Source organism: Bufo bufo, chromosome 9 (assembly GCF_905171765.1).
Source record: "Bufo bufo chromosome 9, aBufBuf1.1, whole genome shotgun sequence".
Taxonomy (NCBI): domain Eukaryota; kingdom Metazoa; phylum Chordata; class Amphibia; order Anura; family Bufonidae; genus Bufo; species Bufo bufo.
The window spans coordinates 212,223,464-212,511,821 of NC_053397.1; the positions used below are offsets into that span (position 1 = coordinate 212,223,464).

General features: G+C 44.6%; 3 protein-coding genes and 2 long non-coding RNA genes across 8 annotated transcripts; 2 read left to right on the top strand and 3 right to left on the bottom strand.

Annotated features, from left to right (window-relative positions):
• Positions 1 to 291: 291 nt before the first annotated feature.
• ACADM (acyl-CoA dehydrogenase medium chain) lies at positions 292 to 25,192 on the bottom strand. The gene is made up of 12 exons (XM_040407671.1): positions 25,059 to 25,192; positions 18,046 to 18,142; positions 16,560 to 16,657; positions 16,406 to 16,475; positions 15,289 to 15,389; positions 11,769 to 11,849; positions 11,486 to 11,616; positions 9,842 to 9,950; positions 9,612 to 9,752; positions 9,439 to 9,534; positions 5,453 to 5,701; positions 292 to 640 (listed from the first exon to the last, which is right to left on the bottom strand). The coding sequence occupies exons 1-12, from the start codon at positions 25,080 to 25,082 to the stop codon at positions 569 to 571; spliced, it is 1,269 nt and encodes a 422-aa protein (XP_040263605.1). The 5' UTR covers positions 25,083 to 25,192; the 3' UTR covers positions 292 to 568.
• A 28,049-nt stretch (positions 25,193 to 53,241) lies between these two features.
• On the top strand, positions 53,242 to 202,925 carry SLC44A5 (solute carrier family 44 member 5). 3 transcript variants are annotated; one of them, XM_040408663.1, is made up of 22 exons: positions 53,242 to 53,374; positions 131,368 to 131,416; positions 145,810 to 145,883; positions 151,086 to 151,170; positions 151,887 to 151,971; positions 152,248 to 152,373; positions 157,955 to 158,015; positions 159,108 to 159,231; positions 167,126 to 167,209; positions 171,201 to 171,313; positions 173,280 to 173,411; positions 174,593 to 174,692; positions 175,126 to 175,218; positions 175,341 to 175,428; positions 176,694 to 176,956; positions 178,430 to 178,524; positions 180,520 to 180,623; positions 181,771 to 181,844; positions 183,222 to 183,292; positions 183,430 to 183,518; positions 184,594 to 184,678; positions 188,117 to 189,917. In XM_040408663.1, exons 1-22 carry the CDS (start codon positions 53,338 to 53,340, stop codon positions 188,227 to 188,229), a joined length of 2,145 nt encoding a protein of 714 aa, XP_040264597.1. In that variant the 5' UTR covers positions 53,242 to 53,337; the 3' UTR covers positions 188,230 to 189,917. The 3 variants fall into 3 exon arrangements, with proteins under 3 accessions (XP_040264597.1, XP_040264596.1, XP_040264595.1); XM_040408662.1 differs by lacking the exons at positions 53,242 to 53,374; positions 188,117 to 189,917 and adding exons at positions 119,943 to 120,141; positions 202,386 to 202,925; XM_040408661.1 differs by lacking the exon at positions 53,242 to 53,374 and adding an exon at positions 119,943 to 120,141.
• Positions 113,528 to 135,834, bottom strand: LOC120979719. The gene is made up of 3 exons (XR_005774369.1): positions 135,820 to 135,834; positions 125,854 to 125,857; positions 113,528 to 113,614 (listed from the first exon to the last, which is right to left on the bottom strand). It is a non-coding gene; the product is annotated as an uncharacterized LOC120979719 (long non-coding RNA).
• On the top strand, positions 192,399 to 202,379 carry LOC120979718. Its single transcript, XR_005774368.1, has 3 exons — positions 192,399 to 192,409; positions 198,650 to 198,653; positions 202,095 to 202,379. It is a non-coding gene; the product is annotated as an uncharacterized LOC120979718 (long non-coding RNA).
• Positions 202,926 to 207,918: 4,993 nt separating the features above from the next.
• LHX8 (LIM homeobox 8) lies at positions 207,919 to 225,999 on the bottom strand. Of its 2 annotated transcripts, XM_040407534.1 has the most exons (9): positions 225,871 to 225,999; positions 222,621 to 222,692; positions 218,945 to 219,112; positions 212,377 to 212,498; positions 211,245 to 211,465; positions 211,042 to 211,145; positions 210,720 to 210,815; positions 209,603 to 209,786; positions 207,919 to 208,136 (listed from the first exon to the last, which is right to left on the bottom strand). In XM_040407534.1, the coding sequence occupies exons 1-9, from the start codon at positions 225,943 to 225,945 to the stop codon at positions 208,060 to 208,062; spliced, it is 1,119 nt and encodes a 372-aa protein (XP_040263468.1). In that variant the 5' UTR covers positions 225,946 to 225,999; the 3' UTR covers positions 207,919 to 208,059. The 2 variants fall into 2 exon arrangements, with proteins under 2 accessions (XP_040263468.1, XP_040263469.1); XM_040407535.1 differs by lacking the exon at positions 222,621 to 222,692 and having other exon boundaries at positions 225,871 to 225,985.
• Between the last annotated feature and the right edge of the window lie 62,359 nt (positions 226,000 to 288,358).

The following is a 288,358-nucleotide window of genomic DNA, read 5'->3' on the forward strand; positions in this document are numbered from 1 at the left end:
CTGTCCACATTTTTTGCGGACCCATTTTAATGATAGGGTCCGCATCCTATCCACAAAAAAACCAAAACGGAACGGACACGGAAACAAACAACGTTCGTGTGGATATAGCCTAATCCAAATCTTGCTTTCACCCTTTGCATTTCATCGCTGGGGAAGCCGGGAGACTCCTGCACTTCTCTATACTCTGCTTACTTACAAGGGGCCCGCAGGGAATTGATAGGAGCAGCACCTACTGTATGTATCTGTAATAAGAATTTGTTGTTTTACACAATTCAAAAAGCATAAAAATCACAGTTTTAAGTGGTTTACTGTAACAATTTTCTGGCTGGATTAATATTGCCTTTTCACCTGTAGCTCTGATGCCGCTACAGTCGTAGAAAAGGACAGCTCAACACACAACATAAAAAAAAAGGATAGATACAATCAAGATGTCTATTTGCATATAGTAAAATGTTATATAAAATTAACTTTAGTGCTAAACGCTCCTGCAGAAACCAAGCTTGTCATTAAGGCCGGGGGTGAAGGAGGTAAAACAGTCCAGAGCAGCAAACAGGGGGCCGCCAATTCTTCATTGCTTGTACCTATTAAAATGTTCCCGAGCAATGATGAGCCTTTGGATCTGGGCTGTGCCCTCATAGATCTGGAAGAGAGAAAATATATAAATATTAGATTGGTGGGGATCTTAAAGGGCTTGTCTCATCACATACAATGGGGGCATATTGCTAGGATATGCCCCCATTATCTTATAGGTGCGGGTCCCACCGCTGGGACCTGCACCTATATCAAGAACGGAGCCACCACCAAGCCGGTTCCTCATAGAAGTGAATGGGAGCGTACCGCGCATGCGCAGCCCCCGCTCCCATTCATTTCTATGGGGCCGACGGACATAGCCGATGCCAGCGGTCGGCTATTTTCGCCGGCCCCATAGAAAATGAATGGAGGGCGGCTGCGCATTCATTATCTATGAAGCCCGCGAAAATAGCCGAGCGCTGGCATTGGCTATTGTTAAAATTAGTATCGGTAATTGGTATCGGTGAGTACTTAAATAAAAGTATCGGTACTCGTACTCAGTCTTAAAAAAAATTGTATCGGGACATCCCTACTGAATACCAATATAGTATATCTCCCATGTATTCTATCATTTAGCTATAATATCCTGCCTACATTTAGTTTGCGGCCTGTGCCGTCCATAGTGCGCCCTGCGCTGATGAATGACTGGAAAAGTCTAAGGCATATTGGTACACCATAGTCTTTTTCCAGGGTGCGGGTGCCCACAGAGAGGACTCTGAGTGCCGCCTCTGGCACCCGTGCCATAGGTTTGCCACCACTGCCCTATACTGTGGAAAGGGGGTAACTTAAAGGGGTTATCCAATCTCAAGAAAACCCCCCACATGTGCCGGGTCCCTCACAGTGAATATACTTACCCCGCTCCCGGCGCCGCTCCTGGTTCCCGCACCGCCGCTGCTGCTTCTCCCTGTACATGGATGAAAACATCTGGTGTCGGGGGGAGCAGCCAATGGCAGGCGGGGATGAGGACAAGCCTATCTAGCATCGCGGGTGACGCTAGGGAGGCCCGTCCCCGTCTGCCATTGGCTTCTCCACCCCGACACTGGATATTTTCATCTGTGTGCAGGGAGCAGCGGTTGTGTGGGACCAGGAGCGCACGGGGAGCTGGATAAGTATATTACCAGTGAGGGGGGGTTCTTGAAATTGGATAACCCCTTTAAAGGGAACCTGTCACCAGGATTTTGTGTATAGAGCTGAGGACATGGGTTGCTAGATCGCCGCTAGCACATCCGCAATACCCAGTCCCCATAGCTCTGTGTGCTTTTGTGTAAAAAAATAAAAAATAAAAAATAAAATTTGATACATATGCAAATTAACCTGAGATGAGTCCTGTCCCTGAGATGAGTCCTGTCCCTGAGATGAGTCCTGTCCCTGAGATGAGTCCTGTCCCTGAGATGAGTCCTGTCCCTGAGATGAGTCCTGTCCCTGAGATGAGTCCTGTCCCTGAGATGAGTCCTGTCCCTGAGATGAGTCCTGTCCCTGAGATGAGTCCTGTCCCTGAGATGAGTCCTGTCCCTGAGATGAGTCCTGTCCCTGAGATGAGTCCTGTCCCTGAGATGAGTCCTGTCCCTGAGATGAGTCCTGTCCCTGAGATGAGTCCTGTCCCTGAGATGAGTCCTGTCCCTGAGATGAGTCCTGTCCCTGAGATGAGTCCTGTCCCCTGAGATGAGTCCTGTCCCTGAGATGAGTCCTGTCCCTGAGATGAGTCCTGTCCCTGAGATGAGTCCTGTCCCTGAGATGAGTCCTGTCCCTGAGATGAGTCCTGTCCCTGAGATGAGTCCTGTCCCTGAGATGAGTCCTGTCCCTGAGATGAGTCCTGTCCCTGAGATGAGTCCTGTCCCTGAGATGAGTCCTGTCCCTGAGATGAGTCCTGTCCCTGAGATGAGTCCTGTCCCTGAGATGAGTCCTGTCCCTGAGATGAGTCCTGTCCCTGAGATGAGTCCTGTCCCTGAGATGAGTCCTGTCCCTGAGATGAGTCCTGTCCCTGAGATGAGTCCTGTCCCTGAGATGAGTCCTGTCCCTGAGATGAGTCCTGTCCCTGAGATGAGTCCTGTCCCTGAGATGAGTCCTGTCCCTGAGATGAGTCCTGTCCCTGAGATGAGTCCTGTCCCTGAGATGAGTCCTGTCCCTGAGATGAGTCCTGTCCCTGAGATGAGTCCTGTCCCTGAGATGAGTCCTGTCCCTGAGATGAGTCCTGTCCCTGAGATGAGTCCTGTCCCTGAGATGAGTCCTGTCCCTGAGATGAGTCCTGTCCCTGAGATGAGTCCTGTCCCTGAGATGAGTCCTGTCCCTGAGATGAGTCCTGTCCCTGAGATGAGTCCTGTCCCTGAGATGAGTCCTGTCCCTGAGATGAGTCCTGTCCCTGAGATGAGTCCTGTCCCTGAGATGAGTCCTGTCCCTGAGATGAGTCCTGTCCCTGAGATGAGTCCTGTCCCTGAGATGAGTCCTGTCCCTGAGATGAGTCCTGTCCCTGAGATGAGTCCTGTCCCTGAGATGAGTCCTGTCCCTGAGATGAGTCCTGTCCCTGAGATGAGTCCTGTCCCTGAGATGAGTCCTGTCCCTGAGATGAGTCCTGTCCCTGAGATGAGTCCTGTCCCTGAGATGAGTCCTGTCCCTGAGATGAGTCCTGTCCCTGAGATGAGTCCTGTCCCTGAGATGAGTCCTGTCCCTGAGATGAGTCCTGTCCCTGAGATGAGTCCTGTCCCTGAGATGAGTCCTGTCCCTGAGATGAGTCCTGTCCCTGAGATGAGTCCTGTCCCTGAGATGAGTCCTGTCCCTGAGATGAGTCCTGTCCCTGAGATGAGTCCTGTCCCTGAGATGAGTCCTGTCCCTGAGATGAGTCCTGTCCCTGAGATGGGTCCTGTCCCTGAGATGAGTCCTGTCCCTGAGATGAGTCCTGTCCCTGAGATGGTCTGTCCCTGAGATGAGTCCTGTCCCTGAGATGGGTCCTGTCCCTGAGATGAGTCCTGTCCCTGAGATTGAGTCCTGTCCCTGAGATGAGTCCTGTCCTGAGATGAGTCCTGTCCCTGAGATGAGTCCTGTCCCTGAGATGATCCTGTCCCTGAGATGAGTCCTGTCCCTGAGATGAGTCCTGTCCCTGAGATGAGTCCTGTCCTGAGATGAGTCCTGTCCCTGAGATGAGTCCTGTCCCTGAGATGAGTCCGGGACAGGACTCATCTCGGTGACAGGACTCGTCTCAGGTTAATTTGCATATGTATCAAATCGATTTTTTTTTTTTACACAATAAAAGCACACAGAGCTATGGGGACTGGGTATTGCGGATGTGCTAGCGGCCATCTAGCAACCCATGTCCTCAGCTCTATACACAAAATCCCGGTGACAGGTTCCCTTTAATAACCACAATACCCCTTTAAACACTGCAGCCAATGCCTGACGTATGCTACAGTATAGCTAAACAGTGCAAGCTCTGGAGGCATACGTTGCAGAATACAACTGACGTACAGCCGTGGGTGATGTAAGGGTACATTCACATGGACTGATTTTGAACCGGGATATTTTTCTAAATCTTTCACAACTGAATGGGGAAAGCAGCAAGACTAGCTGGACGTATGAAGATAGATTTAGAGCTCAGACACAGCGCTCCTTCCAGGCCAGGTTTGTATTGTTATATGATGCCACATTTATTATAGTCTCACATCCAGGTACAAAGAACATATCCATTCTGAAGGCACAAACAAATTGGAGAGGTCTCCAGCCGATTCTCATTCATGTGCAGCCAAACCGCACCAACTCATGATGAGGCTCCTTTAGAGGAGGCATATTTAGGAGTATTAATTGGGTACTACGTATGATCTGGGGGCCATTCTGTGGTATGATGTGTGCTGTATATGGCAGTATTATATGAATGCTGCATATTATTTGGGAAGTATATGGTGATAGTACTGGGTATCTTCATGAATCAAACCTCTTGTGATGACTTTGTATAAGGGGATGCCCTCACCACAACACCCCAGTACATACGCCCCGTTATGATCTATGGACAAAATGGGGGATGGAGTGTCGGGAACCCTCTCTATGTTCATGCATTTGATGGAACGGCCAGGGAAGTGTGTGGCCCGTCAAGGCTTCTCCAGGGGGTAAGAACCACAGGGTCCAGTTACCCCGAGCAGATGTGTCACGAATTTTGCAGTGGATTTATCCGGTGTATTTTAAACCCCGAAATCTGCAGCATAAATGGACATGCTGTGGATTTAAAGGGGTTATCCAGGAATGAATAATGATAACTAGTGTTGAGCGAATCGAGCTTCTGATCCAAGATCCGAAGTCGATTCGCTCAAAACTTCCTTTGAATGCTGTACAGAGATTCGAAATGTTTGTGTTCCGGCGAGGAAAAACCGTCATCACCGAAATCTCGAGGGACTTAAAACTTTTAAAACTCGGATCCAAAGTCAGCTTTGGTATCGAGGTACCAGCTGGTACCGAAGCCGATTTCAGATTCCTGTTTTGAAATGTTTTTCAAGTTTAAAAATCCATGGCCGAAGTTATTCACAGAAGTCTCTCGGGACTTCAATGGAACTGAGCCGTGTCTAGGCCACGTGACGTCACTAGCTTAGGAAGAGGCTGCTGTGCTCACGGAGCTGATCGGCGGGGTCCCACGTGTAGGACACCTGCCACTCAATATTAATACCCCTTTAAACTCTGTGACACCGTTTCTGGCTGAGACAACACCTTTGACATTTTCTTTTGATTGCTCTTCACACACTTTTCCCAGGACCATCCAATTATCCAGAATAGCCGGTCCCATTACCTAAGAGAGGCCTAATAAAACCAGTGTGACACTGGAATACATCTATAGTCACTCACACTGTGCACACGCTGCAGATTTCAGTCGCACTACACGTCCATGCTGACCGCTTCCTCTTACCTGGTAGATTTTAGCATCTCTCATGAGCTTTTCCACAGGATAATCACTGTTAAATCCGTTTCCTCCAAATATCTGAACAGCGTCTGAAGCCACCTGATTGGCAATGTCTCCGGCAAATGCCTTGGCGATGGAGGCGTAGTACGTGTTCCTTCTGCCCAAGTCCACCTCCCAAGCTGCCCTCTGATATGCCATGCGGGCAAGTTCCACCTTCATGGCCATCTCAGCCAGTAAGAAGGACACGGCTTGATGCTGCATAAACATAAATGTAGAGTTCCATAAATGATGATTAAAGGGGTTATCCAGGTAAAGATAAGGATTGGTCGTCATCATCATCATCATCACATCAGTGGCGGTCCTATTCCCGGCAGTCAGCTGTTTCAGGGAGCCGCTGTGGGATCCCGACAGCTTTCCAAGCACCGCACACCATATATCAGCTGTGCTTGGTATTGCCGCTCAGCCCCATTGACCTGAACAAAGCCGAGCTGTCACTAGAGTCTAGTGTCTGGTAAAAAGACAGGATCCCTAATGAAAACTGAATGGACTCCATCATAGTCGGTGGAGTCTGCTCAGCGTCTTCCCTGTCAGTTTGGCCGGGTTCACATCACGTTTTTGTCATGCATTTAAGGCTACTTTCACATCTGCGTTTTCAATTCCGCTATCGAGATCCATCATAGGATCTCAATAGAGGAAGAAAAGGCTTCCGTTTTCTCCCCATTCATCGTCAATGGGGACAAAACTAAACTGAACGAAACTGAGTGCACCAGAATGCTTTCCGTTCCGTTGCGCTCCCTTCGCGGACAGAATAACGCTGCAAGCAGCGTTTTTCTGTCCGCGATGTGGTGCGGAGCAAGACGGATCCGTCCTGACACACGATGTAACATTGAATGTGTACATTAACCCCTTCGCTACCAGCGGCGTACATGTACGGCGCTGGAGCGATGTGTAAACATGGCGCCCGCTCGCACGTGCCATGGCTGGCAGGTCTCTGCTGTTTCATACAGCAGAGACCTGTGGCTAATTACCGTGACCGGCAATAATGCCGATCGCGGTAACTAAAGGCTTTACATGCCGCGATCAAGCGAGATCACGGCATCTAAATGTGCAAAAAACGTGCTGCCAATGTGGGCATCGGTAGTTGCGCTGAATACTTTCAGCGTCGCTTACGAGGCTGATAGTATTCATGCTGCAATTCTTATTTTGGCCACCAGATGGCAGGCCAGGATAAGAAATGAGCAATTTCTAGTTAAAAGGGAACCTGTCAGCAGCAAAAGCCATCCCAAACCGCCAGCAGTACCGTCAAGTAGCGCGGTTACCTTGACTTCAAGCCTGACTGGAAAATAACCGGACGGAGGATAAAAGATTGTTTTTCATACCGTATTTTCCGGCGTATAAGATGACTTTCTAACACTAGAAATTATTTTCAAAAGTCGGGGGTCGTCTTATACACCGGGTATACTCAGATCCGATGGTATGTTCTAACCCCCAGGCGTTCCCATGGTGACGGGGAGGCTTGCCTGGGGGTTAGAATATACAGGGCCCAGCCGCTCACAGGAGTATACATTTATTAACTGTAATCCGTAACTAATTTTAAATGAGCGCTCATCTCTTTACTATTGTACCTTACTCTCAGCTCCGGTAACAGGCAGTGTGGGCGGCGCTCACTCACTGACGTCACGTGCCTGCTCCTCCCACTAGGCGACGCAGGCGCGTGATGTCAGTGAGTGAGCGCCGCCCACACTGCCTGTTACCGGAGCTGAGAGTAAGGTACCTTAGTAAAGAGATGAGCGCTCATTTAAAGTTAAAGTTACAGATTACAGTTAATAAATGTATACTCCTCTGAGCGTCGGGGGAGGGGGATCTGTGGATGACACCGTTATAGAGAGGGGGATCTGTGGATGACACTGTCATGGGGAGGGGGATCTGTGGATGGCACTGTTATAGAGAGGGGGATCTGTGGATGACACTGTCATAGGGAGGGGGATCTGTGGATGACACTGTTATAGGGAGGGGGATCTGTGGATGACACCGTTATAGGGAGGGGGATCTGTGGATGACACATATAGCATAAGATGCTATATAGTGTCATCCATAGATCCCCCCATAGCAGTGTCATCCACTGATCCCAGTCAGTTCCCTAGACGGGAGAAGATCGTCTTGAAGACAGGGAGGGCTGGGAATTCAGGGGTAGTCTTATACGGCAAGTACAGCCCAAACCCTATATTTTAAATGAAAAAGTTGGGGGTCGGCTTATACACCCAGTCGTCTTATACGCCGGAAAATACGGTACTTCTGCCTCATCAGAATGCAGTAAGAAAATCATTTGAAACTCACTGCCGGCTACTTGAAGGTACTGCTGGCGGTTTGGGATGGGTTTTGCCGCTGACAGATTCCCTTGAAAATGTCATTTTACAAATCCTTGATCTAAAATTTATAGGCTTATATATGAGCTTCAAAAATCTAATTTTTTTTTTTTTTTAAATGTCAAAAAATAAAGTTTAAATCACCCCCCTTTCTGTATAATTAAAAAATAAATATCTAAACAATAAATCTAAACATCATGGGTATCATCGCGACCGAAAACACCCATACTATTAAAATATTTACTAAATATCTAATACGGCGAATGGCGTAACAGAAAAAAGGGTCAAAATGGCCAATTTGCCATTTTTTCATTGCTTCTCTTACCCCAAAAAATGTAATAAAATGTGATCAAGAAGTCACGCACACTCCAAAATGGTATCAATAAAAACTACAGATTGTTCCGCAAAAAATGAGCCCCTAAACAGCTCAGTAGACAGAAGTATACAAAAGTTATGGGGGTCAGAATATGGTGATGTTAAAAAATAAATAAAAATGTTTTATCAAACTTTAAATTTATGTTTACACTATTTAGACATAAAAAACCTACACATATGGGGTATCGTTGTAATCGTACTGATCCAGAGAATGAGGTTTTGCCGTAAACGAAACGCTGTGGGAACAAAACCCGTAAAACGGTGGAGGAATTGCATTTTTTTTTCCAATTCCACCCCATTTGGAATTTTACCGCTTCCCATTACATTTTATGCCATAATTAATGGCGGCATTAGAAAGTACAACCTGTCCCGCAAGAAATAAGCCCTCATACAGCTTTGTGACTGGAAATATAAAAAAGTTATGGCTCAAGCAAAATAGGGAAGAAAAATGAAAACTAAAAAAACCTCCGGTAGCCTAAGAGTTAAACATATGACACAAACCCACCGTTACGTGCCAGATTAAGCATTTCCATTATTTGTTGTTCGGCTTATCCAACAGAGCACCTGCTCTTCGGCTATGTTCACATCACCACTATTTATTTAATAGTGGTGATGTGAACATAGCCTAAGAGCAGGGGATGTATGCAGGGACCGTTACCAGTCTAAATAACATCAGGCTAAAAAGTCTAGTCCAATATACTGGATCTTCTCTGTACTTTACCACTTGGCTATAATAGCCTGCCTGCATTGCCTACACACTGCACTACATACATCTGTGTGATATACGTGCTGCAGCGCGTGGCGACCACACACTGCACTACATACATTACACACATCAATACATTGCTTGCTGCTGCTGCCACCTTGATGGTGTAATCTTCAGCTCCACTGCCGCCATGTTTGCTGGGGTCCTCCGGCACAGCGCCCCACTTTCCTTATTATAGCAACGTCCGAGCTCCCGCCAGCTTCCTCTGCTGCAGGGCACGGTATCGCTCCGGCAGCCCGCCAAACCGATAACAAAGCTCCGTGCAGTACAAAGCTTTGTTATTGGTCGTTTCAGGCATCGCTGCCTGTGCCATTCACAGCACGCCCTTTTTCCAGGGAGTCTGACGCTTGTACAGGCGTTATTGTGACCTCTGCCCGGAAATACAGCTGCGTGGAAAAGCTCGGCCTAGACATTAAACTCTGGTGCTGGGCCACCCCTAGACAGGGGCCTCTGTGGCCAAAGGCTGAATATGGACATTTATTTACCTCCGCAAGGACCTTTCCAAATGTCTTCCTCTCCAGAGAGTACTTTGTAGCTTCGTCCAGCGCTCTCTGACCTAAACCGACGGCACCGGCTGCCACCTACAACAAATTACAGATCAGCCAAGGTGCACGGGTCACAGAGCGCCGAGATACTTCCCACCGATGGATCATCTTACCGGTGGTCGGGTCTTATCGAACGCCCCCATAGCAATCTTGAAACCGGCACCTTCAGTAAGTAGGACATTTTCTGCGGGAACCCGGACATCTTCAAACACTATCCCCCTGGTGTCCGAGCAGCGCTGCCCCATGTTCAGCTCCTGGAAATAATGATAATGTATTCGAGAGAGTCGGCGATTAATCCACATTTCATAGGAGAGCAAAATGTTGATAAGAATAAAGTCCTCACCTTTCTCCCAATCTGTACTCCAGGGCTATCTGCATCTACAATAAACCCCGTGAAAGCTTTTCCCGTTGGTGCCTTGGGGTCAGGATTAGTGCGAGCCAAAAGAAAGTACCTATAGAATATACAGAGAAACCGGTTAGGCTAGCTTCACATCTGCCTTTTTAAATCAGGCAGGGCGGGGTTCACCGCCTCCGGAATAGCCGATTCCCCAATAACTACAATGGGTTCTGTTCCCTTTCTGGCTTTTGGCCTGACAAAAAGTTGTGCATGTTCAACTTTTTGTCTAACCGAAAGCCGACATTTATGCTGTAAAAAAGTGACCGGATCCCACTGTAATCAATGGGGATCTGGCAGCACGCGGGACAAAGTAAACACTCCGCTGCCGGATTTTAAAACACAATTGGGGGTTGTTCGCGTTCAGAGCTGAAACCAGACATATCCACTTTTTCACCCAGGCAGCCCCTCTGAGATGCTCTCCCTTGCCCTGTATAGCGCAGGGCAAAGGCTGTTTGTTTACCTTTTTACATTGCTAGGCAGAGTCGTCCACCTAGCAGTGCTGCCGGTCACGTCACCCGCACTAGTGGGCCGACTTTAGCACTGCCCTAGCCGTTTTACAGGCGAGGGCAGCACTAAAGCCTGCCCATTAGTGCCAGTGACGTCACCGGAAACACCGCTAGGCAGAAGCCTCGACCCGGTACGTCACTGGATCTGCAGAAAAAGCCCATGCCCTTCGCTATACAGCGCAGGGCAAGGGAGAGCATCGGAGCAGAAAATGCTCATGTCAGAGGGGCTGAGTGGGGGAAGAAGAGAATATGTCCAGGTTCAGCTCTGAACCCGGACAACTCCTTTACTTGAGTTCCAGTTATTGCTTCCTATACACACACGTCCTGGAAATCAGCAGCCAACATTCATCTACTGTATATGGCAAGCTTAAAGGAATATTCCCATCCTGACATTTATGATACAGGGATAGGATAAGCCACAAATATGTCCAATAGGTTTGCGACACCCAAAGAGGAGACCCACTCCTATCTCAAGAATGGCGCCCTACTGTCAATGGATAGCATGTCAAACATGTGCAACGTCTTCTCTATTCATTGCTATCGAACTAGCCACAGCGCTCAGCTATTTTCTGAAGTCCCATGGCAGTGAATGGAGAAAGCTGCACATGCGCAGTTGGCTTGGAGTTCATGGTGGGGGCCCTGTTCTTGAGACAGGAGCGGGTTGCACCTCTGGAACCCACTCCTATCAGACATTTATGGCATATCCTATCAATATGCAATAACTGTGCACAGGAGAAAAGCTCTGAAAATGATCACCGAAGGTCAAGCTTCTACAACCCCCTGTTATCGGCGGATATTATAACACTAGACGGAGCCCCATTGAAATAAACCAGCATAGAGGGCGCCCATTGCAGCAACTCTCTGCTCAAGCTCATATGGGTCACAGAGGACTCCATATCCCAAGGAACCTCTATCCTTAAATCTGCTTCAGCCACATGCCATGCATAGCACCTCCTGACTCTGGTTTGCATAGTTTCAAGGCCACTGCCATCATCTAGGGGTAGCCACTGATAATTTGCCAATAGTTTTAGGCAGAGCAGAGAATGTATGATCACTAAATGCCAGAGACGTGGTGGCACATTACCAGTTAGCTTTGCCCCCGTTGGTGATCCACATTTTCTGCCCATTAATAATGTACTCATTGCCCTTCTTCTCTGCTCTCGTCTTCAGGCCGGCCACATCTGAGCCGGCTCCGGGCTCGGTGACACAGTAAGCCTAGGGAGCATGGAAAGAAAGACATGAAAGATTAGCCAAAAGCCTGCAGTGAAATATACCAGCTGCCGGATTATCCAAGATCCCACATACAGACATGGAAGGTTTGGGAAAAGCAGACACTCAGCACATCCAGTTTATAAGATATCCCTTACACACATCAGGGGCTCCTCCGTCATTCTTCCCAGGTACTTCTTCTGCTGGGCCTCATTGCCTGCAATGATCACCGGCATTTGCTATGAAAAAAATAAAAAGACACCGTTAGCCTACATGCACAGCGGGTCCGCAATACACGGGCACCGGCCGTGTGCATTCTGCATCATGGACCCTTTCACTTGAATGGGTCCGCAATCACTGAGATGCGGAATGGAGGCACGGATCGGATTCCCACGGAAGCACTAAGGAGTGCTTCTGGGGCGTTTCTGGCCGTGCCTCCGCAAGGCAAAAAAGTAGCGCATGCACTACTTTTTTTGGTGCGAACCGTTGGATGCGGATCGCGGACCCCATTCAAGTGAAGGGGTCCGCGATCCGCATGCGGCTGCCCCACAGTCTGTGCCCGTGCATTGCGGTCTGCAGCACGGGCACGGAGCCCTAATGTTCGTGTGCATGTAGCCTTAAAGGATTTGTCTGACATTCACGGGAAAAAAAAAATGAGTGGCCGGCTGTAAACAGTTAAAGTTTTATTTTTTTATTTGCTAGTTTATTAGAGATAGGCATATATACCTGTGTCATGCTCCGGACTCGCAGCGCAGCTCCCAGCCTGACCTCCCAGCCATGCCGGGGTCACCTGGCATTATATTGATTTATGATGCTATGTAGCCCTTACAGTTCTGGAATGTATTAGATGACAGCGACACAATGCTGTCAGTGTTATCAAATACATTCCAGAACTGTAAGGGTTACATAGCATCATAAATCAATATAATGCTAGGTGACACCGGCATGGCTGGAAGTTCAGGCCGGAAGCTGCGCTGCGGACTCGCAGCATGACACACGCTCGTCTTCAAGGGGCCTCACTGGGTCAAGATCTGTAATTACCTTATAATAACAGCTTTCAGTAATGTCCCCTGTCCCTTTCCACTGCTCCTTTAAAAGACTGTTGCTAGGGCTTGTCTGTCTTCCCTTTAGTATAAACAGAAGACAGAGGGGCGGCCCCTCCACACTGCATGCTTGCATTAGGCTTAGAGTGAGGAGGCGTGTCTCTCAGTAATCCAATCCGATTGGCTGGCAGGAAGCTGCTGCCTAAAGCAAGTGTGTATGGGAAGTGAGGGAAGGCAGTTTTGGCCTCAGAGAACTGGCAGAGGAGCCATCTTGAGAAGATTCTCGTATTGTAGGGTTCAAAACAGACGTAACCAAGGGAAAAGCTCAAGGAAACAGTGGTATGTGAAGAAACTAAAGATTGCTTTATACATAATGCTGCAGCAGCATTAACATATGCTAAAATTGATTTTTTTGATGAAAACATGACAGTTACACTTTAAATAAAAAAATTACTTTTATAATTCCTGCCGACCCAGCGCTGCGGCTCCCATCCCCGCTCAACTTTAAGTGATAACGTTCCTGCGGGGATAGGGGCAGCAGCGCTGGAACGGTAGAAGTTTTTGAAGTGTGGGTGTGCATTATTTTGTTCTTTTTCAAACCCTTCCCAGTCAGCCACTACTTTTCATGCAGGTTGGATGACCCCAAGATAAAACCACTTACACCTGAGCTAAACCCAGGAGGAGTAGGGATGAGCGAATTTCATATTTTGAAATTCGTTTTCGGTTCGTGTTGTGGTATTTACTGAATTGTGTTATGGATTCTGTTACCACGAACCATAACGCAATTCCGTGACGGGATGAATTCCGTCTAAAGGCATTCCATTATTCATTCCGTCACAATAGAAGTCTATGGCCAGCATAACGGATCCCTAAAGAGCAAGCAGGTTAATATCTCCAAATGGCCTTAGGCTTATCACACATAGATAGTCCCTTCCCAATGTATTACTTAAAGTGCATCTCTACCAAGTCACTGCAAGGGTGTCTGCGGGATCCACATGCAAATTAATGGGTCACACTGGACTTAACATTGTAAGTATCCGGTTCTGCCCAGCAGGGTTAGGAAATGATTCTAGTTCATTCTGCCAGGGTCATAGTATCTCAGAAGTGTTTAGTGTGGTTATCGCATCATCTAGCGGTGTTAAGTTGTATTACTCTTCCTGTTTTCCTGTTACAAAGACTACTGCATTGTGGGAGTGCACTGCATTGTGGGAGTGCAGAGCATCATGGGAAAGAGAAGTCTCCAGGACAGAGTATAGAGCTGTCCTATGCACGTCTCCTTCTCAAACTCCACCATCCTTGTAAAAGGATATCTGATGAGAGATCTACCATTGTTTCAGGGACATTATGTTATGCAGAGCTGTTCAGTTAGTTGTAATTGTTACTCAGGGAGTTGTTACTACTATGTTACCTAGACATGTAATCTTATGTACAGGCAGCCATTTTATCATTTGCTTCAGTGTTAATGCAAATGTTATAGTACATGCTATCTATACTTTATACATATACTTGCTATTTGTATTCTTGTAGTTTTACCAAACAATCCTGTTTTGCCAACCAACAATCCTATTTTACTAATAAACAAGTTAGACTACAAAGAACAGTCCTCTAATTTGGAAGACAGGAATGGTTTATGCTGAATGTCAGGCTGCACACTGTGTGAACGTGTATGAAGGCAGAACAAGTGGACCGCACACTTATGCATAGAACTAATCCATATAAAAAAAACGAATTACTATATATATATACACACACATTACTTATCCTGCACTGATCCTTAGGTACGTTCTGAATTATTCTCAAGAGCTGCACTCACTATTCTGCTGGTGCAGTCACTGTGTACATACATTACTTATCCTGAACTGATCCTTAGTTACGTTCTGAATTATTCTCCAGAGCTGCACTCAATATTCTGCTGGTGCAGTCACTGTGTACATACATTACATTACTTATCCTGAACTGATCCTTAGTTACATCCTGTATTATACTCCAGAGCTGCACTCACTATTCTGCTGGAGCAGTCACTGTGTACATACATTACATTACTTATCCTGTACTGATCCTGAGATACATCCTGTATTATACTCCAGAGCTGCACTCACTATTCTGCTGGAGCAGTCACTGTGTACATACATTACATTACTTATCCTGTACTGATCCTGAGATACATCCTGTATTATACTCCAGAGCTGCACTCACTATTCTGCTGGTGCAGTCACTGTGTACATACATTACATTACTTATCCTCTTCTGCTCCTATTAGACACCCCGATGCTGCAAGCGATTGTCGGAATAGAAGCACTCCCGGCTGTCGGCAGATAGCTAGCAGAGGACAACGCTGCTATTACATGCAGCGATCTCCTCCGCAGTATGGAGACAAGCAATCAATATGCCATCGCTCATCCTCATGCAGGACTGTGGTGTGCCGGCAGCTGATGGTGATTACACAGAACGATCTGCCGCCGGCAAATTCAGATCTTTCAGCATGCCTTCAGCTTTCGAAAGATGATCGCTAATGAGCGTTCATAGGAACACTCGTTAGCAATTATTGGGCAGAAAATCTGCCCTTCTAATATACCCTTAAGTTATATCCTGTATTATACTCCAGAGCCGCACTCAGTATTCTGCATATACTTACCCCCAGGGAATTGGCCTCTATAGCTGTCTGAATACCAGTGCAGCCATAAGCAATCTCCTCCGTAATCAGACACGTGTCAAAGATACCAAGGTTCAGGCCTCCTGCAGATAAACAGCGCACTGCTAAGCACAAAGGAGTCACATACCATATAGGCAGCTACACAATGAAGACTTCTTATGTCATGCATCCAAATTCACTTAAAGAGGGTCTCTGGGTTTTACTTATTGATGACCTAACATATCTTTAGGAGGGTCCTCCTCCGCCGATCAGCTGTTCTCCAGTAGCTCAGAACTAGACAGTGCCGTATGCTATGTAGTAGTTCACCGCCAACGCTGCTCCCATTCACTGAGACTAATGAGAAATCATCAGTAAGTAAAACCCGCACAATCCTATTAAAGGCTATGGACACCTTCGGGGAGACTTTTTTTATTTATGATTGCATTATACTTTTTTCAATTAGTCTTTACTAAAAGTTTTCCGCCTTTTTTAGAGGGTTAAAAAATCAGTCTGTCTGGAGAGTAACACTTCTCAGTCCCATCACCTGAAGGCTCATGCGAAGCCTTAGCGCTGATCTCCTGACTTCATAAAGACTCATACAAGCCAGTTTGACAAGAGTTTAGCTAGGTGTTTATGAGGACAGAGATAAGCTTCACATAAGCGGTCAGCTGATGGGACTGAGAAGTGATATTCTGATTTTAACCACTGTATTTCAAAAACGAAATAAAAAAAAGGACCAATTAAGCCCAAAATGATTAAATTGCAATCATAAAAAATTGCCCAGAAGGTGCCCGTAGCCTTTAGGAGCATCCCCACAGGATGGATACTCTGTGGATTTGCATGTAGCAGAGCTGCAGCATTTTAAACCATCAGAGAAGTAAAGGAGATTAAGAAATCTCGCACACAAGCTGAGAAAAATTGACCCACGGTGTGGATTTTAAATCCCCAATGTGTCAATGTATGCTGCACAATGTATATGGTAAAATCAGCAGCAAAATCCACGTTAGGACAGTGCTGCAGAAAAGTGGGCGATCTAGCGGCGAGCTTTCCCCTCGCGGCCGGCTCTGACCAGGAGAAGCCCTCCACCTAGATACATCCAGGCCTTCAGGCGCATGCTTACCGCAGTGCTCGGGGATGTGTCCGTTCATCAGCCCCAGCTCCCAGGCTCTTTTAATGAGGGGAACAGGATACTAAGAACAGGAGGAGAGGTTCGTTACGGACTATTCAATTACAGTGCGCTTTATACAGCAGGCGCGGACCGCCACCCCGCTCACCTCCCCGGACTTGTCATACTGGCTGGCGACAGGGATAATTTCTTCTCTTGCAAATTTCCGAGCGGTGGCCTGAAACTCCTTCTGCTGTTCGCTGAGCTCTGTACAGATGGAGAAGAGAAAGAAAGATGGAAATAAGACCCAAATATGGCGCATCACTAGTCACGTCTACGTATTATAGTAACAGATGACTTATGTGTATTTATTATATATAAAGCACCGTATCAGTCCAATCATCCTGTACATAGCGCTGACATAGTCTGCAGTGCTGTACAAAGCACTCGCTGTCCCTGGAGCTCAAAATCTCAATGCCAAGTTAACCTATCAGTATGTTTTTTGGGATGTGGGAGGAAAACCCATGGAGAAAATACAGACTCCATTCATGCCCAGGACACTAATCACAGAGCCGCCGATCCCTCAGATATCAGTTCATCGCTGGTTTGAAACCCCTGGTCTTTTTGGGGTTCCTCAGAGTAAGGGCTCGTTCACACGACCGTTGGTGTCCCGTGCCCGTGCTGTGAACCGCAAATTGTGGTCCGCAATGCACGAGCACCTTCCGTGGGGCAGGCGCATGGGGATCGCAGACCCATTCACTTGAATGGGTCCGCGATCCCTTCGTTCTGCAAAAAGATAGAGCAAGTTCTATCTTTTTGCGGTGCACAGGTCTGGAAACGGAACCCAAGAAAGCACTGCGTACTGCTTCTGTAGTGTTCCGTATCTCCGGACTCGTTGAAATGAATGGCTTCGCCTCCGTGATGCGGAATGACAATGGAACGGTGCCCGTGTATTGCGGATCTGCAAATGCGGTCCGCAATATGGGAACGGGACACCAACGGTCGTGTGAACGAGCCCTAAGGCCTCATGAGCCTAACCTGCAAGTCATGAGGAGACAACGCGCCACCCACAGACTTCTACGGGGCAAATGCCTGAGGCTGCACTACTGAGATCCAGATGATGAGACGCCCCCTTCTGATTTCAGTCGGGTGCAGCACTGTCATGGAGACCTTCAGTAGGTTGAGAATGGGTTACCGTGTGGATGGTGATCTGAAAGTACGCAAGGCCTCCACGACAGTACAGCACCTGATGGAAATCTGAAGGGAGCGTCTTATCATCTGGATCTCAGTAGTGCAGCCTCAGGCCTTTGCCCCGTAGAAGTCTGTGGGTGGCGTATTATGTCTCCCTCTGATTTGCAGATTATTAAGGCTGTACTCGGAGGAACCCCAAAATGTCCTGGGGTTTCCAACCAGCTTTTATGTGATGAAGCTGATGCTACTCCCTATACCCACAGGGCAGGCAGGATGAGGACAGTACTCGAGACAGAAGCTCTTCCAAAAATAATAGCCCCCCCCCCCCATTGCTGTAATTTATATATATATTAATCAGGATCCGGTTTCCTTGTAGAACCTGTTCCGTGAACACAAATAAAGCCCGTCTGCGCCTTATAGCGAGATCGCCAAAGCATGATTGCAGGAGGATATCAGACACTTACCAAAGCTGAAGCCTGGGTGGGAAGAGGAGCCGGCGCTGGCCGCCTGGGGCGCCGTGGACTGGGCTCTCCAGCCGCTCTTGGCAATGTGCTGCAGCACCTGAAAGGAATGAAACCTCAACATGAGCCATGTAAGACCAAATCACACCTGGAGGACGTGGTGAATGTCACCATCTGAGAGGAAGATGTTGGACCCCGCATCATCCTGCTCGGGGCCCCCACTCAGAGTCAGAACGGTGAGCTGCTCTTCATGAGTGGCTGCCATGTAAACCGACAATGCCCCTGTGGTGGCGCCAGCCGCTTCCTCAAGCAAAATCAGCTGTATGTCAGGGGCACCAGGAGCAGGACCCGGGGTAATCAGCTGTATGTCAGGGGCACCAGGAGCGGGACCCAGGGTAATCAGCTGTATGTCAGGGGGACCAGGAGCGGGACCCGGGGTAATCAGCTGTATGTCAGGGGCACCAGGAGCAGGACCCGGGGTAATCAGCTGTATGTCAGGGGGACCAGGAGCAGGACCCGGGGTAATCAGCTGTATGTCAGGGGCACCAGGAGCGGGACCCGGGGTAATCAGCTGTATGTCAGGGGCACCAGGAGCGGGACCCGGGGTAATCAGCTGTATGTCAGGGGCACCAGGAGCGGGACCCGGGGTAATCAGCTGTATGTCAGGGGCACCAGGACCCGGGGTAATCAGCTGTATGTCAGGGGCACCAGGAGCGGGACCCGGGGTAATCAGCTGTATGTCAGGGGGACCAGGAGCAGGACCCGGGGTAATCAGCTGTATGTCAGGGGCACCAGGAGCAGGACCCGGGGTAATCAGCTGTATGTCAGGGGACCAGGAGCAGGACCCCGGGGTAATCAGCTGTATGTCAGGGGCACCAGGAGCGGGACCCGGGGTAATCAGCTGTATGTCAGGGGCACCAGGAGCAGGACCCGGGGTAATCAGCTATATGTCAGGGGCACCAGGAGCGGGACCCGGGGTAATCAGCTGTATGTCAGGGGCACCAGGAGCAGGACCCGGGGTAATCAGCTGTATGTCAGGGGCACCAGGAGCAGGACCCGGGGTAATCAGCTGTATGTCAGGGGCACCAGGAGCAGGACCCGGGGTAATCAGCAGGTCGCCCCAGGGCTGAATTATAAAAGTGTTTGCTTTTGATGAGAAATACAGGAATCAGCATTTGTAACAAGAAGTTCTACAACTTTCTAACACTCAGTAGCTCTGCTTGTTGTCAGAATGGGAGCATCAGTTTAGATCCAGTAGCAGACAAACTGAAAGAATACTTTTCACAGCTGTGGGTCTGCTGCAACTGTCTCCAGGCTACACAAAGAGTCCAATACACAAGCAGCATTAAAGGGGTATTCAGGTTAAATCAAGTTAACTATTAGATTGGTGGGGGTCTGACTGCTGGGACCCCCACCGATAACAAGTGTCCTGTACCCCGCAGAGACCCCGGAAACGAATGAAGCAGCAGGATGAGCATGCATTCATCTCTATGAGACTGGTGGAGATGGCGGAGTAAAAGCGCTGGGCTATTCCTGCCATAGAGATGAATGGAGCGGCGGTGCACATGCCTCACCTGCCGCTCAACGCATTTCAGCGCTACACATGATGGGGGGGCTCCTGTGGTCGTAGAAGTAGAGGGTCCACAGCCTGTATGCCAACATGGCACCGGAACACAGAAGCTGTAGACGCCGTTATCAAGGACTTGCTGCGAGAAAGCCAGAGATGTGGGGGTGTATATACCGCCCTATAGTGCACCGTTTCTGACGATACTGGAACAAATTACCGCAGACCTACAACCACCCCAGGAGCCGCTATGCTGGGATTTTGAGGTCATCATTACATACAGTGCCTTGTAAAGTGACTGGTAATTAGGCAGGGGAGCCAGGACATGCCGGTCACACCCCTGCACCCACCACCCATCAGTTCTGCCGCCTATAATGTGTGGATGTGACCTGAAAGTCCCGGGGAGCTATTACGTGGGCACGTCTCCTAACTTGTCAGCATGTGCGCTCATGAATATGGATTCCGCCTACAAGATCTCTGCAGACAAGTGACAGGTGCGCCTTACATCGCTCTGCGGCCTAAAGGGAACCGGCCGTCCCCAGAAGAATCTCATGCATCAGGCAGCCCGGGACCAGTCACTTCTCATGACACGTCGTATTAAATTCTGGTATTCTTCAAAAAATAATTCTAGAGCAGCTTTTCTTATAATTCTATGGTGGTCATTCCTCTATTATTCCTCCTGGAAATTTATACAAAAATGGACAACTGGGTTATGCCATTTTCCGCACCGCAGGTCAAAATCTGCGCAGAAAAAATCTGCATCGTGTGCACTGAGAATTTCAAATTCTCATAGAATACAATGTACATGACCTATGGCGCGGAAAATCTGCACGCAAATCCTGATCGTGTGCATTTAGCCTTAAAGGGACTTTCCAGGTTTTCTATACCGATGACCTGTTCTCAGGATAGGTCAACAATATCTGATTGGAGGGGTTCCAGCTCTTAACAGCCCAGCCGAAGAGGTCGTGGCGCTCCTGTGAGCACTGCTGCTTCCTAACAGCTTGCCAAACATAGCGCCATCCATTGTATAGTGGCTGCACTTGGAATTGCAGCCCAGGTCCATTCACCGAGCTGCAGCTAGGCCATGTGACCAATGAACGGCCTAGGAAGAGCCAGAGGGTCTCCTCAAACAGCTGATCGGCGGGGGTACGTACCCCACCGATCAGCTATTGATCACTTATCCTGAGGACAGGCCATCAATATAGAATACCTGGAAACCCCTGACGAACGGCGGATCGGCAGCACGTTTACACTGGGCAACAATCAAGCGAATGAGTACACATTCCCAATCATCAGCCGGTGTAAAGGGACCCTGTAACACCCAGCTGTTTATAAACTGCCAGGAGGAATAACAGAGGAATGGCCAAACCAGGATAAGAAAAGATGCTCCACAAGTGGGGACCTACTAAAAGGAATGACACAAAGGAATGCCCATAGACTATAACGGGAAGTAAACTATGAGCTCATTTGCAGGTAAATCTGTGTTATGTAGGACATTAACCTTTAGCGCAAGTGTTCCCTGGGTAGAGGAGCAGATTGTAAAATTAAAATTACCTTGGATTATAACAGTTTTCTATCGAATGCAAAGGTGATGGAATGCCCATAGGCTATAATGGGAAGTAAAACGTGACTTGGTGCCTGAACCATTTAACATATCAAATAAATCTGTATCAGGTTTACTCTTCAAGTTCAGTGGGATTATTTAAAATTGAGATTAAGTGGGATTATCATGTTAATGTCCTACATAACACAGATTTACCTGCAAATGAGCTCAGAGTTTACTTCCCATTATAGTCTATAGGCATTCCACACAGTCATTCCTCATGTCATTCCATAGAAACCAATGATAATCCCACTTAATCTTAATTTAAAATAATCCCACCGAGTTTGGAGAGTAAACCTGCTAAATAATTATTAGATCTGTCAAATGGTTTTGTCTCTAATTCAAATATTACATTTCCATCATTCTCTATGGCAGTGATGGCGGACCTTTTAGAGGCCGAGTGACGAAACTGCAGCCCAAAACCCACTTATTTATTGCAAAGTGCCAACACGGACATTTACCTGAATACTACAGTCCAATCTAGTCTATCTTCCATGTACTTTATCATTAGCTATAATAGCCGCCTACATTCAGTTCGCGGCCTGTGCTGTCCATAGTGCGCCCTGCGCTGATGAATGGCAGGAAAAGTCTAAGGCATATTGTACACCATAGACTTTTTCCAGGGCGCAGGTGCCTACAGAGAGGGCTCTGAGCAGCGGTAATGCGATCTCTCAGCGCAGGGAGCGGACTTTGTTGCTGCCTTATCTAACCTTTGCTCTAGAAACAAAACCTGACCTGGATTATTCCATGAGCAATAAAAGACTGGATTCACTCCTGGGACTCCCTGTCTTAAAGCGGCTGCACATAAGGTACTTTCACACGTTATTCTTTTCCGGCGCTGAGTTCCGTCCTAGGGGCTGAACACCGGAAAAGAACTGTTCAGTTTTATCCTAATGCATTCTGAATGGAGAGCGATCCGTTCAGGATGCATCAGGATGTCTTCAGTTCAGTCTTTTTGACTGATCAGGACGGAGATCATACCGCAGCATGCTACGTTTTTATCTCCGGCCAAAAAAACGGAAGACTTGCCTGAATGCAGGATCTGTCCTTGCGCAGACCGAAAAAAAGGTGAAAAAAACAAATGCCGGATCTGTTTTGCAGGAGGACATCGGAGAGATGGATCCGGCATTTCAATGCATCTTTCTGACTGTCTTAAGGGCTCTTTCACACCTGTGTTCTTTTCTTCCGGCATAGAGTTCCGTCGTCGGGGCTCTATGCCGGAAGAATCCTGATCAGTTTTATCCTAATGCATTCTGAATGGAGTGAAATCCGTTCAGGATGCATCAGGATGTCTTCAGTTCCGGACCGGAACGTTTTTTGGCCGGAGAAAATACCGCAGCATGCTGCGCTTTTTGCTCCGGCCAAAAATCCTGAACACTTGCCGCAAGGCCGGATCCGGAATTAATACCCATTGAAAGGCATTAATCCGGATCCGGCCTTAAGCTAAACGTCGTTTCGGCGCATTGCCAGATCCGACGTTTAGCTTTTTCTGAATGGTTACCATGGCTGCCGGGATGCTAAAGTCCTGGCAGCCATGGTAAAGTGCAGTGGGGAGCGGGGGAGCAGTATACTTACCGTCCGTGCGGCTCCCGGGGCGCTTCAGAGTGACGTCAGGGCGCCCCAGGCGCATGGATGACGTGATCACATGGATCACGTCATCCATGCGCATGGGGCGCTCTGACGTCATTCTGGAGCGCCCCGGGAGCCGCATGGACTGTAAGTATACCGCTCCCCCGCTCCCCACTACTACTATGGCAACCAGGACTTTAATAGCGTCCTGGTGCCATAGTAACACTGAAAGCATTTGGAAGACGGATCCGTCTTCAAATGCTTTCAGTTCACTTGCGTTTTTCCGGATCCGGCGGGCACCTCCGGCAAGTGGAGTACACGCCGGATCCGGACAACGCAAGTGTGAAAGAGCCCTTAGGGATTAAAGTAAACGGTAAGTAAAAAAATAAATAATTGCACTAAAATTAAGGAGAATGCTGTGATTTCATCGGGAGCCCCCCAACGACATTATCAGCAGGGAGCAGCGGTAATGCGATCTCTCAGCGCAGGGAGCAGCGGTAATGCGATCTCTCAGCGCAGGGAGCAGCGGTAATGCGATCTCTCAGCGCAGGGAGCAGCGGTAATGCGATCTCTCAGCGCAGGGAGCAGCGGTAATGCGATCTCTCAGCGCAGGGAGCAGCGGTAATGCGATCTCTCAGCGCAGGGAGCAGCGGTAATGCGATCTCTCAGCGCAGGGAGCGGACTTTGTTGCTGCCTTATCTAACAATATAACAAAGACAGGTGCACTCTGCAGTCTCACTAAACCCTCAAACTGATTTTAAAATTGAGAGATTAGTCAACATGTCCTACGGTGTAGAACATGTCTAAGCCCGGGCACCGCACTGCTGCCTTATCTAACCTTTGCTCTAGAAACAAAACCTGACCTGGATTATTCCATGAGCAATAAAAGACTGGATTCACTCCTGGGACTGTCTGCGGCTGCACATAAGGTACTTTCACACGTTATTCTTTCCCGGCACTGAGTTCCGTCCTAGGGGCTCTATACCGGAAAATAACTGATCAGTTTTATCCCCATGCATTCTGAATGGAGAGAAATCCGTTCAGGATGCATCAGGATGTCTTCAGTTCAGTCTTTTTGCCTTTCCAGGACAGAGATAATAGCGCTGCATGCTACGGTTTTATCTCCGGCCCAAAAAAACGGAAGACTTGCCTGAATGCCGGATCTGTCCTTGCGCAGACCGAAAAAAAAAGGTGAAAAAAAACAAATGCCGGATCTGTTTTGCAGGAGGACATCGGAGAGATGGATCCGGCATTTCAATGCATCTTTCTGACTGTCTTACTAATGCCATCAGTTGGCGTACATTTTGCCGGTGCCCGGACCCCTCTGCCGCAAGTGTGAAAGTAGCCTAAGGAGTCCCAGTTCAAGGACTGATTGTCCCCATGGAAACCTGCACCGCAGAGCCATGTGCAAAACATGTCAAAAACATCGCAAAACCACAAACTATACACATATTGCCCATTCCCCATCTATATAGACATTATAGAGGAGGGGGTCCCGGCTCAGAAGCCCCTCACATAGCAGCTCCACCATGCTTTACCCCAGCACAGAATGCCTCTCCTCTGGTCAGCGACTAAACACTTCCCCTCCCCCCCAGGTCATGAGCTTATAGGACCTTCAAGAAGGGCAGGTTGTACACATGAGTGTTTCCCTGGTCACCGACAGCAAGCAGAGATCTAGAAACCCTAACAACATACCTCTTGCTGCTGAAGGTTTGCTACAATTGTGTCAGGGCTAAACAACCAGCTACATACAGCAGCGGTAAAAGGGGTTGTCAGGCTTAGGAGCTGACAACCCCTATGGTCCTGCCGCAGTATGCCAGCGGGCACGTGGGGTTATTGGGGGGGGGGGGGGGGGGGGGGGGGGGACTCCTTTAAGGTCCAGATGGGCACTACCAGGATGTCAACTAGAAGTCTTTCCAGAAATCGGCGCAGCCATTGGCCGCCACCCCCGTCCTGACCATCTGCTACAATGTATCGGTGCAGCTCATGGGTCTATTGCTTCTATGGATGTAAACACGAGAGTTCCCATTCGCTGACAGCAAGCAGAGCTCGTCACAATCATTTACATCAGATACATTTAGCAGCAGTTTGCAGATCCACAAGATCCCGGTGTCATTAACCCGACAGACACTGTGTCAGACTGGCAGGCGCTGGGACTTGGAGTTCTACAACGACTACCATTTAAAGGGTGAGATCAGAGGTCACAAATCTCTGCGTCGCCACAAGGCACTGAAGTCGCACAGGCCTCGTGGGGTGACGTGGTCCCCGGTCCCCGCTTACCCTGGTCACCCTGAGAGAAGACATGACCGAAGCCTCCGTTATCTATCGACCACTGAAAGGACGTTCCAGCGCACGAGCACCGCGTGACCGCGCCGAGCACCGCGTGACCGCTCTGGCCCAATCCGGCTTGAGGGGCGGTGGCCTCGCGTGGACGGCCAGCCGGCTGTAGTGCGCGTGCGCCGAAAGAAAGTGCAGCTCGGCAGAGTGGTGCCCCCTAGTGTTCTCCGTGGGGTAACTGCGGCAGAGGCGTTACACTGTGACAGAAGGGGAAGAGTAACTTAAAGGGTATCTCCATTGTTACTGCATTATCCTGGCGAAAGGGGCCCAATGACATTTGGGAGTGCCCTTGCCATGAAGGTGGGTACCTGTCTGTACAGTACAATGTAAAGGTAGGTAGTACATGTCACATCCACGAGATCACAGTGCCACCTGGTGGCATTCCCAGGTAAATGACCACTGGTGGTCCACAAGAAAATACCAGCCAAGGGTGCGCAGGTGAAAGGGGCTGAGTATTTTTTTGAGTATTGAAAAATTAGATTTGGCTGCTTTGTCAAATTTTACCCAAATAATCGCTTTGTGGCGAATTACTTTGTCACAAAAGTGCATTTTTTTGTTAGTAGAGAGAAAGCGGCGATCGCGCCGCCCCTGTCTTTGTGCCCCTCAGATGCCGCGTTAACAGCTGATTGCGGCATCCGACAGTAATAACAGTGTAACATTTAAAAAAATGAATAAAATCATACTTAAAATAGTGGTAGGTTGTGGTGGCTCACTAGCAAGTAGTTAAGGTATGGTGCTGCAAGCTCATATAGAGGGAATCACCCCACCCTCTCTAAAGGCAAATGTAGTAATAGAGTAATGAGCGAGCACTCATACACTTGGCAACCAAATTGACATGTGCAGAAAATATTTATTATATCCCCATAAAATACAAGTAATAAAATTTATAAGAACAATGTAGCAATAATATACATCATTACAGTCACATATTGTGGTAGATATGATCAACACTATATTCATATGACTCAATAGTGTCGATAAATTCAATAATATATATCACACCAAGAAACTTCAAGTATATGCTGTTATTTGGGAAGAGGGGGTATTATCTTCTAGCGCTCTATCCCAATTTGGGAAACTGAATGTCACTGAAAATGTTGTAGGTGTATTCACTGGGAGCGCAACATGTTCATAAAGTGTCCACAGGAATCCTGATAATGTGAAAAGTCTCTTATAGCTGATCCTTTTAAGCTCGATATGAGCTTTGGATTGGAGAAAACTTTAAATCGATGTTTGGCTTACCGTCTAACGTCTGCTGTCTCCCTATTGCTTCAATGGAGCTTTAAATATTTGCCGGCTTATTCAGTCGCTCCATACAGCAAGCTGGTTTAAATTTCGCAGGAGTTCCAAAGATCGCAGAAGTTGCCACTCTGTTCCGCAATTTCCTTTGGTGCAGCTTTCGACGATAAGAATAGTTAATCCTTTACTGTAGAGATTTTCTTCTGTATGGCCATACAGTATTATCGGAGGCTTTTCAATGCAGGTACATCACTTGTTTCACCATACGCGTTACGGTAGATTCACTCTCCCTTCCTCAGTGGTCAAGTGTCTGCCTGCTCTGCCTCCATTTTTATCCATTCCTTTGATTGCTTCCCAAATCTCGGACACCTGTTGTTCATGCTACTCCCAGTTTGCAAGGGAATCCTCCCACATAATCAAGGGATGATTCTATACAGCCTTGATTTAAAAAAAAAAAAAAAAATTTTTTTTTTTTTTTTTTTTTTCCTCTTGCAGTTTCCATGCGTTTTTTATGCGTTTTTTGGGGACACATGCGTTTTTTGGCCCAGATGTCCCAATTGGTGTGATATATCATTATGTGAAATATAAACTTGATATCTGATTGCCAACACTTATAAAATGACTTTTTATAATAAAATATTATTAAACAAATTTTCACGAGATCACAGTGCCACCTGGTGGCATTCCCAGGTAAATGACCACTGGTGGTCCACAAGAAAATACCAGCCAAGGGTGCGCAGGTGAAAGGGGCTGAGTATTTTTTTGAGTATTGAAAAATTAGATTTGGCTGCTTTGTCAAATTTTACCCAAATAATCGCTTTGTGGCGAATTACTTTGTCACAAAAGTGCATTTTTTTGTTAGTAGAGAGAAAGCGGCGATCGCGCCGCCCCTGTCTTTGTGCCCCTCAGATGCCGCGTTAACAGCTGATTGCGGCATCCGACAGTAATAACAGTGTAACATTTAAAAAAATGAATAAAATCATACTTGTCCTCATCCATTTGATGGCGAAGAGCCGGCCGCCGCCATCTCGATTGAAGATCTAGCTCAAAATCTCGCGCGGCCAGTGATGATGTCATTAAGTCGGCCAGCGCAGTGATGTCATATGTTACCGTGCACGGTATTTCATGCGAGATCTTCAATCAAGGTGGTTTGCGGTGCGAAGGCACTTAGAGAAACCCCACGGAAGCACCGGACCTTCTGGATTGCGGCCCCATTCAAGTGAATGGGTCCGCATCCGTGATGCGGTGCAAAAACGGCCGGGGCCCGTATATATTGCGGACCCGCTGTTTGCGGGCCACAAAACGGGCACGGCCGGCACACGTTTATGTGCATGAGCCCTAAGGCTACATGCACACGACCATATGTATTTTGTGGTCCGCAAAGCACGGATCTGCAAAAAAAAAAACGGATGACATCCGTGTGTCGTCTGTGTTGCATCCATTTTTTTTTTTGCGAATCCTTTGGGATCTTGTCCCAAAACGGACCAGAATAGGACATGTTCTATTTCTTTGTGGAACGGACATACAGAAACGTAATGCACACGGAGTAACTTCCGTTTTTTTTTTCTTTTTTTGCTGACCCATTGAAATGAATGGTTCCGCATATGGTCTGCAAAAAAAACACAAAAAAACGGAACGGACACGGAAAGGAAATACGTTTGTGTGCATGAGCCCTAATACTGTTGAGGAAGTCCTGACAATAGAACCTTTTACTCCTGATCGGACCCCTTCTGAGTTTTGGCCCCGTAGCAGCCGCTTCCCTTGCTTCCGCTATAGCTACGCCCCTGCCTCCGCCTGTGTCACTGCCGCCCCTGAACCGTGTGGCCCTATGCAGGAGCCCAGTTTGCCCTGGTTTATCATACTGGTTTGTTTTGTAAATGTAACTGATAAGCGATGGTTTATGGCGACAATCAGCGAGAAAACGTGTCTGTCCTGCCGGAAACTTTCTCCGTCCTTCAGAAATCTATCGCCATTACTGCAGCGTGTAACGGGTGTCGCTAGAGAAGCGCTCCACAGGTTTTGTGCTAAATTTCCAGTGTGGACAGGAAGGACAGTGTAATGAGGTAGAGTTTATTGATGGTTGTATATTCGGTGGGACCAATTTGGCGCTGTGATCTGAACGCTAGGAAACAGGTGGGGTCAGTCTAAGACCTCCTCATGCACATGACCGCATGCGTTTTGCGGATCTGCAAAATACAGACACCGTTCGTGTTGCATCCGTATTTTTGTGGACCCTTTGACTTCAGTGGATCTGTGGTCCACATTTTGCCCTCAAGTTTAGGACACGTCTTATCATTCCGCATCCGTATGTCCGTTCCGACAAAAGATAGAACATGTCCGCGAAATGCGGACCACGGAGCCATTCAAGTTAGTGGGTCCGCAAAAAAATGCAGATAGCACACAGACCTCTTCCGTATTTTGCGGATTTGCGGACCGCAAAACAGATAAGGCTGTGTGCATGAGGCCTACTTAAGTATAGGGAGAGGAATTAGATGGGCAAACGATCATCTACATGTACGGTTACATAGGGACAGATGGACATATACCTGTCCTCCTGTCCCTGCGGCCTGTCAGCACTTCCCCCACTGCCTCCTCTCCTTCTCCTGGCTGTGGAGGGATGGGCTGCTTCACTCTGGAATATCTCAGGATCGAGACCGCACCGCCTGAGGCAAGGCGATCGCCTCAGGCGGCACAGCCCAGAAGTGGGGGGGCGGCGGAGCTGAGGGAAATGAGCGCTTCCATGCAGCATGCTCTGAAATAGTTGCGACACGCTGCACGAATGTTTTTGCCCGTGCAATTATTTCAAGACTTGCAACACGGCGTCGTGTAGCCCTAGCCTGTCCTAATCCGGGCAGTTTAACCCCCCCATCCCCCTTCCCCTAGATGCTGCAGTCAATGGCGATAAAGGCATCTACCCTGGAAGGGGTCTCCTTCATATGGGTATTTAAGAGGAAGTATAAAAAAAAAATAATCCTTTGGGCCTTAACCTTAATAGGCTTGGTGCTAAAGGGGTTAAAAGAAAAAAAAAATCCCTTTTACTTTAAGAATCCGAGAAGAAAAAAAAAAGTCTATTTTACCTACCATTTATTTCATTTTGCAGTTGCTATGGCAACTGGAAGAATATTCCATAAATATAGAAAAGTCACATTTCTCTATGGTCTTAGTGATCAGAAATGTCTTCTTATCAGATGGAAAGCCAGAGTCATGGAGCGTTCTTTTAGGCGCGCTGATCAGTGGAGCTCCGATCGCCCGCTGTGACCCCGCCAAGTTACAGACGCTAGGAAAATGGTGTCATTACCGCTTCTGTCGGCTCTGCTCTTTTCAGAAGCGCGTGACCGGCCCAATTATGCGGCTTTCTAGAAGAGTTGCTTCCTCTTCAAAGTTCACCTGCACATCGTCTCCTCTGCGGCGGCGGTGCGGTGCAATTGCAACTGCTCAGCCTATTCAAGTTAATGGGAGTTGTGATTACACCGCGCCGGCTGCTGCAACGATGACGAGGCTGCAACTCTCGCATGAGCCCCGTGACCTCTTCAGACAGCTGATGGGCGCAGGTGCCGGGAGTCAGATGGCAGCTCCTGAAGGATAGATCATCAGTAATTAGTCACTGCACATTAGACGGGTCAGGGGCCAGAATGAAGGCTTGGGAACAGGGAACCTACTGATATAGGTCAGTTTTAGACGAGCGTGAAACACAGTCCGCGTGGGAGCGTGAATTCCCGTAGTGGCTCCTTTAACTGGACAGGATTTATAATGCTGTGTGTCTCTGCTGGACGTCACCTGTAATGATTTGTACTGACATAATCCTAAAGGGGTCCGGTCATGGAAGCAGAGTCCGCTACGTCAATTCGCGCTCTAAGTTGGAGCATGTTTCACGCACTGGACATAGGAATAACTGATACTAAAGCATAGCCCGCTTTCACATGCGGCAGATTTTGCTGCAGAAATTTCTGCGACGGAAAAATCAGTCGCATTCATCTGAATGGGGGTTGTATTGGCAGGAAGCGCGTGGATTTCCGCAGGTCTCACTCAGATGAATGGAATGGATTTTCAGTTGCAGAAATTTCCGCACCCAGATCGTTCAGTGCAATCAAATCTAACCGGCCTGAGTAGAACGGTTTAAAACGAAACCTACTGATCAGGTGGGTGACTTTAAGGGGTGGTGTATTAATAGAACCTGATAGAGGGCGCTGTTACACTGTGAGAGTGCACCCGCACGTACCGCAAATTCTGCCAATCCACAGCAAATCGTGCAGTTTTGCCACTGAGGATTTTCCTGTGGATCATACAAACAAGGGGGCGTTTTATCATTCCCCGTAAAAAATAAAAAAATTAAAAAAAAAAGCTTCAAAAGTTTACTTTACAACTTTCTAAACACCATTGTGCCTAAATCTGGAAGCAAGTGGCATTTCTTCGTCGCCCTCACCTCTTTCCAAAATGGGAGTGTGGTGAGGGAGGGGGCCTTTTATCTTCTTTTGCACTAGTTTTCTTGCATAAAAGAAAAATTGCAGTAGATTTTAGTCTAGGCACACATACCACGGCGCGCCCTCTGCACTCTAATTGACGGTGCCAGGTGTGATAACACTGCCTGGTCCTGTTAATCAAAGTGCACCGGGCACGGCAGTTGCAGAGAGAGCAGAGCCTCTAGGTGTAATGGTAACGCCCCTGTTGCTCCTAAAGGCTCATTTGCATATATAAATACATCATTTTTCTCAGCTATGCGGGCACATATGAACATGGGACCAACACAGATGTCTTCAGCTGCCAAGTGCACATGCAACAGGTCAGTCGGTGTCCTAGGTACAAATCTGCTGACAAATTCCCTTTAAGTGACATAATCACCCCTGTATGGTAATGTCACAAATTTGTCACGATGGGAGCACATCCCTAATCCTCGCCCTGACTGCTAACTGCATGAGCGTACCTAGAAGGTCGGGCGGCTCATGCTCAGGAAACCTAGAGCCCTACTAACCCTGATGATCCTTGGTAGTAAGGTCAGGGCCAGAGACGACCTGTTCTTTAAAGACACAGAAGAGCAGGAGTCTCTGCAGGCCTAACAGCAAGGAGAGGAGCAGGCAGTAAGCAGAGGACAAACTCGACAGGTAAGTGTCCTGTGGCAGAATGACAACAGACCACAGGACCACAACGTCACTTACCTGCCCACAACAACTAAAAGGAACGAGTCGTCCACACCACAACCACTGGATCCTGTGAAAAGCACTGAAGCCCAAACAACAAATCTGGACTCAGTACCAACACCAGACACAGGAGCAGTATAGTAACTGCCTGGACCACCATGCGGCAAGATGCATGGCGGACCCAGACAGCGCTGCTTAACTGAGTTGTAGTTACCCCTCCGAGGAACCCCAGGGACCCCCTTCCGGAGGTACAAACAAACAGGGGAAATGTCAAGCAACCATGCTGGACTACAAACACCAAATAGACCAGACATGGAACACCAAATAACATACAACAAACACACCATACTCAAAACAACAAGTGAGGATAGGTTAAGAGGAATAGAAACAAAGGGAAGACAAGGGGATGACATCGATGTCAAACGAGGATGGCCCTTCAGATAGCATCAAAGAAAGAAGCAAGCTCCTTCTCATACAAAGGGCTCATGCACACGACCGTGTGCTGGCCGTTCCGTGCATTGGGGACCGCAATTTGCGGTCCCCAATGCATGGCAACATCCGTCCGGCGGCCGCAGACAGATCCAGACCCATTCAACTTGAATGAGTCCGTGATCTGTCTGCACCGCAAAAAAGTAGTGCATGCACTACTTTTTTGCGGTGCGGAGGCACGTACAGTAAACTCACGGAAACACTCCATAGTGCTTCCATGGGCTTCCGATCCGTGCCTCCGTTCCGCATCTCCCGGATTGGGTCTGTGATGCGGGATGCACACGGCCAGTGCCCGTGTATTGCGGACCCGCCGTATGCGAGCCACAATACGGCCACAGGCAGGCAGACGTAACAATGATATCAGTCTCACAGCAACAGTATATGAAGACACCTGAGACCACACCCAGCTCCACCTTGCTCACACCCTAACCCCGGGCACACCAGAAAGGAAGGGCGACAGCCTTAAAGGGAAAGCACACGCGGCGAAGGTGTCACGGCAAACTACCTCCAAGCCGTGACATAATTCTTCCACTCTGAGCCCTTGCAGTGACATAATGCTAAGACCCAGACTTTCTGGTAGCTGCAGTGCAGTGTAGCAGCCATCTTTTATCCTCTCGGCGATGCACTCAGCTGCCTATATGAAAGAACACCGGTGACAAGGTCGTAATCTGGAACGTAAAAAAACTATGTTTTCCTAAATGACTCTTTGTTCCATCAACAGTGAGCGGTCGCAGCCGTTCGTGTAAGAAATTCTCATTTAGCTCGTCCGTCAGTCTTAAAGGAGTCTGAGGCTTTGCACTGAGAACCGGCGCTGCTGACACTCGCTGATGTTTTGCTACAAGGAACCTCTTATTATTTTCAATGGCAGCCACTTGTTTTATTGATTTGGATCAGATCACATCTCCAACCAGAAGTCAGCATTACTGATCTTTCTAAATACCGTATAATACTCATCCAGTATCAGTAGTATATGTTGTACTGCATTTTATTTATCATTACATCCCCCCTAAAAAAGAAGTGACTTCTGTTACGTAATAATTTTCTTTTCTCTGTTTAGTTGCTTGCAGTTTATACACATAGTATCCTTTTTGTACATACAGAGCTGCAGTGTAAAGCATGGTGGAGGAAAAGGGTGGTGCGTTAACCTGGCATGAGACAGGAGATTGATATAAGACTACCATGTGGTCTAGAGTTACTGATCATAACTGTTACCATGACTAATCTAAGAGCAGGCAATGAGAGTCCTCCGCCAGTCCTCTAGTAGTCCTCACTTGATTTTGCTCTCTTCCTGCAGCGATAGTGCTGTACATCATTCATGCGACCACTGCAGCCAATTACTGGCATCAGTGCTGATATCAGCATGTATGACACGACTCCTGAGGCCAGGCCGGGATAGAAAATGGAAAGTTGTAGGGACTAGAGTAGCGCCGAAATGGCAGCCAAAGGGAATCATTGGAGGAGAGTAATGCTGCTTTTTTTTAATTTTTAATATTGGAGGTTTTCCTGGAAAACCCTTTTAAATTATAAAAATTTTCCTTAGCTGTAACCACCACAAGGGGGAGCTCAATGCATAGGGAACTAGAAGACGTTTGCATTGAGCTCCCCCTAGTGGCTGATGAAAGAATTTTACACTTACACTCAGCAGTTTCTCCTGAACAACCCAAATGTACCCCTTGATTCAAGAAATTCTTAAAAAGGTCTTTGGGTGTATAAGAAAAATGTGCTTTTTCTTATCCAAATCTTTGTAACTGATGACCTGTCCTCAGCATCTGATCGGTGGGGGTCCCCTGCCCCTGTTTGAGAAGGTGCTGCAGCTTTCTTGCTGGGCCAGTGACATCACTTCCATCGGTGACATGGCCTTTTGTGCAGCTCACAGTCAAGTGAATTATTATTATTATTTATTATTAAAGCACCATTCATTCCATAGCGCTGTACATATGATAAGCGGTGCACATACACAATACAGACAGTTGCACTAAGCATGAACAAGACGAGTTACAGACTGGTACAGAAGGAGAGAGGGCCCTGCCCGTGAGGCTCACAATCTACATGGTATGGGAGAAGGACACAGTAGGTGCGGGTGAAGTAGGTCATGGCGGTATAGAGGCAGCAGGGTCACTGGTTGTAGGCTTGTCTGAAGAGGTGGGTTTCAGGTTTCTTTTGAAGGATTCCACTGTAGGTGAGAGTCTGATATGTTGGGGTAGAGAGTTCCAGAGTGTGGGGGATGCACGGGAGAAATCTTGAAGGCGATTGTGGGAAGAGGTGATAAGAGGAGAGGAGAGAAGGAGGTCTTGTGAGGATCGGAGATTGTGTGTGGGGGTGTATCGGGAAAGTAGGTCAGAGATGTAGGGAGGGGACAGGCTATGGACAGCCTTGTATGTATTTGTTAGTACTTTGAAGTGAATTCGCTGGGCAATGGGGAGCCAGTGAAGGGATTGGCAGAGGGGAGAGGCAGAGGAGTAACAGGGTGGGAGGTGGATTGTCGGGCAGCAGAGTTGAGGATAGATTGGAGGGGTGCGAGAGTGCTCGATGGAAGGCCACAGGGAGGATGTTGCAGTAGTCTAGGCGGGAGATGATGAGGGCATGTACAAGCATTTTCGCAGACTCAAAGTTGAAGAAAGCACAGATGCGGGAGATGTTCTTGAGTTGGAGGCGGCAGGTGGTGGAAAGGGCTTGGATGTGCGGTCAGAAGGAGAGGGCAGAATCCAAGGTCACTCCAAGGCAGCGGACTTGGTTGACCTGGGAGAGTGTGCAGCCATTGATCGTGATAGATAGGTCTGTTGGGGGGGGTTCAGCAAGATGGGGGAAAGATGATGAATTCTTCTTTATCCATGTTAAGTTTTAGAAAGCGAGAGGAGAAGAAGGAGGATATGGAAGATAGGCATTGTGGGATTCTGGATAGTAGGGTGGTGATGTCTGGACCAGAGAGGTAGATTTGTGTCTCGTCAGCATAAAAGTGATACTGAAAGCCATGGGACTCTATGAGATTTCCCAGGCTGAATGTGTAGATCGAGAAGAGCAGGGGTCCTAGGACAGAGCCTTGAGGGACACCAACAGAGAGGGAATGAGACGAGGAGGTGGTGCGGGAGTGGGAGACGCTAAAAGTCCGCTCCGTGAGGTGTGATGTGATCCAGGAGAGGGCCAGGTCAGTGATGCCAAGAGATGAGAGAGTTTGCAACAGAAGGGAGTGGTCGCCAGTGTCCAAGGCAGAGGACAGGTCAAGGAGAAGGAGGACGGAGTCATGTTTTTTGGTTTTGGCTGTTAGTAGGTCATTGGTGACTTTGGTGAGGGCAGTCTCTGTTGAGTGGTGGGGTTGGAAGCCAGATTGTAGGCAGTCAAAGAGGGAGCAGGAGGAGAGGTGAGAGGACAGTTCAGAATGGACATGTTGCTCCCGATAACTGGACAAAGAAGATGGGTCAAGTGAAGGCTTTTTGAGGATGGGTGTAATGGTAGCATGTTTAAAACCAGAGGGGAAGTCACCAGAGGTTAGTGATAGGTTAAAGAGATGGGTTAGGGCTGGGATAAACACTGTGGTGAGGTAAGATAAGATGCCTTTATTGTCACTGTACAATACAATGTAATACAATGTACAATACAATGAAATGTTGTTTGGAGCAATCCTAGATGCCATGGACAGAGGAACAAGAACTGACATTTAAACTAAAGCATTACACTAGAAAAAAACAAAAAACATTGCACTAGAAAGCATTACTATTCACAGTTCACAGCATATATATAGCAAGAGCAAAGTATGAGTATATATACACCCTGATCAGACACCACTGCAGACAAGAGATCATCATGGGGTCATGGATGCAGCCGTCACTTTCAGTCTGTGGTAGTTTCTATCCTAGGAAGGGGCAATAGTCTCTGAGCATTTAGGAGACTCATTGCTTTGGGGTAAAAGCTGTTCTTCACCTAGTGGTGCGGGCGTGTAGGGCTCTAAGACGCCTACCAGAGGGTAGGGAAATGAAAAGGCCGTGGCCGGGGGGAGTTGGATCCCCGCAGATAATCTGCAGCGAGCAGTGAAGATGTCCTCCAGTGATGGTAGCTGAGGACCAGGGATTCTGCCAGCCATTCTGATGATGCGCTTGAGGGTCTTCTTGTCCTCAGAAGAGCAGCCGGAGGACCACCCTGTAATGCAGTATGTGATAACAGATTCTATGGCGCTCCTGTAAAAATGGACTAGCAGCTGTTTTGGGAGTTGTGCTTTCTTCAGACTCCTCAGAAAATAAAGCCTCTGAAGGCCTTTTTTGGTAATTTCTGTTGTGTTTTTTATCCATGACAGGTCCTGACTAATATGAACTCCCAAGAATCTGAAACTTTGAACTATCTCCACGTTTCCACCATTAATGCTAAAGGGATGGTGTCCATTTCGTTTCTTCTTCCTAAAATCCAGAATCAGCTCCTTTGTTTTCTTGGTATTGAGTAGAAGATTGTTGTTCTTACGCCATCTCTCTAGGTTCTCAACCTCTTTCCTATAGGCTGTTTCATCATTGTTGGAGATCAGGCCTATCGCGGTCGTGTCATCTGCACATTGTATAATGGTATTGGTATTGTGAATAGGTTTACAGTCATTTGTGAAGAGGGAGTAAAGGAGAGGGGGCTCCACACACAGCCTTGCGGTGCCCCAGGGTTTAGTGTTAGGGATGAAGAGAAGGGCTTGCCCATGCGTATGACTTGTGGTCTTTTTGTAAGAAAATCCAGTGTCCAGTTGCACAGGTGTGAGCTGAGACCCAAGTTGTTTAGTTTCGTTGCCAACTTGTTGGGAGGGATGGTGTTAAAGGCCAAGCTGTAATCAATGAACAGCATCCGCACATAGCTGTCTCTCTGCTCCAGTGTGACAGCGCAGTGTGAAGGGTCAGTGACACAGCATCCTCAGCCGACCTATGTGCTCTGTCAGCAAACTGGTATGGGTTCATGGAGGTGCAGATTTTGCTCTTCATGTGCCTGAGGACAAGTTGTTCAAAGCACTTTATAGCAATAGGAGCGAGAGCCACCGGGCGATAATCACGTAAGGTCTTCACCCCGGCCTGTTTTGGAATTGGGACAATTGTGGAGGACTTCAGGCAAGTGGGGACAATGGCCTGCTCTAGTGAGCTGTTAAACATACTGGTAAACACTGTGTTCAGTTGTTTAGAGCAGTTTTTTAGGACTTTTCCAGGAACTTCATCAGGGCCAGCTGCTTTGCGGGGATTAACGTGGTTTAAGGCCCATTCTACCTCATGTGCTCTCAGCATCAGGGAACATGATGGAGCCTCTTGCTGGGCTAATTTGATGATAGGCAGCTCATTGTCTTTGTCAAATCGTGCAAAAAAATGATTTAGGTCATCAAGAGAGAAAGAATTTCCGGTGTTGATAGAACAGGTGTTGCTCTTATAATTCGTAATGGACTTGATACCCTGCCACATGCGTCGGGAATCAGAGCTTGTAAAATGATGTTGTATTTTTGTTTTGTAGCAGAGCTTCGCCTCCTTCATGCCCCTCTTCAGATTGGACCTGGCTGTTTTGTACTCCTCTGGGTCTCCCTTTCGGAAAGCAATGTCACGTGCCTTCAAAAGGTTTTGGACATTTCTGTTTATCCATGGTTTCCTATTTGGGAAGGTCCGAATGATTTTGGTATCAGTGACATTGTCCATGCAAAATTTAATATAGGATAGGACAGAGGAGGCATATATGTTTAAGTCTGTGTGATTGTCCTTTGTAGCTGCCTGTTTAAACAAATCCCAATCTGTGTCCTCAAAACAATCCTGTAGTCTCATTGTGGCTTCTTCAAGCCAAACTCTGATTGTATGCAAAGTAGGCTTAATCCTGGTGATAAGTGGTTTGTATGCTGGAGCCAAAAACAGGGATAGGGTGGGATGGGATTAGGGTTAAGGTGGGTTAGGGATAAGGTGGGATAAAGATAAGGTTAGGGATAAGGTGGGATGGGATTGGGTCAAGTGCACAGGTGGTGAGATAAGATCTGGAGAGTAGAGTGGAGAGTTTTTCTTCTGTAATGGTGGAGAAGCGGGTTTTGGGAGAAGAGGACCGAGCAGTTGTGTGGAGGGTCTGTGGGGACTGTGTACTGAAGCTTTCTCTGATGTTGACTATCTTTTGTTTGAAGTATGTGGCAAAGTCCTCAGCTGAGATGAGAGGTGAGGGTGGGGGCTCTGGGGGACGGAGAAGGGAGTTAAAAGTGTTAAAAAGTTGTTTAGGGCTGTGGGACAGGGAAGATACGAGAGATGAGAAGTCGCCTGTTTTGCATCAGCAAGTGAGGATTTAAATATGAGGAGGGATTGCTTGTATGAGGTGAAGTGATCCTTAGAATGGGATTTCTTCCATCGCCGTTCTGCAGTCCTGGAAGCTTGTCTGAGTTTTTTGGTCAGGTTGGTGTGCCAGGGTTGTCTGTTGATTTTTGGGGTTTTGTTGTGTGTGAGGGGGGCAACAATGTCCAGAGCTGTACTTATTGTGGTGTTATACAGGGTGGTGGCAGCTTCTGGGTCTAGGAGGGAGCAGATGGTAGAGAGTGGGAGAAGAGAGTCGGAAAGCAAGCGAAAGTCGAAATGTTTAAGGTTCCTGCGGGGGTGTACTGGTGTGTGGACTGGGGGAGAGGTAGAAGAGACCAATGAAGAGAAGGTGAGTAGTTTGTGGTCGGATAGGGGAGAGGCGAATTAGATAGGCAGCAGAGGCGGGTAAAGATCAGATCCAGAGTGTGAACATCTCTGGGTGGGAGCGGAAGTAGAGATGGGAAGTTCGGATCTTTTTCATGAATCGATTCATTTGAATCAGTTCATTCAAAAGAACCGATTCATGAATCGGATCTTCGGTTCACTTCCTGAGCCGGCAGAAGCAAGTGAACTGAAGATCAATGCGCATGCTCAGCTCATCGAATCTTCGGTTCACTTGCTGAGTCGGCTCTCAAGTGAACCGAAGGTCAGGAGGGACTCGCTCCTGGCAAACACAGCTCTGCTGCAGTGAATGCAGTGGAGCAGACTGATGTAATTACACTGTATAGTTATTGCAGGGATTTAGATAATTGTCTAAGAGTTTATTAGTTAAAAGAATCCTGTCACTGAGTCCCTGCCAGGCTTCCTACTCTGCTACATTGCTTCAAGCACCCTATACACACACAGCTCTGCTACATGCAATACTATACCCCCCCCCCATAGCACCCTATACACACACAGCTCTGCTTCATGCAATACTATACCCCCCCTATAGCACCCTATACACACACAGCTCTGCTACATGCAATACTATACCCCCCTATAGCACCCTATACACACACAGCTCTGCTACATGCAATACTATACCCCCCCTATAGCACCCTATACACACACAGCTCTGCTACATGCAATACTATACCCCCCCATAGAACCCTATACACACACAGCTCTGCTACATGCAATACTATACAACCACCCCCCACCCATGGACTTGTCAGGAGACAGGGAGACGCAGAGCAGGAAGGATGGTGACACAATTCTTTTAACTCAAAGAATCAAATGAGTCTCTGACTCATTTGATTCTTTTAACTAATAAACTCTCAGACGATTCTCTGAGTCCCTGCGACTCCCCCTGTACTGTGAGTCAGTGCTGGACTGCTGGCTGCCTCTGATTGGTTGGAGGGCGGGGAGGGGCGGGGCTAGCTTCCACTGTCGGCTCCTATTACACTGCCTGCTGCTGCCTCTATGCTAATCTGACTGAGCCGTTTCACTCGGATCAGCTCAGTCAGAGGAACCGACTCTTCCGGTTCAAAAGAACGATTTGTTCATGATCCGGACATCACTAAGCGGAAGACCATTGTGAGAAGCCAAAGGAGGAAGAGAGTGATAGGAGTTTAGAGGCGACTGAGTGGCAGGTGTCAATAGGGATGTTGAAGTCACCCATGATGATAGTGGGGATGTCGGCAGAAAGAAAGTATAGGAGCCAGGTGTTAAAGTGGTCAAGAAAGATGGTGGCTGCGCCTGGGGGGCAGTAAATGACAGCTACTTGGAGGTTGGAGGGAGAGTAGATGCGAACAGAGTGTACTTCAAATGAAGTGAGTGTAATGGAGGGTAGCAGCGGAGTTTGGCTGTAGGAGCAGGTGTCTGATAGGAGAAGACCAACTCCTCCACCATGTTTGCAGCCAGGGCGGGGGTGTGAGTGAAATGAAATCCGCTATATGAGAGTGCAGGTGGTGTCAGCCATGTTTCTGTGAGACCCAAAAAGGAAAGTTTTCAAGAGATGAAGAGGTCATGAATGTAGGACAGTTTGTTACAGACAGAGCGTGCGTTCCATAATGCTCCTGCAAGAGGAACCAAGAGAACAGGGGTCAGAGGGTTGGTTATTAGGTTTAAGGGGTTTCAGAAATTTGTAGAAGGAGATTTGTAGTAGGAGGTAGAGGTGATAGTGGGGACTTGCTGAGGGGGGCTTGGATTTGGAGAGATATCACCAGCAATGAAGAGAAGCAGAGAAATTGTTAGTAGGTGAGAATAAGAGAGGACAGGAGGTATCTGTGTGCGTTTGGGAAGAAAGTGTTTTATGTTGCCAAACAGGTTTGTGCAAGCGGTCAGGTGAGAAGGTAAGATGGAGGGAAAGATGAATAGTTCCTTGCTGGGTGAATGGATGTGGGGTATTTCAGGAGGTTTTGGAAAAGTGGGAAGAGTAAGATGAAAGATTGAAACATTGTTTGCTTTAACTATTTCTGTATTTACCTGTGGTCCTCTTCTGGTTTCATTCTGGTATAATTCAGTATGTGCACTTAAAGAGTTGCACTTGAACGATGTTGCTTTGAAAAGACCAAGGACTTAGATTTTTAGCACTCCGTGAATGGGACTGAGCTGCTGTACCACTTATGGCCACTGTACAACGTATGACGCTGTTCTTGGTATACGATGAGGCCGTAGTGCTTGTCCAACTGACTAGTGGGTGGGGGGGGGGATGCTGGGAGTCAGACCCCCCACAATGAGATATTGATGACCTATGCTGATGAGGTCATCAATATTTAAGTCCCAGAAAACCCCTTTAATGCTTGGAATATACTATTTCAGAGACTTGGAGTCCAATCTGAATGAAGAATATTCAGTATATTTTCCTGTGAACTTCTGACATGGCGTAAAAACCATCCAGAGGCCATAAAACCGCATTTATCTCCTCGCTCGTAGCTGAGACCCGGCCACGATTTTTATTTGTGCTATCATTGTGGCAGTTTTCTTGAATTTAATACCCAATTTCAGTGGAATATTTTACTGGTGGATATTATAGCACAGTTTAAACTTTACTGCTATTGCAATATGGCCGGGCACCATGCGGGGAGGAGAGATAGTTCTGGAGATATATGGCAAAAAAAAAACTGAACTTTATGTGAAGTGATTCATGAGATACCCTAATAAACAAAAATTAGTGCACCCACTCAATGCTTCCAGCATAATAGTAGCAAGGAATGACCATGAGAGCCCTCTCAGTGCATCTGGCTGAGGGGGCTTAGGTTGGTTAATATAAATATTGTATGCAGCCTGTATTATACTCCAGAGCTGCACTCACTATTCTGCTGGTGCAGTCACTGTGTACATACATTACTTATCCTGTACTGATCCTGAGTTACATCCTGTATTATACTCCAGAGCTGCACTCACTATTCTGCTGGTGGAGTCACAGTGTACATACATTACATTACTTATCCTGTACTGATCCTGAGTTACATCCTGTATTATACTCCAGAGCTGCACTCACTATTCTGCTGGTGCAGTCACTGTGTACATACATTACTTATCCTGTACTGATCCTGAGTTACATCCTGTATTATACTCCAGAGCTGCACTCACTATTCTGCTGGTACAGTCACTGTGTACATACATTACTAATCCTGTACTGATCCTCAGTTACATCCTGTATTATACTCCAGAGCTGCACTCACTATTCTGCTGGTGCAGTCACTGTGTACATACATTACTTATCCTGTACTGATCCTGAGTTACATCCTGTATTATACTCCAGAGCTGCACTCACTATTCTGCTGGTGGCGTCACTGGGTACTTACATTACATTACTTGTCCTGTACTGATCCTGAGTTACATCCTGTATTATACTCCAGAGCTGCACTCACTATTCTGCTGGTGCAGTCACTGTGTACATACATTACTTATCCAGTACTGATCCTGAGTTACATCCTGTATTATACTCCAGAGCTGCACTCACTATTCTGCTGGTGGACATCCAGTCAATAACAGGAAAATGTTTGCGATGTCAGAACAATCCCGACGTCTGGCCCCGTACGCTCTGGTTCATCGTGGTCTCACAATAGGGGGTTTTGTTTCTCGGTCTTCAGTGACAGAATTCCTGCAGAACAATTCACTTGTGAAGAATGTGTTTACTTGTAGAAATGTCCCCATGGCTGCAGATATGAAGGTCAAACTTCCGCAAGTTAATATGTTAAATGCATCCAAGAACTAGGGAAAAACAGACAGAGCAGCAGAGTGAAGGGATCTCTAAAGAGATGAAAGGCATATAAAAGGGTTAACCTCTGGAAGAAGGAGCCCAAACTTAAAGGGGTTTTCCAGGACTATATTATTGGTGGCTTATCCTGAGGAACCGATAGGAGTCTGACTCCCAAATCCTCACCAATTAGCTGATTAAAGAGGCTGCGGCGCTCCTGTGAGCATCACCTTGATTGTTTACCTGGCACAGCACCACACGTTTAGCAGTGGCTGTGACTGGTACTGCAGCTCCGTCCCATTGACTTTAAAGTGTATTTGAGTAGGTTGATGTTAACCCAATAAGGAGTAACTATTAGATTGATGGGGTCCTACCACTAGGAACCCCCAACGATCACGAGAATGGGTTCATCACTCCTCACAGGGCCCCCCCAAAATGAACGGAGCTGCAGGTCGATCATGTGCACTGCTGCTCTATTCATCTCTATGAGACTGCCGGAGATAGAAGAGTACAGCCATAGAGATGAATGGAGCCGCAGAGCACATTTTGAGGGTCCCTTCAGGGTTCTGGGCCCCCACTTTTGTAATCAGTGGGGGTCCCAGCAATAGGACCCCCACCAATCTAATAGGTATCTCCCATCCTAGTTATCCCAAATTAACAGAATACTCCTTTATATTGGACGGAGCTGCACTACAAGGTACAACCACGTCAAATATATGGAGCTATGCCTGGTAAACAATGAAGGGGATGTGGCGCTCACTATAGCGGCACGATCCCATCAATCAGCTGGTGGTGCTGGCAGCCAGACCCCTACTGAACTCATATTCATGGCTTATCCTAAGTCAATACTCTAACGTCTGGCGCTTCTCCTTGTGTCCATTTTCTTCATTACATCTCCTGGCTGTACTCCTGGTGTCTGTGCTCTAGGTCCCGCTTCTGGCTTTGGTGTCCCTGGTTCCAGCTTCTGGACGTGTCCTTGGTGTCCATGCTTTTGGTTACAGCTTCTGACTGTGCTTTTGGTGTCCATGCTGTTGGTTTTGACTTTTGACTGTGCTCTTGGTTCCAGCTTCTGGCCTTGCTCCTGTTGTCCATGCTCTTGCTCCCAACTTCTGACTGTGCTCTTGTTGTCCATGCTCTTGCTCCCAACTTCTGACTGTGCTCTTGTTGTCCATGCTCTTGGTTCCAGCTTCTGGCTGTGTTCTTGGTGTCTGTGCTGTTGGTTCCAGCTTCTGACTGTGCTTCAGATGTCCATGCTCTTTGTTCCAGCTTGTGGCCCTGCTCCTAGTTTCCATGTACTTGGTTCCAGCTTGTGGCCCTGCTCCTGGTGTCCATGCTCTTGGTTTCATCTTTTGGCTGTGCTCCTGTTTTCCATGCTCTTGGTTCCAGCTTCTGGCCATGCTCCTCATGTTTGTGCTGTTGGTTCCATCTTCTTGCCCTGCTCTTGATGTCCATGCCATTGGTTCAATTTTCTGGCTGTGCTCCTGGTGTCCATGCTCATGGGTCTAGCTTCTGGCTGTGCTGATGGTCTCCATCACTTGGTTTAAGCTTCTGATCATGTTTATGGCACCCATGCTGTTGGTTCTATATTCTGGCCCACTCCTGGTGACCATGCTCTTGGTTACAGCTTCTGGTGCTTGTGCTGTTGGTTCCGGCTCCTGTCTGTGCCCTTTGTTTCATCTTTTGGCTGTGCTCCTGGTTTCCATGCTCTTGGTTCCAGCTTCTGGCCATGCTCCTCATGTTTGTGCTGTTGGTTCCATCTTCTTGCCCTGCTCTTGATGTCCATGCCATTGGTTCCATTTTCTGGCTGTGCTCCTGGTGTCCATGCTCATGGGTCTAGCTTCTGGCTGTGCTGATGGTCTCCATCACTTGGTTTAAGCTTCTGATCATGTTTCTGGCACCCATGCTGTTGGTTCCATATTCTGGCCCCACTTCTGGTGACCATGCTCTTGGTTCCAACTTCTGGCCCATGCTCTTGGTTCCAGCTTCTCACTGTGCTCCTGGTGTCCATGCTCTTGGCTCCCAACTCTGGCTGTGCTCCTGGTTTCTGTGCTCTTGGTTCCATCTTCTGGCTATGCTCTTGGTGTCTGTACTGTTGGTTTCAAATTCTGGCTGTGTCCCTGGTTTCCATGATCCGGATTCCAGCTTCTGGCTGTCCCCCTGGTGTCCGTGTTGTTGAGTCCAGATCCTGATCTGTTCCTGGTGTCCATGTTCCTGTTCCATGCTATTGTCACGGACGTACCGAGACATACGGACGTCCCGGCGACAGTGAGTGGCAGGAGATCTGTGAGACTGGCAACATGTGGTTTGATCTGACAGGTTTTCCTTGTGGATCAATAGGTGTCTGTATTGTTTCTGGTAATGGCCACATCCCTTGCCTCCAGGTGTCGGCTGAGTTCCTGGTGTTTCCATAGCCTCTTTGAAGTTAAGTCTTTCCTTTCCCTTTTGTATTTTGTTTGGGTTTTGTGTGTTGCATTTCCCTATTATTTGTATTAGGCCTGAAGTAGACTCCTGTTCGTCCTTCCTCTTGGAGGAGCAGGTAGTCTCGTCCCTGCCATTAGTACCAGGGTCCTATAGGGCTACATAGGACTCTAGGTATTCCTGCGTATGAACTCACCTACCTTTGGGGTCTGTTCATACTAGTAGTCAGTCAGGATTTTGGTTAGGGTTTTCACTAGGAGGTGTCCATCTTCCTTCCCTATTTCTCAGGCCTGATTCCCTGTTTCCCCCTTCCCTCCTATGCTCGGTGTGGTGTTTCCCTCCCACACCGAAGCGTGACAGCTATCTAGTCTATATCTAGTCTAGTTCCGGTCCTTTTCATCATTGCTGTGTCAGGCTGCAAACTGGTGACTCTTCTGGGGACCACGACCTGGGAATCCTCCTTCAGAAAATCCATACCTCTCTGTGGGGTTAACGGGTGAAACGCAAGGATTCTCTCAGTCTGTGTACCCCAGTCTAGTCTGTGCAAAAACGCAAGGCACAAGGACCCACGTTCAAGTCTAGAAACGTTACTGTATATTAAACCTGATTACTTGTAACTTGGGAAAGTTTTCATAATGTGTTTCATGATAATATTTTTTTTTGGGGGGGGTGGTACTTGTGCAGCTGTTACACCGCGTGGTAATTGTTTTTCCAAGGGGACTGTCTGTGTGACTCTTTATTGTGAATTTCTTCAGTTTAATGTCTTGTAATCATCGGACGGCTCAGTTGTAGGTTTTAAAACTCAGTCATTTCTCGCTAAGTGCCTGTGTATGCGAAACGCGGCAGTACAATGGCCGCCAGGATCGTAACAATTAGAAGGTAATGTACCTCTGTATAATTGTTTCAGTTTCAGCGTGATGATGACTAAATGTTTCCAGCGTAGATAATACTGTAGATTTCCAGGTCCCAGAGATATCACAGTATCCACGGTACAATCTGAGACATTATGTCCCCGGACCCGGAGCGAAGAGACAGATACACAGCAAACAGATGGTAATTTTGCACATTTTAATTGAAATCATATTTCATGTCATATAAAAGAGCATGAAACTAACAGCTCCCCCTAGCACAAAACCCTAGCAGCTAAAGTGTATAATGTCATATGAGTGATGCTCCCCGCCCGGACTCTATAACATTAAGACACGTCGCGGAACTGTAAGGTGTTTGCTCCATGACTGATAGCTTCCCCCTCCAGGTCAGTATCTGCCATAATAAAGTATATTATTTGAAGGCTCCCCGGCCAAATAATTAGCATGGTGACTATCACGAGCAGCTTAATGAATATAAGGCAACCAGAGTACAGCCGCAACTGCATTTCCTTAAAGTGAATCTACACCATTTGCAATTATGTTCTTCTTACCTTCAAAATTCTGCATTCATTCCTTTCCGGAGCTTATTTTTTACTGATACTGAGCTCCAAATCCCCTGCATTTTAGAGGATAGCATGCTTTATACCTGTAAACACCAATAGGGGGAGCCATATGGAGTTCTGAAGTGGGCTCCCTCTAGTGGTGGCAACATGTTCTCTTAAATGGTATTGTATTTCTCAGACTATAAGGCGCACTCTCCCCTCCTCCCTCCGAATGCTAATGACCACTTCCATTATGGAGGTGCTCATCATAATGCAGGATGCATGGGAAGCGTTGCGCTGGCTCTACTCACCCTGATGGGGGTCTGATCTGAGGCTGATGGAGGTTGGGGTGGTCCGATCTGAGGCTGATGGGGGTCTGATCTGAGGCTGATGGGGGTCTGATCTGAGGCTGATGGGGGTCTGATCTGAGGCTGATGGGGGTCTGATCTGAGGCTGATGGGGGTCTGATCTGAGGCTGATGGGGGTCTGATCCGAGGCTGATGGGGGTCTGATCTGAAGCTGATGGGGGTCTGATCTGAAGCTGATGGGGGTCTGATCTGAAGCTGATGGGGGTCTGATCTGAGGCTGATGGGGGTCTGATCTGAGGCTGATGGGGGTCTGATCCGAGGCTGATGGGGGTCTGATCCGAGGCTGATGGGGGTCTGATCCGAGGCTGATGGGGGTCTGATCCGAGGCTGATGGGGGTCTGATCCGAGGCTGATGGGGGTCTGATCCGAGGCTGATGGGGGACTGATTTGAGGTTGATGGAGCTTGGGGATCTGATTTGGGGGTCTAATGAGGATTGGGGGTCTGATCTGAGGTGTGATAAAAAATATTTGTTTTCTTATTTTCTGTCACGCTTCGGTGTGGGAGGGAAACACCACACTGAGCATAGGAGGGAAGGGAAAAACAGGGATTCAGACCTGAGAACTAGGGAAGGAAGATGGGCACCTCCTAGTGAAAACCCTAACCAAAATCCTGACTGACTACCAGTATGAACAGACCCCAAAGGTAGGTGAGTTCATACGCAGGAATACCTAGAGTCCTATCTAGCCCTATAGGACCCTGGTACTAATGGCCCAAACAAAATACAAAAATGAAAGGAAAGACTTAACTTCAAAGAGGCTATGTAAGCAATGGAAGCACCAGGAACTCAGCCGAGATCCAACCACAAACAATCCACAGGCACAGAAGCTATAAACCGCACAGCACAGTGGGAGAATCAACGATAAATAAGGAAGGTTAAATGACCACATAAGCAACACCTGGAGGCAAGGGATGTGGCCATTACCAGAAACAACACAATTGATCACATAAGGAAAACCTGTCAGATCAAACCACGTGTTGCCAGTCTCACAGATCTCCTGCCACTCACTGTCGCCGGGACGTCTGTATGTCTCGGTACGTTCATGACATTTTCCTTCTCCAAATCCTAGGTGTGTCTTAGAGTCGAAAAAATTTATTTCAAAGGATCTATAGCCTACACAGAGGAGGCCCTATAGCAAAATATTAAAGTGGCCCCTCATTATTGTGCTTCGTTCCTGACTATACTTGGTAGCACCCCTAGTAGTTTAGAGAGGATTAGGGCTCAATAACTAATATCACTGGTGGTCTAGGATGGTGAGGTGGGCAATAGTAATATCTATGACACTCCAGTGTGGTTATAGGTGCGTGTCAAATATCCATGGTGGTCAATTGTGTGTTAAAGGTCAACAATTAACCCTTTCCCATTGCAAAAATTTGTATCCCGCCTTTGAAGAGTTTTAAGTGCTTCCATCGACATACTCGTATAATGGTTTGGATTTTTGTGTGATGGGTCCTACTTTTTAAAGGTAATGTTATTTTTAGTGGTGCCAACTTTTGGGTACATATGACTTTTTTTTTTTTTTTTTTAATTTAAAGGGGGTTTCTGGGAGTACAGTACTAAAGACCTATCCTCAGGATAAGTTAGTATCTGATCAGTTGGGGTCTGGCTCCCAGCAATCCTGGCAATCAGCTGTTTGAAGAGGCTGCAGTGTTTTTATGAGCTCCTCTGCATACCAAACACAGCACCGTACCTTATATAAAGGCTGTGCTTGGTATTGCGGCCCCGACCATTCACTTGAATGGACCTGAGCTGCACATGGGCCAGTGAACGTGACGTCACTGGCCTAGGAGGAGGCTGTAGTCTGCCCACCAGGAGTCAGATCCTCACTGATAATATGTTGATGACTGATATTTTATTCCCAGAAAACCCCTTTAATTTCTTTCTTTTGAGGCGAGGTGACAAAAAATCACAGAATCTGGCACTGATTATTTTTTTTTTATGCATGCAGAATAAAAAAAACGTGATATTGTAGTATTTTAGAAATTTTCAGATTTGGCAATACCAATTATACTTCTTTTTTTTATTGTACTTTGTTTTCTATAAGATAAATGCTTTTCTGTCTCATTATGATACCCAGTTGGGGTAAGTATTTATATCTGGAGTTCTCCTTTAGGTTATCGTCGTGACTGTTTCTGTGGAAGACAACACATATTGCGATTCTGCAACCAGTGGAGGTTGATGTAACAGGAATCATCTAGGGTATTACAGGAAGTCGTGCACAGGTCTGGGGCTTCATCTTGCAACGAGATGCTCCCTGCAGTTAGTGCAGTCTTATACACCAGACCCATTGTGATAGAGGAGACTAAAATCTGTAGCCATCTTATATCAGGACAGCTTGACAATATTAAAGGGAACCCGTCATCAACTTTATGCTGACCTCACTGAGGGCGGCATAAAATAGTGACAGAAATGCTGATGTCAGCGGTGTGTCCCTCATCAGCTAATAGTAAGTGGTTGCCGAGAACCAACTTCACAACCATTGCAGCCCAGGCCTGGAAAAGAGTCAGATCTTCCTGAGAAGAGTCCTGGTTATTATAATCTCCTGCTCTCCCGTCCATCTGCTGATGATTAGCAGTTCTCTCCTAGAGAGAAAGGGAGAAAACTCGGTATTAGACGGTCAGTCATCAGCAGGAGAGCAGGAATCCATCAATAACTAGGACTCTTCTCAGGTAGATCTGACTCTTTACAAGGCCCTCGCTGCAATGATTGTGATGCTGGTTCTCGGCAGCCACTGACTTTTAGCTCATGAGTGACACCACTGAAATCAGCATGTCTGTCACTACTTTATGCTGCCCTCAGTACTGTCAGCATAAAGTTGATGACAGGTTCCCCTTAAAATGGTGACGTTTGGGGATAGATCTGACTAATGCATCGGTTTTAAAGAAGAAGCTGCCAACTTTTCAGAACAGTTTTAATTCAAAAATTCATTAATATCCATATTGAAACTCTATACAAGTCTATGACAGACTGAAATTGCAACATTGTTTCTGTTTATGCTGTGTTTCTCCACTCCACCCCTCCCACTGGAAGGTTCTAGTTCAGTTATAAACTGTATATAAGGAGAGAAGTCAGAGCCCCTAGTTGTCTGCAGGAGTGACCAGAAGAAGACGCTGAGCCACAGACGCTGGGTCACCAGCCCTGTACACAATCACACTACTGGCCTGTGCACACACCATGCTGTGCACACAATTACACTGCTTTACACACACACCATGTTGTACACACAATCACAATGTTGTACACACAGACACACACAACATGCTGTACACACTGTACACAATCACACTGCTGTACAAAACCATGCTGTACACACTCACACACACACACAATGCTGTATGCACAATCACACTGCTGTATACACACACACCATACCATACAATGACACCACTGTACACACATACACACCATGCTGTACAAACAATCAGACGCAATTGCACTGCTTTACAAACATCATGTTGTACACACAATCACACTGCTGTACACACACACCATGCTGTACACAATCAGACACCATGCTGTACACACAGTAAAACTGCTGTACATGCAATCACACTGCTTTACAAACACCATGTTCTACACACAATCATAATATTGTACACACTCACACCGTGCTGTACACACAATCACAATGCTGTACACACACACACACTATGCTGTCCTCTGTACACACAATCACACTGCTGTACAGAATGACACCATGCACACACTGTACATAATCACCCTTCTGTACACACACACAATCAATCGCACTGCTCTGTACACACAAACTATGCTGTACACACACAATCACACTGCTGTACACACAATAACACTGCTGTACACACACAATAACACTGCTGTACACACACAATCACACTGCTGTACACACACACACTGCTGTACACACACACAATCACACTGCTGTACACACACACAATCACACTGCTGTACACACACACAATCACACTGCTGTACACACACACAATCACACTGCTGTACACACACACAATCACACTGCTGTACACACACACTCACACTGCTGTACACACACACACAATCACACTGCTGTACACACAATCACACTGCTGTACACACACAATCACACTGCTGTACACACAATCACACTGCTGTACACACACACACACAATCACACTGCTGTACACACACAATCACACTGCTGTACACACACACACAATCACACTGCTGTACACACACACACAATCACACTGCTGTACACACACACAATCACACTGCTGTACACACACACACAATCACACTGCTGTACACACACACACTGCTGTGTACACACACACACAATCACACTGCTGTGTACACACACACAATCACACTGCTGTACACACACACAATCACACTGCTGTACACACACACAATCACACTGCTGTACACACACACACAATCACACTGCTGTACACACACACATAATCACACTGCTGTACACACACACATAATCACACTGCTGTACACACACAATCACACTGCTGTACACACACAATCACACTGCTGTACACACACACACACACAATCACACTGCTGTACACACACACACTGCTGTGTACACACACACACACAATCACACTGCTGTGTACACACACACAATCACACTGCTGTACACACACAATCACACTGCTGTACACACACACATAGTCACACTGCTGTACACACACAATCACACTGCTGTACACACACAATCACACTGCTGTACACACACACACAATCACACTGCTGTACACACAATCACACTGCTGTACACACACACAATCACACTGCTGTACACACACACACACAATCACACTGCTGTACACACACAATCACACTGCTGTACACACACACACTGCTGTACACACACAATCACACTGCTGTACACACACACACAATCACACTGCTGTACACACACACTGCTGTACACACACACAATCACACTGCTGTACACACACACACACAATCACACTGCTGTACACACACACACAATCACACTGCTGTACACACAGTCACACTGCTGTACACACACACAATCACACTGCTGTACACACACACACAATCACACTGCTGTACACACACACACAATCACACTGCTGTACACACACAATCACACTGCTGTACACACACACACTGCTGTACACACACACACACTGCTGTACACACACAATCACACTGCTGTACACACACACACACACACAATCACACTGCTGTACACACACACACACACTGCTGTACACACACACAATCACACTGCTGTACACACACACACACACTGCTGTGTACACACACACAATCACACTGCTGTGTACACACACACAATCACACTGCTGTACACACACACACAATCACACTGCTGTGTACACACACACACAATCACACTGCTGTACACACACACAATCACACTGCTGTACACACACACATAATCACACTGCTGTACACACACAATCACACTGCTGTACACACAATCACACTGCTGTACACACAATCACACTGCTGTACACACACACTGCTGTACACACACACAATCACACTGCTGTACACACACACACAATCACACTGCTGTACACACACACACACAATCACACTGCTGTACACACACACACAATCACACTGCTGTAGACACACAATCACACTGCTGTACACACACACACTGCTGTACACACACAATCACACTGCTGTACACACACACACACAATCACACTGCTGTACACACACAATAACACTGCTGTACACACACAATCACACTGCTGTACACACACACACACTGCTGTACACACACAATCACACTGCTGTACACACACACACAATCACACTGCTGTACACACACACAATCACACTGCTGTACACACACACACAATCACACTGCTGTACACACACACTGCTGTGTACACACACACACAATCACACTGCTGTGTACACACACACAATCACACTGCTGTACACACACACACAATCACACTGCTGTACACACACACTGCTGTGTACACACACACAATCACACTGCTGTGTACACACACACAATCACACTGCTGTGTACACACACACAATCACACTGCTGTACACACACACACACACTGCTGTGTACACACACACAATCACACTGCTGTGTACACACACACAATCACACTGCTGTACACACACACACACACTGCTGTGTACACACACACACAATCACACTGCTGTGTACACACACAATCACACTGCTGTACACACACACACAATCACACTGCTGTACACACACACATAATCACACTGCTGTACACACACAATCACACTGCTGTACACACAATCACACTGCTGTACACACACACACAATCACACTGCTGTGTACACACACACACAATCACACTGCTGTACACACACACACAATCACACTGCTGTACACACACACATAATCACACTGCTGTACACACACAATCACACTGCTGTACACACAATCACACTGCTGTACACACACACACAATCACACTGCTGTACACACACACACACAATCACACTGCTGTACACACACACACACACAATCACACTGCTGTACACACACACACACACACAATCACACTGCTGTACACACACACACACACTGTACACAATGGCACTGCTGTTGTGTCATCCCTGATCTCTCCTCCCCTCAATCACTCTCTTCCCTCCCATTCCCAGCCCCAGCAGCTTCATCCTTGCTCAGTACACAGTAAGTGTCACACAGCCGGGGACCCTCACATGCCATTACAGCGGCAACAAAGAGCCCCCTGACTCAGCCGGGAGAGCGTGTCCTCCAGCCCGGGGAAGATGGGCAGGAGGGGGGGTGCACACACCTCTCCATTTGGTAAGTCCTTCTTCCACTGCAGCTTGTGGTATGATCCATTCTGTGGATGGTGGGCTCAGGGGTCTGTCACTGTAAACAGTTGTATCTGCATTGAGGAAGATGCTGCTATTCATTGGGGCGGTGCAATGTGTGCCTTGGACTAGGACGGATTTGGGGTCCTGATGAAGGTAGGGGGTCTTTACATCCATTGCATAAATTGGTGGTGGTGGGGGGGGGGGGGTTGTACACTGTAGCTGGGCCTATGCCTACATCCACTGTTTGCAGATGCCAGCCCTGTAGCAGAATTGTCCTGGGTGCATCACTTGCTGGGTCCCCCCATACCTATCAGTGCATAGCTCACTGGATGAGGACAATGCATTGTGATGGCAGAGCCAGACTGAAATGTGAAAGTTCCCAGTGCCACAACAAAGAGCCTGTCTGCTGTCACTGTGCAGCCTCCTGGTCGCAGGACCTGGCACCGGCCTGCGCGTTTTCTTCATTCCATGAAGGATACTATTATTATTCCAAGAAGGATCCCATTGTCAGGTGCGGCGAGGCGATGTGAGGTCACATGAGGGAGAACAATGTATTCACAGCTTGGTCAAAACATTATCAGCTGACACAGAGTATTTCAGAGATGTATCCACTGACACGTAGAAGTGGCGCTGCCAACTGGGCGGAAGAGCTAGCAACCGCGCGAAGGGTCGTTTCCATCTCTCATGTACGGAAAAGTGCCAGGAACGCGATCATTGATTCCTGCATTGGCGTGCTCCAGTTAGAGATGCAAAGTATTGGTGGGGGGGGACTACAAAACTCAGCATGCCTTTGATGCCCTGTAGGTATAGATTGCGGACTGGTGTGTGAAAAGAGGAATCTAGAGCTAATAGAGCGGATCAAGATTTAGTGCAGGCTTTATAGAACATACTCTATACCGCCATTCGTTGTCCAAATAACACTGCCACATAATGCCTAAATAATACCTCCATACACTATGCAAATAGGGCCTACATAGCGCCGTCGTACATCTTCTACTCAATACAGCCATTAGATGTCTGAATAAAACTGCCAGTCATTGTCCTAATAATACTGCCATATAGTGCCTCAATAACACATCCATAAAGTATGCAAATAGGGCGGATATAATACTACCACATATCTTCTACTCAATACCGCCATTCGAAGTCTGAATAAAGTTGCTATTCAGAATTCACATAAGACTGACATACAGTGGTGAAGGGTTTGATGCCATATTCCCTGGTGGTTCAGGGCAGTTATGGGTGACATGCCCCCCTGGAGATCCAGTCCTCGGGACCCCCCTTTGGAATTAGCCGGCCTCAGCAGTTGGCTGTTTGACGTACCTGTCAGGATCCATCAGAGGAAAGTGGCTACAATGAGGAATGTGTAATGCCTCATTTCTCCTCCGGAGGCGCTGCAGGGATACTGAGCACTAGCTGACTGAGAGATGTGTCCATAGATCTAGTGTCTCTAGATAATATTAATAATAACGGGTTTTCCCATAATAAGTAATTATCACCATTCCACATAATAGGTGATAGATGTTGGATTGGGGGGGGGGGTGACCGAAACGAGGCATCCGCCTCTGAATGAGCAGCATGTTGGTCAACCGCTCCATTCAGTTCTATGGGGCTGACATAAATAGCACCATAGAAATCAATAGGGTGGTGGACTGACATGTGTGCCACTGGTCCATTCAGTGAGGGGACCCCTCGTCCTGGGGATAACTGGGAGGTCCCAGCAGTCACCTACTCCTGTCAATGGTCAGTGTGTGTGCATGTATATATTTATATAAAGTATAGCACCGGTCTTACGGTGCATGTATGAGACACATTCAGATCATCACTGCCCATGCCTTGCACCGCCAAGCAGGAGACCAGATGAGCCGTTTGAGAAGGCACAGCTGTTTGAGACGGCACCGGCGCTCTTCTGAGCGTCGCAGCTATGCAATGTATGGCGCTGTTCCTGCTATCGCTCTCAGCCCCATTAAAGTGAATATGGCTGAGCTGCAATACCAAGCAGAGCCACTATGCAATGTAAGGCGCCCCACAGAGAGGGCCGCGGCGCTCACAGGAGCGCCAGTTTCTTCTCAAACAGCTGATCGGCGGAGGTCCCGGGTGTTGGAGCCCCACCGATCAGATACTGATTAACTATCCTGGGGATGGGTCATCCGTATCAAAATCCCGGAAAACCCCTTTAAGTCTTCCAGAGCGGACTCTGGCTCATAGCGCAGGGTCCTAAGTGATCCCTCTATGGAAAACAAAAGCAGATTTGTTGTAATGAGTGCACTGCGGCCATGAAATGGTTAACCTCGGACTTCCTCATTTAGTAATTTAGTAATTTGAATAATTTAGTAATTTCCTGTGACCTGGGCACAAGCTGAAATAATTGCATAGGTATGAGCCAACATCAATTTGGTATTGTGTCGCCAACAATGACTTCCCTAACAAAAAAATATTTATCTTACGGGGGGGGGGGTCATCTGAAAGTGACATAATTGTAATCAAGGTTTTATTTTAGGTTTTGTAAGTCATGATCCATATAAAAAAAAAATATGAAAATGGAGAATGCACAATAGGCTGCGATGTCCTGTGTTCTGTAGCTCTCTTTTGCATTTTGCTGTGTAGACTGGGACAGAGTCAGCAGAGTGATCTCATTATCATTAGAGGGCAGGGTCCTCCAAGTTGTCTGATTATCATTATGGGGAGGGAGGAGATTATGTTGTACTGCAGAAGGTCTAGATAACACAGGATATTAACACACATTTTGTAGCAGCTCATCTTCTTGCTGCAGTTTTAGTTTCTGGATAATTTTCTGTCCATTAATTCACATTTATTGCAGCTTCCGTAAAGTGCATGTCCTGCTGACTGCCTGCCAGCTGGGAGTGTGTCCCTGGAAGTGTATAGTTTATGCAGGAATATATACCGAGCTTGTAACACCCAGCTGGACCTTATTGCAGACTGCTGGCAATTGATTAATAACATTCTAGTAGGAGTAATAGAACACAATAAAGAGTCAAAACAATTGATACTCCAGAATTGTTATTGTATGGGGAATTCAAGTAATTACTAAAACAGACATTGTAGGAGAAAGCACAGGTCCACTTTTAACACACTGAATTACTTATCCTGTACTGATCCAGAGTTCCATCCTGTATTATACTCCAGAGCTGCACTCACTATACTGCTGGTGCAGTCACTGTGTACATACATTACATTACTTATCCTGTACTGATCCTGAGTTACATCCTGTATTATACTCCAGAGCTGCGCTCACTATTCTGCTGGTGCAGTCACTGTGTACATACATTACATTACTTATCCTGTACTGATCCTGAGTTACATCCTGTATTATACTCCAGAGCTGCGCTCACTATTCTGCTGGTGCAGTCACTGTGTACATACATTACATTACTTATCCTGTACTGATCCTGAGTTACATCCTGTATTATACTCCAGAGCTGCACTCACTATTCTGCTGGTGCAGTCACTGTGTACATACATTACATTACTCATCGTGTACTGATCCAGAGTTCCATCCTGTATTATACTCCAGAGCTGCGCTCACTATTCTGCTGGTGCAGTCACTGTATACATGCATTACTTATCCTGTACTGATCCTGAGTTACATCCTGTATTATACTCCAGTGCTGCACTCACTATTCTGCTGATGCAGTCACTGTGTACATGCATTACTTATCCTGTACTGATCCTGAGTTACATCCTGTATTTTACTCCAGAGCTGCACTCACTATTCTGCTGGTGCAGTCACTGTGTACATACATTACATTACTTATCCTGTACTGATCCTGAGTTACATCCTGTATTATACTCCAGAGCTGCACTCACTATTCTGCTGGTGCAGTCACTGTGTACATACATTACATTACTTATCCTGTACTGATCCTGAGTAACATCCTGTATCGGGCCTCTTGCACACGACCGTGTGTCCCCCGTGGCCGTATTGCGGCCCGCATACGGCTGGTCCGCAACACAGGGGACAGCGGCCGTGTGAATTCCGCATCATGGATGCGGACACCGTCCGCAAATCCGGAAATGCGGTGCAGAACAGAACGGAACCACGAAACTGAAGCACTACGGAGTGCTTTCATGGGGTTCCGTTCCGTGCTTCCGTTCCACAAAAAGATAGAACTTGTCCTATCTTTTTGCGGAACAGACGGATTGTGGACCCCCATTCAAGTGAATAGGGTCGCGATCCGCATGCGGCATGCCCACGGTCGGTGCCCGAGCACGAGCAGCACACGTTCGTGTGCAAGAGGCCTTATACTCCAGAGCTGTACTCACTATTCTTCTGGTGGAGTCACCTTGTACATACATTGCGTTACTTATTTTATTACAGAGCTGCACTCAATACTTTGCACTCTTGGGAAACAATCAGCAAGCTTGTTTTCACACCACCCCTTAAGCTGTGAGTTTTGGCTACATGACTGACTGTACAGTACCAGGTGTAAAGGGGAACCTTCTCAGAAATGAAATTACCAGGGCAAGCTCCTCACAGACACAGGGATGCATGTAATGCTTGGAGATTTGAGCTCTGAAGCCAGCAGAACCGCAAATGCAGCTCTGAAGGATAATACAAGCTGTAACTCAGAAAAGTGATGTATTTACAACCGTGTGTACCTTCCTGCACCATCCTTGGAGAACTGCTCGGTTGCCCATGATTCATCTGAAGCCTACGCGCGGCCACTTTGCTATCACAGAACTTCTCCTTAGTGATTTCACGTTAGTGAATTTGATCATCATCTTCACCCACTCAGTGTATGGGCGAGAACTTCAGGAAAGCATGGAGCGGGCAGGTTCTAGAAGATGATGGGTTCTGCCAATGGGATTTGTCCCACTTGAAGCACGCTCGTACTCCTCCAGGATGTCCTCACGTCACCCGCTACCTTCCGTGTGAGTCGGTGCTGATCAGATTCTGTGCTGGAGAAGTTCCCTGATCAATACCTGCATCAGCAGTGAAAAGATGAACCAATGTAAAATACAATGCACATTTTTGTGATTATATTCAAATACCAAAAAAAAAGAGGCAAGCGCTGTGATCATTTCACACTTTTAGCATGCAGGACAGAATTGTATTGTGGAAAGTGTCCACAATGTAAATTTTGGTTCATATGGATCTAAACCTTATAGAGAGATAGTTTTGGCTATATGTTTGTGCAGTACTCTCATGTACCTGTAGATGTCACTGTTACTGTGCTATGGAAATGTCCGCAACACTGACACCTGCTGTCTGTGATTGGTATGACGTGTTGGTATGGAGATAAAGGGATTTTCTGGGACGCCTATCCTTTTGAAAGTCCATCAATATGTGATCGGCTGGGAACTGACCCCCTAGGACCCTATCAGTCAGCAGAGCAAAGGGTATTTGTGAGCGCTGCAATACCTTTACTGCAGTCAGAGATATGGCGCCATTTATATTCATGTGGGACCATGTTTCAGCGCTGATGGGATATGTCCACACGGTTGTATGAGCATGCTGAAAATTGCCATGTGGGCTGCTCACCCAAAATGGACATGCTGTTTTTTTCTGGAAAAAAATTAATAAAAACCAAATATAAACTACAGCATGAGAACAGTTGGAGCCAGACTGCGAGCAGATTCCATGTGGCTTTCGATGCGGAAGACGCTCCAAATTCTAGTTGTGTGAACATGGCCTTAAAGTGATCAGAGCTCAGATGTAGTGCCAGTGTCGGATACTGCAGTGAATTGCTTGGGCGCCAAGGTCGCTTAAAAGGATTATGAGTTCTCTGCCTATACGAACTCCAGTATATTTATTGATGGGCTATCCTTAGGATGGGCCATCAGTATCTGATTGGCGGGGTTTCCACACCCAGAACCCCCACCAATCATCTGCAGTGGCTCCGGCGCCGGTACTCCACAGCTCTATCCATTGTATAGTGGACGGAGCAGCACTGCCCTCGTTGACGTGAATGGTAACCAGGTCCATTCAATACACAATGGACGGAGTTGTATAGTTTGGGATCTACTGCAGAACAGCTAATCACGTCTGATAGGGGTCCCTTCATTGTGTATCTTAGGAAGTCAATATATACAAGGAGAGCCCTCCCAGGGTAGAGGCGATGGTACATGGCCGGATCACAAGCCTTGTCCTTTTTCGGCTGTAGTGAGAGTTCTATGACCTTTTTCTTGTCACTGCTGGTTGGGTCCCTTCTTGGGGGGGTTCATATCTGTTATCCCTCGAAAGTGTGGGCACCTCAGCGTGGTAGTCAGGCGTATTAAGTACAACCGTGCATCTTCCTCTATTAGTGGGCAGGATGGTGATGTTTGGATCTTTCTTGAGGGATGTAACAGTGTTCCTTCCTTGTGTAGTCTGGTTGGACGGGGGTGGCTTAGCGCTAAGACCGCAGACACTTTAGGATGGCGTTGTTCAGCCTCACTTTGTGCCACTTTGTTCTTATGTTCGAAAGAGATGTGAAAGAAGCTATTTATGTTAAATTGTAGAAACCAAGCTTGAATAGAGGTGGAGGGATATGAGATCTATTGTCTGCCACTTACAAGGCTGTTCTAACACCTCCCCTAAGGCAGTTTAACCACATCTAATAACTTCAGTCATGCAATTGCAATCAACATCTTACCTCCATGACTGAAGCATGAGTCACCAGTATTTAATGCCGGAGAATTCTTGTACAAGCAATTTCGATTGAGAAAATCAGTCGGGGGGGGGGGGGGGGGGGCGTCAGTCCAGTTGCTGTGACCTATTTCTGCTGATATACCATGACCTAGAATAATGAGAACCTAGACAAAGGTGAGTGACAACGCTGGATGTCCAGGACCATGTACAGATCGGGCAGTGTCACCTGCCATCTGCACCCTCTGTTGCTAGGCAACATGAACCAAATATAAAAACCGTTGTGAATGGCGACTCAGGCTGCCCATTAACTACCGATCTGACTTTCCCTTTTAAGCAATTCCCTGTTATATTCTGCAGGTTCTTAGCCGGTGTTCATTTTAACAGGACTACGTTGTTTGTGGTACACATGGTATTTACTGGCCCATAATACACAGGGAGAGCGGTAGTCGGAGCGTGAGAAGCCCCGGATTATAGCGGCCTATTGATCCTAATCTCCTTACTGATGGCGACGCTTTCTCCTTCTTATGCGTCGTCTTATTTATCCACAAACATGTCCGTAGATGCGAGATGACAGGGACGCAGTGACATTTGTCACCACAGCTGTGTACGGAGGCACAAAGCAGCTCTATTTAACAATCCGAACCCATGTGGAGCAACAATGGCTCGATTATGTGACATAATTACCAATTTCAACATGACGAGCGACTTGAAGAACGCCCCATCTCTGTGCAGAGACCTTCTCCTCGTCTTTTGTCTGCATGGGATTTCTCATGCTATGATTCTGGCACAGGCTGGAAGACAATGGTATCATAGAAATGCCTAAAACTGCTAACTGTGTCAGAAGACACCACAAAGGGACGAGAAGTGCAGATGTTCTGGTGCAGGCTCCTCCATTGTCCCTATATCTGGAGATGAACACCTATGTCACATATAAGATGGCACCGCTGGTCGTTTTGTACCAGTCTTGCAACTGCATGCAGGCTTTTTGCTTTTGAGAAAAAAGAATTTGAACCTTTACTGTAATATATTTTTATAGGAGGCTAAGCTCTAATACATTGCCCCAAATCCCCCTCGTTCACTAGCCTTACAGTTGAATAATGAAATATGGCTGCCCACATGGATCCTGAGTTATATCCTGTATTATACTCCACAGCTGCACTCACTATTCTGCTGGTGGAGTCACTGTGTACATACATTACATTACTTATCCTGTACTGATCCTGAGTTACATTCTGTATTATACTCCAGAGCTGCACTCACTATTCTGCTGGTGCAGTCACTGTGTACATACATTACATTACTTATCCTGTACTGATCCTCCGTTACATCCCATATTATACTCCAGAGCTGCACTCACTATTCTGCTGGGGGAGTCACTGTGTACATACATTACTTATCCTGTACTGATCCTGAGTTACATCCTGTATTATACTCCAGAGCTGCACTCACTATTCTGCTGGTGCAGTCACTGTGTACATACATTACATTACTTATCCTGTACTGATCCTGAGTTACATCCTGTATTATACTCCAGAGCTGCACTCACTATTCTGCTGGTGCAGTCACTGTGTACATACATTACTTATCCTGTACTGATCCTGAGTTACATCCTGTATTTTTCTCCAGAGCTGCACTCACTATTCTTCTGCTTTCTGTTTGAAACACCCTAAGTTATCTGTCGCACTCTACAGCAACTGTGATTTAGAGCCCTTTTTGCATATTACATTATGGACAAGTACAGTAACATAGTAACATAGTAACATAGTACATAAGGCCGAAAAAAGACATTTGTCCATCCAGTTCGGCCTGTCATCCTACAAGTTGATCCAGAGGAAGGCAAAAAAACCCTGTGAGGTAGAAGCCAATTTTCCTCACTTTAGGGGAATAAAAAATTCCTTCCCGACTCCAATCAGGCAATCAGAATAACTCCCTGGATCAACGACCCCTCTCTAGTAGCTATAGCCTGTAATATTATTACGCTCCAGAAATACATCCAGGCCCCTCCTGAATTCCTTTATTGTACTCACCATCACCACCTCCTCAGGCAGAGAGCTCCATAGTCTCACTGCTCTTACCGTAAAGAACCCTTTTCTATGTTTGTGTACAAACCTTCTTTCCTCCAGACGCAGAGGATGTCCCCTCGTCACAGTCACAGTCCTGGGGATAAATAGATGATGGGATAAATCTCTGTACTGACCCCTGATATATGTATACATAGTTATTAGATCTCCCCTCAGTCGTCTTTTTTCTAACGTGAATAACCCTAATTTTGATAATCTTTCAGGATACTGTAGTTGCCCCATTCCAGTTATTACTTTAGTTGCCCTCCTCTGGACCCTCTCCAGCTCTGCTATGTCTGCCTTGTTTACAGGAGCCCAGAACTGTACACAGTACTCCATGTGTGGTCTGACCAGTGATTTGTAAAGTAGTAGGAATATGTTCTCATCACGGGCATCTATGCCCCTTTTGATGCAACCCATTATCGTATTGGCCTTGGCAGCAGCTGCCTGACACTGGTTTTTGCTGCTTAGTTTGCTGTTTATTAAAATTCCTAGATCCTTTTCCATGTCAGTGTTACCGAGTGTTTTACCATTTAGTATGTACAGGTGACTTGCATTATTCCTTCCCATGTGCATAACCTTACATTTGTCAGTGTTAAACCTCATCTGCCACTTATCTGCCCAAGCCTCCAATCTATCCAGATCCCTCTGTAGTAGTATACTGTCCTCTGTAGTATATATACAGTATACTGTCCTCTGTAGTATATATACAGTATACTGTCCTCTGTAGTAGTATACTGTCCTCTTCAGTGTTAATTACTTTACACAGTTTAGTGTCATCTGCGAAAATTGATACTTTACTATGCAAGCCTTCTACAAGATCATTAATAAATATATTGAAGAGAATAGGGCCCAATACTGACCCCTGAGGTACCCCACTAGTGACAGTGACCCCTCCAGTTCTGACCCCTGAGGTACTCCACTAGTGACAGTGACCCAATCTGAGTATGTACCGTTAATAACCACCCTCTGTTTTCTATCCCTCAGCCAGTTACTTACCCACTTACAGACGTTTTCTCCGAGTCCGAGCATTCTCATTTTATATACTAACCTTTTATGAGGTACAGTGTCAAATGCTTTGGAGAAGTCCAGATACACGACATCCATTGATTCGCCGCTGTCAAGTCTAGAACTTACCTCCTCATAGAAACTGATTAAATTAGTTTGACATGACCGATCCCTCACAAAGCCATGCTGATATGGCGTTATTTTCTTATTTCCCATAAGATGCTCTAACATAGCATCTCTCTCAGTGAGAAGGTTGAATATTTGACATATTCCATCAGGTCGGCATCCTCCTGTACAGGGAGTGATCTGATCACATTAGACTATTGCCCACAGTGCAATTCCCTTACACAAAGTGTGAAATCTCTTCTCCACATAATCCTATGGGAAAATCCGGCAGTGCATTAATTTCACGGAGATGTCAGCGCACGTCGGTGCGGCGGCTGCAGACGTATAAACATGCAGACTTTACCGCTATTTACGTATATTGATATTTACACTCTGACCTTTTCTGAATGTTTAATGGATGACTTATAACGATTCCCCGAGACAGCACTAACGATGACTGTCTGCAGCTATTACCGCAGTGCTCAGCGCGGCTCGCCGGATGTGCAGGCGCTCACAGCAGGGGAAGGTTTGTCATCACCGTGGTGGCAGCTACAACACAAACAGCCGGTGTCTAAATATTCTGCACTGGGACATTGTATCAAATGCTCTGCTGTTATCAATGTCCCCAGGTGATTGAAGCAAAATGATGTCACTCCCATGAAATATCCTGGACAGAACAGTGATGTCACTGACTTGTACTGAGCTTGTTTCATAATGGGGATAAAATAAAAAAATAATAGTAATACGAATATTATAGGCCTTGTCCTGTCTAGACCGGCCCTTTTCTGAGGACCTGCAGTTGTGACAGATCCTAGTGATCTGTGATTATCTGACAGCGGCTGCACATTTCTCCTACAGCGGCCACTGGAGGTCAAATGTGGTATTACATGGTGCCTATTTAAACGAATGTGTGAGCCCTCCAGATAGGGAGCTACAGGTTGCAGTAGCTCTCTGCCCTTACTAATACATTAAAGGTTTCTATAGGTGGACCCCCACCCCCAATGTTTGACACTTGGGGGGGGTCATTTATTAGGACTGGTGTTATAGATGGTCCACCACCAGGCTAAATCTATGCCAGGTTCCCTGCTGGCATAAATTGAGAACAATTTCTACGCCTAAAACAACCATAGAAAATAATACATGAGACAGGCCTGGCGTCCCGCCCCCCCCATTTTTTTAGACCTGGCGTAAGCAGGGAAAAGTCACAGATTGCGGCGCAGATAACGTGACAGATATACGCCAGTCAGTTCGTAAGTGACTCCCTTGGTTCCCACTATGGAAGATGGGTCTGTATGGTCCATACAATTCCGTACTATGGAGCTGCCTTATGGTGCCCAATAAAGCTCCTAGAACAGTGGTGGCGGACCTATGGCACGGGTGCCAGAGGCGGCACTCAGAGCCCTCTCTGTGGGCACCCGCACCCTGGAAAAAGTCTACGGTGTACCAATATGCCTTATACTTTTCCAGTCATTCATCAGCGCAGGGCGCACTATGGACGGCACAGGCCGCGCACTGAATGTAGGCGGCTATTATAGCTAAATGATAGAGTACATGGAAGATATACTATATTGGACTGTAGTATCCAGGTTGAATTGCCACTTTGCAATAAATACGTGGGTTTTGGGTTTCAGTTTGGGCACTCGGTCTCTAAAGGTTCACAATTATGGATGAGCGAATTGAGGTGTGATCCGCACCTATCAGACTTTGAAGGCATATTTAAGCGGTATCCCCCCAATGTCCAAGATGGGAATACCCCTTTAAGCCTCGTCTCCCGAGTTTGCTCTGCCCACAAGACCACACCGAAACGCCCAGGAAACTCCCATAAACAGCTCATTTTGGGATAAATTTGCACAAACCCCCTTTGTGGGCATGCTCACTTAGTTTCAGGAATATTGGCAATTATGGTAAGGGAACATAAACTTCTATGGTTGCTGTATTGGCTCTATGTAAATGAGAACCTGCGTGGAGCCCCAGTGTGGCAGTGTAGGTGAGGCTTACGTGACCTGTGGCGTCTTCCAGTTGCGTAGTGTAATGACAACCGCCAATAAATGTCGCTTCTTGATAAATAGTCTGGTCCTGTGATCATCGTGAATGTGATTTTTTTTTTTTTTTTTTGCCGTTCCCTAGAAGAAGAATTGAGTGATTGTTACGAAATGAGATGTATTGTACTAGGAAATAAGAGGCCTGATATCCAAGTGGATATTGATTTGTGATAAAAGCCTCTGGAGATAAGTTCACAGAATGAATTTGCTTTTAGTTGCTTTGAGGGGAAATTTCATACAATTCAGCGATTTTAAGTGATTACACAAAAGTTGAATAAATCAGGATCTATAAACATGGTGACCTCATTATTCTGGAGAGCCGGCTCTTTACATGGAGATGAGCTCCTGTTGATTACTTCATGCAGGTGTATTATTAGCTGTTCATGATGAAATAATTGTGTTCAGCAGAGTTCATATAGGGACATTGATCGCAGTAGAGGAACACCCCAAAAATTGTATCTAGGTATTTATATTAAGGTGGTTTTCAATTAAATATAAGTACTATAATGGTGCCCCTATATGAAAGAATATAACTACTATAATACTGCTCCTATGTACAAGAATATAACTACTATAATACTGCTCCTATGTACAAGAATATAACTACTATAATACTGCTCCTATGTATAAGAATATAACTACTATAATACTGCCTCCTATGTACAAGAATATAACTACTATAATACTGCCTCCTATGTACAAGAATATAACTACTATAATACTGCCTCCTATGTACAAGAATATAACTACTATAATACTGCCTCCTATGTACAAGAATATAACTACTATAATACTGCTCCTATATGAAAGAATATAACTACTATAATACTGCTCCTATGTACAAGAAAATAACTACTATAATACTGCCTCCTATGTACAAGAATATAACTACTATAATACTGCCTCCTATGTACAAGAATATAACTACTATAATACTGCTCCTATGTACAAGAATATAACTACTATAATACTGCTCCTATGTATAAGAATATAACTACTATAATACTGCTCCTATGTACAAGAATATAACTACTATAATACTGCCTCCTATGTACAAGAATCTAACTACTATAATACTGCCTCCTATATACAAGAATATAACTACTATAATACTGCTCCTATGTACAAGAATATAATTACTATAATACTGCTCCTATGTATAAGAATATAACTACTATAATACTGCTCCTATGTATAAGAATATAACTACTATAATACTGCTTCTATGTACAAGAATATAACTACTATAATACTGCCTCCTATGTACAAGAATATAACTACTATAATACTGCTCCTATGTACAAGAATATAACTACTATAATACTGCTCCTATGTACAAGAATATAACTACTATAATACTGCTCCTATGTACAAGAATATAACTACTATAATACTGCCCCTATGTACAAGAATATAACTACTATAATACTGCTCCTATGTACAAGAATATAACTATTATAATACTCCTCCTATGTACAAGAATATAACTACTATAATACTGCTTCTATGTACAAGAATATAACTACTATAATACTGCTCCTATGTACAAGAATATAACTACTATAACATGTAGTTGTGGAAGTGCCCCCTACTCTTGTGCTCCTGTGGCTCCCGACTTCCTCTTTCTCTCCCTCAAAAAGATGCTTAACCACCCAATTACTCCAGGCGGCAAGGCTGCTCATCCCGCAGCACTGGTTGAGTACAGAACCCCCCACTGTGGAGGCATGGCTGAACAAGGTGGACCATATCTGTCGTATGGAGGAACTGGCGAGTTGGGAGGACAGGAATCACAATAAATATGTGAAGCTTTGGACACCCTGGCTCATGTTTAGGGATGACCCTCCGAATAGTCAGACGGCACACGGGTCTGCTAGTAGTGGTACATTATGAGCTCACGGGTAGAGGGTATATATGCGCATTAATGGTACGCGTTCTAGACCATGTCTGAGTCACTGACAAAATAATACCTGTGAATATGAATACATTCAATATGCACTTTAGATATCTAATATGCTGCATACGAACGAGTGTCATGGATGGACTGTTGTTTTTGGTTATTCCTCTTTATCCTTCACTCCCTCCTATTCCTTGTCCCTATCCCCATATCCTTCCCCTCCCCTTTTTCCTCTATTTCTGCGTCATTATGTTCACCAGTCATACTACAAGACCTTTATATACTGGTAAGATGCATCTGTAACCTTTGCATAATACTTGTATAATGGGATATGATTATTCTGTCTATATGTGAAAAATGGGAAATTAGTATTGTCCTGTTATTTATATACGGAATTCTGTTTAGGTCCATATCTACAGTCCTTCAAGCTGTTATGTATACTCAAAGCAATGTACGATATCAACCACTTTGTATATGTCACTGCATAATGTTGTAGTATGTATTTTCAATATACTTTTCAATAAAAAGAGAATTTTCAAAGAATATAACTACTATAATACTGCCTCCTAGGTACAAGAATATAACTACTATAATACTGCTTCTATGTACAAGAATATAACTACTATAATACTGTTCCTATATACAAGAATATAACTACTATAATACCGCTCCTATGTACAAGAATATAACTACTATAATACTGCTCCTATGTACAAGAATATAACTACTACAGGGAGGGGGCGGAGCCTGGCTGCAGACCTAGCAGGACACATGTAGGAGAGCTCTCCTCCTTACCACTCTGCTAACTGGTCAATTCAGCGGTCTAATTTGCTCAAGAATGGGAAAAGTCGGTAGATATATACCCAGAGAGAAACCTGAAGTCAGCAAACCGGAGCGCGGTGCCTCCGACATGGATAAATATCTCAACAAGAAAACTACAGCTCCTGTGCCGGCCGGTCCTAAGATGGTGCTGCCGGAACTAGATGTCTGGGGCAGGGATTCGGAGGGAGAAGATGAAGCTGCTGCAGAGCACACAGCAGGCCCCACATCACAAAGTGCTGCCCCGATATCCAGGCAGTTCCTGCAGCAGGCTTTATCAGCAGCCCTGGCCCCAGTGGTTCAGGATCTGCAGGAGATTAAAGCTGACCTGAAGCATATCGGCACGAGGGTGGAAACACTGGAAAGTAACCAGGCGTCCATCTCGAATTACATCAGAGCTGCAAGCGATCACACCATGGCTCTGGCAGCCTCACTGGACACTGCATACTCCCTCATAGAAGACCAGGAGAATCGGAATAGGAGGAAAAACCTCCGGATCCGCGGCCTGCCTGAAAGCACCCCACATGAAGGCTTACCAGAAGCTGCTGGCGCCATCTTCTCCCTGCTCCTGGGAAGCTCCAGAGCGGCCGAGATTCAAATAGAAAGAATCCATAGAGCGCTCAGGCCGAAGCCAAAAGAGAGAGAGAACCCCAGGGATGTGGTATGCGGTCTCCTGAGGTATGTGGACACTGCTGCCCTAATGCAGGCTGCCAGAAATATGAAGGAGATCATATATGAGGGGGCTAAAATCTCTATCTACCAGGACCTGGCATCCTCCACATTGAATAAAAGGAGGGCGCTGCGGCCCCTCACTGACCATCTGCGCCATCACAAGGTGCCATATAAATGGCTATTCCCCTTCGGCCTCACATTTGCTGTAGATGGGAAGCGCTGCACCATTCGCCTGCCACAAGATCTCCAGGCGGCCTGGGAGCTGCTGCAAACAGATCCACTAGATGTACCATCATGGCTGCCGTCTGCTGAGATGGGAACACAGCTGCCAGATCTCCCAGAGGCCTCAGGATGGCTTAAAGCTCCACAGAAGAAGAGGAACCAGCACAGATCTAGAGACACTTGAAGTCCTAGAGACTATACAGAGGAGTTATCTTACCTCAGATGAAGTTCTCCACAGACATCATAGAGGGACAGGTTCTTACTTGATTATATCACATCTTAAGTCTGCAAGTATACCTGTCTGTCATGAGTCCTGAATTGTTCCCGTTCTTGTTGTAATCTGCAGAGCAGACATTCTGCTTTGCAATGTTATTTTACTGCATTCAACCTAGACCATAATATGTAAGGTGCTATCCCGCACCAGTTCAGCAGGTGGCGCAATGTGGACACCATTATGAAGATATGGTTCCACTTTGTACCCCCCCTACCTACCAGGGTTATCTTGGCACAGACCTGGTACATGTGCCTGATTAAATGGCTGCTCATGCCCGCTTCACTGCAGCTAAGTGACCTGCTGCGGTGTTGCTGGCATGGGAGTCATTGCACTGTTATACTTGTCATGTTGACAGAAACTTTAGTTGTGATGTTACTTGTTCACTCCCTAGATACGGTCGATGTGAATAACTGGAGTTCTCCGGTTCCAAAGTCACCCCATTTTCTCAATGATGTCGTCAATTAAATGTACAACGTATAATGTAAGGGGCTTTAACACCCCACAAAAGCGCTCTCAGGTCATCCGTCTGCTAAAAAAGAACAATACAGATATTTGCTTCTTTCAGGAGCTGCATTTTAGAGAAACAAATGTACCTAAAATTCAGAACCCATACTTCCAACACTGGTATTTCAGTGCCTTTGAGAAAGCAAAAAGAGGAGTGGGTATTGCAATTTCTAGAAAAGTACCATTTACATTGATATCTACCCTGACGGACCCTGAGGGCCGCTTCATTTTCGTGAAAGGCCTCATAGGTACACAAAAGGTCACACTCGCTAGTTTGTACAGCCCTAACCGTGGCCAGAAACAATGGATCAAGATCACACTAAGTAAACTAGATCTGTTTGCAGAGGGGATTAGATTGATTGGGGGAGACCTCAATGTCACACTGAATCCTTTGATTGATGCTTCTGACAGCTCCTCCCAATTGACCCAATCAGCACTGGGGTGCATCAATAGGTACATATCAGACATGAACCTGTTGGACGTCTGGCGACTAGCCCACCCAGACACTAGGGACTTCACCTTCTTCTCGGCCCCACACAAATCATATAAAAGATTAGACTATATCCTACTGTCAAGCAATGCCGTGGATATGGTGGACTCGGCTGACATAGGTGTTGTGTCCGTCTCTGACCACGCCCCAGTCTCTGCTGCCCTCAGATTTTCCAGCTTGCCTGCCTCAGTTAGACAGTGGCGCTTAAACGAGACGCTGCTAGATAGACAAGCAGATACCTCAATCCTGGAGCAAAAATTAAAGGACTTCTTTATAGATAATGCGACACCAGGTATGCCCCAGACGACACTGTGGGAGACGCACAAGGTGGTTATCCGGGGAGAGTTAATAGCCTTAGGTAGTAGGGTTAAAAAAGAGAAACAAAAGATCCTACACGATCTCTTGGTTCAGATAGCAGATAAAGAAGCGGTCCATAAACGGTCTAGAGCAATAAAAGTCCAGACTGAACTGACCCAGCTAAGATCACAACTAAAAGACCATTTAAACATTCAAAACGCAAAAGCCTATCAATATGCCCAATTTAAACACTACTCACACGGGGATAAAGGTTCTAAACTGACGTCCTTCCTTATTAAACAAAGGAAAGAGTCCATGTTCATACCCAATATCAAATCCAGTACTGGAAATATGCTGCATAAAACAGCTGACATTGCAGAAGAATTTCAAAAATTCTATAAGCAACTATACGGCCTGTCAGACCCTAATCACCCAGATCCATCAATACCAGAAGCAACAGACTTGTTTTTGAAAGGCCTCAATCTACCCCAGATAACCTCCCAAGAAAGTGACACCTTATTAGAGCCAGTCACTGAACTAGAAGTGAAAAAGTTACTAGCCTCTATGCCCATGGGTAAAAGTCCTGGCCCAGATGGCTTTCCAGTGGGCTATTATAAAAAATTCTCAGATATATTAATACCCCACCTGGTAACGTGGTGCAATGCACTCCTAAATGGTGAAACCCTTCATAAACAATCACTGGAGGCCACGGTAACCATCCTCCCCAAACCGGGGAAAGATCCCCTTCTCTGCGGTAGTTTTAGGCCAATCTCGTTACTTAACGTAGATATAAAAATATGGGCCAAACTTCTGGCGACACGTCTGGGAAATCTACTTCCTAAACTTATCCACCCTGACCAATCTGGCTTTGTTCCAGGGAGGGAAGGGAATCATAATTCCTGTAGGTTAATCACAGCAATACAGTGGGCCAAAAAGAAAAACCTCCCCTTGGCGCTGCTCAGTGTGGATGCGGAGAAGGCCTTCGACCGGGTGAGCTGGGACTTTATGAGGAAGACTCTACTGAGGTTTGGAATCCCGACGAGATTTCAGGAGGCAGTCATGTCATTGTACAAGGATCCGAGTGCTAGAATCAGGGTCAATGGCACATTGTCCCCATCCTTCCCTATTCGCAACGGGACACGTCAGGGCTGCCCCCTATCTCCTGCCTTATATATATTGGTCATGGAGACCCTTCTTCAGGCCATTAGAGACCATGTAAATATACGTGGTGTGAAAACAGAAAATGACGCCATAGAATACATTAACGTGGCATATGCTGACGATCTACTGATCATGGTTTCTAACCCGGTCGAGGCCTTCCCGCATCTTTTGACATTGTTTAAAGAGTATGGTAGGCTATCAAACTACAAAATGAATTATACCAAGTCAGAAGCTTTAAACGTTAATGCTCCGGCGAGCTCCATAGCCATTTTGAAATCAAATACACCATTTAAATGGCAGTCCTCCTGTGTTTCCTACCTAGGAGTTAGGATTTCCGCCTGCACGGAAGATTTATTCCGGCTTAATTATACTCCCCTAATATCAGAGGTCCAAAACCTGCTCCAATCGCTACGCCTCCCTTATTCCTCTTGGATGGGAAGGAAGAATATACTAAAAGCGTTTGTCCTCCCAAAAATTATGTACGTACTACAGATGTTGCCAATATTTTTACCTAACTCATATTTTACAAAGATTCGCAGGCTTTTTATGACTTACCTATGGGGCGGCAAGAAGGCTAGGGCTCCTCACCAGAGGCTGATACTGGGGCGTGGTCATGGAGGTATAGCACTGCCGGATGTCCAAACATATTACAGGGCCATACACCTGAAAAGGTGGTTGCAGCTTCATTCCCCTGTCTACCGCACATTGGGCACGGAACTGGAACTAATGCAGCTCACCCAACCACAGAAAGCAGCACTATGGGGTCAGGCAAATGCATCACTCCATTCACATGTCCTCTTAAAGGGCACTAGCCTGGTCATTAAACAGCTCAACAAGACACATGGGCTCCTACAGAACCCCCCTAGTATAATGCCAGCAGATCTCATACCACACTCGATTCAGCCTCCAGGATCTCAGGTCTCGCAGATTTGGCACAGATTAAGAGATTTCTCCACAGCTGACTTTATAGGAAAGGTAAACGGCACTTTACCGGATCAACATCCCCTTAGCTTAGCCTGGAGTACATTTAACTTTCTAGACCTAATAACTATAAAATCTGCTGGGAAACAACTAACTACTCAGAAGTCATGTGTAATGACCCCGACATGGTTTGAAAAATTAGCAACCCCCCCTTCCCCTCAATGCAAATTGATATCCACTATATATTTGGCCTTGATCTCACCACAACGTCGCATTACTCCACAATATGTTCACACCTGGGCTAATGACCTTAAGGTTACCTTTTCGGAGACAGATATTCTCCGTATGCACGCACACTCGCATGGCTTCTCCCGCTGCGTGAAGATCCAAGAGCACTCATATAAGGTCCTCACACAGTGGTACCTCACCCCTAAACAACTATTTCTTAGTGGTCTGAGTGATCATGACAGGTGTTGGAGGTGTGGGGAAGAGAGTGGCACTCTTCTACACATTTTTTGGTCCTGTTCTAAAATAAGAGGATACTGGGATGACGTCTCTCGGACCATTAATGAAATTCTAAACACTAACCTGACATTAACCCCAGAGTTGGTTCTTTTATGGCTTCCAACAAAAGAACTATCGCCATCAAGGAACAAACTTGTTATACACTTGATTCAAGCTGCCCGTCTACTTATCCCCCAAAAGTGGCTGAGTAAAGAACCCCCCACCACCTCTCAGTGGTTAAGCAAACTAGATCATGTTCATCGTATGGAAGAGCTAGCAGGCTGGGAACTTAGGGCACATGAGAAGCACAAAAAGCTATGGGCCCCATGGATTACATATAGATATGCGAATGGTACACCAACATCTTAAACAATTTTCAACAGACAAACAACTTTGAAAATGTCCCCCCAGACAGGAACGACACATTAGTGAGAATGGAGGGTGCTAAACCTTCTTCCTCCCTTTGGAATCATCAAAGGTTATCTTAACAGCCTCAGACCGTATCTGTCCAGTTCTAAGGACACCCCCCCCCCATCCCCCATCCCCCATCCTCCCCCCCCTTTTTATATGTTTGTTTGACCTACCTACATCAGGTCACACACCAAATGTCAATTAGTTGGTTCTAGATGACCTTGCTCTGAAGACATGCACTTTATATATGTCATATGTATACTATGCACTATACTGTCAAAGTACGCTTTAGACTTGTCTGTAATAACTCTGATTTGTGCATCAATGTATGTAAACATCTCTTTTGATATGCTTTTCAATAAAAAGACAATTGACAAAGAATATAACTACTACAGGGAGTGCAGAATTATTAGGCAAGTTGTATTTTTGAGGATTAATTTTATTATTGAACAACAACCATGTTCTCAATGAACCCAAAAAACTCATTAATATCAAAGCTGAATATTTTTGGAAGTAGTTTTTAGTTTGTTTTTAGTTTTAGCTATTTTAGGGGGATATCTGTGTGTGCAGGTGACTATTACTGTGCATAATTATTAGGCAACTTAACAAAAAACAAATATATACCCATTTCAATTATTTATTTTTACCAGTGAAACCAATATAACATCTCAACATTCACAAATATACATTTCTGACATTCAAAAACAAAACAAAAACAAATCAGTGACCAATATAGCCACCTTTCTTTGCAAGGACACTCAAAAGCCTGCCATCCATGGATTCTGTCAGTGTTTTGATCTGTTCACCATCAACATTGCGTGCCGCAGCAACCACAGCCTCCCAGACACTGTTCAGAGAGGTGTACTGTTTTCCCTCCTTGTAAATCTCACATTTGATGATGGACCACAGGTTCTCAATGGGGTTCAGATCAGGTGAACAAGGAGGCCATGTCATTAGATTTTCTTCTTTTATACCCTTTCTTGCCAGCCACGCTGTGGAGTACTTGGACGCGTGTGATGGAGCATTGTCCTGCATGAAAATCATGTTTTTCTTGAAGGATGCAGACTTCTTCCTGTACCACTGCTTGAAGAAGGTGTCTTCCAGAAACTGGCAGTAGGACTGGGAGTTGAGCTTGACTCCATCCTCAACCCGAAAAGGCCCCACAAGCTCATCTTTGATGATACCAGCCCAAACCAGTACTCCACCTCCACCTTGCTGACGTCTGAGTTGGACTGGAGCTCTCTGCCCTTTACCAATCCAGCCACGGGCCCATCCATCTGGCCCATCAAGACTCACTCTCATTTCATCAGTCCATAAAACCTTAGAAAAATCAGTCTTGACGTTTCAGCTTGTGTGTCTTGTTCAGTGGTGGTCGTCTTTCAGCCTTTCTTACCTTGGCCATGTCTCTGAGTATTGCACACCTTGTGCTTTTGGGCACTCCAGTGATGTTGCAGCTCTGAAATATGGCCAAACTGGTGGCAAGTGGCATCTTGGCAGCTGCACGCTTGACTTTTCTCAGTTCATGGGCAGTTATTTTGCGCCTTAGTTTTTCCACACGCTTCTTGCGACCCTGTTGACTATTTTGAATGAAACGCTTGATTGTTCGATGATCACGCTTCAGAAGCTTTGCAATTTTAAGAGTGCTGCATCCCTCTGCAAGATATCTCACTATTTTTGACTTTTCTGAGCCTGTCAAGTCCTTCTTTTGACCCATTTTGCCAAAGGAAAGGAAGTTGCCTAATAATTATGCACACCTAATATAGGGTGTTGATGTCATTAGACCACACCCCTTCTCATTACAGAGATGCACATCACCTAATATGCTTAATTGGTAGTAGGCTTTCGAGCCTATACAGCTTGGAGTAAGACAACATGCATAAAGAGGATGATGTGGTCAAAATACTCATTTGCCTAATAATTCTGCACGCAGTGTATAATACCGCTCCTATGTACAAGAATATAACTACTATAATACTGCTCCTATGTACAAGAATATAACTACTATAATACTGCCCCTATATACAAGAATATAACTACTATAATACCGCTCCGATGTACAAGAATATAACTACTATAATACTGCTCCTATGTACAAGAATATAACTACTATAATACCGCTCCTATGTACAAGAATATAACTACTATAATACCGCTCCTATGTACAAGAATATAACTACTATAATACTGCTCCTATGTACAAGAATATAACTACTATAATACTGCCCCTATATACAAGAATATAACTACTATAATACCGCTCCGATGTACAAGAATATAACTACTATAATACTGCTCCTATGTACAAGAATATAACTACTATAATACCGCTCCTATGTACAAGAATATAACTACTATAATACTGCCTCCTATGTACAAGAATATAACTACTATAATACTGCTCCTATGTACAAGAATATAACTACTATAATACTGCTCCTATGTACATGAATATAACTACTATAATACAGCTCCTATGTACAAGAATATAACTACTATAATACTGCTCCTATGTACAAGAATATAACTACTATAATACTGCCTCCTATGTACAAGAATATAACTACAGGGAGTGCAGAATTATTAGGCAAGTTGTATTTTTGAGGATTAATTTTATTATTGAACAACAACCATGTTCTCAATGAACCCAAAAAACTCATTAATATCAAAGCTGAATATTTTTGGAAGTAGTTTTTAGTTTGTTTTTAGTTTTAGCTATTTTAGGGGGATATCTGTGTGTGCAGGTGACTATTACTGTTCAGAATTATTAGGCAACTTAACAAAAAACAAATATATACCCATTTCAATTATTTATTTTTACCAGTGAAACCAATATAACATCTCAACATTCACAAATATACATTTCTGACATTCAAAAACAAAACAAAAACAAATCAGTGACCAATATAGCCACCTTTCTTTGCAAAGACACTCAAAAGCCTGCCATCCATGGATTCTGTCAGTGTTTTGATCTGTTCACCATCAACATTGCGTGCAGCAGCAACCACAGCCTCCCAGACACTGTTCAGAGAGGTGTACTGTTTTCCCTCCTTGTAAATCTCACATTTGATGATGGACCACAGGTTCTCAATGGGGTTCAGATCAGGTGAACAAGGAGGCCATGTCATTAGATTTTCTTCTTTTATACCCTTGCCTGCCAGCCATGCTGTGGAGTACTTGGACGCGTGTGATGGAGCATTGTCCTGCATGAAAATCATGTTTTTCTTGAAGGATGCAGACTTCTTCCTGTACCACTGCTTGAAGAAGGTGTCTTCCAGAAACTGGCAGTAGGACTGGGAGTGGAGCTTGACTCCATCCTCAACCCGAAAAGGCCCCACAAGCTCATCTTTGATGATACCAGCCCAAAACAGTACTCCACCTCCACCTTGCTGGCGTCTGAGTCGGACTGGAGCTCTCTGCCCTTTACCAATCCAGCCACGGGCCCATCCATCTGGCCCATCAAGACTCACTCTCATTTCATCAGTCCATAAAACCTTAGAAAAATCAGTCTTAAGATATTTCTTGGCCCAGTCTTGACGTTTCAGCTTGTGTGTCTTGTTCAGTGGTGGTCGTCTTTCAGCCTTTCTTACCTTGGCCATGTCTCTGAGTATTGCACACCTTGTGCTTTTGGGCACTCCAGTGATGTTGCAGCTCTGAAATATGGCCAAACTGGTGGCAAGTGGCATCTTGGCAGCTGCACGCTTGACTTTTCTCAGTTCATGGGCAGTTATTTTGCGCCTTGGTTTTTCCACACGCTTCTTGTGACCCTGTTGACTATTTTGAATGAAACGCTTGATTGTTCGATGATCACGCTTCAGAAGCTTTGCAATTTTAAGAGTGCTGCTCCCTCTGCAAGATATCTCACTATTTTTGACTTTTCTGAGCCTGTCAAGTCCTTCTTTTGACCCATTTTGCCAAAGGAAAGGAAGTTGCCTAATAATTATGCACACCTAATATAGGGTGTTGATGTCATTAGACCACACCCCTTCTCATTACAGAGATGCACATCACCTAATATGCTTAATTGGTAGTAGGCTTTCGAGCCTATACAGCTTGGAGTAAGACAACATGCATAAAGAGGATGATGTGGTCAAAATACTCATTTGCCTAATAATTCTGCACGCAGTGTACTATAATACTGCTCCTATGTACAAGAATATAACTACTATATGACGTGCTCTTTATAAGGATATATACAGATTTTCAGGATATGTTCGATGAAATTATAGCCAATTGCACTGACAGAATTGTAAAGCATTGGACGGCCGTTGCAATTTGTGTATGTCTAGAGTAGTAGGTGAGCATACGACCTTCCCGTCACAATGTGAAGTAGGTCAATATATTGATATTAAGATTCACAGACTGTCAGTTCATGTGGCAGTTATAATATAAATCATCTGTCAAGACATCTAGGAACTGTCAGAAAAGTGTAAGAAAATCTATAGATTTTTTTCAATGACTTCTAGAAACAAAGTAAAGTTTATAGTTTATATAGGTAAAATCCTTGGAGAGGGCAGAGCAGGCTTGACTGGAAGATGTGATACTTGGTATTCTGTGCAGCTCCTACCTCAATTTACAGCGGCGCTTGTCTGCGCTGATCATATCGCTGCTGCTTCAATCAGACAAGGCCTCGCTCCACCAGGAAAACACACATCACAAAAGTCATTTAAAATAAGAGTTAGCACAATAATGTTGAATAAAAGTCACACAATGCAGATTTACAGCCGCAGGTTCATGTTCTGGGGAGGTTGTAAGAATGTTCTTTGCAGGAGACATTATATCAGTTATATTCTTGTACATAGAAGGCAGTTTTATAGTAGTTATATTCTTGTACATATGAGGCAGTATTATAGTAGTTATATTCCTGTACATAGGAGCAGTATTATAGTAGTTATATTCTTGTACATAGAAGGCAGTATTATAGTAATTATATTCTTGTACATAGGAAGCAGTATTATAGTAGTTATATTCTTGTACATAGGAGGCAGTATTATAGTAGTTATATTCTTGTACATAGGAGCAGTATTATAGTAGTTATATTCTTGTACATAGGAGGCAGTATTATAGTAGTTATATTCTTGTACATAGGAGGCAGTATTATAGTAGTTATATTCTTGTACATAGGAGCAGTATTTTAGTAGATATATTCTTTGTCAATTGTCTTTTTATTGAAAAGCATATCAAAAGAGATGTTTACATACATTGATGCACAAATCAGAGTTATTACAGACAAGTCTAAAGCGTACTTTGACAGTATAGTGCATAGTATACATATGACATATATAAAGTGCATGTCTTCAGAGCAAGGTCGTCTAGAACCAACTAATTGACATTTGGTGTGTGACTTGATGTAGGTAGGTCAAACAAACATATAAAAAGGGGGGGGAGGGTGGGGGATGGGGGGGGGGTGTCCTTAGAACTGGACAGATACGGTCTGAGGCTGTTAAGATAACCTTCGATGATTCCAAAGGGAGGAAGAAGGTTTAGCACCCTCCATTCTCACTAATGTGTCGTTCCTGTCTGGGGGGACATTTTCAAAGCTGTTTGTCTGTTGAAAATTGTTTAAGATGTTGGTGTACCATTCGCATATCTATATGTAATCCATGGGGCCCATAGCTTTTTGTGCTTCTCATGTGCCCTAAGTTCCCAGCCCGCTAGCTCTTCCATACGATGAACGTGATCTAGTTTGCTTAACCACTGAGAGGTGGTGGGGGGTTCTTTACTCAGCCACTTTTGGGGGATAAGTAGACGGGCAGCTTGAATCAAGTGTATAACAAGTTTGTTCCTTGATGGCGATAGTTCTTTTGTTGGAAGCCATAAAAGAACCAACTCTGGGGTTAATGTCAGGTTAGTGTTTAGAATTTCATTAATGGTCCGAGAGACGTCATCCCAGTATCCTCTTATTTTAGAACAGGACCAAAAAATGTGTAGAAGAGTGCCACTCTCTTCCCCACACCTCCAGCACCTGTCGTGATCACTCAGACCACTAAGAAATAGTTGTTTAGGGGTGAGGTACCACTGTGTGAGGACCTTATATGAGTGCTCTTGGATCTTCACGCAGCGGGAGAAGCCATGCGAGTGTGCGTGCATACGGAGAATATCTGTCTCCGAAAAGGTAACCTTAAGGTCATTAGCCCAGGTGTGGACATATTGTGGAGTAATGCGACGTTGTGGTGAGATCAAGGCCAAATATATAGTGGATATCAATTTGCGTTGAGGGGAAGGGGGGGTTGCTAATTTTTCAAACCATGTCGGGGTCATTACACATGACTTCTGAGTAGTTAGTTGTTTCCCAGCAGATTTTATAGTTATTAGGTCTAGAAAGTTAAATGTACTCCAGGCTAAGCTAAGGGGATGTTGATCCGGTAAAGTGCCGTTTACCTTTCCTATAAAGTCAGCTGTGGAGAAATCTCTTAATCTGTGCCAAATCTGCGAGACCTGAGATCCTGGAGGCTGAATCGAGTATGGTATAAGATCTGCTGGCATTATACTAGGGGGGTTCTGTAGGAGCCCATGTGTCTTGTTGAGCTGTTTAATGACCAGGCTAGTGCCCTTTAAGAGGACATGTGAATGGAGTGATGCATTTGCCTGACCCCATAGTGCTGCTTTCTGTGGTTGGGTGAGCTGCATTAGCTCCAGGTCTGTTCCCAATGTGCGGTAGACAGGGGAATAAAGCTGCAACCACCTCCTCAGGTGAATAGCCCTGTAATATGTTTGGACATCCGGCAGTGCTATACCTCCATGACCACGCCCCAGTATCAGCCTCTGGTGAGGAGCCCTAGCCTTCTTGCCGCCCCATAGGTAAGTCATAAAAAGCCTGCGAATCTTTGTAAAATATGAGTTAGGTAAAAATATTGGCAACATCTGTAGTACGTACATAATTTTTGGGAGGACAAACGCTTTTAGTATATTCTTCCTTCCCATCCAAGAGGAATAAGGGAGGCGTAGCGATTGGAGCAGGTTTTGGACCTCTGATATTAGGGGAGTATAATTAAGCCGGAATAAATCTTCCGTGCAGGCGGAAATCCTAACTCCTAGGTAGGAAACACAGGAGGACTGCCATTTAAATGGTGTATTTGATTTCAAAATGGCTATGGAGCTCGCCGGAGCATTAACGTTTAAAGCTTCTGACTTGGTATAATTCATTTTGTAGTTTGATAGCCTACCATACTCTTTAAACAGTGTCAAAAGATGCGGGAAGGCCTCGACCGGGTTAGAAACCATGATCAGTAGATCGTCAGCATATGCCACGTTAATGTATTCTATGGCGTCATTTTCTGTTTTCACACCACGTATATTTACATGGTCTCTAATGGCCTGAAGAAGGGTCTCCATGACCAATATATATAAGGCAGGAGATAGGGGGCAGCCCTGACGTGTCCCGTTGCGAATAGGGAAGGATGGGGACAATGTGCCATTGACCCTGATTCTAGCACTCGGATCCTTGTACAATGACATGACTGCCTCCTGAAATCTCGTCGGGATTCCAAACCTCAGTAGAGTCCTCCTCATAAAGTCCCAGCTCACCCGGTCGAAGGCCTTCTCCGCATCCACACTGAGCAGCGCCAAGGGGAGGTTTTTCTTTTTGGCCCACTGTATTGCTGTGATTAACCTACAGGAATTATGATTCCCTTCCCTCCCTGGAACAAAACCAGATTGGTCAGGGTGGATAAGTTTAGGAAGTAGATTTCCCAGACGTGTCGCCAGAAGTTTGGCCCATATTTTTATATCTACGTTAAGTAACGAGATTGGCCTAAAACTACCGCAGAGAAGGGGATCTTTCCCCGGTTTGGGGAGGATGGTTACTGTGGCCTCCAGTGATTGTTTATGAAGGGTTTCACCATTTAGGAGTGCATTGCACCACGTTACCAGGTGGGGTATTAATATATCTGAGAATTTTTTATAATAGCCCACTGGAAAGCCATCTGGGCCAGGACTTTTACCCATGGGCATAGAGGCTAGTAACTTTTTCACTTCTAGTTCAGTGACTGGCTCTAATAAGGTGTCACTTTCTTGGGAGGTTATCTGGGGTAGATTGAGGCCTTTCAAAAACAAGTCTGTTGCTTCTGGTATTGATGGATCTGGGTGATTAGGGTCTGACAGGCCGTATAGTTGCTTATAGAATTTTTGAAATTCTTCTGCAATGTCAGCTGTTTTATGCAGCATATTTCCAGTACTGGATTTGATATTGGGTATGAACATGGACTCTTTCCTTTGTTTAATAAGGGAGGACGTCAGTTTAGAACCTTTATCCCCGTGTGAGTAGTGTTTAAATTGGGCATATTGATAAGCCTTTGCGTTTTGAATGTTTAAATGGTCTTTTAGTTGTGATCTTAGCTGGGTCAGTTCAGTCTGGACTTTTATTGCTCTAGACCGTTTATGGACCGCTTCTTTATCTGCTATCTGAACCAAGAGATCGTGTAGGATCTTTTGTTTCTCTTTTTTAACCCTACTACCTAAGGCTATTAACTCTCCCCGGATAACCACCTTGTGCGTCTCCCACAGTGTCGTCTGGGGCATACCTGGTGTCGCATTATCTATAAAGAAGTCCTTCAATTTTTGCTCCAGGATTGAGGTATCTGCTTGTCTATCTAGCAGCGTCTCGTTTAAGCGCCACTGTCTAACTGAGGCAGGCAGGCTGGAAAATCTAAGGGCAGCAGAGACTGGGGCGTGGTCAGAGACGGACACAACACCTATGTCAGCCGAGTCCACCATATCTACGGCATTGCTGGACAGTAGGATATAGTCTAATCTTTTATATGATTTGTGTGGGGCCGAGAAGAAGGTGAAGTCCCTAGTATCTGGGTGGGCTAGTCGCCAGACGTCCAGCAGATTCATGTCTGATATGTACCTATTGATGCACCCCAGTGCTGATTGGGTCAATTGGGAGGAGCCGTCAGAAGCATCAATCAAAGGATTCAGTGTGACATTGAGGTCTCCCCCAATCAATCTAATCCCCTCTGCAAACAGATCTAGTTTACTTAGTGTGACCTTGATCCATTGTTTCTGGCCTCGGTTAGGGCTGTACAAACTAGCGAGTGTGACCTTTTGTGTACCTATGAGGCCTTTCACGAAAATGAAGCGGCCCTCAGGGTCCGTCAGGGTAGATATCAATGTAAATGGTACTTTTCTAGAAATTGCAATACCCACTCCTCTTTTTGCTTTCTCAAAGGCACTGAAATACCAGTGTTGGAAGTATGGGTTCTGAATTTTAGGTACATTTGTTTCTCTAAAATGCAGCTCCTGAAAGAAGCAAATATCTGTATTGTTCTTTTTTAGCAGACGGATGACCTGAGAGCGCTTTTGTGGGGTGTTAAAGCCCCTTACATTATACGTTGTACATTTAATTGACGACATCATTGAGAAAATGGGGTGACTTTGGAACCGGAGAACTCCAGTTATTCACAATGACCGTATCTAGGGAGTGAACAAGTAACATCACAACTAAAGTTTCTGTCAACATGACAAGTATAACAGTGCAATGACTCCCATGCCAGCAACACCGCAGCAGGTCACTTAGCTGCAGTGAAGCGGGCACGAGCAGCCATTTAATCAGGCACATGTACCAGGTCTGTGCCAAGATAACCCTGGTAGGTAGGGGGGGTACAAAGTGGAACCATATCTTCATAATGGTGTCCACATTGCGCCACCTGCTGAACTGGTGCGGGATAGCACCTTACATATTATGGTCTAGGTTGAATGCAGTAAAATAACATTGCAAAGCAGAATGTCTGCTCTGCAGATTACAACAAGAACGGGAACAATTCAGGACTCATGACAGACAGGTATACTTGCAGACTTAAGATGTGATATAATCAAGTAAGAACCTGTCCCTCTATGATGTCTGTGGAGAACTTCATCTGAGGTAAGATAACTCCTCTGTATAGTCTCTAGGACTTCAAGTGTCTCTAGATCTGTGCTGGTTCCTCTTCTTCTGTGGAGCTTTAAGCCATCCTGAGGCCTCTGGGAGATCTGGCAGCTGTGTTCCAATCTCTGCAGACGGCAGCCATGATGGCACATCTAGTGGATCTGTTTGCAGCAGCTCCCAGGCCGCCTGGAGATCTTGTGGCAGGCGAATGGTGCAGCGCTTCCCATCTACAGCAAAAGTGAGGCCGAAGGGGAATAGCCATTTATATGGCACCTTGTGATGGCGCAGATGGTCAGTGAGGGGCCGCAGCGCCCTCCTTTTATTCAATGTGGAGGATGCCAGGTCCTGGTAGATGGAGATTTTAGCCCCCTCATATATGATCTCCTTCATATTTCTGGCAGCTTGCATTAAGGCAGCAGTGTCCACATACCTCAGGAGACCGCATACCACGTCTCTGGGGTTCTCCTTCTCTTTTGGCTTCGGCCTGAGCGCTCTGTGGATTCTTTCTATTTGAATCTCGGCCGCTCTGGAGCTTCCCAGGAGCAGGGAGAAGATGGCGCCGGCAGCTTCTGGTAAGCCTTCATGTGGGGTGCTTTCAGGCAGGCCGCGGATCCGGAGGTTTTTCCTCCTATTCCGGTTCTCCTGGTCTTCTATGAGGGAGTATGCTGTGTCCAGTGAGGCTGCCGGAGCCATGGTGTGATTGCTTGCAGCTCTGATGTAATTCGAGATGGACGCCTGGTTACTTTCCAGTGTTTCCACCCTCGTGCCGATATGCTTCAGGTCAGCTTTAATCTCCTGCAGATCCTGGATCACTGGGGTAAGGGCTGCTGATAAAGCCTGCTGCAGGAACTGCCTGGATATCGGGGCAGCACTTTGTGATGTGGGGCCTGCTGTGTGCTCTGCAGCAGCCTCATCTTCTCCCTCCGAATCCCTGCCCCAGACATCTAGTTCCGGCAGCACCATCTTAGGACCGGCCGGCACAGGAGCTGTAGTTTTCTTGTTGAGATATTTATCCATGTCGGAGGCACCGCGCTCCGGTTTGCTGACTTCAGGTTTCTCTCTGGGTATATATCTACCGACTTTTCCCATTCTTGAGCAAATTAGACCGCTGAATTTACCAGTTAGCAGAGTGGTAAGGAGGAGAGCTCTCCTACATGTGTCCTGCTAGGTCTCTAGTAGATATATTCTTGTACATAGGAGCAGTATTATAGTAGTTATATTCTTGAACATAGGAGCAGTATTATAGTAGTTATATTCTTGTACATAGGAGGCAGTATTATAGTAGTTATATTCTTGTACATAGGAGGCAGTATTATAGTAGTTATATTCTTGTACATAGGAGGCAGTATTATAGTAGTTATATTCTTGTACATAGGAGGCAGTATTATAGTAGTTATATTCTTGTACATAGGAGCAGTATTATAGTAGTTATATTCTTGTACATAGGGGCAGTATTATAGTAGTTATATTCTTGTACATAGGAGCAGTATTATAGTAGTTATATTCTTGTACATAGGAGCAGTATTATAGTAGTTATATTCTTGTACATAGGAGGCAGTATTATAGTAGTTATATTCTTGTACATAGGAGGCAGTATTATAGTAGTTATATTCTTGTACATAGGAGCAGTATTATAGTAGTTATATTCTTAACCAAATTTATTTTTATTCAAAGTAAGTAAGGCATATCAATCGATCACAAACCATCGTAGCATCACTGGTAAGGCAAAGTCACAAATCGGTCATGGAAGTGACCACAAATGCATGTCAGTGCAACACATGTTGTACAAAATGATACATCAAATGTGACAGACAATAAAAATCAAATATAACACAAATAAGAGGAAAAGAGAGGAAAAGGAAGGGAAAGCTAAGGGGGGGGGGGGGGGGGAGTTTTCCCCAACTCTGTCAGGGGAACTTCCTATATGTCTTCCAGGGCGACCAGATTTTCAGAAAGCGGGAACGCGTGCAGGATTCCCAGTGGGCCAGCTCTTCAAACCTGTAGATCTGATCCACCTTATCCCTCCACATCGAAACAGTGGGAGGTTCAGTATAGTAGTTATATTCTTGTACATAGGAGCGGTATTATAGTAGTTATATTCCTGTACATAGGAGCAGTATTATAGTAGTTATATTCCTGTACATAGGAGGCAGTATTATAGTAGTTATATTCTTGTACATAGAGGCAGTATTATAGTAGTTATATTCTTGTACATAGGGGCAGTATTATAGTAGTTATGTTCTTGTACATAGGAGGCAGTATTATAGTAGTTATATTCTTGTACATATGAGGCAGTATTATAGTAGTTATATTTTTGCACATAGGAGCAGTATTATAGTAGTTATATTCTTGTACATAGGAGCAGTATTATAGTAGTTATATTCTTGTACATAGGAGCAGTATTATAGTAAATATATTCTTGTACATAGGAGGCAATATTATAGTAGTTATATTTTTGTACATAGGAGCAGTATTATAGTAGTTATATTCTTGTACATAGGAGCGGTATTATGGTAGTTATATTCTTGTACATAGGAGGCAGTATTATAGTAGTTATATTCCTGTACATAGGAGCAGTATTATAGTAGTTATATTCCTGTACATAGGAGGCAGTATTATAGTAGTTATATTCTTGTACATAGAGGCAGTATTATAGTAGTTATATTCTTGTACATAGGGGCAGTATTATAGTAGTTATGTTCTTGTACATAGGAGGCAGTATTATAGTAGTTATATTCTTGTACATATGAGGCAGTATTATAGTAGTTATATTTTTGCACATAGGAGCAGTATTATAGTAGTTATATTCTTGTACATAGGAGCAGTATTATAGTAGTTATATTCTTGTACATAGGAGCAGTATTATAGTAAATATATTCTTGTACATAGGAGGCAATATTATAGTAGTTATATTTTTGTACATAGGAGCAGTATTATAGTAGTTATATTCTTGTACATAGGAGCGGTATTATGGTAGTTATATTCTTGTACATAGGAGCAGTATTATAGTAGTTATATTCTTGTACATCGGAGCGGTATTATAGTAGTTATATTCTCCTACATAGCAGCAGTATTATAGTAGTTATATTCTTGTACATAGGAGCAGTATTATAGTAGTTATATTCTTGTACATAGGAGCAGTATTATAGTAGTTATATTCTTGTACATGGGAGCAGTATTATAGTAGTTATATTCTTGTACATAGGAGCAGTATTATAGTAGTTATATTTTTGCACATAGGAGCAGTATTATAGTAGTTATATTCTTGTACATAGGAGCAGTATTATAGTAGTTATATTCTTGTACATAGGAGCAGTATTATAGTAGTTATATTCTTGTACATGGGAGCAGTATTATAGTAGTTATATTCTTGTACATAGGAGCAGTATTATAGTAGTTATATTTTTGCACATAGGAGCAGTATTATAGTAGTTATATTCTTGTACATGGGAGCAGTATTATAGTAGTTATATTCTTGTACATAGGAGGCAGTATTATAGTAGTTATATTCTTGTACATAGGAGCAGTATTATACTAGTTATATTTTTGTACATAGGAGCAGTATTATAGTAGTTATACTCTTGTACATAGGATGCAGTATTATAGTAGTTATATTCTTGTACATAGGAGCAGTACTATAGTAGTTATATTCTTGTACATAGGAGGTAGTATTATAGTAGTTATATTCTTGTACATGGGAGCAGTATTATAGCAGTTATATCCTTGTACATAGGAGACAGTATTATAGTAATTTTCTTGTACATAAAATGCAGTATTAAAGTAGTTATATTTTTGTACATAGTAGGTAGTATTATAGTAATTGTTTTCTCGTACATAGGAGGCAGTATTATAGTAGGCATAGTCTTGTACATATGAGGCAGTGTTATAGAATTTATATTCTTGTACATAGGAGTGTTATAGTAGTTATGTTCTTGTTGTTTCAAAATGTTTAAACATGTGAATTCAAAAGATTTGAGTATGAATTAGCTTATGCAGGCTAAGTGAATAAATATATTTACTAAGTGTGATTAAATATAAGATAACACAGACAAATCACATACAGAATAGTGCAAAGTAAATAATCATCACTAGCCTAAATGCAATATGGGGGGGGGGGACTCTAAGGCAGCCATGTTATAACTCATGGCTGTCTACCACGTTAAAACACATGACCAACACCCCAGGGTGTACAAGAGATAGGGAAAATGTATACATACATCCTACCTAGAATGAAGTCTTCAATTGAGTGCCGACTAATGTATGTGTGTAACAAAGTTTATACCTTTTAGCCACTCCTGCACTGTGCAGCACGCATGTCTCTGAGATAACCACTTCTCAGGAATGTGGCCTCAGCACAATGGAGATGGGTATGATCTAACTATCCCTAACCCACTACATTACAAGAAAGACTTTATTAATCAGAATATTAAAGATAATATAAAAGAGAAAGAATTAACGTGGCAGAACCAATCAGTTCTTCAAAATACCCTTACAATACATTCCACCGCTGGTTCTTCCACTTTAATTAATTTTTTTACAACCAACATAAGGACCTATTCTACATATACAGCCTAGTCATTTGACAGAAAACCACTCTGGAACCATTGGATTTCTAAAAAAAAAAGAAACTTTGTTGGACTAACAAGAAGTGTCTTTTGCTGAGGTTTTCTTCACTTCTGATGTTCTTGGATCGTAAACTTACAAAGTCTTTGGCGCAAAGTCCATTCTCTATTTTCTGGTATTCTATGCACCATACGGTCTTTACAAAGTTCAGTCTCTTGCCCCTCTTTATTTTCTTTGTGTAGATGTGAAGTTTTTTTTTATAGGTGTAGTCAAAATCCTGAGTGCAGGTTTCAGAGCCTCTTTTCAGTGGGTGTTAGTCCATAGCCTTGTCTGTGGGAGGACCTTTGACATTGGGACCTCCCCACCTTACTGTCTGCAAGTCATTACATCAGCCCTGCTTGGTGGTTAAGAAGTCTTGGTTACCTTTGGGGTCCACCCCTGGACAGACGTAGTACAAGCAGCAAGTCCTTGTTCAGCATAGCAGATCGGTGGTTGAAGTATTTTCTTGTTGGGTGGCAGTCAGGTCACCAAAAGCTGTGTCTTACCACACCGGGTCATTGACTTGGGCAGCCCCTGGACACTGCTGAGGTCGCCAGTCCTGGCTCTGGTAAACAGCTGATACAGCCTGCACTTAGGGAAGATAAAATTGAAGACAAACCTGCACAGTTCTACATTATCATACATTTTAACTCAGGGAAAGCTGTTGATGGGGGTGAATTTGGTTTTCTTTCCAACCCTGCATCAAATGGATAAAAAAAAAACTAACAAAAGTCGGTCCAACACTGCATTTGAGTAACATTTACCAATGGTACCATAGAGGTCCTCTGCCAAAGCAAGATACACTTTGATAAACCCTAAACCTCATCTAATGTATATTAAGAATAATAATTCAAAACAAACATAAATATCATTTTTACAATTAATTGAGATCCTCGTCCTCGTCTTTATTCTTCAACACATTAGATAAACAATAGCAATTATGAGTTGGATGTTCAATTGTCTTCGATGGCAAGATGTCACTGCAATATTTATCAAATCACATTGTGGTGTAAAACCAAAAAACATACATTTTTTTCATGCTTTAACTTGCTCAATGTAATCTGATAGTTTATTACCAACCATAAAACTGGAAACAATTAATATCATTTTTATTAATAAACCCTTTAAGGTACCCACTGTTGCCATCTAATGTTATTTTGTGGTTTATTCTTCGCTTAATACTCTTTGGCATTTTTGTTCGCACAGGTACCCAACTTTTCTTGATGTTGACACAAATAGACTTTCTTTCATGAAGGCATAAACCAGAACACATGGGGGGTGTCTAGTAATTAGGGTATGGGCAAAAGGTATGGGTCTTTGTGTCTGTGACATCCCCCCCTATCCTCCGCCCTCCCCTCTAGGTCATCTAAGACCACCCCTTCCGGCCAGACGGGGCCATCCTCCCTCTTCTACTCAGTCTACTCTTTCATTCATCAGATCTCTGGTGTGTGTTCTTTGAACAGTCAACATATAACACGTAACCACAAACATAGAAACGAACAAATCTGACAATACAGACATGAACACATGAAGGGCCCATAGGAAACATTTCCATTGCATTTGTTTCTTAAATACAATTAAAAAATGTTGAGCTCAATCAAAAATTTGGGCACCAGTTAAAAACGAAAAATCTCCCAAGAAAAAATAAATAATCCCCAATGTGCGTTAAAAAAAACCAAAAAAATATTGTACTCCACTTTCTTATTTCATACACATTTTTATTTATTCATACCCACACCCTTATTCTTTGAGTACAGACTGCAAACACAGCTCTGCTGGGCATCCATCAAATTCCTCTACAACTTCACACATATTCAACACAACTGCTCCTTAAAGCCGCACCCATTCACATTCCACTGCTACACAGTTTTCTTCTGTCTTGTATTCCTGAAACTATACAGTCACACAGCTTTTCTGGAAACAGATATACACACCACACACAGAATCGCTGATAATCGCTGTTGACTAATTCCGCCCCTTTGGTGATAGTTTTTTGGTGGCATCAAGTGATAGCTGCAGTCCACAAGATTTCATGCAAGTCATTGAACTGCAGCTATACCATCCTGGGCTCGACCATAGAACAATATAGACACCGACTACTATTCCTTCAAGGGCTCCTCCACTGTCTGCCTTCATTAGGGCCCCATAGTTGGGAGCCCTGGGTTAAAGGAGAACCCTTCTGCTGTTTGTATATTCACGCCTAGGTTCACAAGCTTTTGTTTTCTCCCCAGGATTTCTCCTGAGTATTCTCACTTCCTTACACATTCCAAAAAAATCTTGAAAGGCAACATGCTTCCTCATTGCATTGCCCCTTTTTGGCAGCGCCCACCTGCTTCATGGGGAGCCCCAACACCTGTCCATTTATTGTGCTGGAACAAAGGCTTCTGTCCCTCTATTCCGGTGACATTGGGGAGTCCCATGGGTCAAGTAATAATTATGTCTTATGTTGGGAATACCCCTTTAAAGCGCATCTCCATAATTCCCCTTTCTTTGCCATGTGTTTCCTGTTGAGACTTTGGAAGGTTTGCAGTCAATTTAAGAAAGCAGAGCTGTAGTTTAAAGCATGACGGAGGGACATAACATCAGCTGGAGAATATTATTAGAGGTGGATTTAAGACCGCCTTAGACTCCAATAGAAAATGAGGGCCTAGAAACGAAGTGAATGGTTTTGTTCAGCAGCAGTGCCACTTTTGACCTTTGGCTGTGTCTGGTACTGCAAATGCAAGTCAATGGGACTGACTGAGCTGCAATAACGGAAACGTCACGTGAACAAGAGCCCCAGCCTTTTTTTGCCCAGCACATGCACAGTACATTCCTGCGGTGGGCAGCGACCTCGCAGATGTACTGGAGGAATGCCAGGAATGAATGGCGCATGCGCAAAAATTTTTTTTATGGCTGCCAGATAGGCAACGTCTGGGGCTCTCAATCAGGGCAAAGGGGGAGGAGCTGTGCACGGTTTGAAGTGGGTCCCGTAGCACTTGCCAGGATTAGAACCGACCCTTGGAGCACTTGGCTACTAAGTTTTTCAAATGTCCAAGTGCTGGGAGTCATTTTGTAGGCTTCTGACCAACTCCCTTTAAGGCCTCATGCACACGACCCCATCCGTTTTGGGGATCTTAGCCGTATGCTCTAGAAATGCTCTGTCCTTGTCTGCAAAACAGATAAGAATAGGACATGTTCTATCCTTTTTGCGGGGCCGCAGAACGGACATCTTTTGTGGCTTCATTGAAATTAATGGATCCGCATCTGATCCACGGAGCAGCTGCTGACCGAACATACAGTGGTGTGCATGAGACCTGACCCCGGACTCCCTTTCATAGACGAAACCTGTAATAAATTTAACAGTAGTTGGAAATTTATCTTCTCGATCCCCCCCCTTTTCGCTGTTCTCGTCCTAGAAATGCTCGGAGCGCCTTCATTCTGCTCAGGAAGCCTTTGTCTCTGGGTGAATGAGAATTCCCGCTACAAGTGATCACTGTTTGGAAATAAAAGGAATTGTTTTCCTCTCGGTCGCAACAAAACGCTCATTTGTCACAGGCCATAAATAGCGCAGTGTAACTGCGGGCAGATAGAAGAGACAGTCAGCGCCTTCATCTTATTGGTCACTCATGTGGATCCGATCTCGTGAGATAAAGTCACATTCAGAGAAACCGCAGAAAGTCATGTATCATGTCGTATGTACCGTGACGTGACCTTTGCAAGCACTGTTATGGTCAAATGCTTGCCTTTAGGCCTCATGCACACGACCGTGGTGTGTTTTGCGATCCGCAAAACACGGATGGCGTCCGTGCGCGTTCCGCAATGTGCGGAACGGCATGGACAGCCTTTAATATAACTGCCTATTCTTGTCCGCAAAGCGCGGATAAGGATAGGACAGGTTATATTTTTTTGGCGGGGCCACGGAGCGGAGCAACGGATGCGGACAGCACACGGAGTGCTGTCCGCATCTTTTGTGGCCCTATTGAAGTGAATGGGTCCGCATCCAAGCCGCCAAAACGGCGGCTCGGATGCGGACCAAAACAACGGCCGTGTGCATGAGGCCTTATGGTTACCTTGTTTTGCTTCTGCTAAGTTATTTAGCTGATTGCAGATACATTACTCTGGATACATTGTTGCAAAATCTCAACTGTAAGAAGTATTAGGTCTGTATGCCCTTGGATGTAAACAACAATTTTCCCATTCTCTGACAGCAAGCGGATATATTGAACATGGTGCAGTATTAAGAAACAAAAACAAAATATATTAGGTGATGGGTTGTACAGGGCAAAAAAAAAAAAAAAACATGACTGCTTTCTTCCAAAAACAGCACCACGTCATCCTGAGGCCTTCTGCACTCGACCGTATCCGTTTTGTGGTCCACAAACCGCGGATCCGCAAAATACAGATCCCTTCCGTGTGCAATGCACATTTTTCTGACTATTCACGTCCGCAAAATGGACAAGAATAGGACATGTTCTATAATTTGCAGATATACAGACGCAGACCGCACACGGATGACATCCGTGTGCTGTTCGATATTTTGGCGGACCCATAGAAATGAACGGGTCCTTGTGAGATCCGCAAAAATGCTGATTGGACACGGACCAAAAATACAGTCGTGTGACTGAGGCTGAGTTTTAATACCACACACAGCCTGTGGACAGGACTGGCGCTGTCTTTGGAGGAAAGCAGCCATGTTTTTCAATCCTGTATAACCCTTTAAGTTTAGCAGATATAACCAGCAAGAGGAGATCCCAGTAAGGCATAGAGTAAACGTTTGTCCAGGGATGATCCAGTTAATACCTTTTGAAAGGATTTGTATCCTGAGGAAAACCCCTTTTTTAAATTGAAACTGGCCCAGTGACCACCTGATCGCTGATACCGCCAGGGAAAGCTACCACTGGCTACAAGTTTCCTCTGCAGCGGCCACTACAGGTAAAATGCAGTATTACATGATGCCCATTCAAACAAACGACCAGCTATGTAATACACAGGCGCGCTGGGTTCTCCAGAGTGACACCCACTCATGGTTAACTTGATTTTGCTCTGGCTAATATAGGGGGTCCTGAGCAGGCCCTCCCATAATGTCTCTATGAAGATGATAAAAGTTAAAGTCCCCTCTTACTACCAACTGTGACACAATAACACACATCTATCTATCTATCTATCTATCTATCTATCTCATATCTATCTATCTATCTATCTATCTATCATCTATCTATCTATCTATCTATCTATCTATCTATCTATCTACTTATCTATCTATCTATCTATCCTTCTATCTATCTATCTATCTATCTATCTATCTATCTACCTATCTCATATCTGTCTATCTATACAGTTATCTACTATTTATCTATTTATCTATCTATACAGGGTAAAGCCTCCTGCACACGAACGTGTGCGCCCCGTGGCCGTGGTGCGGCACCGGAAAATGCGGGCCGCAATGCACGAACACCATCCGTGGGGCAGCCGCAGCAGATTCCGGACCCATTCTGCGAAACCCCACATAAGCACTCCGTAGTGCTTCCGTAGGGTTCCGTTCCGTGCTTCCGTTCCGCACCATTCCGCATCTCCGGATTTGCGGAACCATTGAAGTGAATGGGTCCGCATCTGTGATGCGGAATGCACACGGAACGGTGCCCGTGTATTGTGGATCCGCAAATGCGGTCCGCAATACGGCAACGGGAAGCACACATTCGTGTGCAGGAGGCCTAAGGCCTCTTGCACACGACCGTATGGCTTTATCAGTATTTTGTGGTCCTCAAAAAATACGGATGACGTCCATGTGCATTCCGTTTTTTTGCGGAAGGGAACAGCTGGCCCCTGATAGAACAGTCCTATCTTTGTCCGTTATGCGGACAATAATAGGACATGTTCTATTTTTGAACGGAAAAACAGAAATACGAAAACAGAAGGCATACGGAGTACCTTCCATTTTTTTGCCGATCCATTGCAATGAATGGTTCCGTATATGGTCCGTATACGGAATGCAAAGAACGGAACGTAAACGGAAAAGAGGCCTAAGGTAAAAGTCTGCAGACACCCTTTTAACTTTTTAATTGGTGTAATTTGGAGAAAATTTACTTCCAGTTTATGAAAGTATTAATTGGGAGGGAGGCTGCATTATTTGGTGCTGGCACTTTTTGGCTGCCATTTTGAAATCCGCCATATTGAATACAGCTCATGATTCTCCAATGGGAAGGACACATCATGTGAAATATCAGTCTTGGCTATAATTCCCTCAGAAACGCACTGGAAGTGTCAGTTATGACCTATCTTTACCTGTTTAGGAGATAAGTGAAGTCAGTGTTTCCTAAAGTGCTTAACATGATGTGCGTCCCCCTTGCTGCTGGATGCACATGGTTTAACGTTCAATCTTCGTGAAAACGCTAAAGAACCGCAGGTGATACTTCTGTACAATTCGCCATTTCAGGTGAGCCAAATCTGAATCCTTCAGTGCTGTCGCTAGGATGGGAATTGCAGAGATCCGCCAGGTTATATGGGGAGGGGCGGCAGAGAAATTCACGATCTTCGGCTGTATGTTCCGTGATCTGATATTTGTCCCGCTTTCTCCTTATTGGCTGCTCCATGTTCTATTTTAAAAATTCTAGACAGAGATAAGGTGCAGATATGAATTTTTAATGCACATTTCTCAAACCCTGGAAAGTAGAGCATTTCCATATTGCTCGATCCTCAACTGCTCCAATTATTTCAGGAAATACATTAGAAGCATAATGCAGGAGCAGCCGACCCTCCGTGCTGCCCTCCAGTACTTTTATAGCACAGGATTGGTACCCAGACATATCCTCCTTTCTGTATGTGTCGCTTATGTTCCCAGGTGGGTGTTTGCTACAAGAGATCCAGCATTAACCACTTAAGGACCACAGGTTTATACCCCCCTAAAGACCAGGCCCTTTTTTACGAATCGGCACTCCACAACTTTAGCGGTTTATTGCTCGGTCATGCAACTTACCACCCAAATGAATTTTACCTCCTTTTCTTCTCACTAATAGAGCTTTCATTTGGTGGTATTTAATTGCTGCTGACATTTTTACTTTTTTTGTTATTAATCGAAATTTAACGATTTTTTTGCAAAAAAATGACATTTTTCACTTTCAGTAGCAAAATTTTGCAAAAAAAACGACATCCATATATAAATTTTTCTCTAAATTTATTGTTCTACATGTCTTTGATAAAAAAAAAATGTTTGGGTAAAAAAAAATTGTTTGGGTAAAAGTTATAGCGTTTACAAACTATGGTACAAAAATGTTAATTTCCGCTTTTTGAAGCAGCTCTGACTTTCTGAGCACCTGTCATGTTTCCTGAGGTTCTACAATGCCCAGACAGTACAAACACCCCACAAATGACCCAATTTCGGAAAGTAGACACCCTAAGGTATTCGCTGATGGGCATAGTGAGTTCATAGAACTTTTTATTTTTTGTCACAAGTTAGCGGAAAATGATGATTTTTTTTTTTATTTTTTTTTTTTAAAGTCTCATATTCCACTAACTTGTGACAAAAAATAAAAACTTCCATGAACTCACTATGCCCATCAGCGAATACCTTGGGGTGTCTTCTTTCCAAAATGGGGTCACTTGTGGGGTAGTTATACTGCCCTGGCATTCTAGGGGCCCAAATGTGTGGTAAGGAGTTTGAAATCAAATTCTGTAAAAAATGACCAGTGAAATCCGAAAGGTGCTCTTTGGAATATGGGCCCCTTTGCCCACCTAGGCTGCAAAAAAGTGTCACACATGTGGTATCTCCGTATTCAGGAGAAGTTGGGGAATGTGTTTTGGGGTGTCTTTTTACATATACCCATGCTGGGTGAGAGAAATATCTTGGTCAAATGCCAACTTTGTATAAAAAAAATGTGAAAAGTTGTCTTTTGCCAAGATATTTCTCTCACCCAGCATGGGTATATGTAAAATGACACCCCAAAACACATTCCCCAACTTCTCCTGAATACGGAGATACCAGATGTGTGACACTTTTTTGCAGCCTAGGTGGGCAAAGGGGCCCATATTCCAAAGAGCACCTTTCGGATTTCACTGGTCATTTTTTACAGAATTTGATTTCAAACTCCTTACCACACATTTGGGCCCCTAGAATGCCAGGGCAGTATAACTACCCCACAAGTGACCCCATTTTGGAAAGAAGACACCCCAAGGTATTCCGTGAGGGGCATGGCAAGTTCCTAGAATTTTTTATTTTTTGTCACAAGTTAGTGGAAAATGATGATTTTTTATTTTTTTTCTTACAAAGTCTCATATTCCACTAACTTGTGACAAAAAATAAAAACTTCCATGAACTCACTATGCCCATCAGCGAATACCTTGGGGTGTCTTCTTTCCAAAATGGGGTCACTTGTGGGGTAGTTATACTGCCCTGGCATTCTAGGGGCCCAAATGTGTGGTAAGGAGTTTGAAATCAAATTCTGTAAAAAATGACCAGTGAAATCCGAAAGGTGCTCTTTGGAATATGGGCCCCTTTGCCCACCTAGGCTGCAAAAAAGTGTCACACATGTGGTATCTCCGTATTCAGGAGAAGTTGGGGAATGTGTTTTGGGGTGTCTTTTTACATATACCCATGCTGGGTGAGAGAAATATCTTGGTCAAATGCCAACTTTGTATAAAAAAATGGGAAAAGTTGTCTTTTGCCAAGATATTTCTCTCACCCAGCATGGGTATATGTAAAATGACACCCCAAAACACATTCCCCAACTTCTCCTGAATACGGAGATACCAGATGTGTGACACTTTTTTGCAGCCTAGGTGGGCAAAGGGGCCCATATTCCAAAGAGCACCTTTCGGATTTCACTGGTCATTTTTTACAGAATTTGATTTCAAACTCCTTACCACACATTTGGGCCCCTAGAATGCCAGGGCAGTATAACTACCCCACAAGTGACCCCATTTTGGAAAGAAGACACCCCAAGGTATTCCGTGAGGGGCATGGCGAGTTCCTAGAATTTTTTTTATTTTTTGTCACAAGTTAGTGGAAAATGATGATTTTTTCTTTTTTCTTTTTTTTCTTACAAAGTCTCATATTCCACTAACTTGTGACAAAAAATAAAAACTTCCATGAACTCACTATGCCCATCAGCGAATACCTTGGGGTGTCTTCTTTCCAAAATGGGGTCACTTGTAGGGTAGTTATACTGCCCTGGCATTCTAGGGGCCCTAATGTGTGGTAAGGAGTTTGAAATCAAATTCTGTTAAAAATGACCAGTGAAATCCGAAAGGTGCTCTTTGGAATATGGGCCCCTTTGCCCACCTAGGCTGCAAAAAAGTGTCACACATGTGGTATCGCCGTACTCAGGAGAAGTTGGGGAATGTGTTTTGGGTTGTCATTTTACATATACCCATGCTGGGTGAGATAAATATCTTGGTCAAATGCCAACTTTGTATAAAAAAATGGGAAAAGTTGTCTTTTGCCAAGATATTTCTCTCACCCAGCATAGGTATATGTAAAATGACACCCCAAAACACATTCCCCAACTTCTCCTGAGTACGGAGATACCAGATGTGTGACACTTTTTTGCAGCCTAGGTGGGCAAAGGGGCCCATATTCCAAAGAGCACCTTTCGGATTTCACTGGTCATTTTTTACACATTTTGATTTCAAACTTCTTACCACACATTTGGGCCCCTAGAATGCCAGGGCACTATAACTACCCCACAAGTGACCCCATTTTGGAAAGAAGACACCCCCAGGTATTTCGTGATGGGCATAGTGAGTTCATGGAAGTTTTTATTTTTTGTCACAAGTTAGTGGAATATGAGACTTTGCAAGGGAAAAAAAATAAATAAAAAATAAATCATCATTTTCCGCTAACTTGTGACAAAAAATATAAAATTCTAGGAACTCGCCATGCCCCTCACGGAATACCTTGGGGTGTCTTCTTTCCAAAATGGGGTCACTTGTGGGGTAGTTATACTGCCCTTGCATTTTCCAGGGGCCCTAATGTGTGGTAAGTAGGTAAATGACCTGTGAAATCCTAAAGGTGCTCTTTGGAATGTGGGCCCCTTTTCCCACCTAGGCTGCAAAAAAGTGTCACACATGTGGTATCGCCGTATTCAGGAGAAGTTGGGCAATGTGTTTTGGGGTGTCTTTTTACATATACCCATGCTGGGTGAGAGAAATATCTCAGCAAAAGACAACTTTTCCCATTTTTTTTATACAAAGTTGGCATTTGACCAAGATATTTATCTCACCCAGCATGGGTATATGTAAAATGACACCCCAAAACACATTGCCCAACTTCTCCTGAGTACGGCGATACCAGATGTGTGACACTTTTTTGCAGCCTAGATGCGCAAAGGGGCCCACATTCCTTTTATGAGGGCATTTTTAGACATTTGGATCCCAGACTTCCTCTCACGCTTTAGGGCCCCTAGAATGCCAGGGCAGTATAAATACCCCACATGTGACCCCATTTTGGAAAGAAGACACCCCAAGGTATTCAATGAGGGGCATGGCGAGTTCATAGAAATTTTTATTTTTTTGGCACAAGTTAGCGGAAATTGATTTTATTTATTTTTTTCTCACAGAGTCTCCCTTTCCGCTAACTTGGGACAAAAATTTCAATCGTTCATGGACTCAATATGCCCCTCACGGAATACCTTGGGGTGTCTTCTTTTCAAAATGGGGTCACATGTGGGGTATTTATACTGCCCTGGCATTCTAGTGGCCCTAAAGCGTGAGAAGAAGTCTGGAATATAAATCTCTAAAAATTTTTACGCATTTGGATTCCGTGAGGGGTATGGTGAGTTCATGTGAGCTTTTATTTTTTGACACAAGTTAGTGGAATATGAGACTTTGTAAGAAAAAAAAAATAATTTCCGCTAACTTGGGCACAAAAAAATGTCTGAATGGAGCCTTACAGAGGGGTGATCAATGACAGGGGGGGTGATCAATGACAGGGGGGTGATCAGGGAGTCTATATGGGGTGATCACCCCCCTGTCATTGATCACCCCCCTATAAGGCTCCATTCAGATGTCCGTATGTGTTTTGCGGATCCGATCCATGTATCCATGGATCCGTAAAAATCCGACGGACATCTGAATGCAGCCTGACAGGGGGGGTGATCAATGACAGGGGGGGTGATCAATGACAGGGGGGTGATCAATGACAGGGGGGGTGATCAATGACAGGGGGGTGATCAGGGAGTCTATATGGGGTGATCACCACAGTCATTGATCACGCCCCTGTAAGGCTCCAGGGAGACGCCTGTATGTGTTTTGCGGATCCGATCCATCTATCAGTGGATCCGTAAAAATCATGCGGACGTCTGAATGGAGCTTTACAGGGGGGTGATCAATGACAGGGGGGTAATCAATGACAGGGGGTGTGATCAGGGAGTCTATATGGGGTGATCACCACAGTCATTGATCACGCCCCTGTAAGGCTCCATTCAGACGTCCGTATGCGTTTTGCGGATCCGATCCATCTATCAGTGGATCCGTAAAAATCATGCGGACATCTGAATGGAGCTTTACAGGGGGGTAATCAATGACAGGGGGGTGATCAGGGAGTCTATATGGGGTGATCACCACAGTCATTGATCACGCCCCTGTAAGGCTCCATTCAGACGTCCATATGCGTTTTGCGGATCCGATCCATCTATCAGTGGATCCGTAAAAATCATGCGGACGTCTGAATGGAGCTTTACAGGGGGGTGATCAATGACAGGGAGGTAATCAATGACAGGGGGGTGATCAGGGAGTCTATATGGGGTGATCACCACAGTCATTGATCATGCCCCTGTAAGGCTCCATTCAGACGTCCGTATGCGTTTTGCGGATCCGATCCATCTATCAGTGGATCCGTAAAAATCATGCGGACATCTGAATGGAGCTTTACAGGGGGGTAATCAATGACAGGGGGGTGATCAGGGAGTCTATATGGGGTGATCACCACAGTCATTGATCACGCCCCTGTAAGGCTCCATTCAGACATCCGTATGCGTTTTGCGGATCCGATCCATCTATCAGTGGATCCGTAAAAATCATGCGGACATCTGAATAGAGCTTTACAGGGGGGTAATCAATGACAGGGGGGTAATCAATGACAGGGGGGTGATCAGGGAGTCTATATGGGGTGATCAAGGGTGAATAAGGGGTTAATAAGTGACAGGGGGGGTGTAGTGTAGTGGTGCTTGGTGCAACATATTACTGAGCTACCTGTGTCCTCTGGTGGTCGATCCAAACAAAGGGGACCACCAGAGGACCAGGTAGCAGGTATATTAGACGCTGTTATCAAAACAGCGTCTGATATACCTTTCAGGGGTTAAAAAAAACACATCTCCAGCCTGCCAGCGAACGATCGCCGCTGGCAGGCTGGAGATCCACTCTCTTACCTTCCATTCCTGTGAGCGCGCGCGCCTGTGTGCGCACGTTCACAGGAAATCTCGGCTCACGCGAGATGACGCCAATCGGCGTTAGCGTAGCCTGGGGGAGCCGCCGCGATGACGCCTTTCGGCGTTACAGTTGCGGCAAGTGGTTAAGTGCTAAAAGAATACTAGGTGTAGCCTCCCCCTTAGGCCTCTTGCACACGACCGTATGTATTTTGTGGTCCGCAAAAAACGAATCCGCAAAAAATACGGATGACGTCCGCGTGTATCCTGATTTTTGTGGAACGGAACAGCTGGCCCCTAATAGAACAGTACTATCCTTGTCCATTATGCGGACAGTAATAGAACAAGTTCTATCTTTTAGTGGAACGGATATACGGAAATACGGAAACGGAATGCACACAGAGTACATTCCGTTTTTTTTGCAGAACCATTTAAATGAAGGGTTACGGAAACCGCAAAAACGGAACGGAAGCGGAAATAAAGTACGTTCGTGTGCAAGAGAACTTAGGCCCCTTTCACACGAGCAGATTTTCCGCGCGGGTGCAATGCGTGACGTGATCGCATAGCACCCGCACTGAATCCTGACCCATTAATTTCAATGGGTCTGTGTACATGAGCGATGTTTTTCATGCAGCACTTCTGCGTTGCGTGAAAATAGCAGCATGTTCTATATTCTGCGTTTTTCAGAAACGCAGGCCCCATAGAAGTGAATGGGGCTGCGTGAAAATCGCAAGCATCCGCAAGCAAGTGCGGATGCAATGCGATTTTCACGGATGGTTGCTAAGGAGATTATGTTAATAAATAGGGATGAGCCCCGGGACCCCATTAAAGTCAATTTACTTTATTATTTTCCATTATAACATGGTTATATATAATGGAAAATAATAGCATTCTTTAATACAGAATGTCCATTGAGGGTTAAAAAAATAAATAAAAAATTACTCCCCTCATCCACTTGATCGCGCAGCCGTTATCGTCTTCTTTCTTCTTGCAGGACCTGCAAAAGGACCTGCGTTGACGAGCACGATGTGGTGAGCGCGATGACATCAGCGCAGGTCCTTTTGCAGGTCCTGCAGGAAGAAGAAAGAAGACGATAACGGCTGCGCGATCAAGTGGATGAGGTGAGTAATTTTTTTATTATTTTTTAACCCTCAATGGACATTTTACTTAAGATTCTGTATTAAAGAATGCTATTATTTTCCATTATATATAACCATGTTATAATGGAAAATAATAAAATCTACAGGACACCGAACCCAAACCCGAACTTCAGTGAAGAAGTCCGGGTTCGGGTCTGGGTACCAACATTCAGTTTTTTATCACGCACGTGCAAAACACATTAAAACGCTTTGCACTCTCGTGGAAAAAAACTGAACAACGTAATCGCAGACAAATTGCGTGCAAACTCACGCAGGTATCCCTGAGCCCACCCGCAACGCATCCGGACTGAATCCGGCACGCTCGTCTGCAAGGGGCCTTAGGCCTCTTGCACACAAACGTATTTTCATTCCGTGTCGTTTTTTTTTGTTTTTTTTTGCGGACCGTATACGGAACCATTCATTTCAATGTGTTCGCAAAAAAAACGTAAGGTACTCCGTGTGTATTCCGTTTCCGTATTTCCAATCCGCAATAGAATAGAACATGTCCTTTTATTGTCCGCATTACGGAAAAGGATAGTACTGTTCTATGAACGGCCAGCTGTTCCGTTCCGCAAATAATGTGGCTCCATTCAAGTCAATGGGTCTGCAAAAAATACGCAATGCATACGGAACACATCCGTATGTCATCCGTTTTTTGCTGATCCATGCCTGCTTTGACCATGTGTATACTGTTGAAACACATTACTGTACATTACATTAATGATAAAAAAAATTATGTTTCTGTTTGCGATCCGCAAAGAACGGATCGCATACGGAAACCATACAGAGATTTTTTGCAGAACTACGGAAAGAAAACAGAGCAGAAACGGAAACACAGCGGAAACATAAAACTAAACAAAGGATCCATTAAAAACAGGCCACAAAATACAAAAAAAGCCATACAGTCGTGTGCAAGAGGCCTTAAAAGTACTACAAGAAGTCAAGGAGTAGCCCCAGCCTTAAAGGTGCTACAAAAAATGTAGAAGTAGCCCCAGCCTTAGGTTCTACAAGAAGTCTAGGTGTAGCCTCAGCCTTAGGGCTCATGCACACGGCCGTTGCGCCGCCGTGGCCGTATTGCTGCCCACATACGGCGGGTTCACAATACACGGGGCACCGGCCGTGTGCACCCCACATCACGAATGCGGACCCATTCGGAAGCACAGATCGAAACCCAACAGAAGCACTACGGAGTGCTTTCGTGGTGTTTCTGGCATGCACTATTTTTTTGCGATTGTCAATAACGATTGTCAGGTAGTGGAGTTTCTAAAACTCAAGAAATGGAAGAGAGGTGATTTCCGATTATGTAGGGTCACTAACTATAGAGTGTACGATGCCCCTATTCTTTTGTGCGTTGTATGTCTAGGGGCCATGGCCCTTTTGTCAAGCCAAGGGACTTCTATGAGGATAAGACTTCTCGCTGAATTTGACCTTCTGTGTAAACCATGGACAGTATGAATGACTGGAAGAAATGGTAGTATAAGGTTCTTCTATAGAGCAACAATACAGCCGTCCTTGGACCTGTCTACTAAGCCCCAGCTGATTGGCTACCAAGCCAAGGAGAGTGATCAGCCAATGATTGCTGCCCTACTTCCTGTTGGTGAACCCCTGTACTTCCTGCTGTAGCTTTACACCTCAATATCCACATGGACACCAACAGTTCTGTGATCTCAACATGACCCAAATGGGCTGACAACAGAAAAATATAATACAAAAGAATACATAATTTGCGTTCCTTTACATTTCAGGCAAAATTCGGAAAGTTGAGTTTCACTTTAAAGGCTATGGACACCTCAGATTTTTCTATGTTAGTTATTACCTTGCATAGAAAAAAAAAAAAAAAAAACTTTGCACCAAGTTTCAGTCATCTTCAGATCCTCTGATACTCAGTGTGCAACCTGCTGGTAGTTTCAGGCTTTTCTCATGTGGAAGACTCCTCCCGGTAATACATGCTGGATTTGTGTGTCCAGGATGCTGCTTTCTTCCCCCATAAAGAGGACCTGTGACCTTTCCAGACATATCTGTCATAGTGACTAATTGCATTTCACATGTAATACCAATTGTGGCGCATCTAGTCTTATTGCTCTCTGTTGTGCTATTCTTCTGTTATTTTTACTAGAAGTTTATGAATGAGTTGCCATCAGCTTGCAGTAAAGGTACAGATGGGAGTTACCAGTTGGGTGTCTGACACCAGCTGCACTGGTTGGACAAAGTCAGAAACACCCGCTACTGGTAACAGCAGTTCCTTTACTGCAGACTGCAGGCAGTACTTGTAAACTTCTAACAGGAATAATACAGGAATGGCACAACATAGAGTCATAAGAATAGATGCCCCAGAATTGTTATTACATGGGGGGTGCAAATAATTGCTAAAACTGACATGTCAGGAGAGGGGACAGGTCCATTTGTATGCTTACCTCCTATCTGCAGCCTGTGTGAGCCGCCCTCTTCTGTGTACAACCTGCTGCTATCTCTAACAGTGAGAGCAGGGAGGGGGAGAGCAGAGAGAGTCATCGAAAACAGAAGAGCAGCAGCAACTAGGTGAAGGACTTACACACGCTCTGCAGAAGCAGAATGTCAGGAAACTTTTAATGAACACGATTTATAAAGTTGCTGAATTTTGCATTTTGGAGGCAAATCAAAAAAAATAATTAGTGCAAAGTCCATAGGGGGTCATTTATTAAGACCAGTGTTTTAGATGATTGTCTTAATAACCCCTTAAACTGGCAGTGGATCCGCCAAAGTTATGTAGAGGCACCGGCTTCCTTGCTGGCTTAAATTTAGACCATTTTCTACCCCTAAAACAGCTGTAGAAAATGATAAATGAGATGGGCCTGCTGACCCATCCCCGCCCATATATAGGCACATTTTTAATAGTAAATGACCCCCATAATCTTTTAGGTTTAGGACTGTTTTATGAAATATACCAGATTATACAGATGATGCCTAATCCTGTAATCCTAAAATCGGGTTAGGCTCACCGATTCACCTCACACAAGATCTGGATTATTTGTGCACTAACTTCTTAAGCGGTAACTCGCTAGAGCTATTTGACACTAAGTAATGAAAGGCAGAGGTGGTAAATAAAACCATGGAATTCAATGTATAGGAGATGCATCGAGTGTTTCAAGCAGTGTTGGACTTGGGTTCCTTGGACCCTCCAGAGGAAGTCACCTAATTCTATGCTGCTGATTAGTGTTGAGCGAAGCGAGCTTCGGATGCTTCATCCGATGTCGCTTCGTTCAAAACTTCGGAATAATACTGTACGGAGATCTGTCTCCATTCACGAAATTGACTTAGTTGAATAACTTACTTCGGCTCATCGGAGCCCATACATAGTTGATTTTTAAAGTGAAAAACCACTCTAAAACTTGAAATCGAACTTCGGTTCCGAGGTATAAACTACCAAAGTCAATGTGCTTGCGCCGGAAGTAGGTGACAATGGTGCATGGTCAGGACTTTGGCTGGGCTTGTCTTAATGTTCCCTCTCCTCACCGATGTCAGTCAAGCCAGACAGAGCGTGCTCAGGACATGGACAGCCTGACTCCATAATATCTCCACCTACTTGACTGCAAACAAGTATGTATGTGAGCATCAAAGTATTTTATCTAAATGAGACTTCTGTTTGGGCTGCTAAGGACACGGAAACTACAGGCGCAGAACAGTCAGATACTGGTGGCGGTCTGGGGTCAAAACCTTCTGACATGTTCCCTTAAATCACCACCCAACCTACATGTCTACAATACAGTTATCTGGCTGTTTAAAGCTGAGACACTCAGAGGGAAGGAGCTAATGTCAATGCAAACGTGCAGCACTCAAATAGTTAAGAATACAAAATATGAATAAAATAAGAATAAAAATTTTTTAGGAACCACAGGGCAGTATAAAGTAGTGGCAGATCTGCTGATTTTAGCAGTCTGTCATTTATGTGTCAGTAGTCAGTAGTTGTGTAGAACTCAAGTTTATTCATGAGATGCACGTTCTCCCCATCCACACATGGCTGATCGACAGCTTTTTACCTATGCACAGCACTGTTATACTAGTGGTCTGTATAGTCGGTATTCTAGTAGTTATATTCTTGTACATAGGAGCAGTATTATAGTAGTTATATTCTTGTACATAGGAGCAGTATTATAGTAGTTATATTCTTGTACATAGGAGCAGTATTATAGTAGTTATATTCTTGTACATAGGAGGCAGTATTATAGTAGTTATATTCTTGTACATAGGAGGCAGTATTATAGTAGTTATATTCTTGTACATAGGAGGCAGTATTATAGTAGTTATATTCTTGTACGTAGGAGCAGTATTATAGTAGTTATATTCTTGCACATAGGAGCAGTATTATAGTAGTTATATTCTTGTACATAGGAGCAGTATTATAGTAGTTATATTCTTGTACATAGGAGCAGTATTATAGTAGATATATTCTTGTACATAGGAGCAGTATTATAGTAGTTATATTCTTGTACATAGGAGCAGTATTATAGTAGTTATATTCTTGTACATAGGAGGCAGTATTATAGTAGTTATATTCTTGTACATAGGAGGCAGTATTATAGTAGTTATATTCTTGTACATAGGAGGCAGTATTATAGTAGTTATATTCTTGTACATAGGAGCAGTATTATAGCAGTTATTTTCTTGTACATAGGAGCAGTATTATAGTAGTTATATTCTTGTACATAGGGGCAGTATTATAGTAGTTATATTCTTGTACATAGGAGGCAGTATTATAGTAGTTATATTCTTGTACATAGGAGCAGTATTATAGTAGTTATATTCTTGCACATAGGAGCAGTATTATAGTAGTTATATTCTTGTACATAGGAGCAGTATTATAGTAGTTATATTCTTGTACATAGGAGCAGTATTATAGTAGATATATTCTTGTACATAGGAGCAGTATTATAGTAGTTATATTCTTGTACATAGGAGCAGTATTATAGTAGTTATATTCTTGTACATAGGAGCAGTATTATAGTAGTTATATTCTTGTACATAGGAGCAGTATTATAGCAGTTATATTTTTGTACATAGGAGCAGTATTATAGTAGTTATATTCTTGTACATAGGAACAGTATTATAGTAGTTATATTCTTGTACATAGGAGCAGTATTATAGTAGTTATATTCTTGTACATAGGAGGCAGTATTATAGTAGTTATATTCTTGTACATAGGAGCAGTATTATAGTAGTTATATTCTTGCACATAGGAGCAGTATTATAGTAGTTATATTCTTGTACATAGGAGCAGTATTATGGTAGTTATATTCTTGTACATAGGAGCAGTATTATAGTAGTTATATTCTTGTACATAGGAGCAGTATTATAGTAATTATATTCTTGTACATAGGAGCAGTATTATAGTAGTTATATTCTTGTACATAGGAGCAGTATTATAGCAGTTATATTCTTGTACATAGGAGCAGTATTATAGTAGTTATATTCTTGTACATAGGATCAGTTTTATAGTAGTTATATTCTTGTATATAGGAGCAGTATTATAGTAGTTATATTCTTGTACATAGGAGGCAGTATTATAGTAGTTATATTCTTGTATATAGGAGCAGTATTATAGTAGTTATATTCTTGTACATAGGAGGCAGTATTATAGTAGTTATATTCTTGTACATAGGAGGCAGTATTATAGTAGTTATATTCTTGTACATAGGAGGCAATATTATAGTAGTTATATTCTTGTACATAGGAGGAAGTATTATAGTAGTTATACACTGCGTGCAGAATTATTAGGCAAATGAGTATTTTGACCACATCATCCTCTTTATGCATGTTGTCTTACTCCAAGCTGTATAGGCTCGAAAGCCTACTACCAATTAAGCATATTAGGTGATGTGCATCTCTGTAATGAGAAGGGGTGTGGTCTAATGACATCAACACCCTATATTAGGTGTGCATAATTATTAGGCAACTTCCTTTCCTTTGGCAAAATGGGTCGAAAGAAGGACTTGACAGGCTCAGAAAAGTCAAAAATAGTGAGATATCTTGCAGAGGGATGCAGCACTCTTAAAATTGCAAAGCTTCTGAAGCGTGATCATCGAACAATCAAGCGTTTCATTCAAAATAGTCAACAGGGTCGCAAGAAGCGTGTGGAAAAACCAAGGCGCAAAATAACTGCCCATGAACTGAGAAAAGTCAAGCGTGCAGCTGCCAAGATGCCACTTGCCACCAGTTTGGCCATATTTCAGAGCTGCAACATCACTGGAGTGCCCAAAAGCACAAGGTGTGCAATACTCAGAGACATGGCCAAGGTAAGAAAGGCTGATAGACGACCACCACTGAACAAGACACACAAGCTGAAACGTCAAGACTGGGCCAAGAAATATCTCAAGACTGATTTTTCTAAGGTTTTATGGACTGATGAAATGAGAGTGAGTCTTGATGGGCCAGATGGATGGGCCCGTGGCTGGATTGGTAAAGGGCAGAGAGCTCCAGTCCGACTCAGACGCCAGCAAGGTGGAGGTGGAGTACTGGTTTGGGCTGGTATCATCAAAGATGAGCTTGTGGGGCCTTTTCGGGTTGAGGATGGAGTCAAGCTCAACTCCCAGTCCTACTGCCAGTTTCTGGAAGACACCTTCTTCAAGCAGTGGTACAGGAAGAAGTCTGCATCCTTCAAGAAAAACATGATTTTCATGCAGGACAATGCTCCATCACACGCGTCCAAGTACTCCACAGCGTGGCTGGCAAGAAAGGGTATAAAAGAAGAAAATCTAATGACATGGCCTCCTTGTTCACCTGATCTGAACCCCATTGAGAACCTGTGGTCCATCATCAAATGTGAGATTTACAAGGAGGGAAAACAGTACACCTCTCTGAACAGTGTCTGGGAGGCTGTGGTTGCTGCTGCACGCAATGTTGATGGTGAACAGATCAAAACACTGACAGAATCCATGGATGGCAGGCTTTTGAGTGTCCTTGCAAAGAAAGGTGGCTATATTGGTCACTGATTTGTTTTTGTTTTTGTTTTGTTTTTGAATGTCAGAAATGTATATTTGTGAATGTTGAGATGTTATATTGGTTTCACTGGTAAAAATAAATAATTGAAATGGGTATATATTTGTTTTTTGTTAAGTTGCCTAATAATTATGCACAGTAATAGTCACCTGCACACACAGATATCCCCCTAAAATAGCTAAAACTAAAAACAAACTAAAAACTACTTCCAAAAATATTCAGCTTTGATATTAATGAGTTTTTTGGGTTCATTGAGAACATGGTTGTTGTTCAATAATAAAATTAATCCTCAAAAATACAACTTGCCTAATAATTCTGCACTCCCTGTATTCTTGTACATAGGAGGCAGTATTATAGTAGTTATATTCTTGTACATAGGAGCAGTATTATAGTAGTTATATTCTTGTACATAGGAGGCAGTATTATAGCAGTTATATTCTTGTACATAGGAGCAGTATTATAGTAGTTATATTCTTGTAGATTGGAGCGGTATTATAGTAGTTATATTCTTAACCATATTTCTTTTTATTGAGGTAAGAAGATAAGGCCACACGCCCACACAGGACATCAGTACAATAACATTAAAAGTCACCATAGTTATTTGGCATACATGTCATGTGTAAACAGTACCAGCTGTCATCATCATCATCAGAAATATACATCACAAGAGACAAAAAAGAAAAGAAAAGGAGAGAAAAAGGGAGGAAAAGGGGGGACAAGAAGGGGAGGGTTCTGCTCTATCATGTGAAATTTCTATGTGATTTCCACAGGGACCATAACTTCAGAAAACAGTGGCGGGAGTTTGTCTCCCAGTGCGCCAGTTCCTCAAAGCGGTAAATTTGGTCTACTTTATCCGCCCACATACTAGGATTTGGGGGGGAATCTGTTTTCCACAGAAGGGGAACCAGTAATCTAGCTGCTGTGATCAGCATTGTAGGGAGGTTGTTTTTGGCGGGAGTTAGCGTGTCATTAGGGCACCATAGTAAGATAAGTTTAGCATCCAAAACGACTTTAGTTTTGCAGATACTGTTGATCATTGATTCTATCGATCTCCAGAACGGTTGGATCTTGTGACAAAGCCACCAGATGTGTGATAATGAGCCAGTTTCTATGCCACATCTCCAGCACACCTCAGGTACCTCAGGATTGAGTTTGTGCAAGAATTCAGGAGTTTTATACCATCTGCTTAGTAGCTTAAAAGAATTCTCCTGAATTCTTACGCAACGACTAAAGCCGTGAGAATGAGCCAACACAAAGGCTCTCTCTGGTTCCGTCAGGGTCATAGAAAGCTCTCGCTCCCAGGAAGTCAAGTATCCCAGCTCTGGTGGCAAGGAGGAAAGCATTTCCTTATACATCTGGGATAATGGCCTAAGAGGGGGCCTAGGAGTCAGGATTTTCTTCTCAAGCCAGGAGGGAGAGTTATTACTAGCAAAGGTTCCCACGCATAACTTAGTATCTCTCCTAAAATCTGCCAAGTGGAAGAATGGAGCAGTCTTAATTTCAGGGCGGTCCATAATTAAATCCCAATGCAAACTACCATCTGGAAGAAGGACATCCCGCATAGACAAGCCAGCGAGCCTAGACCAAATTCCAGAGGGGTTTGACACAGAAGGATGAATATAGCTCTGCAACAATTTAAGAGGCATACAAGGATTAGGAAAGCTAAACTGTTGGGACTTCACCGTCTTAGACCATTCTACTAGCATTCCTTTCCAAACAGGGGATGAGGCGTAATGGTTGGCTGAAAAGGGTCTAACACCCCATAGAGTGAGCAGATCCTGGTTGGTGAGTAGTATAGATTCAAGCCGTGTGCAAAGGGAATTAGATTTACGGGTCATGACAGCTATACACCTACATAACTGGATAGCAGTATAATATAACTTTACATCAGGCATCCCAAAGCCTCCAAATTTCCTATCTCTTGTGAGAATAGAATATGCAATGCGTGGTGACTTGCCATTCCAGAGGAAGCGTGTGAACACTCGGCGGACCTCTGAAAAGTAAGAGTTTGGCAGCCATATGGGGATGGCTTGTAGCAAGTAAAGAAATTTGGGGAGAATAAAAGTTTTCAGATAGTTTTTCCTCCCTATCCAAGAAACAAAAGGGAGTCTCAAATTCTGTAAGTGAGTGCGAACCTCTTGCAGGAGTGGAGCGAAGTTAAGGGAGGCTAGGTCCTGAATATTGGCTGAAACATGTGTTCCCAAGAACGTAATGTCTCTGGAGGCCCAGGTAAATGGGGTGGAGCGTTTTAGATTATTAATTATAGTTTGAGGGCAAGATATGTTGAGTGCCATAGATTTCCCATAATTTATTTTGAAATTGGATACAAATCCAAAGTCCTCAAAAGTATTCAACAACTTGGGCAATGCCTCTGCAGGGTTGGAGGTCATAACTAAAAGGTCATCCGCGAATGCTGCAGTAACATGTGTTTGTTGGCCAATCTGGAGGCCTCTAATAATAGGGTCTAATCTAATCTTACACAAAAGGGTTTCCATGACCAGCACAAATAAAGCCGGGGAGAGGGGACACCCCTGTCTTGTTCCATTGGTGATGCGAAATGGTGGGGACAAAGCTCCATTGACCTTGACCATGGCAGAGGGGGCCGAGTAAAGGGTGTTGATAGCACTGATAAACTGGTCCGGGAGGCCAAACTTCGACAGGGTCCGCGACATAAAGAGCCAGCTGACCCTGTCGAAGGCTTTTTCCGCGTCCGTGCTCACCAGGACTAAAGGCTTAGAGGATCTCTTGGCCCAATTCACAAGATGTAGAAGTCGCACCGTGTTCTCCGACCCCTGTCTGCCATGGACAAAACCTACTTGTTCTTCATGCACAATGTCAGGGAGAACATCCTGAAGCCTGGTAGCCAGAATTTTCGCCCACCACTTCACATCATTATTAAGTAAAGATATTGGCCTATAGTTACTGCAGCATGTTGGATCCTTGTTTTCCTTATGGAGGACAGTGATGTGCGCCATTAAGGAATGAGGAGCAAGAGACCCCCCTGTCAGAAGGTAGTTGCACAAGTTCCTGAAACGTGGGATTAACACATCCTGAAAGGATTTATAATATGCAATGGAAAACCCATCAGGGCCGGGGCTTTTACCTGATGGAATAGACATAAGGACCTTGCGAACCTCTGAATCAGAAATAGGCTTAGTCAGAAGGGAGATTTTTGATGGGGATACAGAGGGAAGGTCTAGAGACTGCAAGAATTTATCAGTAGCTTCGCTTAGATCTCCCGGGGTAGTCCCATTAGGAGGTGGTAAATTATATAAAGCTTCATAGAAGGCGCAAAATGCTTTAGCGACATCTGGGGTTGACCTATGTATTTTGCCCTTGGAGTCTTTAATAGAGGAAACAAAGGAGTCAGAAAACTGCTTCTTGGCAATTGCCGACATCAGTCTGTTTCCTCTATCCCCATGAGCATAGGCCTTAAATCGGGCACGAAGTATCAACTTTGCTGAGGTGACATTCAATAGATTTTTTAGTTTTGTTCTGGCTTCAGTTAGTTCTGCTAGGGTGCTTATAGCCCGTGATTCTTTGTGGGAAGATTCTAGACGGGATATGGTCGCCAGTAGGGCGTCCAGGGCCAATGTCCTTTGTTTTTTCACGAAAGCTCCTAAGGCTATGAGCTCCCCCCTTAGGACCACCTTGTGGGATTCCCAAAGTATAGAAGGAGAAGGAGGCGACTCTGGGGTATCATTGATCGCAAAAAATTCAGATATTGAGGCCCTGAGTTTATCTGTATGCCTAGGATCTAGAATCAGGGTGTCATTGAGACGCCACATGCGCTCCTTTCTCTGTGGTTCAGACAGGGAAAAGTTAACAATGACAGGGGCATGGTCGGATACTGTTATGTTACCTATCCGGGCTCCAGAGACATTACGCAAATGCGAACCAGACATGAAAATATAATCCAATCTATGGAAAGATAATTTAGCATGTGAGTAAAAGGTGTAATCACGTCCGTTGGGGTTCAAGGCCCGCCAGACATCTAATACTTTAAGTTTCCTCAAGGAAATTTTTACTCTTTTCAAGAGCCTGTAGGATACAGAGGGTTTACCCGCCGAGGTGTCCATCGCTGGCTCCAGAGCAATATTGAAGTCGCCCCCTAATACTAATAAGCCCTCTGAGAATGAGGATAATGCAGCAAGGGTCTGAACGAGCCATGGTACTTGGCCTCTATTAGGCGCATAAAGATTGGCAAACGTAACCGGTGAATCACTTAAAACACCCTTTACAAAAATGTACCGTCCCCCAGGGTCTGCTGAAGTAGCGGTATGCTTGAATGGTAGATTTTTGTGTATAGCCACACTAACTCCCTTACTAGCTGAGTCATTTGTGCTATGGAACCACTGAACAAATTTCTTAGGGGGGAGGTTGGGGATTCTACCTGTCCTGAAGTGAGTCTCCTGTAGGAAAGCAACTGAGACCTTGTCCCTCAGGAGAAGGGAGATAATTTGAGACCTTTTGCATGGCTCGTTCAGCCCATGAGCATTTAGGGAGGCGACTACAATTGACGACATATCAACATACGTTCATGAGGTAGATAGAGCCAGATACCCAGGAAAGTATTGAACAGCGTATAGCGTATATGAGCAGAGCAGGGAAAATGAGGAGAAAGGGGGGAAAGGTAAAAAAGAATAAAAAGTAAGAAAAACATTACAATCAACATGTGAGACTGGCAATGAGCCAGCGCAGACGGAATATCCATCTGAAAAAGAGTGAGTGCTTCACCTATTGCCATCCAAGACAGGGTTGGATTGGCAAGGGGGCAGGTGAAACACCCTATGGTCTGTAACAAATAAAGACCAACAACAAAAAACATATCCAGCACCGGTAACGCTCCGGTCATTACCCTGTAAGTGGGGATCAAAAGTTCTCAGTTCAGAGACAACGTCCATCACGTAATAAAGAGGTAATTGCAGTTCTTTATAACATCATATTCCTATCCGCCAATATAGAAAAAACAGCTCAGGCCCCAAAAACAGAAAAATAGGTCAGGATCACCCCTGGCCACAAGGAACTGAAAAGGGGAGGAGAAGAGGTGCAACACAGACAACCCCATAACCAAAGGGGAAAATGAAACCTCAGGCCCATAAACTTTTCCTAAAAGGAAAAGGATTAGCATAACTCAGGTGGGGGGCCTCTCCGCCTTGCTACGATTTGGACGCTCAGGTCTGCCCGATGAGGCCTTCTGCCAGGCCGAGATCCGCGGTGGAATCGGTAAGGGGCCATCTTGGTCGGCCGGAAGCCAGGAAGGGATCTCCACAGGGGGGACATCCAGAGAGTTCCAGACTGAGGCGAGATCGGCAGGGGATCTTATGGTAAGTACTTTACCGTTCCTGGATACAGCAAGTCCAAAGGGGTATAACCACCGGAATGGCGTTGATGATTTCCTTAAGACATCCAGGAGGGGTTTTAGCAGGCGCCGCTTCGCCAGAGTCGATGGCGCCAAGTCTTGGTACATCTGGAATGGCGTTCCTTCATATTCGAGCGTCTCCATCTCTCTTTGCCTCTTCAAGAGGGCCGCAGTGTCCACATAACTCAACAAGCCACATATGATGTCTCGTGGGGGCTCTTGCGGCTTAGGCCTAGGCCGCAGCGCCCGGTGTATCCGCTCCACTACGACACCCTCCGCTCTATCCGGGCCCAGCAGCATGGAGAAGATTTCACGCGCCATTGTCGGCAAGGCCTCCGCCGCTATCGATTCAGGTAAGCCGCGGAATCGAATATTGCGCCTACGGCTACGGTTCTCCTGGTCCTCAAGCTTTAGAAAGGCATCGTTCAATAAGGCCCTATGGGCCTCCAGCACCTCCGAGGCTTTGCCTTCATACTCCATGATGGATTCCTGCGCTGTTTCTAGCGCAACCACCCTCTGGCCTAAGTGCCTCAGGTCATCTTTTATATCAGATAAATCTTGCTTGATGGGCGAGAGGGCTGATTCCAGGACCCGTCGGAGAGTCCGTTCTGAAATCGGTGGGTCTCTGGGTCTCCTGTCTGAGATGTCAGATCCGCTGCACGCGTCTGAGAGGTCTCCGGCATCGGAGTCATGGACGGCAGACTCCGCCATATTGGGGCCTTTCTGTGCTACAAGCCGCGGTGTTTTCCGGAGAAACTTCTCCATTTCTGGCTGTTTGGAATGCCTCGGAGTCGTCTCTGTACTTCCTCTGACTTTATCCTTGCCAGGTTTCCCCATAATAAGGCAAAATTATATGCTTAATTAGGGCAAATGAGCCGGAATGCTGGAGGAGCTCAAGCTCGTGCGGCCATTCAGCAGCGTGGCTCTATAGTAGTTATATTCTTGTATATAGGAGCGGTATTATAGTAATTATATTCTTGTACATAGGGGCAGTATTATAGTAGTTATATTCTTGTACATAGGAGCAGTATTATAGTAGTTATATTCTTGTACATAGGAGCAGTATTATAGTAGTTTATATTCTTGTACATAGGAGCAGTATTATAGTAGTTATATTCTTGTACATAGGAGCAGTATTATAGTAGTTATATTCTTGTACATAGGAGCAGTATCATAGTAGTTATATTCTTGTACATAGGAGGCAGTATTATAGTAGTTATATTCTTGTACATAGGAGCAGTATTATAGTAGTTATATTCTTGTACATAGGAGGCAGTATTATACTAGTTATATTCTTGTACATAGGAGCAGTATTATAGTAGTTATATTCTTGTACATAGGAGCAGTATTATAGTAGTTATATTCTTGTACATAGGAGCAGTATTATAGTAGTTATATTCTTGTACATAGGAGCAGTATTATAGTAGTTATATTATTGTACATAGTAGCAGTATTATAGTAGTTATATTCTCCTACATAGCAGCAGTATTATAGTAGTTATATTCTTGTACATAGGAGGCAGTATTATAGTAGTTATATTCTTGTACATAGGAGCAGTATTATAGTAGTTATATTCTTGTACATAGGAGGCAGTATTATAGTAGTTATATTCTTGTACATACGAGCAGTATTATAGTAGTTATATTCTTGTACATAGGAGCAGTATTATAGTAGTTATATTCTTGTACATAGGAGGCAGTATTATAGTAGTTATATTCTTGTACATACGAGCAGTATTATAGTAGTTATATTCTTGTACATACGAGCAGTATTATAGTAGTTATATTCTTGTACATACGAGCAGTATTATAGTAGTTATATTCTTGTACATAGGAGGCAGTATTATAGTAGTTATATTCTTGTACATACGAGCAGTATTATAGTAGTTATATTCTTGTACATAGGAGCAGTATTATAGTAGTTATATTCTTGTACATAGGAGCAGTATTATAGTAGTTATATTCTTGTACATAGGAGCAGTATTATAGTAGTTATATTCTTGTACTTAGGAGCAGTATTATAGTAGTTATATTCTTGTACATAGGAGGCAGTATTATAGTAGTTATATTCTTGTTCATAGGAGCAGTATTATAGTAGTTATATTCTTGTACATATAAGCAGTATTATAGTAGTTATATTCTTGTACATAGGAGGAGTATTATAGTAGTTATGTCCTTGTACATAGGAGGCAGTATTATAGTAATTATATTCTTGTACATAGGAGCAGTATTATAGTAGTTATATTCTTGTACATAGGAGCAGTATTATAGTAGTTATATTCTTGTACATAGGAGCAGTATTATAGTAGTTATATTCTTGTACATAGGAGGCAGTATTATAGTAGTTATATTCTTGTACATAGGAGCAGTATTATAGTAGTTATATTCTTGTACATAGGAGCAGTATTATAGTAGTTATATTATTGTACATAGGAGGCAGTATTATAGTAGTTATATTCTTGTACATAGGAGGCAGTATTATAGTAGTTATATTCTTGTACATAGGAGGCAGTATTATGGTAGTTATGTTCTTGTACATAGAAGCAGTATTATAGTAGTTATATTCTTGTACATATAAGCAGTATTATAGTAGTTATGTTCTTGTACATAGAAGCAGTATTATAGTAGTTATTGTTTTGTACATAGATCGTGGTATGATAGTTGTTATTGTATATTCTTGTACATAGCAGAAAGTGTTGGTGCTGATATATGAGAGAATAGACGTGGCACATTGGGGGTTAATATTAACATTCAGATCTGATAAGAACATGGAGACGTCGCTCTCTATAACTTTACTAGTCATATGTTAAGCTGATCAGGTCTGCAGGGAGAGATTAGTCATACATTTTCATATATTTGAATAATTGATCACATCTTTTAAAATGAAAATGAAATAATGATTTCAGATTTGAGGTTAAGGTAAAATCTGATTTAATTTTCACTATCACTCATCTGAAAATGATTTCATTTTATGATGCTTCACGCTCAGTATGCAGGACTTGCTGTTTCTAGGGAAATTTATTTAGAATTGCTATGTTGCAGTAAAATCCTATAGAAGACGCATTACTGGTGGAAAACATGAAATCCTAATTTGAGGACCACATTCCAGCTATATTATTCTATTGTCGAAGGGAGATTTTTTTGTATTCTTTCCATGAGATAACAACTCTGGGGGCATCTTATCCTAGAGCTTTGCATTGTCATGTTCCTTTGCTATTCCTCCTGGAAATGTATGAATCAGTTGACAGTTGGGCGTTGTCATTATACTTTTCTGTTGGCTGTGCTGGATGTCCAGTTGGTGCTTACAGTGTCGGTCTATGTGGGGCTATAAGAGGAATGGAAATGTCCAATTGTTAATTTAGTCTTACGTATTCAGGAGGAATAACAGGAGGATTGCGTCGCTGACGAGTTCATGGCTCTGTTCAGTCATATATGTGGGTTATGTTTAAAGCAGAACTATTCTCGTCCACTTCAATGGATGAGAGGGTCTCACTCCTGGAGAATAATTTTAAGGCTCCATTCACACGTCCGCAAGTGTTGTCCGCAATTGTGCGGAGCGGGTGCGGACCCATTCTTTTTCTATGGGGACAGAACGGAAGCAGAGAGCACATTATGTGCTGTCCGCATCCGCATTTCCGGAGCGCGGCCCCGATTTTCCGGTCCACAGCTCCGGAAAAATATAGAGCATGTCCTATTCTTGTCCGCAATTGCGGACAAGAATAGGCATTTAAATGGGGGAGCCGGCCGGGTGTGTTGCGGATCCGCAATGCACTACGGACGTGTGAATGGAGCCCAAAGGGGGGTTGTCAGGGCTACAACATTAGATCAATACTAGATCACATACTTACCAACATCCATGGGGTCCATTCACACGTCCACAAATGGGTCCGCATCCGTTCCGCAATATCGGGAATGGGTGCGGACCCATTCATTCTCAATGGGGCAGGAATGGATGCGGAGAGCACACTATGAGCTCTCCGCATACACATTTCCGGAGCGTGGCCCCGAACTTCCGGGCCGCGGCTCCGCAAAAAAATAGAACATGTCCTATTCTTGTCCGCCATTGTGGACAAGAATAGGCAGTTCTATGGGGGGTGCCGGGCTGCCCGAACAAGTGGATTAAGGTGAGTTAAATTTTATTTTTATTTTTTTAACCCCTCCAGCCCTATTGTACTATGCATTCTGTATTCAGAATGCTATTATTTTCCCTTATAACCATGTTATAAAGGGAAATAATAATGATCGGGTCCCCATCCTGATCGTCTCCTAGCAACCGTGCGTGAAAATCGCACCGCATCCGCACTTTTTTCACGCAGCCTCATTCACTTCTATGGGGCCTGCGTTGCGTGGAAAACGCAGAATATAGAACATGCTGCGATTTTCACGCAAGGCACCAGTGATGCGTGAAAATTACCGCTCATGTGAACGGCCCCATAGAAGTGAATGGGTCCGGATTCAGTGCGGGTGCAATGCGTTCACCTCACGCATCGCACCCGCGCGGAAATCTCACCCGTGTGAAAGGGGCCTTACATTTTGTAGTCTTGGAGAACCCCTTTAAATCTGATAATCCAGTATTTGTTGGTTGGTAGATCACACGGGTGCTGGATTATTTAAATGTCCCTGTATATAATATGCAAGCTGTACGCAGAGAATACAAGCTCACGACTTATCTGAAGCATAATAACATGTCAGCGAGATCTGACTGCCGAGCTCCCGGGATCAGGGGATAAACACACAGATGGTTTTTTTATCTGCTTGTATGTACTTATTACTATTTTGCGGGATATAGGTCAGTGTGTTTTGTGTTACCCCAGGGACGGTGCAGGTCTGTGAGCGAGCGCCGGGCATCTGGGCGTGCAGCTGTTTTATTACGATGTTTTATTACTTTTAATAAGCTCGCATTTCTCCAGGAACGGGTGCAGGACGCCTGGATCCTCTCTCCTAGACCCCCACCACAGCAGTGGAAGTAAACTGGAGGCTTAGGCTCCATTCACACGTCTGCTAATGGGTCCGCATCCGTTCCGCAATTTTGCAGAACGGGTGCGGACCCATTCATTTTCTATGGGGAGGGAATGGATGCGGACAGCGCACAGTGTGCTGTCAGCATCCGCATTTGCGGAGCGCGGCCACGATCTTCAGGTCCGCAGCTCCGCAAAAGATAGAACATGTCCTATTCTTGTCCGCAGCTTGCGGACAAGAATAGGCATTTCTATAGGGGTGCCGGGCGGGTGTGTTGCGGATCCGCAATTTGCGGGTCCGCAACACACCACGGACGTGTGAATGGAGCCTTATACAGTGTAAGGCCTCCTGCACGTGACCATATCCACTGTAAAATGGATAAGACTAGGACGTGCTCTATCATTTGCGGTCTGCATTTTTTGTGGCCTTATACAAAAGAACGGGTCCGCGTGTGATCCGAATAAAAATGCAGGTCGCACACAGACCGAAAATACTATCGTGTACATGAGACCTAACACGGGAGGATATATGCAATGTGTCATTCAGGAGGGAAGGCTCCTGTGGAAGCCACGATGGCGGCCATATTTATTCGCCATATAGTCATTGTAGAACTGGGAGTGGGTGGTGATAAGGGACAGCATGAACTTTACAAAAGATGCGGTCAGCGGTTATGAAGGAGGACGGTCAAGAGAGGATGGAGGTCATAAGTGACGCAAATATGGTTGGAGGGGGCAACGTTCACTTGTTTAGTTCATGAGCTGCGTCTTAGGGAATGATCACCTAGCTGATTTTAAATAAACCGCCTACAAAATTCAGCGCGTTTTTTTTTTTTGCCTTTTTTTTTTTTTTACACATTTTTTGAGGCGGAAAGTCTTTAAAATCGGTGCTAAAAACACAGTACGAGCCCTTATTGAATATGTGGGGTGGAATTCGAGGGGGAGTTATATTGAAGATGTGGAGGTTGTGGGAGTGGGGGGCTTTTGGTGGTTATGCTGGAGGTCAGAGGGGCTTTGGGAGCAGATAAAAGCGTACTTTATTATATTTGTTGTCGTTTTTTCATTTATTTAAAGCTCTGACAGTGACTCTGATCTGTTTATTTTAGGCTGGCATTAGGTATGACATACATGCATGCTTACTGATGGTTTGCATCCGTCAATAGCAGTGAATACAGCTCTGGAGTATAATATCTTGGATACGTAAGTAAAGATAAGTGACGCAATAAGCCAGATCTTGTATATAAGGTGTCGGATGGTGCTGGGTGGTGGACGGGCGCCTCTTTAAAGTTGGCTGCAGTTGAAATCAGGCCAGTGTGTTGCACAGGACGGGAGGAAGGTGTGATTATCAGTGTGTGGGCCGGGCCGCAGGCTTCCCACAGCCGCTGACTCTTCCTCCAGCAGACGGAGCCTCTGAACAGGTTTATTTTTAACCCAGTTGAAAGAGCGTTTTGTGCGGCAGCTCGTGTACTGGAAATAGTCTGGAGGAGAGGAGACGCTGCAGGAACATGGCCAGCGACGGCGAGGAGAACTACTACGGAAAACACGGTAAAGCCTTCCCTTTTATATAACTCAAGGTGTAAAGTTTATCCTGTAAATAACCTGTGTACAAGGCAGTGACTAATGGAGGAGCCATTCACTAAGAAGGTGCTACCAACCAATCGGACGGCTTTATTAGGCCTATTGCACACGACCGTATGGCTTTTATAGTTTTTTGCGGTCTGTTTTTCACTGATCCGTTGTTCCGTTTTTGAGTTCCGTTGTGTTTCTGTTTCTGTTCCGTTTTTCCGTTCCGTTTTTCCGTATGGCATATACAGTATACAGTAATTACATAGAAAAAATTGGGCTGGGCATAACATTTTCAATAGATGGTTCAGCAAAAATGGAACAGATACGGAAGACATACGGATGCATTTCCGTATGTGTTCCGTTTTCTTTTTGCGGACCCATTGACTTTAATAGAGCCACGGAACGTGATTTGCGGCCAAATATAGGACATGTTCTATCTTTCAACGGTACATAAAAACAGAAATACGGAAACGGAATGCATACGGAATACATTCCGTTTTTTTTGCGGAACCATTGAAATGAATGGTCCCGTATACGGACCACAAAAAAACGGCCCGTACACCCGCAAAAAAAACGTTAGTGTGAACTAGGCCTTAAAGGGGTTCGTAGAAGGAGGCTGGGGCCAGAAGGCGAAGATCACATGGTGAGGATTGTGAATGTGGTCGCTACGCGTGACGCGATGCTATAGAGACTCGATGGGCATGAAAAATTCAGATCTGCTGGAATTTTGGTCTCAGATGGCAAATCGCAAGTGACTTTTCCAGCGTAGCCATCGATGCAATTTATATGCGACTGCGACTCCGTTACAACGCGTTTGTTTTTATTTTATTTTTTTTGTTTCACTGCCAAATGGGTGTTGCAAATCCCAAATCAGAAGCGACTTGCAGCTAAATTCATTTCAACAGAAAAACGGAAGGTACTCCGTGTGCATACTGTTTGCGTATTTCCGTTCCGCAAAAGAATAGAACATGTCCTATTATTGTCCACATTACGGACAAGGATAGGACTGTTCTATTAGGGGCCAGCAGTTCCGTTCCGCAAAATACGGAATGCACACGGATGTCATCTGTATTTTTTGCGGACCGCAAAATGCATACGATCGTGTGCAAAAGGCCTAAGAATAAGGCTACACAGCGCCAATAAGGGTACAACTACATTGTGACATGGTTTGTAATGATAGTCAATGGTGTCGCACTGCGACATGCGACTGCAACGCAACAGTCGCAAAGAAATCCAACTTGGCTATTGACTATCATTATAAAAAACATTGCGCGACTTTTCTGCGACAAGAAGACGCGCCACACGCCGCATTGTAGCCCTAGCCTTAAAGGGGTTGTCTGGGCTTTTCAGGATAGGTCATCAATATCAGATTGGCAGGGGACCGACACCCAGCACCCCGCCGATCAGCTGTATGAGGAGACGGAGCCCATGCATCGCGCACGTGCCGTCTCACTTCTCTCTACCTGTCCGCTGCTTCTGTCTATGGCAAAGACCATAGACCGCAGCAGCAGACAGGAAGAGAGAGGGGAGACGGCACGTGCGCGATGCATGTGCTCAATCTCCTCATACAGCTGATCGGCGGGGTGCTGGGTGTCGGACCCCCGCCGATCATATATTCATGACCTATCCTGAGAAGCCCGGACAACCCCTTTAAAAACAGATTTTGGTTGCGGGGCTTAGGGCTGTATTACACCAACAGATTATCTGACCAATTTCTGTCCAATCAGACCAATAGTTGGTGTGTGTATAACAAAAAATCTGTTTGTGTAAATGGCCATCTGACCAACGATTGGTCAGAAAATCTGTTAGATAATCCGGTGGTGTCCTACAGCCCTTATATGTTACGGCACGTAGCTCTACAGGGCTGTCTGAGATTTTTCAAAAGTTTCCAAAAAGTAAAGAAAAAAACCATTACTCACCCTTTAAATATGCCGCACTGATCCAGCGCCGCTGCCGCTTTGGTTCCCGCCACTTCTGGTCCTGCAGCGATCACTGTAGACAATCTGTGGCCTCAGTGGTCACATGGGCATGAGCGGCTTGTAACGGCAGAGAAGAGTTTTTGGCTGCAACGGTAAAGTGGCCAATGACTACATGCCCAGCAGGCACTGGAGCAGCGGCACAGAAGTTTTGGGACATGAAATTAGTTGTCCCATTAAGATAAGACTAGGGCTGCACGACGACATTTTGTCGCGCAACAATTTTTATAATGATAGTCTATGGTGTCGCACAGTCGCAAAAAATCCATTTGAAATGTCACATGTTGCAGTGTAGTTGTGCCCTATGTGTCGCGCGACTTGTCGTCGTGTAGCCCTAGCCTAAGTGTCTGATCAGAGGAGGTCCAACTGCTGGGGCTGCCGCCAATTATGAGAATGAGGGCCCATGCTCCCAGTTTGTATGGAGTGATGGACAAGCGTGTTCCATTCTATTCTATGGGACTGCTGGGAATAGGCAAGTACAAGCGCTCCAGTATCCCCGGCAGCTGAGCGGAGCAGCACGCATGCATGACCACCACTCCATTCAAGCAGAGGAGTGTGGGTCTTAGCTCTAGTGATCAGCAGGCAGGAAGCCCTATGTATCGGGGATAAGTGATCTTAATTGGACAACCCCTTTAAACCTGTCCAGACACTGCAGGAAATGGCTAGGAGTGTCCAGGGGTGCACCACCAATGGGGCCAGATGAGGTGATCGCCTCAGGCAGCACCAGGTTGGGGCAAGAGGGGGGCAGCGGAAGGGCCATGGGCAATGAGCGCTTTCATTGTGGCAACGGGGTAAGGTTAAGAAATTGGAATTTGGTAGGTGGGGGGGGGCGTTTCAGTTGTCCCCTCAGGCAGCAGAAAGGCTAGGTGTCACTCTGCCAGTCACTGGCTGTTCAGGATTAGCTGGGCTACTTTCTTCCTAAAACAGCACCAAACTTGTCCACAGGTTGCGATTGGTATTGCAGCTCAGACCCATCCACAATGGATCTGAGCTGCCATACTGGACATAAGCCAAAACTGGTGTGGTGCTGAAGCAGACGTGCCCTTCTAATCCTGGACAATCCCTCTAAGTAACTAATAAGCCTCTGTCCACACTAGTGATGTAACAGAAGCCACCACACTGTGACTGATCCTTTTCACCAGTGACTTTAATGGGGTCTGTTGGGGTTTTAGGAATTCCTGCTATGAAAAATACTGGAAGGCAAGTGTGAACCGAGACTTACCTGCTGCACTTAGCACGGCTTTAAATGCTATAAGATTCGAGTTCACAACTGAACAACTGCAATGTGGTTTACACCTATAAAGCCATAGCCCCGGATCCATCACACGAACGAAACCATCAGCTCCCGATAGACCGTAATGACTTATAACCATTGGGTTCTGCCCGAAAAAAATATTGTTATATATCACTGTATTCTCCGCCATGTGACGGAATCTGCGACATAGGCTCCTGACGGAGCTTCCAATGTAGCTGTGAACGCTGCCTGATTGGGATCTTCACTTTTGACCATCGCTCCGTGTAAACATTCCTACGTGACTGGTTCAGATAAGAAGCCAAATCTCGTTAAAAAAGTATTTTCCCCGAATACAATGGCTCAGAGGTCTTGACAAGGGACTAGAGCTACTTCACATTCAGGGTATGTTCACACGTGGTGTAAATGCCGCAGACTTGCTGGCATGGATTTATGTGTGGCAAATCTGCAGCGTTTCACGGTGCCAGCAACGTGGTTGAGATTTTAAGACATGTGCGGCTTTTAATGCCAAACCGTACCTGATTTGACTGCGGAAAATTCAACCCTCTATGGGGTTTTCCAATGAGTTGGTTCTAACACTGTGCAGGTTAGCGCTGCTCTCTACTTCCCGATCCCTTCTCGACGCACCGCTATGATGACCAGCCTCAGATAGTGATTGGCATAACGGGCATTTCCTGTGTGTCAAGAAAAGAGAGCAGCGGGGACCCAGGCAGCGCTGGAAGAGGAGCGGCTGGGGATGGTGTTTTGTTTAATTCCCTCTGTGCCCACGACCACCATCTATTCTCAATGGTAAACCCCTTAAGATACCACATATATTTTGATTTCCCCGTACCCATTGAACCCATAGAGACAATCCTGGCAAATTCAGGCAGAGATGGGGGGGATAACATTAACCCAGCCCACAAGTGGTCGTTCCCAGACAGAGCTGGGTGTTCCTGGGGGTGGGTAGCAGAATCCATAGCAGGATTCTTCGATAACCCGAACTTTGGACGCCGAACATAAAAACACAAGTTCGCTCAACACTAGTGCCTACATGAACGACAGGATCACCTGATGAACGAGCGTTTCATTCGTTCATCAGGTGATCGGCGGCAAATTTACAAATGCAGATTGCCGGAAATGACCTTATCTTGCCTTATTCTGGGATGGAGGCATCAACTGAGACATTGGTTCTGGGCACTTTATGTAACCCCTGCCTATTTACCAGTTACTTGAAGGGATATTCCCAGGTTCTGGTATAATATATAATGCAGTCACCAATCACTTTATTTAGTCCAGTGGCAGGACTGCACCTCCAGTGCCCCAGTAGATCACTGCTAAAAAGCTAATTTGGTGCCAAAAGAGTGAATGCTTTTTCTTATGCATTATGTGTGATCCCAATCGCTCTCTATAGGTGACGCAGTTTTGGCTTATTTACTGTGCCCTACTCAGAAGGATGAAGGCGTTTCCATCCCCTCTGAGGGAGGCGCTGTGCAGTTTTGGTTGCATCATCCAAGTGAGTCTGGCCCAAGCTGCCAAAGTAAGAGGAGCTGCATGGGTCTGTGCAGTGTGAGGTTTACTATCAGGATCCTCCATCCCTCTATTCTGTGGTCAGGTGCCAAACTCCTGAGAGGAGTAACCCTGAGAGATAGCAGGAAAGATATCCATAGACTGTCTAGGATCACAAGAGACTGTGCGTGATGGCAAAGGTAATGCTCGTTTATGGCTATGGACTTTGCTGCTTTGTGGAGAGGGTATGATGCCTTACCCCGGGACTTGCAGAAAGAGTTAAGAGAACAACACACCTCTGGTCGATTTTAATAGATTGCAAAGTGTTAAGAAAGAGACTCAGGGACTACTACTACCATTATTGTTGCTGCCTATGCCTCTTGCACCCTGCCAAAGACCCACCATCAAGGGCACTCCAACTACCACCAATACCAGGGTGCGCCCTCCATTTACTGCACGGCCTTAGGAAGTGCCAGAGGGAGGACGGCCCTGTGAACTGTGAGTACAACTACTCCTCTTGGGACCACAATCACCACTCCCATCCTCGCATCCCTTCTGTTTCACTTCACACCAAACAGCTCTAAAAATCTCAACGCTGTGGGCTCACGTGACAGCTGTCAGTCGAGGCCAACCTCCACAGGCGGTGCACAGGCAAAAATGCTGTATTATTATTGATCACTTGATCACTAGGGATTCCAGCAGCAGAACACCCAGTGATCAACGTAACATTGGGGGACCCTTCTAACAATAAGATTTTGTCGGAGTTGGACAGTTCTTTTAACACCGTTTCATAATTATTTTTTTTTATCTGTAATTCCCCTGTTCTCAGAATCACTGCAGCCTGGCAGGATGTTTACAAGCAGAACTTCCTCTCTTCATCAGCTTCCGGTTCGGTTTTCTAACCAAACCCAGCATGCTTTGCTTTGTGACGTTTCTCTGGGCTTGCTCTGCCTACCACATTGTTCATGTCCCTACACCTCTCCATGTTAGCTAGGCAGAGCAAGCCTGTGAATTATTACAGAGCAAAGCATGCTGCGATTGGTTACAGAGCACAGCAGGAAGCAAATGAAAACAGGAAGTTCTTCTTGTAAACATCCTGCCAGGCTGCAGTGATGCTGAGAGCAGGGAAGGAAAGTGCTGTCATGGAAAACTGGTATATGGGGCCAAAATATGCAGTGTTTTGGATACTCTGGGCAGATGAAAACAATTTCTTTATAAAACCGGAGAACGCCTTTAAGAGTCTGTTTACACAAAGCCATTATAATTCAGATCTGAACCACTGAGAATATTAGTTTTGATAATGTCTTCAAGTAAATGAAATTAAAACAATAAACTATGAAAAACATCATTCAAGAAATTGATTGTTCTCATATAAGATTAGTGCAGTCTCGTTGCCATTTATTGTTTTGCATGTTAGTGGTTAATAGTCGTCTTGAGCATTAATTATCACTGTTCTGCTTTATGTAAAGCGATCTTGAAGGGGATCTCCACTTTATATCACTGTGTAATTTTTACGTCTAAAATCCTGTGCTGATTAATTTCATAATATATTTTTATAGCTCTCTAGACTCAGTCTGATAGAGCTCCCAATCTCCCGCATAGACATACTGACACCACTAGGGGGAGCTTAGGAGCATACTGTCTTATTTCTAAATTCAGTGTATAAACAGTATACTGTAAGCTCGCTCTAGTGGTGGCAAACAACATGCTATATGTTACATCTATGTCTATGAAGGAGATTTGGAACTTTCTGTTAGACAAAAATGGCCCAGATTTACTTTATGTAGTAACTAGTGTTTGCTCCAAAAATCTATCTAAAAAGTGGCACAATTTGGCGCAGTTAGGGTTGCTAAAAAAAATTCTAAAGTGCTCGACAAGGGAGTGCTATTTAGCAAATGGGCGGGACTTTAGGGAAAGAGGTGGGACCTAAGATGCGCCATTGTGCCACAATTTTGGAATAATAAAAAAATTCTCAGAGTAAGGGCTCATTCAGACAGCCATAGTGTTTTGCGGTCCGCAGATTGCGGATCCACAAAACACGGATACCGGACCGCAAATGGCCGGCACTATGATAGAAATGCCTATTCTTGTCCGCGATTGCCATGTGCTGTCCGCATCTTTTGTGGCCCCATTAAAATGAATGGGTCCGCACCCGCTAAAAAAAAATTGCAGAACAGATTCGGACCCGTTCATATGGTCGTCTGAATGAGCCCGAAGCCGACCAAAGAAGGTTGGTGTAGAGTCCGATCTGGTTCAGGTCTGGACAGCCGGAAAAATGTCATGAAGTGCTGTCATGAAGTGCTCAGTTAGGCCTCATGCACACGACCGTTGTGTGCATCCGCGTCCGTGGTTCCGTTTTCCGTTTTTTTTTCGCGGCTCCATTGACTTTCAATGGGTCCGTGGAAAAATCGGAAAATGCACCGTTTGGCAGCCGCATCTGTGACCCGTGTTTCCTGGCCGTGAAAAAAATATGACCTGTCCTATTTTTTTCACGGTCAACGGTTCGCGGACCCATTCAAGTCAATGGGTCCGTGAAAAATCACGGATGCACACAAGATTGTCATCCCCGTCCGTGATCCGTGTCCGTGATCCGTGTCCGTTTTTCCTATCATTTTCAATGCAAACTTGACTTAGTTTTTTTTTTTCACTTTTCATGTCCGTGGATCCTCCAAAAATCAAGGGAGACCCACGGACGAAAAAACGGTCACGGATCACGGACCTACGGACCCCGTTTTTGCGGACCTTAAAAAAAAACGGTCGTGTGCATGAGGCCTTAGTGTGTGACTGTGATTCAAGATCTCTGCTTCCTGTAAATAAATGGAAACACTCTTGTTTATAGCCAGAGGTGTAAAGCCCGTCTGATTATGTGATTTGCTACAGTGTTTCATCAATCTCTCTTGGTAGCGTTGTGAGAAGCATCTTTTCAGGTCAGGGTTTCAGCCTCTGGGATTGCCTGACAGGAAGCAGAGATTTTGAAAACTATTGAAGCATATACAAGTCAAGGGAGTTATTTCCAGTTCAGAAATGTCTGGCGTCTCTGTAATTCTGTGCACCTACAGGAGGGGTAGTGACTGTAGCGTATGATTGATAAGGGATCTCCGATACAACAATGGGTGCAAAGTCTCGTGGTTAATAAGTTAGACATTTAGAAGCCATGCATTGAATAGCATACAGTAGCGGTGACCCTGGATCTCCAGTTTTTGCTGTAGAGCCTCATACAGACTTAAGGCACAGGACGCTGTTTTATACTAATTGCATTAACTTTTCACAGCGGCCTGCCGCACATCGGAGTTTGCATTCAGTTCACAAGAGAATATAACCGGAGAAGCTTCAGAGAGAGGGGGCTGAAATAAATAAGAAGCCCGGGTGACTCTGTGACTAAATGATGACTCCATAGCTGTTATTGATTGCTGCTTAATTTAGCTACACGTCATTTTGTATTATACTTTAGTATAATTGCATTCACAGAGATAGCAAAGCGGAATTTGTCATGTAACCTTTTATACCATAGTGGGCCCTAAATTTTCAGGAGAAACAAACCCATTTGAAGTTTCCTTTGGAGCCAATCACTCGCCTCTAGGATCTATTTCTTTAAATTAAAAACGATTAGACTTTATTGATGATATGGGGGTTGGGCCCCAAGAAAAATTTCCTCTGGTGGACCCAAGGAACCCCAGCCCAACACTGCAGATAACCTACTACAAAAAATTTTGAACACAGCAGATTTTTTTTTTAACACGGGACATAACGTGTCTGGCATTCATCTGAAAAGGACACTTAGGAGGCGGTGACACGGCTCTCTTACAATGCTCCTCCCACATGTCCTTTCCAGTTTTATGCCAGGCATAAGTATACCGCCCCATGAACACAGTTTCTTGGATCTATTAGCACCTGCTAGTTTAACCCTTAAGGGGCACATAGTACAGCTTGGAACCACACAATATGGCCTGTGATATCACAAGACATGGACCCTCAGAGTGTACCCTGTCTCTATATGCCAGGTTTACATCATCTCCGCGAATGCCAGCCTTGAGCGTGCAGGTCCTATTGTACATGGAGGGAGGTGCACACATGAAATATATTGCTCCACCTTAAAATGTATATTTAGAGAATGATGCTGAACAGAGAGCGAAGAATTTCTGCTCAACGCCTACCCTTGTGATAACAGATTCCACGCTATGTTCCTGTAACCGGCTGAAGTGCAAACATAAGTTGTGATTAATATAACAATGATGGGGATCACACCCAAGCCATCCACAGCAGGGATCGGTAATAATGCTATTCAGGGCCAATTTCAGAAGGTGGCAAACTGGACATTTGCACAGGGCACCTGTTTTCTAGGGTGACCTCAAGGCACTGGACTCCCAGGAGCATCCTGAGAGTGAAGTGTATACATTTTTAATGCCCTGGAGCACAAGAGCCTTTATCATAAACCCCTTCAGTGCCTAGACCACCACGGACCATTCAGGCGTTGTATGGCAGTATTATTTAGAGTCTGGTAGTTTTATGTGTAAACTGGGTCAGAGTCATGCGGGCTATATGGTAGTATGATTTGGAGACAGTATTAAGGGATTGTTTGGACAATGTGTGGCCATATTGTTTGTCCATTGAATGGCAGTTTTTGTATGGACAATGTGTCCGTGTCTTGTGGAGGCTATATGGTAGTATTATTTGGACACCATGTGGGGGGACTATTTTGGCAGTGTATGGCACTATTATTTGGGCACTGAATAACAGTATTGTCATTGTCATGTGGGCACTATATGGTAGTATTATTTTGACATTTTATAGAGAGATTATTTAGGCAGTATTATTTGGGGACAGAATGGCAGTACTGTATGGAAAATATGTCGGTGTCATGTGTGGGCTATATGGTAGTATTATTTGGACACTATAGGGAGGAACTATTTGGGCAGTGTATGACACTGTTATTTGGCCTCTGAATGACAGTATTCTATGGAAAATATGTCATTGTCATGTGGGCACTATATGGTAGTAATTTAAAAATTTTATTGAGAGATAATTTAGGCAGAGCATGGCAGTATTATTTGGGGACTGGATGGCAGCACAGGGATGCTCAACCTGCAGCCCTCCAGCTGTTGAAAAACAACAACTCCCAACATGCCCTAATAGCTGTAGGCTGTCCAGGCATGCTGAGAGTTATAGTTTTGCAACTGCTGGAGGGCCGCAGGTTGTGCATCCCCGGTATAGAAAATATGTCAGTCTCATGTGAGGGCTATATGGTAGTAAAACAATATATGGGGGGGGGGACTATTTGGGCATTTTATGGCAGTATTATTTTGGGACTGAATGGCAGTATTGTATAGAAAATATGCCAGTGTCATGTGTAGGCTATATGGTAGTAAAATTTGGACACTATATGGAGGGATTATTTGGGCAGCGGATGGCAGTATTTTTGAGCACTTAATAGCAGTATTGTATGGAAAATATATGTCCGTATCATATGGGCACTCTGTGGTGTTATTTGGACACTTTATGGAGGAATTATTAAGGCATGGCAGCTTTACTTGGGCACTAAGTGGCATTACCGGTATATGGAAGTATTAATTATGTTGGTATTTGGCTCTAAAATTTCCTCCATACACTTTCCTGGGCCTATTTTTTTATAAATCCACCCCTGACTGTAATTATATGTCTAATCAAAGGTGACAATCAGTTGTACCGGTTATACAACTGCAACTCCCATCATGTCTGTCAAGGTAAAAAATAATGGATGGCAGTGATATGAGTGAACGAGTTAAAATGTAACCAATGCCTTTACTAGTGTGTACAGAGAACGATAGACCCGCAGCTCATTGCACCCGAAAAGGGACGTCACTTACGGGTGACACAAATTATAGCTTAAATAAACAACCCCATTCAAGGCAGCCCGATTAAAGCTCTGTCATTACAGAGATACTTGTTTCATGAATAGAATTCCAGAAGTGCAGTAAACACTGTCACAGAAGGTAAAAGCTGGAATGTACGGTGGGAGTATAAAGCGGTAGCTAGATTTTTCAAAAACTTCAAAAGTCTTTGTTCGCACCCATGTTTGGAATCACTATTTCAGATTCCTTTATATTTGATGGAAAATACTCTGCATGAAAAAATAATACAGAATGCTGCATTACACCTGTGTTGTGTGTTCCTCTGTTCTTCCTCCTGGAAATCTATTAATAAATTGCTAGGAAGCAGAGACCAGCGTGGACGTGGTAAGTCTTAGAGTAGGAATGGTGGGGTATCGGTAAGGAGAGTATGGGTACTTTTTTTAAAATATTTTTACACCCACTAAGCCTATTACCACTCCCTTTAACAGGGTGCGCGCCTACACAGTCTGTCGCTGGTAGCATTGATTGGAGTGTGTGAGACACATCCATGCTAACACCAATAATTTATTCATACACTTCCAGGAGTATTAACAGAGGACTTGCATAATGAGACTGTGGATTACGAATACACATCACGTCAATGCTTTGTTCTATATTGTAGGTGAACCAAGAAAGTTTGATCCAAAGTTTAAAGGACCTATTGGAAACAGGTATGTGCGCCCCCATTTACAACATTTCATAGCCCAGTATTCAGCATTTTGCAGCCTCGCAGCTGTTTTTTTACTGGGGTTGCAGTGGAGCGAGATTTTTTTTTATGTTGCCCATAATTGACGGTATTACAAGAGATATAATAACTTTATAATGGCTTTTGATTTTGATGGCAATGTATGGATATGGGTTTGCATTTGTTGCATGCAGAATATCTGGATCATTAAATGACAGCTCCCTGTAACATTATATGTGTGTGTATATATATATATATTTTTTATTTATTTATTTTTTCATTATTATAACGCCTAATCCGTTAACTTTTGAGAAGGAAGATTGTAAAAAGTGATCTGTGGATATATATTTTTTTTTTACTCTCTTGTCCCTTCCCTTTTGAATAGGACACAACCCAACCTATGGAATTACGCATAACCCCCTTCATCACACCACAAGGCACCCTAAGATCCAACATCAGACCCAGAAAACAAATACAGACCCCCTTACCTCTGACAGACTCCAGACCAGGCCCCTTTAATGAATACAGACTTCAGACCAGACCTCCTAAATAAATATAGACCCCACTGTAAGTGTAAACCGAGACCAGGCCCCCTAATAGATACAGATGCTCAGACCAGAACCAAACCCTCAAAAGAGACCCTCTAGATAAATAAAGACCCCAGACTAGACACCCTAAATAAATGCAGACTCTCAAGAAGGAAATATACAGTATATATATATAAATAAATTAACACACCAGACCACTTAATAGAGGACCTGACAGTGTAGGGCAGGGAGTGCCAACCTGCGTCTCTCCAGCTGTTGTAAAACTACAACTCCCACCATGCCCTGCTGTAGGCTGATAGTTGTAGGCAGCCTGGGTATGCTGGGAGTTGTAGTTTTGCAACAGGTGGAGGGCCGAAGGTTGGCAATCCCTGGTGTAGGGCTTTATTAGGAGATGTTGGGGCGCTTTTTCGTTTTCACATTGGCTGCTCCGTTCCCCAGTTGTGCCCCCGTTCACTTTTGCCGCCCTGTATGCTAATTAGCGGCATAGGTAAAGGTAGGAGGAGACGGCCCGGTTTCTCAATGGGCATCTCCTTCTCCCTGGCTGTGAGCTGCCTATTCGCAGCAGGAGGGAGAATGAGACGCCCATTGAGAAACCCGGGCATCTCCTTCTTCCTGTACAGATGCTGCTAATTAGCATACAGGGCGGCAACAGCGCGGGAGCAGCCATTATGAAAAAGAAAAAGCGCCCTGACCTCTCCTAATAAAGCTCTATACTGTCAGGTAATAATGTTGTAATGTTAGGGTCGGTGAAAGGTCCTCTTTAAAAGAGCCCCTAAGTAAATACAGACCCCAGACCTCCTACATAAATATAGACCCCAGTATAATGCAGACCGAGACCAGGCCCCCTAATAAATACAGTTCCTCAGACTAGACCAAAGACCTTCCCACCCCCCTTAATAAATGCAGACCCTCAAATGAGACCCTCAAAATAAATAGAAAGACCTAATACCAGACTCCCTAAATAAATACAAACCATAAACTGGACACCATAATGAAATACAGACCCCAGACCAGGCTCTCTAGACCGAAAGAGATAGATAACCAGAACCCCCCCTAAGTAAATACAGAAAAGATTCTCTAAATAAATACAAACCATAAAAACTGGACACCATAACAAAATACAGATCCAAGGCACGCTAAATCGAAATAGATCCAAGAACAGACCCCTTTAAACATTTACAGACCCCAGACCAGACCCCCTAAAAAAAAACAATACAACCCCTCAAAGGACACCTTAGATAAATACAGACCCCCCCCCTCCATAAACAAATGCAGACCTCCTTAAACAAATACAATCCCTAGACTGGACACCATAAAGAAATACAGACCCCAGACCAGACACCCTAAATAAAAACTGGGCCAGGCTAGACCCCCTGTGATGTCTAACCTCTGGCACTCCAGCTGCGTTAAAACTACAACTCCTGAGATGCACACTTGCTTGAAATGAATGGAGCATGCTGGGAGTCATAGTTTTACCACAGCTGGAGTTCCAGAAGTTGAGTAATATAGACCCCAGATCACACTCATTAGGGGCAGTGAAGAGGATTGCAAGAACGAGGGAGAGTTGACTCTTTGGAGAAGATGGCACCCTTGACATTAAAGTCTTGAGGTCTTCCGTTTTTCTGAAAGACTACTGGACAAGAGTGACCCGATCTGATTAATGTAGTTGTCACAATACTGGGTTCTTCTGGGATTGAGGACCTTGTTACACCCAATGTTTGAACTCGAACACGAAACGCGTTGTCAGAGCCTCTGAGTAGAGATGAGCGAATCGAAGCTGACGAAGTGGAATTCGATACGAATTTCAGGAAAAATTTAATTCGTACCACAGCCGAATTTCCTCACGCTTCGTGTTAACGAATCGCATTTTTTCCTCCATGTGAGGACATGGAGCAAGGAACTCTGGGAAGGCGGGATCACGCATAATGCCATGCATGCAGCCAATTGGCAGCCAGCCAGCCCTGTGATGTCACAGCCCTGTAAATAGCGTCAGCCATCTTAGATTCAGCCATTTTCCAGTGTACTTAGTGCAGGGAGAGACGTCAGCAGGCGCTAGGGACAGTGCTAGAAAAAACTTCATTGTGCTTAAAAAACGATTTACAAGTGCAGGGAAAGATTATTCAAGTTGTAGGGAAAGGATAGGGAGGAATTATTCCACAGCATTTATGTTCAGTTGGGGAGTTTACAGCCTGGGTAATAGGAACAATCCTATTACACCTTGCTGCACTGACTGGGACCCAAATTGCCATTATACAGCTCTGTCATTCCAGCAAACCGTTCTTGTTATTGGGGTGCGAGTGCTGTTTGATACAGCTATTAACAGGGTTTATTACAAGGAAATATTTCTGTCTTTTTTGCCCTTGTGCGGTGCAGTTTTATGTTCTAAAGCATTTTTTGTCTTGTATTAGTGGGAAAAAAGGGCTTATTAGCCGTTGTGTGGTGAAGTGCGAAAATTACAGCCCTTTTTGTCGTTCAGCGGTGCAGTTATGTTATAATGCCTTTTGTGGCGTGTATTAGTAGAAAAAGAAAAAATATATTTGCCGATCAGCGGTGCAGTTATATGTTCTAAAGCCGCTTGTGGCGTGTATTAGTGGGGAAAATAAAGGGCTTATTAGCCGTTGTGTGGTGAAGTCAGAAAATGACAAACTTTTTTGAGGTGTTTTAATTTCCTTTTTATTTTGGCCCTGCACAGGGGAGGGGCAGAGGCCTGAATGTTTCTGGTGCAGGCAGAGGTCGCAGCAGAGTAAGGCCGCTTGCAGACGAGCGTGTCCGGATTAGGTCCGGATGCGTCCCAATGCATTGCGGCAAACCCGTGCGAGTAGGTACGCAATTGCAGTCAGTTTTGACTGCGATTGCGTTCCGATGTTTAGTTTTTAGCGCGCGGGTGCAATCTGTTTTGGTACCCAGACCCGAACTTCTTCACAGAAGTTCAGGTTTGGGTTAGTTGTAGTGTAGATTGTATTATTTCCCCTTATAACATGGTTATAAGGGAAAATAATAGCATTCTGAATACAGAATGCATAGTACAATTGGGCTGGAGGGGTTGAAAAAATAAAATAAAAATGTAATTCACTTTAATCCACTTGTTCGCGCAGCCGGCATCTCTTCTGTCTTGTTCTGTGAGGAATAGGACCTTTGATGACATCACTACGCTCATCACATGGTCCGTCACATGATCCATCACTATGGTGATGGATCATGTGACGGACCATGTAATGAACGTAGTGACGTCATCAAAGGTCCTATTCTTCACAAAAGAAGACAGAAGAGATGCCGGCTGCACGATCAAGTGGATTAAGGTGAGTTAAATTATTATTATAATTTTTTTTTTTCACGCATTGCACCCGCGCGGAAATCTCGCCCGTGTGAAAGGGGCCTAAGGGGCCATGGCAGCAGGGGTCCCTTCGAGAGGCCTGAGCTCCCGGTGTCATCTAGCGGTCGTGTCGTGACCAGCAACCTAGCGGTTCTTGAATGGTTGACTTGATCTTCGACTTTGTCGCAAGTGACATCAGACACCCCCAGCCAAGAGTCAGTGGGTTTGTCAGACACAACCCTTAGTTGGCATGGCCCGGGAGCAGGCCCTATGCCCTCACCTGTCCTCAACCTGCCTCTGTCCTTTTCTGTTCCCTCAGCCAGACAAGTATTATATGCTGTGGGTTCAGCTCCACTATACAGCGAGGACGAGCTACTAGAGGACAGTCAGCAGCTACTGGCCAGCCAAGATGTGGAGGAGACATCTGCCGCTTCCTTCACTAGGCAGCCAAGTAGTGATGAGGAGAGTGGCGTGGGAGCTGGTGTTGCGAGCGGTCAGGCTCCTGACCCAGAGACGGTTGAGGAGGACATCAGTGACGTGCAGACAGTACTCGATGATGATGATGTAGCTGATCGCACTTGGGAGCCGGGTGACGAAGGGGCTTCATCATCATCATCATCGGAAGAAGGGGGTGGCAGCTTGCACGTGAGCCAGCAAGTTGCTAGCGTGGCCGGGAGTCAGCAAGGTGGCAGTAGTGGGAGGTCGGGAGCCAAACGTGCCGGGGGTAGAGCACCTGCTTCGCAGGAGCCTACCTGCCCGGGAAGTAGCGGTGCACAGGTTCATGGAGGCAGCGGCGGTAACAGTCAGTCAGTGCGTAGTGTTGTGGTAGTTTTTTGTTAAGCCGCCGGGGGAGGTGAACATGGCCATATGTAGAATCTGTGGGCAGAAGGTGAAGCGTGGCAAGGGTGCCAATGTTGGCCCCATGGTCCTGCGTCAACATATGCAGCGTCACCATAAAGTGGCCTGGGAGAACTGTGGCTCCGATGTGGTGGTTCAGCCTGCCGCAGCAACCGCTGCATCACCCACTGACACGTACCCGGTTTCAGGCAGTCAAGGCTCCACCACCTCAGCTGAAGGGAGCTGTCTGTCCTTCCCATCATCTGCTGGTCCTGATGCTCCTCGTCCTCCTACTCCTCGTCACTCATTCCGTCAGCAATCGATCACAGAAGCGATTGCCAAGAGACAACAGTATGCGTGAAAATTACATACGACCCATTAGCACGTATTGAGACTCTATATATGGAAATATTTTCATTTGGTCAATAAGACCACAAATGTCTCTTGGTTTATACGTGCTACTAAATGTATTGGTTATTTGCATATAAAATTTAACGTTTATTTCATACGTTTAAAATAGATGCCTTGAACTCACACATTAAAACTATCAGTGGTGCCTGCCCTATTACAATGTATCTTATATTGTATCCTAAGATAATATGCTTATTGACCACTGGGGGGCCCTTTAGGTTCTCTAAGCTAATTCCTGCTGGTTCAATGCAGCATTAATTCGCCGTTATTACAGGTGCACTGTTATTGGCACAGTGTACTCTTCTAGAAACGGGCATGTTCCCTAATTACTAGTTGGTATCTGCGCACTGTTTTCCACAACGCGCTCGCTGAGCTACGGGCTTTTTCCCAGTGTGCTAATAGTGACTAATAAGTAATACTCCTACTGCTTGGCATCGCACTCACTGCCTAAAATAACATCCAACACACTCTGCCCGATCCCCTGAAGACGCCAAGAGAGCTTGGCGAAACATGTCGGGGGGCAGAGTGTGTTGGATGTTATTTTAGGCAGTGAGTGCGATGCCAAGCAGTAGGAGTATTACTTAGTAGGTACTAATAGCACACTGGGAAAAAGCCCGTAGCTCAGCGAGCGCGTTGTGGAAAACAGTGCGCAGATACCAACTAGTAATTAGGGAACATGCCCGTTTCTAGAAGAGTACACTGTGCCAATAACAGTGCACCTGTAATAACGGCGAATTAATGCTGCATTGAACCAGCAGGAATTAGCTTAGAGAACCTAAAGGGCCCCCCAGTGGTCAATAAGCATATTATCTTAGGATACAATATAAGATACATTGTAATAGGGCAGGCACCACTGATAGTTTTAATGTGTGAGTTCAAGGCATCTATTTTAAACGTATGAAATAAACGTTAAATTTTATATGCAAATAACCAATACATTTAGTAGCACGTATAAACCAAGAGACATTTGTGGTCTTATTGACCAAATGAAAATATTTCCAACAGTATGCGTGCACTCATTCAACGGTGCAGAAGCTGAATGTGCTTCTGTCCAAGTTGCTGGTGCTGCAGTCCCTCCCTTTCCAAGTGGTGGACTCTGCACCTTTCAGAGAACTGACGGCTTGTGCTGAGCCGAGGTGGAGAGTCCCAAGCCGTCATTTCTCAGAAGGTGGGCCAGTCCTTGAGCCTGTCGGTATCTGCTAAAGTGCACGGCAGCGCCGATGTGTGGAGCTGTAACTACGGTCAGGGACAATACATGTTCTTTACGGCCCACTGGGTAAATGTGGTTCCTGCACAGCCACACCAGCAACTTGGCCAGGTGACGCCGCTTCCGCCTCCACGTTGTCACGCCGTTGGTCCTGCGACAATGTCCGTCTCTGCCTCCTCATCCTCCACTGCAGGGACAATTCACAGTGCCCCTCCAGCATACCACATGTGCAGGGCACGGCGGTGTCACTCTGTTCTGCACCTCGTTTGCCTGGGTGAACGGAGTCACACAGGGGAGGAACTGCTCCGTGTCCTTCATCAAGAAATCGAATCCTGGCTTTCTCTGCGACAACTCAAAATCTGAACCACGGTGACCAACAACGGGAAGAACATGGTGTCGGCGCTGCGTCAAGGAGAGCTGAGCCATGTGCCCTGCATGGCATGCGTGTTCAATCTGGTTGTCAAGCGGTTCCTAAAGTCTTCCACCCATCTGCAAGACATCCTAAAAATGGCCAGGAAACTTTGCATGCACTTCAGCCACTCGTACACCGCAAAGCACACCCAACTTGAGCTGCAGCAGCAGAACTGCATCCCCCAACATAGGCTGATATGTGACGTTTCCACCCTCCACATGTAAGACCGACTATACGAACAGAGAAAGGCCATAAGCGATTTCTTGATGATCCAAGCGGATTCCGTTGGAATTCCACCCTCCACATGTAAGACCGACTATACGAACAGAGAAAGGCCATAAGCGATTTCTTGATGATCCAAGCGGACAGGAGTACTCCCCTGTGTAACTTTGATGTCAGCCAGTGGCAGCTCATGCGTAGTGACACCTGCCATTTGCTCAGGCCCTTTGAGGAGGCCACGTTATTTGTCAGTCGCCAGGACTATGGGATGAACATCATTCCACTGCTTCATGTCCTGGAACAGATGCCAGTAAATCTGGCTGGTCAGGGGACTGGAGACGTGGCGCCTAGATCTCACGGCCACATGAGCCCTGTGGGGGCTGAACTGGAGGAGGACATTGGAGCACAAGCAATGTGTAGCAAAATGGGTGGTTTTTATACACAGGTGACAGGAGAGGAGGAGCAGGAGCAGCCAGAGGAGCTACAGGACGATGAGGAAGATAAGGCAGAGGACACAGACACCGTGGCAGTATGCAGTGGAGATGGAGGCAGGGAGTCCCTGAGCGTCACTTGCACAAATGGCCCGATGCATGCTTGCTTGCGTAGTGACAGCCAAATTGTCACCATTCGGCAGAGGGATGACTTCCGGCTCTCCACCTTGTTGGACCCTTGCTACCGGTCCAAAATGGGGGCCTTTTTTACACCCGCTGAGAGGGAGGACAAACTGAACTACTATAGAGACATCCTATGTAGTCAGTTGGCCTTGGTCCATCCTCTCGCAGGTCTGACCAGGGGGGCCCTCTGCGCTCACGTTCCTTGCCACTCTGTGGCCTCCTGATGCTGCTGCCACCTCCACACTGTCACCTTGCCACTCTGTGGTCTCCTGATGCTGCTGCCACCGCCTCACTGTCACCTTGCCACTCTGTGGTCTCCTGATGCTGCTGCCAACTCCACACTGTCATTGTGCCACTCTGTATCCTCCTCAAGCTGCTTCCACCTCACCACTATGTCATAGGGCTACTCTGTGGACTTCTCATGCTGTTCCCACCCTCCCCACTTCATGACTGGGCCACTATTTTGCCTTTCGGCCTGGCTGACATCATCATTTTATTTGACCCTTTTTTTGATCTGTCACAAGCAAGGAAAAATGAGATGCACAACGGATCCTGTCTGTGTGGCAGCTGTAAGGTCTGTATGGTCCCATCAGAATTGGCTTGTGATTTGGTAGCCAAAAGCAGGAGTGGGTACAAAACACAGAAGACATGCAAATATTCCATTCACGTGTCATCTCTGTTTTGGATCCACACCTGTTTTTTTTTGCTTTAGCAATACTGATGGATTACTGACCAAATGTTGACCGAGTGAAGGTGAATGCTCAACAGACAGGATCCGTTTTTTGGGGGGTTATTGTTCTGACGGATCAGAGGAAGGGCAAAATAATCAGTGACGTCAACACAAACTTACTGCTGACACCCTCTCCTCCCTGGGGGGGCCTCTACTTGTATAAGCGTTTAATAGAACAGGTTCTGTAGAAATCTATGTGGAATCAGCTGACGACGGTGTAAAAGGAGTGCGCTTCTTCTTGGCGCTAACATTGACCTGTAAGGCTGAGTTCATACTTGAGTTATTTGGTCAGTTTTGGCCCCGTGACTGTCCAAATATGTGAAGTGTGCAGTGATTCTAAGAGCGACGCCTTTCATCTGCATGTCATACGGACTCACAGTATTGTGTCACTACCACAGCAGACTCCCTATGTGTGTTACTGCAAGGCACAGTGTTCTACACCCCAATAAAGGCTCTCTGCAGCCAGGAAATAGCAGTTTTTTAGCGAAATTCGCCGCGAATAAATTCGAATCAAACCAAATTTGTTCCAAAAAATTCGGTGAACCGGCGAATTTAATTTTTTAAAAATTCGCTCATCTCTACCTCTGAGCCTTTGGTCTTTTGTGTTCGGTGGAATATAAGAATTAAGCTAATTAGAAGACAAACACTTTCCATCACTCGATACAGGGCACAGCAAAGGGCTCTTTTTTGGCCGCAGAACGGGCTTTTGTGACTAACGTGTCCCGGTCTGACCACTCTCAGCGCCCCACTCTTTCTTCATAAACAACTTTCAAGCTGCCTGACTTGTTTTCTTTGCCAACGTGTTAGGCTTGTGCAAATCTGACAGATGCCACCATTGAAAAAAAGAATCCGGAAGAATTCCAGAAATATATTTGTGTGAACATCACCATAGATGCCCACACATTCTGGGCAGCCTGACGACAACATGAATTCATTCCTGTCCCTTCCAGGAACACGCAGAGAGAATGTGCCGTTTCCATGCCATTCACAGCGCTCCGCGGCCTGGTGAATACGCGGCGGCCTCATCTTCTGCTTTTATGGCCTTGTCCGCTTGTCCCCTCCGTTCATTTCAGGGGGGCTGCAGGGAATACAGGGCCCCTGGTCTCGTGATCGGTGGTGGTCCCAGCAGTAGGACCCCCACCGATCTGATAGTTTATCCCCTTATCCTGTGGATAGGGGATAACTTTTAACAACCGGAGTGCCCCTTTTAATGGTTACAGCATTCAGCCTCTATCGGTCTGTCTCTTCGGTCACACAGTGATCCTTAGGCCTCATGCGCACAACTGTATCCATTTTGCAGTCTGCAATTTGCGGGTCCGCAAAATACAGAAGCGGTCTGTGTGCCGACCACATTTTTATTTTTACAGACCCATTGACTTCAATGGGTCTGTGGTCCGCATTTTGCAGGTATATTCTATCTTTTTGCACGCGGATGTTGCAGGTGGTTTCCGCATCCGTATGTCCATCTTTCAAAAAAATAGAACATACTTGGCTTCAAAATGTGGACCACGGACCCATTGAAGTCAGTGGATCCTCAAAAAATGCGGATGCAATGCGAACGTTAGCCATATTTGGACCACAAAATGCACGCGGTCATGGCGTTCAGGGTCTGCATAGCAGAGGGTGAAGCCTGTGGTGGAAATCCGTAGCATTAATTGACATGCAGCAGAGTTAAAGAGCAGCTGCCGCCTCTCCTGACATGTCCGTTTTAGTAACTACTTGCATTCCCCCGTGTAATAACATTTGTGGAGTATCTATTCTTATGGCTCGATGTTACTCCTACTAGAAGTTTATGAATGAATTACCAGCCGTCTACAGTGGTACCAGCTGGGGGTGAGTCCCTGCACAGTCTGACACCATCCAGTCAGTGCTGGCAGACTATGCAGGGAAACCCCTCTAACTGGTACCACCGCAGACTGCTGGCAATTCATTCACAAACTTCTAGTAGGAGTAATAGAGGACTGGAACAGCATGGAGCCATGGAAATGGATGCTTCAGAATTGTTATTGCACAGGTAATGCAAGTAGTTACTAAAACAGACACGTCATGAGGGTGACGGGTCCCCTTTAAAATCTGCACCGGAGGTCGCCTTCTCCTGTGGGCCTCATCCACATTGCTGCAACTGAAATACACTGCAGATGCTCCACCCAATTCCATGTTGGAAAATCTGCGGCATATCCGCTACTTGTGAACATACCCTGAAATTCTTTTAATCCGGTGTAATGTAACAAGATTATCTGATTCTGCGGCTGTCACTTTCTCCGCCGCTTCACTCTAGCAGGATAACCCCTAGCCGGATAGCAGGATGATGAGAGTTTCTGAATTGTCAGATACGGATTAAAGGAATTTCACTGAAATAAAGGTGGCATTTCCTTGGACTTTTCTGGGGGCAGGTTCCCTTTAAAAGAAAGTCTGTAAAGCGGTGAGCGCGTCTCGTTTCTTTTTTCCTGTTGTGCGGACTTAAATCTGCTTATCTGGCAGAATCTTTTCAAGGGGAAGCCGTGCTTTATCTGAAAAGTGAAATGTCAGGAATAATTTAGGATTTGTGCAAACTGCGCTTTTCACCTTGTAATAAAATCGACTCTCCTCACTCGTTCCAGCCGCAATCAGAGCTCCGCCTGACAGTCCCGCATTTCACACTCGCAGCGCGGTTTCAGCATCCAGCACCGCTGCGCGCGCGCCGTCTCGTTTGACACTGTATTTCTTGCCTGAGGGTAATTAAGGGGAAGCCGGGAATTAAAGCTGGGGAATGTGCGCAGAGACGGAGAGCGAGCGGAGCGAGGCGAGGAAGGCGGAGGTCTTATTAAAATCCCTGCCGTCACATAGTCCAGAAATGTTAAGTGTCTCGTCATCTCGTGTTTGACATTAGGATGTGAACATTTTCATTTTTTGACAACCTCGCGGTCAGTCAGTTTGATGCGGTGCTGGCAGCACAACAGACTCTCTTAAAGGGGTATACCCATCATTTATGACATAGCTCTGAGCTGGCGTAGATTTCTGTTTAGGCGCACGCACTGCCGGAGGATTCATCTAATTTATGACGAGGCCAGTACCTAGGCGCATCCTTAGACAGCGCAGGGGGGATATAAATCTAATAAATCTCCCCCTATGTCCAGCTGCTGGAAAACTGGATGATAACCTACGGCTGCCATGCGATGGGGCACTCAACTTTTCCAGGCTCCTCAATAAATTGTCATGGACATAGCTTTAAACCCCTAGTGACCACCCATACGCATTTTTACTGCGGTCACTAAGGGGCCTTAGGCTGGGCCGCCTTTATTACTGCGGTCCGGTCTAAGTGCCGCACAGGGAGCAGGGGCCCGGCTCTCACATGACCCAGAGAATAAAGATATTCTAAAAAAAAAAAAGAAAACGCCGTAAAATTTATAACGTGAAAACTCACTGGCAGTATTTCAGTTTTTTTTCATCTCCCTCCTAGAAAGAGTTAATTAAAGCTAATCAGAAAGTTATGTGTACCCCACAATGGCACCATTAAAAACTACAACTTTCCCCGCAAAAAACAAGCCTTCCTACAGCTAGATAGACGGAAAAATAAAAAAAGTTATAACCAGGCTGGTCTCTAAGGGGTTAATATTAATAAAGGGGTTCTTCCCGGATAACCAATAAAATGATGAATGAAATTTCTTACAATGTGATTAAAATCAGATTCCTTCAAATTTTATGTTACTTCTCTTACTTGCAATACCATTTTTCACCAGTGTACTTTACATAGACTTCAATGCAATAGCGCCCCCCTGTCTAATATTCTAATATATAAAGCTGAGTGTGTGTGTGTGTCCGCTAAAAGAATCCACACCGTCGCATTTACAATCACAAAATTTGGCACACAGGTACATCAGGTGTCCGGGAAGGTTTTAGACCGGGCCTCAGCTCTCTAGCACGTACTGTTCCTGAGATATTCCCAAAAAATGCATTAGCCAATAGAAGGCTGGTCACATGAACCTTATCAGCCAATAGAAGCTCGCAGACCCTTAGTCTCCACATACACAGAGTTTTAAACCCGGTCTCCATAACAACCGAGCCATTCTATTTTTTATTTTTTTTTCCAGGGTCACTTTCTCCCTGCAGCTCACTCTCAGACAGCACAGTGCTGCTGTCTGAGAGTGAGCTGTCCAAAAGGACATCCTTGTGTCCGTCCAGGCCCTGCGCCGGAAGGAGGACAGGGAGTCTGAAAGTCGGACTGTCCGCCCTAAAACCGGACCTCTGGCCACCCTAGGGGCAGGCTGCTGTGGACGTCAGTGTTAAGGGGCAGATTGCTGTAGAGGCCACTGTTAAGGAGACTGGGTACTGTGGAGGTCACTAATAAAGCGGCGGCTGCTGTGGAGGTCACTGTTAAGGGGGCCGGATGCTGTGGAGGTCACTGTTAAAGGGACGGGCACTGTGGAGGTCTCTGTTAAGGGGGGCAGGGAACGGTGGAGGTCACAGTTAAGGGGACGGTCCGCTATGGAGGTCAGTGTTAAGAGGTGGGGTGCTGTAGAGGTCACTGTTAAGGGGGCGGGGTGTTGTGGAGGTAACATTTTAAGGAGCATGGAGCTTTGTGGAGGTTACTGTTAAGGGGGCAGGATATTGTGGAAATCACTGTTAAAGGGGCTGTCGCTGTGGAGGTCTCTGTTAAGGGGGTGGGCCCCTGTGGAAGTCACTGTCAAGGCGGTGGGGTGCTGTGGAACTCACTGTTAAAGGGGCAGGCTGCTGTGAAAGTCAAACTTGGGGATACTGTCAATATCTTTCAACCCGTTCGCTACCAGCGCAGTACATGTACGGCGCTGGAGCGATGTGCGAACCTGCAGCGGGCGTCATGGCTGTTTCACACAGCAGATACCTGCAGCTAATTACCGTGACTGGCAATAATGCCGATCGCGGTAATTAAATGCTTTAGATGCCATGATCAGGTGAGATCACGGCACCTAAATGCACACTGAACACTCTCAGCCTTGCTGATAAGGCTGAAAGTATTCATGATGCAATTCCTATTTTGGCCACCAGATGGCAGGCCAGGTTAAGAAATGAGCAAAGTTGACTGTAAATGGCAAATATAAAATCCCTCATAAACAAAAATTAAAAAATATAATTAATAAACTCATATGAGGCACAAAATGATCAATTTTTTTTATGTTAAATATATAAAAAATAAAATATATATAAAAGTTTAAATCGCCCACTTTTTCGTATAATTAAAAAATAAATACCTAAATAACTATATATATAAACATCATGAATATCACCGCGACTGAAAACACCCATACTAAAAAGCACAATACAGAAAAATTCCAATACGGCGAATGGCGTAATGGAAAAAAGGGTCAAAATGGCCTATTTGCCATTTTTTCATTGCTTCTCTTACCCAAAAAAATTTAATAAAATGTGATCGAAAAGTCACGCACACTCCAAAATGGTATCAATAAAAAGTACAGATTGTTCCACAAAAAATGAGCCCCTAAACAGCTCAGTAGACATAAGTATAAAAAAGTTATGGGGGTCAGAATATGGTGATGTAAAAAACCCCCAAAAAAAATTCTCAAAGTTTAAATTTTTTTACACTATTTAGACATAAAAAAAACCTATACACATGGGGTATGATTCTAATCGTACTTACCCAGAGAATGAGGGGCATGGGTCAGTTTTGCCGTAAACGAAACGCCGTGGGAACAAAACCCGTAAAACGGTGGAGCGATTGCGTTTTTTTTTCCAATTCCACCTCATTTGGATTTTTTTTCCCGCTTCCTACTACATTTTTTGCCATAATTAATGGTGGCAATAGAAAGTACAACTTGTCCCGCAAAAAATAAGCCCTCATACAGCTATGTGACCGGAAATATAAAAAAGTTATGGCTCACGGAATAAAGGGAAGAAAAATTAAAACGCAAAAACGAAAAAACCTCCGGTAGCCAAGGGGTTAATGACACACAAACATTAAATGAAATAGATGAAATATATATTTAATTTATTTGTATTTTATTAAAAAATTTGAAAAAGAAAAACAAGTCGAAAATGCTTAAAATGATAATACTGTCTGCTTTAAATGCTTTCTTCTAGCGCTAATAATCATTTTATCCTCTTTTTTTTTTAGACACTGTACGGATGTCCTTTGCTGCGTCATTTTTGTGGTGGTCATTTTAGGTTACATTGCGCTAGGCATTGTTGGTAAGTGGCAGATATGAATATACAGTATATACCCTTCTGTACTGAATGTCCTTCATGTAATGTATACCACATAGGACACTGCTTCAAATCCCCTAACACTGGGGGCAGAGATGTGAGAAGTCTTCGTTGCCCATGGCAACCAATCACAGCACAGCTTTCATTGCTCAACAGCACAATATAAGATGAAAGCTGTGCTGTGATTGGTTGCTATGGGCTGAGGACGGTGTCTGGCACCGTTTCTAGGAGAAAGCAGCCATGTTTTCATCATCTTGTACAGCCATTTGAACGAACTCGCTAGCGCCGTTGTCAGCTGAGCCACATGCAGGGACATCTAGTATCTGCAGTAACCTTGGCGCTTTACCATAAGCAGTTAATTATAAAATAATGCAGCCCTTTATAACACAATCACATGTAATGGCTAATAATCTAATATGGAACAGGTGGTGTTTTCCAGACTGACCACCGTCACTACTATTAGGCCGCTAGCCAGCCGCTGTGTTCTCGCTAATGGGTATTATTATATTGCAGACGGGCCGCCGTATGACAGCGTTCATCTGCGGTCTGGACATAAAGCCAAGATTTCCCTGTGAAGAAAAAAGATGATGATTATGAGCCTTCTGTAGTCACAATGGCCGCCATAGAGGCGGAGATTAACCCCTGCAGCAACAAATCTTATCCATTCCCTCACTATATTGTAATACTCTCATCATTGCCTCGCTGTGTCATACTCTCATCATTGCCTCGCTGTGTCATACTCTCATCATTGCCTCGCTGTGTCATACTCTCATCATTGCCTCGCTGCGTCATACTCTCATCATTGCCTCGCTGTGTCATACTCTCATCATTGCCTCGCTGTGTCATACTCTCATCATTGCCTCGCTGTGTCATACTCTCATCATTGCCTCGCTGTGTAATACTCTCATCATTGCCTCGCTGTGTCATACTCTCATCATTGCCTCGCTGTGTCATACTCTCATCATTGCCTCGCTGTGTCATACTCTCATCATTGCCTCACTGTGTATTACTCTTTTGTGCATCATTCTTTCCCGGAATCTTCTTTCCTCAATGTAAAATCTGAGGCCTTGCCCTGACCGGCCATGTGCCATTTTGTCGTCCTGTGTGTCAGGGAGACATTTTACTCCCTCAGGCAGCTGCCTCTGCCCCCTGTAGTCACAACGCTACTCGGTCGCACTACTCTCAACATCTCTGCGCTCCTTCACTGAGTTATGATGATGACAACTCTCATCCTGCATTTACTGTAGTAATACTCTGAGCATCTCTTCTCTGTTATAATACTCCTACTCCCATCATTCTTTCACACGTATAATACTTCCACTCTCATCATTCTGTTATAATATTCCCACTCTCATCATTCTCTGCATAGCAAAATTTCCACTCATCATTCCCTGTTAGAATACTCCTACTCTCATCATTCTCTCACTGTGTTATAATTTCCACAGTTTTATCTCTCACTTCATTATACTCCTTGTCATCCTCCCTTTCCCATATAATTAGGATATTGGTGTGGTGGTGGTGGGTGTCGGATGGTTCGCTGGGGACGGCTGCCATCTTGGGGTGTGTTCTCTGACGATGTCTCGTATAACACTCCCATCCTCCATCACACCGCACCGAGACAGATTCCCACAAGAACATCTGATACATTTCCATAGCTCAGATTTATCATGGGTTCAGCCTGTGGATCTGTATTAATCGCCCCCCGCCGGCCGTGCCCCTGATAGTACACCACAGATATGACACATTCATCACGTACCATCTAATAAAACCCTCAGACCGTCACATAATGGTGATTCATGAGAACAACCTAGCGGAGGGAACCCAGTAAATGTCTCCACGTTCTGCTCCTGTCACTTTCCGGAGATATTTCCATGGCGCTGCAGTGAATCTCCCCACAATGATGGAGGTTATGAGCTGAGCATGGCAGGGCTTGCTGGTTATTTACTCCAGAAGAGGAATAGGGCAGAGAATTATTCTTATGATCCGTGAAGTTTTCTGAGACTTATCTCCGCAGTATCAACCCTACACTGCCTGGTTGGATTGATCCTGCTGATTACAATGATACCTGCCTTGTGGAAATCCATGACAGCGTTCCCAAAGAAAAAATAATTTTAATTCTTTATGCAAATGAAGACTTCAGTGCACCAAGGGTGGGGGCCTAGCCCTTCGGTGCTCCTCAGCTTTCCAGTGCAGGCCACACGCCCGCGGTGCACTGAAGCCCTTATTTGCATAAAGAATAAGTCATTTTTCTTGGGAACGCCACAACCAATCTTCATAAGGCCTCATGCACACGACCGTTTTTTTTTGCGGTCCGCAAAACGGATTTCCGTTGTTCCGTGATCCGTGACCGTTTTTTCTTCCATGGGTCTTCCTTGATTTTTGGAGGATCCACGGACATGAAAAGTGAAAAAAAAAAAAAAAGTCAAGTTTGCATTGAAAACGATAGGAAAAACGGACACGGATCACGGACGCGGATGACTATCTTGTGTGCATCCGTGATTTTTCACGGACCCATTGACTTGAATGGGTCCGTGAACCGTTGTCCGTGAAAAAAATAGGACAGGTCATATTTTTTTCACGGACTGGAAAAACGGATCACGGACGCGGAAGCCAAACGGTGCATTTTCCGATTTTTCCACGGACCCATTGAAAGTCAATGGGTCCGCGAAAAAAGACGGAACACGGAACAACGGCCGCGGATGCACACAACGGTCGTGTGCATGAGGCCTAAGACAGGTATCATTTTAATCAACAGTGTTAACCCTACCAGGCAGTATCCATGGTTTACTAGGGTTAACCCTGCTGACAGGTGCTCTTTTACGTGACTGTTGTGTGTCTGACTGCTGGGGCCAACACCAATCATGACATCAGGGGACCCCCGAGTACCCTATGCAATCGGAGCAGCAGGGCTCATGCATGTCCAGTGCTCCATTCACTTCTGTGGAACTGTTGGGTACAGTGCTCAGGTGCAGTGGTCACGCCCCATCCATACAAGGGATTCTAGGACCCTCGTTCCTGCCCTCATGATTGATGGGGTGCCAATCCCTTTAAATTAGGGCATCTATTAGATTGGATTGCACCTACTACACAACCCTCCCAGTTCCTGATCAAGCAGCCTTAAAGGGATTTTCTAATTTTAGACAAGTATGACTCATCAGGAGATTTGGGGTCCTCTAACTAAACAAAGTGAACCACCAAGCAAGCTCAGCTTTTCTTGTGACTTTCATAGATGTAAATTGAGAGATGTGTGCATACAGTGCCTTGCAAAAGTATTAACCCCCTTGACTTTTTCCATATTTTGGTCCCTCACAACCTGGAATTTACATGGATTGTTGGAGGATTTGCATTATTTAATTTACAGAATATGCCGACAACTTTGAAGATGTTTTTTTGTTTTTATTGTGAAGCAAACAACAAATGGGACAAAATAACAGAAAAAGTCAATGTGCAGAACTATTCACCCCCCTAAAGTCAATACTTTGTAGAGCCACCTTTTGCAGCAATCACAGCTCCAAGTCGCTTTGGATAAGTCTCCATTCCAACACATTTACATGTTTCCCCTAAACCACTCAAGTGTTGCTTTAGCCGTGTGTTCGGGGTCATTGTCCTGCTGGAAGGTGAACCTCCGTCCTAGCCTCAGATCACACACAGAGTGGTACAGGATTTGCTCAAGAATATCCCTGTTTTTAGCACCATCCATCTTTCCCTCAACTCTGACCAGCTTCCCAGTCCCATCCCCCCAGTATGATGCCGCCACCACCATGTTTCATTGTAGGGATGGTGTTCTTTGGGTGATGTGTTGGGTTTGTGTTGGGTCTCATCAGACCAGAGCACCTTCCTCCATACATTTTGGGAGTCTCCCACATGACTTTTCGCAAACTCACAACGCGCCATTTTGTTTTTAGCTAAAAGTAATGGCTTTCTTCTGGCCACTCTGCCATAAAGCCCAACTCTATGGAGCGTACGGCTTATTGACGTCCTATGTACAGATACTCCAGTCTCTGCTGTGGAACTCTGCAGCTCCTCCAGGGTTACCTTAGGTCTCTGCTGCCTCTCTGATTAATGCCCTCCTTGCCCGGTCTGTGAGTTTTGGTGGGCGGCCGTCTCTTGGCAGGTTTGCTGTTGTGTCATGTTCTTTCCATTTGGTTATGATAGATTTGATGGTGCTCCTGGGGGTCATCAAAGATTTGGATATTTTTTTTATAACCTAACCCTGACTTGTACTTCTCAACAACATTGTCCCTTACTTGTTTGGAGAGTTCCTTGGTCTTCATGGCAGTGTTTGGTTAGTGATGCCTCTTGCTTAGGTGTTGCAGCCTCTGGGGCCTTTCAAAAAAGGTGTGTATATGTAACGACAGATGATGTGACACTTAGATTGCACACAGGTGGGCATCATTTCACTAATTATGTGACTTCTGAAGGTAATAGGTTGCACCAGAGCTTTCTATGGGCTTCCTAACAAAGGGGGTGAATACATACGCACATGCTAGTTTTCTATTTCTAAACAATAGATTTATTTATATATTTTTCTCATTTCACTTCACCAACTTAGACTATTGTGTTCTGATCCATCCCATAAATTTTAGATTAACAAAACATTAAACTTAAAGCTGTAATGTAACAAAATCTGGAAAAAAAAAAAGTCAAGGGGGTAAATACTTTTGCAATGCACTGTATATAGACTCTCAATTCATTCTCTGCCTGGATATGGCAGCCACCTTTCCTGATTGAAGAGACATAGGGACCCATGTTTTCCCTTAGGCAGAGGTCTCTTCTCTATCACATACAGTATGTATGTATATGCTTTTTAAAAGGGATTTCCACCAAAAGTGGAAAATTCTCCATTTATTAGTAAATGAGAAGTTGGAGCTGCCAAAAAATTTGACTGTGGCTCTAACTTCTGATTTGCAAATATATGAACTGTTTTATGTTTTCAAGTGGAAATATTGGCCTTTAAGAGAGCCTTGTATTTTAATTATTACTTCTGTCTCAACCGATTGGTCAGAAAGGATCATCTGAATGGCCCCTGAACTTTTTTTTTTAAGATGTCTTGGAGTAGGGAATATAATCCCAATAGGCTGATAGGGACCTACTGGTAAATAATCAGCACATACCTTCATATGGCTCCCTGGGTGCTCGTGTTGCTATTTCTCCTCAAGCTGTTGCTTCTTTTATTTCACATTTTAGCCTGGATTCATGGAGACCCCAGGAAGATTGTGTATGCAACAGACAGCTATGGCCAGTTCTGTGGACAAAAGGGGACTGTAAATGAGTAAGTGCTTTGTCTTTGATGTAGCTCACATTTCATTCCATTCCAGTATATCTCTCTGTCCATTATTAGGATACAATAGACTGTGGTACATAGAGATTGTGCTGTGACTTGCTGCTGGGAAAGGGAAAGAGAGAGCTGCTCCAGTCATAGTCTGTACCCTGGGGCGTGCGGCAACAACTAAACTGCTAAATTGTAGCTGTAGAACCCCTCATTCATGGTTCTTCAGGAAATACAACCTTTTTAGGGTCCATTCACACGTCCGTTGTTTCTTTCCTGATCTGTTCCGTTTTTTGTGGAACAGATCTGGACCAGATCTGTACCCATTCATTTTCCATGGGTCCTGAAAAAAATCGGACAGCTCAATGTCTGATTTTTTTTTTCAGGACCCATTGAAAATGAATGGGTACAGATCTAGTCCAGATCTGTTCCGCAAAAAACGGAACAGATCAGGAAAGAAACAACGGACGTGTTGTGATCTTCTGTAGAGAAAGGACTAATATTAGTTATTGGGCCCCCTTGCCTACAGGGCCCCTGTGCCTCTGAACCGATGGCGCATATGGAATATCTCCACATGTCTGTACGTATACTCATTTCACTGCTCTAGACTACATTCTGTTAAACACTCTGAGGGGGCTATATAATAGCTGCACAGTTAAATATAAGGAATGTTAAAGGTGACTGGCCCTTTAAATATTTGCCTTTCTTATCACTTCTAGGAACAAGACTGTCTTAATGTATTTTAATATTCTAAAATGTGCAAGTCCGGTGGTGCTTATAAACCTGCAGTGCCCTACGACCCAGGTGAGCACTGTGCATAATTTGCTTTCAAACTGTTTAAAAACTCTGTTATTCCTACTGGAAATGTATAAATAAATAGACAACCGGTTGTTACCATTTTCCTTTGTCAGTGTGTCTGTATGTAAATTGACATCACCACTGATTGGACAGTAACAAACATGCACCAGAATTGTCATGGGGAATGCATGTATTTACTATAACAGACATGTCGGGAGAGGCGGCAGTATGTCCGTCATGTATGTGTATGCTCATATGGTTATTCCTGCCTTTTGTTTCCAGCTTTGTGTTTCCAAATGTCCAGACAGATTTGCCACGTACCTGGACATGCAGGCCAACCTGCGGAACCGAAGCTACTGGGAATATTACAAACAGTTCTGTAAACCAGGGTTCAACAAGCCCGAAAAGGTGAGTGGATAGTAATAATTTTATGGTGGACATCAGAGCTGGGAAAATATAGCATAGGATGTGACCTGTACTCTGCTGAAAGCTTCACTCCAAATCAGGCAAAGTGTTAGAAGTGTAACTGTGATACAGCGACCGAATGTGAGATTTCATATATTCCTTGTAATATTGTTGTATCTTCACCACAGTTCTGTAATGTAATAAACCTGCACTGCTCTGTACTGTCTACTGACCCAACACTACACTGTAATAATCCTGTACTGTGCTCTACTCACTACTGACCCCACACTACACTGTAATAATCCTGTACTCACTACTGACCCATCACTACACTGTAATAATGCTGTACTCCCTACTGACCCCACACTACACTGTAATAATCCTGTACTCACTACTGACCCATCACTACACTGTAATAATGCTGTACTCCCTACTGACCCCACACTACACGGTAATGCTGTACTCCCTACTGACCCCGCACTACACTGTAATAATGCTGTACTCACTACTGACCCATCACTACACTGTAATAATCCTGCACTGTGCTCTACTCACTACTGACCCAACAGTACACTGTAATAATGCTGCACTCACTACTGACCCCACACTATACTGTAATAATCCTGTACTCCCTACTGACCCCACACTATACTGTAATGCTGTACTCACTACTGACCCCACACTACACTGTAATAATACTGTACTCACTACTGACCCCACACTATACTGTAATAATACTGTACTCACTACTGACCCCACACTATACTGTAATAATGCTCTACTCACTACTGACCCCACACTACACTGTAATAATGCTGTACTCACTACTGACCCAACACTACACTGTAACAATGCTGCACTCACTACTGACCCCACACTATACTGTAATAATCCTGTACTCACTACTGACCCATCACTACACTGTAATAATGATGCACTCACTACTGACCCAACACTACACTGTAATAATGCTGTACTCACTACTGACCCCACACTACACTGTAATAATGCTGTACTCCCTACTGACCCAACACTACACTGTAATAATCCTGTACTATGCTCTACTCACTACTGACCCCACACTACACTGTAATAATGCTGTACTCACTACTGACCCAACACTACACTGTAATAATGCTGTACTCACTACTGACCCAACACTACACTGTAATAATGCTGTACTCACTACTGACCCAACACTACACTGTAATAATGCTGTACTCACTACTGACCCAACACTACACTGTAATGCTGTACTATGCTCTACTCACTACTGACCCCACACTATACTGTAATAATGCTGTACTCCCTACTGACCCCACACTATACTGTAATAATGCTGCACTCACTACTGACCCCACACTATACTGTAATAATCCTGTACTCACTACTGACCCCACACTATACTGTAATAATCCTGTACTCACTACTGACCCCACACTATACTGTAATAATCCTGTACTCACTACTGACCCAACACTACACTGTAATAATGCTGTACTCACTACTGACCCCACACTACACTGTAATAATCCTGTACTCACTACTGACCCATCACTACACTGTAATGCTGTACTCACTACTGACCCCACACTATACTGTAATAATGCTGTACTCCCTACTGACCCAACACTATACTGTAATAATCCTGTACTCACTACTGACCCCACACTATAATGTAATGCTGTACTCCCTACTGACCCCACACTATACTGTAATAATCCTGTACTCACTACTGACCCATCACTACACTGTAATAAAAATGTACTCACTACTGACCCAACAGTACACTGTAATAATGCTGCACTCACTACTGACCCCACACTATACTGTAATAATCCTGTACTCCCTACTGACCCCACACTATACTGTAATGCTGTACTCACTACTGACCCCACACTACACTGTAATAATACTGTACTCACTACTGACCCCACACTATACTGTAATAATACTGTACTCACTACTGACCCCACACTATACTGTAATAATGCTCTACTCACTACTGACCCCACACTACACTGTAATAATGCTGTACTCACTACTGACCCAACACTACACTGTAATAATGCTGCACTCACTACTGACCCCACACTATACTGTAATAATCCTGTACTCACTACTGACCCATCACTACACTGTAATAATGATGCACTCACTACTGACCCAACACTACACTGTAATAATGCTGTACTCACTACTGACCCCACACTACACTGTAATAATGCTGTACTCCCTACTGACCCAACACTACACTGTAATAATCCTGTACTATGCTCTACTCACTACTGACCCCACACTACACTGTAATAATGCTGTACTCACTACTGACCCAACACTACACTGTAATGCTGTACTATGCTCTACTCACTACTGACCCCACACTATACTGTAATAATGCTGTACTCCCTACTGACCCCACACTATACTGTAATAATGCTGCACTCACTACTGACCCCACACTATACTGTAATAATCCTGTACTCACTACTGACCCCACACTATACTGTAATAATCCTGTACTCACTACTGACCCCACACTATACTGTAATAATCCTGTACTCACTACTGACCCAACACTACACTGTAATAATGCTGTACTCACTACTGACCCCACACTACACTGTAATAATCCTGTACTCACTACTGACCCATCACTACACTGTAATGCTGTACTCACTACTGACCCCACACTATACTGTAATAATGCTGTACTCCCTACTGACCCAACACTATACTGTAATAATCCTGTACTCACTACTGACCCCACACTATAATGTAATGCTGTACTCCCTACTGACCCCACACTATACTGTAATAATCCTGTACTCACTACTGACCCATCACTACACTGTAATAAAAATGTACTCACTACTGACCCCACACTACACTGTAATAATCCTGTACTCACTACTGACCCATCACTACACTGTAATAATGATGTACTGTGCTCTACTCACTACTGACCCCACACTATACTGTAATAACTCTGTACTCACTACTGACCCATCACTACACTGTAATAATGCTGTACTCCCTACTGACCCCACACTACACTGTAATAATCCTGTACTCACTACTGACCCCACACTACACTGTAATAATGCTGTACTCACTACTGACCCCACACTACACTGTAATAATGCTGTACTCACTACTGACCCCACACTACACTGTAATAATCCTGTACTCACTACTGACCCAACTCTACACTGTAATAATACTGTACTCCCTACTGACCCATCACTACACTGTAATAATGCTGTACTCCCTATTGACCCAACACTACACTGTAATAATACTGTACTCCCTACTGACCCCACACTATACTGTAATAATCCTGTACTCCCTACTGACCCCACACTATACTGTAATGCTGTACTCACTACTGACCCCACACTACACTGTAATAATACTGTACTCACTACTGACCCCACACTACACTGTAATAATCCTGTACTCACTACTGACCCCACACTACACTGTAATAATGCTGTACTCACTACTGACCCCACACTACACTGTAATAATCCTGTACTCACTACTGACCCCACACTACACTGTAATAATCCTGTACTCACTACTGACCCAACACTACACTGTAATAATACTGTACTCCCTACTGACCCATCACTACACTGTAATAATGCTGTACTCCCTATTGACCCAACACTACACTGTAATAATACTGTACTCCCTACTGACCCAACACTACACTGTAATAATACTGTACTCCCTACTGACCCAACACTACACTGTAATAATCCTGTACTCTACTCTCTACTCTGCACTACTGTCCACTCAAATAGTCCTGCTCTGCATTCTTTTAGAGTCCTATACTTTGTTATAATGTTCCTGCACCAAGCTATACTCTCTCTAATGGTCTTACACTGAATTTTACTCTCTAGGGTACTTTCACACTAGCGTTTTTCTTTTCCGGCATAGAGTTCCGTCATAGGGGCTCTATACCGGAAAAGAACTGATCAGTTTTATCCCCATGCATTCCGAATGGAGAGCAATCCGTTCAGGATGCATCAGGATGTCTTCAGTTCAGTTGTTTTGACTGATCAGGCAAAAGATAAAACCGTAGCATTATCTCCGGCGAAAAAAACTGAAGACATGCCTGAATGCCGGATTTTTCCCATAGGAATGTATTAGTACCGGATCCGGCATTCAAAATACCGGAATGCCGGATCCGTCCTCCCGGCCTGCGCATGCGCAGACCGGTAAAAATGTGAAAAAAGGTACAAGACGGATCAGTCTCACAAATGCTTTCAGTCAGCGGCAGATCGGCAGGTCCGGCAGCCAGTTCCGACGACTGAACTGCCCGCCGGATCACACTGCCGCAAGTGTGAAAGTAGCCTAACACTGAACCCTGTAATTATCCTGCATTGAGCTCCACTCTCCGGCTGCAGGCAGACCTGCGCCATGCTTCTTTATGACCATTAGTGAGTAAAGTGCAGTGCCATTAGGATGTGCATTGTAAGACCAATAATAAGCTGAATGAAGTCCAGTCTTAGAGTGCAGTACTGTGTATGACCATTATAAAGTGCATGCAGTATCATCTAGAATGCAGCATATAATAATACGTTTTTGTACTATAACAGTTTGTATCAGTCAATAGGAATATATTAATTTGCACAAGTGTCACATGTACAAAAGGGCGTAAAAATAATGAACCAATTACTCTAAGGCTACATGCACGCAAACTTATTTTGTTTCCGTGTCTGTTCCATTTTTTTTGCGGATAGGATGTGGACCCATTCATTTCAAAGGGTCCGCAAAAAATGCTGATGGCACACCGTGTACTATCTGCATCCGTGTGTCCGTTCGGTAGCTCCGCAAAAAAATTAGAACATGTCCTATTCTTGTCCGTTTGGCGGACAAGGATAGGCATTATTACAATGGATCCGCAAAAAAAACAATACGGACTTCATCCGTTTGTTTTTTTGCGGATCAAAAATTTGCGGACCGCAAAACACATACGTTCGTGTGCATGTAGCCTAAGGCTACTTTCACACCAGCGTTTTTGCTGGATCCGGCAGGGTTCAGCAAAAACGCTTCCGTTACTGATAATACAACCATCTGCATCCGTTATGAACGGATCCAGTTGTATTATCTTTAACATAGCCAAGACGATTGAAAGTCAATGGGGGACGGATCTGTTTTCTATTGTCGGAGAAAACGTATCCATCCCCATTGACTTGCATGTCATGGGTCATGACGGATCTGTTTTGCTCCGCATCCCACAACGGAAAGAAAACCGCAGCTGTTACGTTTTGTCCCCATTGACGATGAATGGGGAGCAAAACTGAAGCGTTTTTTTCCGGTATTGAGACCCTATGATGGATCTCAATATCGGAAAATGTGAAAGTAGCCTAAATGTTCTAGTGACCATACACAGCGCTCTGCTCACTAATGGTCTTACACGGGGCTGCACTCCCTAATGGGGCGGTTACCCTCGGTGGGGCTCTCGGGTAATGCAAATTCTACAGTCTCATGTTGCTACAAACCAAGAGAAGTTTCCTAGACATATGTGAGTTCCAATCATGAAGATGTTTTACCTGATCTGTGATTATCTCAGTCTATTACAGAAGTTCTACGGGATGAAGACTGCCCAGCTATGATCACTCCCAGCAGGCCGTGTAAGTTTTATTCCAGTCGACAATAAATAAGTGACCCTACATTCTAAAAAATAATTGCTCCCAGAGGTGTACATGGCTTTTAAAGGGGTTGTCTCACTTCATCAAGTGGCACTTACAAGGCACTTACTAATGTATTGTGATTGTCCATGTTGACTCCTTTGCTGGCTTGATTAATTTTTCCATCACATTATACACTGCTCATTTTTAGCGGTTACGACCACCCTGAAATCCAGCAGCGGTGGTCGTGCTTGTACACTATAGGAAAAAGGACTGGCCTCTCTGGTGCCTGGAACCATCGGAGCAGATATAGGCACGCATGCGCAGCAGCGCGGGCCCTGACGCCTGGATACAAGCGGAGTATAATGTTATGAAAAAGGTGAATCAAGTCAGCAAAGGAGGCAATATGGAGAATCACAATCCATTAGAAAGTGCCTTGTATTACCTTTCTCTTCATGATAAATGCCATGTGCTGGTGAAAGAATTGTAAAGAGTCATTCTGCACATGCTCAGGTTCATAGTTTTGCTGTTATGGGGCAGTGTTACGGAATTTGGTGTTTGGTATAGTTAAATGGGCAAGAAAAAAAAAAACAATATGTTCCCCATTCCGAACCCCTCTGCTCCAGTGCTTTCACTGTGACTTTCTCCACCACTGCAGCCATGACCTGCACATATCAGACATGAGCACTGCAGCCAATTACTGGCCTCAGCAGTATACAGCATGAGGCCAATGATTTTCAGCAGCGGTCACCTGTGGTATATGGGCAAGTTGCTGCTGAGTTCATGAAAATAAAGCCTGGCAGTCAGGAGCGGAGTGAACCTTTCGAATATTTATTTTAAACTCTTGACTACCCCTTTAAAGGGGTTTTCCATGTTTGGGGGCTTTACTACCTGCCCCCTCCCTTCCCCCGCAGGGTTCTAGCTCCATCTATCCCCCACTGCCACTGTTGTGCTCAGGGCCCATGTGCCCACATCTGGTTTGACAAGGGTCACGTGTGCTGCAGCGGGGACGCGTCCCCCATGCGTCACATCAGTTAAGTCTTTTAAAGAATATACATGTGTGTTCTTTGCTCACCCTGTTCTTCCCCTCCACAGTCCTGCAGAGGTGCTTCCCAGATTTCTCCACCAGGAATGGCATTCTGTCTGTTGCTAATAAGACGCTGTTTAAAGATGGAAGTGGCCACATGAGGAACGTAACTGATCTGAGAGAAGCGGCTAAGTAAGGATCCTACTTAAATCCTATTGACTGAAGAGAATGCGTTCTCGTGTATTCTTAGGACCCACGCAACCTTTGGGTTGAATCTGCTATATGTGCCCCTTTATTGTTAGGTGCAATATATATGCTTTAAGACTCCTTCTTTTTGGGTCAAGGAACAAAGATACATTTGTAATGCTAAGTTGTCAGGATAAGTAGTTCAGTGCCCAATGTCAGAACTTCATCTGGTGGTGCAGCTTTAGTCTACTATAGAACAATGGCACTTTTAGAAGAACTAATATTTAGGGTTCTAGAGCTAGGAGACACCTTACAACAGTGATACACCTAACACCTAGAGCTCAGAACAATAGACGATGCTCCAGAGAGTCTGTAATAGCCTCCATGGCGATGAAGCTCTGCACACAGTATAATACCCTGCAAAATGGAGCTCTGCACATAGTATACTAACCTCCAGAATGGAGCTCTGCACACAGGATAGTAGCCCCCAGAATGGAGCTCTGCACATAGTATACTAACCTCCAGAATGGAGCTCTGCACACAGGATAGTAGCCCCCAGAATGGAGCTCTGTACATAGTATACTAACCTCCAGAATGGAGCTCTGCACACAGGATAGTAGCCCCCAGAATGGAGCTCTGCGCACAGGATAGTAGCCCCCAGAATGGAGCTCTGCGCACAGGATAGTAACCTCCAGAATGGAGCTCTGCGCACAGGATAGTAGCCCCCAGAATGGAGCTCTGCGCACAGGATAGTAGCCCCCAGAATGGAGCTCTGCGCACAGGATAGTAGCCCCCAGAATGGAGCTCTGCGCACAGGATAGTAGCCCCCAGAATGGAGCTCTGCGCACAGGATAGTAACCTCCAGAATGGAGCTCTGCGCACAGGATAGTAGCCTCCAGAATGGAGCTCTGCGCACAGGATAGTAGCCCCCAGAATGGAGCTCTGCGCACAGGATAGTAGCCCCCAGAATGGAGCTCTGCGCACAGGATAGTAGCCCCCAGAATGGAGCTCTGCGCACAGGATAGTAGCCTCCAGAATGGAGCTCTGCGCACAGGATAGTAGCCCCCAGAATGGAGCTCTGCGCACAGGATAGTAGCCCCCAGAATGGAGCTCTGCGCACAGGATAGTAGCCCCCAGAATGGAGCTCTGCGCACAGGATAGTGGCCCCCAGAATGGAGCTCTGCGCACAGGATAGTAGCCCCCAGAATGGAGCTCTGCGCACAGGATAGTAGCCCCCAGAATGGAGCTCTGCGCACAGGATAGTAGCCCCCAGAATGGAGCTCTGCGCACAGGATAGTTGCGCACAGGATAGTAGCCCCCAGAATGGAGCTCTGCGCACAGGATAGTAGCCCCCAGAATGGAGCTCTGCGCACAGGATAGTAGCCCCCAGAATGGAGCTCTGCGCACAGGATAGTAGCCCCCAGAATGGAGCTCTGCGCACAGGATAGTAGCCTCCAGAATGGAGCTCTGCGCACAGGATAGTAGCCCCCAGAATGGAGCTCTGCGCACAGGATAGTAGCCCCCAGAATGGAGCTCTGCACACAGGATAGTAGCCCCCAGAATGGAGCTCTGCACACAGGATAGTAGCCTCCAGAATGGCGCTCTGCGCACAGGATAGTAGCCTCCAGAATGGAGTTCTGCGCACAGGATAGTAGCCCCCAGAATGGAGCTCTGCACACAGGATAGTAGCCTCCAGAATGGCGCTCTGCGCACAGGATAGTAGCCTCCAGAATGGAGCTCTGCACACAGGATAGTAGCCCCCAGAATGGAGCTCTGCGCACAGGATAGTAGCCCCCAGAATGGAGCTCTGCGCACAGGATAGTAGCCCCCAGAATGGAGCTCTGCGCACAGGATAGTAGCCTCCAGAATGGAGCTCTGCACACAGGATAGTAGCCTCCAGAATGGAGTTCTGCACATAGTATACTAACCCCCAGAATGGAGCTCTGCGCACAGGATAGTAGCCTCCAGAATGGAGCTCTGCGCACAGGATAGTAGCCCCCAGAATGGAGCTCTGCACACAGCATAGTAGCCTCCAGAATGGAGTTCTGCACACAGGATAGTGGCCCCCAGAATGGAGCTCTGCGCACAGGATAGTAGCCTCCAGAATGGAGCTCTGCGCACAGGATAGTAGCCCCCAGAATGGAGCTCTGCGCACAGGATAGTAGCCCCCAGAATGGAGCTCTGCGCACAGGATAGTAGCCCCCAGAATGGAGCTCTGCACACAGGATAGTAGCCCCCAGAATGGAGCTCTGCGCACAAGATGGTAGCCTCCAGAATGGAGCTCTGCGCACAGGATAGTAGCCCCCAGAATGGAGCTCTGCGCACAGGATAGTAGCCCCCAGAATGGAGCTCTGCGCACAGGATAGTAGCCCCCAGAATGGAGCTCTGCGCACAGGATAGTAGCCCCCAGAATGGAGCTCTGCACACAGGATAGTAGCCTCCAGAATGGAGCTCTGCACACAGGATAGTAGCCCCCAGAATGAAGCTCTGCACACAGGATAGTAACCTCCAGAATGGAGCTCTGCGCACAGGATAGTAGCCTCCAGAAGAAATTCTGCACACAGGATAGTAGCCTCCAGAATGGAGCTCTGCGCACAGGATAGTAGCCTCCAGAATGGAGTTCTGCACACAGGATAGTAGCCCCCAGAATGGTGCTCTGCGCACAGGATAGTAGCCCCCAGAATGGAGCTCTGCGCACAGGATAGTAGCCCCCAGAATGCAGCTCTGCGCACAGGATAGTAGCCTCCAGAATGGAGTTCTGCGCACAGGATAGTAGCCTCCAGAATGGAGTTCTGCACACAGGATAGTAGCCCCCGGAATGGAGTTCTGCGCTCAGGATAGTAGCCTCCAGAATGGAGCTCTGCACACAGGACAGTAGCCCCCAGAATGGAGCTCTGCACACAGGATGGTAGCCCCCAGAATGGAGCTCTGCACACAGGATAGTAGCCCCCAGAATGGAGCTCTGCACACAGGATAGTAGCCCCCAGAATGGAGCTCTGCACACAGGATAGTAGCCCCCAGAATGGAGCTCTGCGCACAGGATAGTAGCCCCCAGAATGGAGCTCTGCACACAGGATAGTAGCCCCCAGAATGGAGCTCTGCACACAGGATAGTAGCCCCCAGAATGGAGCTCTGCGCACAGGATAGTAGCCTCCAGAATGGAGCTCTGTACATAGTAGAGTCATCGAGCTCTGCAAGGTTTACTTAATATGGGGCTGCGTATAATTTAAAAGTCTCCATATTGGTGTCCTGCACACTATATCAGTCTCCAGAATATGATGGTTGTTTAGAATATTGGAGTCCTGCACGTGGTAATAGGAATCTCTGTGATGAATATTCTGAGTTCTACACAATGCGCCAGTCACTGTGTTACAATGGAGTCCTGCACAGCGCAACGGTCACTATAATAGCACTGTATTACAATGGAGTCCTGCACAGCGCAACGGTCACTATAATAGCACTGTATTACAATGGAGTCCTGCACAGCGCAACGGTCACTATAGTACTCTATTGAAATTAAGTCCTCCACAGCGCACTATTCACTAAACTAGCACTGGGTTATAGTGGAGTCCTGCACAGCCCACCAGTCGCTATAATAGCACTGTATTACAAAGGAGTTCTTTACAGCGCATCAGTCACTATAATAGTACTGTATTGTAATGGAGTTCTGCACTGTATTAATGATTTTCTTCCTCTGCTGTGTAATTTGCAGGATCTGTCGGACATTTAATTACGGTTTATTTCATCCTCATAACAGCTTTCATTTTGTTTTATAGCCATGTAACTACCATTCAACATGGAACCACAAGGTTACAAATCACCATTCCTAATGTTTTGTGTATGGCTTGTACGTGCTCAGCAAGAACAAAGCAATACTGACACCTAAGATTCATGAGAATAAGGCCGAAGGAGTCAGGCTGGGCTGTAAAGACAGTTCGTTCTTGGTAGGAAAGAATGCAGTAATAATTAAGACTATAGGGGGAATGAGATCCCTACAGGGTTTGGTCGGATCCTCCGGTGGGCCAGGCTCCCCAAAGTGGACCCCAAAGGTCCAAGAGAAGAAAACATTTGGAGCTGCCTTTGGAGACAATAAATTGTCACTAGGGTCTATTTCTCTGAATTAAAATCTCTTAGACTTTATTGATGATATAGGGGTTGGACCTCAAGAAAATTCCTTTGGTGGGCCCAAGGAATCCCAGTCTGACCCTGGATCCTACTGAAAAGAGTTACCTGTGTGAGAGATGGGCTTTATTTCTCTCTATATATAATGTGAACATTCTGTACGACACCTGCCATTTAAAGGGGTCCTTTACTCAGGGGCGTAGCTAAAGGCTCATAGGCCCTGGTGCAAGAGTTCAGCTTGGGCCCCCCCTTCCCTCAGAGCTTTGTGGCCAGGAGCAGGGACGCACAAAGCCTTTGTGCTGCCTGAGGCAAAAATTTAAGGGGGGGGGGGGGGGGGGTACCATGCCAAATTTTTGACCTAACCCCTTCCCTCCAACCAGAGGTGTAACTTGACCATCAAGCACTTTTTATAATACCGGTGTCTTCTTATGTGGCAGAAGGATCTTTCGGCCCCCCTAAAGCCTCTTTCACACGGGCGTTGCGGAAAAAAGGTGCGGGTGCGTTGCGGGAACATGCGCGATTTTTCCGCGCGAGTGCAAAACATTGTAATGCGTTTTGCACGCGCGTGACAAAAATCGGCATGTTTGGTACCCAAACCCGAACTTCTTCACAGAAGTTCGGGCTTGGGATCGGTGTTCTGTAGATTGTATTATTTTCCCTTATAACATGGTTATAAGGGAAAATAATAGCATTCTGAATACAGCGCTGGAGGGGTTAAAAAATAAATAAAAAAATAATAATTTGCCTTAATCCACTTGATCGCGCAGCCCGGCTTCTCTTCCGTCTTCTTCTTTGCTGTGTGCAGGAAAAGGACCTGTGGTGACGTCACTCCGGTCTTCACATGGTCCGTCACATGATCTTTTACCATGGTGATGGATTATGTGATGACCGGAGTGACGTCACCACAGGTCCTTTTCCTGCACACAGCAAAGAAGAAGACGGAAGAGAAGCCGGGCTGCGCGATCAAGTGGATTAAGGCGAGTTAAATTATTTTTTATTTTTTAACCCCTCCAGCCCTATTGTACTATGCATTCTGTATTCAGAATGCTAATATTTTCCCTTATAACCATGTTATAAGGGAAAATAATAATGATCGGGTCCCCATCCCGATCGTCACCTAGCAACTGTGCGTGAAAATCACACCGCATCCGCACTTGCTTGCGGATGCTTGCGATTTTCACGCAACCCCATTTATTTCTATGGGGCCTACGTTACGTGAAAAACGCACAAAGAGGAGCATGCTGCGATTTTCACGCAAAGCACAAGTGATGCGTGAAAATCACCGCTCGTGTGCACAGCCCCATAGAAATGAATGGGTCAGGATTCAGTGCGGGTGCAATGAGTTTTCAACTCACGCATCGCATCCACGCGGAATACTCGCCCGTGTGAAAGGGGCCTAAGGCTCCTGCTACCTCTGCACCCCCTATAGCTACGCCCCTGCAAACCCCGCCAGTATCTGAGGGACAGAGTGCAGCTTTGTTCTGCCTCTTTGCAGGGCGTCGTAAGTATTAGCTGGGCTTTTCCTCAAGTCACCTTTATAGACAGACAGGCTCTCATCCACAGAAAGCAGGGCTACACTGACACTGCCGGGGCCTACAGGCCTTCAACCTTTGACATTTAAAAGCACTGCCCATGTCGAATGCCAGATTATCAGATTTTCCGGTCTATTGGGTGCAGGGTTGAAGGCATTTGGAGCAGGCCATAAGACCAGCAGCTTACCTGCATCTTTCCGCTCCAGTCATATTATCGTATGTTCTGCAGGGTGAAAGCTGCCTCCTCAGCTTTGCCTCCAGAATTGCCCTGAACAGATATTGCTATGTTCTAAAGCTGAATACATATACGATGCATGGAAGCCAGCACTGAACAAGTGAATATGACGCGCCATTTGATTTTTTAACCCTTTACTAAAGACCATGATGTGATGACCTCCCCCGAGGAGACACATCTAATGCTGCAGGGGGTAACGCCTCCGCTGCTTTCATGCATGACATAATTTAATACTTTTTCTTTTTCAGGCCATTTTGATGGCAGCGAGCATGTTGGAATTTGGGGTGTGACTGTCATTCCCGCACAGGGTGGACAGACACTTTATAGGCTGAATACCGCCTCTGCCTATAAAATGACTACTACTTAAGTGTATGACAAGTATATTTGACACAAGGGGCCCTAATCAATGATGGACTTTTCAGCTTTTAGCATGTATCAGAGATCAGAGCCAGAGTCTGAAGTTAATGGGCTTCAAAGCAAAATTGCCACTTTGAAGGCAGCCATGGACAGGCAGCCATGTCTCCTTGACACCCAGGGTTTGCATTGCTAGCGTGATGTCATAGCCAAAACTTTGTCTAAATTCCATGCGTGCCAAGGTGTGCCACTGTGCAATATAATGGGCAGGACAATTGAAAACAATGGATGCCAATGGGATGTAGCCTCAGTCTAAGTTATGTTGAGAGGCTGAACCGAATGTATATGCAACGACCTGGGAAAGGGAAGCGGAGGATGGGAGGAGTGCTAGTGGCCAGGATGCTGGTAGTTGCACTTACAGTTCGCGGTGGCAATCACTACCCTGGGGCTGTGCGGTGACAGGAGGGCAAACCCTTTCTTCCCTCAGGGCAGACCCTGATATTGGGGCACCTGCCTAGTGGTAATTATGGTGCCCTTGGTGTTGGGTAGATGGGTGCAAGGCAGGAGGAGAGCTGATGTAGGGGCCGGCGGGTGTATGGTGGAGTCATTAACCAGGTCTGTTGGTTGCAATTTAAAGTCTCTCTTGATAGGAGCAGTAGTACAGCAGTGTAGAGGCAACAGTGATGGTGGTTGTTGTACTCCCTGTCGAATACACAGCCCTGTGGGTTATAGACCTTCTAGGATGTCTGGTCTCTTTCTTTCAGAGGTTCTTTGTTAGCACAGTTGCTTCCTTGGCAGTTGTAGTCTCAGAGACAGATGTTCTCCGAGCTTGGGCTTAGTCCATGCAGGAGCTCTCAGCACAAACCTCTTTCTTTGTAGCATCTCCTCAGACTTCAGCACTCTAAAACTCCTAACCAGGGGGCAGAACGAGTCTATCACCCTGGTAACCTAAACACAGTCTGTCAAATGTTATCCATTAGTTTGCCAATACATTGCTATGGAGTTCCCTTTAACGCAATAAATCACTACATTTAACTTTAAATCATTGCATGAACTCTTTTAGCATTGGTTAACCCCTTGTAGTAGTCCTCTGTGGTACTGCATGTAGGTCTAGCACATATTTGTACTGTAATACTAAACCATAAGTCCTCTGAAGTATCTTTACCCCTTTTAGTATATTCTATAGTGGTAGGTGAGGTTTACCTACAAACATTGTGACTACCATTTGAGTACATGGAGCTATGTGTATAGAAGTTGTCACAGGAGGTTCCACTGCTATATAATGCACTGCCTCTCATTACTGCATAGACTTTCTGTATGTTCCTCCCAGGTGGACCTATGAGGCAATCACAGAACGAGGGTACAGGATAAAAGCATATAAAACAAGGGGGAACTATCTGCCCCATCATCCCACGCCTGCTATATTATATTACAGAGTCCTGGATTGATTAGGGCCCGAAGAATTACTATTCTTGTTATTTCTAACATTTGCCTCAAATAACAGTTGTATCCTCTTCCATGTAACATTTGTCGCATAGATGTAACATGGCTGTTTTAGCACCGCACTAATTTACACTATAACCTGGGTCCAAGTGGAGAATTTTTTTTACAGATTTTTGTTATAAGATTTTTTTCTTAATTCCCTTTTACTCACCAGTGGGATAAATGCCGTCCTTGATGCCAGATCCATCGGTATGAAGATCTTTGAGGACTATGCAAGTTCCTGGTACTGGATCTTAATGTAAGTGTAATGTGTGCTATACTGTAAAAGCCCCCCCCCCCCCCCCACCTATCATGTGCTATGTATAATGCTAGTGTTTGGATCCCCTCAGGCACTAGGGCCAGGTGTAACTGCTACCTCTGCACCACCTCAGCTTCAATAAGAAACCTCCTAAAACTGTCATACAAAAAATAATTGACACATACCAATGATACTGCTTCCACTACATTGTTAATGGGGTTTATAATGGGAAGATGCTGTCCAAATGAACATCGAAAGTGAGAAGATGTCAAGTGAATTATTTGACCTCAGGCCACCACTGATTTACCAGATGAAAGATTTCTGCTACTGCAAATCTGACTTTAATATTTAATGGCCTGTGGCTTAGAGCAGTGTTCCCAAGCCTTGGGGAACCCTTTGGAAAATATCTCAGGGAACCCTTATCAAATTATTATTATTTATTTATTTTTGCAAAACATAAAAAAGGCATAAACCAGTAATACACAACACTTATAAATCACTATCCTGGTGTTATTAGCACCTACATTTTATTTAAGTGTGTGTGTGTGTGTGTGTGTGTTAGGGCGGGGGGTCATTTTTTAAATGTGACAGCTGGACTTATTCTCGCACAAAAGTTGGATCTGTGGCCTGATTTTTGCCAGACACACACAACCCAGTTCACACTAAGAATTATTTATCAAACCCCCCGCTCAGATTAAGAATTATTTGTCAGACCTCACATCAGAGTAAAAATTATTTATTAGACCCCAGATCAGACTAAGAATTATTTATCAGACCCCAGATCAGACTAAGAATTATTTATCAGACCCCAGATCAGACTAAGAATTATTTATCAGACCCCAGATCAGACTAAGAATTATTTATTAGACCCCAGATCAGACTAAGAATTATTTATCAGACCCCAGATCAGACTAAGAATTATTTATCAGACCCCAGATCAGACTAAGAATTATTTATCAGACCCCAGATCAGACTAAGAATTATTTATCAGACCCCAAATCATACTAAGAATTATTTATCAGACCCCAGATCAGACTAAGAATTATTTATCAGACCCCAGATCAGACTAAGAATTATTTATCAGACCCCAAATCAGACTAAGAGTTAGTGATCAGACCCCAGATCAGACTAAGAATTATTTATCAGACCCCAAATCATACTAAGAATTATTTATCAGACCCCAAATCAGACTAAGAGTTATTGATCAGACCCCAGATCAGACTAAGAATTACCATATTTTTTGCTTTATAAGACACACTTTTTTCCACCAAAAGAAAATGGCAATGTGTCTTATAAAGTAAATACTAATGAGCGTTTCCATTATAGAAGTGCTAATTAGTATGCAGTGGCAGGGGTGAGTGTAGCGCTGGCTGTGCTCACCGCTCCCTCGTCTTCTCAGGGCCTGCGCTGGACTATCCTGACTGCGTACAGCGTCAAAACTTATTGCGGGCACCATGACCTGATGCTGTGTGACGTCAGGTCACAGTGCATTATGGGCCTGGAGAAGACCAGGGAGCGACGAGTGCAGTGTGCTGTTTGGAGAGGAAATCTGTTTAGTTATTTTCTTTTCGTCTGATCTGAGGTCTCATATTGGGTGTCTGATCTGAGGTCCGATGAAGACTGGGAGTCTAATTTGGGGTTCTGATGAAAAAAAATATATTCTGATTTTTCTCCTCCTAAAACCTAGGTGTGTCTTAGAATCTGGTGCATCTTAGGCTACTTTCACATTAGTGTTTTTTATTCAGGTTTTGAGATCCGGCACAGGATCTCAAAACCTTAATAAAACGCTTCCATTTCATTTAATACATCTGGGTGCATCCGTTTTGTCTGGATCCAGTTGTATTAAATAGAAACTGAACAAACCGTATCCGGCATGAAAAACAAGTCAATGGGTGCCGGATCTGTTTCTTTTTTTTGTCACCGAAATGAACGGATCCGGCACCATTGACTTACATTAATTTAATGCTGGATCCGGTTTGCTCAGTTTCGCAGACCAGACACAAAACCGCAGCTTGCAGCAGTTTTGTGTCCGGTCAAAAAACGGAACAAACTGGAACAGAATGCATCCTGATCTGGTTTGTTCTGTTTTGTCCCCATTGACAATAAATAGGGGCAAAACTGAAGAGTTTTGCCCCGGTTTTGAGATCCTGTGCCGGAGCTTAAAAAAGGAATGCAAAACGCTGATGTGGAAGTTGCCTTAGGCCTCATGCACACAAAGGTTCTTTAATTTCTGTTAACGTTCGTTTTTTTGCGTTCCATATATGGTCCGTATACAGAACCATTCATTTCAATGGATCCGCAGAAAAACAGAAGGTACTCTGTATGCCTTCCGTTTCCGTATTTCCGTTTTTACGTTCCGTTCAAAGATAGAACATGTCCTATTATTGTCCGCATAACGGACAAGGATAGTACTGTTCTATTAGGGGCCAGCTGTTCCGTTCCGCAAAAAACTGAATGCACACGAACGTCATCTGTATTTTTTGCGGATCCGTTTTTTGCGGACCGCAAAATACTGAAAAAGCCATACGGTCGTGTGCATGAGGCCTTATAAAGCGAAAAATATAGTATTTATTAGACACCATATCAGACTAAGCATTATATATCAGACCCCAGATCAGACTAAGAATTAGTTATCAGACCCCAGATCAGACTAAGAATTATATATCAGACCCCAGATCAGACTAAGAATTATATATCAGACCCCAGATCAGACTAAGAATTATATATCGGACCCCAGATCAGACTAAGCATTATATATCAGACCCCAGATCAGACTAAGAATTATTTATCAGACCCCAAATCAGACTAAGAGTTATTGATCAGACCCCAGATCAGACTAAGAATTATATATCAGACCCCAGATCAGACTAAGAATTATATATCGGACCCCAGATCAGACTAAGAATTATTTATCAGACCCCAGATCAGACTAAGGCCCCCTGCACACGAACGTGTGCTACCCGTTGCCGTATTGCGGACCGCATTTACGGATCCACAATACACAGGTGCCGTTCCGTGGGCATTCCGCATCACGAATGCGGACCCATTCACTTGAATGGGTCCGCAAATCCGGAGATGCGGAATGGTACGGAACGGAAGCACGGAACGGAACCCTACGGAAGCACTACGGAGTGCTTCCGTGGGGTTTCGTCCCGTACTTCCGTTCCGCAAAAAGATAGAACATGTCTTATCTTTTTGCGGAATGGCCGGATCGTGGACCCATTCAAGTGAATGGGTCAGCGTTCCGCTGTGGCTGTCCCACGGAATGTGTTCGTGCATTGCGGCCCGCATTTTGCAGGCCGCAGCACGACCACGGGGCGCACACGTTCGTGTGCAGGGGGCCTAAGAATTATTTATCAGACCCCAGATCAGACTAAGAATTATATATCAGTCCCCAGATCAGACTAAGAAAAAAAGTATCTATCAGTTATATATTTACCTCTGCGGTCACTCCCGACTTTAATGTGCTGTTCCCTGCCGTGCACATCTATCATCAGGTCATCCTATGATGCGCACTGGATGCAGCATCCTGACGGCCTTGGTGTCAGTACATTGAACAGGGCTTAGCAAATAGCAAAACATTTCTTCACAGACTGAAACGTTGCAGAACCCCAGGCAGGTTCTCAGCAGTGGTCCAAAATCACAGACTTCTCCATGTTTGGATGACGGATCAGGTCATGTTGATAAAGATGTCCCCTTTAAAAAAAGTTACACTTTTACCCCTTTGTGAATGCGACCTTAAGGAGTTAAAATATATGATCCCGATTTAATTAGTTCCAGCTCAGGAAGGTTTCTCTGGATGCTGTTTTTGATCTCCTATCTGCTGCCTTTATTATGTCAAGTTGGCAAAGAGCAAATAATCTAATTTACTTGTGAGTGATAAGAAATCTTTTAGGTGCCGGGGTCTCCTAACTCTAAACAAACATGCAATTTTCGGAATTAGTAAAAAAAAAATGTAAATGTTATTTTGTTCCATGTGCTTTCCTCCTAGAGCTCTCTTTATTGCAATGGTCATCAGCCTCCTCTTCCTCATACTTCTAAGATTCACTGCGGGGGTATTTTTCTGGATTTTTATATTCGGTGTCATTGGAGTTGTGGGGTACGGTAAGTCTTATATATTGTATTGGTGCTGAATCTACTGGGGGTCATTTATACAAATTGCTTCATAGGTGCCAATGGGAGCCCTGATACCCAAAGGTTCTGTAAAATGTACCATGCTGCAGTATTTCAGTTATTATGTGGCAGGCATGCTTCGGGTACAGAGACACATGGCGTAAACACAGTGGATTTTTCGCAACGGAATTGCCCAGTGCTTACAGTAAAGGCAAAGTAGATGAGATTTTATATACTGGAAAGTTTCTGCAACGAATTCCACATCTATCTTGACATTTTTTTTCTGTGTGGATTTTCATGTGGTTTTTTGGCAATCCAATTGAAATCAATGGGAGGACTGAAAACCACATTAACCCCTTGACGATCAGCGCCGTATATGTATGGCACCTGCTCTCCAGCTCCACAACCGCTGGGGGCCTGCTATTTCACACAGCAGACATCCAGGGCTAATGTCTGTAATCGGCAATAATGCCAAGCGCAGACAATTAGCCACACAGATGCCGTGGGAAATTGTGACCATGGCATCTGAGTCGGCTTTTCCGTTTGTTTGTTTTTTTATTAATTAAAATAATTAATTTAAAAATGAAATATAATTAGAAATAAGCCATAAAAAATAATTAACTGTGTCCCAAAATGCCTGAACTAAATTAAAATCTAAAAAATATTTATTCCATACAGCGGAAAAAGAAAAAGTCACTTCACCTACTGAATAAAAAGTGAGCAAAAAGTCATACATGCTCCAAAAAAAGGAGGCCTTAAACAACTCCACAGACATAAAAATAAAAATGTTTTGAAGGTCAGAATATGACAATGAAAAAGGAAAAAAAATATATATTTTTCCAAACATTCTTTTCTACAGTATTAAATAAAACACAAAAAAAAAAGTTTGTAAATGTGGTAAGGTTGTAATAATACTGACCCGGAGAATAAAGGGAACAGGTCAGTTTTACTGCATAGTGAACACCGTAAAAACAGAACCGAATTGTGAGCAGAAAAATAAAAGTCATGGATCCGGAAAGGCAGGGCATAAAAAACGGAAATGCAAAAATGGAAAATCCTCTAGGGCGGAATAGGTTAAAATCCATGCAAAACATGTATCCACATGGAATCTGCAACAAGAATGAACAGGTTGCTTTGTTATCCCTTCAAGATTTTGAATCTACAAGCAGGAAAAAAAATTCTGTATAAACTACAGTGCAGATTTCCCATTAAAAACAATCGGAACACAGATGGAGATCAGATTTTGGTGCGGAAAACTTGCCAAAATCTGCAGTGTGAACATGCATGTGTACACAGCATTAATGCAAGAATATCCACCTGATCTGGTGCAGATTTTGCCGCTGCAGATTTTCCAGTGTGCAAAACTCACAGCAGACCCACCCACCGCCACGTGGTACAATCGTACCCTTACACATAGAGGGGGGTACTATGTGTAAGGGTACGACTGTACCTTGTGGCGGTGGGTCTGCTGTGAATGTCAGTGACCTATATCAATGCATGATTTTGGGATGATTTAAGTACCAGACGGGCAGCCATCATGCCCTTGGAGTGTTTGGGGGGGGGTTGGCTGGGGGCTAATACCAAGGCTTTCCAGACCTTCTGTACTATGGGGAGTCACTTCTACTGGTAATTGGTTGGCGACAGTCAACCAAGTCTGTTTCCCTTTAATACATAAAAGCCCATGAAGTGCGTGGACTGGATTTACTCGATTATAGTCGCCTCCTGTGTGGTCATCGTGTCTCGGTAAAGTCAGGGGGAAGGACGTCTTGATTCTAGATCCCATCTTGAGATGTCTAATGCATAGATAAGGAAGGTGTCTCCCACTGTCTCTGATATCCCCAGCTGTAGACAGCCCGTCTGTCTGGTACCCCTCGTCCCCCGACTGGTGCTCTACGTGGACTTGTTAACCTCCATGATGCTCTGCAAAGTGATCAGTCCGTAACTCTCTCCTCTTTAGGCATATGGCATTGCTTTTGGGAATATAACAACTTGAAAGGGGTCCCTGGCTCCGACTTAACCATTTATGACATCGGGCTGCAGACGGACTTCAGGGTCTATTTACAGCTGAGGGACACGTGGTTGGCGTTCAGTAAGTATTTCTGTAAAACTGAACAATGCATGTGACTTAAAGAAAGAAAAAATCCAACACGTCCTTGATTTACAGAATGTATTATACTCCAGAGCTGCATTTATTATTCTATAGGCTTCAAACATGTAGTTTCCCAGCATTCCCTGCCTGTTCGGTGTCTGCTCAAAGTGTATATTCTTAGAAGTTTAGTCTTTACACAAGACATTGTACAATAATGTGATACAGAAATAAATAACTGCATTATAGGAGTTCAGCTGTCAATGGTGAGTTATCTGACTTGTGGACTGTCACAGCAAGAAGCAGGGGTGCAGCTCTGGAGTATAACACAGACTGTAACTCAGAAATCAGGACAGAATAAGTAATCTACGTACACAGTGACTCCACCAGCAGAATAGTGAGTGCAGCTCTGGAGTATAATACAGGATGTAACTCAGGATCAGTACAGGATAAGTAATGTATGTACACAGTGACTGCACCAGCAGAATAGTGAGTGCAGCTCTGGAGTATAATACAGGATGTAACTCAGGATCAGTACAGGGTAAGTAATGTAATGTATGTACACAGTGACTGCACCAGAAGAAAAGTGAGTACAGCTCTGGAGTATAATACAGAATGTAACTCAGGATCAGTACAGGATAAGTAATGTATGTACACAGTGACACCACCAGCAGAATAGTGAGTGCAGCTCTGGAGTATAATACAGGATGTAACTCAGGATCAGTACAGGATAAGTAATGTAATGTATGTACACAGTGACTGCACCAGAAGAAAAGTGAGTACAGCTCTGGAGTATAATACAGAATGTAACTCAGGATCAGTACAGGATAAGTAATGTATGTACACAGTGACACCACCAGCAGAATAGTGAGTGCAGCTCTGGAGTATAATACAGGAAGTAACTCAGGATCAGTACAGGATAAGTAATGTATGTACACAGTGACTCCACCAGCAGAATAGTGAGTGCAGCTCTGGAGTATAATACAGGATGTAACTCAGGATCAGTACAGGATAAGTAATGTATGTACACAGTGACTGCACCAGCAGAATAGTGAGTGCAGCTCTGGAGTATAATACAGGATGTAACCCATGAACAATAGAAGATCAGTAATGGAAGACATTTACAAAGATAACTAAAAATGTTGCTTTGACCATGACTTCGACCTGTCTGTTTTCTTCCATAGTGATTATCCTCTGCATTGTTGAAGTTATCATCATCCTCATGTTGATCTTCTTAAGAAACCGAATCAGAATTGCCATAGCGCTCTTACAGGAGGGAAGCAGGTAATATCACCTGTACTGTCGTGTTCTGCCTTCAGATAAGGTCTCATTTTTTATTACGTGGAATTATGCAGGCTGCAATACATTGTGCAGTACTGTCCTACACTTTGTACTGTATTTTGGCAAATCATTACCGAGCCATAGACACTTTCATAGGAGCCATGCCACAATAAAAAAAAAAACTATTGGAAGCGCGTGAAAAAACAGCATTGGCCAATTGGTACAAGATGGATCCATTATACCGGTTTGGCTGAAGGCAGCAAGCGGCCACTAGAGGTCACTTTGCCTCTGAGGATGTAAAGTAGCTGGTGCTCACCTAGTCTATATTATTAGACCAAGTGCTGCCAGAGGAGGGCGCTGTTTACCTGCATATAGAATTTGACAGTGGCCGATGGATGGACAGTAAGCAGATCTTATGTACCTCTTTATTCTGCAGGGCTATCGGGTACATCATGTCAACCCTGTTTTATCCAATCATCACTTTCATCCTGATCGCCATATGCATCTCGTACTGGGCTGTCACCGCCGTGTATCCTTTTTATCACTTCAGTATACCGCACGTTTTATAATCCAGGCCTGGCAGCTGGTGGTGAGCGTATGGAAATAATCACAGGCAATGATGAAATGTTTGCCCTTAACTCTGGGTACAAGCTTCCTGGCCACGTCCGGAGAGGCTGTATACAAAGTGATGGCCAATAGGACCCTCTGTCAATACGCAGGCACAGTGTGTGCTCCTGAAGTAAGTCGTCCGATAAAATCCCCCCATATCTCAGCTTCCAGTCCTGGAGGACGCTCCTTCTCCCCTCTCTTACAGCAGTGTGCCATTATAAGAAAACCTTTTACCTTCACCTCTTCCAAATGTTTCCTATTGGAGACTGGTGTGCAGGCCGTCAGTGGGTGCACCTCTCCTGCCATGGATATGGATGATGTGGTCTGGGTGATGATTTCTAGGTGCTTCGGTCTAGGTGCCAGTGTCCTGGGTTCTGGATGTTGGAATATGGGTGATGTGGTCTGGGTAATTATTTCTAAGTGCTAGGGTCTGGGTGCTGATGCTGAGGGTGTGATAGTTTCTTAGTCCTAAAGTCTCTGTGTTGTGGTCGTGATGTGGGGGTCTGGATGTTGGGATATGGAGGATATGGTCTGGATGTTGGGATATGGAGGATATGGTCTGGATGTTGGGATATGGAGGATATGATCTGGATGTTGGGATATGGAGGATATGATCTGGGTGTTGGGATATGGAGGCTATGATCTGGGTGTTGGGATATGGAGGATATGATCTGGGTGTTGGGATATGGAGGATATGATCTGGGTGTTGGGATATGGAGGATATGATCTGGGTGTTGGGATATGGAGGATATGATCTGGGTGTTGGGATATGGAGGATATGATCTGGATGTTGGGATATGGAGGATATGATCTGGGTGTTGGGATATGGAGGATATGATCTGGATGTTGGGATATGGAGGATATGATCTGGATGTTGGGATATGGAGGATATGGTCTGGATGTTGGGATATGGAGGATATGATCTGGGTGTTGAGGTCTGGATGATTATGTCTAAGTACCAGTGTTTGCATGCTGTTGTTTAGAGGCCGACAGGTCTGGGTTCTAGGTTTTGGGTGTTGTGGTCTGAATTCTGGGTGCTATGTTTTGGGTGCTGGTGAAGTCCGGGATCTGGTATCTTAGGTTATACATCAAGACGTAACTGTCGATGTTTTTTGGTACCGTTCATGTGCACTAGTCGTGACCCAAGGGTAGGTGGTGGTGTTTTTTTTTTTTTTTGTTTTTTTTTTTTGGGGGGGGGGTGTTCTGTTTATTGAGGTGCGAGGCATATGTGCATATTGAGAGGTGAAGCATGCAACTATAAAATTCTTCCTTTTTCTCCCTACTGTAAATCCATGTCTCATAAGTAAGCGTGCGTGCCCCTGTCTCACTGCCGCACACCCTGCCCTCTCCAGCAGTTGTTAAACCTCATTTCTATTTGTCCCTGTTATTTTCTAGACCTTCAATACGACTAATGTGACCAGGCTGTGTCCCGGGGCTCAGTGCACGTTTGCACTTTACGGGGGTGAAAGTTTCTACTATCAGTACATCCTGATCTTTCAGCTTTGTAACGTCTTTGTCTTTCTGTGGCTGGTGAACTTCTCCATCGCTCTGGGGCAGTGCACTCTGGCCGGGGCCTTCGCCTCCTATTACTGGGCTTTTAAGAAACCTGCTGACATCCCAACGTGTCCCCTTTTTTCATCCTTTGGGCGAGCAATAAGGTAAAGTACAGAGTAAAGAAGCCGTGAAACAAGCAGAATCATCCCTTATTTGCCTATAATCCAATTTGAGGATTCAGTATTAGGATAAGGCCTCATGCACACGACCGTTGTTGTGTTCCGTTCCGCAAAATGGGGTTCCGTTGTTCTGTGATCCGTTTCCGTTTTTGTTTCCATGTGTCTTCCTTTATTTTTGGAGGATCACCAGACATAAAGGAATGTAAAAAAAAAGTCTAAGACAGGTTTGCCATGCAAATGATAGGAAAAAAACGGACGCGGATGACAATCTTGTGTGCCTTCGCGTTTTTTAGCGGTCCCATTGACTTGAATGGGTCCGCAACCGGTTTTCCGCGAAAATAATAGGACAGGTCATATTTTTTTGACGGACTCGGATCACGGACGCGGATGGCAAACAGTGCATTAGCCGAGTTTTCAACGGACCCATTGAAAATCAATGGGTCCGCAGAAAATCACGAAAAACGGCGCAACGGACACGGAATAAAACAACGGTCGTGTGCATGAGGCCTAAATAAGTGATGTTACAGAGTCCTGCAGAGCTAGATGGACATTGTTACGCTGACAAAATAAAATCTCATGTCCAACATAGAACTCTGTTTTACATATAGAATTAATCCTGAGTTACAGCCTGTATTATGCTCCAGAGCAGCATTCACACTTCTGCTAGTTTCTGTTGGAAACTGTCAACAAGCTGACAACAGGCAAGCTATTAACAGATTATCTGGTCAGATGTCACTAATATGCTTCAGTTGGTTTAATATTATAAATAGCTGAATAAAAAAAAAAAACACTTAGAAAGTACATAATAATCCTGATCAAATATAATCCAAATTGTACCATCAACCTGTGGGTTGGATCAGATTTCTTGATCACCACCATGTGGCCAGTAGAGGCATTGCACCTTCACTGCAATGAGTAAAATGAACAGATACGGCAATGGAATTGTATTATTTCTTTCTGAAAGAATTACGCCACCAAGATGACAACAGCGGTATTACATTTTTGCAGACTAGGGCAAAGTCATAACCATGCATTACATCTGAACTCTATTCCAGTACAGTTACACCCCCAAGTGGCTAACAGCAGTACTACACTGTTTTTTTTGCCAACTTTGAGTATAACAATTAACTTGTTATTACTTTTTAAAAAGTCTCCTGATATTTGGTCTTATAAAGGGGCACATATGCAGCACGCCCCTTCCTGGGCTTTAATGAAACCATTAACCCCCCAAGCACCAAACCAAGGCCAATACCATGGGGCCCTACAAACAAGGATAGGGGACCTGGGAAGGGGGAAGGGGGACCCCCAGTCCCTGTACACCCTCCCGACATGGTCAGGTGTCCTCCAGAACCAATAGAGCTCATTTTCTACATTAGATAATTACAAAGGCAAATTTAGATATTGGTTGTTTCATGCGGAGTTCCCAACTCTGTGCCACTGACATCTCCTCCTTTTCAGATATCACACCGGATCGCTGGCGTTTGGCTCCCTCATCCTTGCTCTTGTACAGTTTATACGAATTATATTAGAATATTTAGACCATAAACTTAAAGGTAAGAGTCCATTTTCTGAGAATGGAAGGAATCTGCAACAGTTTTTATTGTTGATTTATTTAGGATTTTTATGAATAAATGTTTCTATATGCTGTATTTACTAATATAAAAGCGACTGATACATATTCCTTATTTCTCTGTCCAACATGCTGAAGTGGTCATGCATGCTCAGTTCCATCCTCCAGCTATATCTATTGTTATAAGCTGTGACAGATACAGCCAGAGGGATGCAGCAGAAAGGACACGCCTTTTGAGCTGTGCTAGGGAGAGGTCACCCCCCCCCCTGAGAAAGTATCCCCCCCCGAGCTGTGACAGGGAGAGAGCTGCAGCAGAAAGGACAACGTCCCCTTGACTGTGATAGGGGGAGAACTGCAGCAGAAAGGACATACCCCTTGAGCTGTGATAGCTGAATCAGAAAGTACACACTCCCTGATCTATGATTGGGAGAGAGCCGCAGTAAAAAAAGGACCCCCCTACATCCCCCATGGGCTGCATTAGAAAGAGATTGTCATGTAGGGCTGCAGTAAACGATTATTTTAGTAATCGAGTATTCTATTGATTATTTTTTTACGATTAATCGAGTAATCTAATAAGAAAGAATGAATAAATAGACTGTTTTCCTTTATAAAAACTCATCAGACCCCAACACCCTTTGTTCCCCCCTGTTCGATCAGCCAAAGTGCATCAGCTCCCCCCTCCGTTCCCCCAGTGCCTTTAGCTCTCCCCCACCCCAGTGCCATAAGCTGCTCCCCCAGTGCCATAAGCTGCTCCCCCAGTGCCATAAGCTGCTCCCCCAGTGCCATAAGCTGCTCCCCCAGTGCCATAAGCTGCTCCCCTAGTGCCATAAGCTGCTCCCCCAGTGCCATAAGCTGCTCCCCCAGTGCCATAAGCTGCTCCCCCAGTGCCATAAGCTGCTCCCCCAGTGCCATAAGCTGCTCCCCTAGTGCCATAAGCTGCTCCTCTAGTGCCATCAGCTGCTCCCCTAGGGCCACCAGCTTCCCCCCCCCCCCGGTGCCACCAGCTTCCCCCCCGGTGCCACCAGCTTCCCCCCCGGTGCCACCAGCTTCCCCCCCCCCCCCCGGTGCCACCAGCTTCCCCCCCCCCCCGGTGCCACCAGCTTCCCCCCCGGTGCCACCAGCTTCCCCCCCGGTGCCACCAGCTTCCCCCCCCGGTGCCACCAGCTTCCCCCCCCCCCCGGTGCCACCAGCTGCCCCTCCCCCGGTGCCACCAGCTTCCCCCCCCCGGTGCCACCAGCTGCCCCCCCGTGCCACCAGCTGCCCCCCCCCTCCCCAGTGCCACCAGCTTCTCCCCCCGGTGCCACCAGCTGCCGCCCCCCCACTGCCATCAGCTGCCGCCCCCCCCCACTGCCATCAGCTGCCCCCACCGTGCCACTAGCTGCCCCTCCAGTGCCACCAGCTTGCCCCCCAGTGCCACCACCTAGCCATGTCCGCAGTGACAGTACTTACTTTTCCTGTAGGGGCGCCACTCCACAGCTCCTCCATCTTCTTCTCTGCGCGATGCACTGTCGTCCTGACGTCACACAGAATCAGGTCATAGTGCACGCTTATGTGCACTATCACCTGACGATGTGTCAGGAAGAAAGTGCGGTGCGGGCCGGCGGGAGACCACGGAGCAGTAAGTAATAGCAAGCGCTTCACTCCCGCTCCGTGGTCACATGACACAAATGAATCCTCGATGCAAAAAATTTTCATCTAGGAATTTTTGGTCGAATTACTCGATTTAATCGAGTAATCGATTCAGCCCTATTGTTATGGTTCTCATTTTTTTACATCAATCGTGACATACCGGTAACCCCTAGAATACCAGTTGTAACCATCCCTAAAGAATCTGCCCCTTGGGTCCATGGTGGTGAAGTGGTTAATGGTAATATCCCTGGTGATGACCGGTATGGTGGTGTAATGGGGAGGTGCACATGGAGCAGAGGCTGAAATGTGTTCTGTTTGATTGTAACATGATTTTATCTTTTCCTTACAGCATCCCAGAACTCCTTTGCCAGGTTCTTATTGTGCTGCCTGAAATGCTGCTTTTGGTGCCTGGAAAAGTTCATAAAGTTTATAAACAGGAACGCATACATCATGGTGAGGACGTAGGACTGTATGTCATCACATTCCCTAATACCCCTGCTGGAATCACTGGGACTGATCTTATCATAGAACAGGGAAGCCAGGGGCAGTTCACATTCATCGCCACTTTGTGTCCATCATAAAGTAATCTGACTGTGCTTTTTAGGCTGGGTTCACATCTGCGCTGGTGGAGTTCACCGTATCTGCCACAGCCGGATACCACCGTGCACCGCCAGATCCCGTTCACTGTAATGGGATCTGGTCGCTGTATCCGGCTGTTTTACATGCCGACTTTTGTCAGGACAAAAAATGGTGCGTGTAGCATTTTTTTGTCCGGCTGAAAGCCGGCCTGTACGCCGGATACAGCGACCAGATCACAGTGCCGGAGTTCACAATGCAAATGCGAACCGGGCCTTATTGTGGTGGCAAGGTTGCTTACGACTTCCTTAGAGAAACAGTCAAGGTCACGTTGCTGTAATTCGGCAGTATTGTGTACATGAAACTAAACGCTCATCACCAATAGAGGGATAGATGAGGTATAATCCGATCAGAATAGAGGCACTTGGGTGGATACCAACGATATTGATGGGATTGTCCAAGTGTTTAATGCTCAGGATAGGTCATCGGTATGTCGCTGGTATTGCAGCTCAGCCTCATTCACGTGAAAGGGACTGCGCTGCACATAGGCCACGTGAACAATGAACGTGATGTCGGTGGCCTAGGATGAGGCCGGAGCACTCAGAGCCCCACAGTCTTTTCAAACATCTGATCAGCGGGGGTGCTGGGAGTCGGACCACCACCGATCAGATACTGGTCACCTATCCTGAGTATTAAACACTTGGACAAACTTTTCATTAATCTTCCCAGGCCAACCCATGGCATACCCATGCATTCTATACATTGGGGGCTGCTGACACGGCCTGAAGAGACACAACCAGAATACAAAACTAATACAGAAGCTACTGTGCTCATATTATACACCTTGAGAATAAACAGTCTACAGTGAGCTCGACAGCTCCCCCCGGTGGTGAAGGCAGCAGCCAGCATATTATCTCTTGGATCAATGTCTATTCAGCACTGACTTTTGAACTGATTGTGTATTTACTCGCCGTGCACCTCCTGTGAGTTAGATCGAGCTGATTGCACAGGTTTTCTATTGCAGATTGCCATCTATGGAAAAAACTTCTGTACTTCCGCTAAGGATGCATTCTTTCTATTGATGAGGAATGTCGTGCGGTACGTGTCAGCAACTACTATACTGAACCTAATTATTGTATGCAGATTACAGAGGACACCTGGAAATTCAAGTTGGAATGCACTTAACCCTCTCAGTTATTATCATAGAAAGCTCCGGCCTGTGCTGCTGTATGCAGGATCACCAGCGTATAATGCGGAGTAGCATCACACTTGTGGCTCTGTAGGGCTGAGGGGTCAAAACTTTTTTTCCTGGCCCTGCAGAGACACCGTTTTGTTAGGAGAAGAACATTTCTGGGTCCTTTTCTCCTCTTCTTGGGAGGAAATAGAGAGAAAGTTCATAAAAACCATTTAAACAACCGTATTGTGCATCAATAAGATTGCCATACAGTACCAGCGACCTCCACTGCCCAAACAGTGTTAGGCCTCATGCACACGACTGTTGTGTGTTTTTTGAGGTCCACAAATTGCGGATCCGCAAAACACGGATGGCGTCCGTGTGCGTTCCGCCATTCGCAGAAAGGCACGGACAGCCATTGATATAACTGCCTATTCTTTTTTCGCAAATCAGACAAGAATATGACAGGTTATATATTTATTTTTTTGCGGACCACGGAACGGAGCAACGCATGCGGACAGCACACGGAGTGCTGTCCACATCTTTTGCGGCCCCATTGAAGTGAATGGGTCCACATCCGAGCCACAAAAACTGCGGCTTGGATGCGGACCAAAACAACGGTCGTGTGCATGAGGCCTTATACAGTACTTAGATAATACTAACATACAGTGCTTATAACTAATACCACCATACAGTCTCTAAATTACACCACCATACAATACCTAAGTATTATCACCATGCAGTACCTAAATAATACCACCATACGGTGCTTACATAATGCAACTATTCAGTGTGTAAGTAATATCACCACACATTGTCTGAATAATGCCACCATACAGCACCTAAATAATATCATACACTGCCTAAACAATATTACTAAACTATAATACCACCCTAAGTACGTAAATAATACCACCATACAGTGGCTGGATAGTACCACCATACATTGCCTAAATAATACCACTATACGGGCTCTAATTAATATCACCATACACTGCCTGAATTATACCAACATAGAGTACCTAAATAATACCATAATGCATTGCATAAGTAATTTCGCCATACAGTGCCTAATTAATATCACCATCCGCTACCTATATAATTAGCCTTACAATAATGCGGTAGAGTCCTAATGAATATCCTGAATCCTGCTGAGCGTTTCTTCTGGTCCAGACTGGAGGTCAGCCGGTCAGCATGTGGTGACTGTGGGGGAGGAGGTGCGATCCACCATGAAATAATCAATGTATGTACACACAGACGACTGTCCTGACCCTTCACTTGTGTTATTTCGGCCTCCGCAGAGTTGCTGTTCTGGACAAGGTAACCGATTTCTTGCTCTTTCTTGGGAAGATTCTTGTTGCGGGCTCTGTTGGTAAGTGACTGATATCCTTACACGTATTTCCTACACAATGGGATTTATAGACCTTTTATAGTATTTTATTGTAAACAGACAAAACTAGTGGCTGAAGCATGTCCACCTCACAGTGCTTTATATATACCGTTATCCAGGTGTCCTCGCTTTTTTCTTCTTCACAAGAAAAATACCTGTAATTACGGATGAAGCTCCCTCGTTGAATTACTACTGGGTGCCTCTCCTGGTAAATAATTATACTTTTCTAAAATGACATGATGTTATATAAAACATTTTTTCCAGTATTCAGCCAGAACTCTTTTTTTCTTATAGAGAGCTCCAAATCCCCTGCATAAACATAGTTAAAGGGGTTGTCTGAGTTATGGAAAAAAAAAAATATATAGCACTGTAAATCTGATGGGCAACAATATATAACTGAGCTAAGCAAGTTTTAGGTAAAAAAAAATATATTTCCTCATTTCCCTGGTTATCTTTTGACTCTTTGTTTACCTGCAATAACAACAATCTCTGCCCCTCTCTGCAAAGGGAGTGAATACAAGAGCTGCCCTGAGTGACATGTCTGCCTGCTGGGAGACTCAGCAGCATCTTGTATGTGTAGGACTACAAGTCCCAGCTGTATAATGACACTGCTGATACACACAGGATCTTCCCCCTACCTGTTCTTGTGCAGAACTCCTCTAGTCTGTGAGCTCCTGTGCCCAGCATTTGTCTCCTCACTGCCTGCAGCTACTCAGTAAAGCCTTCAGCCCTGAGTCTGTGCATCTTAAGGGGTTAAGAATGCAGGGAGAGAGCAGACAGCAGCAGACGGCTAGTGACATCTAGTGTACAGACACATATCTGCTCTCTGAGGCTTGTGCACGAATAATTATCAGAGCAGGGAGAGAAGCTGACATCACAGGTCATGTGACCCTCGGTGAAATCTGATAAACCAGCAACTGGAGAAAAAGTAAGTGAATTGTAAATTCCTTTCATTTGCTTAGTTAAAAACATTCAAAGAACAAAAAAGTAACTCTGACAACCCCTTTAAATGGGAAAATTCTGACTTCCTGCAGCACCCACTAGGGGGAGCGTAGGATCTCAAGACATACTGCATATATATACTGAATTCTGTAATAAAACATCTCCCCCTAGTGGTGGCTGCGGGTAGTCAGAATTTTAGCATTTATTAACTCTTTGACTGTGCAGGGGGTTTGAAGCTATGTATCAGAAAAACAGAGTGCATCATTTGAAATTGTTTAGATGATCTCTTATCTATTGTGCTAGAATCATTCGTTTAATACTTTGCTTATTGTTCCCGACAGACAGTGATCATCGGATCGTATCTCATTGCACATGGATTCTTCAGTGTCTACGCAATGTGTGTGGATACGCTTTTCCTGTGTTTCTGTAAGTATTGCGTGTTATGGATTTTTTTATTTTTTTTTGTATTTCTGATGTTATTCCCGTTCATCTCTTGATTCTGGGAGGAGTCTTCTCCTCTGCTCTCTGACGCCCCCAGCTGAGTAACGTGTTACATACGATCCGATCACGGAGAATGAAACAAAATTTCAGCAAGCATCCATTGAGCTCGTAGGATGATGTGGGTATTGTGTATTGTAATTTTCTCCTATGTATTTCAATTTCAGCAATTATCCCTTTTTGTATTTAAATTTCTCAGTTTTCAAGATCTCTGCTTGCTACGAGTGAGTGGAAACAGAGACTGCAATCACGTCCTGTTAGTGGGCTGCTTTTATAAATGCATGCCTCCTGCACAGAGGCGCCCTGGCCACCCAGCTGTGCAGGGATGGAACTGTGCTGAAGTTTCCTGCACAGAGGTGGGGTCTGGGGTGGCAAGGGGGTCCGCTGTGTAAGGAAAATCAGTGCAGGTCCGCGGCACTAAAGGTCCCCTTACATGGGAAGACAGAGCTGCAGATTGTCAGGAAGGAAGCTTTCCTTACCGACAATCTGCTGCTCGCTGTTGGAGGAGACCACTGCGTTTACATGCAGTGATCTCCTCTACAGTATGGGGAGGAGGCATCGCTCTTCCCCATACTGACTCCTTGTTTGCCAGCAGCAGATCGTGTTTACACAGGACGATCTGCTGCCAGCAGACGGCGATTTTTGTGTGTGCACAACCAATCAGATTACCCAATGAGCATTTCGCTCGTTCATCGGGTAATCGGTAGTACATTTACACCGCCAGATAATCACTGCATTCCTATATCTTTAGGATTCTTGGCCCTTGTAAAGGGACCTTAAATCAGCACTGCAGCCACTTCATTCTCAGCCCACTTCATTGTCAGCCGTGGTGGAGACCCTTAGGTCGGACCCCCACCAATCTTAAAGTGATGCCATATCCCATGAAACAAGAATACCACTTTAAAGGAGTATACCAGGATTGGGTGCCTTTTTAATTAGTCCCTGTTGTGTGTGATACCTAATGAAATAATCATACTCACCTGCTCCCCATCACTCTGGTCCAGCATCCTAGCTTCGTTTGGCGATCTTCAAGTCCCGGCAGGGGTACAGACGGGGTCATGTGCACCACTGCAGCCAATGAGTGGCCTCATCGGTAACGTCCCCCCCACTGCTGATTCACGTGCCGCTTGGGGACACATCACAGCTGATGCCAGTCATTGACTGTAGCTGCACATGTGACCCAATCTGTACCCCAGGCAGAAGTGAACAAGCTGGAGACCGGAGGATCGCCAAACGGAGCCAGGACACAGGACCAGAGCTGCAGGGAGCAGGTGAATCGGATCCTTTCTTTAGGTATTGCACAAGGTCCTAATAATTAAAAAGGCACCCAATCCTGGAATACTCAGTGTAAGGCAAGTTTTCAGCTTTTGCATGTAAACCATGATCGTTCCTATTCACTGGTAGCAAGCAGAGTTCTAACAGCGAGGAACTGAAATACAAAAAATATTAGAAAAATGCTGAACTTTCTATTTATCAGCAGTCAAACTTTATTGGAAAGGACCAGGGAGAAAAGCGTGTTAGGTGCGGACTCTAGAGCTGACTGCAGGAGGCTGTCACCTTTTTCTCATTTTCCCACTGCTTGTTCTCAGCTTTCCTTCAGCATGTGCGATGATCTGCTTACTGGGGGTTCAATTTCACTTGATTAAAATAATCTGCAGAAACATGGGCTGATTTACTAACACAAGCCTAAAGCTGGCCTGATATGACAATTGGGCCTGGGTAAGCTCAGAGCTGAACCCGGACATACCCATAATTTCACCCAGGCAGCCTCCTGATGTTAGCATCGGAGCATTTTTCATGCTCCGATACTCTCCCTTGCCCTGAGCTGGATCGCGCAGGGCAAGGGCTCTTTTATTGACAATAATACACTGCCGGGTGGAGGCTTCCACCAACCAGTGTGTTCGGTGACGTCACCGGCTCTGATGGGCGGGCTTTAGCGCTGCCCTAGCCCTTTTACAGGCTAGGGCAGCACTAAAGCCCGCCCATTAGTGCCGATGACGTCACCGGGCTCACTGCTGGGCGGAAGCCTCCGCCTGGCAGCCCTAAGAAGAGCCCTGGTACGTCACTGGAACTTCAGAAAATGCCGTTGCCCTGCGCGATTTAGCGCAGGGCAAAGGAGAGCATTGGAGCATGAACTGCTGCCTGGGTGAAAATGGGCATATGTCCGGGTTCAGCTCTGAACCCGGACAACCCCTTTAAGGCTTAAAGACTGTAGACACCTTTGGGGCATCCCGTGATCTGAGAGCTCATGTGTAGCTCTTATCTCCGGTCTCCTGAACTCATAGCCCAAGTCTTATCAAACTGATAACCACTTATTTTAAGCAATATTCTTATGAAGTCAGGAGATCAGAAATCAGAGCTACACATGAGCCTATCTTGACAGCTTGCAAACAGACTGATTGTTAAACCTTGTATCTCAGAAACGGCTGAATATTTATAATAATAACCAACTGAAAAAATTATTTTGAGCCTAAAATGATTAAAATGAAATCATAAAAAAGGGGGAGATTTATCAAGACAAGCCAGTATGCATACTTGCTCTGCTCTTCTAAGAACTCTCATAGAAATGAATAGAGCATGCTGGGAATTGTAGTTTCACAACAGCTGGGAGCCGGAGGTTGCCTACCCCTGCACTACACTGTCTGAGGATGCACCACATTTATGATGAAGCGCAGGTGCATCCTTAGGCAATCCATGTGCCTAAACAGAAATCTAGGACAACTCAGAGCTGCCGTAGATTTCTGGCTTCATTTACCTCAGAAAGCTGTCATAAATGAACATAAATTTGTCAGGGTCCCCGTCCCCACCCTTGCCGCGCCTTATTTAAGGAAAGTGTTGAGGGTGGCGTAAAACTGAAATATGCGACAAATTTTTAAAAAGTCACACCTGTGACTTTTTAAGGCCACTTTTAAGAACGCAAAGGGAGATGATAAATCTTCCCCAAAATGCCCCGAAGGTGTGCGTAGCCTTTCATGCACATGTCTGTAGTCAGGTGCTCTAGATCCTTCCCTAGATGCATTGACTGTAAGGAGAGTGCAGTGCCCTACGGCAGCACCACCCATTTGGTGGCACTTGAATTACCTTCGGGTCTATAATGCAGAGCCATGGGTTTGCTGTGTACATGGACTCAGCATCTGTTAGTAAATCAGCCCTAAGAAATCAATTGTCATAGAAACTGACGCGTTTTGCAGCCTATAGCTCCAACCGTTATACTGTACCTAAGCTCTTGAAGGCTGAAGAATCGCCCAGTCCTCTGTGTTACGTTGTTTCTGTCTGCAGATCGTCTTGAAGTCTGCTACTCATTTTCTTCCTTCTTTTCCCTTTTTCTCTGTCCTGTCACTTTGCTTCTGCAAACTTTACCTTCAGGCGAAGATCTTGAGAGAAATAATGGGTCTGCGTCCAAACCTTACTACATGTCTCCGGAGCTCCATAGGATTCTGAGAAAAAAGGAACTTGGCTCTAAGAAGTCAAAGCGTTAAATGATCGCACTTTGCTTTCTGTAACAAAACGCTCCTTCTAACCCAATAACTAAGCATTGAAGAGGTACCTGACGGAAGAAAGAAGATAGTTTTCCATGTGAGGTCCAGAGATGTCTGTGAGAGCTTTTAGAGGTGATGGTTTTCTTGAGGGATGAAGATCTACTGGTGAGGGAAGCAAGGAAAACCCATCTGGTGGCAAAGTTCCTGAGTTTGCAGCAACTGGGGAGGGAGATTCATTAAGTTGAGGATCTTCTGTTGAGGCAGTTTAGCTGGAATGTAATCTTGGGAGATTGTTTCAGGGTGGACCTTCTATCAAGGGTGACCTTGGATCAGGAACACTATGGGAAATGAATGTGGTCCTGAGGAACCTTGTTTTTAGGGTGACCTTGACTTAGAGACCTACTACGGTAGTGAGGAAAGTCTTGACCCTGGACCACCCAAGAGTACGACCCTTCCGGTGCAGGAAGTCGATCTCCACCAACTGAGACATACTAAGAATGTCCTTGATGAGGAACAGTATTACATTTAGTGCCTATGAACAGGAAAAATGTCAATATTAATAGCTTTTCCTAAAATTGCTTTTAGGGTTTTAATATTTTTATAGAGCCGGTGTCTGTATGAAGGGCCGGCACTTTTTATAATTATAAACTTTCACTTTTCATAGAGGGAGACAAAAATACTTGATCTAAATGGTACATTGATAGAATGAGCCATATCTGGTTTGCTTTCGGATTTTTGTCGTTGTTTGAATTTCTTGCTTTTTTTTCCTCAAATGAAAGATTTGGCTACGCAAACTTGACTTTCTCCGAACATTTGGTGCTAAGTAATATTTGCACTTCACAGAACAACCATTTAAACTGTGATCTCATGTTCTCCGGTTGGGTACGAGAATCTGCCATGTGTGATATGTGCTGCATGAAATGAGGGCTTCTCTGAAGTGTTACTGTTGTGCTTGTGTAGTTGGGGCAACTATTTTGCTTATTTCACCAGTGAGGATGCAGCCTACCCAGTCACTACGAACCTGGTCATCGATGAGAGTCCATCATGTCCCATTGCATTTTCTTATTAGTCCAGTTTAGAAAAACTAAATGAATAGGGGGGGGGGGGGGGTCCTCTGCTTAGGGTTCTCATCTCTTACAAGCAGCGACTCTCACTTTGGAGGTCCTGTCCTGTCCTGCATTGATATGAATGGACACTGTGTAATGCTTCATTTCCCCTGTGGTGGCGCTGCTCACCAGGTCTCCAAACAGATTACAGCTGATTGCCAGCAGTCTCAGCTGGACACTTCGAATACGTTAGAATTGCCCAAATTGTGTTCCTACCCCAGTTTAATAATACATGGACCCAACCTTAACATCGCCTTTAACTCAAATCAGTAATCCAGGGCCCCTCACACTGGAATTGAGTTAATAAAAAGCATTTTTTTGAAAAACCCTGAAACTAACACTTTAGCGAGTGTTCCCTAGCCATGATCCCTCAGGCCCTACAACAGGCATCCTCAACCTGCGGCCCTCCAGCTGTTGTAAAACTACAACTCCCACAATGCCCTGCTGTAGGCTGATACCTGTAGGCTGTTCGGGCATGCTGGGAGTTGTAGTTTTGCAACAGCTGGAGGGCCGCAGTTTGAGGATGCCTGCCCTACAACTAGATCCAAATGGTAAGTCTGTTCCTGCTGTGGGTACGGACGGTGCCTGTGTTATACCATACTTACAGGAGCTATCCAGTTTCACGATGCTGATCACCATCAATATCAGATCGGTGGGAGTCTGACCCCTGGCACTGCCACCGACCAACTGCATGAAGAGGCCGTGGAAGCACTGCATCTTCCTCAGTGTTTGGCCTCATGCACACAGCCGTTGCCCCGCCATTCCGTGCATTGGGGGCCACAGAGAGGTGCAGACCCATTCAACTTGAATGGGTCCATGATCTGTCCGCACCGCAAAAAATTATGTTCTATTTTTTTTGCGGTGCGGAGGAATGGAGATAAACCCCCTGGAACCTTCCGGATTGCGGACCCATTCAAATGAATGCGTCCGCATCCGTGATGCAGTGCAAACAGCGGGTCTGCAATGTGCATGAGGCCTTTTCCTCTATAGCGTCCACATTGTAGTGCGGTTCGGTGTAATTATAGCTTTTCGTTCTGCTCACTAAGGCTACTTTCACACTGGCGTTTTGGCTTTCCGTTTGTGAGATCCGTTCAGGGCTCTCACAAGCGGTCCACAACGGATCAGTTTTGCCCTAATGAATTCTGAATGGAAAAGGATCCGCTCAGAATGCATCAGTTTGCCTCCGACCAGTCACCATTCCGCTCTGGAGGCGGACACCAAAACCCTGCAGCGTTTTGCTGTCCGCCTGACGAAGCGGAGCCAAACGGATCCGTCATGAACTCCGTTGAAAGTCAGTGGGGGACGGATCCCTTTTCTATTGTGCCAGATTGCGTCGGAGAAAACGGATCCGTCCCCATTGACTCACATTGTGTGTCAGGACGGATCCGTTTTCTCTGACACAATCTGGCACAATAGAAAACGGATCCGTCCCCCATTGACTTTCAGTGGAGTTCATGACGGATCCATCATGGCTATAGAAGACCTAATACGACCGGATCTGTTCATGACGGATGCATGCGGTTGTATTATTGTAACGGAAGCGTTTTTGCAGATCCATGACGGATCCGCAAAAAATGCTAGTGTGAAAGTAGCCTTAAGTGGGCAGTGGTAATTACCCTGCTGCGCCACCACAATGTAAACATTGAAGAGGACGCAGCGCTCACATGACGCAGGTGATCAGTGGGGGTACTGGGAGTCGGCCCCCCACTGAGCGGATATTGATGATGTATACATGAAACCGCTATACCCCTTCAAGTGAAGTAAGACTAACCATTCAGCCCCCTCCCCCCCTTCCAGTTTCTTGTTAATCGATAGACCCTATAATATGGCTGCCACTACTGTATATGAGCAATGGGTAAAAATTCAATAAGGTGCAACTGGATTTATATTTTTTTCAGTTAGGCCTTACACTAGAGGAAACATCGGTCCGTAGCACAGATTTATATCACATTTCTATTAGTGACATTGTGACTAGGCAAAATTATAAAATGGAATACATGAACTGTGCAAGATTCATTTTTCTTTGAAAGTCTGACCCCACTGTTCTCTATGGTGAAGACCAAGTCATCCAGTCTGCACAGTGCCCACTGCTGGGGAAACCTAGTACTACAATCTAGGTTTGAAAATGAAGGGGAACCCAGGCCCAGGTCCTCCAAAGGGAGAGAGAACTGTCACTTGTTAGCGGCTGTCGGCACTGGCCAACGTAGAGGGGTCCCAAGCAGAAGAATACTCCTCTGTGTATTACTTAATAAGGCCGATGGAACAGGGTGTATGCCTTCTTGAGACACCCCCTTTAATTTATTTTCAAAAGGCCCCTTTAATTTACCTTAATTGCCGAGTTAAAAAAAAAATCATTTTATGCTATAAGAAGCTACTTTCACACTAGCGTTTAAGTTTTCCGGTTTTGATTTCCGTCATAGGGGCTCAATACCGGAAAAAAAAACCGCTTCAGTTTTGTCTCCATTCATTGTCAATGGGGACAAAACTGACCTGAACAGAACTTAATGCTCCAAAACGCATTCCGTTCCGTTCCCAGACCGGAGAGCAAACCGCAACATGTTGCATTTTCCTTTCCGTCCTGGGATGCGGCGCAAGACGGATCCGTCATGATGACCCCACAATGCAAGTCAATGGGGACGGATCCATTTTCTCTGACACAATAGAAAACGGATCCGTCCTCCATTGACTTTCAAAAACGCTAGTGTGAAAGTAGCCCAAGGCCTCATGCACACGACCGTTGTGTGTTTTACGATTTGCATTTTGCAATTTGGGTAACGGCACGGACAGCCATTAATATAACCTGTCCAAGAATAGGACAGGTTATATTTTTTTTGTGGACCACGGAACAGAGCAACGGATGCGGACAGCACACGGAGTGGTGTCCGCACCTTTTAGGCCCCATTGAAGTGAATGTGTCCGCATCCAAGCTGCAAAAACTGGGGCTCGGATGCGGAGCAAAACAACGGTCGTGTGCATGAGGCCTTATACATATTTTATTCTTGACAGGAATTTAGATCATTGAAAGATTCTGGTAAAGAACTTGTATAACAACATTTAAAAAAATTCTGGCACATGTTGCTGGTTTATATATATATTATATGATCATCTATTCAACTTTATTGAAGACAGTGTGACACTAGGGGGTTCACATACTTTTGTTTAGATGAAGTTACCTTTTTTTTTTATTATTCTTCAGAATTTTTACCCTTGGTAGGATGTCTTTTTTTTCCAGAATCTAATGTACACATAGCTTATAAGGCTTTTTTTTTCTGTATTGAAAACATAATGTATATGATAAATGAGCTTCATGGGGCTAAACTATAGTACTCTATACTATACAGAGTGAGGGCCCATTCAGACAGCCGCGGAAACGCAAACCACGGATACCGGCCATGTGCGTTCCGCAATGGCTGCTACCTAAATAGAAAATGCCTATTCTTGTCCGCGGACAAGAACAGGACATGTTCTATCTTTTCTGCGGTTCGGAATAACGGTGTGCTGTCCGCATTTTTTGAGGGCCCATAGAAATGAATGGATCCGCAGACCTTCCGCAAAATTACGGAATGGGTGCGGATCCGTTCATACGGCCGTATGAATGAGCCCTAACTGTTAGTTGATATTACTGGCCCCTTAAAATTAAGTAATTTTTTAATTTATTTTTATTAATGTATTTATTTTTCTTTAGCTTTTTTTTTATAGTAATGGAATACGGTACTTTTTTAAAAATGATACCTTTTTTCCAGTTTGCAAAATAATGCAATAAATTTAGTAGGAAAAATCATGAGTCATTTATTATCTGTGTACACAAGATGTAAAGGGCCAGAGGTATTCAATTATTTTATTTTATGCAAGCTCGACCATTCTGTGTCAAAACACGATTCTCTTTAGCAACTTTATTCTGACATGATAAGTGCACTTAGGAAGTGGGGGAAAAAAATATTCAAAAATGTTTCAAGCAACAGAAACGTAAAGTTCTATGGAAAAGCATATTGGTCATTTGTAGGAACGCAGTTCTGCCAAACAATTTTTATGCAAGCTTCAGATCTCGCATTTTCATAATAATGGGTACATTTTTATAACTTGTGGTTTGAAAAAAATAATTAAATTATTGGATATTTTCTACGTTACAATGTAAATAATTAGGGCATCGCTTTTACTGAATAAAATATTGGATGGATTTAATGTTTTAAATTTTCTGAAATTGAAATTCCATTGTATGAAATGTTTAGAATAGAATCCTATCAATGTTGAGAATGTATGTAATCTATAATACGTAAGACGGATGTTTCGGCAAATTCTTTGTAACTCGGCGGAGGGTTGGAACTGAAATTTATTCAAACATTTAGTCCTGGAAATTTCTCCACTGAGTTATAAAAGGTTTTATACAGTAAAAATAGAATAAATTCAGCCATTTTTTTTATAGCTTTTTATGTCTGATTTATTGTAGGTCTTTATAATAAAACACAATTGGGCACATTTATTAAGACCGTCGTTTTAGACGCCGGTTTTAATGAAGCCCCATTGCTGGCGGTGGATCCGCCGGAGTTGTGAAAAGGCCCCGGCCTCTCCATAACTTCGACATATCCAGCGCCGGTCTAAGGCCCCTTTCACACGGGCGAGTATTCCGCGCGGATGCGGGAGTTGAACGCATTGCACCCGCACTGAATAGCAACCCATTCATTTCTATGGGGCTGTGCACACGAGCGGTGATTTTCACGCATCACTTGTGCGTTGCGTGAAAATTGCAGCATGCTCCTCTTTGTGCGTTTTTCACGTAACGCGGGCCCCATAGAAATGAATGGGGTTGCGTGAAAACCGCAAGCAAGTGCGGATGCGGTGCGATTTTCACGCACGGTTGCTAGGAGATGATCGGGATGGAGACCCGATCATTATTATTTTCCCTTATAACATGGTTATAAGGGAAAATAATAGCATTCTGAATACAGAATGCATAGTAAAACAGTGCTGGAGGGGTTAAAAAAAATAAAAAATCATTTAACTCACTTTAATCCACTTGTTCGCGATGCCGGCATCTCATTCTGTCTTCATCTGATCTCTGTGCAGCAACAGGCCCTTTGATGACGTCACTCCAGTCATCACATGGTACGTCACATTATCTTTTACCATGGTGATTCACCATGGTAAAAGATCATGTGACGTACCATGTGATGATCGGAGTGACGTCATCACAGGTCCTTGAACTATAATTAATGCTCACCACAGGTCGTATTCAGTAAAGGGGACAGAAGCAGATACCGGGCTACGCGATCAAGTGGATTAAGGTGAGTTAAATGATTTATTTATTTTTTTTAACCCCTCCAGCGCTGTTTTACTTTGCATTCTGTATTCAGAATGTATTATTTTCCCTTATAACATGATTATAAGGGAAAATAATAGCAATCTACAGAACACCGATCCCAAGCCCGAACTTCTGTGAAGAAGTTCGGGTTTGGGTACCAAACATGTGCGATTTTTCTCACGCGAGTGCAAAACGTATTACAATGTTTTGCACTCGCGCAGAAAAATTGCGGGTGTTCCCGCAACGCACCCGCACATTTTCCCGCAACGCCCGTGTGAAAGAGGCCTAAATGTAAGGCCGCTTCCGAGCTGTCTTACCTTTTTAACCTCTTTCTACGCCTGAAACAGGCATAGAAAATGGTAAATGGGACGGGCCTCCCAGCCCCTCCGCTTCCCTGCCTCATGACGCTGAAAAATAATTGATCCGTGAAACACTGATGGCATCCGTGGTTTTCAATGACTCATAGACTATAATGGGTGTGATTGATCCGGGAACACAAACCAAATAAAGCATGCATCCGTGCTAAAAACACGGACCGCGGTAAAAAAACGATGTGTGAATACACACATTAAAATAAATGGGGACGTGTGCTGTCCGTGTGAATGGGGCTTAAAGAGGACCTTTCACTTGTATAAACTATGTGAACTGAGTATGCTGCCATATAGAGCGGCGCCTGGGGATCTCACTGCACTTACTATTATCCCCGGGCGCCGCTCCGTTCTCCCGTTATAGGCTCCGGTACCTTTGATCCTTAAGTTATAGTAGGCGGGTCTTCCCTTGTCCTGTGGGCGTCTCCTTCTCCTAGGTTGCAGCGCTGGCCAATCGCAGCGCACAGCTCACAGCCTGGGAGGTTTTTTTCTCCCAGGCTGTGAGCTGTGCGCTGCGATTGGCCAGCGCTGCAGCCTAGGAGAAGGAGACGCCCACAGGACAAGGGAAGACACCGCCTACTATAACTTAAGGATCAAAGGTACCGGAGCCTATAACGGGAGAACGGAGCGGCGCCCGGGGATAATAGTAAGTGCAGTGAGATCCCCAGGCGCCGCTCTATATGGCAGCATACTCGGTTCACATAGTTTATACAAGTGAAAGGTCCTCTTTAAGGCTGAATGGTCCGGATGTACAATGCAGAGGATGATTTGTCCTGCAGCCATTAGCTAAAGCGGATGGGCTTGGCCTGATCAGTCTCATCTGTCCGTCTACTCTCCGCACAGCGCCCACTTTGCACCTGGACCCATTAAATGATATAGTAACATTCACACAGGAGTTTTTCCACATTGACTGTTGGTCTATGGCAGTGGTGGGCAACCTTTTTTTTCAACTGAGCCAAATCTCGCCAAAACCACGATTGAAATTTATTTTGAGAGCCACATTTTTAAAACCGAAAATACATAGGATGGTACACTGTTTTTAGTTTCAATAAGTTTTTATTGAGAATATTGTGCATGCAAGTATCCACATAGGTCGGGTACTGTGGGACTCTTTGCACCGGCCCTGTCACGTGGACGTGACCAGAGCCTGTGCAAGGATTTTTTGGCAACACAAGCGAAGCTACATCTCGGTGACCCCCTTCTCCCACCGCCCCGCCCGCAGCTCACCTGGTCCTGGTTCTGTCTGCAGCAGCTGGCTTCTCCTCTGTGTGGTCCTGATATCTTCGATCTGGTTTGAGGACTGTACTTTTCGCCCTATAAGATGCACATAGGTTTTAGAGGAGTATAATCAGAAACAATATTTTCCATTATACCTCAGGTCAGACCACCAATCAGACCCCCAATGTTAATCATACCTCAGATCAGCCCCCTATATCAGCAGTCAGCACCCCATCCATCATGCCCATGTCAGCCCCCATCCATCATGCCCCCATGTCAGCCGTCATGCCCCTATGTCAGCCGTCAGCCCCCCATGTCAGCACCCCATCTATCATGCCCATGTCAGCCGTCAGCACCCCATCCATCATGCCCATGTCAGCCGTCAGCACCCCATCCATCATGCCCATGTCAGCCGTCAGCACCCCATCCATCATGCCCATGTCAGCCGTCAGCACCCCATCATGCCCATGTCAGCCCCCATCCATCATTACCCCCCATGTCAGCCATCAGCCCCCCATGTCAGCCATCATGCCCCCCATGTCAGCCGTCAGCACCCCATCCATCATGCCCATGTCAGCTGTCAGCCCCCATCCATCATGCCCCCCATGTCAGCCGTCATGCCCCTATGTCAGCCGTCAGCACCCCATGTCAGCCGTCAGCCATCAGCCCCCCATGTCAGCACTCCATCCATCATGTCCATGTCAGCCGTCAGCCCCCATCCATCATGCCCCCCATGTCAGCCATCATGACCTTATGTCAGCCGTCAGCACCCAATGTCAGCACCCCATCCATCATGCCCATGTCAGCCGTCAGCACCCCATCTATCATGCCCATGTCAGCCATCAGCACCCCATCATGCCCATGTCAGCCCCCATCCATCATTACCCCCCATGTCAGCCATCAGCCCCCCATGTCAGCCATCATGCCCCCCATGTCAGCCGTCAGCACCCCATCCATCATGCCCATGTCAGCTGTCAGCCCCCATCCATCATGCCCCCCATGTCAGCCGTCATGCCCCTATGTCAGCCGTCAGCACCCCATGTCAGCCGTCAGCCATCAGCCCCCCATGTCAGCACTCCATCCATCATGTCCATGTCAGCCGTCAGCCCCCATCCATCATGCCCCCCATGTCAGCCATCATGACCTTATGTCAGCCGTCAGCCCCCCATGTCAGCACCCCATCCATCATGCCCATGTCAGCCGTCAGCACCCCATCCATCATGCCCATGTCAGCCGTCAGCACCCATCCATCATTACTCCCATGTCAGCCATCATGCCCCCCATGACAGCCGTCAGCCCCCATCCATTATGCTCCCTAATGGGGGACAATGTTGGAGTCTGCACCATCGGGGGGGTGACATGATGAGGGACAATGTTGAAGTCGGTACCTGATATATCACTGGGGTCTGGCTGGAGTGGGGTCGGTCTGGTCCTGGCTCCAATCTCAGCTGGCTCTGCCTTAAGGTGTCTTCTCCAGAGTCCAGACTAGAGTCCAGCAGGGTCGGCCAAGTTCCAACAAGTCGTGCCTCAGTGTTACTCTGTGACTGTGTTCTTCTGCTGCCAGCCTGGAGGGGCAGCTTTTACAGGTCATAGCAGACAGAGCAGCTCCGCCTCCTCGCCTCCCTCCGCCGCGGCCCCACTGACAGTCAGTGACGCCTCCTTTGGCCTGAGCGCCGCACGGCACACATGTAGGCAGGACAGCCGCAGGCTGCCGCCCCCGAGAGGAGGGAGGGGAGCGGGCGCCGGGCACACAGAACAGTGCTCCAGACTAAAAAAAAATTCCAAGTAGCCATTGGCTCCTGAACTGAAAAATTTAGGAGCCAAATCAAATTTTTAGTTGCCAAATCGAAACTGAATCAAAATTTTGGTATCGTGACAACGCTACGCCGATCAGATCGGCGTAGGGTTGTTTTGAAACCAAAATTTTGATTCGCTTTCGTCACCATAAAAAAGTATTGTGATACTCAATACCGTGCAAAAAAAAAAAAACAACAAAAAAAGCTGTGTGCATTTCGCATTTTATGAAACATTCGGCCCATAATAGAACAGTCCTATGCTATTTTTTGGGGTGACAAGGTGACTAAAAAGGCTATGTAATATGTTTATTTATTTATTGTTTATATATTTTATATGTAAAATTGGGAAAGGGGGGATTTAAACTTAATATTTTAAAGTACTTTCACATTAGCGTTTTTCATTTCCGGCACTGAGTTCCGTCACAGGGGCTCTATACCGGAAAATAACTGATCAGTTTTATCCCCATGCATTCTGAATGGAGAGTAATCCGTTCAGGATGCATCAGGATGTCTTCAGTTCAGTCATTTTGACTGATCAGGCAAAAGATAAAACCGTAGCATGCTACGGTTTTATCTCCGGCGAAAAAAAATGAAGATTTGCCTGAATGCCGGCTCCGGCATTTTTCCCCATAGGAATGTATTAGTGCTGGATCCGGCATTCAAAATACCGGAATGCACCCGCACTAAATCCGGACCCATTCACTTCTATGGGGCTGTGCACATGAGCGGTGATTTTCACACATCACTTGTGCGTTGCGTGAAAATCGCAGCATGCTCTGTTGTGCGTTTTTCGCGCAACGCAGGCCCCATAGAAGTTAATGGGGCTGTGTGAAAATCGCAAGCAAGTGCGATTTTCACGCATGGTTCCTAGGATGAAAGTCTATTCACTGTATTATTTTCCCTTATAACATGGTTATAAGGGAAAATAATAGCATTCTGAATACAGAATGCTTAGTACAAGGTCAATATAATAAACATTGGTGGCGCAGTGCGCCCCCCCATCACCCCAATATAATAAACATTGGTGGTGCAGTGCGCCCCCCTCAATATAATAAACATTGGTGGCGCAGTGCGCCCCCCCCCATCACCCCAATATAATAAACATTGGTGGCGCAGTGCGCCCCCCCTCAATATAATAAACATTGGTGGCGCAGTGCGCCCCCCCATCACCCCAATATAATAAACATTGGTGGCGCAGTGCGCCCCCCCTCAATATAATAAACATTGGTGGCGCAGTGCGCCCCCCCCATCACCCCAGTATAATAAACATTGGTGGCGCAGTGCGCCCCCCCCCATCACCCCAATATAATAAACATTGGTGGCGCAGTGCGCCCCCCCAACACCCCAGTATAATAAACATTGGTGGCGCAGTGCGCCCCCCCCATCACCCCAATATAATAAACATTGGTGGCGCAGTGCGCCCCCCCTCAATATAATAAACATTGGTGGCGCAGTGGGCAGTGCCAATGAGGGTTAAAAAATAAAAAAATAATTAACTCACCTCCTCCAATTGATCGTCTCCTGTTCTTACTTCTTTCTAGTTTCTTCAGGACGCAGGACCTGTGGTGACATCACTGTGCTCATCACATGATCCATCACCATGGTAATGGGCCATGTGATGAGCTCAGTGACGTCACCACAGGTCCTGAAGAAACTAGAAAGAAGTAAGAACAGGAGACCGGCAGCTACCTGATCAACTGGAGGAGGTGAGTTAATTTTCTTTTATTATTTTTAACCCTCATTGGCACTTCCCACTGTGCCACCAACGTTTATTATACTGGGGGAGGGGGGGCGCACTGTGCCACCAACGTTTATTATACTGGGGGGGGGGGGGCGCACTGTGCCACCAACGTTTATTATACTGGGGGGGGGGGGGTGGCGCACTGTGCCACCAACGTTTATTATACTGGGGGGGGGGGGCACTGTGCCACCAACGTTTATTATACTGGGGGGGGGGGGCACTGTGCCACCAACGTTTCTTATACAAATACAGGAGGCGGGTGCCGGAATCAAATAGCCGGCACCCGACCTTTGTGACAGGGAGCTGCGATCAGCGGCAGTTAACCCCTCAGGTACCGCACCTGAAGGGTTAACTCAACTGCAGCGGATCGCAGCTCCCTGTCACAGAGGTCGGGTGCCGGCTATTTGATTCCGGCACCCGCCTCCTGTATTTGTATTAACAGGTCAGTTTTCTTCATTGGTGGCGCAGTGGCCACAGCCCCTCCCCTCCTCCTCCTGCCTCTTCTTATTGGCAGCGGCGGGGACAGCAGCAGCACAGGGGGGAGGGAGAGACTCCTCCTGCGCTGCTGAGAACGATCATCTCCTGTGCCCGCCGCTGTATTGAGCAGAGCTGCGGCGGCGGGTCTAGTCGCTAATGGCATCTGGAGCCCTGCAGAAGAGCCGCATTAAAGTGTGTAAAGAGCCGCATGTGGCTCGCGAGCCGCGGCTTGCCGACCACTGGTCTATGGCATGCTCAACCTGCGGCCCTCCAGCTGTTGTAAAACTACAACTCCCACAACTACAACTTCTGTAGGCTGATAGCTGTAGGCTCTTCGGGCATGCTGGGAGTTGTAGTTTTGCAACAGCTGGAGGGACGCAGGTTGAGCATGCCTATGCAGAGAAAACTGCATGCACCATTCTTGTCCATCCAAACAAATTTTTTCAAGTAAATGGGTGTGGAAAAAAATATTCACACACCTGGACGCCATAGGCTACCTACACACGGGCACGGTAGATGTGCACAAATTCCGCTTGAATTTATGTGCGTTTCGGCAATATATCCGCATCAGAATCCGAATGTATTACTTGAGGATTTGATGCGATTTTGCCGCAGCACTCACCCTGCCATTGAGAAGGTTGAAATCTGCACCAAAAATCTCACACAGGGAATTGATGTGCTGCACATTTCAATATTTGCACGGCAGGTCAATTTCCACAGCCAAGTCCAATCTCATGCACATTGCTGATGCAGTATGAGGCCTCTTGCACACAAACGTATTTTCTTTCCGTGTCCGTTCCATTTTTTTTGCAGACCGTATATGGAACCATTCATTTCAATGGGTTTACAAAAAAAAACGGAAGTGACTCCATGTGCATTCAGTTTCCGTATTTCCGTTCCGCAAAAAAAATAGAACATGTCCTATTATTGTCCGCATTACGGACGTTGAAGGGCTAGCTGTTCCGTTCCACAAAATACACAATGCGCATGTGGCCCTTGCGAGATTTTGCTCCAGACCTTTAATCAAGATGGCGGCGGGCGGCCCGTTGCCAGCAAATGGTTCAGGTAAGTATAATATATATATATTTTTTTACACTGCATTTTTAACTATCAGATGCCGCAATCATGTATGAACGCGGCATCTAAGCGGTACAATGACGGGGGGTGGCGCAATCGCCGCTCCATGTCATTGCACCCACTGATTACAAAGAAATGCGCTTTGTGACGAAGTAATTGGTTACAAAGCTGATTTTTTTTTTTTTTATTCGGCAAAGCAGCAAAATCAAATTTTATTAAACTTCGCTCATCTCTAAACCAGTCCTATCTTTGTCCGTGATATGGACAAGAATAGGACATGTTCAATTTTTTTTTGCTGGGCCACAGAACGTAGGATATGGATGCGGACAGCACACGGAGTGCTGTTTGCATCTTTTGCGGCCCCATTAAAATGAATGGGTCCGCATCCGAGACGCATTATTGGATGCAGACCCAAACAACGTTCGTGTGCATGAGGCCTTATAGTGGTCTGAGCTCCATTCACTGCCAAGGGACGGCTGAAAATATCTGACTATTTTCAGAACTCCCCTTAGCGGTGGAGGAAGGGTGGCTGCACTTGCGCTGCGGCTGCTCACCCTTCTGGCGATAGATAGGAGAAGGTCCTAGAAATGCGATCTGTTCCTAACAGTTGTGGCACCACGGACAATATGCCACAAATGTTCAAAAAGGGAAAACCCTTCGTCTGTGGAGGCAAAAAAAAAGACAATATTTTGGCGCACGCCTCATTTAATTACATTTACAGGGCTTAACAAAATGTACCTAAATGTAGCATAAATTATGGTGCAGTCTACACCTGCTCATAAGTGCCAAAAATGCACCAAATTTATTAACAGGCACTCTTCTCACTAAATTAAGTGCATTTTCCACACCAGACTGGTATATAAAACACCAATTCCTCCCACAGTGTTAAGCGACACATTGTGACTGCCTGCAGCCGCCACTAGGGGGAGCTTACTGCATACTGTGATATTGAATTCAATGGATGAACTGTATGCTGCACAGCTCCCTCTAGTGGTGACTGGCATCTGAGGGATCACTCTCCCTCCTTTTGAATATTTTCTGAGTCACTTACTGTGCATTCATTTTTACTCCTAGTGGAAGATCTAGAGCGACACGACGGTTCAGCGGAAAAGCCCTATTATATGCATAAATCTTTGATGAAGATCCTGAACAAACACAATGCTCCGGCCAAACCGCCGCAGTGACCACCCACGGTCTATAATCGTGTAACAAAGGCTTAGAGACTAATGCTGCTGTGAACGGGGCTGGAAGGTCAAGTCGTAAAGGGACACTCCGGCCAAAATTGATAGAACGGGCCTCATTTACTAAAAACTGTTCTGAGAAAGTGGCCTTGTTGCCCATAGCAACCAATATGAGCACAGCTTTTTTTTTTTTAACCTGTTGTGGAAAAATGGAAGCTGTGATTGGTTGCTATGGGCAACAAGGCCAGATGTTATGTTCTATCAGAGGTTGTCCACCACCATGCAATAGCTTCCTTTAAGGAGGTCAAAAAAAGTTTTACATTTTTTTAATTTTCTTGATTGTTGTAAATACTAGAGATGAGCGAATTTCCGCTTATTAAATTCATTCACACTTCGTTTGGTGGTAAAAGGTGAATTGCGTTATGGATTCCGTTACCACTGACCATGACGCAATTCTATGACGGAATGCCTTTAGGCCTCTTTCACACGAACGATACGGATTAGGTCCGGATGCGTTCAGTGAAACGCGCACCATTTTGTAAGCAAGTTCAGTCAGTTTTGTCCGAGATTGCGTTCAGTTTTTTCCGCGCGGGTGCAATGCGTTTTGATGAGTTTTTCACGCGCGTGATAAAAAAAAACCTGAAGGTTTACAAACAACATCTCCTAGCAACCATCAGTGAAAAACGCTTTGCATCCGGATGTAATGCGTTTTTCACTGAAGCCCCATTCACTTCTAAGGCCTCTTTCACACGGGCCTCGCGTGTGAGGGCCGGATTGGGTGCGTCGTGGGAAAATCGTGCTATTTTTGTATGCGATTGTGTGGCGTACTTCAGTTTTTTCCGTGCGAGTGCGATGCATTTTGCACGCGTGTAAAAATCACCGCTCATGTGCACAGCCCCATAGAAATGAATGGGTCCGGATTCAGTGCGTACACCTCACGCATTGCGCCCGCGCGGAAAACTCGCTCATGTGAAAGAGGCCTAAGGGGCCAGGGCTGAGTGAAAAACGCAGAATATAGAACATGCTGCGTTTTACACGCAACACAGAACTGATGCGTGAAAAAAAAAAACGCTTATGTACACAGATCCATTGAAATTGATGGGTCAGGATTCAGTGTGGGTGCTATGCGTTCGCGTCATAGAATTGCGTTATGGTCCATCACGCAATTCTGCTTTATACCACCAAACGAAGTGCGAACGAATTTCAAAGTCCTTTAAATCTAATAGAGACACCCATTCCATTCAAGGAGGGGGGTTATATGCATACATCATTAAGTTGCTCCTATGGTATAATTTCCTACTTTTAGGTTAGCAATGGTTACTGTAGATTAAGAGAAGGTTCACACAGAGGATTTGGGGTGTGGGGCTTCCGCTCCAAAAACCAGGCCGAATCTGAGGTTCACGCGGCTGAGGATTTTGGCCGCACCAAGAATGTACAGGTCCACTCTTACTACATCGAAACCTCACAAAACCATAGCGGCAGCCTGCTTGCGGTTTGCCTCCATTCAATGGCGCTAAACCTAGAGCAGGTCCGCGCAAAAAGACACGGCAGAAACTTCCGCCTTGGGATACGTGGAGGTTTTTTGTCATGGACAAAATCTTCCATGTGAACCTACCCTATAAAGGGCACCATCACACGCGGCAGAAAATTCCAATCAGTTCCTTTCACCATTAGGCTCCATTCACGCGTCCGCATCCGTTCCGCAATTTTGCGGAACGGGTGCGGACCCATTCATTTTCTATGGGGACGGAATGGATGCGGACAGCGCACAGTGTGCCGTCAGCGTCAGCATTTGCAGAGCGCGGCCCGATCTTCAGGTCCGCAAAAGATAGAACATGTCCTATTCTTGTCCGCAGCTTGCGGACAAGAATAGGCATTTCTATAGGGGGTGCGTTGCGGGTCCGCAACACACCACGGACGTGTGAATGGAGCCTAACAGATTTCTGCAAGCTCCGTGTACTTGCTGCCCCATTCAGTTGAATAGAACTAATTTTCAGCAACAAAATCTGCCGTGTGTGAAGGCGTCCTTAAAAGTTCTTCGCTAGTAGAAGTAGGTTTTAATTCTTCACCATTTTCCCCATTTGCTTGCTGTCATCTGGTTTATATTCAGAGGCAGTAATCCTGTATCTAGCTAGTCCTGTTCTCAACTGGGGAGTGGATACAACTGTATCTGGTCTAGACAATCCTCTGAGCGCAGCTGCACTAAGCTCTCTGCTAGTTTGCTACAATGTATCAGTCTGGGCTGTTTACTCAGCAGGACTTGGGGTACTTTCACACTAGCGTTATTCTTTTCCGGTATTGAAATCCGTTAAAGGGTCTCAATATCGGGGGAAAAAAACGCTTCCGTTTTGTCCCACTGCATTCTGAATGGAAAGCAATCCGTTCAGTATGCATCAGGACGTCTTCCGTTCTGTCCCTTGTACGATATTTGACTGCACAAAATACCGCAGCAGTATTTTTTCCGGCCAAAATTCCAGAACACTACCGCACTTGCCAGATCTGGCATTAATTTCCATTGAAATGTATTAATGCTGGATCCGGTACCAAGTGTTCCGGAAATTGCCGGATCCGGTTTTCCTGTCTGTGCATGCGCAGTTCTTTCTAGCTTTGAAAAAATTAAATACCGGATCCGTTATTCCGGATGATACCGAAAGACTGATCCAGTATTTCAATAAATAAGTCTAACGGATCCGGGGGAAAAAAAAATAAAAATAAAATCCGTTTGCATATCACATCTGTTGATTTTCCGTTTGCAATGGAACTGCCTGCCGAATTCTAACAACGCTAGTGTGAAAGTACACTAAGGGCTCATGCACACAAGCGTTACAGATTGTATCAGGAGGCGTTCAGTGAAACTCGCACCGTTTCGCAAGCAAGTTCAGTCAGTTTTGTCTGCAATTGCGTTCAGTGTTTCAGTTTTTTCCGTGCAGGTACAACCAGTTTTGACGCGTTTTTCACGTGCGTGAAGAAAAAAAACTGAATTACAAACATCCCGTAGCAACCATCAGTGAAAATCGCATTGCATCAGGACTGCATCCGGATGTAATGAGTTTTTCACTGAAGCCCCATTCACTTCTATGGGGCCAGGGCTGCGTGAAAAACGCAGAATTTAGAACATGCTGCGATTATTACACAACGCAAAAATGATGCGTGAAAAACAAACGGTCATGTGCACAGACCCATAGAAATTAATAGGTCAGGATTCAGTGCAGGTGCTATCCGCTCACCTCACGCATTGCACCCGCGAAGAAAACCCGCTCCTACGAAAGAGGCTTAGGGGCGTGACCCGTGCTGTGGGCTGCAGTGCATGATCACCGGCTGAGTGCTGCCATTTGCCCATGTGGACCCATTAACTTGAATGGGTCTGCGATCTGCAAGATTCAGTCTGCATCGCAAAAAAAAATAAAAAAAATAGAACGCAGTTTTTATATTTTTGAGTTGAGGAAGCATAGACCGGAATCCCACAGGAGAGCTCTGTAGTGCTTCCAACTCTGTACCTCTGCATCTTGCGGATTGCGCACCCATTCAAGTGAATGAGTACGCATCTGTGTTAGAGCTCACACGGTCAATGCCTGTATATTGCAGACCCGCCATTTGCACGCCACAATACTGGCATGGGCGGCACATGTTCGTGTGCACGAGTCCTAACTATGTACGGGATTACTGCCTCCAACTGTACAGCGTTTTTATTCACCGACAGCAAGCACATCCCAAAATAGTGAAGAATCTTACTGCAGTCCATTAGACAGCGATTAAGATTTATATAGAACAGGAAACGCCACGTTCCCCGTGCAGATTTGTAGGCCGCTTATACTAAAGCCCGCAGCTTCATATCCTTACTGTATCCGCCATGTTGCGTTGTAGTCAGACAGCAGTGCATGTTGGAGGGCTGCCACGTGCGCAGAATTATTTTTTTTCATTTGCAATCATTTGAAAATCCCAGAGCTTTTTTTAAGTGTACTTCTGTATATTTTTTTGATTGAACAGAAGCGTTCTAAAATGTTACAGTATTTTTTATAAAACAAATAAAGATTTTATTTAAAATATATATATTCTATGCATTTTCCTTTGACCAAGACACACATGCCACATATATAAACAAGGAAGGTGCAATCTACTATGTACAAATAAAATGACACAGTTCTCACGAATGGCGTACGTTGCACCACTCGCCTCTTTAAAGTCCCGCCGTTTCAGCGCCTGGAAGGGACGAGATCACAGTCCGCAGCACCAGCATGCCACGATCTCTCGCAACCTCCGTGACCAGTAATTGGCTGCTGCTGTCACGGGACCTCAACACTTCTGAAATGGCCGGGACAGGAACCACGGAAAAGCAGGACTTGACACGGGAGTGGTTTGTTTTTTGTGTGGACACTTCCTGTCTGGGCTTTAGGAGAAGCTGAGCAGATTGATACATATTTTTTGGGGGAAAAGATTTAGTAAAACTTGTATTTAATATATTTATCTCTCTGTGAATACCTATTGGTACAGGAGGAAGGAGATACTGTGTGCATAGAGATAGCCGTCAATCACTGATAACTCCTCCTTCGTGTACCGACAGCCGTTAGAAAAAGCAAATCCATAACTATAAAAATTACAGGTTTTACTGAATCTCTTTCCATAAATCTATACAGTATATTAATCTGCTCGGCTCCTGCTCTATAACATGGCGAGTTCAGATTGCATTGCATTTCGGGGTGACAGGTCCTCTTAAAAATCCTGCATTTGTCCCTACAGCCAACTGACTTAAAGACCTATGTGATGCTTCATTCCCCCCTGTGGTGGCGCTGCAGGATAACTGAACGCTGCGATCACTGGGGATCCCAGCAGCCAAACATGAGATCCGTTATCAGCTGACCCATTTAACATAAGGTCCAAAGGGTGCAACCCGATGAGACCAGACCTCATACATTTCCATTCCATACAGCTGAGACTTGAGCAGGATGTAATCAAAGCTTTATTCAATTTGCTTGAAAAGAACAAAAAAAAAAAAAAAAAAAAAAAAAAAAAATATTAATAATATATATAAAACAAAAATATATATATATCCAACTGAATTTTGTCAGTTCACATATGGAAAAAACATATTCAGAACTGTTAAAGCAAATCAAAATACATATGCACTTTTTGTAATAATTTACAGATACATACAAATGAAAAATACAATTTCACAAAAAAATTGTAAACTTTTTTGCACACTTGTCAGTCCTTTTTTTTCTTCTTTTTGGCAAAGTGCTCTCTCGATGACAAATAAATAAACAGACAACTAAGTTTGGACTAATTCCAGACAGTACAAAAAAAAAAAAAACGCGCGAGTCAGAAACTTAGTGGCGCAATAATACTTATAGGACGGGGAGGCGCAGCGACGCGGTCATTGGTGGATGTGGTGGTGGCGGCTCCGGTATGGAGGGACACAGGAGCTGCAGGTCAGGTACTTCAGCATAGAAAGGAGTTATAAAAATAGCTAATGATCTTCATTCTATTTTATACACAAATGACTCCCGATTTTTTTGTTTTCTCACCCAAACATTTACATTCTTGGAAATACAAAGAAACCGAAGTGAAGTTTATGCGTGACTTATAGGTAGCTGTGCCATGGAGTGGGGCAGGAGTGACTGAAGACCAAGAGGCGTTGGAGAGTGAGCTGAAGAGAGAAGAAGAAGAAGAAGATGGGAGTTACGTTATATACAAGACCCAGAAACCTTGAGGAGCAACGAAGGGGAAACACTTAAAATGATCCAATAGGATCTTGTAGGTGTTGTACGTTTCTGGACCCTACAACGAAAAGGTCTCCCTATGGAGATCAAGCCCCTTTATCACTGGAAATCTTTACACAGACAAATTTTCAAAGTTCACTAAATAGAATAAAATAAAAAAAAAGGGTCAATAATCCCCTACTGCAGGCATCCTTAACCTGCGGCCCTCCAGCTGTTGCAAAACTACAACTCCCAGCATGCCCGAACAGCTTACAGCCATCAGCAGGGCATTGTGGGAGTTGTAGTTTTACAACGGCTGGAATGCCGCAGGTTGAGCATGCCTGAACTATTGCATCACAGACATCATCCTGATGCTAGGTGGGACAGAGCCCAATACAGGCCATGCAGATTTGGTCATCCTCAATTTTACCTGAAGTATGCAGTAACCTTATCTTTGGCGATTTGGGGGAATTGTTGGAATTCTTCACCTCCCGGGTCAATATATTCACAATTATGATCTACACATTATGCCGACAAAACCTAAAGACTAGTTCAGGCATGCTCAACCTGCGGCCCTCCAGCTGTTGCAAAACTACAACTCCCATCATGCCCTGCTGTAGGCTGTCCGGGCATGCTGGGAGTTGTAGTTTTGCAACAGCTGGAGGGCCGCAGGTTGGTCATCCCTGAACTTCCTCTAGTATACTGCCCCTAAACGGTCACCAGATCTTCCAAAAGCCACCGCAAAGGCCCTTCATACATGTTATACTATTGGCGCCCAACCCTACCGTTTCCAGTGGGACCAGCCAAGACACTAATGTTTATGAGGGGCTTCAGACTGTCCCTCAACTGAAGGGAAAGAAAAATCGGGCGTGTCGCCTTTTTGTTCACCCAGGAGATAAACCACCAGATGTATCCGGCAGCAGCTTTCTCTTCTCTCCCCAAGAAGAAAGCATACCAGCTTGCCTATAGGGGAGTCGGGAGAGAATCATGGACATTGGCACCAGTCCGTTCTGGTCTCCATTATTGGGTCGACCTGCTCCCCCGCAGATCTAGAGATAATGGCTTTACTGAGACTGGAATCCAGAGTCGGAGTCCTTTTATTCAATCAACCCTGAAAACTCTAAAACTTTGCAAACTCTGGACCCAGGTGCCTCAATAAACTGGACTTTCTGCCACCAGAGACTTAAAAGGGGTTAGCCCATCTCAGACATTGCTGGGATATGCTATCAGATAGAAGGTCTTAGAGATGGGAGCCACACCTGAGATTGCTGGCATATCCTAGTGATATGCAATCCATGTCTGAGACTGGAATAACCCTTTAAGTCCTACAACAATGGAGATTTTGACAAGCAATTTCTCGATATGGATCTCTACAGGTTCTGGCTAGCAATGCAAATGAAATACCGCTACTTACCATCCATGTAGCTGTGCAAGGCAGTTAGCATGGGCCCGTCTTGAGGTACGTATGCAGAGTAGGTCATTTCATCCATCATTGGTGGAGAAAGCCTTGAGGACTGAATGGCTGTGATTGGTGCAGTTGAGGAGTGTGTCGGACTGACGTGCTTCTTGTGACGAGCTCTACAATTCTGGAACCAGACCTGGGAAAAATCGAACATTAAGTAAATTTAGGTGCAGTGGAGAGAAGTATAAAGCACAAAGAAGCTGAACAAGCATGCAGCAGAAGTCAAAACCAGGTAAACTGCAACTTTCCAAAATTTCTGCAATGGCCTGCTCTCAGTTACTAAGCATGCACGAGAAGAGTCACAGATTGGACTGTCACCTGTCACTGCATTCAATCAAGTTATCATATAACAAGCATCTGCACTGCAGACGTTGTAGGAGATATAGAAATATTGGGGCAGATAGTTTAATCCTGTAGATGGCATAAATGTACACAGGCTGCAGCAAATGTATTACACCTCCTCCTAACTGCTCAGCAGAGTTTCTAAAATCCATGAATGCAAGCCACCAGGGAAAGCTATATAAACAGTGAGACAGCAGAATAGTGAGTGCAGCTCTGGAGTATAATACAGGATGTAACTCAGGATCAGTACAGGATAAGTAATGTAATGTATGTGCACAGTGACTGCACCAGCAGAATAGTGAGTGCAGCTCTGGAGTATATCACAGAATGTAACTCAGGATCAGTACAGGATAAGTAATGTAATATATATATACACACATACAAACGCAAAAACACAAATGCAATAGCACTCTGCACCAGCAGAATAGTGAGTGCAGCTCTGGAGTATAATACAGGATGAAACTCAGGATCAGTACAGGATAAGTAATGTAATGCATGTACACAGTGACTCCACCAGCAGAATGGTGAGTGCAGCTCCGGAGTATAATACAGGATGTATCTCAGTACAGTATAATGTAATGCATGTATACAGTGACTCCACCAGTAGCATAATACTAGACACAAGGTGAGGATTCACTAACTGTATATAATGTGTAATCTTGAGGCCACATAGCAAAAGGCAGAATATTATAGTCCACCTCATCTGCTCAGTTCAGCAGTCCATTACCTGTATAACACGCCGACTAAGCCCCGTCCTTTCTGACAACTTTTGTAGTGTTTGTGCGTCAGGGTTGTTGTCTTGAGCAAACTGTGCTTGCATAACCTTTAAATGAGAAAAAAAAATAATAATAATCATTTTCAGTTCGGTAGAAAAACAGCGACAATTCCCCATGCTGGGTCTGTGCAGGTCATAAGATGTATGGCTGTATATATTATATAAGTGCTAACCGTACATACACAGTTGCTACCATGACAACACTTCCTGGCAATCCTTGCATCTTAATTACGCTATTTACCTGATGTATACAGAGAGCCCCACAGTAACTTACTTGCAGTTGGTCTGCAGTGAAACTTGTCCGGGCCCTCTTCGCTGGTTTCGGTTGATTAATATCCTGCTCTGTCAACAAAGCCCCTTCCACACTAACCCGATTCCCTGAAAAAGAAAAAAAAAAAGAAAAAAAAAATCTAATTGACATTTTTGATGCATTACATAATACCCAGTCGTGCAGCACAGCGGGGAGGAAGCACGCACCGTTTTCCACTGCTCTCTTTAGGTTATCCAGCATACAGTCGTAATGCACGCGGCAGAGCACCTTCTCTTCCACCAGAGCAAACTCTTCCCCCGTGGAAAGCTGTCTCTTGCAGGAGTAGCAGGCAAAGCACGCTAAGTGGTAGACATTGCCCTTCGCTCGTCTCACCCAGTCTGTGGAATGGATGTGTCTGCCGCAACGTGAGCACCGCGTTCCGTATCGCCTTGGATGACAAAACCAATAGAAAGAAGCTCACTCCACCATACATTAGGGCGTGCAAAATTAAAAATACACCAAAAACATAGGCCCAGATTTACTACTGCGTCTACCCCTAGAAACTGCACTCCCCCCCCCCCCCCCCCCCCCCCTCACCGACTCAGAGTACGCCAACTAAAAATTTTAAAATATAGTTAGATAAAAGTGTCTGCACCACATGTATCACAGGGGCTCAGGCTGCATGATACGTCTGGTGCAGGTCTAGACAGCCGGTCTATGGTTACGCCATCTACAGGATTAGCAAATCTGGGCCAGACTTTATAGAACATGCATTATTTTTAACACCACAAAGTAGAATTTCCCTTTCCCCAAATAATCTTTAAATACCCTACAAGGGCTTTGAGCATATAGAGAAGCAGAAGTTACCCTTCTCCATTAGCAAATATGTAAAGCAATCACTGTGGAGGACCCAGTATTGTAATGCCTCATATCACCTGTGGAGGCAGTGCAGAGAAAATGAAAACATGCTCCAAAGTACAATTAATCTTTCGGGACATACGGTGATCAGCCCAATATAAGAAGGACCCATCTAACATACAAAATACAGATCCCTTTATCAAGGTGCAAGCTGGCCAACATTTGTCCTCACTGGGGGGCTGCAATGTGCAAAACACAAACATCACACAAAACGTAGGGAGAGATTTATCAAAACTGGTGCCTAGTGGGAGACTGTACCCAGAGCAACCAATCAGGCACCGAAACACACCACCACTTTTCCCTTTGCACCATTATTGGTAAATCTTCCCACTGTGGGATCAGAACCTGAACAAGCAGAGAATGTAAAGTACGAACACAACGTGGCAAACACATAGAAACTGACAGTGACACGGATGTAATGAATACATACATGAATAGTACCTAAAATAATCAAGTTTGCAGAATATGTCTTTATCTTTGATGTAGCAGCTGGTATGCCTCCCCAGGGACGTCCGGCACACACTACAGGACAGACAGCGCACGTGCCAGCACAGGTCATTTACCTGCAGGGAAAGAAAGTCCTCGGTTAACCAAGATTCTGGGCAGAAAATGCATCAGGATCCGACATCAGACAGAAGCATCTTACTGCTGGCCGTGGGGTCGCACAATATTAAGGATCCCTGTGGAAGATGGCGCTACAGCGGGCCCCGGCAGCCAAGACTTGAGACCACCATGGATGTTAATATTTAATATTGCATAGTCTGGTTACTAGATTTTATATACGGATTCATTATTTAGTCACCAAGTTATTATAGTATATTTTTGTGCAGTGGTGGGGGCACCATACAGAACAGATATTGAGACAACATTATTTTGGCATCATAGAGCATTAGTGTTGAGCGAACTTCTGTTTTCAAGTTCCGTGTACAAGGTTCACATTATCTAAGAACGCCGTTATGGTCCGTGGTAGCAGAATCTATACGCTGAACTTCAAAACAGAAGTCCGCTCATCCCTATATAGCATTTGTATACTGTATGGCAGTACCCGCTGTGGAGGGGGGGCACTAGCCAACATAAAGCCGGCCACAGATCTATACAATCTATAGATCACACATCACTAGGCCATAACTGCAGTGCACGCCAGACCCCATTGACTTATATGGGGTTTGTTAGCATTGATCAAGGCTTCCAACTCTTTGCCAAAAACTAGTATTGCATGCAGCCCTGTATTTTACATCAAATAGGATAGAATATGCGACGGAGGTGTGAACACAACCTTACATAAAATTTTTAAAAAATTATATTATAATATATATATACAGATTTCAGATGTGTATATTCATATATATGGGGGGGGGGGGGGGGGGGGGTGACAACCTGTTGGTTAAACCTTAATATTGTGGAGAGAATTGGGACAACATTTTTGGCATCTTCCCTAAATTAAAAATATATATATTAATTTAGGGAAGATGCCAAAAATGTTGTCCCAATTCTCTCCACAATATTAAGGTTTAACCAACAGGTTGTCCCCCCCGTCTTCCCCCCCATATATATGAATATACACATCTGAAATCTAAGTTTGGCGCCAGGTTCCCAGGTTAGGACATTTGCCTCTAGAACTCACATACCGCATTATACACGGAGCAAAAAGGTGCAATACACAAGAATATCAGTCTACCGGATTATAATACTATATAATCACACGCTGCAAATATAGACAGACTCCTAGAAATATGGAGAGAGACTGGAATCACAACTCCACAGACACTAGTCCAGGACGACCTCCGCGCTCTTTATAAAAAGTCTGTTTTGTAATGACCGGATATCGCCATTTTGCGTCCAGAACATCCAACCCACATGAATCATTGAAAATCATATTTTGGAAAAAGTTTCCAAAGCGTTTTAACATGACGAGTTCAGATGCTAGGCAGTATTTCCCCTGACACCCACTCTGACGTGCGAGTCGGGCTGAATGTGGTCATCCTGCTGAACCGTGCAGTAAACTAGCCGTTCACAAACACACGTGTCGAAGGGTCGAAACTGCAATATCATCACGAGTTGTGCCAACTGGCAATAACGTACTGTACTGTGCATAAATTTGCCGTTTTACATAGGACTGCAAGTCAACTGTTGCATTATCTAGCACAGTACAAAAATAATGCAGACTCAGCGTGACAAATTCAGCTCTGCTGCATCTGTACACCACAAACCTGAGATTACCCAGCAAAAAAAAAAATATATATTATAAATTACATATATTACAATATATACATTTTATAGTGCCATGTATTTGCACATCTATATAATATACAGTACACAAGAGGAGGCAGCCTACAGAATGTGCACGTTGTATGGTGGAGCTCCGCATCCCCCATACGGAGCCTCCTGTTTATTTATACATGCTGGAATGTATGCAGCTATTTAGATGCCAGAAGGAACAGATTTGGAATTATGTTCAATTTCATTATCGCTGGACATGAGGACTAGGACCGGAGATGCACACAGTAAAGCGGTGGGCTCAATCCTTAGAGGGGCTGTCTGCTCTGAACATACAAATACCCTCAACAAATCCATTGATTAATGGGTGCCCCGCCGCCGGAAACCCCAGCAATCAGCTATAAGTCACGGGGGTACCCAGCATGTCACTGCAGCGCCACCACAGGGAGAATGAAGCATTGCACAGTTCCCAAAGCATAATGCCTGGTCCTCTACAGGGAGACATGCTGTTTGCAGTCGTTGGAGGGGTCAATTAAATGGGTATTCCAGCATTTTAATATTGATAATCTCCAGCTGTGGTGAAACTACGACTCCCAGCATGCTCCATTCATTTCTGTGGAGTTTTGAGTACAGCCAAGCGAGTGCGCATCTTGGGAGTTGTAGTTTCACCACAGCTGGAGTGCCGGAGGTTAGCCATCACATGTCTAGGTCATCAATATCAGATTGGTTACAATCAGCTGATCCAGAGTAGCCAGATAGGTGGGGAGGGGGGTCAACCTACACTCATCAAATACCGATCATTATAACCAGGACAGGCCATCAATATTGTATTTGAACATGGGTTGTCCAAACCAGGGAACTGCACAAATTCCATAGAAATGGCAGAACAAGCTGAATTCTATCAGGATTCACATAGAACACAGTTCTAGGGGTACGGCCACATGGTCAGGTTTCGGGATTCCGTTTTGGAAGCCAGAATCAGGAGTGGATCATAAAAGGAGAGAAAGTAGAAAGGACAGGTACGACTTCTCTTTTTTGAATCCACTCCTGGTTTTGGCTTCCAAAAGTGCATTAGGAAACCTGACCGTGTGGCCATACCCTAAGGCTGGGTTCCCACCTGAGCATTTTACAGCGCGTACGAACGCGCTGCAAAACGCCCTACGCCCCAAGAAGTACAGGAGCTTTTTGGGGGCGTATGGTCGTGCGTTCCCGTACATAGACTTCCGGGAACGCGCGACTAGGGGCGTTGAATGTTGCCGGAGCCGCGTCTGTAATCGCGCATACAGAGCGCTCCTTCGGTACGCTCAAGTGTGAACCCAGCGTTAAGGGTAAAATGACCATTTCAGCTCTGCTATACAAGTATATTCAGATACGGAAGGGTATGGACAGCAAGCCATAAAGCCATAAAGTTCAGGTAATGCAAAATGTTCAAAGTGGTAGGAGCTAGGGGTGAGCGATATGGCCTAAAATCTATATTGCGATATAATTTAAAGCATGTGCTATATATTATTTTCTTCTGTATGTATACAAAAAATACAAATGAATAAACATTGCAAGAAATTTCATCAGCCCCATGGCATTTGCCATCAGTCAGCGTCAGCCCCATGGCATTTGCCAATTGCCATCATCAGACATGTCCCCCAGAGCCAGTGCCATCAGCCCCATGGCATTTGCCATCATCAGACATGTGTCCCCCCTGCTATATATTCAGACAGAGCAGCCGGTCTCAGTGCCATCAGAAGATGATCAGGTTCCGGCCATCCTTTGCAAAATAATCCTTTCCTTATCCACTCCCCCCCCCCAACCCCGATCCTCCAGCAAGAGTCCCCGTCCCCCCACAAGAGTCGCTGTTATTATACTTACCTTTCCTGCAGGGTGCTCGGCAGCGGCCGGCTAATGGAGTCCGCAGATGTGGCATCTTCTTCAAGCACTGGGCGGGCTGACGCTGTGTGCACGCCGGCCCTGGCCAGTACAGCGCGGTGCGGAGTCGGGAGGCCAAGGAGCGGTGAGCCAGAAGCTTCTGCGCAATCATTCACCCCCGCTCCGTATAGGCGATATACACAAAATCCATATCGTGGCACATATCATATCGCCAATATCGCCCACCCCTAATAGGAGCTTCTGGTGCCCTCTGTGGGCGACCTTAAATTCAGTCCTTTCCTACTGCCAGTCAAGTAATAGACGGGTCTGAAAGCTTTATGTGTCCGATAGATGGCATGAAGAAACGAGAGAGCTCAAGCCTCCAGATGTGACCGTGAGCGACTGGTACCAAGTAATGAGAGGGTCATGGATCTCGTGGACAGGGGCCGTGCCCAGGAGAGCAGCACCAGGACATTGAAGATTACAGCAGTGGATGCCAGGCAGTCTATTCTTGGTGTGGCACTGATGCCAGGACGTTTTGCTTTTGCTACATGTAAACCAATGATAATATGGTGTAACACCACAAAGTCGGGCTCCATTCACACCAGGTTTGGGCGCGGTTCTGTGGGGCAGATGTATGCCAAACCTGCTTCCTTTTGGCACAAGTCAGGCAGTTACCGGCTGCCGTGCTCCAACAGTCACAAAAAATGTAATTCTGCTTAATACGAGGATGAAGAAAAAACAGGATACAAAGTATAAAATCGACTAAAGAGGAATCTTCAATTTTCCCCCAACACGACCAATCAGCTTTGGACTATTAGAAACCGCTCCAAAACAGCAAACGATTTGCCACAAGACTTTCCCAGACAACGTTATCCTCTTCGAAGCAAAACTGGGTTATAGATAATAAAACCTTGCAAAAAGCCTTGATCTGCCATGAGACGACTGCCCACAATTAAAGGGACACCAATAATCCTCAAAACGTCAAACTTCAGTAGTTTGTTGGGAAGTTGAGTCTATTATTCCCTGGCATCAGCTGACAGTAATGTGCTATTAGGACTCCTTCAAACTATTTTGAAGTGGTGTTTTTTCAAGCAAAAAAACTATTTAAAAAAAAATGCCTGACTTGATCAGTGTTTTTGTAATATTTTTGAGGAGTTTTTGGTCATATAGTGAATTTTGCCACATGGCTTTTTAAATTTATTATGTCACTTTATCTCTAGAGATGTATGGGAAAAAGCACTGATTATTTTAAAAAAGTAAAAAATATATATATATATATATATATATATATATATATATATATATATATATATATATATATATATATATATATATATATATATTTTTTACTTTTTTAAAATATATATATATATATATATATATATATATATATATATATATATTTTTTTTTTTTTAAAAATACACTATCCGCCATTAAAAGATGCCAATGCATTGCACATGCATATTTTTTTTAAAAGGAGGGGGAAAAAAAAAGGGGAAAAAAATTAAAATAATAATCTATAGGAGAAAAAAAAAAATTGGCATTCCAAAAAAACTGAATCAGCTGCTATTTGAAAACAAACCATAATGGACCGCACCTCTAAAATGAGCTACAAAAAATAAAATAAAATAAAAATTTATATGTCTGTTTGTCCTGCATTTCCTGTAATATCTGGACTTGGCAGTTCTGGCTTAAAGGCGCAAAAAAAATATAAAATGCACCGAAACCTATAAAACACTAAAAAAAAATAAAACCCTCTGTGCGGCACCAGTCTTATGCCAGCTCCTCCCCCAGCCTTTCAGAGCCCATACATTATAATGATAGGGTGAACTCCCTCCACAATCACTTTCTCTCACGCTCAGTCCCGAGTCCTGCAGAAGGTCAGGCTCAGCCTCTCCTATAGGTTCCTGTATCTTCTGCACACGTCGCCATCCTGTGCCCCTAGGAATGCCGCACCTTCCCTCACTATTGCCAATTACAATTTATTTCTTCCATCACCAGGAAAACATATTTGCAACCTAATTGGGCCTTAAAGGGGCACTCCGGCTTCACAAGACTGGAGGTATATCAGATTGGCGGTGTCAGACTCTCTGCAGGCGGTCTACATAGTAGCGGCGATGCAGCACTCGCATCCATTTCCCTCCAAGCAGCTGATCGGCAGGGGGTGCAAAGAGTCAATAGATCTGAATGTTATACCTTATCAGGGCATGCTAGGAGTTGTAGTTCTGCAACAGCCGGACAGCTACAGGTGGTAGAAATATGGACCATATATCCTGCCTCTAAGTGGTTATAGCACCTATGTGGTGGAATGGATTGTGGGGAAATTTACACAGGGCTTCCCCTTCCATTGGCACCATAACGTGGCAGGAGGAAAAACAAGGGCTGGACCCAACAGGACGGGAAATCTAAATCGCATTAACCAGCACCAGGACCTCCCTCTACATATTCTAATAAGGCCTCTTTCACACGAAACAACGGAAACAAAAAACGGAACGGCGGATCCGTTTAAAACGGACCGCAAAACACTGAAAAAGCCATACGGTCGTGTGAAAGAGGCCTAAGTCTGTTCTCTCTGGCAGATCCCACTTTGCATATTATTTTGCCACCGAGTCTCCACACACAGCCAAGTCGCCGTAAAGAAAGCCAGTACTTTCCCCTCCAGGGGTGGGCGACCTACGGCACTCCAGCTGTTGTGAAACTACAATTCCCAGCATGCTCCATTTATTTCTATGGGTTTTCTGAGAACAGCAGAGCAAGTATGCCTGCTGGGAGTTGTAGCTTCACAACAGCTGGACTGCCGCAGGCTGCCCACCACTGCAAGCTATTCCATAAAACATACATTGCTGGGAACCAAGATCACCAAAAAATAAAAACCCGTTGCTTCAACCAGAGAGAGCTCCAACGTCTACCGAGCGCAGCACATCTTACCTTGAGCAGGTATTTATCTACAATTTCCATCCCGCAGCTGCTACAGACACTTTTCCCTTGTGTGTGGCCTGAAGAAGGCATGGAACGAGGAGAGGACGACGACACTGGAGACAGAGGGGCTGACGAACAAGAATCCTCGTCCAGCGCTGCCCCGGGGCTTCCCTGAAGCTGCAAGGAGACGAGAGGGAGAAGACGTCAGCAAGACTTAAGATGCAGTGCGACATCTATTACGTACTGCAACATTGTGACATGTTCTAGACTGCGACATCTGCCAAGAAAAAAAAAAAAAGCACACTATACATGCGCACGTACACACACGGCTCCAACACAGTGAGCGCTTTCAGCAGTTTAGCACAAGATGTGACTACAGATGTAGCAGAGTTAACAGTCACACCCTGCTACATCCGTAGTACAATCCCCAGGGAATACGGGCTGAAGACGTGACCAAGAAAGGTACAGGCAAGGCCTCATTCACACGACTATTTTCCATGGTATTTTGCAGGTAGCACGCAAACCCATTCATTTCAATGGGCCAGAAAAATAAAAATAACGGACGGCACAGTCGTCGCCCGTGCGCTGTCCGCATCCCTGCCATCGATAGACCACATCTTATTCCGGTCCACGATGCGAATAAGAACAACAGTCATTTCTACCGACCGAACGCAGACTGAAGGAATCCATCTTTTGCAGACGGAAATACAGTCGTGTGCATGAGGCCTGAACTTAAAGGGGGAAGGAACCTAGGGACCAGTATCCACCAGTCAAGACCAGTGGTTGCCCCCTCAGCGAGGACACCAGACACGGCAAAGCTACAACTCCTAACACACTGAGAGTTGTAGTAGTTTCACAACAGTGAGAGTCGTACTGCATATTTTGGGACAGAGTTAGTGGTCGCCATGAGATACAATTTAATCAGATGTTACATTCGGGACAGTCCGAGCGACGACCTCAACCACACTAGAAGGTAAAATAAAATAATAATGAAGCGTCCGCCGGGTGTCACAAATGGGACACATCCATCGCTGACAGATCAGAGGAGGAATCAATAGAAACCAGTCACCGAAACCCGTCACACGGCCTCATGTGGTCTTACATAGGACTGCAGCCACGTCCCCCCAGCTCTCTGCGCACTACACCGCTCATCTGCAGGAAGTGCATGAACAGGACAGGGGTAGACAAGGCTGCACTACCTCTGACCTAGACGAGGCTGCACTACCTCTGACCTAGACCTCCCAGGTGTCCCTCTTTTGGGAGGGGACGGTCCCTACTTTTGACCGAAAGTCCCCCCCCTTTTTCATCTGATGTAAATTTAGTAATGCAAATCTACACAATACTGATTGAGGCCTCTTTCACACTAACGTATGGCTATTTCAGTGTTTGGCAATCCGTTTTTCACGGATCCGTTGTTCCGTTTTTTTGTTTCCATTCCGTTTTTCCGTATGGCATATACAGTAATTACATAGAAAAAAATTGGGCTGGGCATAAAATTTTCAATAGATGGTTCCGCAAAAACGGAACGGATACGGAAGACATACGGATGCATTTCCGTATGTGTTCCGTTTTTTTTGCGGACCCATTGACTTGAATGGAGCCACGGAACGTGATTTGCGGGCAATAGGACATGTTCTATCTTTTGACGGAACGGAAATACGGAAACGGAATGCATATGGAGTACATTCCGTTTTTTTTTGCAGGCCCATTGAAATTAATGGTTCCGTATACAGAACGCAAAAAACGGCCCGCAAAACGGAAAAGAAAAAAACAGTAGTGTGAAAGAGGCCTGGGAAAGTGTCAGGTTCCTGTCTGTGCGTCAGAGCCGCCTTGTAGATCATTTCATTATCTGATGCAATTTGGATTTTTCACATTTTTGTTCTATTGTGTAGAAGAAAAACCTATTCAAGTCTGTAAAACGCCAGGAAAAACGGACCATAAGTGTCCCTCTCCGAGGTGTGGATGTGCGTGAACTGCCCCTTAGGCCACGATAAAACCAGAAGTAGGTCCAGAACACGTCAGAGGCTCCGATCTCTCCATTAGGCCTCATGCACACGGCCATTGCTTTGGTCCGGATCAGAGCCGCAGTTTTGGCTGCTCGGATGCGGACCCATTCACTTCAATGGGGCCGCAAAAGATGCGGACAGCACTCCGTGTGCTGTCCGCATCCTTTGCTCTGTTCTGTGGCCCCGCAAAAAAATAAATAAAAAATTATATATCTCCTGTGCTATTTTTGCCCGTTTTGCAGACAAGAATAGGCAGTTCTATCAATGGCTGTCCGTGCTGTTCCGCAAATTGCAGAACGCACACGGACGCAGTATGCGTTTTGCAGATCTGCAGTTTGCGGACCGCAAAACACACAACGGTCGTGTGCATGAGGCCTTCTACGTCTTCTCTGTACTTTTCTCTCCACGGATGTAGAATACACAGGACACTGATGCAGCAGAGTCGAGTCAGTCAGCTTAATATGTGACCTGTAGTTTTAACTGTGGAGTCATCTCCAGGGAGGGGGAGGGGGGATTTATATATATTTTGTGCTGCATCATTGTGAATATATATATATATATATGAGTAGGCGTTTGTACCGAATATGTGTATATGCTATTAGTGTGGTGTAATATATATATAGTACAAACACCTCATTTATACAGTATATACATATATATCACATACACAGTACAAATACCATATACAGACATTTCTATACTATAGATATCGGCTAGAGGCGGCTCCTGTGGCTTTATATCTTCTCCCCCAAGATGGCCGGACCATCGGACATAACAAGCACTGCTACCTTCTGTGTCACCCCTATCCCCTCATAGATTGTAAGCTCTTGTGAGCAGGGCCCTCATTCCTCTTGTTGTAATTATCGACTTGTCTGTTGCTGTTATTTCTGACTGTTTGTACATGAACCTCTGAACTGTAAGGCGCTGCGGAATATGTTGGCGCTATAGAAATATATATATATATGACACACAGACAATATACATTATATACACCTACCTATAGAATGTCATCTATACCCAGGTGATGCCTACACACACACACACTAGAAATATTATCTACACAGACAAATGTCGTTTACAAACATTCCTACACCTATGTACAGTACACACAAAATACAGATGTAGCAGAGGTGAGGTCATCACTGAACTGCAGTGAAGTTTTGTGACCCCAGAGCCTGGATGAGAGGAGGATCCTGCTGGAAATGTGGCTGCACCAAGAGCAATGTCCACTATAATACACATGTAGATCTCACACACACACATGTAGATCACAGGACACACACACACACACACGTAGCTGAAGATGCTGCAGTCCAGGAGCTGCTGTCAGCTCTGCCCAGCCTGCAGGCAGCCAGGACCCGGGCATGCCCCCTGCTGCCCCGCACTCACCAGGCTGCCCCCTGCTGCCCCGCACTCACCAGGCTGCCCTCTGCTGCCCCGCACTCACCAGGCTGCCCCCTGCTGCCCCGCACTCACCAGGCTGCCCCCTGCTGCCCCGCACTCACCAGGCTGCCCCCTGCTGCCCCGCACTCACCAGGCTGCCCCCTGCTGCCCCGCACTCACCAGGCTGCCCCCTGCTGCCCCGCACTCACCAGGCTGCCCCCTCCTGCCCCGCACTCACCAGGCTGCCCCCTGCTGCCCCGCACTCACCAGGCTGCCCCCTGCTGCCCCGCACTCACCAGGCTGCCCTCGCGGCTCCGGCCCATGCTCAGCGCTGCTCCCCCGCACTCCTCCGACATAAGGGACGTAAACTGTGAGGAAAGAGGGACGAGAGGGTGAGATTCCGGGCGTGCAACCCCCACTCCACACCCGCCAGACAGACAGGTGACAGTCGCCCACGCCCCTGTTTTCAAGCGCCGTGTAACCCCTGGCGTGCCGCGACCTTACATCACTCAGAGCGTGGGGCGCCCGGACCTCGTGCGCCCTGCGCCGCCGCCGCCTGCCGCCCCCTGCAGCTGCTGCAGAGTCACAATGCCCCTCCGCCGAGGGAGACCCCTGGAAGGTGAAGAGGTTTCCTAATCGGGCACTCCACTGAAGAATGGTCGCCGGTTGTCAGGCGCTTGGGGACGATTTGAATGAAAATGCAGCAAATTAACCCGAAATCCCCCTTGAGATAAAATGCGCCGGTCCACCTGCCACTGATTACACCGCGCCTCCACCTGGGGATGGGGGTGACCGGGTCATTAGCAGGGCGAGCACAGACCTACAGATGGGGGCGAGCACCAAACCGCATCCTCAGTCCTGTCTGATCAGCCCGACTACTACCTGACAGTCAGGATACAACTGTGCAGCGGGAAAGCAGTACAATATCCATATGACAAAAACCAAAAGACCAGGCTCACTGATGTAGCAGAGCCCAATCTGCACTATTTTATTGCATTAACGCACTGCAGTCCTATGTAAATTATGTTAGCTGTGTCTAGCATTGGTGCATCAGCTCCCTGCAGTCCTACGTAAATGATGTTAGCTGTGTCTAGCATTGGTGCATCAGCTCCCTGCAGTCCTATGTAAATTATGTTAGCTGTGTCTAGCATTGGTGCATCTGCTCCCTGCAGTCCTATGTAAATTATGCTAGCTGTGTCTAGCATTGGTGCATTTGCTCCCTGCAGTCCTATGTAAATTGTACTAGCTGTGTCTAATCAAACTCCGCTCTGCTACATACGGTCACCGCCTGTACACAGATCCATTTATTTCTTACAGTTAGGGGTGTATTCACACGTGGCCGGTTTGTTGCACGCGTTTTTGCAGACATGCACGCACACGCTGCAGTGATTTTAGTTTATCCAGAGACGTCTGCCACATGTGACTGTCCCCTTATAACGAATATTAGTCCAATACATTCCTGTGTATCCCTCCAGCAGGAGAATGGGAGGAGTAGTCCCTGGTGATGGATGGGATACTACAGGGCACCACAACTGTAAATCCGCGGTTTATACTGAACAAATAAGACGTATTCACACACAGTCTATACTAATCCGATCTCACAGCAAACGCCAGCCACCTAACCCTCTATTACTACTCCTGGAAGTTTGCACATTTCCATCCTTCCTTACTGAATTCCGCAGCGGATATTTCCGGGAAATGATTTTAGGACATAATTCCTGCATCAACTTCTCTATAGGGGTTTTATATTTATGCAGCAGAGATTTTTTTATCGGGATCTTTATGAATTTGTATTTCCACAAGTTGGGCGGAAAGTAAAGCATGTGATATAGAGACAGCAATACAAAAAGATTAGATCCAGCATCTACATACACTAGATATAGTATACACAATATATGCACATCTGAGATACATATATATTTTATACTATACACTAGTTCTATAGTATACAAACTAGGTTGGCATGCTGACAGACACAAATACAAACTATGATATATATATATATATATATATATATATACATATACACACACACACATACAAAAATATCTCCTCAACTTTATATATTACTTATGCATTTATATAGAAATATTGTATAGAGCTACAATATGATATACACTAGTTATATAGTATACACAGTCATAAACTTGGTTAGTATACAGATATATACACACACATTTATAGACTGTACACCATACTGACTCTATATACTATGCACGCACATATTTCACTATAAAGTAGAGATCTATATATATATATATACACACACAGTATACAGATCTATACTAACTATATAGAGCAGTCAGACTACAGTGCATGTTCTCTATGCATATAACTAGAGAGATCTAGAAAAGTGGATATAATTCTAGATCCATAATATATATATTTACTGTATATAAACTATGTACACACTTTACACACCTATATATATTTATATAGACCATGTACACATTATACACACACTTACATATAGACTATGTACACACTGTAAAGGGATTTTAAAATATATTTATTACACACATTTATAGACCATGTACACAAAATTAATCTTTATAGTGTGTATAATATATATATATATATATATATATATATATATATATATATTACACAGACTCTGGACACACTATATAGAGAAAATATGTACACATATATACACAGACTATGTTCACACTGTAAAGAAATATATATATATATATATATATATATATATATTACACACATTTAAATAGACCGTGTACACATAAAATTGATGTGTATATATATTATACACAGACTATGTACACACTATAGATATTAAACTATATATACAGATTTATATACACCCCGCACACACTATAAAGATTACATACATAATATACACACACATTTCTATCCACCATGTACACTGTATATGATATACACACACTATACAGATTATATATAATACACACACACTATACAGTATATATATATATATATATATATATAATACACACACATTTCTATCCACCATGTACACACTATATACACTGTATAGGATATACACACACTATACAGATTATATATAATACACACACTTCTATCCACCATGTACACACTATATACACTGTATAGGATACACACACTATATATATATATATATATATATATATATATATATATATATATATATATATATTATACACACACACATTTCTAGCCACCATGTACACACTATATATACTGTATATAATACACACACAATACAGATTATATATATATATATATATATATATATATATATATATATATATATTATATATATATATATTATACACACTTCTATCCACCATGTACACACTATATATACTGTATATGCTATACACACACTATACAGATTATATATATAATATACACACTTCTATCCACCATGTACACACTATATACACTGTATATGATATACACACACTATACAGATTATATATATAATACACACACATTTCTATCCACCATGTACACGCTTCAGATCGGAGGCCCCGAGCTCTGCAGATGTGCTGCTGGCCTCTGCCCAGTTGGAGCTGCCCTCACCTTGTCAGCTGGCACCGCAGGGATATCCTTGTCCTCCAATTTACATAGGAACATCTGCTCGCTCTTCCAATACATGGCCGGCCAGGTGGTTACATCCCATCCAGGAGGCGCTCGGCTCCAGGGGCCCTCAGTCACCCCCAGCCCCGCACTCCCCGACAGTCACTGCCGCTCTCCTCCCAGATGAAAAGTTTTTGTTTGCAAGTGGGAGGAACCAGAGAGCAAAACACAACGCCAGCCGCCGGGCCCCGCCCCCTCCACACACCGGGCCCCGCCCCCTCCACCAGCTGTTGCTGGGGGTCTGCACCAGGACGGGGCCAATGTCACCAGCGCTGAAAACAAATGCAATTACAGACAATGAACATGATTTGTACAAAGCAACTGGAAACCAGTTGCTGGTGGAGAACTACAAGCCTCAATATACTAAGTGCATGCTGCGACTTGTAGTTCCCCCCCCACCCCCCCACCATCCAAGGAGAACTACACCCCCTTTTAACCAACACGGAGAGGCTGGGACCTGTAGTCCCCCTCCAGTTTTGCAGTTCCCCACAAAGCCTGCTGGCTATGCTGTGCTCTATAAAGCCTTTACGGCCCAGGTGCAATTTGAATAGGTTGGGAGTGATAGTTCCCAGTCAAGCCTCCTGCCACCTGTGGCCCCTCACCACCACCTGCTCTGACCTGTAAGCCCCCATAAGACAGCTGCGACTTGTAGTTCTCCATCAGCCAAGTACCATGCAAAGCCAGGTGGACGCTGACGACCCTCAGTCAAGAGGCACAAGTCTGTGTAGTTCTCCATCATTCTGACAGGGAACCACAGGGCCCAGCATGCTAGGAGTTAGAGTTCCCCTGTGCACATACAACACAAGGACTTGCTGCGACTTGTAGTCAGCCTGAGACTCAACATAGACCAGTGAGGAACTACAATTCCCACAGGCACCAGTGCAGCCTGCTGAGGTCAGTAGTCTCCCCGCCAGCCTCGGTGCCATGATCTCCTCCATGGTATGAGCCCCTCGTAGTAGTAGCAGCACCAGCCTCTCCCTGCTCTGCTCTCCCTCTGCCCCTTCTCCAAATCCTGATTATGAAATCTTTCTCATTAGGATAAAACACAACATGTGAGTGACCCCAAATCATATGTGAGGAACTAGCAAGAAATCAAGCCTACCCCAAACAGTGTGGTGCTAATTACCATCCAGCTCCCAGCCTGACCCAGGGTACAACCCCAATCACTGAGCTGCTGAGCGGAGTCTGGGCTGGGGGAGAGAGCTGAGGAGTCATCATCATCATCAACCTCTTCACCATCATCATCATCATCCTCCTCTTCTTCTTCTTCCTGACTTTGCCTTCTGATAACTTTGCTTTATCCTGTAGGAAATTTGCAGCATAATCCAAGGCATCCAGTAGCAGAGGTTCAGCTCCAGGTGAGGACATGACTCTGGGAGTTGGATAATATATATATTATATGTCTGTAGTTCTAGATGTAGCAGAGCTGAATGTCTGGGTTGGTTACTGGTTAACTGTAGCATAGCTCATGTTGTCCATCATGTGTAGGATGCAGTGGGTTGTAGTCCCATTTGAGACTGCATTTAGCCTAATTTTATTGCTTATTTGCAGGGATTTCTTTTATAATTTGGTTTCTAATTACAGTAAAAAGTCGCCCTGTCCTATTTAAAAAAATATATAAAATCACAACAAATGCAATCATTGCACTATATATATATAATTTTTTTTTCTGAGTATTTTTGTTTTTTAATTACAGTAAAAAATTGCACAATATATATAATTTTGTTTACTGACTATTTTTGGTTTTTAATTACAGTAAAAAAAATCGCCACCATATTTTTGTCAAAAAGAAAAAAAAAAATATAAAATCACGACAAATGCAATCATTGCACAATATATATATATATATTTTTTTTTTTTTCTGAGTATTTTTGTTTTTTAATTACAGTAAAAAATTGCACAATATATATAATTTTGTTTACTGACTGTTTTTGGTTTTTAATTACAGTAAAAAAATCGCTGCCATATTTTTGTCAAAAAGAAAAAAAATCATGACAAATGCAATCATTGCACTATATATATATATATATATATATATATATATATTTTTCTGAGTATTTTAGTTTTTTTAATTACAGTAAAAATTTGCACTAATATATATATATATATATATATATATAAATAATTTACTGAGTATTTTAGTTTTTTAATTGCAGTAAAAAAATTGCAATATATATATATATATATATATATATATATATAAAATTTACTGAGTATTTTTGGTTTTTAATTACAGTAAAACGCCGCCATATTTTTGTCAAAAAGAACAAAAAATCATGACAAATGCAATCACTGCACAATATATATATATTTTTCTACTGACTATAAGTTACTTTTTTTTTGTTGGCAATAATTTATTCAGATGAAACCCCTTGCATCTTGCTCCAGGCTGGACCCACACGCAATGTTTTACCCCTTTCGTGGCAATTTTTTTTTTTTAGCTCAATAACATTGCGGCCAGATGTGGCACTTCAGTTTTTGGGGTCAGTGGCATTTTGTTTAATATGCAGCATGCTCTGGGTATGGCGGCCGGCCGGGTTTCTTTTCCGGCGTTTTTCAAGCACTGCAGAAAACACGCATGCTGAAACTGTCACGGAAATAAAAATGAAAAAAAAATAAATGCTTATGCATGTAGTTTTTACAAGTTTTATTTTTAAAATCCAGAAGGTAAAAATGTGTGTGAAGGTGTCTTTAAGGCTAGGGCTTTAACTTACCTGCACACGGGTTGAGAAACAGGAATTCAGCACAGATTTTAGTGCAGGTTTCTCTGCGTTTCTGCACCAAAGTTGCACCAAGTTTTTAATGCAGATTTGCCTCAGATTTCACCCCTTGGATTGCAAAAGGTGAAATCTGCACAAACAATTGACATGCTGCGGATTTCTAAATCTGCACAGCAGGTCAATTTCTGCCCCCAAAAAAACCAAAACAAAACAAGGTGTACATCAGATTTGTCTGATCGCATTCGCATTACTTACACTGTATTATCCTGTAGTTTTTGCGCATGAAAATCTGCATGTAAAAAAAAACGTACGTAATAAGTAACATGTGCAGGTAGCCTGGGTGCAAGGAGGAGGAAACGACGTGACTTTAATTGTTTTCCACTGCAAAATAGCTGACACAGTGAAAATTTTGCTTTTCTTCCCCATAGAGAAGAACTGAAGTTGCAATTTTTGCCACCAGATTTTGCATGATATCACCTTGGTGCGCAAATTGGGAGCAAAAATTAGCAACGTATTTCAAATTAGGTGCATGAAGGCATTTAGCGCCACTTTACGCACACTATTTTTTCTTTTTGGCAAACTTTTTTTATTCTTCTTTTTTTTTTTTCCTCCATAGAGAACAAGATGTCAAAATGCCAGAACAAATGTCAAAAGCTACAAAATATCAAGTTTTTTTTATAAAAAAAAACGCCAGACAAGCAAATAAAAAAAGGCACCCAATTAACAAACATGCCATTACCAAAGAAATGGTTGTATGTCCTGCGTTTCATATTTTCCGTAGACCTTTAGCTAACACCTGGAGCTGGTGTTTTATCTCAAACAATTCACCAAAAATCACAGGTGCAAAAAAAAAAAGACACTACGACCACAAAAGTGCTGAAAAATGCCTTCAAAAAAACGATGTGTGAACCCGCCCTAAATGCTACCTGCACATGTGGATTATGAGCGGATTCCCCTGTGGAACAACCGCAGCGTAATACGGTACCAGCGAAGTTTGTGAGAATAGACAAAGAACATGTACACTTTGCAGATTTTTTTTCCTGTGCGGAAATTGACCTGCCGTGACGTTAAAAAAAAATAAAAAAAATCTGCAGCATGTCAATTATGCTTTGCAGTTTTAGCTTTTCAAATGAAGGGTGAGGTCTGCTGCAAAACCGCATCAAATATGCACTAGAAACCTGAATTGGAAATTGCAATTTTAGGTGCATTTTGAGTGCAGAAATCTGCATGGAAATTCCGGATCTTCTGTGCATTCCTGCGCCCGCGTACGTATACCGTAATACTGAAATTGCAATTTTAATGCATCATAAAAAGATTTGTAACGATTAATATATGGATATATATATTACCGTGTGTCTATATGAACATGCAGCTGAAATTATCATTTCACATTGTTGTAGGTGACATGCACCACACAAAAAATGGCCTGAACTGCAGCATATTTATTAAAATGGCGCATCTTGCTAATCAGGCTAGACACTTTTACTTTTCTTATACGGCTCCATGTCTGGTGTACTGTAATCCTAAATTATGCAAAAAAAAAAAAAGTGCATGACTTTTCTCAAATCTGCCAAGTTGTGCGACTCCTATGTTTCTACTGTTGAGAAATGTCTGAATCACATACTACATATCTGCTGCATGCTGCGCCCTCCATTGTTTCCCCTATATGTTACATAGGACGGCAGGTAAACCTACTGAATGACATTGCCACAAATACCTGCACAGTCTATAACATGATGCACGCTGCATCATATGCTCATTCCCTAGACTCCCTCCCATTTCACTTTATCTCTTATATGGTCCTTCTGTAGATTATAAAGTCACAATAGCGTCCCTTGTAGATCCTATATACTGTATGCTATAGATAAAGCTGAATAATATCCGGTACTGATAGACAAATGTCCTGTACTAGGGGGCATCCTGCTGCATTGTTTGCCCCACTCTTTAGGTGGGCATAACATCATAGAGATTTTAGTTTTAATCAATGATCATTCACTAGGCTGTAATATGTATAATCTCCTAATAACCTGAAAGGAACATGTTGACAAATCTTCACAGGCACAATCCCTATACTTTGTCCTTCCGTCCTTCCTCTTCCTTGCAGGTCCCATTCATCTCCTGGGCACAGTGCTCTGCCCTTATCTGCCCCACTGAAACTTGATATTTTAATGAAATAAATGTGAATTAGTAAATTATGACTCTGGGAGATAAACCAGGGCCAGTATAAAGCAGTGCACATAGTGAATAAACACAGGTTATTAGGAGAGGGTCTGGGGTGCAGGCAATGACTGGGAGGGCACAGAGGATTAGAGGTCCTGAAGTGTCCTACAAGTGAGCAGGAGCTGAACCTGTGGATCTAAGCACTGCCCAGAACTGTGCCAACATGGGGCAACGTTTGGGGTTTCATAACCTACAAAATAAAATTGTTGTAACTTTTTTTGTTACATTTTATTTTCAAAATAAAGCAATAAAATTGCATTTTTTAAAAAAAAGTATTTTTTATAAAAACTATTTGATTTATTTTTAAATAATAAATGCAAAATTGAAGAAAAAACAAATTAAATAGAAACATAAATTCAGGAACCGTTCTGAAATTCTATTAGAAAATGTAATTATTCATACGATATGCAATATTTTAATTTCTAATATTGTATTATGGTTTTATCATCCTCTTTTGATATTATATATACTGATAATATATCTCAGAAGGTGTTTTATTACTGGTTATAAAGCAGTCAATGAGTTTAGGGGTAAGTTAAGGGTTGCTGGCACTACTGAAACACTGGGGTCCTGTGTTCTGAGCTTTATGATCCTTTTATGCAATTACCCATTTATAGAACACAATATAATGTGCAAAATATCATACGGGATCCTGAAATCCTTGAATTCATATATTCTGTAGGTATTGTCTCATGTCAATGATGATCTATGTAACTGGTGAGAATCTCACCTCTATGTACAGTAAATGTGTGTCACCTTTTTATATACTTTATGTATATTTCATAATACTTGTATTTTTCGTATTAGTGTGTCATATTTTATACCCATACAGCAGAGCTGAACCTGTTCTGTTTTGTGCCTCTTGATAACTTCCTTGCCTCTCCCATCCCTCCTGCCGGGCAAAACACATGCATCCACAGCCTCCGTAGTATGTGTCCCTATGCTTATCCCAAAAGTGTGTACCTCAGGGGTGTTGCTACGTTAAAACATTCGGGGCCCGGGGCTCTGATGTTTTGTCCCAGGCCCCAAATGTCCTGCTTGCCAGATAGATCCAACTGTATTGCCGTCCTCAGGGGCAATACAATTGAATCTAATGTAGTGGAAAGTCTGAAGGACCTGTGGTGACCTCACAGGTCATGTGACCAGTAAAACAGGCAGTGGTTGAGAAGGACCTGCGATGATGTCACCATCATATGAACAGTGCAGGAGAGGACAGCAGTGAAGAGGAGAAGTCCTGGGTGAAGAAGCTGTGGTGAGGTCTGTACATGAGGAGAGGTAAGTGAAGGGAGAGGCAGAGGAATGCTGGGAGTTGTGGTTATTTAACTGGGACTGTATTTTAGGGCTGAAGGGAGGGATATTATTTACATGGGACTGTATGTTGGAAGTGGCTGTGGGAGGGAGTGATGTTATTTACATGTGACTGTATGTTGGAGGCAGCTCTGGGAGGGAGTAATGTTATTTACATGGGACTGCATGTTGGCAGCTGTGGGAGGGAGTGATGTTATTTACATGGGACTGAATGTTGAGGGGCGATGTTATTTACATGGGACTGTATGTTGAAGGTGGCTGGTGGGGGGAATGGTGTTATTTACATGCATCTAAATGTTGAGGGGGTGATGTTTACATGGGATTGCATGTTGGAGACGGTTGGGGAGGGGGTGATATTATTTACTTGGTACTGTATGTTGAAGGCAGCTGGGAAGGAGGTGATGTTATTTACATGGGACTGTATATTGGAGAGGGCTGGGTAGATGGTGTGGTTATTTACATGGGACTCTATGGCAGAAGGAAGGAAATAGTGTTATTTACATGGGACTGTATATTGGAGCTGCTGAAGGGAGGGGAGTGATGTTATTTACATAGGACTGTATTTTGGAGGGGGCAGGGGAGATGGTGTGATGTTATTTACATGGGACTGTATGGTGGCGGGAGGAATATAACTGCAGGGGGCATTCTAAACACTGGGGACACTTCAGGGTGAGTATTATAACAGTAGGGGGCAGTATAAATACTGGGGGAACTGTAGGGGACAGTATAGGCATTCTTATTTCTACTAGGGGCTCTATAGGAGGGACTTATAGATCCACCTTACTTATACTAAGAGCAATATGGGGGGGGGCCTTATTACTACTGAGGGGTCTGTAGAGAGCTTTATTACCACTGGGGGAACATAGGGGGGCCTTATTTCTACTGGTGGCTCTGTGAGGGTATTATTAATACTGGACGGCTCATTTACTAATGGGGGCATTCTTGGGGAGCACTGTAGGGGGCAGTATTACTAATGAGGGCATTCTAGAAGGGAATTACTATTGGTGGGACTATGAGGAGCACTATTACTATGGGGGCACTATTTTTTCTTCAGGATAGTATTTGGGGGTATTGGGTAGCACAGCGAGCAGGAGGATAACACTGTGGGGACTCCAGGTTGGGGGGTGACGATATAAATGTGCGGAAGCTAAGATGAATGTGTGTCACACTCTACAGAGACGAGGCGCGGCTGAAAGTTGTACGGACCAAAAGGAGAAGATGATGAGAAGATCTACATCGGAGGAGACGTCACCTGGAGGCCCAGGATGTGAGAGGTATGTACTGCTGTATAGCAAGTACAGCAAAATGCGGTGTGCGGGGGGAGGGTCGAGAACTGGGCCACATTTATTAGGGCTTGGGCCCCGGATCTTTTGAGACCCTAGCAACGCCCCTGGTGTACATTGAATATACATGTAGAAATATACAAAGCAAAATACAATGTGCTATAGGCTAGTGCAATTTGTTAATTTATTAGTTTTGATGGACTTTTGGGGTGGATTCTGCTCCAAAAATATATTAATATATTAATTTTGATCGCACTTTTCATTTTGCTTGTGTTTTTTTTAACCCACACTGCGAAAAACAGAAGTGTTTTGTCCATTGCTGACACGGATTCCATACAAAATCTGCATCCAGAATTCCCATTGAAAAAAAAAAAAAAAAAAAGAAGACAAAACCGCATCAAAAAAAGCATAAAAAAAACTTGATGTGGAATCCACATAAGGTTTTTTCACCACAGAAAATATTTTGTGTGACACAAATTTGGAAAGTTTGCTCCTTCAGTGTTTTTCAATCTCTTTTCCAGATCTTTGTGGTATACTGAAGTAAAATTGTAAGCATAAGTTTTTTGTTTTTTTTTACTTTTAGTGACAAATCCATCAAGTTACAGACTCAGTATTTCCAGTGTTGACCCTTCTTTCTCGAGACGTCTGCAGTTCGATCGATCATGTTGGCAATCAATTCATGATTAATCAGTGCATGGAGTTTATCACAATTTTTGTGTTTTTGTTTGCACACCCGCTTTTGGAGAATTGACCGCAGGTTCTCAATGGGATTGAGATCTGGGGAGTTTCTTGGCCATGAACCCAAATTTTCAATGTATTGTTTGCAAAGCCACTTGGTTATCACTTTTGCCTGGTGACATGGTGCCCATCACCACATCGCTCCTGGATGGTTGGGAAAAGTGCTCTTGGAGGATGTTTGGATACCATTCTTTATTCATGGTAGTGTTTTTAGGCAAAATTGGGAGTGATGAGAGGCAACCCTAGACGTGAATGGTCTAAGGATACTTTACTGCTGGCATGACACAGGACTCATGGTTACATTCACCTAGTCTTCTCTGGACAATCATTTTTCCAGATGCCCCAGTCTGAAGGGGGCTTTAACAGAGAAAATACCACAGTCACCACATACTTCACCACAGTCCTCTGCTATTCAATCCCTGTATCTCCTGCAGAATGTCCACCTGACCTTCATGTTTCTCTTGAACAGAAGTGGCTTCTTTTCTGCCCTTCTTAACACCAGGCCATCTTCCAAAAGCCTTCGCCTCACTATGCATACAGATGCCCTCACACCTCCTTGCTGCCATTCCTTAACAAGCTCTGCACTGGTGGTGACCCGATCCCTTTAGCTCAGTCATGCTCAACCTGCGGCCCTCCAGCTGTTGCAAAACTACAACTCCCAGCATGCCCGAACAGCCTACAGCTATCAGCCTACAGCAGGGCATTGTGGGAGTTGTAGTTTTACAACAGCTGGAGGGCTGCAGGTTGAGCATGCCTGCTATAGCTGAATCCTCTTTAGGAGACCGTCTTTGCACTTGCTGGACTTTCTTGGGCGCTATGAAGCCTCCTTTTATAGCAATTGAATCTCTCTTCTTGAAATTCTTGATAATCGGATAAATTATTGATTTAGGTGCAGTCTCACAAGCAACAATGTCCTTGCATGTGAAGCCCTTTTGATGCAAAGCAATGATGACAGCCCATTTCCTTGGAGGTAACCATGGTTAACAGAAGAAGATAATGATTTCAATGCACACCCACCCTGTCTTAAAGCAACCAGTCTGCTCTTCTAATTCAATTAGCATGACATGAGGGATATCAGCAGCCTTTTCCTTGTTGACACTTTCTCCTGAGCTAATGAGGCGATCACTAAAATGATGTTAGCAGGTCATTTTCTGGCAGGGCAGAAATGCAGCGGAAATGGTTTTTTAGTGATTGTTAATTTTCATGGCAACGAATGAAAATGCAATTTATTGTAATTCCCCTGATCAGTCTTCATAACAATCTAAAGTTAAGGCAAATTGCCGCCATAAAAACTGAAGCAGCAAACTTTCTAGATGTATGATATTGTATTGTATGATATTGTATTACTGTAACTAGGGTTGCGCAAATTAGGTTCAGATTGCTGTATCCGAACCCGATTCTTTTAAAAACTACATTACGAATATGGGCTCCGCCCTGCTGTAAAGTGTATGGCCTCCGCGAAGGTCTTTCCGAAGTTTTAGCAAATATTGCGACACTTACTTTGTCTCGCCTCTATCATCTGTCAGTTAATTTATTCGCATAAATTACTGTATCAAAATATGAAGAGGAACTAGGCTTTTCTTAATGAGGCACGAAGCTGAGTTCAAATGAGAGTAAAAAATCCTTCATAGAAAAACTCAGAAATGGTGATCGCACAAAACTGCAGAATGCCAACATGTGCCTAAAGTTGAGCATATTGGGAATATATTACATAGTTTATCCTGTACTGATCCTGAGTTCCATTCTGTATTATACTCCAGAGCTGCACTCACTATTCTGCTGGTGCAGTCACTGTGTACATACATTACATTACTTATCCTGTACTGATCCTGAGTTACATCCTGTATTATACTCCAGAGCTGCACTCACTATTCTGCTGGTGCAGTCACTGTGTACATACATTACTTAACCTGCACTGATCCTGAGTTATTATACTCCAGAGCTGCACTCACTATTCTGCTGGTGCAGTCACTGTGTACATACATTACATTACTTATCCTGTACTGATCCTGAGTTACATCCTGTATTATACTCCAGAGCTGCACTCACTATTCTGCTGGTGCAGTCACTGTGTACATACATTACTTAACCTGCACTGATCCTGAGTTATTATACTCCAGAGCTGCACTCACTATTCTGCTGGTGCAGTCACTGTGTACATACATTACATTACTTATCCTGAACTGATCCTGAGTTACATCCTGTATAATACTCCAGAGCTGCGCTCACTATTCTGCTGGTGCAGTCACTCTGTACATACATTACTTATCCTGAGATACATCCTGTATTATGCTCAAGAGCTGCACTCACTATTCTGCTGGTGCAGTCACTGTGTACATACATTACATTACTTATCTTGTACTGATCCTGAGTTACATCCCGTATTATGCTCCAGAGCTGAACTCACTATTCTGCTGGTGCATTCACTGGATTGCACAGGAGGCAATTCAAGATCAGTGCAGTCCCAGGCTGCCAGGGCTTGATGGGAGTTGTAATTTCATAACAGTTGTAGAATTACAAATTGGAGATCACAACTAACCCTGGTACCTAAATCATTTCTAAGAACATGTCAGAAGATGCAGAATTCGCTTTATGAACATGGCACTTGTTGCAGTCTCCAGCTTTTCTGCCATTTCATAGACTGCGGTGCTGTCATTGGCACACGTGCCCCTGTTATAAGCCGGACAGGTGTAATGACAGCTCTGCTGACTATCCCTCATCTTGTTTATTTATGCGGCTGGTTCAGGTGCTGGAGAAGTCTGTCTGACATAGGAAATCTCCAGACCCCAGGACTCTGCAAGTCTCTAAGGTAATAGCTCCCTTCTGTTTAGTAGGAAGTGGGTTGACCTTAAGGGGTCAAGGTCTGACCCCATCCCCCTCCGGTGGTGGTGGGTGGAGGAGGGTAATTGCCTTTAAACCTTGAATGTTGGCAGTGGCATTTGGCATGAAAAGTGAATGACGTTTTTTCAACTGTATATCGGGGTTCAGTCAGGATATCAAGAACAGCCAAAAATGTCCACCCTCTTAATCTCCGGTCTACAAGGGATCAAAAAACAAAACTCCTATAGATGCACAGCACGCCAGTGGTGATGTTCATATAAATTTTTTATTAAACATATATGCAAGAAATACAATACATTAAATACAAGACTTTAAAACCCAGAAGGGAAATACAGACAAGTGTGGATGAAAATTCCCCCCATAGCCGGTATATACACTCACCTAAAGAATTATTAGGAACACCTGTTCTATTTCTCATTAATGCAATTATCTAGTCAACCAATCACATGGCAGTTGCTTCAATGCATTTAGGGGGGTGCTCCTGGTCAAGACAATCTCCTGAACTCCAAACTGAATGTCAGAATGGGAAAGAAAGGTGATTTAAGCCATTTTGAGCGTGGCATGGTTGTTGGTGCCAGACGGGCCGGTCTGAGTATTTCACAATCTGCTCAGTTACTGGGATTTTCACGCACAACCATTTCTAGGGTTTACAAAGAATGGTTGGAAAAGGGAAAAACATCCAGTATGCGGCCGTCCTGTGGGCAAAAATGCCTTGTGGATGCTAGAGGTCAGAGGAGAATGGGCCGACTGATTCAAGCTGATAGAAGAGCAACGTTGACTGAAATAACCGAGGTATGCAGCAAAGCATTTGTGAAGCCACAACACGCACAACCTTGAGGCGGATGGGCTACAACAGCAGAAGACCCCACCGGGTACCACTCATCTCCACTACAAATAGGAAAAAGAGGATACAATTTGCACGAGCTCACCAAAATTGGACCGTTGAAGACTGGAAAAATGGTTTCTTGAACATGACAATGAGTTCACTGTACTAAAATGGCCCCACAGTCACCAGATCTCAACCCAATAGAGCATCTTTGGGATGTGGTGGAATGGGAGCTTCGTGCCCTCGATGTGCATCCCTCAAATCTCCATCAACTGCAAGATTCTATCCTATCAATATGGGCCAACATTTCTAAAGAATGCTATCAGCACCTTGTGGAATCAATGCCACGTAGAATTAAGGCAGTTCTAAAGGCAAAAGGGGGTCCAACACCGTATTAGTATGGTGTTCCTAATAATTCTTTAGGTGAGTGTATATCAATGCATGATTGTAACAAGTTGCCACTGCCCGTGTGGTGCGCCGGAAGCCATAACAAGTACACTGGAATTATAAGAAAGAACAGATCAAAAATAAATAAATAATGAAGCAATCAAGAAACTCCAAATGGGTCACCTCAGTGGAGGCAATACCTCATCCCAGGTAAGGGTTGCAAATCTGGGAAACTGAGGGGACCCTGGAGCATGAATAGTGTGCAGTGCAGTTAGGGCACCGGTGAACCCACAGGCAGCAATAAAGGCATATAAGGTACGTAAATTTTCGCACCGTGTACATGAGATTTTGAAAATCTCATCTACAATGAAAATAACCAACCTGGCTAGGGAGAGCACCTGGTGCCCTGGGATAAAGCCAGAGAGCTTAACGGTCGTCGGGTTGCTCCCCCTAGCCAGGTTGGTTATTTTCATTGTTACGTACCTTATATGCCTTTATTGCTGCCTGTGGGTTCACCGGTGCCCTAACTGCACTGCACACTATTCATGCTCCAGGGTCCCCTCAGTTTCCCAGATTTGCAACCCTTACCTGGGATGAGGTATTGCCTCCACTGAGGTGACCCATTTCGATTTTCTTGATTGCTTCATTATTTATTTATTTTTGATCTGTTCTTTCTTATAATTCCAGTGTACTTGTTATGGCTTCCGGCGCACCACACGGGCAGTGGCAACTTGTTACAATCGTGCATTGATATACAGGGTGGGCCATTTATATGGATACACCTTAAAAAAATGGGAATGGTTGGTGATATTAACCACCTCAGCCCCCAGAGCTTAAACACCCTTAAAGACCAGGCCACTTTTTACACTTCTGACCTACACTACTTTCACCGTTTATTGCTCAGTCATGCAACTTACCACCCAAATGAATTTTACCTCCTTTTCTTCTCACTAATAGAGCTTTCATTTGGTGGTATTTCATTGCTGCTGACATTTTTACTTTTTTTGTTATTAATCGAAATTTAACGATTTTTTGGCAAAAAAATGACATTTTTCACTTTCAGTTGTAAAATTTTGCAAAAAAAACGACATCCATATATAAAGTTTGCTCTAAATTTATTGTTCTACATGTCTTTGATAAAAAAAAAATGTTTGGGTAAAAAAAAAATGGTTTGGGTAAAAGTTATAGCGTTTACAAACTATGGTACAAAAATGTGAATTTCCGCTTTTTGAAGCAGCTCTGACTTTCTGAGCACCTGTCATGTTTCCTGAGGTTCTACAATGCCCAGACAGTACAAACACCCCACAAATGACCCCATTTCGGAAAGTAGACACCCTAAGGTATTCGCTGATGGGCATAGTGCGTTCATAGAACTTTTTATTTTTTGTCACAAGTTAGTGGAAAATGATGATTTTTATTTTTTATTTTTTTTCCTTACAAAGTCTCATATTCCACTAACTTGTGACAAAAAATAAAAACTGCTATGAACTCACTATGCCCATCAGTGAATACCTTGGGGTGTCTTCTTTCCAAAATGGGGTCACTTGTGGGGTAGTTATACTGCCCTGGCATTCTAGGGGCCCAAATGTGTGGTAATTAGTTTGAAATCAAAATGTGTAAAAAATGACCGGTGAAATCCGAAAGGTGCTCTTTGGAATGTGGGCCCCTTTGCCCACCTAGGCTGCAAAAAAGTGCCACACATCTGGCATCGCCGTACTCAGGAGAAGTTGGGGAATGTGTTTTGGGGTGTCATTTTACATATACCCATGCTGGGTGAGATAAATATCTTGGTCAAATGCCAACTTTGTATAAAAAAATGGGAAAAGTTGTCTTTTGCCAAGATATTTCTCTCACCCAGCATGGGTATATGTAAAATGACACCCCAAAACACATTTCCCAACTTCTCCTGAGTACGGCGATACCACATGTGTGACACTTTTTTGCAGCCTAGGTGAGCAAAGGGGCCCATATTCCAAAGCGCACCTTTCGGATTTCACCGGTCATTTTTTACACATTTTGATTTCAAACTTCTTACCACACATTTGGGCCCCTAGAATGCCAGGGCAGTATAACTACCACACAAGTGACCCCATTTTAGAAAGAAGACACCCCCAGGTATTTCGTGATGGGCATAGTGAGTTCATGGAAGTTTTTATTTTTTGTCACAAGTTAGTGGAATATGAGACTTTGTAAGGGAAAAAAAAAAATCATAATTTTCCGCTAACTTGTGACAAAAAATATAAAATTCTAGGAACTCGCCATGCCCCTCACGGAATACCTTGGGGTGTCTTCTTTCCAAAATGGGGTCACTTGTGGGGTAGTTATACTGCCCTGGCATTTTCCAGGGGCCCTAATGTGTGGTAAGTAGGTAAATGACCTGTGAAATCCTAAAGGTGCTCTTTGGAATGTGGGCCCCTTTGCCCACCTAGGCTGCAAAAAAAAAGTCACACATGTGGTATCGCCGTATTCAGAAGAAGTTGGGCAATGTGTTTTGGGGTGTCTTTTTACATATACTCATGCTGGGTGAGAGAAATATCTCGGCAAAAGACAACTTTTCCCATTTTTTATACAAAGTTGGCATTTGACCAAGATATTTATCTCACCCAGCATGGGTATATGTAAAATGACACCCCAAAACACATTGCCCAACTTCTCCTGAGTACGGCGATACCAGATGTGTGACACTTTTTTGTAGCCTAGATGCGCAAAGGGGCCCACATTCCTTTTATGAGGGCATTTTTAGACATTTGGATCCCAGACTTCTTCTCACGCTTTAGGGCCCCTAAAATGCCAGGGCAGTATAAATACCCCACATGTGACCCCATTTTGGAAAGAAGACACCCCAAGGTATTCAATGAGGGGCATGGCGAGTTCATAGAATTTTTATTTTTTTGGCACAAGTTAGCGGAAATTGATTTTATTTATTTTTTTCTCACAAAGTCTCCCTTTCCGCTAACTTGGGACAAAAATTTCAATCTTTCATGGACTCAATATGCCCCTCACGGAATACCTGGGGGTGTCTTCTTTCCGAAATAGGGTCACATGTGGGGTATTTATACTGCTCTGGCATTCTAGGGGCCCTAAAGCGTGAGAAGAAGTCTGGAATATAAATGTCTAAAATTTTTTACGCATTTGGATTCCGTGAGGGGTATGGTGAGTTCATGTGAGATTTAATTTTTTGACACAAGTTAGTGGAATATGAGACTTTGTAAGAAAAAAAAAAAAATTTCCGATAACTTGGGCCAAAAAAATGTCTGAATGGAGCCTTACAGAGGGGTGATCAATGACAGGGGGGTGATCAATGACAGGGGCTGATCAGGGAGTCTATATGGGGTGATCACCCCCCTGTCATTGATCACCCCCCTATAAGGCTCCATTCAGATGTCCGTATGTGTTTTGCGGATCCGATCCATGTATCCGTGGATCCGTAAAAATCATACGGACATCTGAATGCAGCCTGACAGGGGGGGTGATCAATGACAGGGGGGTGATCAGGGAGTCTATATGGGGTGATCACCCCCCCTGGAAGGCTCCAGGGAGACGCCTGTATGTGTTTTGCGGATCCGATCCATCTATCAGTGGATCCGTAAAAATCATGCGGACGTCTGAATGGAGCTTTACAGGGGGGTGATCAATGACAGGGGGGGTAATCAATGACGGGGGGTGATCAGGGAGTCTATATGGGGTGATCACCACAGTCATTGATCACGCCCCTGTAAGGCTCCATTCAGACGTCCGTATGCGTTTTGCGGATCCGATCCATCTATCAGTGGATCCGTAAAAATCATGCGGACGTCTGAATGGAGCTTTACAGGGGGGTGATCAATGACAGGGGGGTAATCAATGACAGGGGGGTGATCAGGGAGTCTATATGGGGTGATCACAACAGTCATTGATCACCCCCCTGTAAGGCTCCATTCAGACGTCCGTATGCGTTTTGCGGATCCGATCCATCTATCAGTGGATCCGTAAAAATCATGCGGACGTCTGAATGGAGCTTTACAGGGGGGTGATCAATGACAGGGGGGTAATCAATGACAGGGGGGTGATCAGGGAGTCTATATGGGGTGATCAGGGGCTAATAAGGGGTTAATAAGTGACAGGGGGGGTGTAGTGTGGTGCTTGGTGCTACATATTGCTGAGCTGCCTGTGTCCTCTGGTGGTCGATCCAAACAAAAGGGACCACTAGAGGACCAGGTAGCAGGTATATTAGACGCTGTTATCAAAACAGCGTCTAATATACCTGTTAGGGGTTAAAAAAACCACATCTCCAGCCTGCCAGCGAACGATCGCCGCGGACAGGCTGGAGATCCACTCGCTTACCTTCCGATCCTGTGAACGCGCGCGCCTGTGTGCGCGCGTTCACAGGAAATCTCGCGTCTCGCGAGAGGACGCACCGGCGCGTCCACCCAGAAGAGCAGGGCCGCCGCAAAGACTCAATCCTGCGTACGGCGGTCCTGAGGAGGTTAACTTCCTGTTTGTGGCACATTAGTATATGTGAGGGGGGAAACTTTTCAAGATGGGTGGTGACCATGGTGGCCATTTTGAAGTCGGCCATTTTGAATCCAACTTTTGTTTTTTCAATAGGAAGAGGGTCATGTGACACATCAAACTTATTGGGAATTTCACAAGAAAAACAATGGTGTGCTTGGTTTTAACTTTATTCTTTCATGAGTTATTTACAAGTTTCTGACCACTTATAAAATGTGTTCAATGTGCTGCCCATTGTGTTGGATTGTCAATGCAACCCTCTTCTCCCACTCTTCACACACTGATAGCAACACTGCAGGAGAAATGCTAGCACAGGCTTCCAGTATCCGTAGTTTCAGGTGCTGCACATCTCGTATCTTCACAGCATAGACAATCGCCTTCAGATGACCCCAAAGATAAAAGTCTAAGGGGGTCACTGGATATGCGAAATTGCTACATGATGATGTGTTTCCCTGCATTCAGTTTATGCACTGAAGCTGGCACGTTCCCTGAGTTTTTCCAGCAAGATGGTGCACCACCACATTATGGGTGTCAGGTCTGAGCATTCCTAGATGAACAGTTTCCTGGAAAGTGGATTGGTCGTCGTGGGCCAGTTGAATGGCCCCCAAGGTCTCCCGATCTGACCCCCTTAGACTTTTATCTTTGGGGTCATCTGAAGGCAATACCTCTTTTAGGGCGGCTTTTTTTTTAACATACCAGATTATTGGTAATTCTGGAAAATTACTTGCTGGAATGAAGGATTTTTTAAAATTCGATTTTGTGATGGAGCTTTATACATACATTTTAAGGGTTGGAGGACCAAGAGCACTACATTTCCCCCTTGAGAAGCTCCTGCACTTTTTTTGGGTATATGCACATGATGAGTACTATGCACAAATTTTTGTGTGGAGAATTTGAAGCATAATACAGTACCAGCTAAGTAGATGAGATTTTCAAAATCTCATGTACACGGTGCGGAAATTTTTTGAAATATGCAACGTGTCAATCATATGTGCGGATTTTCAGTACAGATTTCACTCTTTGCAATGCAAAGTTTTCACCTCAGGCAGCAGAAAGGCTAGGTGCACCCCTGACCATAATCTGCAAGTTCTGGCTCTCTTGCTGTTGTGAAACTACACCTCCCATGATGATTTGGCAGCCATGGTGCTACACATGTTTATGGGCTAATGTTTCGGAAGATCTGCCAACTCTTCCACAACATCTCCCATTTTCCGGGGAGCCTCTTGGACATTCCAGTAGAGTTGACTATGGCTTTAATATAACGTCAGATGTTTTTATCTATTTTACTCACTTCTATAGCGCTGACATATTCCGCAACGCTTTACAGACATTATCATCACTTGCTGACCTCAGAGGGGCTGACAATCTAAATTCCGTATCAGTATGACTTTGAAGTTTGGAGGAAACCCACGCAAACGAGAGGAGAAGATGCAAAATCCATGCAGATTTTGTCCTCGTTTGGAATTGAACCTAGGATCCCAGCAGCAAGCTAACTGGTGTTTGGCGAATTGAACTTCGGATCCTAGACGGAGACGAATCTCCGTACAGCATTCAAACGTATGGGCTCCAGCGAGGGAAATGTGTTTTTCCCGAAGTCTTGTGGGACTTTGGTGAATAACTTCGGGATTAGATTTTTCAATGTTAAAACCATTTTTAAACATCGATCCGATGTCAGCTTCGGTACCGAGGTGCCAGTCGTTACTGAAGCCATGTTTTAAAATGCTTTTTAAAGTTTAAAAATCGATAGCTGAAGTTATTCATCGGAGTCTCACTTCGCCTCGCCGTAGCCCATATATGTTAATTCTGTACGAAGACCCGTCTCTGTGCAGCATTAAAACAAAGTTTGGAGCAAATAGACTTCGGATCTAGGCTCAACACTAGTGCTAACCACTGAGCCACTGTGCTGCCCATAGGATTTTTGTAACTTCATACAACCCTATAGGAATATATTACACTGATGTTTGTCTTGACAATTAATGTGCACAATTTATCTGTTGTGCCCTAGACTTATAGCTGTCATGGCATCCATAGGGGTTTCAGCTCAAAGTCCAAGGCTGTAGCTATAGGGGGTGCAGATGAAGCATTAGCACCGGGGCCCTAGTGCCTGAGAGGAGCCTAAATGCCAATTATATATGGTACATGGAAGACCCTGCTGAAAATTTAAAATTCAGTCCCAGGAGCTTTGCGTTCTGCCTCTGTATAAGGCCCTATACAAATGACTGTGTTTTTTGGTCTGCATCCGACCCGCATTTTTTTTTTAATTCATACATTTTTTTAAATTTATTTCTATGGGTCCACAAAAAAAAGAAATTTTTTTTTTTTTGCAGATCCGTGTTTTGTGGACCACAAAATACATATGTTCGTGTGAATGCACCCTAAGGCCTCATTCACACAACCGTATGTATTTTGCAGTCCACAAAAGGTGGATCTACCAAAAATACGGATGACGTCCGTGTTGCATCCTTTTTTTTTTTTGTTTTGCGAACCCATAGTAACAATGCTTGTTCTTGTCTAAAAAATGGACAAGAATAGGACATGTTCTCTCTTATTTGCAGGACTGTGGAACAGACATATGGATGTGGACAGCACGCGGTGGGCTGTCGGCATGTTTTGCGGACCCATTGAAACGAGATCGGCTGCACACAAAAAACAACGTTTGTGTGAATGGAGTCTAAAAGCTATGAACCCATCTGTCTGGTCGTCCATCCATTGTAAGGAAGCAGGATTTTCACAGTTTTGGTTATTCTCAATCTTACTGGGAATAAATATTATTTTATTTCCCTGGAAACAGGAAGGCAGAATCTCCATCCAACGAGACATCACAGGAGATCTCCCTGAAACGCGCTCCGCCAGGTCAGACGAGACGGCTCTGCATCCCATCACACAGTGGATGGAAGCGAGAAGGGCAAAATCCTATTGAAGGAAGCAATTAAAAATGTGTCCGTATTACATGAATGATACAGACCGCTAAACACCTGGGCTCCATATGCTGCTGCACGTAATGTAGAACTACAAATCCCAGAAACTGGACTGGGAAATAGAGTTCCAAAATAACCAGAGAGCCTCCTAAAATGAAGGTTCACCTATAACTTTGTGTGAAAGTGTTGAAAAACATTATTTGCTACCTGGAAACCATCAACAAGTAGGCTAGCTGCTGCTGACTGATCTTTTTAATGCTTGTCATACTGTTTTATTAATGTGTTTGATGTATTTACTCCCAGTGGATGAAAATCGGTCATGGTTGTGCGATGCAGATTTATCTGATGCCAAGCAATGGTTTGTGTAGCTGAAGCGGAGACACAAGGTGATCCAGAGAATGACTTGGAAGTTTTGTATTTAGGAAACTTCCCATCTCCATAAAAAGGGTTTCACCTGGTAATGGAGAAATGTAATTAGGAGTCGAGTAACCATCCATCATGGAGAACAAAAGTAAGAAAACAGGAGAGAGTCGCAGCTGTCAATAAACTGACCATCCGGCCGCCCGTGCAGCGACCTGTGGAGATGGCAGTGATCCGGCAAAGATGACTGAGGCCTTAATGTTACAAGATGTGGAGGGCTCTGACTGTATGTGTAGGCCCCATTTGAAATGGAAAACTGGGCTTGTTGCCTATAGCAACCAATCAGAGCCCAGCATTCATTTTATAAACAGCTCTGGTAAAATGTAAGCTGCGCTCTGACTGGTTGCTATGGGCAACGAGGCCTGTAAGGCAGTGCTGATCAATTGGCCTGGCTCATGGCAGTATAAATGATTACTACCCCTGAATAATTATCATAATTACATACAATTATTTACTTACATTTTTACTAAAAATGTGTTCTTTGTGTGTAAAAATAAATATAAGATAACTGAATGGATCATTCTAAGTTTACAGTAGACACCAGTAGGTGCTATATGAGGGTAGCAGGCCTGTCACAGAAAAAATGTTATATAAGGCTACTTTCACACTCGCGTTTTGGCTTTCCGTTTGTGAGATCCGTTCAGGGCTCTCACAAGCGGTCCAAAACGGATCAGTTTTGCCCTTAATGCATTCTGAATGAAAAAGGATCCGCTCAGAATGCATCAGTTTGCCTCCGTTTCGTCTCCACTCCGCTTTGGAGGTGGACACCACCAAAACGCTGCTTCGCCTGATGAAACTGAGCCAAACGGATCCGTTCTGACACACAATGTAAGTCAATAGGGACGGATCCGTTTTCTCTGACACAATCTGGCACAATAGAAAACGTATCCGTCCTCCATTGACTTTCAATGGTGTTTAAGACGGATCCGTCTTGGCTATGTTAAAGATAATAAAAACTGATCCGTTCTGAACGGATGCAGTCGGTTGTATTATCTGAACGGATCCATCTGTGCAGATCCATGATGGATCCGTACAAAACGCGAGTGGGAAAGTAGCCTAAAGGCCATGCCTAAAGATTCTGCCTAGGTGTCACCATAGCACAGCCAGAATCAAGATGGTTGCTCTCCTGTAGACATGTTGAGGGAACATGGATCAGAGGGTCCTAAAGATACATCAACACGTGTTTCGCTACGTCAATCTCACTAATATTTCCTATTCTTTATTTTACGCATTTATATAGCGCTACTATATTTTGCCGTGCTTAGTTGGAATCAAACCGCTGCAAGGCACCAGTGCTAACCACTGAGCCACCATGCTGCCCAATACAGTGTGTTACAGGAGTGATGATCGCCACGTCAACACTGGAAGCGCCGCATACCAATAGGGAGAGAGCCCGCAGCATGTTACAGACCCACAACTCCCAGGTATATCAGCTGCGGCAACATGTAACACAAGTCACAGCGCACCCCAGTGACTCGCACAATCGCCATAACGGCGGCCGGCACTTGCAGGCACACATAGAGATGACGTATGCAATGCATCGTATAAAAAAAAATCTAAATAGTCGAACGAGGTGCAAATGCCTCCAAAACAGGCACAATTTCAGTAGTAAACGCGACTAAAAAATAGCACAGTCTAAAACAGCATTTCTGAGCCTAAACACAGACGCAAACACTTTAGTAAATGTGCCCCATTTTACATTTGGAGCTTGCCTTGGACTCCACTTTCTTTGCACAAATTGTGACAGAATTCTGGTCCTTTATGCATAATAAGTCAGCCCCGCGAGGTCTATATCCAGGTGATATATGGTGTAGGGAGCAGAATACTATACCCTCATGCTTAAAAACAACAAACAGTCTTGCACTTGAGTCTCATGCGTCCTGGAGGAATCCTTAGCTGCTGTAGGTCTCCATTGTGCTGCTCCTCATCCCCTCCACCAGCGAAGGCCACTGTAAGCTCTCCTTCCATTAACTCTGACAGCTCTGCCTGTCCCGACTAAACACAACAATTTGAGGGTCACTAGCATTTTGTCACATTCCTTTAAGACTGCCACGCTACCTTGACAGCATCTCCTATTGTTCCTAGGGCTCTGAGGACTGGGTGATGTCTGCTCATTACCACACAGGAGAGCAGCTGCTGGAGGGACGTGTGTTACCTGCCCTGAGGCTGGAATGTGCGCCATACCTACTGGGATTCATTCATGCAGTACGCTCTTATTCAGGGGATCCACCAGGTAAAGTCCTCATTGAGACAGCCCAGATATGGCTGTAAGGCCAGGACCCCTATAAGGTTCTTTGGGGATCAAATTTTGGTTGCTTTGTGGAAGGTCCAGATTATGCAGCTCTAAGGAGGCTAAAATGCGTCAGATGATGGCCATGTGAAAGAAGCCTTACCTTGAAGGATGATATCAAGATCTTGTCACTGGTGGCTCTAAAACCTAACTTTTATTAGTATCAAGCTAAAACCAAGTGAGAATAGAAACGAGACAAATATGCACATTCATGGTCCTGCTGGTTGGAATCGGTTGGTGCTCCTATGGTAATAGGTTGGTTTGTAGGCCAATCTCCTCTTATACTTCAGTTCTAGTACAGAATGGATCTCGTCCTCAAAAGCTGCCCAAGACAGCAACAGGACCCTCTCTTTCCTTTTCTTTGTCAAAGTTCGAGCGTCAGAGGATCAGCAGGATGAGATTGGAGATAGATCTGGCTATAAAGAACATGTCCTGGTAGCGTTAACCCATAAAATATCTGCAGGGGCGGACTGGGAAAAAAAATAAAATCTTAAAGTGTTGTAGGCGAGTCAAAATTGGCAGAAGGCAGGGCAACACAAGTAGGCAGGGCCAGCAATACCTTAGTGTAGCAGAACATACCGCCCCAGCAGAACCAAATTCTGCAATGCAGTCCAAAATACTGCCCTGGCAGAACCAAATATCACAGCACAAAATACTGCTCTAGCAGACCCAAATACCACACTGCAGCACAAAATACTGTAGCCCCTGCTGCAGTATTCAACTGTATCACTGTCCTGAGGACAGCGATACAGTTGAATTTAAAAGGGCCCCTACGGCTGCTGGCCAGGTACATAAGTTCCTGATGCTCCTAGCATTAATTAAAGCTGAAAGCATCAGAATGTGATGTACCAGGCTAGTGGCAGTGAGGAGGCCTCAGGCGGCCCTTTGTACACGGACCCACCTCAAAATTTTCCTGTAGGGTCTATGGCCAATCCTCCCCTGCATATTTGTGTAACACACCGCAGCACAAGACTAGAACCTACTTTCACACTTGCGTTGTTAATTCCAGTATTGAGATCCAGCAGAGGATCTCAATACCGGAGTTAAACGGATCTGTTTTGATTCAGCACATCAGGATCCACCCATTCCGTTAGGATGTGGCTGTGTGAAATCAAAACAGAAAAAAAAGGATCCATCACTAAATACATTAAAAGTCAATGGGTGATGGATCCATTTTTTTTAGGCCTCCTGCACACAAATGTAGATGTCCCGTTGCCGTACCGCATATGCGGATCCTCAATACACGGGCACCGTTCCGGGTGCATTCTGCATCATGGATGCGGATCCATTGACTTGAATGGGTCCGCAAACCCGGAGATGCGGAACGGAAGCACGGAACGGAACACTACAGAAGCACTACGGAGTGCTTCCGTGGGGTTCCGTTCGGCAAAAAGATAGAACGTGCTCTTTTTTTTCCCCTTATAACATGGTTATAAGGGAAAATAATAGCATTCTGAATACAGAATGCTAAGTAAAATAGGCCTGGAGGGGTTAAAAAAAATAAAAAAATAATTTAACTCACCTTAATCCACTTGATCGCGCAGCCCGGCTTCTCTTCTGTCTTCTTCTTTGCTGTGTGCAGGAAAAGGACCTGTGGTGACGTCACTCCGGTCATCACATGATCCATCACCATGGTAAAAGATCATGTGACGGACCATGTGATGACCGGAGTGATGTGACCACAGGTCCTTTTCCTGCACACAGCAAAGAAGAAGACAGAAGAGATGCCGGGCTGCGCGATCAAGTGGATTAAGGTGAGTTAAATTATTTTTTTTTAACCCCTCCAGCCCTATTTTACTATGCATTCTGTATTCAGAATGCTATTATTTTCCCTTATAACCATGTTATAAGGGAAAATAATACAATCTACAGAACACCAATCCGAAGCCCGAACTTCTGTGAAGAAGTTCGGGTTTGGGTACCAAACATGCCGATTTTTCTCACCCGCGTGCAAAACGCATTACAATGTTTTGCACTCACGCGGAAAAATCGTGCATGTTCCCGCAACGCACCCGCACCTTTTCCCGCAACGCCCGTGTGAAAGAGGCCTTACAAGAGTCCAAGGGCCCTGTTACACTGCTCCAGTTCCTGGTTTTGGCTCACAATTACTGATAAAAATCACTGACCAAACACTGATGTGTGAATAAGGGCTCATGCACACTAATGTATTTTTAGTCCGCATTCGATTCACAATTTTTGTTGGTCCACGTCCATATGTCTGTTCCGCGGCCCTGCAAAAAATAAAACATCCTATTCTTGTCTGTTTTATGGACAAGTACAGGATGTTCTTTTCTGCAAAATGCGGAACACACATGCCCAGTATCCGTGTTTTACGGACCACAGAAACAGAAACAATCGTCTGCATGAGCCCTAAGGCTTTAGACGTCCTCTCAGCACTATGCTGTTCTATACCTTACCTTATTTTATCATCCTGGTAAGTATGTTCTCTGCCTATTTCACGCTAAAAAATTCCAAGTACTGCTATATTCTCCTTCTAGATACAAGCCACATAATCCAAAAGTATACTTGAAGGGCGTTCGCTGAGGTTGTGAGATGCTCCGGGAACAAGTCATTTGAGCTCTACTTCTCAAGTACAGTCACCGTACCTAGTTATTTCAATGGGATTTTCCAATTCTATGTCAATAAAGCTCAATCACTGTATAAAAAAGTGTTACAACTTCCTAATACACTTTTTGTATCAATTCCTCTTCACTTTTAAGATGTGTTTGCAGTCAGTGAATAAGAACACTTGTTCTCCTTCAGAGGCAGCAAACCTGTACATAGCTAATCCTGCATTCAGCTGAGAAGTGGATTCAATTGTATCCGGTCTAGACAATGCTCTGTGAGCTAAAGCAGCTGCACAAAAGAAAAACAATCTCTGACAGTTTGCTACAATGTATCAGTCTGAAGTCCAGGCTATTTACTTCACAGATCATTTTGTAGCTTGGATACAATTGTATCTACTTCTCCCCTGAAAGCCGGGCTAGCTATGTGCATGCTTTATTGCATCTAAATGACTGTTCTTATTCACTGACAGCAAACCCTTATTTTAAAAATGGCGAGAAACAAACCTATAGTATGTTAGAAAGTTGTAGAACCTTTCATATATACAGTGATTAAATATATTTATTTTTTCCGGGTTAAGGATATTGATGGCTGATCCTCAGCTGGGTCATTGATATTGGATCAGTGGGGGTCAGGCATTCCCATGGATCAGCCTCTAGCACCAACCCACACACAGCTCCACTCACAGTGTAGTGGCCGTGCTGGGTTACTGCAGTTCAGCTCCCATTCAAATTCACCCAGAATGGAATTTTATGGCCAGTTGCCGTAGTTTGCACTAAATTTATCAAATCTGTGGACTCAAGATTGGTGGCTCACCTCAGATGGGGTTCTGGATGTGGTGCTACTAGCCCAGTGTAGAGGATCACCCCTCCTCTAGTGATAAATATAACAAAAATTGGAAGTGAGGGCGAGCACTCAACACCTGTAGCCAATTAGTAATGCATAAAATTTTATTAAATCACCATATAATAATATGACATATAAATGGACCATATGAACTAAAATGCAATATAAAATATAAAATGCCACTTTAAGGAAAAGGTTAAATAATAGCAGTCTCTTGTGTTCAAGGCTACTGAAGAATGTAGCTAATGCGTTTCACCGCTGCGTTTCACTGTCCCATGCGCATATTACAATAGTCAGTGAGTTTGGCTGACTCGTGTGCGCTGCTCCAATATCAGCCAAACAATAGTGCAGGTAGTTTTAACAGTGTCCGCTACCACATATGGACTAGGCTTGGTGTCCTCAACTGCCAATGGTCAAATGGCCGAGCACATTTAGTTAATAGGCCTCACCGCATGAGGTTTGAACCAGTAGTGTTCCTACCTTCCTCTGGTTTCGAGGACGTTGATCCAGACGTGTGCGGTGGGTCAGCTGCGAGCGACTGCTCCGGCGTCCAGCTCGTAGTGTCTGTGATCAGCTGTTTCCTGATCTCGCGGGACCTCGGAAGTAGTATGTGCCTGGACTGCACAGCAATACTGAGAGTTTCTGTACTTAGCGTCTCAGGAATCCAGCTTCTTCCGATAAGTTATGTTGTTCGCATGGCCATGCGTCGATTGCGGAGATGCTTCTGTTGCAGGTGTGCGGCCCAGAAGCATCTCCGCAATCGACGGGCCGCACACCTGCAACAGACGGGCATCTCCGCAATCGACGCATGGCCATGCGAACAACATAACTTATCGGAAGAAGCTGGATTCCTGAGACGCTAAGTACAGAAACTCTCAGTATTGCTGTGCAGTCCAGGCACATACTACTTCCGAGGTCCCGCGAGATCAGGAAACAGCTGATCACAGACACTACGAGCTGGACGCCGGAGCAGTCGCTCGCAGCTGACCCACCGCACACGTCTGGATCAACGTCCTCGAAACCAGAGGAAGGTAGGAACACTACTGGTTCAAACCTCATGCGGTGAGGCCTATTAACTAAATGTGCTCGGCCATTTGACCATTGGCAGTTGAGGACACCAAGCCTAGTCCATATGTGGTAGCGGACACTGTTAAAACTACCTGCACTATTGTTTGGCTGATATTGGAGCAGCGCACACGAGTCAGCCAAACTCACTGACTATTGTAATATGCGCATGGGACAGTGAAACGCAGCGGTGAAACGCATTAGCTACATTCTTCAGTAGCCTTGAACACAAGAGACTGCTATTATTTAACCTTTTCCTTAAAGTGGCATTTTATATTTTATATTGCATTTTAGTTCATATGGTCCATTTATATGTCATATTATTATATGGTGATTTAATAAAATTTTATGCATTACTAATTGGCTACAGGTGTTGAGTGCTCGCCCTCACTTCCAATTTTTGTTAAATTTATCAAATGTCAATCAATGTGGTGCACCTTTAAGGCTCCTTTCACACGGGCGAGTTTTCCGCGCGGGTGCAATGCGTGAGGTGAACGTATTGCACCCGCACTGAATCCGGACCCATTCACATCTATGGGGCTGTGCACATGAGCGGATGCGGTGCGATTTTCACGCACGGTTGCTAGGTGACGATCCGGGTGGGGACCCGATCTTTATTATTTTTCCTTATAACATGGTTATAAGGGAAAATAATAGCATTCTTAATACAGAATGCTTAGTAAAATAGGGCTGGAGGGGTTAAAAAAAATAAAAAAAAATAATTTAACTCACCTTAACCCCTTAAAGGGTTTCTATCACTTGGTATGACATAATTAGCTGTCAGACACTAGCGATCTACTAGTGTCTGCTCTGGCCAACCATCCTACTATAATCACTTGTGGGGCAGCGGTTTTGCTAAAAAACTAACTTTTATAAATATGCTAATGAGCCTCTAGGTGCTATGTGGGCGTCATTAGCACCTAGAGGCTCCGTCTACCTTCATACACAGCCGCCGCCCAGCGCGTCCCTCCAGCCCGCCCATGTCGTCCTCCGTGTGATGCAGCGGACGAGTTCTCGCGCATGCGCCGTGCGCGGCTGTATTCGGCGCGTTTGAGATCTCAGCTCGGAGCGGTCAGACATTCAATGCGCATGCGCGGCTGTATTCGGCGCATGCGCATTGAATGTCTGACCGCTCCGAGCTGAGATCTCAAATGCGCTGAATACAGCCGCGCACGGCGCATGCGCGAGAACTCGTCCGCTGCATCACACGGAGGACGACATGGGCGGGCTGGAGGGACGCGCTGGGCGGCGGCTGTGTATGAAGGTAGACGGAGCCTCTAGGTGCTAATGACGCCCACATAGCACCTAGAGGCTCATTAGCATATTTATAAAAGTTAGTTTTTTAGCAAAACCGCTGCCCCACAAGTGATTATAGTAGGATGGTTGGCCAGAGCAGACACTAGCGGATCGCTAGTGTCTGACAGCTAATTATGTCATACCAAGTGATAGAAACCCTTTAAGGACTCAGCCCTATTTCACCTTAAAGACCCGGCCATTTTTTGCAAATCTGACCAGTGTCACTTTAAGTGGTGATAACTTTAAAACGCTTTGACTTATCCAGGCTATTCTGAGATTGTTTTTTCGTCACATATTGTACTTCATGACACTAGTAAAATGAAGTAAAAAATAATAATTTTTATTTATAAAAAAATACCAAATTTACCCAATTTTTTTTTTTAAATTGCAAATTTCCAAGTTTCAATTTCTCTACTTCTATAATACATAGTAATACCTCCAAAAAATTTTATTATTTTACATTCCCCATATGTCTACTTCATGTTTGGATCATTTTGGGAATGATATTTTATCTTTTGGGGATGTTACAAGGCTTAGAAGTTTAGAAGCAAATCTTGAAATTTTTCAGAAATTTTCAAAAACCCAATTTTTAGGGACCAGTTCAGGTCTGAAGTCACTTTGCGAGGCTTACATAATAGAAACAACCCAAAAATGACCCCATTCTATAAACTACACCCCTCAAGGTATTCAAAATTGATTTTACAAATGTCGTTAACCCTTTAGGTGTTCCACAAGAATTAATGGAAAATAGAGATACAATTTAAAAATTTCACTTTTTTGGCAGATTTTCCATTTTAATAATTTTTTTCCCAGTTACAAAGCAATGGTTAACAGCCAAACCAAACTCAATATTTATGGCCCTGATTCTGTAGTTTACAGAAACACCCCATATGTGGTCGTAAACCGCTGTACGGGCACACGGCAGGGCGCAGAAGGAAAGGAATCCCATACGGTTTTTGGAAGGCAGATTTTGCTGGACTGTTTTTTTTGACACCATGTCCCATTTGAAGCCCCCCTGATGCACCCCTAGAGTAGAAACTCCAAAAAAGTGGCCCCATTTTAGAAACTACGGGATAGGGTGGCAGTATTGTTGGTACTAGTTTAGGGTACATATGATTTTTGGTTGCTCTATATTACACTTTTTGTGAGGCAAGATAACAAGAAATAGCTGTTTTGGCACCGTTTTTATTTTTTGTTATTTACAACATTCATCTGACAGGTTAGATCATGTGATATTTTTATAGACCAGGTTGTCACGGATGCCTCAATACCTAATATGTATACTTTTTTTTATTTATGTTTTACACAATGATTTCTTTTTTGAAGCAAAAAAACTCAAGTTTTAGTGTTTCCATAGTCTGAAAGCCATCATTTTTTCAGTTTTTAGGCCGGCGGTGATCGGAACAACACATGACGTACCGGTACGTCATGGGTCCTTAAGGGGTTAATCCACTTGTTCGCATAGCCCGGCTTCTCTTCGTTCTTCTTCTTTAAAGGAAAAGGACCTGTGGTGACGTCACTGCGCTCATCACATGATCCATCACCATGGTGATTGATCATGTGATGGACCATGTGATGAGTGCAGTGACGTCAACTCAGGCCCCTTTCCTCACAGATCATCAAAGAAGAAGACAGAAGAGAAGCCGGCTGTGCGAACAAGTGGATTAAGGTGAGTTACATTTTTTTTTTTATGCATTAAGAATGCTATTATTTTCCCTTATAACCATGTTATAAGGGAAAATAATAAAATCTACCCATGGTCCGTCACATGATCCATTACCATAGTGATGGAACATGTGACGACCATGTGATGAGCGCAATGACGTCATCAAAGGTCCTATTCCTCACAGAACAAGACAGAAGAGATGCCGGCTGCGCGAACAAGTGGATTAAGGTGAGTTAAATAATTTTATTTATTTTTTTAACCCCTCCAGCCCTATTGTACTATGCATTCTGTATTAAGAATGCTATTATTTTCCCTTATAACCATGTTAAAAGGGAAAATAATACAATCTACACAACCTTGAACCCAAATCTGAACTTCCTTGAAGAAGTTCGGGTCTGGGTACCAAATTCAGTTTTTTATCACGCGTGTGCAAAACGCATTGCACCTGCGCGATAAAAACTGAACAACGGAACGCAATCAAAACTGACTGCAATTGGGTACCTACTCGCGCGGGTTTGCCGCAACGCATCCGTACCTTATCCGGACACGCTCGTGTGAAAGAGGCCTTAGACTATTTTCTACGCCTAAAACAGGTGTAGAAAATTATGAAAGAGCTGGGCCTGCCGGCCCGTCCCCTTCTCCACCCGTGTCACACCCACTGAGCGGGAAAAAGTCACAGATTGCGGCGCAAATAACCTTCGCGCTGCAATCTGCACCAGAAATGCACCTAATATAGGCGTATTTCTGGATAGTAAATGACCCCTAAAAAGTCTTAATTTTGGTGCAAAATAGCATGTGCCAAAGTTTGTGCTTTATGCCTCTAAACCAGCAATAATTTGTAAGTTTCAACCAATGGAGTCGCATTTTGAATTGACCATTTTGGTACTGTTGACATACTGATTCTTTATGGTCACCACAAAAAATAAAATATTTGTAGAAAAATATGGAAAATGGAATAATTTGTCTGGATTCACACCTCCCATGTGCAAAGCAGCAAGGTCGGCTAGGGCGGTACAAACTGTTTTCCTTCGGATTACTTTCCTTAGGTCTTTTTGCCTTTACGTTCTAGTGCGTGCTCCTCTAAATAGAGTTGTAGTTTACTACGAAGAACCAGGAAATAAGAATGGGAGCCGTTCAGGGGTGTTGAAAACACAATGATGATATGGACCAGGATGTAGGAAGTAGAAGCCAGGGACTGGAGGACTCCTGTCTTCCAGAAGCACATTATCTGCAACCACCAAATTTCCATTTATTTTTGAGATTTTCATCAAAGAACATGAATTGCACCAAGTACTTAGCAACCTTAATGGATCTCAGTTTGGGGGAAGTGTTGACTAATATCTTCCTTGTGCCGTCTTGTAGATTATCCTTCAAAGATAAAAAATAAAAAAAATTCACAAACAATAAAACACTGGTGACAGCTGAACAAGGGGCTGTAGCCATTTGGAAACATTCAAAGGCAAAAACTTCACAGATTCAGGGCTCTTCTATCGTGGCCTTTTGATGCTTTTGGTTAACACATTTCCCCCTGCAAACTTGGACGCCGGACAATGCTTTATGGAACGGATGAAAATCGGATGCGAGTTTTGCTTTTATCCCACACAAGCTGCAGAAAAGGAACATTTAAAACAAACATCTAAACGTCTTACAAAGTGCCCAAGATCCCAGCCGTCGTTTCATGCCTCTGGTTTCTGGTGGAGTAATGTGTAACAATATGCGAATTTTGTGGTTCTGGTTGGACTCGAGGAATAGTTTGGGAAAACCACATACAGTAAAAAAAGATTAGGCGCGTCATGGTTATAGCAGGTTTAATGACTTTTTACAGTAATCTCATGTACTTGGCAGCCATTTTTAACATGCAGAGGAGTCAGACTCATCACAATTCATGTAATACAGGGGTGCACAACCTGCGGCCCTTGATACCATTCTGTGCGGCCCCCCAGCCATCTGGTGACAGACATGTATGTCTATGTCTTGAGGCTGCGTGCGGATGAAAACATCTTGTGTCAGGGGGGAGCAGCCAATGGCAGGCGGGGACAGGGACGAGCCTCCCTAGTGTCACCCGCGATGCTAAGGAGGCTCGTCCCCCGCCTGCCATTGCCTGCTCCCCCGTCGACATCGGATGTTTTCATCCAAGCACAGGGAGAAGCAGGGACCAGGGGCGGCGCGGGGAGCCAGGTAAGTATATTCAGTGTGGGGGGCCCAGGCATATTGGGGGGATTTTTATAGGATTGGATAACCCCTTTCATGGTATTTACTCTGTGTTCAATATGCCATAAATATAGTATTTCAGTTGTTAATACTCCTTTAAATTTTATCTTCGTCACTCGTCATTGTTTCAGTCTGGCAATGTGGCCCCCAACCAGAAAACATTGGGCCCCCCTGATGTAATATTAACAGCCTGCTAGAATAATTTATGAGCAGACATCGTAACGCGAGTCAATTATGGACACAGCCTTTCTGGTGGTCAAGCATCCACGTAGTAGGGATTATTTTCTTAGCTGCACACCTCGGGGATGTTCTTCCAGTTGTCCTGTGCTCTTCGATGACTTCACGTCCCTCCAGTGGAAGATTCTGCGTGCGTCGGGGGAATGATTAGAACTTGCTCCGTTGCTCCTGTGATGATGCTCCAGCTGAGCGCTGACGCTTCAGGTCCCTGGGAGCCTCGCATAGAAACGATAATGTTTGCTTTCAATGGGCCCATTCATGGGAGCGTGTCACTGGTCCTTGCGTGTAACGTGGAGCTACTTGGTTTGATAGATTTGTGTTGTCGTTGGAGCGGCATCAACTGGTAAGTTAATTCTATCTGCCGTTCCAGGGCGTGAAGCGCAGTGTGTAACTGTTTGTCTTACACTTGAGTCTTTACGATTTTGACACCTGGAGGACTGGAGTTGGTCTCCTTGAAGATGTCTGTCTTTCGAATTCTTCCACATCTCCATCCACGCTCCGTGCTTGCACTTCAGGATCAATTGGCATCTACGTCTCTTTTTTTTCATTTCTCTGTCCTTAAATATTTTCTTTCCACTGACTCATTCTTTTTACCTGGAGTCTGCCATAATGAAAGAGAAGAGACTAAAAGACTAAAATGGCTTATGCTTGGTCCACACTAGCGTTAGGAGATCCGGCAACCTGTTCTGGCATAAATGCCGGCTGCCAGACAGACAGAAAACACTATGTGCAGCGGTGAAACCTGCCATTCATGCCGGAATGCAGCCAGATCACTGCCGGATCCCATTATAGTGAATGGAGATCCAGGAGTGCCCGGAGTTATCTGGCTATGCTGGATATAGCTGCTGCTCTAAGGGTCCATTCACACGTCCGTGGAATGGTCCGCATCCGTTCCGCAATATCCGGCACAGGTGAGGACCCATTCATTCTCAATGGGGCAGGAAGGGATGCAGATCGCGGACCCGATCTTCCAGTCCGCAGCTCCGCAAAAAAATAGAACATGTCCTAATCTTGTCCGCAATTGCGGACAAGAATAGGCATTTCTATGGGGGTGCCGGCCGGGTGTATTGCGGATCCGCAATGCACTACGGACGTGTGAATGGACCCTAACAGCCTGCCGGATTTTGAACGCTAATGGGCTCACAATCCGGGTGCACTATCTTAAAGGAGTTTTTCCATCTCAGACAATGGGGACATATCGCTAGGATATGTCTGATAGGTGCAGGTCCCACCTCTGGGACCCGCACCTACACCGAGAACGGAGCACTGAAAGTGGCGGAGGGTGCAATGCGCATGCACAGCCGCCCTCCATTCATTTTTATGGGGCTGGTGAAAATAGCCAAGCGCTGGCTCAGCTATTTCCATCGGCCCCATAGAAATGAATGGGGGCGTTGGCCGCATAGGAGCGGTGCGCTCCAATTCACTACTATGGGGAGAGCGCTTGGGGGTCCTCCGGCCACCACTTTCTCCCGCTCCGTTCTCGATAATGGGGACATATTCTAGTGATAGGCCCCCATTGTCTCAGATGGGAATACCCCTTTTAAACAAACACTAGGGCCAATAATAATAAACCTGATGTTTTTTGCAGTACTGGTATCTGCTTCTATATTTGTCTCATAGTTGTAAGAAAAAAAAAACTGTCAGCAGGATCAACGGCATTAAATCAGGTATACTGCCTGGTAGCGTTGATACTACTGATTACATTGATATCTGTCTTGTGAAAATCAGTTGTGCTGTTCCCAAGAAAAGAGACTTTTATTCTTGATGCAAATGAGGGCTTTAGTGCATTAAGGGGGCGTGGCCCATCCCCTGCATGCGACTCCACTTTCCAGTGCTGGCCACGCCCCTTAGTGCACTGACGACCTTTTCTTGCATCAAGAATAAAAGTCATTTTTCACTGGAACGCCACAATGGATTTTCACAAGACAGGGATCATTTTAACCAGCAGGATCAACCCGACCAGGCAGTATGCCTGGGTTAATAGAGTCGATCCTGCTGATGGATGCTCTTTGAAGGGGCTAATAAGATTACAAAAAGAGATTTACTTCCCCCCCTTCCCCCCCCACAAACAGTGCCTCCCCTGTGCATAGGCTATGTGCGGTATTGCAACTCAGTCCCATACAGTAAATGTGGCGGAGCTGTGATACAAAATGAAAAAAGAAGACCCTACAACCATAAAACTAAAGTATAATACTCTGGTGCTGCTGTTATTATTGGTTTTTATACTGAATTATTACAGTTACTAACGGCTGCACCCCCTCCCCCCCTTCCTGACCAATAAATCGGCCCCATAACCAGTACGTTCTGTGCTATCAATAAAGTACAGAGCTGATGGCAGTCCAGTATACCTGGTTTAATAGGGTTGATCCTGATGACAGGTGCTCTTTAAGTTCAAATATTTAATTTTGTCTTAGGAAATATCTCACTTTTTGTCTTTGCTGATCACAGGTATCTCACTGTTGGGACCTCCAGGGACCAACTCCAATCTGTGGAGGACTCAGCAGCTAGCGTTCATTTTATCTGCAGCACCCCTACAGGGGAAATGAAGCATTACACCGTTTTTTAATTAAAGGGGTTTTCTGGGATTTTTCTACAGAATCTGATTGGCCATGCTTACCAAGCACAGCACCGTACATTATATAGCTGCGAGAAGACTGCAGTGCGCATAGGGGTGTCGGTGCCTTCTCAAACAGCTGATCGGCGGGGGTCCCGGGTATCAAACCTACACTCTTATGGTGGCAGCTTTACTCCCTGAGGACAAAATCAAAATGTCCAATCCTTCTGTCCCTGACATTTGTTTCGGGGGAGAGCTGGGAAGCCCCCATACATATTATAGACCGGCTATGTTATTGCTGAAATCTTCAGGTTTGGCAAAACTTTATCTAATCTATATGGCCAGCTTTAGTGTAACTGTGCAGTACCAGCAGTTTTCTGGTGTCCTCCTACCTCTCCTTGATTTTTATTTTATTTGACGTCATAGCATAATAAAATGTTTTTTTTTTCTTTTATGAATTTTCCAGATTTATAATAATATATAATAATATTCCCTGAATGAAAGTTATCGGTAAAATGATGACTGTTTGCATGGTGCACATTTAGCATTTTCTGTACATATCTTACTGTACACAGTGCAGAAGATGTGAACAAATAATAGAAATAGAATCTGCAATAATATATAATTTAATCAGCAGTATAGTTTTCTTTTTTATACTATTATTATACTATTATTTTTTATACTCTACAAATACATTATCAGAATGAAAAGAAAACAATGTTAGTTGATATTTATGTAACTTTTTTTATTACATTTTTGTTTTGCTTTTGGAGTTTCTTTTAAGATACATAACATCTATATGAAATTTCCCTTGGGACTATAATGGGTTTAGTCTGTGGGATTTCCTCCCCAGTGACATTATCAGGAGAAATTAGCCTGTATCATTACCAGCGCTCAATGAGGTTTGACAGGCCGCTTTTCTCCCTGCATTGCCTATACAAAGAGATTGCACGCAATTTTTTTTAGAACAGGAAAGTGTTGTCTAGACTTGAACCTTTGATGTCCGCTCTAGCTCCATCCTCAGGTCCGATGACTTGCTGCCTTTGTACTTTTCCTCTGTTTGCCTGTGAAACTATTGGTGCGCTTTTTACGTATTTACTGTACCGCTCAGCACTTGAGGAGAGGAAGCTGCCGTACAGACCTGGAATTTTCTGTGTAATGAGCTCCATTCCAAACATGGGTGGCCTGAAATTGAGGTTTGACTCAATCAGAATGGAATTATGCAGACTATAGGGGGCAGGGTTTAGAAACATTTCATTTTTGCATTACATTACATTTCCAGGACTTTGAGCACCAAATAGATGAATATTTGAGAATTCCCAGTGCTAGATAGTGCAGATAGAGACCGGGGGCGAGGTAGTGGGACTGGGGGGAGGAATGGAAGGAGGGACTAGAACAGCTCAGAAGGAAAAGTGTAGGGTACAAAATATACATAAACCTCTCAAATGTATGTATATTAATGCCAGAAGTCTGACTAATAAAACTGGTGAACTGGAATTAGTGATGTGTGAGGAGGACTATGACATAGTGGGAATAACTGAGACATGGCTGGATGATAGCTATGACTGGACGGTTAATGTACAAGGTTACAGTCTATTTAGAAAGGATCGCCAAAACCGGAGACGGGGAGGGGTTTGTCTTTATGTAAAGTCCTGTCTAAAGCCCACAGTCCGAGAAGTTATAAGTGAGGGACATGAACATGTGGAGTCACTGTGGGTAGAAATACATGGAGGCAATAATAATAATAAAATACTAATAGGAGTTTATTATAAACCACCTAATATACCAGAGTCCACAGAAAATATACTACTAAACGAGATAGACGAGGCGGCAGATCATAATGAGGTGGTTATTATGGGGGACTTTAACTACCCAGATATAGACTGGGAAACTGAAACTTATATATCTCATAAGGGAAACAGGTTCTTGGCAATAACCAAAGACAATTACCCTTCCCAACTGCTTCAGGACCCAACAAGAGGGACGGCCATACTGGACTTAGTATTAACCAATAGACCTGAAAGAACAACAGACGTGCAGGTTGGGGGAAACCTGGGAAATAGTGACCATAAAGTAATAACCTTCCAATTATCATTCAAAAGAGTGTTTCTTCAGGGAGGAACAGAAATACCAAACTTCAAAAAAGCTAAATTTAGCCAACTAAGAGAGGCCATAGGCCTAACTAACTGGGACAAAGTCCTCAAATATAAAAATACAGCCACAAAACGGGATATTTTTAAAAGCATCCTAAAATCTAAGTGTGAGAGGTACACACTTTATGGGAATAAAAGGTTAAGGAACAAGAAAAAACCAATGTGGATAAATAGAACTGTAAAGAAAGCAATAAATGACAAAAAGAAAGCATTTAAATCACTAAAACAGGAGGGTAGCGAGGAAGCACTGAAAAACTATAAGGAAAAAAATTGAATATGTAAAAAACTAATAAAAGCAGCCAAACTAGAGACTGAGAGATTAATTGCCAAAGAGAGCAAAACTAACCCTAAAATGTTTTTCAATTATATAAATGGTAAAAAGTATAAATCTGAAGGTGTTGGCCCTCTACAGAGTAATAAGGGGGGAGTTGCAGAGAGCGATGAAGAGAAGGCAAAGCTATTAAATATTTTTTTCTCCACTGTATCCACTGAAGAAAATAAACCGTCAGATGAAATGCAAAATGTAAAAGTTAATTCCCCATTAAAAGTGCCCTGTCTGACCCAGAAAGAAGTACAGTGGCGTCTTAAAAAGATTAAAATAGACAAATCACCAGGACCAGATGGCATACACCCCCAGGACCAGATGGCATACACCTCCGTATCCTAAGAGAATTAAGTAATATCATAGCCAGACCATTATTTCTGATATTTGCGAACTCTATACTGACAGGGACTGTTCCACAGGATTGGCGCATAGCAAATGTAGTGTCAATATTCAAAAAGGGTCCAAAAACAGAGCCCAGAAACTATAGGCCGATAAGTTTAACAAATGTCGTGGGTAAACTGTTTAAAGGTTTTCTAAGAGATGCTATCTTGGAGGATCTCAAGGAAAATAAGCAAATAACGCCATATCAGCATGGCTTCATGAGGGATCGGTCATGTCAGACTAATTTAATCATTTTATTATGAGGAGGTAAGTTCTAGAATTGACAGTGGCAAATCAATGGATGTCGTATATCTGGACTTCTCCAAAGGTTAGTATATAAAATGAGAATGCTCGACTGGGAGAAATTGTCTGTATGTGGGTAAGTAACTGGCTCAGTGATAGAAAACAGAGGGTGGTTATTAGTGGTACACACTCAGGTTGGGTCACTGTCACTAGTGGGGTACCTCAGGGGTCAGTACTGGGCCCTATTATCTTTAATATATTTATTAATGATTTTGTAGAAGGCTTGCACAGTAAAATATAAATTTTTGCAGATGACACTAAACTGTGTAACGTAATTGACACGGAAGAGGACAGTATACAGCTACAGAGGGATCGGGATAGATTAGAGGCTTGGACAGAGAAGAGGCAAATGAGGTTTAAAGGGGTTCTACAGTTTGTTTTAACTGATGATCTATACTCTGGATAGATCATCAGCATCTGATCGGCGGGGGTCCGACACCCGGGGCCCCCGCAGATCAACTGTTTGAGAAGGCAGCGGCGCTGGCAGTAGTGCTGCGGCCTTCTCACTGTTTACCGCAGGCCCAGTGATGTCACGACTAGTATTAACTGGCCTGGGCGTGGCTAAGCTCCGTTCACTTGAATGGAGCTTAGCCCCGCCCAGGCCAGTGATACAAGTCGTGACGTCACTGGGCCTGCTGTAAACAGTGAGAAGGCCACGTCGCTGCTGGACCGCCCCTGCCTTTTCAAACAGCTGATCGGCGGGGGTCGACCCGCGCTGATCAGAAGCTGATGATCTATCCAGAGTATAGATCATCAGTTTAAACAAAGTGCAGAACCCCTTTAACACTGACAAATGTAAGGTTATGCACATGGGAAGGAATGATGCAAGTCACCCGTACATACTAAATGGTAAAACACTGGGTAACACTGACATGGAAAAGGATCTAGGAATTTTAGTGAACAGCAAACTAAGCTGTAAAAACCAGTGTCAGGCAGCTGCTGCCAAGGCCAATAAGATAATGGGTTGCATCAAAAGGGGCATAGATGCCCGTGATAAGAACATAGTCCTACCACTTTACAAATCACTAGTCAGACCACACATGGAGTACTGTGTACAGTTCTGGGCTCTTGTGAACAAGGCAGACATAGCAGAGCTGGAGAGGGTTCAGAGGAGGGCAACTAAAGTATTAACTGGAATGGGGCAACTACAGTACCCTGAAAGATTATCAAAATTAGGGTTATTCACTTTAGAAAAAAGACGACTGAAGGGAGATCTAATAACTATGTATACATATATCAGGGGTCAGTACAGAGATCACTCCCATCATCTATTTATCCCCAGGACTGTGACTGTGCGGAGGGGACATCCTCTGCGTCTGGAGGAAAGAAGGTTTGTACACAAACATAGAAGAGGATTCTTTACGGTAAGAGCAGTGAGACTATGGAGCTCTCTGCCTGAGGAGGTGGTGATGGTGAGTACAATAAAGGAATTCAAAAGGGGCCTGGATGTATTTCTGGAGCGTAATAATATTACAGGCTATAGCTACTAGAGAGGGGTCGTTGATCCAGGAGGTTATTCTGATTGCCGGGAAGGAATTTTTTTCCCCTTAAAGGGAACCTGTCACCGGGATTTTGGGTATAGAGCTGAGGACATGGGCTGCTAGATGGCCACTAGCACATCCGCAATACCCAGTCCCCTTAGCTCTGTGTGCTTTTATTGTGTAAAAAAAACGATTTAATACATATGCAAATTAACATAAAAGAGTCATATCTTACTTGTGTGACCAGAGAAGAGTCATATTTTCAAGCTCTGACTCATCTCAGGTTAATTTGCATATGTATCAAATAGTTTTTTTTACACAATAAAAGCACACAGAGCTATGGGGACTGGGTATTGCGGATGTGCTAGCGGCCATCTAGCAGCCCATGTCCTCAGCTCTATACCCAAAATCCCGGTGACAGGTTCCCTTTAAGTTGGGAAAATTGACTTCTACCTCACAGTTTTTTTTTTGCCTTCCTCTGGATCAACGTGCAGGATAACAGGCTGAACTGGATGGACAAGTGTCTTTTTTCGGCCTTACTGTATATACTATGTTACTATGTTCCTTGGATACGTTTATAGATACGCCAACAAAAACGTCTGCATCAAATGACCTTTTTGGATGCCATAGAGAAGCCCCCTCATGGGTGTTTAAAATCATCATTGGGTTTTTGGAATCGCCAGTTGGACAACATTTTTTATATGGTATCATTAGAATAGATATAAGAAACATGAGATTTTAAGACAAGTGTAGAAGTAGCTCATCATCATCATGCTACATTGTGCCAAAATATGTAGGCCGACCCCATGAAAAAACTGTTCAGGTCTTATGATGAGATTTAAAAATGTTTTAATTATAATAGAAAATTGGCATTTTATATATATATATATATATATATATACACACACACACACACACGTGTATATATTTATATTCAAATTGTTCATTATTTTTTATAATTTTTTTTAAAACATTTTCAATTGAATATATACTTAGATCAATTTAAAGGAAATGTTTTTGGGTAAGGTTCAGTCAGTATGAAACCAACATTATTACTCCGGCCTAAAAAAAAATAATCCAGAAAGAATTGTCAATGCTAAGTTTTAGAGTGTGATTCTCATTACGGTGCGGTACGCACATCCTTGCCACCATGTAGCTATTTGTTACATATTTGAGGTGGAGTTACTACTACTGTCACCTAACAGTTTAGGAATGTGATTATGTTGTGGGAAATATAATTTTTTTCAATACAAAAACAGTATAATGAGTAATCTATTATATAATGATGACAGATCCTCTAAGTGAAGCCTAAGGAGTTAATATTGGAATAGGAATAAAATATTTCAAGTTCATAACTCATGATATAAAAAAAAAAAACCTTTTTTTTGGGGGAGGGGGGGGGGGGGTTAAAATGCTGCTGCAATAAATGTTGTTTTCCCTTACACTCCTGATTTTCTGCATTTTTCCCCCCATTTCCATGCACCATTTCTATCATCGGGGTGGACTGGGAACTCAAAGTGTAACAGTCATATATTTTTTTATTTGCTAGTTCATTAGAGCTAGGCATGTATACCTGAGTTAGTCTGTTGATAATTGCCAAAAGATCTGTAATTACCTTATAATAGCAGCTTTCATTAATGTCTCCTGTCCCTTTCCACTGCTTCCTTAAAAGACCATTGCTAGGGCTTGTCTGTCTTCCCTTTAGTACAAACAAAAAACAGACACTCCACACTGCAGCCCTCAGTAAACCAATCTGATTGGCTGGTAGGAAGCTGCTGGCTACAGCAAGTGTGTATGGGAAGTGAGGGAAAGCAGTTTTGGCCTCAGAGAACTGGTAGAAGAGCCATCTTGAGAAAATCCTAATATTGTAGGATTCAAAACAGCCATAACTAAGAAAAAATCTCAAGGAAACAGTGTAGGGCAACACAAGTAGATGGGACCAGGAATACTGAAGTGCTGCACAAAATATTACCTCCATTGCAGTATTCAACTGTATTACAGTCCTGAGGACGCGGTACAGTTAAATTCAGGAGGGCATCTGCCAAGTGCATAAGTACCTGATGCTTCTAGCATTAATTACTACTGAGAGCATGAGATCATTATGTATCCAACGTTTGACCATGAGGAGGGCTCAGTTGGCCCCTGGTCATTGGCCCATTGGGAAATTTCCCTGGAGGGTCTATAGCCAGTCTGTCCCTGAGTACCATTCAACATTGGTCCTACAGACTGGCTGAGCCAGGGGGATCCCCACACAGCAGGGCAGTGGAGTCCGTGAGCAAAAAATCTGACTCTGACTCTGTTTTTCCACACTCCGACTCCAACCACCCAAAGTGGACACAGCTAGAGAAGAGCGAACTGCTCAAAATTCGATATGGGTTCGATTCAGCCAAATTGGTCAACCAATTCAGGTTCGAATTAATTCTAAACAAAATTCTCCAACTGGCCTGAAAATTTGTGCATGACTTTGTGCTCTCTCCAAAATTCACCCAAATTGAATCTCCAAAAAGTTAGATTTGGATCCGCCTTAAATTTTTACAAAATTCAGGTCCAATTTCAATTTGTTTAGAATCAATTCATTCGGCTGCATGCACAGCCCTTTTGGCTCCCATCCTGAAGCCTGTGTCCACATTTCCAAAAATTCATTGCAGCCGTCATCTATACAAAGTAAGTACTTTGAGAGCGGCATGGGGAGTGCGCACATTGGAGGTGGACAGGAAGAAATACGCATACACAGCAGGAGAGAGCGGTATACAGATTTTAGATGGCAGCTGTCAATGCATAACTTGTTTTGAATTTGTCCATTGTTGTAATGTTACTTAGCAATGGGGGTAGAGAGGTGGATTTACTTGTTGCAAAGCAAAAATAGTTAAAGGGGTTGTCCCATGAAAAATATTCTACAGTTTTCAAACCAGCACCTGGATCAGAATACTTTTGCAATTGCATTTAGTTAAAAATGTATTATAGTTATTCAATGAAGTCTATCTGTTATGTCCCCTGGACACTCTGTGTCTCTCAGGTGCCGCTGGCAATGCTGCCAGTATCTGCTCAGCAAGTTACACACACAGGCCGATGTACTACTCAACCAGAGCAAGGTTTATTACTCAGAACATTATGGCATTCTTACATGGAGGAGTCTTATCCCAAACAGCTTCTGTCCTTATCAGATGCAATCCCTTCTCAGCCTCTTGTGTCTGCTTCCGGTTCCCCTCACACACTGTCTGACTTCCTGGTACAGCTCCTCCTCCCCCATCATGCATCAGGAGAAAGAGGGTAAAGGTCACAGTGATCTATCACAAACATCACACCTCCTTTCCTTCCCAAAAAAAAACAAAAACATAACAAGAGAACAAATGTTGAACACATAACATAACAAGGCAAGCGAGATCAGTTCAGCAAGTAGTATCTCCAACTCAGTTCTGTGATTTCCGCAGCACTTCATGAGCCCTTTGTCTCTGTTCCCTGACCTCCAATGTGTCCCGTAAGATTTCAGCACTTTGCCAGCGCGGCGTTTGACGTCTTTGACGGGTAGACTTACGCAGAGGCACAGCACCGGGAGGGATAGAGTCAGTCAAAGGTTCTGGAGATGTCAGTGGGCGTCCCACAGACAAATCAGTCTCTGTAACTCCAGGCACATGTCCGGGCTCCTCAGGAATATGGTCACCAACCGGTTCAGGGTTTGGTTGTAAACTTTTGGGATCATGCCAGACACCATGCCATATGTCACCAGCAGAGTTCAGAGTAGACTCTGGTGGGTGGTTAGAAAGAGGGGTCGGTTTTGTCACTAGTGGCCGGCAAATGCGTTTCCTCAATTGTGAAAGGTGTCGCCGAACACAAATGCCTTCCTCCAGGCGGACAAGGTACATTCTTCTGCCAAGAGTTCCATTAATAACGCCAGGAAGCCAAGGAGGCAAAGCTCTGTAATTCCGAGACCATACAAGATCACCGGCACTGAATCCCAGACGGCCCGGCGGAGGAGGTGTTGGTGACTGTTCCTGCGGACGAACTAAATCAAGTTTGGTGCGGAGATGCCTGCCAAACATAAGAAAAGCCGGTGACAGCCCAGTAGTAGCGTGTTTCGTGTTACGGTACATGATCAAGAATTCCAGCAGCTTCTCTTCTGACAGTCCAACCTGGTCCAGAGTGGACAGTAAGTGCTTCTTAAATGTCTGCACAAATCGTTCTGCCAGCCCATTTGAAGCTGGATGATAAGGAGCTGTTTTGTAGTGTTGGACGCCCAAGCCACTAAGGAAGGATTGAAACTCATGCGATGTAAATTGAGTTCCATTGTCGGAGACTATGGCTGTTGGCAAGCCATATTGAGCAAAGAGCTTCCTTAAGACTAGAATGGTAGCAGCTGAGGTAATAGAAGGCATTTGAAAAACCTCCGGCCATTTTGAATGCGCATCTACCACGATCAAATACATTTTACCCTGGATGGGGCCAGCAAAATCAAGATGGAGTCTGGACCACGGTTCTGTTGGCCATGGCCAAGGTTGCAGGGTTCCTCTCTTTTGGGGTCGCTGGGCTTGACAGCACCCAGGACATTGAGCAACATAATCTTCAATTGCTGTATCCATTTGTGGCCACCAAACATAGCTCCGGGCTCGCTGCTTCATGCGCACCACACCAGGATGGCCTTCATGCAGTATCCTTAGCATGGTTGATTGCAAGTACTGGGGTACAATCACTCTATTGCCCCATTGTAGGCAACCAGCATTAGTCACAAGCTCACATTTTCTGGCAAAGTACAGACGAAATTCACCTGAAACTCTCTCTGGCCATCCAGTCTGAACATAAGAGAATATCTGAGACAGGAAAGGATCTGTGGCTGTATGTCTGGCAATCAGGGAGGTGGACATGCAAGATTGTGGCCTGTGTACTTCCACTACACGTACCTCTCTTAGTGGGTGGTCATCTCTTAGTGGCAATCTGGAAAATGCATCTGCATTTCCATGGGTATCATGGGAGCGGTATCTGATAGAATAAGCATAAGCTCCTAAAAATAAAGCGTACCTTTGTAAGCGAGATGCGGTTGTTGTAGAAATTCCTTTCTGAGGGTTCAGTATTGACAACAGAGGTTTGTGGTCAGTGATAAGTGTGAACTCCCGACCATAGATGTACGCGTGAAATTTATTTGTGGCCCATACAATGGCCAAAGCTTCCTTGTCAATCTGGGAGTAGTTTTGTTCTGCTGAGGTTAAAGACCTGGAGGCAAAAGAAATGGGGCGCTCCGTGCCATCCGGCATGACATGGGAAAGCACGGCACCCAGTCCATAAGGCGAGGCATCACAAGCCAGGATGACGGGTTTCTTTAAATCATAGTGGACCAGAACTCGAGAAGACAGAATGAGTTCTTAAGAAAGCCGAAAAGCTTCTTCACATTTGTCTGTCCATATCCATTTAGCTCTTGCATCCAGTAAGCGATGTAATGGGTAGAGCTGGTGTGCTAGGTTCGGCAAGAAACGGTGGTAGTAATTTAGGAGGCCAAGGTAGGACCTGAGCTGGGTGACATTCCGGGGGGTAGGGGCATGGGTAAGGGCTTTAACCTTTTCTTCAGTAGTGTGTAACCCATGTCGGTCCACCGTGTGGGCACAAAACTCCAGTTGAGACTTGAGAAATTCGCATTTTGAAAGATTGACACGCAAACCATACTTTTGGAGTCTCTCTAGCACAGCTTCAACATTCTTTCTGTGTTCTTCATCAGTGGGACCAGTGATGAGCATGTCATCCAGTAGACATTGGGTGAAAGGTATTCCTGCCAGTACCTCACCCATGATCCGCTGCCAGATGGCTGGAGCTGGGGCTATGCCAAAAACCATGCGGTTATACTGGAATAATCCTTTATGAGTGTTAATGGTCAACAGATGGCGTGAATCTGGGTGTACTTGCAGTTGCAGGTAAGCTTGCTTTAAGTCTATTTTTGTAAACTTTTGCCCCCCAGCCAGTGAGCCAAATAAATCTTCAAGTCGAGGCAATGGGTATTGATCCACAAGAAGTTGGTTGTTCAGAGCTACCCTGAAATCACCACAAATCCTCATGTCTCCATTCTTTTTCTTGACAGGCACAATTGGTGATGCCCATTCACTTCTATCCACTTTCGTTATGATCTTTTCAGCCAATAGGTGGTCCAGCTCTGCTTCCACTTTTTTTCGCAAGGCAAAAGGTACTGATCTTGCCTTACAAAAACGAGGTGTAGCACCAGGCTTCAAGAGGAGGTGGGCCATCTTTCCTTTTACGGTGCCCAAAGAGTCCTCAAAAACCTCTTTAAAACGTGACTTCAGGGATTCCACCCAATGGTCTACTTTAGAAAGCAATGTACATTGGGCAATGGTAAAAGGAGGCATGCCCAGGGCTTTGATCCAGTCCCTTCCATACAGCGGAGGACCTCCATTCCTTACAACATAAAGGCGTAGACTTTGACTGCGGTTGCCTAATGTAACAAGGGGTTTTACATAACCCAAGGGCTGTAGTAGTTCCTTGCTGTAGGTTTGTAGTGTGAGCTTTGTAGGTTTTAGCGGCAGGGACAGACCCGATGCCTTTAAATCAGTCCATGAAATGACAGACACAGCTGCCCCTGTATCAACATCCATGGAGACAGGACAGCCATTGAGTGTGACATCCACTTTAATCGCAGGAGTACTCCCAGCTACTTGAAACAGTCCAACATGCTGGACACATGTCTCCTCATCAGAGCTAAAACCGTTATTGTCCATATCCACACGGAATGTCTGTTTACGTCTATCTTTTGTGGTAGTGTTCGGGGAGCGAGAGCTGCGGCAAACGCGCCCAATATGACCAGTCTTTCCACAGCGAAAACAAACGACATCCTTGAACTTGCAAGCAGGCGCACTGTGAGTAGTGTTACCACAACGGTAGCAAGTCGGGGTCCCAGAGACAGAAGAATAAGGGTGGCGAGGTTTAAGCTGAGTGGCAGGGGACGGCCGTCTCGAGCGTTGAGTGATAGCGGTGTGGAATATTTCCTCACACTGGCTTACAGGAGTTGTAGGTGGTGCCTTCAGTAGGGTGGCGTCCCGTGTTGCCAACTCCATGACCGTAGCAAGGTCAGTTGCTTTCGTCAGAGTCAAGTCGGGTTCTGTGAGTAAACGTTTCTGTATGGCTGGGTCGCAGAGTCCCATGACGAACATGTCACGGAGAGCCGTCTGTAGGTAGTCTCCAAACTGACAAGTGGCAGCTAGTTTACGTAAAGCAATGATATATGTCTTTATATCCTCCCCGGCCTGCTGCCTTCTACTGTAGAATTTAAACCGCTCTGCGATTTCTAACGGCTTCGGGTTGTAGTGTGTATGTAGCGTCTGAATTAACTCAGGCAGGGACTTAGAGGCTGGCTTGTCTGGAGAAACAAGGTCTCTGAGGGTTCCATATGCAGCTTGACCCAATGCAGTGAGAAAAACTGCAACTTTCTTTTCAACAGTCACATTATTTGCTTCCATATACTGTTCCAGCCTCTCCACCCAGGAGATCCATGACTCAGCTGCAGGATCAAATGGTTGAATAAACCCTATGAAGGCCATGTGTGCTAAAATCCACAATCCTCGTCGCCACTGTTATGTCCCCTGGACACTCTGTGTCTCTCAGGTGCCGCTGGCAATGCTGCCAGTATCTGCTCAGCAAGTTACACACACAGGCCGATGTACTACTCAACCAGAGCAAGGTTTATTACTCAGAACATTATGGCATTCTTACATGGAGGAGTCTTATCCCAAACAGCTTCTGTCCTTATCAGATGCAATCCCTTCTCAGCCTCATGTGTCTGCTTCCGGTTCCCCTCACACACTGTCTGACTTCCTGGTACAGCTCCTCCTCCCCCATCATGCATCAGGAGAAAGAGGGTAAAGGTCACAGTGATCTATCACAAACATCACACTATCTGTATAGCGCCACCTGCTGTTTGCTCTTTTTCTATTTTCTCTGTCCTGCTAACTGAGATGGAAGCACATGCTCAGTTCTATCATTCAACTGCCACCAGCTTTATGTCCCTTGATAAAGGACACACCCCCTAAGCTAAAAGCTTGCAATAAATTTAGCAGAACAATTGGAGCAATGAATTGGGAGATCTTTGGACCCATGTGAGGTGTAGGGCTGGTTCTAGCTTCATTAGAAAGAGATGTCACGTACTAGTTTATGCATGATTTTTATTTTTCATATTATTCATGGGACAACCCCTTTAAATATTTTAGAGCATTTTATTATTATTATTTATTATTAAGAGTTTATTAAAAAAGTGACCCTTTAATTTTTATGAATTGCCTTTCTAATGCTGAATAAAATTTTCTCGGCAGCCATGAAATACATGAAAAAGTATATAAAAAATGTATTGAATGGGAATTGTATAAATATATTGATAATAAATACGGGTGGATTGGCCATAAACCTTACAGGGAAATTTTCCGGGGGGGCCGATGCCCAGGGGGCTGCCTGAGCCCCTCCTGTGGCCAGCCAGTGGAAGTTTTTGGGTATGTATTTTGTCCTGTTGGCAACATTTTGTGATGGACTGTGGTATTTAGCTCTGTTGGGGTGGTTTAATCTGGTATTGTTGGCCCTGCCTTCCATCAATTTGGATCCAACTACAAAACTAGGCCACTTTTAGTATTTTTTCCAGGTCCACTTTAAAGAGTACCTCTCACCACTCCTGACATTCCTGTTTTAATAGCTTCATGCATTCCCCATGTAATAACAATTCTGGAACATCTAGTCTTATGTCTCTATGTTGTGCCATTCCTTTATTATTTGCACTAGAAGTTATGAGTGAATTGCTAGCAGTCTGCAGTAAGGGTACAGAGGGGCGGTAACCAGTTGGGGGTGTGTACCTGCACAGTCTGAAAATGGCAGCACTGATTGGATAGAGTCAGACTGTGCAGGTACACAGCCCCAACTGGTTACCTCCCCTCTGTACCCTTACTGCAGACTGCTAGCAATTCATTCATAACTTCTAGTAGAAATAATAAAGGAATGGCACAACATAGAGCCATAAGAATAGATGCTCCAGAATTGTTAGTACGTGGGAAATGCATGAAGCTATTAAAATGGACAGGTCAGGAGTAGTCAAATGTCCTCTTTAAGTTCCCAGTCCGCCCCTGATAATAAAGTAATTCACATGTATGATGTGGTGAGATATAAAAGCATAATAAAATGGTGAATGGGCACATAACTTAACAAAATTGTGCAAAAAAATTTATACAATTCTCACATTTTTAAATGAAAGGTTACAAAAATACAGCTGTTATTTGTATATTTTTCGCTTCATATTAAAATGACTTTTTCAGGACGCATTCCCTTCAGTGCCCACAAGTAAATATTCTTGAAATCTTTTATTCCAATACATCATCAAAGTCAGAGCCCCATCTCGGGGAATGAAGCAATGATCTTGAGTAGGTCTCTGTATGCGACGGCTTTGAAGAAAGATGAACCCAATTGAAATTCTGAAACGCTGCAGTAATTTTATGGGGGCCTACAGTGAGAGGAAATACTGGATGCAGGGCTTCAGTCCGCCCGCTCATCTGGTAGTGATTTGTCACTCACTGGGGTTTAGGCTTTCTGCCAGGGCATCTGTTGCCAAACAAAGAGAGACAGGGGAATAAAGTGATTATCAGGAAGAATCAAGGAAATTTAGTGAATGAACTGAAAACAGCTCATACTAAGGTTACTGTAGAGTGTATGAGTTAACTATACAGTGGGGAGGCTTGGTCCAAAGGGAATTTTTTTCATTGATTTTTATTTTTATTTTTTAAATTTTATTTTAATATCATTTTTATATTTTAAGGCCAAACATGACAAAAAGCTTTTTTTTTTTTTTAAATAAAGTACATTTTATTTATTTTTGGAATTGGAATACCTACTTGCCATTTCTTTAAAATAATACGTTAATGAAAGATTAAAATAAAATGCAAAATGAGAAAACCCTCCGAGTGATAACTCCTGCAAAACAAACTCATAATAAGGTTATATCCAGCATGAAAAAAAATGTATGGAAGCCTACATCTTCTTCCTTCATGCTGTGAGGTCCTTTTAAGTATTGCATGAGCCTAAAGTATTTAAATTGCAAATGGCTTGTAATTACAGAGCGAAATGAAACTTTTTTTTTGTGTGTGGCATATGAAGATTTTTTTTTTTCGTGAGCTCACATTTCAGTATAACAAAAACGAACCACAAAAACTAAGACATTAATTGTATAAAATAATAAAATAAAAGTGCAGTCAAAAGACACGCTTCGTGCATTGTTGCATTTGATTGGGAAATATGAATAGAGTGGAGTTAAATAAAGAGTTAATGTTAGATGGGATCAGGTTATAAGGAGTATTCTGTTACTCACTGTGGGTAACAATTACTCAGTGCGATGTGGCCTATGTGGCCTAAGGGGGTTGTCGCATCATTACAACCCTTGCCTGTTTGTCCTACTAGGGCATATAGACATCATAAAGCGATGGCCCCCATATCATACATTATTATCTCCGCAGCAGCTGCTGGGTTCAATCTTTAGGGATTCTCCATTATTTATTATTTTTACCATTTGCAAGTGGGAACCATAAGAAAAGATTACATTTATTTATTTATTTTATGCACTTATATAGCGCAACTATATTCTGCAGCGCTTTACAGACATCAGCATCCAACTGTCCCCAACGGGGCTCACAATCTAAGGTCCCTATCAGTATGTCTTGAGTGTGGGAGGAAACCGGAGAACCTGGAGGAAACCCACGCAAACACGGGGAGAACATACAAACTCCATGCAGATGTTGCCCTTGGTCGGATTCGAACCCAGGAGCCCAGCGCTGAAGGGCACCAAAATTGGGATTTAATATTTTTTTTTTCCTTATCCTGGATGATCCAATTCCAGTGCCGAGCTTCCCTCCTCCTCTGCTTCCGATTTACAGAAAGTATGATCTGCCATCTGCATGCACCTGACCATTGCCAGCCAATTGATGGCCTCAGTGATGGCAGCGATCACATGCTGTGCCTGCACACGTCACCACGAGGGCACATCACACTTCCGGTCTGACATGGACCAGAAGTGGAGGAGAATGGATCTCGGTGCTGGAACTTCAACCAGTTTATCAATATCAGAAGAATAAAAATATGTTTTATTATTTACAAATGAGCCTCTAGGAGCAATGGGGGCATTGCCGTTACACCTAGAGGCTCTGCTCTCTCTGCAACTGCTGCGCCCTCTCCACTTTGATTTACAGGGCCAAGCTTGATGACGTTTTCAATGCCTGGCCTTGTCAATCAAAGTGGAGAGGGCGCAGCAGTTGCAGAGAGAACAGAACCTCTAGGTGTAACGGCAACGCCCTCGATGCTCCTAGAGGCTCATTTGCATATATTAAAACATCATTTTCTCTGTAATTCAGGCACATATGAACATGGGACCAACACAGATGCCTTTAGCTGCCAAGCACACACTGCTGTCGGAGTGCTGTCTAAATCTATACGACCTATACAGTTCTTGTGGTGGAGCTAAGAACTAAAACCCGGACGTGCACCCAATTTTGCCAGGTTAAGGAAGAGTGCTGTGGTCAAACAGATTTATAATTTTTGGATTTATACTTCCAGAACCTGTAGGATTGCAACCTTTATTTCCTAAAGAGTCATCATAACCTTCTACAAATTTTTCTTTATTTTTCAAGGTAATAACAGCTGAAAATTGACTTATTTTCCGGTTTAGTGAAGACCCAACCAATAATCCAATTTTACCTCCCACTCTTGAAATGTCAAATTAATTCATAGATTTGTGAGAATAATTACTGCTCGTTCTTTTAGGATTTATTGGTATATATTGAATCGAGTTTTGATTTTGTGCAAGACGTAAATGGAAAACTTTTAAAAAACATATGAGCAACCATTAAAAATATAATAGATCTTTTCAATTTTTCAATTTTCTTTGAATCTGAAATGTTAGTTGGTCTGTGATTAGTGAAAATCCAGCTGTGACCCCCTGTTGTCTGTAAACAAGGATCCCAGGTGCCTAATGCAAAATTTTCAGAACCCTCCTGCGACATTTACTGTAACCCTGTTTGCATCCCCTTACCCGTCTTTTGTAAATTAAATACAAAGATGGTAAATCCTCCTTTGCTACACTGTGGTTTCGGTGAAGAAGAGGAGCCCTGTGAAGGTTCACATCCCCCGTGGGTAAAGGACCAACCTTAGTCAAGGACCCATTTAAGCAAATACCAGACAACCTATGGACGAGTGGTTATGTTTTTGGAAAAATAGCAGATCCTTTTTTTTCGATCTCTTTGGTAGAGTTCTTGATTCATGGACTCTCACCAAAGACATCTTCAGATACCTCTTAAAGATATCCCAGAAGATGTGCTTAATGTTTGAACACATTATGATCATCATGATTGTGGATATGAGTATACTTTTAAATTAATGGTGAAACAAGGTCAATCTACAGTACTTCTTTTATTATTTTGCCCCGACTTTGTGGGCTGTGAATGGGAAGATGTGTTTAATAAAACAGTCCTGCCATGAGAGAGTATAGATCCTGTACTTGGACAATCATGCACCCTCCTGCGACATGTACACTAGCCCCAGGGGCGTAGCTAAAGGCTCATGGGCCCTCGTGCAAGAGTTCAGCTGGGGCCCCCTACTTTGTGGCAAGGGACAGGGAAACACATAGCCTTCGTGCCACTTGAGGCAAAAATTTAAACAGCACCCCCCCTCAATCCAAATTCTTGACCTAACCCCTTCCCTCCAGCCAGAGGTGTAACTTGACCAGCATGTACTTTCTATAATACCAGTGTCCTCTTATATAGCACAAGGGTCTTTGGGCCCCCTCAGGCTCCTGGACCCGGTAGCAACTGCTACCTCTGCACCCCCTATAGCTACGCCCCTGACTAGCCCTGTTTGCAACACCCTCACCTATTCCTTGTAGGAAACAAAGGACAAGGACAATTCCTCCTCTGCTTATATTGAAATTTCTGTTGAAAGACTTCACCCCCACCATGCTAAGGCTACTTTCACACTAGCGCATCTATTTTCCGGTATTGAGATCCATCATAGGGTCTCAATACCGGAAAAAAACGCTTCAGTTTTGTCCCCATTTATTGTCAATGGGGACAAGACGTAACGGAACAGAACGGAGTGTTTCAAAATACATTCCGTTTCATTCTCATACCGGAGAGCAAACTGCAGCATGTTGCGGTTTGCTTTCCGTCCTGGGATGCTGAGCAAAACGGATCCGTCATGACCCACAATGTAAGTCAATGGGGACGGATCAGTTTTCTCCGACACAATCTGACACGGATCTGTTCCCCATTGACTTTCAATGGAGTTCATGACGGATCCGTCTTGGGTATGGGTATAATGGATGCAGATGGTTGTATTATCAGTAACGCAAGCGTTTTTGCTGAACCCTGCCGGATCCAGCAAAAATGCTAGTGTGAAAGTACCCTAAAAGGACCAACCTGAGTGGAGGAACCATTCAAGTGAACACCAGATGGGATCAGTCATCTATCTAATGTGTATGGGGATCTCCAGACACTCACCCATGTTAGATGTCAGAGGAAAGAAGGTTGAAATTCAGCAGGCCCAGTCCTTTATTCCTGTGGGAGTGGGATCAGTCAGTGGATTGTTTATGGTGGCACAGTGCGATGGAAAGCTGTTTTTCTGCTAGTAATACCTCCAGTAATTACCTCCAGTAATAAAACAATTTCAGTTAATGAATAGTACAGGAGAATATGAGAAACTTTGCAATATATCTTGTTAAAGAAAAATGCTTCTATCTGCTTTTTATCAGGCTGCTTTGCACTTTCCTGCTCTATGGAGGGAGGAGGTTTCAAAATAAGAGACACACAAATTGCAGTTTCTTAGCTCTGCTACACTTAGCACTCTACCATATCTAGTAAGATAAGGCTCTACCACTTCTCAGAATGAAGTAATAAATAATTAATTGCTGACAGCAGCCTCCTCATCCCACCTTCTCTTTCCATAAACCTTTGTGTGTGAGGCTGGAGGAGATGAAGCTACTAGAGATCACAGGCTGAGTGAATGGAAAGAGGAAGAAAGCACCCTGAGAAGCTCAGGGGGAATAATTCTTTAATACAATATATTACAAAGTTTCCTATATTCACCTGTACCATTCATTTCGGAAAACTTGTTTATTACTGGAGGTACACTTTAAAAGTATGGCCACCTTATGAACATTAGTTTAAAACACTAACACTAACTTTAAGCATTTACTAGCATGGTATTGAGGCAGGTACGAAGAGGACATTGATGGAGGTCAGTAAGCTGAGATCCTTGCCAATCTCTGGTCCCATTGATTTCAAAGGAAGACCCTTGAAGATAGTCCTAAGACACAATTGTGTTTTAGTGATTGGTGGAGGCCTCAATTTATGGACTCCCACCGTGGACATCTTCTGATACCTCTTAATGACATCTCAGTAGATGGTCAAAAGCTCAACTTTTATTTTAATTTATTTTACACGATTCATTGGTAATTACGTCCTGTAGTTTTAATTACGTGCGCCTTTGACGGGCGGCGTCAGGTCTGAAGGGGTAAATGGTGCACAGTCAGCTGAATCTTCTTGAGATTTGGAGCATCATTTCAGTTTGGAAATTCAAGCCGGGGGTTTGGCAGAGACTTCAGAAAAATGCCACAGGATTAGTCAATGTGTTTCTACTGCACATTAAAGCAATCCACGATTTGAGAAGTGAACATCACAACATTTTTATTTTACTCTGTCATCATAGGAATCATGAAAAATTTGTCTTCAAAAGGAAACTATTCGATATCAAGCCTGAGGGCCCGTAGATGTTCCCTTCAGTTTCAATGTCTGAGGCACAATTTGCTGGACTGTGTTTAGGGTATACTGAGTACCTTCAGAGATTTATTTTCTAAATTTATTTTTTATTTTTTAGCAGAGCTGAGTTTGTCTATGAAAGATCAGCCTTCATTGTTTTACCTCCAAACATGGATTAATGAGGATCTGTCACATCTCCCCACAGGAGGAGGGCATGTGAGGCTGGAGAGGAAGATGGGAGTGGTGGGGGTAGCTATGATTGTGATTGTAGTCCTCATGGGTGGCTAATACCAGCTCCAGTGCTCCCTGGAGACCACACATGAAGTGAATGGAGGGGCACAATCCTTCTTCCCCTTGGGGACTTTGGGACCTCCTACCTGGTGGTGGCTGGAGTACCCTTGTTGTTAGGTGAGCCGAGGGGTGCAAGGCAGGAGGACAGAGGGGGGCCGGGTCGGGTGTGGAGACAAATGACCAGGCCATCTTGATTATAATAAAGCCTCTCTTTACTTAAAAGATGATGGGGGTTGCAGTACAAATACAAGTAGTAGGCTTTTCCCAAAGTCTGCGTATAGGAGGTGCCTGTAATAATGGTGGTCCTCTCTGAGTCTCTGTCTCTATGAATACTATCAATCTTAAGAAATGACAAAAGGCATTCAATCACTCTCTAAATTTCTCTGCAGTGCCCAATTGTGGGGTGCAGTCCTAGATCGTATGGCCAGTCTGCCTCAGTAGTGTGGCGGGCGCCAGAAGCAATTATCCCTAACCACATGCAGTAAAGTCTAAAGCCATAAGCATGCTTTACCTTTACTGTCTCAGTCCAGCATGGACTTTATGGTTCTCAACCTTCTGCAATAATTCAATGTTTCCTTTACTCAGAGATTAATTCCTAGAGAAAGTTGCTTATCTGGCACTTTTCATTCACAGGTATGGTGTTTTCCTGGAGAAAGCTTGGGCTACTTGGGAGCAGCACACACCAAACACGTTTTGACTCTACCTTGTACAGCAGCAGACTCTCAGCTAACCAGGAGAAAATGGGACCAGCCCATTAACAACTAAAACTAAAGACTACCAGTTAACTATTTCCTACCCATACATAGCCTTTTGGAATACATAGTGCATAGATCATAGTTAGCATAACAGGACATAGTTTAACAGCTTTAGTAATGAACCATAACATTAACTCTTTTAGTACGCCTATAGCATTAACCCTTTAGCATTAAACCAGTGAATCACTGCACTTCCCAATGTAACAACTATTCTTAGGACTCTATGTTGTGCCATTCCTTTATTATCCCTGGTACCTGTTATGAATCAATTACTAGTAGTATTTCTTTTAACATTGGGGATGCAAGTAGGAGATGTCATGGGTCCTCTTTAATTGATATGGATGCAAAGGCTTTTTTTTTTTTTTTGAGATGTCAATGACAAATTCAACTGTTCTGTGTTTTCTATGTAGGGGTATATTCACATGTGGCAGATTTGTTTCAGCAATTTCTGTCATGAATCAACTAGTTTTTTTTTTGGTATGTGGCAGTATTCAATTTATATTAATTTTTTTAAAGTGTGACACAATTAATTCAGCTTAGGTGGCATAAGTAATGTGACCAACTTTTTTTTGACGCCCTATGTACCTTTCCCTATGATCATAAGATGCTGCTGTCGTCTGAGCTTTGCAGGGCAATGCCCGGTGCAATGCACCATCACAGGCGAGGGATACACCTGCTCTGAATGAATACTTGTGCCAATCCTAAGACTGGCGCACGGCTCACAGCTCTAGTCAATACCTGGAATCTGTTGCTCTCTACGTTGCCTACAGTTTAATGCAGTCTACAATGAGTTAAACTGTTGGTGCTGGATTTAATCTGGATTCAAGAGACTAGATATATTCCAAAGGACAGTTCTCCGGAGAGCCTCTCTCAGACAGCGCACATCAACAGCGAGCAGGGGAATCATGGGCGCTGCCAAAATATCACTGCAACATCTCTGCAGAGACGCCTGTTTATTGTACACGTTCTGAGAGGATCTGGGGCCGTCTATTCCCTTCTATCTCTCTGGTTCTCATTTCTACTTACAGGAAAAAGAAAAATGTCCATATTCTGGAAATAAAGAGGTCTAATCACGAAAGTATTGTAAGTATGTGAACCCTTCCTTAGGTTAGGCTTAAAGGAGTTGTGTCACCATTAAATGTTTGTTTTATATAAATCAGCATGAAAAATGAGTTACTTTTGTAATTTACTTTCTGTTAGAGAAATGCTCCAGTTGTGATTATTCTCTTTCCTTCGTTATAATGGCGCCCCCTGGTGTTTAATGTCTCCGGTATTGTGTGCGTACGTGCTACTGGGAAGAGATTGTCATGTACTATACGAGGTCTGGTTTTTATATTTGACATTAATCATGGCGTAACCCCTTTAAAGGGGTTTGACCCTTAAAGGGAACCTGTCACCTCTAGTATGCTGCCCTCACTGACCAGGATTGGCAGGTTTCTTTGCCAATCATCACCTCATCGGACTCATCTCCCTCTCAACGCTGGCATGTCCGACTGGGGGGTCCGACCTCTAGACAGCCACATATGTGAATGGAATTGTGGTGCACGTTGGTGATTACTGCTCCATTCTCTGCCGAGCACAGCGATCACAGTGACTGAAGTGGTGGTCACACATGCCGCCTACCGGCCTGTTCCCCCGCGATCTCCTCCGCCTTTATACATTTATCACCTACTCTGAAGACCTATCATCGATATCTGATTGGGGGGGGGGGGGTCCGACTCCCGATACACCTGCTGGGGTGCTCAGGTGAGTGATGGTGCCGCTTACTTGGCCTGCAACATCATGTTCATTGGTCGCATGGTCACAAGTAAATGGGCTGCAATACCAAGCACAGCCACTATCCTATGTATGGCGCCGCACTTAGTATGCAATGCAGAGGGTGCCACGCTTGTCCAAGCATCATGGCCTCTTCAAACAGCTGATCATCGGGGGAGTAGGGTGTCGGACCCCCACTGATCTGAGGATTGGTCATCAATATTAGAATCCTGGATAACCCCTTGTTAAGGTTCTCAGAGTAGTCACCACACATAACTGGCTCAGACAATCTCTGGGAATCGGCTGAATGTACTGGTGAGTCACCTGGTCGACCTCTGGTGTGTACTTTAATTTGAATATTTCGCTGGTACAATTAATACTGTGTCCTCCTCTGGACTGTGTGTTTAACAAGGATGGAGATCTCAAGTGTTTGCTCTTCCAACTGCTAGCAATAAAACACACATCTATACAGCAATAATGGCCCTCAAAAAACGATCAGTGTCCTGGCCCTAAGACCTGTGCCAACCCACAGGTTCTGGTGGAATGCTATGTGACTCAGGAGAGCAGTTATAGGGGGGAAGAGGTTTGTAGTTGCACTCTGATGCCTCAGATAGCATAGAGACCCCCTCCAAAAAGACACCAGAATAAAAACCCTGTGGGGGCCATGTTAGAGATTGTGCATTCATTTCCAGTAGGTTCAAGTTAGACCTCGGGTGTGCAGTACCCCAGACCTGGAGGTATCTGCAATTGTTTGGTTTAAGTCTTTTACTATGTTCTTTCATACCCTGTACACCAGCAGATGAGGTATGGTTGGCATTGGTTGGCATAAGTAATTCCCTCTTGGTGGGAGTGTGCTGGTCCTGCTTCCTGCCAGCTGGAGAAGTTCTCGTCTAGATAGTGAGGAAGCACGTCCAATTGCTCCTGCTCCAAGGACCTCAGGGACCAGCATTAGATCCAGCTCATGTGGGAGACCACCACTTTAAAGAGACTGCAAGAAGGTACAGATAGCAGAAAAGCTACAGTACTTACAGTCAGCAGAGTGACCAGCAAGCCACAGCTTTACAGACCCTGCTGCAGGTGAGGATCTACGGCTCAGACAGCCATCACTTAGATTACCTCCAGGCCAGACCAACTCAAAGCCGCATTACACAGTGGACTCCTATAGCTACAAGGGCCAGCACACATCTGTTCAGGAGAGAGACATTGGCCAGATAGCATGCCAGAGGTGCCGTCACTTTGCCGACCACCATACCTCATCATCTGGGGAGAGAAATTACACTGTGTGCAACCATAGTCGGATGTAGTACAACTCCTATTTTGCTCTACGTAAAGAGAGACTTTTATACTTTTACTTCTGGCCTGATTCCTTATACCAATTTTCCACTGCACCATTCCCAAGGGGGCAACGGCCTAAGGAAGTGCATCATGACACAACATCTTATCAGGGCCACTACCACTCCCATCCTCTGCACTGGCTTCTCCAGGGCTCACTGCAGATGTAAGTGTTAACTGTAAGGCCTCCTCACATTGTGTTCCATGAGCAGTACCTGAACAATAGCGTTTATGGCATACACACCCCCTCGGAGCATGTCTGATCACCGGAGCTGATAATGCTGCATATTGGGGCCACATACAGTTTGAGCTTATGAAAGCCTGCCCTCCATGTGCTGCACGTGGGATATGCCCTCTCTTTCAGGAGCCCATCAGGTCCCCCCTTTTTTTCTGGGAGTCTCCAAAACATTCAGAAAAATTTGGCAAGTATGCTATGGTTTACCCGTCTCTAATCCGAATGTTTTGTAACCTTGTTCCTTTAAATTGTGATCTGACAAGGAGTAAAAAATAAGAAGCCAAACCTAGTCCTGTGTGTAATCTGGATAACCCCAAAATAACCTTGCACCTATCAGTCTGTGGGGGGCACTTAGTTCCTATGAAAAGCCTGACACCGACTGACAGAACAAATTGTCATTTATTTTCTAATTGATTTCAACACATTATCTTCGGTGCTCAAGTTCTGTCTCCCGTGACATTTTGGGATAATTGACTTTGACTCCGGATTGCAGCATGGTAACGTCTGGAGGACTGAAACTATAAAAAATAAATAAAAAATGGATATAAAAATCTCCGAGTTTATTTTTATTACGTTAGTCCTCTTCACCGAATGCATCGTCCACCAACTGTGCAAATCAAAAATAATATTCTACCGGGCTAAAATTCTCAGGCACACGGGCATATACACTCAGGCTATAGGAAGTAACCTATAACTTATCAGTATACGTACCTCCCAATACTCAAAGAACATGAAAAGGGGCAAATAGTGTGGTGCGCCGAGCGATGCAGCAAATTTCTTTATGTTAAACCACGACTTTAATCCCACCCAGTCTCCTTTGTGCCCTCACACAGTGATAATGCCTTTCTAGAGCTCCTACACAGTTATAGTGCTACTTAGTTCCCCAAATGGTATGATCCCCCTTAATACCCAACAAACATTAGAACGCTCCTTAGTGCCCCCACATGGTATATTGCTGCTGCCCTAATGCCCTCATATCGTATAATGCCTCTTGGTGCCCCACACAGTATAATGCCCCTTAGTTTCCAAAATCGTATGATCCCCATAGGTTCCCCCAACACATTATATTGCCCCCTTATTGATCCCACAGAATGACCTCTCCTTAGTGCCCTCACATAATATGGTGTAGTACCATCAAATAGTATAATGCCACCTTACTGCCAGCACACAATATAATGCCCCTTTAGTGCCCCCATATATTATAATGTTGTGTTAATGCCTACACATTGTATATTGCCCCTTAGTGCAGACACATAGTACAATGCCTCTTTAGTGTCCTCACACACTATAATGCCCCTTTAGAGCCCCACACAATGTGATCCTACTTAGTGCTGCCATACAGTATAATATCCCCCTAGTGCCCCCACACTGTATGATTCTACCCATTAGAGCCTTCCTGCACAAATCTAGTGCCCCTAAAAATAAAAGTGTAATTCTCACCTAACCCCATTCCCACGACCAGTAGAGCAGCAGACCATCCTGCAGGTCTTCTCCAGTCCGTGGTTCTGCAGAGCTGGAGCAATGACGTCACTGGATTGCACTTTTCTGTGCCATGCTAAAGGTGTCAAGGGTCACAGGATGAGGATACAGCGCCCTGAAATTTAAGATTGTCCTGCCAGATCCAGGGCGTTTGAGAAGCATAACTATGTTTTTAACAGAGTGTGAGGAAATCTATGCAAACATGCAGGACCAAAGTGGTGCAAGGACACAATGCTAACCAGTGAGTCACTGGGCTAATAGACATGTTGATCGCTAGGTGCAACCAAAGAAACAGCAGCAGACGTGCAAAATTACCTGGATAGAGGCAAAATTTGAGTGTCACCCAACATGCAACCTCCATTCTGCCACTAGTGATAGACGAACATCGGCCAGGACGGTTCTCGAACGTGCGTTCGTGATCAAATGTTCACGAGCCGTGCGTTCGCAGCGGGCCCCATTTACTTTAATGGCAGGCGAACCTGAAAAACCATCAGGTCATATTTGCAGCAACCAAATACTTACTAGACGTGCACAAATAGTCCCACAACATGGACAGTGACATACCAGAGGGGGATCATTGGCAAAAATTCCCACAAAAAATATGTATTTTAATCAGGAGCCATTTTTATGCGTCTTAAAGGGAAACTCTCAAAAATGTGCCCTGCTGGAGCCTAGAATCATTTTATTTTAGGCCACGGGAGTACAGGCCTCAAAAATTTAGCATTCACCTGACAGAAAAGAACTTGTCATGATGTGGCTGGAGGTACATTAGGCGGTCAATGGATTACATTTTTACTGTAGGCCACTGGAGTACAGGCTCCAAAAATTAGGCATTCACCTGACAGAAAAGGCCTTTTATGCCGCTGTATATACATACTGTAAGACAAGGACCATTCTTTGTTCTGGGTGGTGGCGGATATGTGTGGGCTGGCATGAGGAAATTCAATTACACGTGGTCGTCACAGGTGTTGAATTTCTCCAAGATCCATGCCTCATTCATTTTTAGAAATGTGAGGTAGTCCACACTGTCGTGAGCTAGGCGAGTGCGCTTATCTGTCACGATCCCCCCTGCTGCGCTGAACGTCCTTTCGGACAGAACAACCGACGAGGGGAAAGCCAAGACTTCCATGGAAAATTGTGCCAGCTCTGGCCACAGGTCAAGCCTGCATACCCAGTAGTCCAGGGGTTCCTCGCTTCTCAGAGCGTCCACATCGGCCGTTAACCCGATGCAGTCAGACACCTGTCGGTCTAGGCGTTCCCTGAGGCTGGATCCGGAGGGCGGCTGTCGATGGGTTGGCTGCAAGAATGATCTCATATCCGAAGTGACTAACACATCTTCAAACCGCCCTCTTCTTGCAGGCACGGTAGGATTGGTACCCGCACCTGTTTCGCTGTGGGTGGAAATTCCTCTGCCAGCGCCCGCAACAGCAGGATGTAGTAGTATTTCTCACAGCAAGGCCTGGAAATGCTGCATTCTGCCAGCCCTCTGTGATGCTGGTAACATGTCTGCCATTTTGTGTTTGTACCGGGGGTCTAAGTACGTTGCCACCCAGTACTGGTCCTTGCCCTTTATGCTTTTTATACGGGGGTCCCTCTTTAAACACTGGAGCATGAAGGCTCCCATTTGCACTAAATTGGAAGCGTTGGAGTGCCCTAGCTCCTGCTTATCGCCCAGGAGAATGTCGTCCTCAGTCTCCTCCCCCCAGCCACGGACAACACCAGGGATCCCTGAAAAGTTTAAAGTCCCCCTCAAACCCTGCTCTTCTTGCTCCTCCTCCTCCTCCACCCCCCCAGCCACCATCCTCCTCCTCTTCAGACTCCTGCTGACTTGTCTCAGATGGAGTAGCCCCCGCTGACAATTCATTCAGCAATGCGACTTCCTCATCTTCCAGCTCCTGCTCCTTGACGGCTTGATCAATGACACGACGCAATGCAGCTCCAGAAAGAAGGTGTCAGGTACAATGTCACTGATGGCACCCTGGCTGCGACTGACCAGTTTGGTGATCTCATCAAATGGACGCAGAAGTCTGCATGGGTCACGCATGAGCAGCTACTGGCGCAGTGAAAAGAAACCAAGCTCCCAGAACCTGTCCTGCCGCAGAGTTCGTACAGGTAGTCGTTAATGGCGCGGTACTGCTGGAGGTGGAGTTCCAGCGGGTAGGGCTGTCACAAATCAGACGTCTGATGGGCAAGTGGTGTCGCCACTTAACGTCAGCAAGGCGAGCCATGGCCATGTAAGATCTTCTAAAATGGCCAGAGAATTTCCTAGCCTTCCGCAAGACGTCCTGGACCCCTGG

Excerpts from the sequence above, each read along its gene's own strand:
- ACADM (XM_040407671.1), bottom strand. The coding sequence starts at position 25,082 with ATGTCTTCTCTCAGGGTGACCAGG. Across the intron at positions 16,658-18,045 it reads CCACCCAGGCTTCAGCTTTG|AGCTCAGCGAACAGCAGAAG; the intron begins GTAAGTGTCTGA and ends CCATCTGTACAG. Across the intron at positions 16,476-16,559 it reads AGTATGACAAGTCCGGGGAG|TATCCTGTTCCCCTCATTAA; the intron begins GTGAGCGGGGTG and ends TCCTGTTCTTAG.
- SLC44A5 (XM_040408661.1), top strand. The coding sequence starts at position 120,102 with ATGGCCAGCGACGGCGAGGAGAACTACTACGGAAAACACG. Across the intron at positions 167,210-171,200 it reads TCCTGGTACTGGATCTTAAT|AGCTCTCTTTATTGCAATGG; the intron begins GTAAGTGTAATG and ends CTTTCCTCCTAG. Across the intron at positions 183,293-183,429 it reads TCTTGTTGCGGGCTCTGTTG|GTGTCCTCGCTTTTTTCTTC; the intron begins GTAAGTGACTGA and ends ACCGTTATCCAG.
- LHX8 (XM_040407534.1), bottom strand. The coding sequence starts at position 225,945 with ATGTATTGGAAGAGCGAGCAGATGTTCCTATGTAAATTGGAGGACAAG. Across the intron at positions 212,499-218,944 it reads TAGATAAATACCTGCTCAAG|GTAAATGACCTGTGCTGGCA; the intron begins GTAAGATGTGCT and ends CTTTCCCTGCAG. Across the intron at positions 209,787-210,719 it reads TTAGTCGGCGTGTTATACAG|GTCTGGTTCCAGAATTGTAG; the intron begins GTAATGGACTGC and ends GATTTTTCCCAG.